General features: G+C 37.6%; 13 protein-coding genes and 2 pseudogenes across 13 annotated transcripts; 8 read left to right on the top strand and 7 right to left on the bottom strand.

The window, feature by feature from the left end:
- The first annotated feature begins 2,752 nt into the window (after positions 1–2,752).
- Positions 2,753–6,392, top strand: LOC146136835 (uncharacterized). The gene is made up of 5 exons (XM_083396265.1): positions 2,753–4,276; positions 4,654–4,819; positions 5,295–5,385; positions 5,470–5,592; positions 5,888–6,392. The coding sequence occupies exons 1-5, from the start codon at positions 2,753–2,755 to the stop codon at positions 6,063–6,065; spliced, it is 2,082 nt and encodes a 693-aa protein (XP_083252391.1). The 3' UTR covers positions 6,066–6,392.
- Positions 6,393–6,407: 15 nt separating this feature from the next.
- LOC146136834 (peptidyl-prolyl cis-trans isomerase-like 4) lies at positions 6,408–14,159 on the top strand. Its single transcript, XM_083395996.1, has 9 exons — positions 6,408–6,579; positions 6,760–6,861; positions 6,944–7,063; positions 7,605–7,721; positions 8,618–8,775; positions 10,808–10,926; positions 11,343–11,550; positions 12,006–12,669; positions 13,990–14,159. The coding sequence occupies exons 1-9, from the start codon at positions 6,408–6,410 to the stop codon at positions 14,100–14,102; spliced, it is 1,773 nt and encodes a 590-aa protein (XP_083252122.1). The 3' UTR covers positions 14,103–14,159.
- A 1,672-nt stretch (positions 14,160–15,831) lies between these two features.
- Positions 15,832–35,141, bottom strand: LOC146136833 (CCN family member 2-like). Its single transcript, XM_083395281.1, has 6 exons — positions 34,988–35,141; positions 29,278–29,476; positions 28,212–28,380; positions 23,144–23,232; positions 18,292–18,479; positions 15,832–17,072 (listed from the first exon to the last, which is right to left on the bottom strand). Exons 1-6 carry the CDS (start codon positions 35,129–35,131, stop codon positions 16,755–16,757), a joined length of 1,107 nt encoding a protein of 368 aa, XP_083251407.1. The 5' UTR covers positions 35,132–35,141; the 3' UTR covers positions 15,832–16,754.
- Positions 35,142–43,441: 8,300 nt separating this feature from the next.
- LOC146136832 (proton-coupled zinc antiporter SLC30A1-like) lies at positions 43,442–56,889 on the bottom strand. The gene is made up of 11 exons (XM_083395111.1): positions 56,660–56,889; positions 56,295–56,473; positions 55,466–55,595; positions 54,540–54,745; positions 53,876–53,998; positions 52,878–53,125; positions 51,538–51,667; positions 48,225–48,368; positions 45,916–46,012; positions 44,850–44,918; positions 43,442–44,529 (listed from the first exon to the last, which is right to left on the bottom strand). Exons 1-11 carry the CDS (start codon positions 56,841–56,843, stop codon positions 44,447–44,449), a joined length of 1,593 nt encoding a protein of 530 aa, XP_083251237.1. The 5' UTR covers positions 56,844–56,889; the 3' UTR covers positions 43,442–44,446.
- Positions 56,890–67,242: 10,353 nt separating this feature from the next.
- Positions 67,243–76,607, bottom strand: LOC146136831 (proton-coupled zinc antiporter SLC30A1-like). The gene is made up of 8 exons (XM_083396264.1): positions 76,292–76,607; positions 75,874–76,052; positions 75,421–75,550; positions 72,348–72,499; positions 71,838–71,960; positions 70,454–70,701; positions 69,387–69,516; positions 67,243–67,320 (listed from the first exon to the last, which is right to left on the bottom strand). The coding sequence occupies exons 1-8, from the start codon at positions 76,476–76,478 to the stop codon at positions 67,243–67,245; spliced, it is 1,227 nt and encodes a 408-aa protein (XP_083252390.1). The 5' UTR covers positions 76,479–76,607.
- Positions 76,608–80,956: 4,349 nt separating this feature from the next.
- LOC146136830 (vacuolar protein sorting-associated protein 11 homolog) lies at positions 80,957–106,694 on the bottom strand. The gene is made up of 25 exons (XM_083395034.1): positions 106,621–106,694; positions 105,267–105,393; positions 103,970–104,091; positions 103,311–103,433; positions 102,905–103,002; positions 102,225–102,375; positions 101,658–101,799; positions 101,152–101,236; positions 100,835–100,896; positions 100,247–100,368; positions 99,279–99,470; positions 97,712–97,858; positions 96,813–96,925; positions 96,208–96,286; positions 95,098–95,185; positions 94,279–94,421; positions 93,714–93,797; positions 93,193–93,329; positions 92,540–92,709; positions 91,314–91,399; positions 90,331–90,452; positions 89,413–89,508; positions 88,102–88,195; positions 86,487–86,597; positions 80,957–82,506 (listed from the first exon to the last, which is right to left on the bottom strand). The coding sequence occupies exons 1-25, from the start codon at positions 106,633–106,635 to the stop codon at positions 82,375–82,377; spliced, it is 2,841 nt and encodes a 946-aa protein (XP_083251160.1). The 5' UTR covers positions 106,636–106,694; the 3' UTR covers positions 80,957–82,374.
- Positions 106,695–113,877: 7,183 nt separating this feature from the next.
- On the top strand, positions 113,878–114,813 carry LOC146136829 (histone H1.0-like). Its single transcript, XM_083395425.1, has one exon. The coding sequence runs from the start codon at positions 113,960–113,962 to the stop codon at positions 114,494–114,496; it is 537 nt and encodes a 178-aa protein (XP_083251551.1). The 5' UTR covers positions 113,878–113,959; the 3' UTR covers positions 114,497–114,813.
- Positions 114,814–119,881: 5,068 nt separating this feature from the next.
- Positions 119,882–120,325, top strand: LOC146136828 (myosin light polypeptide 6 pseudogene; annotated as a pseudogene).
- Positions 120,326–120,800: 475 nt separating this feature from the next.
- Positions 120,801–126,498, bottom strand: LOC146136827 (carbohydrate sulfotransferase 14-like). The gene is made up of 4 exons (XM_083395366.1): positions 126,256–126,498; positions 124,430–124,720; positions 123,064–123,197; positions 120,801–122,019 (listed from the first exon to the last, which is right to left on the bottom strand). The coding sequence occupies exons 1-4, from the start codon at positions 126,349–126,351 to the stop codon at positions 121,506–121,508; spliced, it is 1,035 nt and encodes a 344-aa protein (XP_083251492.1). The 5' UTR covers positions 126,352–126,498; the 3' UTR covers positions 120,801–121,505.
- A 2,645-nt stretch (positions 126,499–129,143) lies between these two features.
- LOC146136826 (N-acetylated-alpha-linked acidic dipeptidase 2 pseudogene) lies at positions 129,144–132,045 on the top strand (annotated as a pseudogene).
- A 7,384-nt stretch (positions 132,046–139,429) lies between these two features.
- LOC146136825 (putative N-acetylated-alpha-linked acidic dipeptidase) lies at positions 139,430–142,633 on the top strand. Its single transcript, XM_083395061.1, has one exon. The coding sequence runs from the start codon at positions 139,479–139,481 to the stop codon at positions 141,885–141,887; it is 2,409 nt and encodes an 802-aa protein (XP_083251187.1). The 5' UTR covers positions 139,430–139,478; the 3' UTR covers positions 141,888–142,633.
- A 3,182-nt stretch (positions 142,634–145,815) lies between these two features.
- On the bottom strand, positions 145,816–170,532 carry LOC146136824 (uncharacterized). The gene is made up of 14 exons (XM_083395040.1): positions 170,277–170,532; positions 166,401–166,662; positions 166,011–166,166; positions 165,660–165,822; positions 165,052–165,382; positions 164,095–164,202; positions 163,808–163,984; positions 152,012–152,137; positions 151,042–151,124; positions 150,105–150,273; positions 149,370–149,487; positions 148,903–149,010; positions 147,908–148,055; positions 145,816–147,344 (listed from the first exon to the last, which is right to left on the bottom strand). Exons 1-14 carry the CDS (start codon positions 170,346–170,348, stop codon positions 147,236–147,238), a joined length of 2,130 nt encoding a protein of 709 aa, XP_083251166.1. The 5' UTR covers positions 170,349–170,532; the 3' UTR covers positions 145,816–147,235.
- A 4,041-nt stretch (positions 170,533–174,573) lies between these two features.
- Positions 174,574–193,851, bottom strand: LOC146136823 (uncharacterized). Its single transcript, XM_083395356.1, has 21 exons — positions 193,725–193,851; positions 192,397–192,556; positions 189,672–189,847; positions 188,857–189,079; positions 188,079–188,158; positions 187,648–187,785; positions 187,077–187,205; positions 186,514–186,581; positions 186,201–186,346; positions 185,419–185,567; positions 184,621–184,734; positions 183,938–184,091; positions 183,214–183,392; positions 182,547–182,669; positions 181,522–181,671; positions 180,475–180,611; positions 179,637–179,779; positions 178,436–178,637; positions 177,042–177,224; positions 176,655–176,762; positions 174,574–176,021 (listed from the first exon to the last, which is right to left on the bottom strand). Exons 1-21 carry the CDS (start codon positions 193,814–193,816, stop codon positions 175,768–175,770), a joined length of 3,108 nt encoding a protein of 1,035 aa, XP_083251482.1. The 5' UTR covers positions 193,817–193,851; the 3' UTR covers positions 174,574–175,767.
- Positions 193,852–198,727: 4,876 nt separating this feature from the next.
- On the top strand, positions 198,728–203,562 carry LOC146136822 (lysoplasmalogenase TMEM86A-like). Its single transcript, XM_083396263.1, has 6 exons — positions 198,728–198,858; positions 199,738–199,863; positions 200,946–201,117; positions 201,728–201,839; positions 202,626–202,762; positions 203,333–203,562. Exons 1-6 carry the CDS (start codon positions 198,799–198,801, stop codon positions 203,560–203,562), a joined length of 837 nt encoding a protein of 278 aa, XP_083252389.1. The 5' UTR covers positions 198,728–198,798.
- Positions 203,563–206,596: 3,034 nt separating this feature from the next.
- On the top strand, positions 206,597–215,099 carry LOC146136821 (lysoplasmalogenase TMEM86A-like). Its single transcript, XM_083395975.1, has 8 exons — positions 206,597–206,696; positions 207,279–207,371; positions 207,789–207,914; positions 209,142–209,310; positions 210,721–210,832; positions 211,570–211,721; positions 213,428–213,635; positions 214,950–215,099. Exons 1-8 carry the CDS (start codon positions 206,652–206,654, stop codon positions 215,026–215,028), a joined length of 984 nt encoding a protein of 327 aa, XP_083252101.1. The 5' UTR covers positions 206,597–206,651; the 3' UTR covers positions 215,029–215,099.
- Positions 215,100–215,443: the final 344 nt, after the last annotated feature.

Here is a 215,443-nt window from a genome sequence, read left to right as displayed (position 1 = left end):
TAAATTACAGCCGGACTATTGCATACTAGGTGAAAATACATGTCTTGACTTTTAATGAAATATACATTGTTCACATTAACTTAACTGAATATCAAAAAAGTCCCCAGCGGCCAGGTTGGAAAGTAAGGCCAGTTTCCCGCTCAGCCACGGTCATAGCCGCGATGTAAAAACAACGAAAAAAGTGGACAGCAGCGAAAAATGTAAAATGCGGACAGCCGCGCTCGAACGCGCAAAATTTACGTCGCGCTAACGTTTTTCAGTATAGTACTCCATTTTTAGCTGTGCAAATTTTACAAATAACCTTATTACAGATGCGAAAATTTGGGCGGAAATGGTGCAGCCGCGCAATTTTAAGGTGCAAAATCATCTCCCCCCGCAAAATCCAAAGTTTCCAATCTGGCCCAGCGGAACAACTGGCATGGTCTCAGCACCGCTGTAGTACACACAAATCACAAATTGCTTTCAAAAAATAATAGGTGCCAAGTTACTAAATGCAAACTGGCAGCATACATTTATTGAAGGCTAATCTTTAAATCATACAGCATAAAAGTCCCAATTCAAAAATCAAACATTGTAATTAGACTAAAAATACCAGAATTTTGCAAACCCTTTCATTTCAATATTATTATAGCATTAGCAATGCTAAATACAATACGAACTGGTCAAGATAATTTCCATCACGGTTCAAAAAAAATTGTTTGACGGAATGTGAAAACAACCAAGATGCATTCCTAAATAAACAGATAAAATCGTTTTTCTTTATCTTTGAACAAATTATAGGCAGTGAGACCATTTTATTCTAAAGCGAATTCATTTCAAACACATCTTTGAATTTACTATATGCCCTTGTCAAATCATTGTTAAATAGGTTTCAACTTTGAGGTCTTAAAAAAGATGGCGGTTGTAAAATTGTTCAAGCATGGCATCTGTGATTCTTAATCGCTTAGACAAATAAGGCACTCCATTTTTAGTCACTTCACTTGATATATTGTCGCTTAAAATTTATTACATTTTCATATAAAGCACTATTTTATTTTAAAACGCACTATTCAATATAAAATATATTTTACTACAAAAATGTTTTCTTATATTTTAATAAATGCTTTTGCACTCGCAATGAAGAAATCTAATTAATTACTACAGGTTGACTAGTACGTCGTCCAAACATACAAAAGTTCAGCGATGGGCTTTGTTCAGTGAAAAATTTTTTCGTGTTGGAAATACATAAAACGTACCGAAAAAGAAATATTCGTTTACATTTTTGTTTATGAAGGAACCTGTGCTGCTATTCTAAGCAAGCGCAAGCTGCTCCACGCCCAAACTTTGGATATTATGCGGGAGATACGTTTATGTAGCTTAAATATTCGCGGCTAGAATAACATTTTTGCTAAAATTTGCGCAGCTGGAATAATGTTTTTTTCTAAAAATAAGGTACATAAGTGAAAACCGTTTACGCGACAGAAGTTTTACGCGTTTAAGTGACTTTTCGCGGCTGAGTCCATTTTATGAAGAGTGTCACTGAAAAAATTCTGAACTGCATGTGCGTCAGACGTTTACAGTGCAATAAATGCATCGGAAAACCATAAAGTGCACCAGGAAAATCGAAAATGCACCTGAGGTGTACTTTTTTTACCTTTGTTACACCCGGTCACCTGGATTTTTTCGGCCGTGCAACCGCGAGATCTTGTCGAAATCTGCCATACTTTCCAGACTGGACTGCAGCATTTATTTTGATTTAAACAACGATTAAGCTGCTTTTTATATTGGCTTTGTCATTGGCGTATTATAATATCAATTGCATAAACTAATGTTATATAGGTGAATAAATTTTAACTTATGTTTTTAAATTTGGGTATATTTTTTTACTAGGCCTATACCGTTTTCTCCTTATAAATTTACTAATACAGAAACTAATAAATAGATTTGTTGTGTAGATTTGCTAAAAGCTTTTACTTAAACCAGTAAACATTTTTCTTTAGGGCGCACCTGTATACCTTTCAAAATGTTATGGTACACCTCGCGAGCAAAGCTAGTGTGAAATGTTTTTGGTATATCAGTATTATCCTCTGAATTGCTAGCAATTGTTTTACATATATGCTTGCAACCTCGATGGCCCGCCAGTGCACCGCTTCGCTAAATTAAAAAAAAAATTTATGATGTTGCATTGTACCTTAGTGTTTTCAACAGACTAAACTTATTACCTACCACCCAGTCTGGAAAGTATGGCAGATTTTGACAAGATCTTGCGGATGGGCGGCCGAAACAATGCGGGTGACCTAGTGCAACAAAGTTAAAAAACCTCGCTTTCAAATTTGTACGTGCGATTTTCTGATGCACTCTGTATTACATACATCGCACTGTAAATGTATGTTGCACAAGCGTTTCACATATTTTGTGCTGCAGTTCAGATTTTTTCGGGGTGCACATTTAAAAGTTAAAAAAAAAATTGCGAGTGCACTTGCCATACTTTCCACAGCGGCCTGCTAAATCCCCCTAATTAAATGGACTACCTGATTTCTCATACGTTTAACAAGTCAGGTACATTTGGACTTTTTTTTCGCATCTGATCACCCCAGTATTTTGGCCACGTACCTGTGAGATTTTGTCGTACTTTCAGACCGTTGACCAATGAATGTAACACCATAAAAGTGCATTTTTGGTTGTATCCGCAGGAATAATTTTCTGTAAACACCAGTTTCCTTAAGTTATTTCACACTAGTTCCGAGGCTAACAGCTTTCAAGAAGGACAGTCATGGCCGATATGGAGGCAGAAATGGCCAGGTTTGAAGAGGAAATCTCCTCTAACCAAGATGAGCTTGGGCCACCACCATTAATGCCACCACCTATGTTTCTACCCCATTCACTACAAGGGCAACATCCTGAACATAATGACATGGGAAAAGACGGGGACAGATATAGAGATCATCAGAACAACAGCAACTTTTCCAATCCCCCTATGCATGAATTCAATGATGGCCCAAATGGACCTCGTGGCCCAGACAGACAACTGGGTTTGGAAAGACCTGATCATATGGGCCCAGGCCGTCCTAGACATATGGGGCCAAGCCCTGCAGGTCCAGATCACATGGGTCAAAGGGCCCAAGCACCCAGGGGACCAAATGGCCCAGGACCTATGGGACCAGGCCCAATGGGACAGGGTGGTCCAAGACAAATGGGACCGGGTGGTCCAGGACAAATGGGACCGGGTGTTCCAGGCCCAATGGGACCGGGTAACCGGGGTCCAATGGGACCACGTGGTCCAGGACCAGATGGTCAAGGGCCGATGGGACAAGGTGGTCCAGGGCAAATGGGACCAGGTGACCAAGGGCCTAGAGGACCAGATGGTCCAGGGCCAAGGGGACAAGGTGGACCAGGGCAATTGGGACCAGGTGGTCCAGGGCAAATGGGACCAGGTGGTCCAGGGCAAATGAGACCAGGTGGACCAGGGCAAATGGGACCAGGTGGACCAGGGCAAATGGGACCAGGTGGACCAGGGCAAATGGGACCAGGTGGTCCAGGGCAAATGGGAGCAGGTGGTCCAGGGCAAATGGGACCAGGTGGTCCAGGGCAAATGGGACAAAGTGGTCCAGGGCAAATGGGCCCAGGTGGACCAGGGCAAATGGGACCAGGTGGACCAGGGCAAATGGGACCAAGTGGTCCAGGGCCTATGGGACCAGGTGACCAAGGGCCTATGGGGCCAGGTGACCAAGGGCCTATGGGGCCAGGTGACCAAGGGCCTATGGGTCCAGGTGGTCCAGGACCTATGGGTCCAGGTGCTCCAGGACCTATGGGACCAGGTGGTCCAGGCCCTATGGGACCAGGTGGACCAGGGCCAATGGGACAAGGTGGTCAAGGGCCTATGGGACCAGGTGGTCCAGGGCCTGGCGGTCCAAGACCAATGGGACCGGGTGGCCCAGGTCCCCAAAATATGGGTTTTCCAGGACCGGGACCAATGGGTTATAGAGGACCCGGTCCCATGGGTATGGGTGGTCCTGGTCCTATGGGTCCCGGCCCAATGGGCCCAGTATTTAACGATGGTCCCATGATTGGACCAATTCCCCCTCAAATGCCAGGGTTCTTTCCTCCACCGACTCTGCCTGACTTTTCTGATCTTCTTCCGAAGCCCCCCACTGTTTATTCTGCTGCCCCCGTCCTGACCAAAAAAGAAAACGAAGAGAAAAAAGAGGAAAAGAAGGAAGCAAAAGAAATGCAAGCAGAAGTTCCGGTAAATGCTGTGATCGAAAAGAAGGCTCAAGTTTCCACACCAGTTCAACAGGTTTGACTTTTGAAAGCAGTAATTAGAGTTGGACCTTTATATTGATTTAACAATAAAATTGGCCGATATTAGCTTTCCAAAAATGTGATATATAGTTTATCATGAAAAACAAAAAAAAATTATTATTTTATGGCCCAAGCAATTTTTGTTTAGCACCATGCCAAGTGGTGCAAAATAAGAGTTTACTAAATATAGGTTGAAAAACTGAATTTTTATTTGGATTTTACCTTCAATTATTTTAAATTTTGAACATTTTTTTTTTTTTTTTTTTATGAAAAAAATCAGTATTGAGTCTTGGCAAAAAACATTAAATATCAGTATTATGTTGCAAAATGATTTATATATACATTTACATTTTGAGAGTTTTTTTTCTGTAGAATCTGATTGGACCCCAAGTTTTAGTGCAGCCTGGTCCACCTACACCTCAAATCAAGCCACAACAAGACTTGATGTTTGGACCACCAGGATTAATGTATGGCGGGCCGCAAATGATTTACAATCAGGTTCATCAACCAGCAACCACCTCTGCATCCACAAGCCAAAGTCAGTCTAAAATCTAAATTTTAGGTTTTCTTGAATCCTAATGTATATACTTTGATACACTATGCACTGTTCTGTAATGTAGCTTGATAATAAATTGCCGAACTGAACGTTTTCACCTTATCAACACCACTGTACCTGTTCAACGCCTGAAGGTGGGAAATAGTACTTCAACTGTCAAAACTCAGACTGATAGCAATTGTTTCCAATCTTTTATTAGTGATGCTTGAATTTCTTTTCAGTCACATTAACTGAAGATAATACAAGCTGGTAACAAAACGTCTTAATAATTATTCAAGATGATGTCGATCTACTCGACCATTTTGGCTTTGCAATTTATTATCAAGCTAATGTATATAACTCTTCAATATTGGTGACGTTTAGTTGATTATATTATATGTTTAATGCCCCAAAAAATGACTAAATGAAAATATAACATATGTAAGTAAAAACAATATTATTTTGATTTGGTTTAAAGGTGGAGGAAAAAAGAAAAAGTATGTACGAACTGCGGCTGGTGAAAAGTGGGAAGACCCGTCACTCTTAGAGTGGGACCCAAGTGACTATCGGTAAAGTTCAATTTGTTTTGTTAAATTAAAAAAAAACAGTTTATTTTAATAAAATTCCAATGGTACCTTTTTGTTTTTTTGTAGAATATTCTGTGGCGACCTTGGAAATGAAGTTACAGATGACACATTGGCACGAGTGTTTAATAAGTACCCTTCTTTTCAAAAAGCAAGAGTCGTAAGGGAAAAGAATAACAAAAAATCGAGGGGGTGAGTTCACTGAGCTGGCATGTTTTTTTTTTATTTTTTTGTAAAGCTTTCACGGAAACCATCCAAGATATATATACTTTGGCTAATAAAATTAATTGCTAGCCAACAACATAGTTTATTTTCAGGAATATTTACGTAGCACGATTTACCTTTTCGTAAAAATCTGTTGTCTTTTTGAAGGTGACTGTAGTAGCATATAGTTGTATGCACATATATTTGTACTAAGAAGTTGGTGAATTTGTCAATTTCTATTTATAGTGTCTATTTTTGACATGTTACAAAACATTCTTCCCAGATATGGATTTGTAAGTTTCAAGGACCCAAGTGACTTTATTCGAGCAATGCGCGAAATGAATGGAAAGTATGTAGGCAATCGACCAATCAAATTGCGTAAGAGCAATTGGAAAGATAGGAACATTGACGTTGTCCGAAAGAAGGTCAAGGAAAAGAAGAAGCTAGGATACAAAATTTAAATTTTTCAAAACCCCTAAAAATGGGTTATTTTATGTTCAATTTTCTTAGTTTCATTATACATTGCTGCCATTTTAGGAAAGAAAACATCTATTGACCTAATTGTTTGTTTAACATTTTGTTAAATGTGAATTATATTTTGATGGTTGTTACATGGAGTATCTGATAATTGCAATAGGAAAACTTTCCTTTTTGTTAAGTTATGTAACGGCGCCATTCTGTTGTTGTGTTTCTATTCTATCATGTGTACATTCTGGTTATTTGGTTTCCAATTGTTTTGTTAACTCAATTTCTTTAGCCAAACACTACTGTTTATTGTCTGTTTGCAGGTACAGATTTTTGACATGTCAGTTATAATAGAAACAACTTTAGGCGATATTACTGTTGACCTGTATGTCGAAGAACGGCCCAGGTGTTGCCTAAACTTTCTCAAGCTGTGCAAAGTCAAGTATTACAACTACTGCCTTTTTCACAATGTGCAAAGAAACTTTATTGCACAAACCGGAGATCCAACTGGTAATGGCAATTCATGTTTTATTATTCCATGTGTATTGCCAAAAATCCATGCTTCTCATTCTAAATGTTGAAGACACTTGAAATAATCTACCTTTTTCTGACTTATTATGAAAAAATATCTTGCATACCATATTTAGTTTAGCTGTTCGGTTAACACTAATGATTTATGATTTGTGCTAGGTTCAGGCAGAGGTGGTGAATCAATCTTTCGCATGATCTATGGTGACCAAGCGAAATTTTTTGATGCTGAAAAATTGCCAAAAATCAAGCACACAAGCCCAGGTAAAGTATTACTCATTGAGTTATTCACCATGTTGGATTCATACCAAAAATCATTTTTAGTGACATTTTAATTATTTTTAAGGTTTAATATCAATGGTCAATGACGGCAATGGCTTTCATGGGTCACAGTTTCTTATTACCTTGGGTGAAAACCTCGATTCTTTGGATGATGTTCACACTGTGTTTGGCGAAGTGGCAGAAGGTAAGTTGCATTGACTTGATACAGATGTAAGGCTATACTCCTGGCAACGTAGGCATTGTGCTACTTTATTGTTTGAAGTGCTACTTTATTAACCCTTGATCTAAAGACACAAGAACCTAGGCTTGAGAGTCAAAAATGCAAATCCTAAATTTATCTCTAAATTATGTAAACTCTTAAGTTCTCAATTGGGAAAAGGGTAACGATAATTGCTCTGCACTTCAAAAGGTGGTTATATTATATTCCACCCGGTGACAATACAATTTTTTTTGTAATTGTTTTCAACAACCTGTAGTATTTCAAATAAGCACCAGTCATTACCCGTAAGAAACTCGTGTCTTTGAATAGTCGGTAACATATCTCTAAAACACACAGTAATAGTGCCGCATGCTTTACATAACCTTGGTAATTTCTATTCAAACTACACAAAGGTTTTAAATTTACAATGCCAACCTGCTTTCACTAGATTTGTTATAAATATCATAAAATAAGCGTGTTGTCCTGTTTTGTGAACACTTGTGAAATCACAACCCATAATTTACAGGCATGGAGGTGGCGATGAAGATTAACGAGGCGTTCTGTGACAAGGAAAGTCGACCCTTTCAAGACATAAGGATCACCCACACAGTTGTCTTGGATGATCCCCTGGACGACCCACCAGGTCTTATTCAGCACCTAACTTTTGGTTTCTATAAGTCATTGGCTGAACTCTTATTCCATTAAATCATCTGCACTTTTTATTCCATTGAAAAGTAGGTTTTATTAACCCATTACCTGAATGAAAATAAACAAAGGCTTGGATAATTTTGCAGATATTTTTGTGTCGTTTCTGTTTATGCCAGTGCTACTGAAATTTTTTTTCTTGCTGCAACAACTTCGGATAAGTTTCTCATACTTCGTCATTCCATACAATGAAATTTTCTTATATTATGTTGTATCATAAAATCATAATTAAATTCTTCAGTGTTTTCGTAACAATGAGTTCAAATGCTAATAATGTCATGACAGTCAATGAAACATGCACACATATATGTGTGTTGACAACTGAGATCTAGCCTTTCTAAACATGCTTTTTGACCAACGATTACGGCTTACGTATCATTATTTCTGCGATGGCTTTTGGTGTATTAATGTCATGGGAGATAAGCATTTTATTACCGCAATTGAGTTTAGATACAAATTAAAATCATTGTTCGCCACTCTTGAAAAACGAAACTGACGCATCAGGGCTTTGTGGCACAAAGTTAGCGAACCTCTGGTTTATGCATATTTACATGCTGCGGTGCTTTATAAAATAAAAAATTTCTTTAATAAAAAAAATTTCTTTACTTGTCCAAATAGTCTTAACAAAGTAAACTATTATTTTTATTATAGTTACTATTTTTTGCAACTGAAAACGACTTGTATCTGTTTTAAGCTGCAATCCCTAATAAAAACAACTTCTATATTTTTAAGCTGCAATCCTTTTTTGAGCTGCAATCCTTAATAAAAAACAACTTCTATATTTTAAGCTACAATCCTTAAAAAAAAACGACTTCTAATCCTTTTTATTTCAAGGTTTGGAAATCCCCGATCGATCCCCAGAGCCGACCAAAGAACAGCTTGAAGGGAGTTTTAGGATCGGGGCTGATGAGGTCATCAATGATGACGAAGGAATAGACGAAGAGGAACTAAAAGAAAGAGAGGAAAAGAAAGAGGCAAAACACAGCGCTCAGGTGTGTATCAAGATAATCTTTTATTCCATGCAGCAAATTGCAATACGGGCCTATTTTCAATATGGCTTGATTATAAAAATCATAAGTAGTCTTGATCAGTGGCGTATCCAGGGGGGGACCCCACACATATTTCACGGTATTGCTTTAGATTCTCGCCTAAAGTTAACGATTGCATACGAAGCGGTTTTGCAGCTGGAGCCTGGCTTTTTGACGACGCACGTGATCGCTTTGCGTCTATGGACGGTTTCTGATAGTTTTTTTATTTATTAATCGTTACAGCCACTATTTTATGACGTCATTAACGTCAGACTGAAAAACGGGGAATTCCCTAAGTTAAAAATTCGTACCCCCCTTTTTGGATTTCTCGATACGCCCATGATCTTGATTGACTATTTAGAATTTTGTAATATCTAAACCACATGGATTTGCCTTATCAGCAATAGGCGATCATTCTTATCGCTGTAAACCAGGGGTTCCCAACCTATTTGCGGTCTCGTACCACTTGGACGCTCTGTACTGCCTCGCGTACCACTGCTTGCAGAACAACTAATTTGATTGAATCATATTTTTATCTTACAACTAGCATTTTGTAGATTAAGCTTTAAAACAGTAGATTATATCTATCAAGAGAAATCATTTGGCATAATTAACGCCCACTGTCCCACAGCGTTGTACGCTTTACAAAGCAACTGTGCTTCTTATTGACATTTGACATGACCTGTATTTTGAAGATCGTAATGATACGAGACAACAGGGATAGTTACGTAACAATGAATGGGCTTCGGATTTTATTTTTGTAAACAAAACCAGATAAACAAAGTATAAAGTTGTGAATCCAGTGTTTTGTGAAAAAAACGAAAGCTACTCGCGTACCACCTGAAAAACCTTCGCGTACCACAGGTTGGGAATCCCTGCTGTAAACTAACTACCCCGGCTTATCGCTGAAAACTAACTACCCCGGTTTAGATCGTGAATTAGCCGTTGTTTCCTTCTTTTCTGTGGTTTGCCTGAACAGTATATAAACATAAAATCAGTGACTTCCTAATCTTAAAAAATGAAAATAAAGATATATTCGAAACGTTCAAAATGTTAACTTACTTCTATCTCAATTTTGATCTTCCTACTTCGTCTAACCAAAACCTTCAACCATTTTGTTCCAATCTTTAGATTTTCTTTCTGTTAAACTCACATCAAAGTATGACTTTAAAAAAACAGCAAGCGATTCTTGGCTATATTCGCTAAAACACAGTGGTTGTCGTAATTGACACTTTTCTAAATAAATTGATCTAAATGTTTGTGCTCAAGGAGCGGAAACCGTACTATTTAAACTACATCTGCAATGTTCCTACATATTCGGGCATTAAAAATATATGTGGAAAAACAATCACAAGTATTTTTTGTAAAATGTATTCAAAAACAATTTTTTTTTTGCACCAAATTTTTCGGTTTTCTAACTGATTCTTCGGCCGACACGATCGCCAGCATTCTGCCATACTGCATGTGTGTAACTCTGTATATAAGTGAAGACCATTGAGGAATCTTACCAACAGCATTAGATCTGAAAGTTTGACGAGAAAAGAATCCACCCGGCCACCATCTTTGTGTTCAACCTGTAGGCCCTGGCCCTGTACACTGCAAGTAAATTTTATCGAACGTGAAGCTATGATATTAGCGCAGTGGTTCTCAACCGGGGTGCCGCAGCGTCCTGGCGTGCCATTTCTAATGCACAAGGGTGCCGAGGGGTATTTAAGAATTTTTATGAATCTGATTTTTGCTGAATTGGTAAGCTTTTTGATACAACTATTCGCAAACGATTAGATGCCATTATATCAAATGACATTTTTCTACATGTTTTAAGTTGATTGTGTCGTTTCAGTTATATTTATAGTGATATTTTAGTAAAATACTCAACTAAAATTCCAGTCGGGCTGCCGAAAATCTATTTATTATTTTTGAGGGGTGCCGTTAGCGATAAAAGTTTGACAATTACTGTATTAGCGTTTCGCAGAAATATCACTAAGCTATGTTCCAGGTGTTGGAGATCATCGGTGACATCCCAGACGTGGACGTGAAACCTCCCGACAACGTTCTCTTCGTTTGCAAGCTCAACTCAATTACAACGGACGAAGACCTGGAAATTATTTTCGCAAGGTTTGTGCGAACGCCAGGGATTTATTCCGAAAAATTGTGTGCATTTATTCCGAAAAATTGTGTAAAATAACATCATCAAGGAATGAAACATGCATACACATATGTGTGTTGAACAACTGTGGCCCCTCTGAAGCTGCTTTTTGACCAACGAATGCTTATTGTTTTGCGTCAAGGAATGCTTATTGTTTTGCGGCCTTACAGTTTTTTCAGGGCGTTTTTTTGTGTGTTAGTTTATTTTCGCAATAACGTTTGACGCGTGAAATGCGTTGGCCTGCAATCTAGAGTATTTTTGGTACCATTTTCTAAAATAACTGATTTCTGCTGTCGCAACGCATTTCCAGAATAGCATAATAGGCCCATTTTTCATTTTCCTTCGGTGCCATAACGAACTCACCTTAAAGACTCGCTCCTTTCAGATTCGGGACCATCGTATCGTGCGAGATAATACGCGACTACAAGACGGGCGACTCCCTTCAGTACGCCTTCATCGAGTTCGACTCGCCCGACAGCTGCGAGAAGGCGTACAAGAAGATGGACAACGTACTGATCGATGACCGGCGAATTCACGTTGACTTCAGTCAGTCCGTGTCCAAAATTAACTTCCCGCAGGGCAGGGTTACGAAGGTGAAGCCACTTTGGTATTTTTCAGGGTGTTTTTGTCATAGTTTTTCGTGGCCGCCGTTGAGAGTTTATTTTTCGTGTGCCTTCTAATCGAGTTGCCAGAATTTGAAAACGATTCAATATGCAGTTGCTAGCGAGCATAGTATATATACCGAAAATAAGTTGTTGTATTTATTTGTTTTTCCAAGGTTTCGGCTAACTATTCAGAAAGCCTTCATCGGGGAATGACACACATGGCCAGCAAGTAAACTGACACAATTTTTTTCCGTTTTTGTGTCATTTTACTTTGCGTCTTGTTGACCGTGTGTGTCAAACAAATAAATACCAGAAAAACTTATTTCGAAAACAATTGTTGGTCGGTGGAGAATTCCACGACACAAACGTCAAACTATTAAATGTGGTTTTGTGCTCTTAAATTAACGTTCGCTTAACACTTCGATGATGTGATTCTGTTCCAGGCCGACCTTCAAGGTAACAACAAGCCAAGCAATGAACCTAAGCACAACTCTTCACAAATTAAACCAAAGACCGAACCGCCAAGCAGAAACAATCGCCGCGACAACTCGCCACGTCACAGACGACATGACGTCACCCCGCCGTTACGTCATCATCAAGACAGAGTCGTCACGCACGCGCGAAGAGAGCGAAGTCGGGAGAATGAAAGAAGACGTCACAATGACGACACAACGCGCCGTATTCGTCACGATGATTCGACCAATCGACGACGAGAGCGCTCGCCGCGAAAGAAATCGCGTCGTGACGTCACACCGCCACGTCACGATCGACGTCATCGTGACGAATCAGAAAGTAAGGCTCGACGTAAGAACGATCGCGGTACGAACGAAAAACGTCACCGCAGAGACGCCGCAGCGCCATCCAGTGGTGATGACGTAATTGTTGAATCGCGTAATAACAAAAGACGTGACGTCACGCCGCCCCGAAAGAAGCAAAAGCGACGCGCCGGGACATCCCCGCCATCCGCGAGGAGACAGAGACAAGATGAAAGTTCGTCGAGTGGCTTCGATTCCGAGGAGGAAAGAAACGCGAAGAAGAAGTTGAAGAAGCAGCGAAAGAAGGAAGCAAAGAAGCTGGAAAAGAAGAAAAAGAAGTCTTCAACTTCAGGTTGATTTCGAAAGATTTTTTAGCCTGTTAAGCAAATATTTTTATGGATTGACATTGGTATTGTCCGATTTAATCGATTTGCTTATTTTTAGAAACTTATAGACTGATAACTAGGGCACGCAAAAGTCAATAAAGTTAAAAAAATGTAAGGACCTCGTCTGTCCACGAATCAAAGAATAAAGTTCTTTTTAGCACCTAGGGCCAGTGGTTCTCAGACTTGGGTCCGCGGTCCTTTTAGGGTCCGCAAGACAATTTTCTAGGACCGCGAAGCACCTAACAAAAATCAAAACGAGAACCACTGACCTTGGGGACTGTTTCTAAGAAGTTTATAGGTCAAAATAAAGTCAAAATTTACAATAAAGTAAACTTTTTTTAATAAAGTCAAAATTTGTCAATTATGGCTTTTGACTCTTGAGAGTAGTTTTTGTAAAAATCGTCGTGGAAGCATTGTAAATCAGGAACTGCGACACAATTAAAAACCATATTAACCCATAATAGCAGGCAAACTGTCACAATGCCCACTTGGATCAGCAGTAACTTTTATCGCAAATTGTCCATTTTTTTTATTTATTGTTACGTATTTAAATAATTCTTATAAAACACTTAATCTTCATAAACGTGTTATTTTCGAAGATCAACTGTTTGGATTTTAGGAATAGCCTACTGATATTCTGTAATACAAAAATGCAAGCTAAATCTAACGCCAAAAATACCGACGCACTTTTTTATAATCCATAAAACACCTTGATTTTGCGACAAAATAATACGTTTGGGTCTGAAATCGACAAAATATTATGTTTGGGTAGCTGGCATCAATTCAAGGAAGGACTGTGGCCTCTACAAACAAGCAATTTCGTTAGGTTAAAATAAAGTTAAAATTTGATAAAAATAAAGTTAAAATTTTTTTTCAGGTTAAAATAAAAATAGCCCTACTGATAACAATTGCGTCCCACCTTTTATAAGTAATACTTGAATTACTTCTCAGTCACATTAACTAAATATTATACAACGTCTTAATCAAGATGATGTCGATCTACTCGACCTTTTTGGCTTTGCAATTTATTATACTTTATAATTTATTATCAAGCTACATTACAGATCCGTGCATAGTGTACCCAACTCTTGAACGATTTGCATTTTGTGATAATTGGATTTATATTATTCGTTGCTTTCATTCTTACTTTGCAAAACCGTGTTCCGAAACTCCTACTACGAAGCAAGGTGTTCTACCAACCAACCAACGTTGTGACCTTCTGCCTTACTTTTATGTAATGGTCAACGCGATTTTTCGAAAAGATCTCGAAACCTATGCTTTTTCAGACTCTGACGTCACAAGCAGTGGGGAGGAAGAGGTCCGCTGCGGCAAGCACCGGAAGCGATCGGTCCACAAGGATGACGTCATCAGACGGAAGTCGCACAAGCACCGAAGTTGATGTGAATCCGTAAGCGCGTAACACCTCTTGAGATTCGCAAAGAGCCAATACTGTTGGTCCACCGGTCGCATTTTGCGTAAGAAGGGGACCGGGTGGGAGAGAAATACCAGGGAATCGTTGAAAAATATATTTTCTTTTGAACAATTTGTTAAAAAGAGAAACTCAACTCACGTTTAGGGCAAATGTAATCGACTGGCCAGAGAACGTTTGCAGGAGACTTGTTTCTACTTTAAAGTGTTTGGGCAAGAGCTCTGCTAAACACAGTAACCCCCGGACGAAAAACACTGACAAATTTTATGTCTTGACTGTAAAATGTGTGTTTTGCCGTAAATTGCGCTACGTTCGTGCCAACTTTTAATACAATGAAAATGTCGCATTGCAATTTTGTGAGTTATCTCGCACAAATCAGAGATCTGTAGTTTTAAAAAGCATGACAAGATAGGCCTGTGTACACGAAGCTGTAATTAGTCTCTAGGCCAGTGGTCTCAAACCTTTTCAATAAGCGACCCCAATTGAAATAAAATGAAATCAGAATTTACATTGCGACCCATTTTGTGTCAGATACAAATAAAAATATTTCAATTAACGCTGGAACAAAGTACAAAGAGAAAATATACGAAAATTATTCACATTTTTAGAGCACCGTGGCTTCAAATGTGCACCAAAATGATTTCGTTTAGGTTGTTTTATTGAAATCATGAACTTGAATTTTACACAAGAACGAACACAAAATTTTCAATTTGTTTCAACACTTACTGTAATTGAATTTAGTGTGATGGTTGCACCTGCATAGCGTCCACCAGTTTTTAAAAACACGAATCGACGTTGCATAACCATAATTGTCATGCTCTACTTCCAAGCGATTTACGATGTTTCGTTTTTAATATATGCTCATTGCGCTAAATTTCGTTAAATAAAGCCATGTGGTTGAAAACGGAAAGAGTAGTTAACTCACTAAACTGGACAGAGTCGAGTAAGTTAATTGCATCGAAGTCGAAAAGTAAATATTTATTTGCTGCAATATTTGTAACTTGGCAGCTCCTAATAGCTAAAAACACCTATTTTATGTGGAAGAAACAAAGGTTCATTCTGCTATGTACTCAGTCACGTTTATAAGCGTGAAAATAGATAAATCGTACAAAAACAGCAGAAATATGATGAGTTATGGCGAACCCCAAAAAATGTTAGGCGACTCCACTTGGGGTCGCGACCCACAGGTTGGAGACCACTGCTCTAGGCTAATACCTAAATTAGACTTAATCCGACGACGATCTTCATTATCTACAGCTAGAAAAAATATGGTGTTTCGCAGTTTGTACATATTTTGAGTCAATTTGGCGATGGGAATTGAGAAGCAGATAGAACTAAATTGTAAGAAAGGATAGGTTGTTTTGAAAGGCTTAAGTTGCCCCAGCAGCCACAGCTGTTTGCTGAAAAGGAGTAAATTTCTTTCACCGAATTCGCCAAACAGTAAACCCTTTTCAGTCTAAGCAAACTAATTTTCTTGAAATGTTTACTCCAACAGGCAACGCCGGCACATTGTTTTACAACATTTTCTCTATAAAAGACAAATTTGTAAACGGAAATTTTGAAAAAACAGCGCTTTTTGGCTGCGTACTACCTAGTTTAACTGTCATTGTGTACACCGTGGTTTTAAAAAACAAAAAATAACTTAAATAAAACTTAGTTTTAGTGCTAACTGCAAGTTCCCTATGCAACACACCCTATGTAATGGAAGTGACTTCGTTTAATATAAAAACGTAAACGATTGCTTTAAACATTGGTATGCCAGCGATACTAACGTCAAAAATGTATACAACATTAGGCGCACAAAACGAAACGACGCGAGTATTCTACTTGTAGCTAAGCCGAGGCAGCCTCTAGAAAATGAATATGTTTATCATCCATTACGAAAGTAACGTTAAAAATTCGAGATGGAACACTAAGCAAAGGTTTAAACCTTGTTTACCCGGTGGTTCGGGTAAAATTACGCGAAATGATTAAGTAAAACACTGAATTGACAACATAGGAAACAACGCAGAAAAAACGCTATAAAACATACAAAAACAACTGTGGGTGTTTGGAACTTTTGTACAACACACGACGCCTCCAAGCGACTCTGCAAGTGGAACAAATAAACAGTGTTATTATCATATTGGAGAAAAGGTCAGTCTTGACGTGCATCTGTAATACAATTGGAACCAGGGCTATTTGAAAAGTTCTATTTCAATCTACCGAAGCGGCTGGGCGTCTACACGAGGGTAATAGGCAAATGTTTCTTTCCAAAACGTAAGTCTGTTACAAAGCGAAAAAGAAAGTATTCTGGAAAATAGTCAAACGCTAGTTTACCACATAGTATTCCAAGACCAAACAAATGCATGAGCAAGATGTGAAGTAGAGCATAAGCTCGTGTTTACCCTACTAAGAAGCAAGCTGTCAACGAAATTATTATTATAATGTGACGCGGTAATCGCAAACGCGATTTTATATCAGAAAATGTAATTTCCCCGGGTAAACAAGCCACGATAAGTCGCAATAACAACTACCATCACTGAAAACTAAAAGAAACTGTCAGATAAAATCCACAAAAAGTCGAACAAAACGCAACAACGTCCGTCGGCTGCAAACCACGCGAGCTCGCTGTTTCGAGCTTTACGAGGGCCGCCAGGTGTCGCTGTCGAGTCCCCTGCCGCCGCCGAACAATCCGGCGAGGTCATCGGCCTGGCAGCTGCGGTTGTCGCAAGAGCAGCGCCGAATCAGCATGATTTTGCGCTCGAAGGTGCTGAACGAATGCTCGCCCTCCTTGCACTGGAACTGCACGCTAGCTGTTTTGGTCTTGGACGGTCGACAGCACTTGCCCGCACACACGCCGCAGTACTTGAGTCGGTAGATCGAGGCGCTGACGCAGCCGGACAGCGAGAAGCGGACGCGGTTCTTGTGCTTGACCGTCTTGCGACAGGAGCGTTTGCCCTGCGGCGAAAAGGCCAAGGGAAAGGGTGTTAGCTTGATAATTATACGATCACCGTCCGTACACTTGTGTGGAGGGCGGTGTTGTGAACACGTTCCTTCAAAATGACTTCAGTGTAAGTCAAGTCGGTCGTAAAATAACTTAAGTTCAAGTCAAGTATTTTCGAAAAAAATAACGAGTGAAGATTTAGTCCAAGTCAAGTGCCAGTCGTATCTTTATTAAACAAATTGTTAATTTAAACCAAATAAACGCAACGCATTGTCGCCATCTCTTTGAATATATTTCGTTCAAATTTTAGGTTACTTGTGTCGTGACGTCATGTCATTGCGTAACTTTATGACGTCTGCCCTGAAAATTTCCCCTACCCTCGAATACATTCTAGATACCCCGTACAGCCAGAAATAATAGGAGTTTAAAAAAGCACGACAGAGAAAGGCAGAGAACTAAACTCTGGTCGTTTTTGTGATATTTAGAAAGCAGCTGATTGTCGCGTTCCAAAATATTCTTTCCAAAAGTACTGAAGCCGCTGCGAAAACAGGGCATGAACCAGGATTTTTGATTGGCTTGGGGCCAAGCAAAATACGTCACGAAGCTATGTCATAATGCAAATAATTTTAAAAAACATCTGTTTTTGATCGAGCAATGCAACAATACAATAGATAAAACCTCTTAGCCACACAAACTTTTAAAATAGAGTACAATGAATGTACAGCTTTTCCGCGGCCCACAACTACATTATTAAACTAAATTCTCAAAAGACAGCTAGGGCACACTACGAATGGCTAAAAGTCCCACATTTGGTCCGCGTCCCATAGTTTGCCGTCAACTGCTGTAAAAGAGGGAAAAAGGCGTATTCGACCAGACCACTTTCACCAAGGAACGTATTTGTAAGTTTTCTTAAGTCAGTGATTCTTAACCTTTTGTGGCTTACGCCACCCCTCAAAAATAATAAATTGATTAGCGGCACCCCGACTGGAATTTGTCGAGTATTTTACTGCAATTTCACTCTAAATGGAACTGGAAGAAAAATGTCATTTGATATAATGGTCTCTAATCGTACACAAATAGTCGTATAAGGAAGCTTGCCAATTGAGCAAAAATCAGATTGTCAACCAGCCTAACTATCAGCACCCTTGAGCATTAAAAATGGCACACCAGGGCACCCCGGCACCCCGGTTGAGAACCACTTTCTTAAGTCTTACAAATATGTTATGAACTCACGTTGGGGCGCATATCGCAGGGCCGCAGCTTGCACAGTCGCGTTTCCTTCTTGAACTTGCAGTCAGGGTTGTCGTTTGTGACGCGATAGGAGATGCCGAAGCCGCAAGACTTAGGGCACTCCGACCAATCGCTCGTCTGCACCAAACATTTGCCCTTCAGGACGACCTTGATCGCTTTGGCTCGACCGGCTGCAAAAGTAAAAAGTATTTGTTTTCTATCGGGCGTTAGAAAGGAGCGTGGCCGTACTGCCAGGGATAATATAGGCCAGGAATAGTAGACTGAAAAGTACATATATTTGACGGACACATTAGCAAGGTCACCTGCTCTACTCTAATGTACAGAAGTCATGTCACTGACATCAAAGTAAACTGTAAAACCATTAAAATTGGTAAACTTGTCCGATTTATGAGAAACAATTCACCAAAAAAATAGCACAAGCGCAATATACAGCAATAGAGGTGTTTAATGTGCAAAACTGTAGATAAATTTTAATAAAAAGCACTTACTCCCAAGGTATTTGACAAAATGACTTAAGTCCAAGTCAAGTCATTTTGGCAAAGTCATTCATTTAAGAAATTATCAACTACCAGTTTGCATTTCCTATTGTGCCAAATTTATTGTTATGTAATTATAGAACTCGTCGTACAATAATAGGTTTGTATCATACAGCCTGAATTTCAACTTTGTGTCAATCCAAACAGGCATTGCACTAAAGATTGTCGTTGTGTTGTTTAGTTTAATGCATTTTCATTTGTAAACTTTTGCTTGGTGGTCTGCAAAATTATTCAATAAGTGTTCCGTGGCCAAAACAAGTTTGAAAAACACTTCACTACAACCATTGAGATGCTGCTTTTTATATATGTCAACGCTAATTTATTGTTTACGAAATTTTTTGTCCCTTAAAATATTTTTTCCTTGTTTACGAAGTCATACTGACACTTAAAAGGTTCGAAAAAAAAAATTAATAACGATTAAGTTCTCTATATCAGCGAGCTATATCATACTCACCGCCTTCAAACAGCGGTGTATTCATGTTTTTTACTGAATGAAATTTACAGTTCAATTTTGGTGGACAAATTTGTAGATAACCACAAAAGCCATAAGAACACATTTTAGCTGGCCTCTTTTCTTGCAACCTACCTAAAATTTTGAACGGTGAAACACGACCAATCACAATGTTTTTTTCTCGTGTGAACATTATTTCGGCAGTAAAACCGTGACCACGCAAATTCCTTGCTGGGGCGAAGCTGTAAAGGAGACTCTTAAACTCTCATCCTTTCCGGGTTTAAATATAAAGAAAAACAAGACTAGCATTCTTCATAGGGCGTAACTGTAAGGAATATCCCTTAAATTATGGTTCACACCTGTCCATCCATCAGCCAATAATACTGGGCAAGGCAGAGCAGCCTTAAAAAAACGTTGAGTTAAAACGCGGTTGCTGGGAGCGACAGAAATTTTTTGAGATTACTACGTGACGTCAGCAAAGGCGATTACGGTGGGAAACGGCGTCACCAGATACTTGGCGTCCTTGAAAGCCCTTCAAGGTCACTTGATCACGTGAGAGTGACGCAGCACAAGTTCGAAGTGTCAATTAAACAAACGACTTGGGTCAAAAAGTTTGTTGGTGTCGAATTGCAGTCGTTAGCTGGGAATGCTGGATGCTTCCGCCAGTAAGATTTTTCAAATTTACTTGGAAGTTGACGCTCTGGTATTAAAAATCCAAATTCGACTATAGAATGATTTTCGTTTTTCGGAAAATATATTATTTAACAAACTTGACCATAAAATTAATCACAGTTTGGACCTCTGCCATATGTGTGACTTTCGACATGTTATTGATAATATTGGAAACATCCCTTTTTCGGTGCTAACCTTTGGTAAAAAAACCCTTAAGATACAAATAGGCCTACTTCAAAACGTCAGTTATCTTGTCATAACGTGTCCTGGTAATTTAAGAAATGGGAAAATTTTAGCAAATTGTAATCCTATGAGGTAAGACGCTTAAGTGCTGAAGGATGTGATATAAGTGGCTCCTTATCTGAAAATAGTAGAAAACTCTATATATAAAGAATGTTTAATTAGTGATAACACCTTGAGCAGGCGCCGAACATATATGAGCAAACATAAGCTAGACACTTCCTGTGAGCTATGACATCATCGTTTCTTGGCGTTTGCATCGTCTAGAAATGACAAGACCAAACCCGGTACGATATGAACTCAAAGCCATTCATCCACCGGTTTACACATCTGGATGCCCGGTTCAAAGTTGTTATGAATGAATTCGCACATGTCCAAAACGAAGCACTTAACATTCCAGCGTGTTCTAATTTCAATTCATGCAGCTGCTAATAACTGCCACTTCGCCAAAATGCGAAATCTGCGCCTTCTGCGTCTACCTTCTATAATGTGATTTCATGCGATACCACCGCGGGTCTACCGACAAGGTAATGAGACCTTATTCGAACACGTTTCCAGTTTGAAGAAAACAAATTAAGACATCAATGATCTTTGCAATACGCACACTCTTTGGAAACGTGGACACCAATATCAAATTCTATCGTGAAATAAGCCTATCTTATTATAGCGACAAATTGGTTTCGCTTTGACTTCTGAACTTTGTGACAGCATTTTTAACTCACAAGCTTGAAGCTTAAAAATAATGTAAACAAGGATTTTTTTATTTTATTTTTATAAGTTTATCAAACGCAATTGTGTTTACTAGATTTGATTGCCGTTTCTAATCTAAATAAGATAGATACAATTGCAATGGCCCACATTACAGCTAAATATTATGAATTGCCAGTGTTGTTATGACTTCAGTCAATAACTTGAATTAAATGCACTCAATTAACTGTTGTTAAATGACTTGACTTGGGTATTTTGACAAAAATGGTAAGATTTGGACTTAGGTTATTGTATTAATTAACTTAGGTGTAAATTAGGTGTTTTCATTACATGTCAAAAAGGAGTAAACACAACAACAGAAACGCCATTTGTTTTCTTTCTTATTTCATGTTTTGAAAAACGACCAATCACAAGCGGACAGCTTGCCAATGTATTGCTCCACTATCTAAAGCCACAAAACCCACTTTCAGTCAGCAGCGGAATTGCACACGGCACGATATATATCTACGGTCAACGTGAGCTTCGGCTGTATTCAGTAAATGGAGTAATGGACGCTCAATGTGGGATAACGTATGCGGGAGTTGACTGCTCCTGTTTTATAACATCTGAGCTCTAAGCAAAACAAACACGGGAGAAACTTGGTAAATAAATTTCGTTGGAAAAACAAGTCACGAAAGCGTGGGCGAGGTATAAGCATATTGTGGGAGTTAGGATTCAATGCGAACCTACAGAGAAATTAGGACATGCCACTAGTCGTTTTGACAGGTTGAAACACGGAATATGGAATGCGCTTCGATCGCATTTGACGTTATTCCGATCTGTTTCATTCCATCAATGCGAACTTTTCGCGGAAATAGGCGATAGACAAATGCCAAGTAGGGAAAGAGGATAAACTGGAGCGGATTTAATCAGGTTTCGTAATGCACGAAGCTTCGCTTCTGGTCTTTTAGGACGTTCGTTAATTCGAAGCTTAACCTCTGGGCTACTTAAACAACCGTGTGTCACTAAAATTGGGCGCGGTATATATAATACGGTAGTGTTGGGTGCGGTTAAAGTGGCTTAGTGGCCACATGGTATGTGGTAAACCTTTTCACCAGTGGTTTACACAGCATCTCTTATTATATACATCTACAGACGACTGTTGTAAGCAGCCATATTGAAATGACTAAAGTCCCAGTCAAGTCATTCGTAAAATAACATAAGTCAAAGTCAAGTCTTTTTCAATAAATTGCAAGTCAAGTTCCAGTCACGTCATAATTATAGCAAGTGTTATAAAAGTTATAAAAATTGTTATAAAAGTTATACGTTAAACTACTAAACTAGGCAAACTAGCTCGATTACAATAACTCTACTAAAAATTAACACAAAAACGCAACAATCGCAAAATATATAGCAATCAAATTATTTTATGTACAAAAGTTAAAAAATTTTTTAAGTCATTTGTCCGAAAGACTTAAGTTAAGTTGAATTATTTTTCCAAAATGACTTCAGTCAAGTCAAGTCATTGCAAAATATTGAGTTAAGTGTACTTCAGTTAAGTCATTGACTACACTCATCACAGCACTGCTACAGACAACCTTATATTTAGAATATTTGGTTTTGCATAATCGAAGAATCTTTAACATTAGGCTACCCCAGTGGTTCCCAACTGTGGGCCATGGTCCACGAGTGGGCCACAATACTATTTTCAGTGGGCCACAGAGCTATTCGAAAATATTGCAACAAATATGTTTTTTTTAAATAATTGTAAGTTTATCTAAAACTATATAGGAACGAGGCCATTTTCCATATTTTGGCTTTTTTTGAACTATATACGTAAAGGTAAAATCTCACGCCATGTGTTTGTTTTTTTCACTACTCAGTTAGCACGGTAGTTTACTTTAAATTCAGTTTGTTGTCACAAAGTAATTAATTTTAATCTAAAAATAAACTGAAAGTAAAAATAACTATTTGGATGTTATTAGAATCAATACATTCTTGAGAAATTGTCCGACTATGTATAGGCGTAAAGTGCAGACAGGCAATTTTGCTATATTTGTATCAGCCAGGTTGATACATCTTATTTCGATGATGGGCTAAAGGGCATACAAAAAGGTTACGGCACATGGCGGGCCACAAACTGTTTTTATAAAAAATATAAGCCACGGAATATAAAAGCTGGGAACCACTGGGCTACCCAGACCAATGTCATTGAACACTCAAACAACCTATTGTGAGGACGGTATACCTTGGTTTCCTATTCTCTCGTATTGATCCAGTTCATCGTCCCCAACACATCTCCACTCTGGACAGCATTGGTCTTTCCTTCTCAACAACCTTTACAACACAGAAACACGCGTCAAGGCATGAATTTATAGTAGTGAATAAATACACGACTAAAATACTCCAATACAAGAAAATCAAACAAAGTTAACAAGTCACTTCTCTTGTTGTTTCAAAATGACAAAACCTCACGAGTTTTTTTACTACTGTTGAAACTTCTGCATTTAACACAATTACAATTAGGCAGTCCGAAGCGAAGAGGATGTTGTTTGCCGTTAATGCATGACACGTACTGTCATCCAGTCGAAAAACAGACAAATTCCATTATCCATTGACAGTTTGGGGATAAATCGATTTCTTAAGTGACAGTGAAAGGCAATTTGATCATCCTAGCCTAAAAATTCGCAAAGGTAATTGATTCGCCTTTTGAGGACCCCCTTATAAATAGTTAAACAGCAGCGGAAACCAAAACTAAACAGCGTTTTAGTGACATTGATAAAGTCGAAAAGTCCTTAAGGTAACAAAATAATACAACTATTTAAAATAATATACGACAAATCCGTTTTGTCCGAAATGTCATACCAAACTTCAGAAAAGCCCTTTGAAAAAGTAAATAAAACAGATTACTACAAAGTGAAACACATTTTCCCTTTCGAAAATGTTGTGTCAGCAAAATAAGGTGCCCATGAAGAGCGAACGTAATTGTTTAGCCCCGTGAATGATGAGTCACTGACGATAAGGCTTGCTAATTTGCAGCCTGCTGCGTAAATACAGTTGCAAAGTTTCTAATGGAGCGAAGAGTGGTGAAAACAAATGTTAATGTTGATAAACGATGCCTTTCAACCAAATGTAAAGGCGTATGATCCACATATTATGAAACCCGCAGTGAAGCACGGAGACAAAAAACGTTTTTCACTGAACTTTATCCATACTATGAGTATTTAGTTGCCGATTGAAGAGCAAATATGTCGTACAGCAAGCGCTCTCAAAGATGGACAGCGTAAGCTCCCGGATAATTTGAAAAACAGAGCACTCGACTTTGCTGACTAAACCTAAAAACCGCGGTAAACGCTGGTTGATCACAGGGGCAGCGGTTTGGGGGGCTTGGGGTTATGGGGCGGTTTTGTTACCCCGGTACTTCGTCGTGTGCGTTCGTAACGTGAGATGGGCGCACAAGGGTGATGGGCCTGGCTTACATTGGGGATTTGCGCCTTGAGGAAACGAAATGAGCTCGAAATGAGTCAGGTCGAATTATTTTTATAAGTTCGGTCGATTTGGTCTGCAATTGCACCAAAACTACTGGCGTATAAACTGCATTTGGAAATCTACAATTAGGACTTTTAGGAAAGCTCTTTTACTTCTTTGAGATGTATACAAGAAAAGTATTTAATGATTATTTTCCCAGGCCGAAAGAAAGAACGATATTAAATCTGAGAAGGAGACTTGGTGAATGATTGGACAATTGGGGCCATGTGTGACTTCATTGGGTAAACTTCACCAGAACGAAAACAATACGACTTTTTTATATTTTTTTCCATTTTAATCATATCTATAATAATGAAGTTGATGAAACAGGTCGACACCCTAATATTTTTCATGTCTACGATAAAGAAAAACTTAGTGACACAGGACCTTTGGGCCCGCATTTGTGAGTAACTATAAATAGACAGAAAGGATACGGCCTCGAATAAAGCCTAATCTCCACTGACCCTTTTTTGGGAGAAAACTTTACAGTGCGAAATGGCCTACTATTTCATAGCTGCAATAAAATCAGTAGCCAGGTGCGCGATTCAGCCCACCTACAACGCTGCACGAGATACGTTTGGTCGCGCCCCGTGTCAAACTCTTTGTTTGTCGTGCGTTGCGGCATTTCGCGCATTTAACGCCGCTGCGAACCAGGCCTATACAGCCACAAGAAAGGGCCCGCACAGCTAACGGTCGACAAGTTTCGGAAGCGACAAAGTACGCGCCGTCTGATTGGCGTGTTTTTAAACGCTCGGCCAAAGTTCCATAAATTGAGTTGCCAAAACTCTCTCAGCCTACCCTTTGGGAGAGGTGTATCAGAAATGTGCTATAGCGTATAACGTAACGACCCGCATCTGGGAATTGCACCCGCAACTTGGTATTGCAACTGTATCGTGTTTCGAGCAGGGGAATAACTTCAGGGACTTAGTTTTTATATGTAGGCCTATAAAACAACATTTCCACAGCATTAATTGTGTGCAGGATTCCGGTTTTAAGCCAAACTTAGCAGTTTAGATGCAAAATTATTTCTTAAATGGGGTAAAATTAAAAAAAAAATGCTCTTACGCTCCAAATGGTATCATTTAAAAAAAAAAATCTTTTTTGCAAAAAAGCAATCAACGAAATCTGCGGCGCACAGTTGTACTCCAGTGCAATGCAACTTTGTAAATGTGCCTAAACTCCAAGATATCAGACAACAGATCTCGCAATTGTGCTTCGTTCTTGGTAATTAGGTCCCCTTGTGGTTACTACCAGTTACCCATCTGTAGTAAAAACCAGTTACCCATCTGTCAGTAAAAATTATTGCCAAATGCTTTTTTCGTGCAGTTAACAAAAAAAAAAAAAAAGTTTGCCGAATTAAAATGTATATTTGGTCTAAGATGTTAATTTTGAGTACTAATTATTTTATTGGCCAAAAAAAACTTTTCAGATTTCCTTGCAACCATGTGTATATACTAAATTTCTTTTGCAAAGTTTGTAGCGGTCTCAGTAGCGAGTAGTGCTTTCGGAACTCAGGTTGCGAAGCCGTAAAAAATAATCTTAAGGCTACTTTAGTTTTTGAAGGCGATAGAAATAACCAATATTTTGGACAAAGTATCTCGATCTGACGCGATACCAAATGACGTCATTACCATGGCCAAACAACAAATTAGATACAAATGGAACGTTTAAAGATTACTTTTTTAGGATAATAGGCCCTAACTTGCCTGCGAGTTTACATGTGTAGTTATCTTTAGCTCTTTTTTTTTTTTTTAGCCATAGCACCCTATAGCAGTGTTTCTTAAACTGGTGAATTGTTCATTTTTGCAGGGGTGAATAAGGGTGAACCGTCAGAAATGGATGATAGCTCTGCAGTAAATCGACTACTGAACTGGTGTTTTTTAGGTTGTTTTTTGTTGTTGTTGTTTTTTGTTTATTGTAATAATGAAGTTGGTTTGCACTGAGTGTATAAGTACAAAAATTTGGTGAATGTGTTTTTTGCTTTTGTAGCTTTATATCTCTGGACTGGAGAAATTGTAGATTTTTAATGGTAAGACTTAGCTTGAGTTGATCTTAACAAAAATCGAAACAACCCAAATCATTTTCGTGCTGTTATACACCATACCACTTGGGTATTGATTATCGGTTCCGATCCGATATTATCGGGGGTTCTTAGTCGAAATTTTTAAGAACCATTGGTCTATATGTTGTATGGAACATTTGATCGTATTTGTGTTACGTTTTCTGTTGGCACCTAATAATTACCACTGACACATTTTTTTCCTATTTTGTGGCTGCTGGTGGGACTAAAAGAAGAATGAAGACAATCGGGTTTAGGGGAAGCTAAAGAAACATTTAAAATTTTACACCCTTATCCGTTTTTAGACGTTGGCCGCTTTTTATTGTTTTAAGCATTTTATAGTTTCATCTATGTTTCAGCCATATTCAGTACTGTTTTAAGTCACTTTGTGTTGCGCTTGACAACCGACAGGCCGTTAAGTATAGGGCTCCTGTAAATTGGTGTCACATATACACATTAGTACACTATGCACGGATCTGCAATGTAGCTTGATAATGAATTGCAAAGCCAAAAAGGTCGAGTAGATCGACATCATCTTGATTATTAAGACGTTTTACATTAACTGAATGATACAAACTCGTATCGAAACGTCCTAATTAAAATGATGTCGATATAGTCGACATTTTGGCTTTGTAATTCACAGTGTTGTAATGACTTAAGTCACTGTTTTCAAATGACTTGACTTGACTTAAGTCTTTCGGGCAAATGATTTGACTTGACTTAAGTCTTTTGGACAAATAACTTGGGTTGAGATGAAGCGTTTTCTTTAGGTGTTTTTGATAAAATTGAGCTATTTATCCAAATTTTAGCACATAAAACAAGTGTGTTGCGTTATTCTTTTTGTTTTAGTTCAGTTATTTCTCATAAAACGTTTTATTTTTACGACAAGGACATGACTTGAAGTTGACTTGCTCTAATTATGACTTGACTTGCGCAACTGATGACTTGGACTGGGACTTGACTTGTTATTTATTCAAAAAGACTTGACTTGGACTTAAGTTATTTTACAAACGACTTGACTGGGACTTAAGTCATTTTTAAATGACTTGTTTACAACACTGGTAATTCATTATCAAGCTATACACACTTTATAGTTTTAGGCAGTGGTGGGATTCAAATTGTTTGTTAGCCGGTTCTGTTACAAACAGTCATATTTTCCGGTAAATAATTAAAGTAGTTGCAAAAACAGGATGCAACCCCAGGTTCCTTGCTTGGTGCGAACTGCGAACCGGCTGAATCCCATCACTACTAACAGCCACACTAAAAAGCAACAGTCGTCTCATGACTTGTACTTATGACGCAACAATTAAGTTTTCAGACAAACAATCACAAAAGGTAAATTACTGCAATTATTAAAATTAACACAATGTATGACTGTTACGTGCGACCTTGACCGTTGCACATTAAAAAACACGTGGGCTACTTGGATTTTAAAATCGGTGTATCGAATAAGATGCAAAAACCCATTGACGGTAACCAGTAATCCTAACCGGTTCACTGATCTCATAAAATTTCGTGAGACGGTTCCATAGACCCGGGTCGAACCGGCTGAATCCCACCACTTTACAGTTTTAGGCAAGATCCGCTAAAGGCACGCTGAACAATTCTACAATCGGCAAAACGGCCAAAAAACAAGTAAACAATGGAGTCAATTGCTCGCTGGGCGCAACATCAGTCGAGCCCCGCCGCGGCGCCGGGGGCATGGTTCACAAAACGCCCGGTGACCCACCTCGGATTTCGGCAGCTCAGCAAAGGCGGGGAGCGCAGGTCGGCCAAGCAGGTGGGCGAGCAGCCGATGTCACCGTTGATGCAACTACACGTCGCCTTGCAGCTCGGCTTGAAGACGGCGCCGTTGTCGTACCACTTGCCGCCCACCAGGCACGAGCGGCCAGGACTGGCTGGAGACGGAATGGAAAAGAGGGAGTTTGAGGATAGAGGCGAAAGGCGGAAACTCACGAAACTTTAAAACGCAAAAAAAATGTGAAATGCGAAGACGCGCGAATCCTTTTGCTGAGCATATTTTGTTAAGCTCCAAAACGTGGTTCTCAACTCGTTATGATTCAATCTTGAACACTCTGCGGTAAAGGGATGAAGGTTGTTATTAAAAAATGGGCCTTTTTGTGTCGTTGCGTTAGATGGTAAAATTTATTTTACAAAATATCTTGTGAAAAATACAAAATGTCCTTACTGACACTTTACTATTATTACTTATTACCTACATCCAAACAGAAAGGCGAAAATATTGACCTTCTGCCGATGCGCAGTTATAACTCGGGCCCTACCTCCAAGTGGCGGCACCATATCCCTTTGGAAATGGTTGTTCTGAGGACTGGGCCTGACCCCTTTACCCTTCACTTCACTTTTACTTTCTTTACTTTAAAAAAAAGTCGTTTGCTGAGCATATGTTGTTAAGCTCCGAACCGAGGGTCGCAACTCGTTATGATTTAATCTTGAACAATTTGCAGGGAATGAAGGTTGTTATTAAAAACTAAGCCTTTTTGTGTCGTTGCGTGCGATGGTAAAATTTAATTCACAAAATATCTTGCGAAAAATAAAAAAATTTCAACAAAAATAACAATTTTTTTTTGTTTTCATAACAAGAAAAATATGGGAATTTGTGCGATTTTTAAAACCAAACAAAAACTGAAGAAACAAAATAAAGACAAAACATTTCACCCTATACACGCTATACTAAAAACCTCTAAAACTTATTGAGCTACCCACTTTATAGAATGCAAGTATTTTTTGAGAGTTCCGCAATACACTCTTTTCAAGTGGCGCCGTAATCTCCTCACCTTTGCAAGTCCGCGAGATTTCGTGACAGTAAAGGCCCTTATGGTGGTCGCACACGTTCCGGGTGTCGCAGGCTTGTCCCAGCTGGCGAGCGCACATATGGCAGCAGCCGCAGCCGTCGAGCAAAGTGCTTATTCCAGGCGGACAGAGCAGCCTCGTCGGCCCGCAGACGCACTCCCCGCACTCAGACGATTCGTTTCGCTGCCAAGTAGAATCCGAATACGAATTGGTGAGATTGAACATGTTAGTTAAACACCAGACGCGGATCTTAGAGTTTTGTTTGGGAGGGCCATGAAAATATTTTTCACAGATGACGTCGCAAGGTTACGTCATTACGCGCACCACAAACGTACGTCAAAACGTGACGTGACAAAGAAGAAATCTTTAGAGTTAGAACATCACACAGTTCGCTGGTTTGTTAAAGTTTTAGGTTGAAGAGGTGTTACCTTTAATACAAAGCTACATAACAAAGATGTTATCGATTTGTGAAAAGCGAAAAAAGTGCCTTAATTCGTTTTAGTTTTCAATATTGTCATTTTTCGATCATGAAAATAGGCCAAGACAGACTAGAAAGGCAATCGAGATTCCAGAAAAGCAATCGTGACAAATTTTTGGATTGATACAGTTAAAATGCGCAAAAAAAACAGTTTGTGGGGGGGCATGACCATGTAGCGCCCCTGAATCCGCCCATGTCCGACACTTACTGATCATGTTGTTAAAGCTTTTTGTGTTGCGTTAAAAAGTACCAGCTATGGTCCTATATTAGAAGCTCATTTTGTCCTCTAGTTTAGTCTATAACAAACGTTTACCTGCGAAAGTTAGTTAACTTTTATTTTATTTATACGAATTATCGTTGAATGAATACTTGTAGTTACAAGTTGCAATCAGGTTAGGCAAAATCTTTGAGGATTTGAGGTATGCACAATATCCATAAAACAAATTAACCAGTCATTACAGTTTCAAATCCATGCCTTAAAGCCATATGATATTTTACTTCGGCTTTTGAAAATGAACGACGATAATTTCCTAAAGAATAACACCGTTTTATAATTTTATCCTTAATAATAAAGGTGTTTATTGTGGGCTAAACGAAACTTTAAAATCACCCTTTCTCCAGCCGATTTAAAAACATGCGCAAAACATTAACCAAAGCGTCGCTCGCGTGCCTAATGGCGGATATAAACCTTGATAAGAACTTACATGCTTGCGATAAGGTTTAAATTTAGCCGAGCGCAGATTTGCTTTTCCAGACCGCAGAATATTTTATCTACGACCCCCAAGCGCCCAAAACAACTCGCCCTTATCACTAGAACGACACAAAGCGAGAAAAACCGCGCGAGGTAATGTCGGGTTGTCGTTCCTATGTACGCAGATCAGCGGGCGAGATTTGCTTTTGGTATCAGAGATCGGCGTAAACTTGACTTAACCTTTTCGTACAAACGTTGCTCGGTCACCGCACGCCAGCACTTAACGTTGTACACTCTTCGTGACATCCTATCGCTTATTGCGTATTTTTTTGTAGGGGGGATTTGCACACCCCGTCGTTATGAGCATAATTATTGAATCAAAGAAACTTGAAACAGCATAAGCTTTTATTAAACAACAAAACGCTAATCTAGGTTTTCTGTTTGGGGAGAAAGCACGATATTTTTCAGAGGTGACGTTATAAGGTTACGTCAAAACGCTACGTCACACAAAAGTAATCTTGAGAACACTACACAGTCTGTTCGTTTGTTTTAAGTTAGTCACGTGTTGCTTTTAAGAGAAAAGCTACATTACAAATATGTTTGCGTTTAAGTAGTCAAAAACAGTGAAAAAGGGTTAAGACAAAGTAAAAACGCAATCCAGAAAAAAACTGGGGTTTTCTCAATACTGTAACACTCTTGTATAGATGGATTGACAAACCGAATAAGATATGCCATTATCTGCTTGGCGATCTCTCGCTTAACACTGTAACATGTGCCACCGCAGTCTATTAAGCTATCTCTTAATCTCTAGTGGTGCTGACACGCGTACCAAGACCGAGGCCTTGCACGTTAGCGTTACTTGGTGTCGAATAAGTGTGTACATAGCAGGGTGAGCGATTTGCTGTCGCCATGCTAAAGACACGGGTTTGATTGACAACTAAATACAAAAATAAGTCATTGCCCGTTGTTGACCCTGTCGGGTTGAGAACGCGTTAATCGCGATATCTTTATATTTAACTAAAACTACTTGTTTATGTCGCCTGGCGCCTATCCCATGTTAATACAAACTGATAAGCTGAACTACGCAAGGTCATGTTTAAGGCGCCACCCGCCAAACAGTCCTATTCCCTTTGATGTGGTTAACTAACTTTGTAAGCTACTCACGGTGAGTAACCGTTTTTTATATCCTAAAAACTTATGCTTTTCAGCTAATTTGGTGTTGCCTGGTCCTTCATTAATGCCTGGGATTGGGATGATTGTCATACAACAAATAAGAGAACATATGACAATGAGGCATTGTGTTAAATTTAATTAACGATAGCAATTGGCTATTGCTGTTATAATACAAGGCAATTACGCATATGACGAAAGGCGTCTATTAACGCGGAAAGTTCACGGTACTTCCCGCATTGTTTAAGCCTGTGGTTGTAAAACATTTTGGCTAGCGGCTAACATAAAATATTACAAAGTTTTAGCGGCAACCGTTATTCTAAACCAGTGTTTTTCAGACTTTTTTTCGCGGCAACCGAAATACTAAGCGTAGGTTTTACAGCGCAGCTTTGACGACCCAACTTACTTCATTAAACCTATTACTTCCGCAATTTTCGTAACTTTTGGAAAGAAAACTTGTTCAGAGCCAATCTTAAAATCCAATCATGTAAACTAATTCAGTCGACGACGTAACCATATGCAATAGTGAACAAATTTTGGGTCGCACCTCAATGGGCTGAGAAATTATGAATTAAACAATAAATCATAACTCGCCGCTACTACGACAAGGCAATGGGTAAATACCATAATATTATCAGAAATAAAATGAATATAGTGCATTAAAGTCTCCCATGCTTTCCTGTATGATACTTGGTAATGATATACACCATAGTTCTCGCAATACTTATCAAGGCGTACTAGTGTGCCGTAGGTAGAACACAGTTTGACAATCACTGGTTTAGGCTTTCAATTTCACAGTTGCGAAAGTAACTCGTAAAAGTTCAAAATCTCTTTAAAGAGATGAATTAGCAGTCGTTGCTAATTGCACGTTTTAAGCTTTTTTCTAGGGGTTCTGAGACAGAAGTCGATTGACCCCCGTTGGGATTGCTCAACTAGTTTTAGGCCTGACTAAAATCTTGAGGTATAACTTAAAAGCAAAGTTGTAAACCAAGATTTTTTTAAAGATATTATAATAGCGAAAAAAAACAGGGAGTCGAACCGGAACCGAACCGGAACTTTATGAACCGGTTTTGGGTCAATTTTTTCCGAACCTGAAGCGTTTTTTATAAGATTTTAAGGAGCCGAACCGGAACTGAACCGAATAATTTGAGTACCTGAACCTTAACCGAACCCGAACCTGTAAATTAAAGCGGTTCGCTCCTGCATGACGTCACAACTTCTATTTTACAGAGTCAAGTTACGCCATATTCGAAATTTTATGAAAAGAATATGAATATTGAAAAAACAAATCGTTCATTTTTTATTTTTTAAATATTTCAATATTGAGTTGCTGTTTTTTTAATAAGTCACGTAACTGAGATTAAATGACTTACAGTTCAAAGATTATTCTCTACATTTATCGACCCACATTTTGAGATTTAACGCAAATTATATTGTATCTGAACCGGAACTTTATGAACCGATTTTAAAATAACGAAGGTTGAACCGGAGCTGAACTGGAACTTTTAAATTACTCCGAACCGAAACCGGAACTGAACCGGATTCCGAAAAAATCCTTGAACCAGAACCGAACCTGAACCGGAAAAGTCAAACGGTTCGACTACCTGAAAAAAATTGCTTTGGCGTCTTCTCCTTGAATGTACTTTATTTAAAATTGTTTAACGGGTTCGAGTTTAAAAAAAGTTTTCATTACACTGTACATCTGCCATGTTATTACTTTTACCATAGAATAAGAGTGTAATGCATGTCTAAGAAACCAACATTATACACTTTTACCAAAAGAAAATTACCCAAAATAAAAAATTCAATAACGAAAAACATCGATTGGCAACATATTAACTAAACTGTATTGGTCAACCAACAACGAAGGCCAAATTAGTATTTCATAGCAAACTGCCGTTGGCACATTTAATCAAACTGCAGAACAATCGGCGACTTTGAGACATCCCGTATACGGTGATCAGGAAATTCAATATAGGCACTTCGCAGTTGTAGCACCAATAAAGAAGTGCTTTTTCAACACAATGTCTTGCGTACAAAAGAGAGAAACGCCATTCTGGATATAAATCATCAAGATGTGTTATTACACTTTGCATGTTTTTGTGTCGGTTTCAAGTCAAAGTGATGGAAGCCAGACTCCCACATAGCGATATTATTTTAAAAACCACGGCGTATCCCGAATGCGTCAGTGCACGTTTGGCAGGCCGGGACGAGCAACACAACAGCTGCTCTATGTTGTAGGTGCTCGGTGCCTGTCGTTAAACGATTTCCAGAAGCGATAAGGTTTTACACGCAGGGCACGTGTAGGGTCGTATCGCGAATGCGGGGCTCCGTGCTTTTTCAACGCTTATGCGTGGAATGCTCTCGCTCGATTTGAGCCGATGCTTAAGATCATCGCACATTTATAAATAGAACGGCGACGTATCTAATGGTGCTAAACGACAACGTTTCGAAATAAGTCTATATTCCTATTTTTAACATAGAGAAAAGGAACTTAAACGTTTAAAGCAGTTTTCTTCAACCTTTTGTAATTTGCGACCCACTTTTAATGCAAATTTATTGTGCGACCCACAATGAGATAAGACTAACCCAATAAAGTTACATAAAACCCGCACCTTTACTATACCGGCGCACGAACTGAAATAGGTAATAAGACACAACACATATAATTTTTACTTATTTTTTACATTGTTGCATAAATATTATGTAAAGATAATCCAACAATTTCCCGATCTACTAGAAAACTGTAATGTTTAGAAATGCCTTGCGACCCACCTGAAATAGCTTTCGCAAGGAGGTCGCGACCCACTGGTTGGGGAACACTTTAAAGGATACTTACACATACACTTTCTTCACTACCGTATGCCACTGCTATGCAACACATTTGTCGCCTCTGTATTCCCGAGAGAACCACGCAAAATCTGTGTGGCCACTTTTTATGTTTGCATTGCTTTCTTCGCATTTCTGTTTCTTCAAATCTTTGCTTCAATAAATCGCAAAGTTACCTACTAGGATACCTACTACTGTAGGGTCTTTGATATTCATACTACGTTTTACTACAAGCTCCACCCATTATGCTCCACAATACACAAATAAAATGGGTGTTGTATGGGAGGATAGCGTTAAAGCCCACAGAAATTCAAATACATTCTTTAGAATTTAGTTAGGCGTCCTCGATACATACGACCAAAAAGCCAAACTCAGCAAGTGCTCGGTGGGACGTTGTTGAACACTGCTACAAACGCTTTTAAACCGCAGTCAAATCTTAAAACGAAATTCCCGAGAAACAAAACCAGTTATACGGCGTAACACAACAGAAAGACAAACCGCGACGTGAAACCACAAACAAACTTACCGTGGGATAAAAATCGTTTTCTGAATTAGAAGGTGGAGTTCCGTCGTAATCCGCATTTCCTCCCGAGGTTGTATTACTCCTTTGTGAATTCACCAACACGGCGCATAACCCTATGCAAAGTATAGTTTTCAGGCAGACTTTCATTGTTATGGTTGTATCTAAAAATAGAAGTGTGTTAGTTATTCTGTAAACCAAGCGTTAAAAAATATTGCAGTACATATTACAGTACAAAACAGCCATTTAAAACTCCCAGTTGTCAAAATCTAAAAATGTGTGTAAAACCGTTTAAATTTGGGACAAAGTTGAAAGATCTTGATTTAGGCGCGTATCCAGGATTTTTGTTCTTGGGAGCCTTTTTTCAATTTTTTTAGACATGACGTCACCAAGTTACGTCATCGTTCATTAGTTTTTGAAGTTCACGGTTGCAGAGGTGTTATTTTCCATTACAAAGGAGGCTACATTATAAAGATGTTATCGATTCGCGCAAAGTAAAAACGCCTTTGCAACGTTTAGGTTGCCAAACTAGTATTTTCGAGGTTCCCATGACACTTAACGACGACTTTGGGCTTAAAACCTCCACCAGGTAACATATCAATAGATAGAAATCGCTCTTCTGGTGTAAACGAAGTATAAACCGACGTTTCGGCAGCAGATACCAGCTGACCTCTTCAGGGTTAATAATTAAAAGGAATGCGTTAGCCATCTTATATACCAAAAGTATAAAATAAAAAAACTATAGATTAAAATTAATAAATCTAGACGTCGCTTAAGTATGCGATAAGCTGTGACGCGACGAAGTCATCCGGTGCAGAACTGCGCCGTCGGACAACGAGCGTTTATCAGCTATTCCGTTATAGCTTCAACGACGAGTATGATATCCGGATACCACGAATCCTTTTTTTTCATGGTGTTAGAACATTTGTCAATCCGGAATGATTCAATGGTCTTTTGTAATGGTGCGGTTCCCAGTCAAGAATTTTACAATTATCCCAATCAATTCCGTGTCGAATTTCAACCGCATGCTCTGCCAGAGCTGACTGGGATGCCCCTTGACATCACGCATATGTTCAAGTTTCCTGGTGTGAAAGGAACGTTTAGTTTCCCCTATGTATGTTGCTGAACAACCTCCACAAGGAATCTCATAAACAGCCCCTTGACGTTTTTCTGGTTCCAGAAATGAAATTGAGCATTTGTTCTCTGTTTCCATTGTGAATTTTACGGTTGGTACCAAGCTGTTTAAGTGGTCCAGGAACTGCTGTATCAGATTGTTTTTTATTATAACAAACGTGTCATCCACGTATCTTCGCCAAATTCGCGGGGGGTATTAGTGAATGAATTCGTGGCGAGTTGCTCGATGTCCTCCATAAACAAGTTTGCCACAGTTACTGAAACCGGTGATCCCATGGCTGCTCCAAAAATCTGTTTGTAATGATTTCCTTTTAATTTAAGGTATGTCGATTCTAGGCATATAGTTAACTCTTCTAGTATATCATTAATATTAAACTTAGTCCTGTTTTCCAGTGTGATGTCTTGGTTAAGACGTTCGTTAGCTACTTGTATAGCCGGGTTAGCAGGGACATTGGTGAACAGGGAGACAACGTCAAACGAGACCATGCTTTCATCTTCTTTTATTTGAAAATTTGTAATTTCTTCAACAAAATCAATCGAGGTAATAACTATTTACTGAGTAGTTTTTCGAATATGTTACGGTTCGATATTGGAGTTGGACACACATTCAGCCAGAACGAATTATCCTTTTTTTACTAGTTTAATGTCTTATTTTTATGTCAATAACTTGGAGTCGACTCTTGCTTTAATAATGACTTGACTATGGACTTGGCTTAGGTAACTGATGACTTGGACTGGGACATCACTTGTTATTAATTGCAAAAGACTTGACTTGGACTAGAGGTATTTCACAAATGACTTGTCTGGGACTTGTTTACAACACTGGCGCTAACTATTAAAGCGAAATAAGAAAAAAAGCCAACCTGTACCACATGAATGGTAAACGAAAAACACGTAAAAATCGTTGTTTACATGCAAGTGATATGCGCGTCTGCACTTGTTTGATACCGTAACTGCAGGGTATACGGGTTCGTATAGCATACGAGAAGCCGTAGCTTAGACAAATCGCATAAGCGCAGTTTGCGTTTCTCGAAAGTCGAGCTTTCGACGGAATCAGCGTCAAAGCTGGCACTCTCTCCAATCTTGCGGCGAAACGAAACACCGGCTTTGCTCGATCTTGGGGATTTGTTTTGACAGCAAGCGAGCCCCGGCACCTGACCCCTGCCATGTAAACCCTGTTCTGCGTGTGCGCCGCTTTGAACAACGTCGATTGTTACATTTTCGCAGCACTGCACACGTGAGCGTGCTACACAAGTTCAAAGGCTATAGTCACGGAAAACTGGTAAATTTCCGACTCCTATCTTACTCTTTGTTGGTTTCTTTTTCCGTTTCGAAGGCATTTAAACACTATTTCAAAGACAATCGCTCGTAAATTGACCATGAATCTTGGCGAACCAAAGGCTCCCATTCGTTCTTTACATTTCCAATCGCTTCTCCGCTTTTTTGCCACCACTTAGATTAGATTGTTTCGTTTAAAAATTAGCCATCTAAATCGGCCCATAAAAAGGCAGGAAATGGCAGCACGGTAGGTTGGGAAGATGGTCGCTTTAGCGGCGGACCTTGAGCCTGTGATAAATCTGCTTTGGACAGCAACGTTTTCATTTCTTCCTTTCAGGATATTTTCAACAAAATGTCACCACTGTCATGAAATCAATGATTATTTCTGCCTCACAGATTGTCGTTATACAGTCGAACTTCCAGCCTTCATTTTTGGCAACACCAAAAAATAAAACAATAAACATCCATCACGCACTCACACAGCCTTCGGACGTACATTTCCCTGTCATACAAGCAACCCAAAGTTGTTTGTATCGTGCTTTAGCTACTTGCTTGAAATAAAGTATTCAACACTGCAGATAAATGTCGTGTACGATACATTGACTAATGTCAGAGGAGTTATTAATTCCTAACAGAGTTTACTTGATCAACAAAAAACAAAAAAAAACACACATACTAAAAAACACCAAGTGGCAAAATTAGTGTGGTAGGGTTAACAAGCCAATGAATTACACATCTAGGATGACAAAATGACAATAATCTCATAAAGACAGTTGTCCTTGATAACGTCTTCCTTTTTCTAGACCACGTTTTGGTCAGGAAACAGTTTCTTTTGCCCACTTAGACCTCTAATAGGCACAACAAATGAACCACTGGCGACTATTATTGCCCTAAACAACGCTATCTTACTACACATCACGCCCGTGAGCTATTTTTAACATTGCTGGGAAGTTCTGGCTGCCATTGATGTGTGTGATCCTCAAACGCCTTTCCAATGAGAAACTGCCTTCGGAATAATATGCTATACGGGGATCGCAGGCTATGTTTGGTTAAAACAAGAATTAAAACACAAGATTCTTTAATGGTGAGCAGATGTACCAGTTTCAAGAGAAAATAGCAAGAATTTTGACAAAAAAACACAAACTTAAGATTTGCATAACTTGAGTACTTATTTGTCAATTTTTTTTCATTGAAAGCCATAGTTTTACTTGCGATCTGTTGATTTATATGTACGGGACAAACTTATTCGAAAGCGCATTGACTTAGTTTACTAATGTTGTTAGGTATAAATATGCTGCAGAGTAGAATAAAGTGACGCTACCGTACAACGAAGCATATTAAACAAAAACTAAAAAGATTACCCTATACAAAAATCCACTAGGAACGCTAGTGTTTACATCATCTAACAAAGTTCAGGGCTAATGAAAAAGTAAGTGAGTCAATCAAACGGCATATACCACTTGGTTATCGTTAACCGGGCGATGAAAGACATGTTAGCACTTGATTTAAGTAACAAACCGTTATCATACCAAACCCTATTAAACTTTCTCAAAAAAGTGCTAAACTTCAATGCCCTTTTCCAGTTTTGCGCAAATGGATAAACAGCAATTGTGCAGTGTAGGGAATAGGGATCCATTTTCAGTCCCATTGGGACATTTTGTTGATAGAATCCCCAGAGGACAAATCCAAAAGAACCTAAGGTACTGGCCAAATGAGAAAATTCTATGCGAAGACACTGAATTCCAGAGGGACACCAACACAGTCTTATTTCGATTTAACTTGCCTACAAAACGCAATCTAAATACTTTTTAAAATCGCCAAGCAGGTATAACTTCAACCAGACATAAGCAAATGCACTGTCTCACAATAGCTTATTAGCACCTCAAAATAAAATCAAACGACATAAAGACTTTCACTCCACTGAAGTCTGAAAAGTTGGGCTGAACAAACCTCGAAATAACTGAACTGGCCACGAAACGCTCGGCCTTGCACTCTGCCGTACACACGCAAGTCTGCCAATGGGGTTTGATTCAGCGGAACTCGCCAGTTTACCGTAAATAGGTGATCGTCGTTGTCGAAGTGCCCTGAGCGCCAGCAAAGGCACAGGAGGCGTAATTGCGGAAGGCGCAGCGGTTTTTCTCAATTGAGTACCAACCTGCCTTCGGCGTCAAACCTCACGCGCGTCTGACAGCGTTTTCAGTAGCTTGATTGGACGGACGAGGCCGTTGCTTGTGGCCAAAGGCTGGGAAGGCAATGCTCGAAATGTTGGATAGCACTCGTACATGCAGCACCTAGAAAACTAACTTCTGTGACTTACGGCTTGGAGGCGGCAATTTCCAAACCTTGTAAAACTTAACTCAAAGTTTTAACCCTTCAGGAAAGTCCAACAAATTTATTGTGTCTAAAACGATTCTCAGCAATAAGGTCGCGGCAATACTATGAAATAGTGTGCCAAGTCTACACGAGACTTGACAGCAATTTCCTTTTAACATGAGTAAATAGAAGGCGAAATATTTGGAATAAATATTCAGGGGTAACTGAACTTAGATTTCCCGTAATGGATTGCGTTAAGTCGCTTGCTTTTCGGTTAAATGGTTATTTGCCAAGTTAAAACTGCTCACATAGCTGCAGCGTTTTACTCGTTGCTGCACTTTGGTCACGCCCTCCTTCTCGTAACGGGCTTATCAGCGATTTTAAAACGAAGCGCGACGCCGCAAAATACTGAAAGTCGGCGGCAAGACGAGATCCAAATTCCGGCCGGACCCCCGCGAATTTCACGATGCCAAACGGAAACCGGGCGCAAGCTGTCTGATCCCAGGAACGATTTTCCCGGAGTGCCGAGCTTAAATAAAACCGCTTGAAACTCGCGAAAAGAAGGCGCGCGGAGGACACTTGTAGAAACTTTCTGGCACTCAGGCAGCAAAGCTTTTTAATTAGTTCTTCATGATTTCCGGAGAGAGAAAACCGATAGGCGTGTGCGTCTGTTTGAAAAGTATATAGCTGGCTTGAAATTGCCCAATCAATGCAAACAAGCTAAAGAAGTGGCACGGCGCTTCAGAAACAAATGAATTGCAGTATATAGAAAACTGGGGGTCGTATTGCTCTCAACACGGCTCTCGTCAAGATACACAGCCGCAACATAACAACGTGACGTAACGCTAAAAGGCGATCGTTACGGAAACAAAGCACGACTGTTAATGTGGGCCCGAAGCTTCAGGGATCAGAACCGCGCCCTGTGTAAGCTGATTTGGGCTTTGGCTTCGACAGACGCGAAAACTCTAAGTTGGCGCGGTGGCGTCGCTCGAAATGGAGTTTCCATTGATCCCTTTGTAGCGGTGCGCGGGTTAGGCAAACGGGCAATAATTCACGGCGGTTTCGCAAAAACCTCGGAAAGTTGAATTATCGGGCGTCTTCATGTCTGGGCCCTTGCACGGCAACTTTCCAGCGGCACCGCATAAGAGTAATTTCGCCGCCGATTGTAAATCAGTCGCGCTTGGCGGCGTGCACCGAACACATGCAGTTTTGCATTCGGCGCCGGCACGTAGGAAAAATGACGTAGATGTTAGGGAACGTATGGAACAACGCGATAAGCTTCTCGCTGTAACCCAGGGGTTTCCAACCTGTGGGCCATGCCCCCAAAACTTTCTGAAACTTTTACTGCGCAAATTAGTGGAACGATAAGTTGCAACTGGGGTGTATTGCAGGAAACCGACTCGCGGCTTAGGGGCCTGTTAAAAGTGTGACGTCACGACTCAAAACCCTCGGCGAAAATGCTGGAGAAAAAAAAGAGTTGTTCGATTTTAGAACCCAGGTATTGATCCGTCGCTCTCACGCCGTCTCGCAAAATTGTGCAACTGCCTATTCTGTCTCGAAACTAAACTACGACGTACTAGCGATAGAGGGCGGTAAAACGCAGTCACGTAAAGTTTAACTTTTAAGCAAATCAAATCACAAAAAAAGCAAATCAAATGCCTGCTGTAAGTACGCCGAATCCGTGCCGAATTTCAGTATGTTCCCCAGTAAGCTAAAATCGGTCCAGAATTCGGAACATCTTATCGCCAGTAAGAGTAATAAAATTAATGACTTTCTCTGCAAGTGGACAGGGCTATTTTAAAGCTCAGTACAAGCAACCCCGAATCCACAACTGTATTTTGAAGCCTCCCTGATTAATCGTCGCTTTCTGACATGTGTGTTTTCTCGCCTCTTTTTTTTTTCTTTCGCACTCGCTTTGTTGTGTCGTTATATGAATAAAATTTACTTTAAAAAAGGAAATCAAATCGGCTTTTAAGGCGTCAGTCAGATTTCTGTCGTCGACTTTTATAAGAAAACTGATAGCTGGCATCCGTGACAAAGTGACCGCGAGCCCCTCATATGCCCTGTTTGTAAGATGAATCGGGCGGCAGTGATGGAACAATAGGAACAGGTGGGAGCTTCAATTCCGAGTAGTCACGAAAGGCGAACCGCCCAAACGTGCCGAAATCCGGGCGATTTGCAAACTTTTAAGATCAATCCAGAAGCCATTGCGTGACCTTTGAGCATCGGGGGTCGGCTGATTTGTTGTGACCTATGTGCTGCTCGAAAGGGCGACATACCCCGTTGATGAGGGCGTTGGATTTTGGGTAGGTTGAAAACATACTCAATTCTTCTAAAGCATACACTTTCAAAACCCATTTTTTTCCTATTATTTTGTCAAGTATACTTGCGGCTGTTACGAACATATAAACTTGCAGTTGTTACGAAAAATATAAGCTGTGTTTCTAACCATATCCAAACTCGTGGTTTAAAAAGAATAGCGATCGTGCTGCCTTAGGTATCGTTTGCCCTGTAAGTGTAAATAACATTTTATTTTAAGTGGCGTCTGTACGAACAGTGAACAAACGCTTGAAATCTAAGCCTCTTCAATATTGCTGAAATGTCGATTTTAGATTCGTGGGCAACCTAAACCTTGGCATAATCCCAACCGGTTTTCCGTAACGTGGGCAATAAATCTTAAGTGTTCCACTAAGTAGAGGAAACTTGCTACTGGCACATAATACTGGTGTAATTTCACCGGCTTGATCATGTTGTCAAGATCTAACGGCGCTTTAAATCCGCGACTTTAAATTAAATAGACGCCCCAGAAGGACGTGGGAGGTACTCGTGCTAAAAAGCTTGTTCAATTAGATGAAATTACCAGTTGCTCCCAACGATAGCCTTGAAAACTTTTGTTTAATTTACATTTTAATGGTTAAGCTCTGAATACGAAACTTTTGGCCAGGGCGTATCTAAAAAGCTTGTTTCACAGTAGGCTACTGAATTTTTAAGCAGAGGTGAATGTAAGCAGCAGCGGTCCGAAACCGCTTTCTGGTAAAATAAAATATGCAAGTACACCGTACCGAAAAAAAAAAAACTTTTTTTTGACCAGGCCATCTTGTTGAATGTATTAAGAGTAATATTTCAGTTGCGCGACACCGAATGATAACCTCGGGTTTACTAGAAAGTTACTTGTTAAGAGTCCCTTTATGACGTAACTTTGTGACGTCAGGCCTGGAAATTTCCAGGTGTTCCGGTTACTTTACTTTTGTCTTAGCTTTTGATAGAATGAAACAGCCAGGGCTACAATCACCCAACTATAAAAACATACATGTTAATCATAACTACTCTGTACTTGATTGTTTTGCATTATTATTGCATGTATGTCAGCTAAAGATGTGCTAGTAACTAGCATTTTGATGCTAGGTGATGCTAACAGCTCATTCACTCGAAATTCTCTGCTCCGTCTTTTAACTAGTCAAAAAATGTGCCGGATAATCCTTAATTAAGCACATATTATATCATGGCTTTTGAAAAAGCACACCTGAACAGCTTTGGAAATACACACCTGCTCTTAGTTTTAAAAGAAGTATTATTCATTAGCCTTAAATATGGTCGATTGGAAATTAAATTAGTGCTTAACGATCACTGTATCGACTGTATCGTGCTAAGCTTCAAGAAGTACTTTTAATGCAGGCTCAACTGTCTAGAATTCGTGATATACATATACATAGGACACTCGCTTCGAAATGCAGCTTGTTTTGTTTAATTCAGTGAAAATAAATCTGTACAAGACGTGCATGCTGTAACGCAAAAAATAGAAAGGGTATAAAGGACGGCATTGTGAGAAGGGAAAGACAAGAAATGTAACGCGAGTGACAGTTTGCTCATTGATTCATCAAAGGGGGTTGTCGCAAAAGTTGGATGTTTAGTAGGACGGTGTTGGCTTGCTAAAGAAGCCAGAAAAACAGTGGTTCTTAAACCTTTCGAGCTTGCGGCATACTTTTTTTCGGAAAATTTAATTATTCGCGGCACAGTTGCTATACTGAACAATATTATCATAACTTGACATTCGCTTGTAATACAGGATAAGGGTATGGGTAAATACCATAACATAATAAGTTATCTAATATCGAACACTGTGTATTCAGTTTTGCATGCTTGCTTTGCCATGCCTTTTGTTTAAAAAAAAATATAGGACGTTTTTCAACATTACAAAAAGTTTCGTGACACACAGTTGAGGAAAGTTTAAGAAGAATCAGTGCAGTAAGGTTTCGCGAACAAAAACCGGTCCTCGACCTGTGAATAGTTGACACGAAACCCACCTTCACTACACGCGTGAAGAAAAGGAAAACAAAAACCGAAAAAAAAACTGAGTTACACACATCGGAAGTTCACTGAGGTACACACATCGGAAGCTTTTCGCCCATTTTTAACAAAGTGTCGAAAATTGCAAATCCTCGATCGTCTTTTTTGGTTCGACGCCGGCGAAGACAAAATACGTATTTTGCGATTGAATTGCACGTACTGATATTTTGAGAAAATAGCACGATTTTGAATTTGGCATTTGGAGCTGGCATGGTCGCGCAACACCATTGAAACAGTTTCATACCGGGCAATTTACGAACTTAAATGCGGCGAACTAAGGTAAATAACGTCGACTGGCTCCTTATCACCACCGCGCGGTGAGGAGTTAAGTATCGCAACACTGATTAGGTGGCGCAAAAGAGCAATAAATTTAGTAACAAAATAGGCAAATTCTCATACACTTAGGGGTGTTTCGTCAATCAGCGTTTCCGTTTCTTGCTTAGATAATTCTTCGTCCAGATTTCTCGCCGTCAAGTCTGTAGAAAAGACAAACATTACATTTACCAACTAAAGTAAACTAAACTATAACATAAAGGAAATTCGCAGTGGTTATAGGATTGATTTGCGCGTTCAATATATTACAGTTCATTACTAAAAAAGTTCGATTAATGGTTACAATTGTTACAACATACATTTTTAACACCAGGCAAGTTAAATTGCCGAGAAAATGTCTATTGAATAGCACAAGAATGGGTAGGCGAACATATTGCATTGATCAAATTGGGCAGGCGGACATATTGCAATTTCTAGTGAGAAAACATGATCAGCTCGCAGCCAAACATCGAAGCTCCCCTACCTGGATCACCTGCAACTGTGCTTGTGTGAGCAGCCATTCCAACTACAGTCTTGCCAGGGCTTGGCTTGCCTACAATCGAAAACACCACAATTGGCGTCGGAAAGGTAATGTTTTCCAAGGGCAAACAAGCAGATAAAGTAAATGTCGCAGCTTATTCGCTAAAGCAACTGCAACAATTGTGTGGCTCTACTTAATTACAACGTCATCGAAGAAGTCCAATGCTAAGTTACGCGGCATGTTTTATAACAGCGGGTAAAAACCAATTCGTAATAAATCGCATTGGTAAAAAAACAGAAAATTCGTACGAAAAACAGACGCATGAGATAAGCTGATCGCAATTAAATCAAGACGTAAGCTGTGTTATTTCAAAAAATACAACCACGCAGCAGTGTTGTGATGACTTAAGTCATTATATTGACTTGACGCACTAAGTCACTGTTTTCAAATAACTTGACTGAAGTCTTTTGACCAAAATGACTTGACTTATTTTGGACAAATGACTTGGCTTGGACTTAAGTCATTTTTTCAAATAACTTGGGATTAAGTGAAGTGTTTTTCATTAAAATTTATCCAAGTTTTGCACAATATACACTTTACTTTCTGCATATTGCGTTTGTGTTATTTTTTTAGTTAAATTGTTGCTTATAATCGGACGAGTTTACCAATTTTAATAGTTTAATAGTTTCCTTTATGTAAATGACATTAGTTCAAATTGACTTGTTCTCACAATGACTCGACTGGGACTTGGCAACCGATGACTTGGGACTGGGACTTGACTAATTGTTTTTGCAAAATACTTGACTTGGACTAAGTTATTTCTCAAATGAATTAACTGGGACTTAAGTCATTTCAAAATGACTTGACTGGGACTTAAGTCATTTCAAAATGACATGTATACAACACTGCTACGTAGTCCCATATGTTTTCTTACGTTCGAAGACAGTTTGTTTTCTAGTTTCCACGTCGCCAACAATCAAAGTTTTTAACTAAAAAATTGAGCGTTAAAGAATCTGCCACAATTCGAACAAGGATTTCTTCGTTTAGCTTCTGTCTTAAGTTTACCCACCTCTCATCGAAATACCGCCGGGATTGGCGGTGCCCTCATCCAGTTCAACAACATGGTCGGCGAAATCTTGTGTGGGCGAAGTTGACGCTGATCGTTTCTGGGGCGAGATGAAAATGTGGTTAGTTTTGCATAACGCGGGTAGTAAAAATGCGGATTTGTTGAAAGTTTATTGCCAAATCACTTTACATAGCACGGTGCAAAAAATCATTGGTTTTAAAGGATCTCTGAAGTTAGTTTTAAAGCACCTCTGAGTGTTTAAAGGTGAAACAAGAATCCAGTATAGAAGTTGAAGGCATTCAAGTAAAATTGCAGTTAGCTGCTACGCTGCAAAACTCGGCACGCTTCAGAGGTCAAAACGCGAATTGAGCAATGCGAACAATTCGGCGAGTTCAAAAACCTAGTTGCAAGGAGCTCTTTTGAATATTATGCTGAACGAAAATGGCAACATGTCCAAGAAACGCGCTAATTTCATAAGTTTTTTCGCCCATATGATTTGTTCCCTCTGGCCTGGGTACTCTTCACGGGCATCTTTACCGTAGAAAGACGGTTTTATTTTATATTTAGTGGTCATTAAAACAAGTTACAGGGTTTTAAATTACAGGCTAAACCTGATCGAGTGCGTCTTTTTAAGAGCACATCGAGCGGTTTCAATAGGCGCTTTTATCGCGGGCTGTAATTTGCGGAGGCAAAACAAACAGGCGTTTATTTGCATAACACGGCAACGACCTTGCAGAGCGTGAAAAAAGGGTTGCGAATGGTTTAGCGCGTGGAGAAATAAAACAACAGCTTCGCCGTTGGTAATATGTTTTTTAGCAATTGATCGGTGGCTATTTGACAGATTTCAATACACATGTCGTCACTGTTTTTATTTAACAAAACTGGAAGTTTCAGGACGAAACTACAGTTAGACAACACTGCAGCGCTTGGCAATAATTGAAACACGAACATTTGTTGGCAAATAAATACTAGTTCACGAATTAAAAAAAACCCTTAACAAATAATATGAAAGGCGCGCACGTCAGAAAAGACGCACCGCGTAGTGCCATCACTGGGGTAAGTAATGCTTACACGTGAGTAAGCATCTAAGTTCTACAGTGCAAATCATTTTCGGAGGCCAGTAAGCACATTTTTAACATAGTTTGGGAGGGGGTGAACAATTTTAACAACTAAAAACAAAACAAACTTAGCATAGACCAGACATAGACGCCGGGTTTTATTTTTGACAGGGGCGCTCAAAAATTTGCGCTAAATATGTCGTCATAGAATGCTCACTTATACAACTATGGTTAGACAACACAGCAGCGCTGATTGCGTTTTCGTACGAAAAACAGACGCATGAGATAAGCTGATCGCAATTAAATCAAGACGTAAGCTGTGTTATTTCAAAAAATACAACCACGCAGCAGTGTTGTGATGACTTGTCATTATATTGACTTGACGCACTAAGTCACTGTTTTCAAATAACTTGACTGAAGTCTTTTGACCAAAATGACTTGACTTATTTTGGAATATATTTTGTTGATAAAACCTAAAAATCTGCTGAATTATTTGGCTTGCTGCTCACAGGAAGTACGTCGCATTGTTTCAAGACGCAAACGATTTGCGACGCAACGATGAAAATATAAACAAATATATGTGGTCACGTATGTCTGGTTCCTGCAAATGCTGACTGAAGCTAGGCTCCCGGTAGCGTTAAGCATTCTTTCCACCTAGCTTTTAGAGAATGCCTAAAAAGCCAATTTGCGCTTTGGTTTGCTTCAGCTTTCTATTGACGTGAGTTGACATAAAATTGTTGACTAGCATTTTCGACACACAGCCAACAAAAGGGCCGAACTCAGTTTTTAAACAACTTTAGCGTATTTTGCTTAGTTGTATTATTCTCGAGGATTGTGTGAAGAAAAACAGTTAGCACAAAAAAAAAACATTTAAAATCGAGACAACTTGGACGAGCGACAGAGTGTCGTTTCTCGTTTGACTGTCCCTGATTTGGCACCAGACTGTTTAACCTTGAGTTTGGAGGTCAGTGGTGAGAAATAAGTAAGTTTAATTTTTTAAGAGTTGGAAATTAGCAAAAATCTTATAAAAAATTATGATAAAATTGTCTGTTTAGGACTAGTTTTAGGGGGTCCACGAATTCCTTTTTAAAACCCTAGTGTATATTAAAAAAATAAATAAATTTATTTACATAAAGAAATTTATTAAAAAATATTGATTTCTTACGTCTAATTGTTTTATGACGCCAATTAGGATCGAAAAATAACTGAGGGCCGTGTTAAAAAAGTCTAAGAACATCTGGCCTATAGACGTACCTTGATAACAGTGCAGCAGGTCTTGGTCTTGCAGGCGTCATCAGTGTCGCATAGCATATTGCAGTGGGGAGGCATGGGCGAGCTGTGGAACTCCGGCTGGACCGTAGACGAGTGTATTCCGGCGTCGTGTAATTCTTGCTTCACCTGAGCGTTTCCATAAGACCGTGCGTTTAAAGCAGTGGTGTGTCGCGGCACAATAGTGTGCCTCGAGAGGTGTCAAGTGTGCCGCGGGACTTTGTGTAAATTTTGAAAATCAAGTTATTTTGCATTACAAAGCATACACGCAAGCATTTTAGACTTAAATACCCACTATCCTTTAAAAATTAGTAATATGGAGGAATTAACATATAGCTTGTCGTGTGTAAAGGCGATAGTACAGTTACTATATTGTTGTTTTGTAAAAAGTGTGCCGCAAAATATTTAAGAATTTTTTAGTGTGCCGCAATCCAAAAAAGTTTAAGGATAACTGATTTGAAGGATTGGTTAAAGGAGCGGTGTGGTTTTCCTCGATAAGCGTTGCTTTCCCCCGTCGTTCTTTCGCCAATGACCAGTGGTCACCAAACTCTGCGATTTTTTGCCGACCTAGTATTACTCTTTTGCAAAACTTCAGTCGAAAACGACCACAAAACGCTAGTTAATTCCGTTTGGGCTTTGGTAAATATTCTAGGTCCAACTAGGTGGTTTTCAAACTGTGGGATATGGCCCAATAGTAAGCCACGAGACCATTTTCATTGGGCCATGAAGCTTTTTTGCGATTATACATGCTTTGTTTTTTGATAAAATAGTTGTTAGCATATCTAAGGTTTCTTGTAACTGTGTTCTCGCCCTTGTCCTTCATTTATACCAGTCTAACCAAACATAATCCAAAAAGTATAGGTTTTTAGATTTTAGCAGCGATTCGCGTGAGTCGTATAACGTCAACAGACTGATCAAAAACCTACTTAAGCTTCACTTGTGGTTAGACAATGTTAATAAATATGTACTAGCCATTACTAGAGGCGAGAAAAACGATAAGGCGCGATATGTAATGTAAAAGAAATGTGGCCACGGATTAAAAGATTTTGGGAACCCCTGGTCTGACTAATAATCGAGCATTTATGCTCGAATGTATCCTGATTTTAGGATACTGCAAAATTATTTGAACAAGAATAAAAATTTGAGAGAAATACGCAAATTGATATGCTGCCGTTTAAATTCAGGTTCAGTTGTGCTTTTCGGTCATAAATACGCAGTTTAGGAACATGTCTCGCCAACAATGGCTGTTCTGATTATTACATTTATTGCTGGGTTTTAATTTTCTAAATTAAAACGGCAAGTCAGCGTGTAAACAAGATGACTGCCAAACTTTTTGCTGAATAACCGCAACATTTAGTGAAGAGATATACATAGCTTCGTCACGTTCAGTAAATTTGTGTTAGAAATAACTAAAGTAAAATCATTAAGGATAGATTCAACCGTTATATTGAAACACAAAAATAGAAAACAATGGCACTAAAAAAAAAGTTTAAATAGTTTAATGCTGATGTGCTTACTAAATTAAGTACAAAAAATAAACTATTTGTTTTAGAAACACGCATACAAGGAATCATGTAAGACCTAAATGCACACTGTTTATTAAAAAACGGACACTTTTAAGACATTTAGATATTATCTTGTGAAGTATTGGGGGCGATTGGAAAAAAAAAAGTCATTTTAGGTATTAGGGTCGACGGTCAAGTTATAGAACAAAAAAAAACTAAACTGTAACTGTCAATTTTAAGACATTTTAGGTATTAGGGGCGATTTTCAAGTTATAGAACTTGGTTTGGCAGAAGGTGCACCGCGAATAATTTCCAATCTCGTCTGAATGACGACGAATGTTTTTTTAAATTTCTCGTCTCGTGATCTGTCAACGGCTGGTGTGGTCGTCAAATAAACGACCTTTTAAAAGTCGATGGTAAACGAGCTTTTAAAAGTTCAACGTTTGTCAACATTTAGTTTTTAGGTTTACTCGCAGTGTGTTCTGGATCCTGTTTTCGCAAGTTAAACGGACTCGTTTAAATTATGGGTTCTAAAATAATAGCGTAAGGATTATCAATGCCTAAAATATACACGACACTTAAAGAAGCAAAGATGGCATGCACCGTATATATATTTAAGGCATACAATTTTTCATCAGTTTTAAATGGAAATCCATGGAAAATTTGCGAGCACTTCAGAGGCGCTTCTGTTTATCAACAGTGCGTTCAGCCATTAAAATAATGGACTATATGTATTCAGAGTTGTAGTTGACATAAAGATTGATGTCTTGCAAAATTGCTCTTTGCACAGAAAAAGCTCCACAAAGCATTAGGTTCTAGTTTTGTAATTAGGTTAATTTATATAGTTGCCGGGTTTCTTGGGAGCGCGCCATACAAGACTGCCAAGTGCCATCAGCTATTTATTTATCGGTAAAGTCGTGCGCGAAATCTCGACGAGCACGCAAAATTGTGACAGTCCGGCAAACCGTGGTTACTGGTATGCTAAACTTTTTGCAAAAGACATGAGGGCGCATGATTGACACAATTATCTCCGATTGCGTTGAATGTAAATGTTATGTCACGGTTTATAAACGTTGGCTGTAAACACTTGTATAACGCTGTTTCAGTCTGTTTTGACTGATTTTCACTGATTTTCAGGCTTTTCAAAGGTATAAAATTAAAATATAAAAAACAAATGGCTTGCAAATTTTAAAACAGCTAGATTTTATTTTGGCTTTTTTAACCCTTATATGTCGCTATACTGCCCCATTTGTATATTATTGCACATATAACGTTTGTATCAATTTAACACTGCGAGTGTTGAAAATACAACCGTAAAAAGCGACTAAATAAAGAACTGTAATACACTATAGTTGCCACTAGGATGTCCGACAATTCACGTTATATTCCGATAGCGATAGCCGATATTTCCGATCTGATACCAAATGACGTGAGCTCCAACAAGCAACATAAATTAAATTAAAGCATTCGAAAGTATTAGGTCAAAATTTGCATTAGGTTTGACAAGTGTAATTCCATCCAGTTGTTAGCCTACTATATATTTATTGATAAATTTGCCTTTCAAGGTAGAGTCGCTGTGTTTGATCGCAAAAAATTGCTGCAATTCAGATGTTTATTTATGATCGGATCAGCACCGATACAACCCCATTATCGAACGAGTACCGATACTATTACTTGGCATCGTGTATCGGCTCCGATCCGATATTATCGAACATACGTAGTTGCCATTATTCCAAGAGCTGCATTAGGCGCACTTGGCGCACGAAAAAAACAAAAAAAAAAACGATGTTTACCTTCTTGGCGACCTGCAAGTAGGTTTCGGCGTCCTTGCACTGCAAATGGACGGTGGCCACCAGCTTTTCGCCGGTCAGCTGCCAAATATGGAAGTCGTGGATTTCCTGCACCCCCTCGATTTTCTCGATCCTGCAGGGGAGAAGGCGGACAAGTTGACACAAAGAGACGACAATATTTTTTTTGGCTTTTACGACAAACGATGTCATTATACGACAAACGACTTCAGCTTCAGGTATTACTATAGGAAACGGACACCTGGTTTAATGATAGGAGCCATTTTCCGAAAATAGTACAGATAGCCCACAATTTCCCTTTGCCGTGTAATTTATTCTTGTTCGTTTCTGCAATTAAACAGATACAGAGAAGCGCGGATACGGGAAAAACTATTCGCCAATAACAGCGGTGCACTGCGCAAGATTTTCGGACGCCTAAATACTAATAATGGCGAGTTTGTTAGATTTTAACAGGCGATGTTTCCTAGCAATGGACAGAGGTTTAACCCCTTAATGGATGGAAACGTCGTTGCAAAACGTTTACGGCAATATTTTTAAATGTCTTAAAACTTGGTTTAAAACAATTCGGCGACTCGCGGCGCTTGCAGTAATGCCTATATTTATTTACGGGTGGCAGAGCAGAATTTTCTAAAAAAAAAAAGTGTAACGGCATGCTTGGAACAAGAACCGCTTAACCTGGTGTCGAACAGATAATTACTTCTCTGCAAATTTATGATAGAATACAATTCACATGTTAATCGGCCATGCATTGAGGCGAGCCACATAGGTTTTGAACAATTAGAAATGTATTTTGGCTTGACCACTATTTATTGAACAAATTACAAACGATAACCAACATATTTTAAAGGCATTCAGTGGGTTGCCTATTAGGTCGAAAATGCAAAAACGTACATGGTTTAATATAGGCCTGAAAAGTATTCCTTAACACATCGTGCCCTTAATAATAAACTTTCTACCACCCGTGCTACAATGTTTGACAAAAGTAAGTGAATTATCAACCGTAACCTTAGTCAAGGAAATAGTAGTTAAATGCGATCATAAAAGTGGCAAATAAGGAAATGTACTGTTAAAGGAATTTCTGCAGTGGTCAAAATGGACATTAAAGGAGAAATACTGAAGTCTATACTAACACTATTCATCGAAGAATATGTCTTGAACGATTTCTAAAAAAGTATCTTATCTCCATTAGTTAGCCGCTTGAATCCCAGGTAGTACACATATGTCTAGTTATAAACTCTTTTCGTGGCAAAAAGTACACTTTGTGTGCCCTTCTTGAAAATTTAAAATATTGAAAAAATAGGAGGTGTCGATTGGCAGTGGCTCACCTTTTCTGTATGTCGTCCAACTCGATGTGGTTGGGGACGGTTTGCAGTAGAATGAGGCTCGACTGCTTGAAGAGCGGCACCGTGGTGGAGATCATGATGAACACGAGGATAAGGCTCATCACCGGGTCCAAGTAAAGGATCCAACTGTTCTCGATGTTAAGGCTGTCCTCCTCGCAAGGCGGGACTTCCCCGATGGTAAGAAGACTCTCGTTGGTCGCTGCTGTGACGTTGTTCACGATGTCATTGTGCTGCGAAAAGAAACGCGTAGAGACTGATAGAACGGCGCAGCGAAGCGTTTGGAATCTTAATGCATGTAAACGTTCGTTCTGTGGTGGCCAACAGGGATGCTTGAAACTAAGATATAAGCAGTGCAATTTAGTACACCGAAAGCCTTGGCAGACTAATTGAATCTGTCAATTAATGATGCAAGCAAGGGGAGCTAGAAAAACAACTAGCCTGTAGTGAGGTTCGAACTTATGACCTCCGGCCATACCGGGTCCCTTGCTCTATCAACTGGCCATCACCGGTTCATCAGACGGGAGCGAGTCGTAAAAACAACCATACAGTGAAATTTAGATTGAAACTGTAGCGATAACAAAGATAATTAACAGTTGATTCCAAATATTAAACGGCTGGAGATAGTGGATAGACGAGAAACGAATAACAAATCCTATATATACAAATTGGTATTTTTTTTAAAGTCGTGTAGAAAATGAATAAAAAATGGTAAGACATATTAAACTTAAGGAGCACAAAGGCTGAGGATAGTAGTTACATAGAACGAATATTAATCCAATACATAAGTAGGTATTTTTGAAAAGAACATATTAGGAATCAAATAACAAATGATTTAAAACATTGGAAATTATGGTATTTAATATTCGTTCTACATTTTAAATTTAATTGTCTAAAAATATTAAGGATCCACCTGAATTGGGGTACAGGTAAATGTCTTGCTGTGTGTAATATTAAAATATAGTTAAAATAGACAAGCTTACTGGCACAAAGTAAATTGTGGTGGCACTGATCATAACGATGACTGAACCAAGAGCATCTCCCAAAACGTGAAGAAATACTGCCCTCATGTTCATTTGGCCTTCCAAAGACAGTTCAGGTTTGACCTGAAAAACAGAAGCATAAGTTTGGTTGCAAAATACATGGGTAGGTAAAGTATAAATGTTATTCTTACAAAAAAATTTCAACCATAAAGAGTAATGTGCTAGTGTCCAGTTTAGTTTAATCAGTGGTTTTAAAATGTAATCTAAATTTCATGGCAAGCAAACTTGATTTAAAGAACCGCAGTTTTAGCTGGTATTTAATCACGATTTTATATTTATTCGCAAAATTGTTTTATGGAGACGGTAATTGCTGTAAAAACTTGTGTATGCCTGTTATAGGTACATAAATGAAATCAGGAATTGTGGCAATAAAATTGTCCATATTTAATATATAATGACCAAAGTATAAGCTTTGTACTTTTCTGTTTAGGTTAAAGAAAAATATTGCTGTGATAAAAAATGTCTCCACAAAACTGTGAGCCATGGATAGAGAAAAATAATCATAACACTGATTAATATCTCAAGCACTAAAGCAGTTTTCGTACTATTTTCTTACTCATTTTTCTACTACTTTATACCATTATTGGATGTGATGATATCTTACCACTTTTGTAGTGACTTGTCCGTTTAACTTTGCAGACTCAATATCAACGTGTGCAACAGTGCCATTGCCCTCTCGTTTTGGTGAGTGATTATGATCATGTGAGTGACCTTTATCATGACTGTGGTCATGACCATGACCATGATCATGTCCGGCGTGAGCATGAGATCCGAAAAGCACTAGCCCGATGATGTTTATGATTAATCCGCCTAAAAAAGAACAGAAAGTGATGAATATTTCCGAGTATCTTATATAAACCAATTTAAATATTTAGACATATAAATATTTTTTGTAATTTTTGAGCTGCAATCTTAATCTTTTGTGTAAACAAATTTTAAGCTAAGCAACACTGGCTGGAATATATATACAGACAAGTTTACCCAAATAGATATATATTTATGAAAGTAGATGTAAAAAAACTGGAAAAAAATCTCATGTAGGAATTTATCCAGGTATAAAAATAATTTTCACATTTGCAACTAAGACTTACTTTGATTGTTCAAAGGGAAATAAGCATACAAAATTACTAACTGGTCTTGCTGCTAAATTGCTGTCATTAAAACATGCAAAGGTAATGTTTTTTTTTTAGCATCGTTTGATGGTAACTCGATATTATTTTCAAGGGAATTAAACTATGGTAGAAATTAGAAATCGACCGATATAACTTTTTTGGACCGATCTCAATACCAGATTTTTTTTAATTTTGTTAACCAATATCCGATACCGATACTGATTTTTTTTTATATACCTTAAAAATGTTCAAAACTAGAATTAATTGAAAAAAAATCCAAATAACGTTTTATTTTGTATTCCTTCAATTTTATTAATTCAACTATTATTTTGCATATTACTTTAAGATTATAAATGTACATATTCTGTTTAACAGCGAAGTAATTACCACATAATGACTATATAGATGTACACCTCACCTCCACCAACAATGAGCACAAGAACTGGCTGTGTAACAAGTTCTGGGTGGTAAAATTTCTCCACTGCTTCCATCAAAATTGAAACGCACAGGGCCAGCAGAAAGGTGGAGTTAATAAGAGCGCCGACAACCTACACGTCAAATATATAGAATTTCATTTTTAACTGGACTTCTTATACACACAGTGTTGTGATAAGGCGGGGATCATCAACTTTTTCATACACGGTTAACCAACTGTAATGATTGTTGATCGCCGGCCGGATAACTGTAAACATCAAAGTTCGTGGGCCAGATAAAAATTTTGCTATTGACTCAATTTGACTTAAATATTATTAAACAAATGAACCTAAAAACACTAAATATCAAAATATATAAAAAAAAAACTCAATGAAATGGTCTATTCATTTAAAATTCCAATAAAATTTAGGTTTGCTTTGCATCTGACAAACATGTCTGTTTATAAACTATATCAATAATCCTTGTTTTGGGAAATACACTGCGGGCCAGAAGAAGTCAATCTGCGTCTCGGATTTGACCCGCTGGTCTTAATTTGGTGAACTCTGTTATTAGGCACACAAAAATCAAAACAAACAAATTTGTACCCTTAGTTTCATGAATTTAAATTCTGCTTTTGAAGTCATTTTTTAAATAATATTACAGTTGTAACTAAAGAAAAATCATTGTTTATCAACATTAAATTAAACACTTCATTTAAATTAGCATTTACATATCAAATGTTATACAGGTTTTCACGTCAACAGGAAAATAACACTACAAAATGTTTTGTTTATATATTTTATAAATACAAAAATACGTCAAAATCTAAGCACCTCAAATCGAACCCAACCAAAAGTGTTGTAATATCTTGTCTTGGAAGGCCAGGCTGTAATTGATTCATGTGCTTGCCGTTTGCTCATGCGTACCGCAACAAGAGCAACAATAAGTGAGAGACAGTCGGAAAGCATGTGGAAGGAATCAGCCACCAAGGTCAAACTGTTGGTTATGTGACCTACAGATGATATTGGATTGATAAAGGCTAGCAGCACTTGTATTTTTTTCGAGTTTTCAATTTTATCATTTAAAAATAAAAAAATAAACATTTTAGGCATACATATATCTTAACCATTTCTGGCATACATATATCTTTATGCAGAAAATCAACAAAATAAAAACTAAGAGAAATTTGTTGTCATACCAACAATAACCTCCGCAAGGAAATATACAAGTATCAGTGTAAGCATTGAAGCAAGTCTAATAGATTTTGATTTAATCCATCTTGAGCAAATTCCTTCATCTTCTGAAGAATTACTGATAAGAGAGGAATCTTCAGCGGCATTTGACTCCTCTGAAGGTGTTGAATTAGGTGAATTTTTGGCCATTTTTTTCCAATTTACAAACAGCAATAAAATTAAAATAATGCAAAACTAATTCTATTTTAAACAGATAAAGTATGCCAAGTTTAATTTAGTCATGCTACAAAATTACGGTCTTAGTGCAAAAATTCGAAGCCTAATGGTAAACAGATTACACCACTTGGCCGGTGCCTAAGGCTAAAAACTGTGACAATAATAAAAAACAATGCCAAAATTCCACCACAACGAACATTATTTGGGTTAGTGTTCGGGTAGGTTAAGCAATATTAATGTGCATTGCTTTTTAAAAAGAATTATTTCAACGCTGTGGAAGGATTCTAGACCAACGCGAACAAATGTAATCAAACAACTTTGCCTTTAAAATTGAAAACAAAACAAACTAATTAGCGAAGACCTTGCTGTTTTTACAAACCTGTGCATTATATTTAGTATACCCAAGTAGTATAAATTTGCTTCTTATTCATTTGATTAAAATAAACAATCATTTTTTTTTAAACAACAATTTGTTTAAAATTACTTTTCCAATTGTTTTAAACAACTTTTGAAAACAAGTCCTATTGGTCGGAATTACTGGACTTCTTATACACAAGGCCAGATGGCCTTTGAAGTTCGTTTCTAGGCTGTAGCGTGACCTCATTAGACCGGCGGTCGGCACATACCAACAAGCATGACGCAAAGGGAAACAAAAGAGGTATGCTGTTAAGTTTATAGATTAAATCACTGCGGGTTACCAAGTGGAAACAGTGCTATCACTATCAGTAATCTTCAAGCAAGGCTAATCCAAGCTTGTAAGTGCCTACAAATGGACGAGTTTCAAATGAAAATTACCGCAATTCAAAACACTAGAATACATATGCATATCTTGTCTACCTTATGCTTTGCAATAATATAACATAATATTCTCTTGTTGTTTGTTTACGAAGGTGTAAATAAAATTTCCAAACTAATACACAACAAAATTATTTTTAGTCTATACTTCAGTGGCTTTTCTCAATAACCGTATTGTTCAATTCGAAATGCCCTCACAATACGGAATTGCGCAATCAATTTCAAAAACCTTGCAATAAAAAATCGTTCAACGTAATCCGTTCGTCCTTACAATTATCTCGCCAACACCAGGAAAGGAATGACTGAAGGGGCACGGGTCCCGAGTCTAAATACTAACAAATAAAAAATGGCTGGAATCATTTTCACACGGCACACGAATCTGTTGAAACCGTTGGAAGGCCTAGCGTCAACAAAAGAAACTAAACACAAGCTGTCTCTATGCACTAGTAGAGAACGCTCAGCACGGCACTAATGCCGAGTGCCGTGCGCACAAAAACTGTTCGATGTAAAACTAATGAGTCAATGACACATCACAATTTTATTGGCTCCTGCTTGATCGCACAGCGAGAGTCATCGATGAATACACGAATTATTTTGATGACCGACGCATTTTTTTAGTTCGGTATACATTGAACGCTACGCAACTTAATGCTGACAAATCTCGCGAGAAACATTAATTTCGTGATCATTTCTAGAAAAACGTAAACCTATATAATATGGCAACACAAAACCAGTTTTGTGCCTTTTTATTGGCGCCTAGCACGTGTTTTTTTAATGCACTGTTTTAGTTAGCTACACCGTAGTCAAACAATAACCGAAACTTGAATGTAGGCCAAATCGGTATTGCGGTTGACTAAAGTCCAAAGTCAGGTTCGTCTTGCGCTATATAACAAACGACTTTGATGAAAAAAACGAGTAGGGGACAAATTGTTAGAAGCCCATAAGGCATTTATGTTTGTAAAATCACCTTCGCCTTGTTAACAAGATATCACGCGGTTTAAAAGTCAAGCTGTACCTAGCGCCTTTATTGCGTTTTTTGTTGCAATTTATCATATCTTTTAAAACGCTTTTTCTTGCTCAATACAAACGCCATACATCTTTCTAAAAAAATTCAAAGTCAAAATCGCTGTGAGCTATGTTAAGAGGCTAAACAGCGCTGAGCTGTGTAAGACATAGCGGACATTATTTTTCGTGCGACATTTTGACACAGGTTATAGGACAATAGAATCTCAGGTTACGGCAGTGCCGTGTGCACAACTCAAACTGCTTTCACACAACCGTGTCGCAATTCTTCCATGGCATACACGTACATTTCTGCAGGCCCACATTCGCTCCGAGATACAATTTGCAGTCCGGACACGTCAAAATCAGCATGACAATTTGTAGCCTAATAACATGGCACACGCAGTACTGCGGAAACAAATGAGTATTTGCAAATGAGCACTGCTCCTCAAGAAATAGAACGCCGCCTTTAAGATTTCCGGATAGAAATGTTACAGGGAAATTGCAAACCACTATAGCTTACAGCGAACATTAATATAAAAAAATCTTTAGCAGGTACAGTCATATTGAAAAATGCAATTCGAAATGATATTGCTAGAATTTGACAATTAGGTTCACAAACAAGTTAACAAAATTAAGTAGCAGATAATGATTACACTGCAAATGCTACCCTATTTAGCTGTTTCGATGACACCGAATTGCTGCACATTCGCCTGCTGCCGTTCATGATTTATTAATGGCAGTAACAGCAGCGAAGCAAAAAAAGTAATGCCTTCGGAATCGCCTACTAACCTGCTTAGCAAGACCAGGACATGCAATTTGGAATAATACCACCTAGACTTACATGAATAGCCTACAGGCTATAGGCTATTGTGTCATTCTCTGAGTTTTCTTAAGATTTAATCGTTTTGGAAAACACCTTTCGCCGCTGGTCTAGAATCCTACCACTTGGTTGTTGTTTTTTAGCACCGAAGCGAGTTGCCAAAAAACGAAAATTGCAAGGAAGAAACAAATATGGGAGAATAACTAAATATAATAACATTTGACCCAGCCAAACCCAAGAGCTAACTTGCAACCTAACCTAAATAATGTTAGCAATATAAAAGACGGACGAAAATGTGGTACGGTTATAGACCAGCGCCCATCTTTCCATTAAACTTGAAAACAAGTAGAAAAATTCCGCTGAAAGAAAGATAGGGACTAGGAGTCTAGGCCTAAGCTAATAGTTTCTAAAGCTGGCAAAACTCGGCCAATTAAGACATACATGCTTGTCTCTTGGCAGCTGAACTATTAACAGAGAGAATTATTTCCAGCACGGCGTCCATGTCGTTTCTTACTTTAGAAGTCCAGCGCCACTGTGACCACGTTGCGTGATCTTGACGCGGCGGCGCCAACACTTCCCAGCTTGACACTTGACCCACTAAACTGCTGCAGGCGCCGCTGCTGGTCTATCGTATTACGTCACAATCGCGATTGAAACAATCGCGCTCAAACAACAATTGACCGACAACACAGGAAGTAAGTCAAGTCGAAAAAGGTCGGTTTAAGTGAGTGTTTCACCAGTGAATTGTACGCAAAAGCCCATTTATATTAGAGTCTAATTAAAATTCAACCAATGCCATGGTTAGCACAATACGACATCTACAGTAGGGCCTATACAAATGATGGGTCGCTAGACCACTCCCTTTGGGTGGCCAAAACAATAATGTACATAAACTTAGTGAAGAAAAATCAGTAGGTTTTCTGGTTCGAGTCAGTAAACAAAAGTCTCCAGTTGGTTTCTTCTTTTTATTGCGATTTAGCATTCTAATTGCGATTTTAGCATTCTACTTTTATTGCGATTACCATTCAAACTAATTTTGACCGACCGCAATTATCGAAATACCAAATTATTTGAGAAAACTCTTTTCGCCTATTTTATTTCTAGTATTTTTTACAATAAAAAATGGGGACTCATATTTTACCCAGAATGTCTTGAGCAAATTACACAATCTAGATATTTTTTAATAACACGTAAATTAGGGCTACCATATTTTCAACACCCCCAAAAGACGTTTTTTTGCCTGTAAGTAAAACGAAAGTAGAATTGTTACGTTTGAGAAAACGTGCCATATCCACGAAAAAAATTGGGGTTGATTGGTTGAATTGACGCTAAACTGTAAATTCAAAAGGCTTCTCGCATTGGGCACACAACAAATTGCTCGTGTACGAGCTGATTTTGACAAACGTGTTGTGAGGGTCAAGGCTGCGGAGTCGGAGTCGGTTTGTTTTTGCTGGTGTCGGACTCGGGACTCGGTTAAGACCTTGTAAAACTACCCGAGTCCTGAGTCCGAGATGCGCATGCACAGAACCGAATTTTAAAACTGACATGGCCGCCAACTGGAAATTGTAAAGGTGGAGTATTATATTGCGGAATATTTTTTAACCATGTATTGTGAGTGAATGAATTATACGACGCCCCTATTGGTGGATTGCTGAATATCCGCGTTGTTTTAGTTAGGTAAATTGGTGAAATACAGGCTGTAGAGTCCGGGCCGGACTCGAGACTCGACAAAATCGCACATTTGACCGGAGTCGGACTCGGGTTATTTTTAACCGACTCCACAGCCCTGATGGTGTAGGCTAAGTCGATTTGGGCTTCTCAACAAATTCAGAGATAGTGTTTACAGATCACGTATTTAAAAAAACATAAACTAAAAATAAAATGTAATTTCCGACACTGTGTCCACTACATCGACGTTTAACAAAAATCTAGTACGGAAATATAAAAAAAACGAACCTTAACACTCGCTGAAAACACTCGCTGTCTTATTCATTATAATTTTCATTGAAAGCTAGTTCTACTTAATACTCATATTACAAAATATAGTGTCACGAAAAAGGACAATTAAACACGAAGAACGTTTTTCCTAAAAAATATGCCACCACCAGCATATACTATACCTCTGATAGGCTTAAGTATCTGGGGACTTTTTAGTATGTGCCAAGAGAAGGGGGGTACTCCAAAAAGAAAGGGTAGAAAGGTTGTAACGTTTGTTTTCCAATGGCTTGACAAAGCAAAAAAATCCTAAAAATAACACACAACACTTGCTGCTTACCGAGAGGCTTACTGAAATCAGTCAACCTAATCAGGATTGTAGTGCAAGAAAGGACAGGCTAAAAAACAACTAGCCTGCGGTAAGGTTCGTACTCCCGACCTCCTGTCATACTGGGATCGTCGCTCTACCAACTGAGCTGTGCAGCACCATAGTGTGCTGCATGATGTTCGTACATTCATCAATCGAAGGGATCAACAGTCCGTATATCAGCAGAATACACATTGTGTAGTATATGTATGTTTCAGCTGTGTAATTATAACATGTAAAGAAACGAAGCACGGTAGTGTAAGCGAACTTTCTAAAAACAGGTACCTTCAACCTAATTTGGGCGCCTAAATTTCCGCCTTAACCAAATAAAATATTTATAAAAGTGGAAATACCGGGTATGCCTCGTTGAAGAACATGCGCATTTTAAGTCAAAATCCGGTTCTGCGAAATTATACTTTCAAACCTTTTTAATAAGATAGTTATCCGGTTAAATTTAGGGTTATTCCTTTACAAAGCCATGATTATTTAATTAGAACTAAACGACAAGAATAAGGCAATTAACAAAATTCTTAGGAAAATATACTCGTTGACTTCAATTTCTCTTATATTTAGTTTAATAACTTGTTAAAACAACAGGTGAAAAAAAAAGATTTTGACCAACTGGTATAACAAAGTTACAGTGACAACCACCACGCCCTATTCATGTCCCAGATTTGGCTTATTTCAAAGAACTTTTGAAACACCAGCACAGCAGTTCATTCGGGTTAGTTAAAACTTTAAAAAAAATTAGCTATGGTAAAACGTTTTGTTTTTATATTCGCGTTGCTTAATTTTATTGATTGCATATAACGACAATTCATTAATATTTAGCCTAAATTGATATGAAAGCGCAAACGAGAAAGCAAAACGACAAACGATTTGACGTATGAACCGCACAGCATTAAAAGTCTGCATAACTGAAAGGAAAAAAAGAAAAGTACGAAATAACATGTGGACGAATTTAATAAAAATGTCACGATATTTTAAAAAGCTTTGGCTGTGATTCAAGAAAATGTGAAGTAGGCTATATTGAATTTCGAAGCTTCGCTATTTTTTTGGTTGCATAAAATGTAAACGAAGCAATATACGTATGGCCATCGATCGTCAGAGCTCCTATTGTATCAAGTCAGGTTTCAAATATTCAATTGTGCTAACGTGTGAATACACACGGAGGTGTCTTAAAATCAAGATCGAGTTTACAAACTTGAGTTTACCAATCAGGTAGAAGCACAAACATGTTAAAGTAAAACAGGTAGAAGCAAAAACATAGATGAAAAATTGGAAAAGTCAACGTATACTGTATTTTTAGGGATCCAAATGGCATCCCGAAACCGGAGGTATTTTGAGAAATTATTTGCGGGAACGATCTCAAACTAAAACTATAAGCAATAAAAGCACTACACGCTACAGAAATGTCAATATCTTAACAGTGAGGCATTATCTTTGATTTTCACCAGCAACATCATCACGAGTCTTTTTTCAGAGTCCGGTCCATTCGGTCGAATGTGATTCCGCTAGGGGGAGCCCGCGGATTTAAGCAGTACCTGGATTTCTGTTCGTCGTCAATAGTCACCTAGATTGGAAAGATGGTAAGAATATCAGCTTAGCGTACATTGTGACTGGGGGTGTCAGTTTTCATTACAATACCCGATATTTAGGGCAAACCTACTATGATCCGATTTGATTTTTCACTATGGTTAAAAAAGTGAAATGGTGTTTTTCAGGAGATTATAGCCAACATCTGCTTGCTTTGCATTAGGAACCTATGTATTCTTTGTAATGTAACGAGCCTATGTATTTCTTTGTAAAGTTTGTAATGTAGAAAAATGTTTAAAAAAATATCCAACTTTTAAATTTAGATTTTTACCACAAATCATGGTCATTTTAGTATCCGAAAGAAAGTTTAACAAGGGTATACCGAAAGACTATCTAGCATCGATCACAAAGGTTGTATAAATATTATACTAGCCATTTAGGTGTTATTCCGACATGTAAAAGTCTTGTTGGGATTTATACGTTATTACGAATATTAGGTATTTGTCCTATTTTGGCCTCACACCGAATTGTGTTTTATTCCGACGTTAATGTCGTTTTAGTTTCGGTCTTATGGCTGGAGTCCCAATTGTCATCGGGTATTGGCTCCACTAAGATATTATAGGAAATACCTAATTGTGACTATGGTACCATGAATTATTTACCTTTATGGCTGCACTTAACAAAGTCATTTCAAAGGGCCAAAAATCGTCGATTGCCAGTCAGCTTATTATGGACAAATTTTTAAGTAATAAGATATGAGCACTATCGAAGTATTTTCACTTGTTCTAATGTAGTAGAGATTAGGCAAGCTGTCATTTGAACTACCCTTATTTTAGTGGAATTGTCTGGCGGCGATAATAAAGTTATGGCTTCGAATGTTCAAAGTTGACGGGTGTGTTCATTGTTAAAAACATAAACTCGGATCTAACAACGCTTTACACTTTCCACCAACTAAAAATAGACAAAACAACAGCCTTATAAATGGAAATAACGAACACGATTAAGCAAAAATGCTCTGATTTAACTGATTTTTCTTTCTTTCGTACGTGACTATAGCGTGGAACGAACTGGCTCGACAAGTCGAAAGACTGCAACAACGAGTTACATTGGTTAGCTGTTCGCCAGCGTGGCGGTTTAACGTCATAAGACACAGATGGAAGACGGGCATGACATATAGCGCAATGCCCGCTCTTCAACCCGTGTGTATTTGCACAACGCTTAAATAAAGACAAGTCAGCAACACCGCCTCTGGGACAAAACCAAACAATTAAGGCGGCAGGGCAAACGGGTTTACGCACGCCACAGTCTGGAGTGCTATCCGATTTCCAACAATTTCCTTTCATGCACGACATGGTCCCAAAAACGGCCGCGATTTACTAAAGTTTAGGCGGCTCTGCTTGGAAATTCTTAATCAATTCGGTTATGTTGCCAGCAAAACACTAATCTGTCAGCTACGTTTACTGAGAATCTGAACCATTCTTCTGCATGATCGCTTCAGAGTGGTGATCAAACTTTTATAGACGTTTACTTAAACCTTGGAAACCAAACTATGTAAACTGATGTTGCGTAATGACAACGACGTTTTTTGTGAACGACCACGACGTTTAACAAACACTGTGTTAGTGCAATAGTTCATTCCATAATGCTGAAATTGGGATATAAACAAATCATCGCCTTCTAACATACTATGAGTGCGCCTAAAAAAAACATGCAATAAGACATCCGTTCAGTTTTCAATATTTAAAAAACAAAAATGGGTCACCAACTTAATCAAAACATACTTGTTAGCTGCCGAACACGAAACGTGTAGCTGCCATTTGATAGACTGTTCTTTATATATAAATATATGACCTAAAAATGTTTAAATTAACAGATATACAAGACTGTGTCGATGAGGTCTTACTTGCCAGCTTATACAAGCTTACTTAACATAATCCGGCCCTGACGGTTTTGCATTGAACTCGGCTGAGGGGCAATTATACAAGAAGCCCGCTCGCTTTGCAGCCACCAGAGAAGTATATTTAAAACTTATGTGCGTAACAGCGTAAGCAATGGCATTGGTAACGTTAGGAAAATTAGCAATTTGAAATTGTGTTAATCTTGGTGTAAACAATCAGTATTATTTACCAACAGAAACAGGTAGCAACATTCAAAACACAATAACTGTCTATGGTTGTCGAAAAATTTCCGGATTGGTGCCGATATTCGACGACAAGTGGTAGTATCGCTACTCTTCCGATATGCTAGGGTGGTATCGGCGGCGAAACAATACAAAATTGAATTGTGCCTGTCATGCTTTCCGATTCAGCGCAATGCTTAATGCTTTTTTGCGATTCTTTACCTTGCAAAGAAAATATGTTGGCAGGGAAGTTCAAAGTAGAATCCCAGGGGATTCTAGAACATTAGGTTTCAAATCTAGAATAACGAATCCAGAACATCGAATCCTAGTATATTTTTTAAATTATTTAACCTCGCTTTGTTAGGGGTGGGATTAATTTCAATACACCCTGCAGGGATCACAGTTAACAGAAATAAATCGCAAACAATTGGCTAACATGTGTTTGTGTATATTGTAATGTTTAGCATACTTAACAACACTCATTTGAAGCAGCTGTGTAAACTTTAATACATGTCCACTGTCCAAGTTATGACAAAAATTATATTTTTCCAATGTAGAAATGAAACACTACACAATTAACTCTTCAGCGTATCTGTTTTTTTAAAACATCGTTGTGTGTCAATTGTACTTTTTTGATTAATGTGATCTGTTATGAGTTAAATAATGTAGGCCGAAAGCAAAGAAAACAACGTTACTATTGTCATAACCCAGTGCTTCTCAACCTTTTTCGCGGCGACCCAAATATTAAGCGTAAGTATGACAACTAAGATTTGGCGGCCCAATTGTTTTTTTCCTGTAAGCGAACAAAAAATAACTTTCTTTGTGCGAATAAAAAATAGACATTAGCATTAGCATAAATAATTTCAAATTTTAACAATTATTATAAGACATTATTTGTATTGCTTCCTTAATTTCCTTAAGTGAAAAATTTCGATTTGAACCAATCTCAATTCGTTTAAACATGTGACTACTGCGGTCGGCGACCCAACCAAATCAAACAGCGACCCAATTTTGGTCGCGACCCATAGGTTGAGAAACACTGTCATAACCAATACTTGACCTATAGACTGTGCATAAACTCGCTGAATTTTAGCCTAAAGTTGACCTTAAGTAACCCTGCAGAGCATTTTGTCCAAGGCCAGCACGTTTTACGAGGAAATATTACGTTTGCAAGTTGCAACTTAACGCAGTTAAGGAAATTGCGAACTCTACACCTGGCGATACTCGTTAGTCGCTCGCCCAATAACGCTTGATTGACACTTAATTATTAGGTATCGCGAGAAGCGAATTAATTGGTCGCCAAAAAAAACGCTGACTTGCACTACAAGGCTACATTTAAAGCAAGCACTATTATTGTGTCGCAACAGCGAGAGGCCTTTATCCAAACTTGCCACTCGCGTTTGTACAATTAGGCGCAACCATCGGCGTTAAAACATTAAGTTATATAGGTTTCAATTCCCCGAAATAAACAGCAGAATTGGATACAAACCAAGAATTCAGTATTCTGCTTTGAGCACCCCTATACTTGTTGGATAAAACAGTTCGGTGAAAAGTAGATTACATTAAACGTTAATTTGGGCTGAGCAACATGAAAACATTACATCTGCACGTTTTTGTTTCACAAATTCGGGTAATTCACGCGGCAATGACATCACTTGGTGTTAGATCGGATCGCACGGCAAAACTTTTGACCGAAATAATGGGTATCGGAAAAAAACGTGAACTACCTGGTATCCCTAACGACTATACGACGTACCTTGTTAGCGCTGCAGCAGGTCTTTATTATAGGCAGGGCTTATTGCACCGGCGAGCTGTAATACTCGGCCTGGACTGTGGATGAGTGGATTCCAGCGTCGTGTAGCTCTTGCTTCACCTACAAAATGTGGACTGTTATCAGGCGACAGACGTGTTGTTGGTTAAAGGCGTCACATCACGCTCGATAAACAGCGATTTCGCCGTACCACTTGACCGCCTTTCCCTTTTAGACCAGTGGTTCTCAAACAACGGTCAGCGTTTTTTTGGCTGGTCAGCGATGGACAAACTTAGTTTCCGCCAAGCGTGGCAAATCTTTATCATTAACTAAACAACACAGCGCCTGTGAAAATTATATTTTTTCTCCAACCATTCGGCAACCTATCCAAGTCGCCTTTTTAGGGTGAATGACCTCCAACGCTCAGGGTACAACTTATGGCAAAAAAAAGGGATAAAATATACGAAAAAACGCGAGGAACGACACGATAAAACAAATTGCGATAATGATGACTGTAACCACTAGTTTGTCTTTTTATGTTGTTCATTTTAGGTATTGGTCGACGCACAGTTGTATTAGCTGCGTAAATTGAAGGATATATGAAGATTGTGGCCGATCATTCGTTCAATGCTCGACAAATCCTCATAACCCATAACCGCTCGTCGAGTAAACAACTGTGTCATGTCAATTATAATTATCGTACCTTGGCATTCGAGAGTTTTTTTTATAAAGCAGGAGTCCACAACCTTTTTTGCAGTGCGAACCGGTTTAAAATGGAAATTTTATCACGGAGCGGGATTCAAAAACCAACAAGTGTTTAGCTTGGCAATTTATTATACAACTTTAATTCATTAAGAACATTGAGCTTGTTTTGCTGCAACAAGGCCTAAATAATTTAATAGGACACTAAGGTTACGCCATAGAAAATACTAATATAATAGCAAGCACAGGCCGACACAAGTACACCTGCGGCCGGTAACAAACTTATCGCGTAACAGCACCGGGCTAATGGTTGCCCACCACTGGTCAAAATCTTTTTTTAATATTCTGAACATTGAAACGTAAAGGCAGGGCGCCCCACCACCCAAAAAAAACAACAACAACCCGAGATGAGTTACCCGGTTCTCTGTCTAATGCAGCTAACATATTGCAGAAATACGTGGGCCACTTAGCAAGGCAAGTTAAAAATAGGCTTATACACTCACACTGCCCGCAAAATAACGCATCACATTTTGAGTCATGAAAGCGGAAGCGTGTCTTTTGCGAGTGATGCGATTCGTGTGATGCAGCTAGAAAATGTAGACGCAAACACATTTGTAGGTGCTTTGCAGGAGTTTGAAATAACGCAATTTTACCAACAAGCCTTGTTATTTTTCAAGTTTCTTTGGTTCAATTCAAAGTTATTATTATTATGCAAAGAGCTTTACACAAACCAATGGCACCTATAGGCGTGTTATCAGGCTAATGTTTACGATGACCTAGTTTATGGTGGACGTAACAGTTTTGTTACACATACTATTGCCAAATGATCTCAAATTCCTAATTGTAGCTTGCTGAATGTTTCGTCATCCGATCGATGTTGTTAAGGCGAATAACGCATACCGAGCCCTGAAGCGGTTGTAAATTTAACATGTAAACATCGAAAATGGACCAAATTAAGTTTTACTCGAAGACCAAATAAGTTTACTCTACAGTCTTTTACTCTACAGGGCGCCTGAAATTTTTATATTGCGCTATTTTGGCAAATGAAACAATAATAAAATATCTTGAATGCTTTCAAAGCTACCAGTGTTTTTCAAAGCTATTTGATTCGCGGCATACTATTAGAAAACCAAAAACTCGCACCCTACCTTATATAATTTAATGTACTAACTCGACAAACATGCTGATTACAACACGACTAAATAGGTAAATACCATGAAACCACCGGCTCAGATTCAAATGGATAATTTGCGTTCAAATCTCACATGATTGCCTGTATGCCAGTTTGTTATACGAGCAGGTTTTGCTTTTGCGGTTTGAGAACCCCTAATTTATAAGATAGACGCTCTGAAAACTCCGTATACTCCCATTTTCCACGTGACAATGTGGGCCAAATAAAGCATTAGATAAAGAATAACAGCTTTGCCAGCCTAATCCAATTAAAAGAGAGCAGACAAAAATAATAAATACAATAAACATCCGTTTACGTTTTTTGCGGCCTGGATGTAGGTCTCTGAGCACTTGCACTGCAAATGGACGGTGGCCACCAGCTTTTCGCCGGTCAGCTGCCAAATATGGAAGTCCTGGATTTCCTGCACCCCCTCGATTTTCTCGATCCTGCAGGGGAGAAGGACAAGTTGATACACACAGAGACACGCGCAAAAGTTGGCAATATTTTTGAGAAACCAAAAAGGTCGAATAGATCGACATCATCTTGATTAAGAAATTTATACGAGCTTGTATTATTTTTTAGTTAAACGAAACATCTTAATCAAGATGATGTCGATTTACTCGATCCTTTTGGCTTCGCCATTCATTATCAAGCACCATTATAGATCTGTGCATAGTGTACCCGGTAATATTTTTTGTGCCAAAATTGCAAAGGCTTTTACGACAAACGATATCAAGTATTATTGCTGACGGCCATCAGGTTTAATGAGAGGAGTCATATTAACGCAAATAGTATAGTATATTTTTCTTACTCGTTGTTGCAATTAGAGAGCAAATATATTTGGCATGATCAATTTTAAAACAATCTATAACCAATATATTAGGTGAATGCAATCATATAACTGGTGAAAATTAACCGACACACGTTTTGTCCACAAATGTTGGATATACGTTTGCCCGTTAGTTGACACCGGCCCCGTTAAGCCACATATAGATATTTCAGAGATCGACAGATATCACATTTTCGGAGCGTTACCGATACCTGATTTTTATATACCATCAAAAAATTCAAATAACATTTCACTTTTTCCACTTACATTTCTTCAAATTCTATTTTGCAGATAAACTTTGCACAGTGCTGAACAAAAATGTTGTTTCTTTAGCACAGGCTAAATTAAGTTACATTTGCAACACTAAACTGTTTAGTAGTGTTCATTTGAGCAATTCAAAATTATTTCGAGGTATAAGAGATTTAAATTTTATAGCTTCAGCTCGTCAAATCTAAAATCTGCTCCACAAAAATAAATAGCTCCAGCACTACAAATATAAAAAAAGACTCCAGCTCCGGCTCCACAAAGGCTCCCCATTTCTGTCCGGCGTTCACCTTTTCTGTATGGCTTCCAGCTCGATGTGGTTGGGTACGGTTTGGAGCAGGATAAGGCTCGACTGCTTGAAGAGCGGCACCGTGGTGGAGATCATGATGAACACGAGGATAAGGCTCATAACCGGGTCCAAGTAAAGGATCCATCTGTTCTCGATGTTAAGGCTGTCCTCCTCGCAGGGCGGGACTTCCCCGCTGGTGAGAAGACTCTCGTTGGTCGCTGTTGTGACGTTGTTCACGATACAATCGTGCTGCGAAAAAAAATACACCGAAACAGATTAGACTTTGTTGCTGTTTGTTTTAAAATTCTTTGGTTTAACGTGCATCTTCCAACACCCTACAAACTGATAATCGTGTGATGCAGTCCAGCTTACCATTACTGTTGGTAGCAAGGCTGACAAAAAGTTGTTTATTGTGTGTGTCGCACACTATTCGGGAGAAGATTGCAAAAGTAGCTGCTAAGGATAAATCTTGTCTTTACTTTCTCTAGCAAGACATTTCTTGGACAGCATAAGACAGTCGGCACATGGTAAACACAAATACACCTCCAAGGGCTCGTATTAGGCTACAGCTTATGTCAAATTTGAGGGCCAGTGATATTTTAATTATCTCTAATTTTGGGGTTCAAGTAATATTTAAATTTGCGAGAGTGTGTCAGTTTTAAAAATAGATATAAAAGATGAATTTGTTTGGTAGAATGATTAAATATTGAAATCTATTTTTTGACTTATATTGTAGTGTTCTTTTCTAAGATTTTTATTTCAATAAATCTTTTATTTATTCGTATTATGGATCATTCTCAAAATATATCACAAAAGTGAAGAAATAATTCAAATCATATTGAGAGTCGCAAATGGTGCCCCGAGTGAGAAACAGGCTACAGATTAAATGAGTTGAAGAAATAGACGACCTTAAGAAAACAAACAGTTGAGTACTTTGAAAACTGTTTGATTAGGAACTTGAGGCGGGTTTTTGTAACGATGTTTGCCAACACTTTTATACAGAAGTAACCGAGTGTATCAATATATAACTAGTTAATCGTATTACGTATTTTACGGGAACTGTATTTAAAACGCATTGATGCAATTTTACGAATTTGTTCAACGATGCTTATATTCAGTGACACATTGTACACAGTTTTATGTCGTGTTTTACTCGTTTTTTTAAACCTCGAGTTTTATATCCAGTATCAAGTCTGCAACTCGTCATTAGAGACACCTTACCAGCTCTTGATAAGTTTCTGATACGACGAAGCCGGATCAGTCATTAAACATTTTTAAGAACTGAAGAAACCATTCAGTCGTAAATCAATCGCTGGATTGGCGTTAATGTCAAATTAAATATATTGTTGTCTGTAACATTGAAGTATGAAAGAAGACAAGCTTACTGGCACAAAGTAAATTGTGGTGGCACTAATCATAACGATGACTGAACCAAGAGCATCTCCCAAAACGTGGAGAAAAACAGCCCTCATGTTCATTTGGCCTTCCAAAGACGTTTCAGGTTTGACCTAAAAATAAAAGCATAGGTTGGTTCGCAAAATACTTGGCTATAATCAATACATAATGAAAACAGGACGCGCAAAGCTTTTAATAATGAGCTATTGTCCTCCAATCAAACGTTTTTGCCCCAATTTTATCAAATTTAACAGAATTTGTTGTTAATTGCGTGTGGTGCGCTACAAGATTTGGATACTTCTATGTCGTTCTGAAACATTTACGAGATTACGGTACCACATATGATCAACCAGCAAACTACAGCTGGTTATCCATTGGTCATAAACAACGCTTGGCAGGTTGCGCAAACAAAACGCGTTCAGTTCTTTTGTGAGTAACTGGATGCGTCGTACCACTTTCGTAGTGACTTGTCCATTTAACATAGCAGACTCCACATCAACGTGTGCCACGGTTCCATTGTTGTTTCCTTTCATGGAATGCTTGTGATCATGTGAGTGACCTTTTCCATGCATGTGGCCGTGACAATGATCATGTCCAGCGTGAGCATGGGACCCGAAAAGCACCAGTCCGATGATGTTTATGATTAATCCGCCTACGAAAAAGAAATGTTTGACAAGAAATTGGTTAGCAATGTCGTAAAAACTCAAACAAATGACTTGAGTGAAGGACACCGAAGTCACTGGTTTTCAAATGACTTGACTTTAGTATTTGTTGACAAATCAATTAAGCTGAACTTATGTCTTTCAGTCAAAAGACTCTGGTTAAAATTAAACGTTTACATGAAACATTTGTGTAAAATTCAGTTATTTCTCTCTGCTTGACATTTAATTCAGCTGCTTGCTATATATATATATATGTATCTCTTCTTATTTTTTAGTTGGGTTATTTGTCATAATGGGGCGAGTTTGCCCATTTTTAATAGTTGAACGATATATTTTCATGTAAAAGACTTGAACTTGGAGTTAACTTGCTCTAATAATGGCTTATAAACTAGAATATAACTTTGGAAACTGATATATTGGACTGGGACTTGAATTCTCCACTTGCCGCGGAATTATATTACAAATGACTTGTTTACAACAATAATTGACAGTATCCCACATTGAATCAATTTAATAGTTTAATTTTAAATATCATTAGGGTTTTAAATGTTTAGGATGCAATCCTGATGTATGGACATTTCGAGTCATGATCAAACGACAATAAATTTTGAACTTGCTAAATGGCAAGCCCATGCGTTTATTTAATTGCTGGAAAAATGGGATCACTGTAGCATAGAATATGTTTGCCATGAAGAGATTTGTTATCAAGACTGTTAAAACTTTTTTTCCCTAAAGAGCTTCGCAGCAATAATTTGGCGTCTGCTGTGTCATAATATTCCGCAGTATTCGTTCAGCACGTTTGACTATCCTAATTGTTTGTTTACGGTACGTAAAATAGTCTGCCAGTCATTTCCGCAATTTATACGTGAGCTTAAACAGAGATAGGGTGGTTACAACCTACTGGCTGCGTGTTTTGTGACCGCACAAAGTGGGGTCAGTCCACCCCCAGTCATCTCTAGCTAATTGAAGAACCTCAGCCTGCAATCCTATAAATTGTTTCTAATCAGAAATTCGAAAGCAAAAGTCCACAAAATAAAAATGTTCGAAGCAAACAGTTGTAGGGAATTGTGTTCTGTTAATTTAGTAATATAAAGAGTTATATACCCCGTTTGTGCTACGTCAACCAAGAGAATGTTTATCTCTCTTTATGTTATCTGTTCGTATGACTTTGGAGGTTCTACATCGCAGTAAGACACACTTAAACTCCCGATTTCTCCCAATGCGTGCCTTGCGTTTAGCACGTGTAAACATTTTACGTTTTCAGTCGCAACATGTAAATGAGTCCTCCGCATCTCAGTAATTTGAACGCGACATTGAACAAAAAATGGTTACAACTGAATCGATAGGCATTGCATATGCGCTTAGGCTAAACCGTTCCATGTTCCAAGTGTACTTGGTCGCCGGCGGCAGCATAAACCATACGACGCGAAGTTTGGCAATATCTCCGTGTAATGTTGCAAATCAAATGCAGAGTTGGAACGATTTAACAGACCGCCTTTGCAAGACTGAACATTCTTAAAGTTGCGTGCAATGCGTTACCGGTTATTCGACATCGTTAAGGATATTAATGACATTGTAGAGCCGGGCGAGTAAAATTTGCTACGTAACAATAATAACCTGTCCATGTATAAATGTTGGTGCGAAGCGCGATTATCGATTATTACACTGGACAAAAGTTCTTTTGCCTTGTTAAAACAAAAAAGGTTATTTTGATCTCGCGTCAATGATTAATTGCTGTGCTACTGACTACGTGGTTTCAAGTGTTGCTGTCTACATGGCGTCATGGTTAATCTTATGCGTGAATTAAGTAACCAAAGGTCATGGCAAATGACGCGTGAAAATGCCCAGCGGTCAGGGCAAATAAAAATAACGGCCTTTCAACGTCGCAAAACAACACACGGGTCTTGCTTTATGCCAGGGATTTTAACGGAGACCCTCGGGAAAGCAGTCTTCAGGGTGCACTAGCATATAACATTTTTTGTTAGTTAAGCTTAAGGATTTTTCATTCGAAGATTTCACTTGTGGAATCCAGTAACGTTTTTTTGTCGGTGGAAGGTAGAACCACTGCTATATGGGAAATTGAACATTCTTTTTTTAATGCCTTGTCATTGCAGATTCGGGATTTGCAGTTCGAACACTTCACGATGTTGTTGCGAAATTTCGTGCAAACGAGTTTCTTTGTCCTCTCACTTTTATTCACTGAACGCCCGAGGCTCACTTTTCCAAGGTTCACAAAGCTGCGTTAAATATCTACCTTTTTTACTATTTTTAGCTATTAATCAATCGCACTTATTTTGTTATGTCAATCAAAAAATAAAATGCATTTTTAAGATTTTTTTGTAAAAATTTAGAAAAACAAGACACGTAAAACAACAAACGGTTATCCAGTCAAGCGTCTATAATCAATTCAACTAACAATCAATGCAAATTGTTCTTAAACACAGCCTACTTTTACTGTTGCTGTTGATCACTAGGGGCACCACTTTTTGTGGATTAAAGGCTTTTGTTTAATGGGCTGTTGTATTTTGAAAGTGTCCGGCACCGTGACAGCACAAAACACACGGGTTGCCTCCAGCATCGTGTATTTTGTAAATCATAACAGCAGAACAGACTCGACAGAACAACTACATGGTTGAAATCGACATTTTGGAAATTGAAAGAACTATATATTTAACGATGGGCACTGTGAACTATTTCTCTTTATATTAAAACACAATTGTGGGAAAACGTAGGTGTTCACCAAGTAATCGAATAAAAATCTTCACGACTTGCTTGTGATTGTACAAAAGCAAAAGTAATAAAATATACTTTCATAAATACAGAATATTTAACTAGACTTACTGCTAAGCAACACTTGCTATACACGTCATCTTAAAAGCACAACATTAAACAATATAAAACTAAATCTCACCTCCGCCCACAATAAGCACAAAAACCGGATTTGTCACAAGTTCTGGGTAGTAAAACTTCTCCACTGCTTCCATAAAAATTGAGACACACAGTGCAAGCAGAAAGGTGGAGTTTATAAGAGCCCCAACTATCTGTGTATAGATTGTATGCACATACTTTTTACTGTTCAATTGTAACTCCCAAACAGGGTGCTTCTAAGCCTATTTAGGCCAATAAAAGTTCACATTGTGACAATTTAAAGAGCAATTTATTATTTTTGTAGTTAATTACTGGTTTTAGGAGTTTTTAAATGGGTATGTTAACTGTGAAAAATCAAGTTTACAAGTTTAACATTGCTTATAACTTGTACTGCAGGAATTACTTAAGAATGCAGTTCAACAGGTAAAATTTGCAAGAAGCATTTCACGAGATATTTTGTTTTGATATAGGTATGGTACATAAACAAAATACACACCTCAAATCGAACCCAACCAAAAGTGTTGTAATATCTGGTCTTGGATGGCCACAGGGTAATTGATTCATGTGCTTCCCGTTTGCTCATGCGTACCGCAACAAGAGCAACAATAAGTGAGAGACAGTCAGAAAGCATGTGGAAGGAATCAGCCACCAAGGTCAAACTGTTGGTTATGTGACCTACAGATAATATTGGAATGGTCGTTGAACAAGTTATGCAGTTTCTACACAAATTATAAAGAAAATAGGATCAAACACAACTATTATTTAAATTGCCATTTAAGCATCACCTATAGCTTAATATATTTAAGTATTTAGCTTACAGATTAAAGTCAATGCACAAAGCCATAAAAAATAATAAATTGAACAACAACAACAATAATAACAAAGTAAAATTAAAAAACAATCTGGTATCATACCTACTATAACCTCTGCAAGGAAATATACAAGTATAAGAGTAAGCATTGAAGCAAGTCTGATAGATTTTGATTTAATCCATCTTGAGCAAATTCCTTCATCTTCTAATGAATTACTGCTAATAAGAGAGTAATCTTCCCCTGCACTTGATTCCTCTGAAGATGTTAATTTAGGTGAATTTCCAGTCATTTTTTTGCAAAATACAGACAGCGATTAATTTAAATTAAGGAAATTAAAGGCTTTAAATATAACAGAAATTAAGCTTTATGCTTTCAATCATGCTGCAGAGTTTAGCAGCATAATGGTAAACAGATTTAATCAGTTAGCCGGTGCCTGAGGGTGTATAAACTGTGCCAGGAAGAAAAACACAACATGACATGTACCCAAACCATATTTTGTGCTTTATATTTAAAGCAAAACTAATTAAAATATATTTTGCTGTTATACAAAACTGTACGTCAAATTGGAACAACTCTTTTAGTGCAAATTTTGTTTCTTATTCATTTAATAAAAAGAGAGTGAAGTTTTTAAAAAAAATTAAGGGAATTCACTCAAGGTTAGCTGACTTATGAATATTGCCTCAGGGATGCAGCATAAATTCTTTTAACCTGTGGCGAAAAACTTACAAAATTAAAGTCCATAAAAATCAAAAGTTGTGCGACTTGGATTTTTGCACACTCAAATATTTACCAAATTGCATCAGTTAACAAAAGGTTCTAAATATAAATCAAAGAATGCAGGTTTGCAACAGGTAACACAGTGAGTAAACCAGTTATGTGGAAAGCCATTTGCAGAACACGTTTTAGTTGTCAGCAAGCTCACCTGGGAAACTAAACCCAAATATTTCAGCCGAGTTTCGCTCATTAAACTATTTACAGTGACTCCAGTTGACCGGTAGCTGTAGCCTGGTGTTCCCCAGTATGTTTGCCTTTCTAATTTTCCTTGGCTTAATTGTGCTTTGCAAATCTTGTAGCTTTGGCTTTCAATTGCAGCCACACATCGACAAATTGAGCTGCAAATGCTGCAAACTAACCTCCAAGCGATAGAACTGTATTGGTAGCCACTTGCCGGTCGTTTAATTTAAAGAGAATAAGAAGAGGGCGGAAAAGCGCAAAGTGACCGGCATGTATGACGCCAAGAGCCCAAGACAAGTTACAAACTAGCTCTGTGCACTTTATAAGCGCTTTCACTAAAATTCTGTCGAAATGTCTTGTTTAGATGAACTACGTCATTCCTAACCAACACTGACACTCAAATATAAGTTTGAAGCGCGGTCGACTAAACAAAGTCCAAAGTTAGGCCTCTTGCGCAATAGAAAGGTTCGCCTCCTAAATTAACCAACCGGTACTTAGCGGCGACGGGCCATTCTAAATGACGCTCTTTCAACGGAGAACAATAAACTTTTATTTATGTGCGGTGTGTTGTTTGAGCAGTCAAAAATGCACCGAGCTTGAAGAAGCTTTGGCGTTATTTTGTAGTGCAACATTTTGCCGCGGGGACAAACAGGATTTCGCGTTGCTGTAATTGTCGCATGCAAAACTCAAACAAACCATTTTCGTGACAATATTTCACGAGAAAATCGCCTGACGTAGCATTGCAATGCATGAGAAATAGCTGCAAACCCACACAAGATAGGGTACAGTTCCCTGCGGGGCACTGACACGCCGCACGTATCACAGCGCAATGTAACAACAGTTGTTTGCCAATGTGATCTGCCCAACAAGTACAAATAAAACATTAGCTGTACGATTCCAGATCAGAGGCAAAAGCGAAATTGCAAAATCAAACAACAGTATTTAGGAACTAAATGTCAATTGAACAGGCGTGAGCCAGTTTTGCAAGCAAGTCATTTTAAAACGATTTACAGCCAAGTAAAGCCGTTTCAAATAAATAACAAGTCAATTCCCCGTTCAAGTCATCAGTCGCCCAAGTCAAGTCCAAGTTGTGATTAGAGCAAGTCAACTTTTTTCAAGTTTTTAAATCGTCCGATTATGAGAAATAACTAAACTAAAAAGTAAGAAAAACGCAACATATAAAAGGGTAAATTGTTTTATGTGCAAAATTTAGGACAAACAATTGAATTTTATAAAAAAAAAAGCTTAAAGAAACACCTCATTTCAACCCAAGTCACTGGTCCAAAAAACTTAAGTAAAGTCAAGTCTTTTGTCTAAAATACTTTAGTCAAGTCATACAGTGACTGAAGTCCAATTCCTTGACTTAAGTCATTACAACACTGACGTCAGTTATAGGCCTATGGCCAAAAATCTATTGCTTACCAAAACCGCGATTCAATACTCACAAGCGACAGCAATATCCAAACCGCGTTCAGAAAACCATAGGCCTATACCCAATTTATTTTGTTCATTTGCTGTTTTTGACGAAAAAAAATTTGTAGGATATTTATAAGTAAAGCTTTATCTTCAAAAGTCATTTTGCTCGAGGGGTACACCGTACAGCATGATAAATCTAAAGGGTGTGCAGCTAAAAAAAAAGGTTGATGATAAACCCCTTGAGAAGACAAATAGGCTACACTGCAACTCAACCGCTTTTCCTATAACTGCAAAACTCCGCACCCATTTTTATGCCACACACCATTAGAGCAAGGCTTATAAAAGTTGGCAGCATACCGTACCAACAATATTTGTCAATCGACAATATATACACATGCTCAAATATTCAAGGCAGTCGGTAACGAGCGGAGGGTTTTAATGTTATATGCCCCAAAGGCACAACACATTTAATAACGTATAATATTCCTTTGGCTTCTAATTTTTTAAATTTGTATAAAGTATGTATAAGTTATAAATATGTAAAACACCTTAATGCAACGAAGTACAGAAAATTGTTCCTACAATGGCGGATCAGAAGACGTATAGTGCTGCTAAATAGCTTTTTTTAAAAACGATACCTAACATTTGTTCTTTCTTTTCGCCTAAATATTTCGCAATAGCAGCCAAAGAAGGTTTCGAAATAGCAGCCCAGATTATTTGCGAAACAATTAAGCGACAATAAAAATGCCAAAATAAACTTAGAATTGCATTTAATGGCTTTCCAGTGTAGGGATACTGGAAGGCACCTAACCCTTTTAAGGGTTTAAAACAATTGTGGGGCCAATAGTTTAGTAACATCAACATGCATGTTTCAAAATGTAAAAAAACATCGGACATTTATTTTTATACACCTCTGCGAAACTTTGTTGCAAAGTTTTAGATATTCTGCTCAAATTTCGTTGTAAAACGTGCAGAGATTTCTCCAGCAGGTGACTATTAAACGTTAGTGGTTTGAGAGAGACTTCATCAGAGGAAAATTATAAATAGGCCTAAAGAAAAACACTGTGTTTAGTTTAAACGCGCTAAACGCTTGGCAGCGTTTAGATTAGATAATGACTATCTGGCATTAACCTTTAACATACTCTAGGCTAGTATAGGTTCAAATAGTAACTTGATAATAACCTACAATCAAAATGCATGCCTTATAGTTTACAATTTTTGTGTTAATTCTACTATTTATTAAAATGCACATTTGTAAAAAAACGCAATAAAAAACACGGCGGCACACTTCGCAATGGTTTATCGGCACACCGGTTGCGTAGCACTGAGTTAGATTTACATAAAAATATGCTCAACTATTTGTGCAACATATAAAGCTGACTAAATCCACCTTGCTTGTTTTGCAAATGATCACTTTACCTAAAGAACGATTTTCGAGATAAAGCTCATAATAATTGTAACAGGTTTAAACTCTCGAATTAGAGGATGCTCGATAATATCCGATAGGAGTCGGAGTCTATGTCAAATGCCCAGTAGTAGGCTAGTTATCTTTCAGTCGTGATATCCCATCTAACGCAACGTTTTCTAGCTTAAAGATTTTTTTTTACAATTAATCATTGACAGTCAAATGTAGTTAAATTTAGCGCATCTTAGATCAACAAACTCAAAACCTCACATATGCCCACATGATTTCATAACTTTTTGTTGCAGTCATATTACGTCATTTGCTGTATGAATGAATACAACGTATCGACTCATGGTCTTTGCCATTATTATAATTTTTTGAATTTTATAGAAATTCGCCTCGGTTCATTAATCTTAAACAAAACTAAAAATAATAAAAAATACTATAGGCGAGCTGTATCCAGCTGTTTTAATTTAAAAGTTAAAAAAGAGCAAAACTGAAATTTAATTAAATACTATAGTATACTATAGAGTGTTGTCACCCATTATTTAACTATTGTAGTTACAACATTATTTCCAGTCAGCGTTAAACTTGTTGTTGTTGGTTTAAAATAAGTGACGTGTGACCAGCATAGAGTCTACATATAAATGGACAGGAAAAACACGTGTGTTCTTTTGTGCGACTGATATGGGAAAGCCGTTGGGCATTGTGAGCTTTGTGTAAAAGTGTTTTTGAAGCAGGTGATACAAAAATGAAGGCAACGAACACTCCATCCACTTCACAAATTCGTTTTCCGTCTTAAAGTGCATTCTTATTCTATACTTTCCACCTTAAACCTAACAGGAATTTCTCGTATTGCTTTTTAAGTTACTATAGCCTGTCACAATGCACCTATAAGTAAGTATTGACCCTTCCTGGGTAACTTAATACAAAAAATCATGTTATCCTGGTTAGTTGAAGGTAAAATTGTTTTCGATGTTGTAGATTCGTGTTGCTTTATTTCATGAATTGCACATAACGGTTATAGATAATATATAAACTGATATGAAAAACATAAACGAGACGACAGGGTGGTGTACGCCTTGACGTAAAAACGGGTCAACATTTAAGACTACATAAAGAGGAACGCGAAAAAGTGCACAAATATCTCGATAATTGGTAATGGTTAAATCAACATGTTGGGAGATTATGTTACAGATTGAAAATTGAATACAGGCAAATATAGTAAAAAATCGTTTTTTTAAATACTTTTCATTGCGATTTATTAAATTCGGCGGCATTTTAAAGTAAATTACATTTTTTAGGCTTATATTTTCTTGGATTCTTAATATTAACCAAGGTTACTAAGCCATTTAAAGGTGTATTTAGTTGAGTTTATTTTAATTTTTTTTAGAAAATGGTGTCATTTAGTTTAGGTCAGGGGCGTGCAACCTGCGGCGTGCTTTGGTTTTTGGCTCTCTGCGCAGCGCAGCTAAAAAGTAGTTTTTTTACCGCGAACATCTCGATCTAAATGAGTTATGTTTTAAATTGGGTCAGCTTAAAAAGACCCACGTGCCAAATGTGGTCTTGTGAGCCTGTAAAACTATATTTTTTGCCAACTTTAACTCTATGTAAACGCAATTGTATATTCTTTTTTTATATTTCACCTAAAAACCAAATATCCCCCTGAATCCGCCACTGTTTTCGTAGTGGTTTTACGTAGTGGACCTTTAAGTAGCTTTGAAAAGACTACTTTGGGCCGCAACAAAAAGCTTGCCGACCACTGCACTAACAAGTAGACGACGATATATTGCAAATGGCCCGTGGTCTAATCCGAATACACATATTTGGCCCGGCAGTATAAAAGGTTGCACGCCCCTGGTGTAGGTCATAAAACAAGTTATCTTTAAAAAAATAACCTATAGTGTTTTCATGGGAATCTTACAAAAATAAGCAGCTTAAGTAGAGTCTAAACTAGGACAGCGCAAAAATTGGTAAATTCAATTTAAATTGGCACTTTTTATTTAAAAGGAAACTGACTTGAAAATATTTTTAAACAGGGTAAAAAAATCTATCGAAAATCCCAAAAAACATTGCGCGAACCCCAAAATATTATAGCGTTTTTTTATTAGAGTTAGAAAAAATATAGTTTAAGAATCGTGTCTTCTCTGGGATCTATTTTGTATCATATTTGATCAAATTCAGTTTTTTAAAATATTTCATTTTCGCCAAGACAGTTATGTTGTTTTGTTTGCCTTGTAATCAGGTGAATTGGCGCACAACACAAATCAGGTGAAAGCAACCACATTATGTTTTGTCACTCATGCAAGTGTCAACCCACGACAGAATGTCTTTTAGAAATGTTTGCGAAATTTTAGAAGTTATTTTGCGAAACAGATTTCTGAAGGTTGCAACATCCCGTAAGGCACTTCTACCTACGATTGGCCTGTTGCATCATCAGTAGTTCTTTTTGGAGAGTCGGGTCAATTCGGTGCGACGTACTGCCACTAGGGGGAGCTCGCGGTGCCACGCCGTTGCTCGGTTCGTCATCGACAATGGTTAGCTGATTTGAATTAGTAGGGAAATAGGTTAAAGGTTGATTGTTTAAAGCAGTGCTTCCCAACCAGTGGGTCACGAAGCTGTTTCAGGTGGGTCGCGAAGCATTTCTAAATGTTATATTTTTTATTAGATCGGGAAATTATTGCGTTGTCATTACGTAACATTTATGCAACAACATCACAAATACATAACAATTAGATGTTGCGTCGCATTAACTATTTCAGTACATACGCCAGTAGTACAGATGCAGGTTTTATGTAACTTTATTTGTTTGGACATACTTCATTGTGGGCCCATATCTCATTGAGGGGCGCACAATAAAACTTGCATTAAAAGTGGGTCGCGAACTGAAAAGGGTTGGAAAGCACTGGTTTGAAGCAGCGTTTCTCAACCTTTTTTCGGAAAATCCAATACTAAGCGTTATATAGCAAAGCTGTGGCGACTCAGTTATCTTAACTGAACTTTTGCAAGCTTCAGTGAAAAAAAAAAATAGGACAGTAGCATTAATTAATTCAAATTTAATAAATACTGGTCATGTCGTCGTACAACTTGAGCAATTTTAGTACATTTAAGAAGAATTTTTTTTAAATAAGAACCAATCTACACGGATCTAACCATATGAAACGATATGCTACTTCAGTCGGCGAGCCAATAAAATCCACAGGCGACCCAATGTGGGGTCGCGACCCATGGGTTGAAAAACACTGATTTAAAGTATAATGTATTGACTTACAAAGTAACTAAATTGGAAATGCCCCAAAAGTTATCGGCTCTATTTTAGCTTATCGTGAGTGGAAATAATAAATTTAACGCGGTGGCAAACTTCACCCACCACAAAAGCAAATAACATTTTAGTGAAGGTGAAGGGCATCGTAATGTATAATTTAATTCGTGCGACAGTACCAATATTTTTGACCAACACCCTATTAATATAGGGCCTTATTCTCAATTTGATTTTCGTCAATTTCGTGCATGGTTCGTGTGTTTGGTGTGAACCTGGTTGGCTTAGTGAAAAACAACGTAACGCATTTTCGCCTTCTTAAACAAATTAGAGAGACTTTATTATTTAATGCAGTTGTTCCCGAAGTATGAGTCGCGACCCAAACATGGGGTTAAAAAGATGGGTCGCGCAGGCACGATTAAAATCTGATCAAAATGGACTGTTGTAAATTTATCCATGAACATTGAACAGTTAGTTAGATCCCCACTTTGGCTGAAATATTGCAACAAACGCATTTCATTGCTTTCGGCTGATTGAACGGAATTATTGCACCATAAGCGGTTATGGAGGTATTCAAGTAACTTATTTTAATAAATCATGTATGAGTTAAAGTCAAGCTTAGTTGATTAGTGAACATTATTGAAGCTGAATAGTTTAGTTCATAATTCATATTGGAGTACAATGACATCAAACCATTTTAAACAATTTGCGAAAAATTGACTAGATTCACTTAAAACTAACACATTTCATATTTATTTTTCGTGTCTTGTGTTGAGGGTTGTTCACAAAACTCACATTTGGATCGCACTCAAAACTATTTGGAAAGCACTGCTTTAAATAGAACAAGTCGTAAAACTGAACCTAGTTACAGTCGGTTGCTGCTAACGTCGCAAGACACCGATTAAAGACAGACTTGAAAAAGCGCGTTGCTCTCCAAGCCAGCCGCGAGCGTGGGTATTTGTACAGCGGCTGCGCCTAGACAAACACAATTCAGCAGATTTGCACGGCAGCAGCGTCTGAATAAAGAAAGGCCGGCACACGGCTGATAACCTTTGCCCGCCCTTTGGAAGACAAAGGCGCCAGGGCAAACGGGTTGCTGCGCCAGTCTTTTTAACTTCGTTCAACCATGATACCGACGATTTCCCCCTTTTTTAGCCTTTCATTATTGTTAAAGCGGTTGGTTGGTTTGAGTTTCTATTGGTGTGCAGTGTGCTCCTTGATATATATTGTGTTATGTTTTTAGATACTAACGATGCTTTTAGTAGCGAAATATTACATATCATAGTATAATATCCAAACAAACTGATTTTTGGTCCAAGATATTCGACATTAAATGTGGCAACGAAAAACACGTGTGTTCTTCTGTGCGACTGAGAAACTAAGCTCGAGTAAAACAGATAGTCAACACTGAAAAATCGCCAAAATATCCTTAAATTGATTTCGTTACAAGTGTATATGTTATTGGTCAACATAGTTAAACTAAAGTAAATGATTTGACTTGGTGCTCATGCGAAACTTTTCACCCTTTTTAGTCTTTCTTTATTGTTAAAGCGGTTGGTTGGTTTGAGTTTTTATTGGCCTGCATCTTGATTTATGTTGCGATAAGTTTTTTAGAAACTGATGATGCTTTCAGTAGCGAAATATATTTATCATATAACATCAAAACAAACTGATATTCAGTGGACTCATTCCTGTACTTAGTTTAATCTTTATCATTGATGTGCAACCAGAATCGTTTGTTTTCACCATTCGGATTCAGGCAGATTATGTCATTCGAAAGAAAATTCAGATTATGAAAACGGTCATTTATTTTTTGTTTCAAATAACAGCAATGGAATCCAGTTTATGTGCTAGTTTGAATTTTTCAATTTTGAGTTTTCTTTTTGAAGTTATATAGTGTGATAAATTAAACTCAATTTTGATATTTATTAGTCAATATCACTAACATGTTGATAAAATTTTTCATAGTTTTTTTGTGACAATAGCAAGTTGGATTTGATTCTAATCTATTTGGAAGTATTGCCTAATATATTCCTATTATTTTTGTGTTTCTTTTAGTGTACAACAAAAAAATATTAAATATTGTACGAAACGAGGTTAAATTAGGTATTTACCAGTTTAATTTTATGTCGCCATAAACTTGGTATGATAAAAAACTGGACTACTGGCATTTCCCCGGCGATGTTAAAAAATGTCACTGAAAAAATTACTGTAAATTGTAAACATCTTTAAGGGTGCCATTTTTATTCTCGTCCGTCGTACAATTTTGCTTTTTTTATCAAAACAAAAAAGCGTTGTGTTTAAAAGCATGTAACAATTGTAAAATACAATGTAAAACGAAAGGGTTGGTCGACCCTATGTTTCTCGCCGGTGATTTCGTCTGAAATGGCTTTACTAAAACTTTCGGAATATTAACCCCTTAAAAGGATACGGCCCTTGTGAAAACGCATATTATCGACTGTAGTTGTATAAATTATCGCATTTTTTTTTCATTTTAATAAAAACTAACATTTTCATAAAGCTAGGCAAAAATTAAATCTCTAAGCGTAACAGAGTAAGACTTTTTAAACAAAATGATCTCAATTATGTTTGTGATCTATAGCTATTATTTGTAAAAAGATCTTGCGCGCCGATTAGTCAAGCTTTCAGAGACTTCGCGCAGTTTTAACCTGCGTTTATTTCGTAATTGGCTAATGTGTTAAAAGTACGTTTAACTAAAGTTTGGTCCGGCATAAAAAAGGGAATGATAATTGCTCAATTTCGATGCAGTGTCATTGTATATTAATTTTTCTGACAGTTGCCCAATGTAAATGCATAATAATGGCATTGATAGTAGACCGAAATATGCGAAGAATTTTGTAGATTTGTGATCTACTGATCTATACTCTACTAAAGGCGATTTCAAACTAATTTAGGCGTTCATCTGTCAAATGCATTATATACAGCTGACCCATAAAAAACACTGTTTTTTTTTAATCAAGAACACAATAGAAGACTTATTAAGTGAAAATATTCACAGTGGAATTATTATAATGCCATAAAATTGGTAAGATAACTAATTATATTTATTGCTACAAATGTGAACACAGTAGCAAAGGAGCAACAAATAACCACAAAATGGTTATCGAGTCAAAGCCATGTTCTTTTCAGTTATGTTTTGTGCTGTCTCACTTCCCGGCTTATTGTGCTAAATCGAAATAGCCGGCCCTGCGTAATGTGCGTCTCGTTGAGGGGAAACTGGGCCTACAAGTTCGGACACTCACCTTGTTAAAGACGCCCTTGGAGAAGAAGTCGGCCACTACCTCGAAGCCGTCGTTGGATCGTCGAAGTTGCGAGAAGAATTGTTCGTTCAGTGCCGTGCTGCTCGACAGCGCCTACTCGCGGTAAATCGAAAATTTGGTTTTAAGATTAAAAAGTGAGCGACAAAGGAAAACATTTATGCTTAAACAGGTTTGTTATATTGCAAGTGGTACGTTATAAATTCATTCAGAAAGTCCACAAAATTCGATTTAAAAAAAAAATTGTCGCTACACGTTTCAGCACGACATGTCGTCGGTTAAGCATCGCAGCTCTTTCGACATTTAGATTGGCGAGGCCATTATACCGAAATATGTGGAAATCGCTTTTTGGGGGAGGTTGGTTTATCGCAGCAAAGATGCATGACGCAGGAGTGCTGACCTGGCACACATACAGGAACATACAATAAGACCTATATCAAAAGAGAGACTAATTTAACAATAGTTACGACGGATTAAGACATAATATCGCCGGAATAAGACCTAAACCTATTGTTATAAGAGTCCTAAACTCATCAGAATAAATCCTTAATGGCCTAGATACCACGAAAAACAGTAAGGATGAGGTTTAGGACGATTTGGCGCCGCCGGTCTGGCATCAAGCGTTTAGGTATTGACATATGAGCGCCCTAAATTTGAACGGCGCCGTTTAAGCGCTCCTGTTTTGGCACCGAAAAGTTTGCCCCTGTTTGGAGTTGGCGATGGGCAGTGGGTATAGGGTTGAAAGCATAGGCGCCGAACGTGGGTGTGCAAAGCGAAAGATAAAACGCCGGGGAAACCAAGTTATCAATAAATTATAATTTCTGTAGCACAGTCTTGGTTAGCCAAAATTGATTTAAATTTCCTGAATTGCTGCATAGTATAGACACGAGGTCAAAGAATCCCCAAACTATGTTTTTTAAGTTTTATGTACGTTTTTCCAACTATTGTAATGCATACGTTTTTCCCATTTCAATGCAAACTTTTTTAGCCTTGAGGTGCAAAATTAAAGTTTTAAAAGGCGAAATGGTTGACTCTCTAATGACCGGCAACAGCTGTTATCTAAGAGCTCGCATTTTTCATCTAATCAATAAACAATTTTGCACTGCCTAGAAAATAACGCCCTGGAATTTTAAAATTTCGGCGCCTATGGTTGAAAGTATTAGGTAAACGGTTGTTTAGGTCGTATTCCGACATTGTTAAGCCGTTTTTCGGTTTAAACATTATTCCGACAATTAGGCATTTTGGCCAAAATTGATTTAAATTCTAAACCGTGTTTTGCTCGATGGTGTTAATCTTATTTCCAAGTAAAAGTCACAGATATGAACATGAGTAAAAACAGGATCAGACGTTTTGTTTAGAAGGAAAATATATTTCGCCAAGTGGCATCGTCAGTTCCTCAAGGATAATATATTTTCGTTCTAAACAAAACGCCTGATGCTGTTTTTACTCATGTTTTTAACTATGAGTTTTACTTGTTAATATACGCGTCAGCGAGGCAGTAATCGACTTGCTAAAACCTGCCGCCGATAGTTTTGGATTCTATAAAAATACACCCTTATGTTAATCGTATTTCGGTGTTACAGCTGGAGTTTATATGCACCTGTTCTTGTTCTCGTAGTGATTCCAGCACCCTTCTGTTGGGCCCAGCGCAAACCGGGCACTCGTCGTCGTTTTCCGCGTAGCTTTCGAAGCAACTGCGAAGACGGGGAGAAAGGGAATTGGGTTATCGCGTATCAGACAGACTTCACATCTAGATTTATTATAAACACAAATTGTATTATGTAATAAGAATATCAAAGCCCATACAGAAGTAGGTATCATTTTGAACGTTTCGAATAACTCTTTATTCATTTTCTCGATGTTGAAAATGAATAAAGAGTTATTCGAAACGTTTAAAATGATACTTACTACAACCTCCAACCATTATGCTCCACAAATTGTATTGTATTGTATTCTCAAATTACAAGCTTTCGCACAACTGTGCTTCATCAGGTCAAACTAGAAATCAAACCTTGACCTGATAAAGCTGGTTAAGGTTTCAGTATAATTTGTATGCATAGTGCCAGCACCTGATATTTCGAATAAGGGTAATCGTTTTTAAAAAAAAAAACGGTCATTTACAAAGATAGGTAATAAGAAGAACTTGATCATAATACTAACAACGCTAACTATAATTAATTGAACTTAAACTTTACGATGTCTATAACTTTAGTTAACCTAGCGCATTGCGGTGCAAGTGCTGTATGACCTATTTAATTGTGTAAACACTTCAAACGGTCAAAGGTCACTGGGCACACTGAGCATTGACATTGCAGTTGGTAGTTGGCGTTACTTCTGTTGTCAGTGTCGGCAATGATGTTTAACTTAAACTGTTTTTTTTTTGTTTTAATAACATTGTTTTGTATTCTATTTGAATAAGATACGTATTCACTCGATTCAGGCATTAAGTTGATATTAAATTCCTGCACACTGATATAGACTTCAGCATCGGATCGGATCCACTAGTTTTTCAATTTTAATCATCATTAACTTTTTTTAAATATTCTTTACTTTGTCAAATTTCAGTTCCAAGGACAAAAATACAACGCAGGCGTTCAATATCGCAAAATGCGGCAATCTTGGCGATTACACGGTTGCCTATCACACTCTTAGGGCATTAATTGCGATTTTATGTAAACTGATTGTAAAACACGCGTGATTTGAAGAGTAATCGTTGTTCGGCATTACACGTAATGGAATTGATGCGAAATTGGTTTATCTATTGCTTTCGAAACTTCATTAATCGCATCACGAAATCAATTAATACAGGATTAGACACTAGAGTAAAGAACAAATTATTAACGAAATACACAACGCAGTAAGACATACCAGGACGTCCAGGTATTTAGTTAAAGTATGTGGTAAAACTCACTGCTGGTGATAGGCATGGTGACATAAAAAGTGAACTGCGGGCAACTCAAGGTCATGCGTGCACAAGCTGCACTTGGTCTCCTGGAAAATGGTGGCGCTAAACAGACGAAAAAAAATCAAGATTAGACGATGCAAACAACTTGTTTGTTTTCTTGCTAATGTTACAAGTATACTTATTTTAGAGGAAAATTACATATTACAAGCATACAGTACACCGAAAAGCCATCGCAGGCTCGCCGAATCTGTCGATCTATGATGCAAGCAGAGCAAGCCAGAAAAACAACTGGCCTGCAGTGAGGTTCGAACTCACGACCTCCGGTCAAGCCGGGACCGTCGCTCTACCAACTGAGCTATGCAGGCTCAGAGAGGAGCGAGTCGAGAAACAACCATGCGCCAATACTTGCACATTTTGTTAGTACAAGCAACTTCACTCTGGGGGATCATCAGTCCGTATCAATCAATGAAAGACACACACAAACATATGTGTTTAATAACATCTGTGATATAGCCCCTCGGAAGTTGCTTTATGACCAACGACTATTGATACGGAAGCCGTAATCGTTGGTCATAAAGCAACTTCCGAGGGGCTAGATCACAGATGTTATTAAACACATATGTTTGTGTGTGTCTTTCATATTACAAGCATCTAAGATTCAAAATATAGCCCTGTAGTTAATTATTGGGCAGTTCTCTTGTTGCAGTTTGGCCTAAATTATGCTAGCTTCAGAATAACAACAACTATGGAAACGCTTATACATGGAAACGCTTATACATGAAGACGCTTCAATTATTTATTGAACCTGTACAATAAAACTGGTTGAATACGTAAAATTTTAGCGTCAGAATTGTGTACATCATCTAGTACAAGACAGACTAATTTTAGTTACAACAAAGCAAACATCAGCTGATAAAACAGCACCTGGTCTTCATGGTTTCGATGCTGGCTTTCATCCTTTCGGTCTGCTCCTTGTACTCTTCAATCGAACGCTCGTACTTTTTAATCTCCTCGGATTCTTGACGAATTCGTCGCAGGATGTAGTCCTGGAAATTGGCAAACTCATTTTTACCTGTCGCTATACTGTTTTTTTTTGTGACACATATCAGGATAATGTGTTTTATAGACGCATGTTACTGAATTTAGGAAATGTTTCGTGTTTATAGACGAACAAATCATAAACAAAACCATTTTGTTCAGCTCGCCGTAATTGAATTATGTCCGATAACGTTTGTAAATAATTAAAATACAATTTACTGCCACCATCTCTATATTAATGTTACACCTGCTTTAAGTAAGATTTGAACTTATGCTTTTGAGTTTTTCCACAACTTTTTGGTCTGGGACGATGTTTAATTTAATTCAATATTTGCGACCCTTTTAGGTTTGACAGGGATAAACAGAACATTTCTAGTTGTTAATTTTGATTGAATTTGTTAAAGTTACGTGCAAAATCATGTGAGGACTGTGTCTGCATATGGTTTTGACGTATGCACGTCGAAAATCGAAAGGAATGTACAATTTGTACAGTTGTAACACTCTATGTTATATTGATGTAGCACTACCCGCAATACAAAAGTAGAGTCCAACTTCTGATGTAAGTAACAACAACATGATGAACAGTGTTTAAACGTTTTCAACTTTGACGAAAAGCTTTTTATCTACCGACGTAATTTGTCATAACCAGGGGCGGAACCAGGATATTTGTTTGGGGGAGGACCATAAAAACACTTTTAGGGTTGATGCCACAATATTACGTCAAAACGTGACGTCACAAGTTACGTCAGAAAGGGTTACCAAAACGTGATGTATTTTATACTACAAAGACGGAAACACTTCCGTGCACATAAAAATGCCTTTATATTGCTTAGGTCGGTTAAGTTCAAGAACTGATGTTAAAGTCTTACCTTGACCACGCCCAGAGTGGCCGATGGATTGTGCGCCAGGAGTTGAACCACCAGTAGAGGGGGTAAGATGTTGTGCTTTTCAACATGTGGGGACAAAACGTTAAGAAATGCCATCACGTTTAAATTTCTTAAACAAAAAAAATCGAAAACATTTTTCTACGTTTCCGCAAGATAATAGGCAATGAATTGTAAATCTTGAACAATGAGTAATTAATTATTGTTGAACACAGTACATCGGATTTGGTAAACCGTTCCCACGGGTTAGGATATATTACAGATGAGACGCTATTGCGACTATTAGGTAACAGTCGTATTTTTTGATCTTACTCCAAACTGTGTTTTACTCTGACGTTGATTTCCTTTTTTTTTTTAATTTCGGCCTCATGGCAAGAGTCCGTTTTCGTAGCGTAGCAATTTTAATACTAGATAAAAAAAAAAACAGAACCATTCACACATTAATGATGGAACGAGTTAACCCGCTTGAAAAAAGAAGAGTATGTAGAATTTTGCTTTGAGTTCCCTGTTTTTATTGAAATAAGTAGGGAAAGGCGGAGCAAAACGGACCCCACCACTTTTTTGTCTCCAATTTCGAGCTTTAATATTTCTCTACTGAACAGTGACTATCGTCGAATAGCATTTAAAGGGGAATCGTTTTGCCCAGCCTTCCCCTGAGTATAGAATAACTTTTTCGTCAATAACCTAGCTATCGAGGAGAGTTGTTTCCATTGCACTTTTCCATTGAGAGAAAAATACGTTAGCAACTACTTTGGGGATTGTGTCCCGATCTAGTCTGCGGCATGTTTCGATCATATATTTTCGCACGCGCAAATAAACGAGAAAAATGTAACCGATCTTAAAATTAGTAAGGGGTGTGGCTGGATTCTTTCCATTGGCCAAGAGGCCGGGAATTTCTAAAAAAGTCAGTAGTGGTCTGACCCCAGCCCTCTGACAAACTGTCACCTCTAGGGAGCAACTTACCTTATTAAAATAGAATACAAAACAATTTATTAATGATCTTATTTTTGTTGGCTTTATCTCCAGGCAAGAAACTCAGAATAAAAACTTATTGGTGTAAAGGGAACCAAAAAATATACCCGTAATGCTTTAACGTTAAATTTAAGTTGTTTTTATGTTTGCAATATGGAGAGCCAACAGATGTTAAAAATTATAGATTTAAAATTTAGGTTGGGTGCTATAACCTAGCAATCAGTCACAAAAAAGGATATGGGTCAGCACTTGGGCGATGTGCTGTCGACAGTCGCTGTCGCGCTGATGGGAGAAGTAGGTGAGCGCGTGCTGCCACAGGGTGGCGTCCTTGTCGCCATGACGTCGGCAAGTTTCGACAATTAGCCCGTGGGCCTGGTGGTCCATGTGATAACGCAGTATCTGCTGGTATCTGTAAACCAGGGGTTCTTAATTTTTGTTATACCGCGGACCCTGAATTTTTTTTTTACCGATAATATCGGCCGATATTTGGCTTCTACCGATATATCGGTATCGGTAAATGTAGGCCGATACTTTTGCCGATATTTTAGTACAAAAATATAATATAATTTTTCCGGTACAACAAACAACTTATCAATTTGCATTATCAAAAAAAAATTGGTTTTAGCATCACGCCAAGTTAATATGCAAAATAATAGTTTAATAATAATCAATAAAGTTATATAAACTAAAAGCTATTAGGATTTAATTTTCAATTAGTTCAAGTTTTGAACATTTCCCAGGTATATTCAAATATCGGGTATCGGTTGAAAAATTGTAAAAATGTGGGTATCGGTATCGGTCCAAAAACATGGATATCGGCCGATCTCTAATATTTTAAACGGCGCAAAAATCGCTACTTTGCATCGGGTTTTAGTCGGACAGCGTTACTTACAGTTCCTGGGCTTCGTAAAGATACAGAATTCCGGGTCTGAAGTCGTGCATTTGGCAAAGCACAAGTGCCTGGTCGGTAACCTTGCTGGAGAAATCCTGGAGCAGTTTAAGGGTTGCTTCCTCTACCGAAGACTTTTCCTGCGAAAACGTACCAAGAAAATCTTTCACTGCCTTTAAACCAAGCAATAAATAGTAATTCTTTTACAGGAGGCTTAAAATTCACTAATTTTTTTATTGGCTGCCTAAAATTGAATAATTTATTTACTGAAGGCCTAAACTTTATTATTTATTTTCTATATGTCGAATACATGGCCTCCATTTTTTTATATCTGGCCTTCCTTGGTACTGAAACGAAAATAAGATCGTTTTGGTCAATTCTTTCTTAAGCACCAAGAGTTATGGTGAGTCAAAATCGTCAAAATGGTGCATCCAAGTTGTTTTTGTAGTTTAAAAGATAAGGTACTTTTCTAATTAACAGCACAGATTTTAATCTCGTGAAAGAAAACGCGTTTATCCGTGTACCTTAACGTTGTCAGTCTGGTTCATTTTGTGTAGGTACAGCTCGAGGAGGGTGTTGAACACGGATTCGGAGGGCGGCTGGTCGACCTGGAACGCGAGACGAAACACAAGGTAGCAGAAGGTTTTAAAGCCCGAGAACAGGCGTGGGCCAACTGCGCCCAGATTTTTCCATAAAAATTTTAAAAATTAAAAAAAAAAAATTTTAACCCTTTTTCCAAAATTTGATTTTTTTAATTTAAAACCTTTTTCAATAAAAAAAACAAATATAGCCTTCCGCGCTTATTTTTTAATTTCAGAATAATTTGTATAAATTTAAATTACACTTGTAAGGCATCCTTACCAATAGGTAGTCTTACCAACTTGTCAAAAGAAGAATATTCAAATTATCAAAACAAGCCTATTTACAGCTTTCTTCGAATCACACTTTATATTAAGTGCATTTTAAAATCCATTTTATCCCGGTCCGCCAAGACATTTTCTGTTTATCACGCGGCCCACGGTCAAAAATAACTGTACGCTGCTGCCCCAACAATATATACGCTATAAATGAAAAAGGCTGCAAACTCGCCTCGACCAAATGCTGCAGGAACTTGACCAGCATGTCGGGACTGTTGACGAAAATGTGAATGAACTCTTCGCCGTTCGACTTGCGCACCTGTCGGGACTCTCTGACGTCAGAATCGATTGCGTCACTTCCTTCGGGGCGGTAATCTGTAATTGCAATAAAGTAACCCACTGCCAACTTGCCAGCTGTTGGAACACGATGCTTACAGGTTAAAGCGCAACATGGAATAACCGTAATAACCATTAGGTGGCTAAAACGTCTATTTTTTATTTTTTTTAGGGGGGGGGGGGAGTGGTTTTCAACCGCCGGTCCACGTCAACTTTCCTGCCGGTCCGCCAAATATATTATAATCTTAAATCTCAACTACAAAATGCAAGATGTTGAAGGCTTGTCCATCAAATTTTGATCTTCGCCAGCTTCGTAATTTGCAACATAGTGACGTAACATAGAGTTAATCGTCTACTTTGGACTGTATCGTACGTCACAATGCTGCAAGTGTTGTGCCCAACTGTTTAAAAGTAGGCCACAGCGCTACATCACGTTCAAGTCTTTAATTTTAGGACCAGTTGTATGTGAAAAACTTTAATAGAACCACGTATAACAAGTATAATATCAAAGAGACAGCAGCAAATTGCTCATTGAATGGAAGTTTCCATTCTTTGCTTTTAAGTTGAATACTTTTGTCATATTTGCATTTTTGGTTGATTTTGATTTTGAAGGTCCACCGGTCCGCAAAATTTGTTTTGAAATTTTACCGGTCCGTAAGCTAAAAAGGTTGAGAACCACTGCTCTAAACTAAATTACGAGTATTAATCTATCAACCTGTACAGAGGCTTGTGAGAAGTCGGGTCGTTTCTTCAGGCACGTTGTTCATCAGAACTTTGCCGTACTGCTTCACAGTGCTTTCAGCCTTGAGAGTAAAATTAAAGAAATTTATTGTCCAAAACATTTTTTTAGATTAAATAAAGGAGCTTAAAAGGGTAGGATTGAAGAAATTTATTGACTCTCAAAATCTTTTTTTTAGATTAAAAAATGGAACTTAAAAAGGTAGGTCGAGGGTGACCGCTCTCCAAACAAAATGCTTTTTTCGAAAAAAAAAAAATAACATACATTAGGTAAGATTTTTTTTCATGGTAATTATATCGTTGCAAGCAAAGTCTGCTCCGGCGTAAGTGACATTGTTTAAACGTTTCACAGCCAGATATCTCAATAATCGAACAGTGTTACGTTTGATACAATAGAGCAGGGTGGTCCAAACCCAGGCCCGCGAAGCACTGTTGAATTATTGTAATACGTAAACTTGAGGGTTTAATCAAAGAAATATAACTGACCAACGATCGTCGGCAAGCATATTGCAATTGTTTGATTATAGGCCTAGTTACATTATTAAATAAATTGTTTTAATCCAGGGGTGGCAAGAAAGCTTATTTTTATGTGTTAGACCGGTTTGAAAGTCGCAGTACGTCCTATATGGAAATTTCCAAAATGGCTGTTTTGCGAACTTGTTGGTTACATTTGCGTTTTGTTTTACGTCTTTTTAATGGACCATAACATAAAAAGTACGACCCTATATAAATTACTATTTTTGCCACTTTAAGGTATATAAACGATGACATATATAGCGCTTTTAGAAAGTATTGTTTTACAGGATTTCACTGTGACTAAAGGTTAACGCCCAGGACCTTTCCATCGTGCAATTCTAGCCACATATATCTAGTTAAAAAACATTCTACGCTTATAAATGCAGTATTCTGTTTTGTCAAATACGCAATTTTTTTTATAGCCTACTTTATGTGGCTCGCCAAGTATATCAAATAAATATTGTGGCCCGCGATGCTGTCAACCTTGGACCACCCTGCAATAGAGCTTGCATCATTGCATCGCTATACCATTATCATAATTTTGTTGATAAGACTTGAAAAATGTACAAACCTCTTGAAAGGAGAGTTTCTTGATGTAAGATAAAGCTTTACCGTATTGGTGGAGGTCTTCCAACTGGATTTTCAAGTACCTAACAAAGTTGAAATTTAAAGGAGGCGAAAAGGACAGCAACAGAGAAATATAATTGCAAAATTCTGGTCGTTATCTTTCAAAAAAGCGGTTCACTCAAACATAACGTGTAACCTACTTTACGGGGTCAAGTTATGCTATATTTAAATTAAAAAAAGAATACTCATTAAATAAAAGGTTGTTGGTATTTTTTGTTGTATATTTTAATAGAGAGTTGCATGTTTTTTTTACTACGTTAGGGAAATTATATTCAATGCAAGCTACAATTCTATAATTTCTCACTACATTTGTTAACGCAACAATTGTATCCGAACCGGAACTTCATAAACAAGTTTTGAAAATAAATTTAGTCGAACCGGAACTGAACCGGAAATTTAAATTTGACCCGAACCGAAACCGGAACTGAACCGGATTCCGAAAAAAACGCTTCAACCCTAACCGAACCTGAACCGGAAAAGAAAAACAATTCGACTCCTTGATTAACAGATAATTTTAAACCAAATATGTGATGGGGCCCTGTGGCTTACCACTTATGCTTTTGGTGTTTTTCGGCCAACTGTAAAGCGTGCTTGTGATATCCCGCCTGTCTGCAAACCTTAATCGCAGTTTCCACGTCAAAGTGCAGCTGTGTCTCCGGTGTCTGTAGATAAATGTCTGCGTTTTCCTTTTGCAAACTTCATTTATTTTCAAACCTTATTTTTTGGCAAAAGACCGAGCTTGCAGCACATTTCTGTTGTTTGGTGATAAGAAAGGTGTATTTTTGAACTAATTTAGTGTATAATACTAAGCTCGAAAATAAGGCCAGCTGCACAGGTTGTGTCCACTCAACTTTACAATAAGTTTCAATTAAAATTTTTTTGAAGCCTAATTAGTAAAAAGTAGCGTTTTCCCAGTTTACAAAACAAAACATGAATGCATTATGTAGGACTCATACCGTAATTTATCGGCTCAAGTTCTCAATTTTAAGAAAATTGATGGCAAAATTATAGCGTTAGTTTTGATGAGGTGGATATGACAAACATCAACAACAGGTTTAATGTTATTGTTTAGTGCAATTATTTGTGTTTGGCCTCAAGTTTAGTCCGAAGTGTGATAGTCCTTTCAACAAGATTTTTTTTAAATTAGACAAATACGGCTGTAGACGAAGATAGCTTCAAACGAGGACACTTGGAGTTGGAAAGGATTGGACCAGTTTGAAACCTAGTGTTAGATGAACTTACAAGAAAAAGCAACATAAAAAAATGATACCTTTTCTTAAATTATGTATACAATGCTACTGTTATACAGTCGATACATGGCGTAAAAATGGTGACGGTAGAATTTTGCGCTAAAACCAATTAACCACCACCAACCCTTAATTTTCCCTTGTACGAAATTTTTTAGGCGTCTGTATTAGGCTCAACAGTGACTGCTGAAAAAGGTTCACCATTATGAACTTGTTGAGATTTTCATCGTCCTTTAGTTTGGTGAAGCAGTTGAGAAGCAGTGTGGTGTGGTCCTCGTTGGCCAGTCCGTGTTCGTGCATCGACTGAAGGTAGGAAGCAAGATTGTGGATTCGCTGGGCGTCCAGAAACTAAGAAGATAAAATGGAATGCTGCTGGTGTTTTAAGTTACTCTAAGTTAGGCCGCAGATTAGGACAACTAGATAATTCTAGTTTTCCAGTTCAATGAATTAGAGTAAAATGCGTCTAATTCTAATCTAATTTGTAAATTGCTTATGTGCGCTAATTCTAGTCCTAATCTAATTCGGATTTTACCAAAAAACTTTACTTTGTCCAACGGCATTTTTAGTATATTGGTTGAAATAAAAAAATTAAATTAAAACTCTTTGGTCGGAACGACTTGTGTGTGATATTTGAAAAGCATAAGCTATGCTAAAAGGAATAACATCAGAACAGAAATACTTAGCATTTATATTTTTATTAAAATAATTTGTGAACGCAGGAAAAGTCGCTATTTTTATTTAATGATAGTTACCGCAAAACTACTTTTATAAAAATATTATAAGACCACGTGCTTAGTGTTCAATTGACGCAACTCGCAACTTATTGTCCCTCGACCTCAGCTTGTATTTTAGCTGACTTGACACACAGATCGGCGCAGATGTTGCGCGAATCATGGTGAAATGCCACCCGGGAAAAACGATCTTCGTTTAGTATTGCAGGTGGCGAGAGGCGTGCTTGTAATTAGCGTAGTCCCGTATATGGAACTTAGATAACTGCGCTGCTGGTAGTCGAAACATAATTCTACCAAAATAAATCACACAATTGCCTTCTGAAGTAAGGATTGCACACTAAGCGGTTTCGCAGCTGGCGCCTGGCAGAAGTGTCGACGACGCACGTACGCACGTGTTCGCTTTGTGTCTACTCTTAAGGCTCGCTTGTGCTGGACGTTAATTGGCTAAAGAGCGATTTCTATCTATTGATATGTTGCCTGGTGGCATTGTTAATTAGCTATGTATGTCTGATTATTTGTTATTCCATTTATGACGCTACATAGTCCCTATTTATGACGTCATTATTCTTAACGTCAGACGGAAAAGGGGGGAATTTCTAAGTTGAAAAATTGGGACCCCTTTTGGATTTTTGGATACGTCTATGTTGCTTAGTAAAATGTCCTTAAACAGAAAGTTGTTCAACGTTTGTACAATACAGCAGATCACTGCGTTTTTAATTTTTGACAATTTGGTATTATAGAAAGTTTACCTTAAGCACCTCAAAACACTCAAACCAAACCAATTACAAGGATACAGTTAAAACATGCTGGCTGCCAATCCAAAATTAAGATATTGAAAACCCCACAATATTCCATTAGCAAGATTTTGCGCAGGAACTAATTGGATTTATTGGTGGGCTTGGGATTTTTTGACCCAATCAAAATTTATTGGAAATCACCTAAACGTGCTCTGAACCGAAATTGTTGTGGTACAATCTAAATTTGAATTGTAAATTACTCTTTGTTAACTATTTTTATGTGGTACAGTTGATTCTTACCTTTCGAATAATGTAAGAAGGCTCCAGGTGTCCAATGGTTCTGATGTATTGGATAATGGCATTGTCATAATCGCCCTTGCTGTACAAATGATCTCCGTATTGGGTGAAGATATCCACTAACCCTTCCTCGCCAAGATTTTGACTCTTTGCCAGGTTAACAGCAAGCGAGTAAAGGTTCTTTTTGAACAACATCTGAAAATAGGTTTAGGAATTGAAGGATACCGCAAATTGCCATCACACAAAGTGCCTGAAAAATGTTTGTAGGTCTGTGGTTATTTGTAGTTTTAAATCGGTATTTAATGTTTAAATTTGACAGTGGTTCTCAACCTTTTTTCTTTTGTGGCCCATTTATGTTGCAAAAAAATTCTATGGCCCAATAGAATTTTTACGAAAGAAAAAACTTTAAAATAGGTTTAGAACAAAAACAGCAGAACATATTTCCAAACAGAATATTTATTCAACCGTGCATTAGTGAGATACTTGCGGCTGAACAATAAATTTATATTCCTTTTTAATTCCTCCCCAAGCCATTATTCCTGTAAAATTAAATATAATGACACAAATGAAACATCTAGCTTTTTAAATTGGTCTGTGGCTCACCTCAAATGGCCCACTGGTTGAGAACCGCTGATTTAGGGGTTAAAGGGGCTGTAATTATTAGTAGTTTTAAATCAGTATTTAATGTTTAAATTTAGAGGTTAAAGGCTATGAACTTTTTGTTGTTTATCTACAACCCTGTATTTTTACTGAACACAAATAAATATTAAAACAAACAAAAAATGACTTTATACTGCTGACTCATTTTCACTGTTTTTATAAAAATATGGGTTTTCAACATTTATCTGGCTTCAGGCTATACAGCTCAAAAGACCAATGAATACAAATGATTCACTAATTTAAGTACAACCAAATTTTTGCCTGTAAATGAGCAAATGTTGGAAATTTTTCTTTAATTGAAACAGCAATACCTCGAGTTTTTGATGTATATCGATCTCTTGCAAGCAGATCAGGTTGTTATCTGCCCCGAGCACATACACCGAGCCCCATTCATGCAAGACTTCCTGAACCCCTGGCAAGGGGGCTGAATATGCTAAAATAACAACAAGTTTTTTTAGGTTTTGCTGCCCTATCTTTGAATAAATGTAAAATCTACAACTATCTTGTTGACTGTGCTTAATATAGTGTTGTCACAAAAAAAATTAAAGACATTCTTACACTTTTTAAAGAAAATTTATTGGTTTCTAAAGACCTAAAACAATTAGATCGCCTAACATGTTTGGAAAGATATTATGAAACAAAACAGTACAAATGCTACGATAAACACAAAAACAAAAATCAAAATTTTATTTTACCTTGGCACTTTATTAAAAACATAACCTAAGTTTAAAAAGTAAAAACTTCTTAAATACTTTGGATAACATGGATTTTTTTTAGAGACTTTTCAGTGTGCAAACCTATTCAACGGCTTTGAGGCAACTCTGTACTGGTGCATTCAAGGAGAACAAAAAATTAAAAAACTTTTTTCTTTTTGATGTTTTTGATAATATTAAACATACCAATTAGCTTTTGCTTCATGTCATAGATGGTGACAACATTTTTGTCCAGCAGTCGCATCGTGCTAAATAAAATTGTTTTGTAACAACTTTTAAAAAAACACAAAAAAGCAAATTCAAAATATTTTTTTGCGAAAACAATAAAAAGATTCATCTTACAGTAATGTTTAAATAAATGCAAAATTATTATAGCCTTAAATGGCACAATAAAGAATCAGCTTGAGTGATTAAAACATATATATATTACAAAGCACAAGTTCATGAAATACAGTGGACTAAATAAATAATAAAATAAAAATACAATTTTTATGTTTAATTACCTTGTTGTTGGTATGGATCCTTTTGCTTTATCCTTATATACCAAAACAAGGTAACCAGCGCACCACTTGGCAAGAATTTTCTCCCCTAGTACATTAAAAAGATATTATATTTATTGGTTAAAAAAATCTTTACATACAAACTTATTCTTATTCCTTGTAATAACATATAAATTGTACATCTGGATTACACTTCTGGAGTCATACTGGGTAACGATAATGGTACCAATATATAGTGCACATGATATCTACGGAGAGGCTTACCAAAATCATTCAGCCTGATTAGGATTGTAGTGCAAGCAAGGCAAGGCGAGCAAAACAACAACCCTGTGGCGAGGTTCGAACTCACGACCCCGGTCATACCAGGAAGCTAGTTGTTTTTCTAGCCTTGCCTTGTTTGCACTACAATCCTAAACAGGCTGAATGATTTTGGTAAGCCTCTCCATATGCATCTTTTGTGGTTTAGACTTAATTGCAATTCAAGCACAAACAAAGACAGGTTATTCTACCTTCAAAAACAAAGCAAGACCCAACAGAATCTGGATGGTATAGGTAGACCGCATCAGTGGCAGTCAGAATAAACTGGTTGTCCAGAATAGAGTCTGAAATCATGCTACATCTTGCTGGGCAACCTTTTTGATCCAATAATGTCTTAAGAACAAAAAGCATTTCATATTGTAAAAATGTTGGGCATTCAAAGAAAACAACAGTGTATTTGTTACTGAAACAGTGTATTTCCTACATACTGAATCTCATATAAAAGCAAACAATAACTATGTTCCAAACAAGTGCGGCACATTTACTTTCAATTTCGGCTTAGATTATAAGTCCACAGTACTTTTAAGATAATTTAACTATGTAGCCTATATGCAATAAAAAGGCAGGAAATTTCTAAATGCTGGTATATCCAAAAAATTCACACACGCTTTGCTAGCCATGTGCATGTCACGATTTTAGAGAAACACAGGTGCACTCTGATATAAAAAAGTTAATCAATGCTGCTATAGTAGAATCAATGCAGACAAAAAAAAAAAAAAGCTAAAACAACAAATGAAAAAAATCAGAAAATATGTTACCTTCTTTGGTGCTTTATCTTGCAAGTTGAAGGTGAATATGGCATTTTCGGTTGTTGCAAAGAGAAATATGTTCCTGCCAGAGCCGTAAAAGCTAAGGCCAGTAATGCGATCCTTGGTGTCAGTTGACAGATGAATGGTCTTGTTGGTGAGTCTTAAAAAAAATTTTATCATAAATAGGAAGGAATGTCTGATAACATCGGATCGGAGCCGCTACCCGATGTCAAATGATATTATCAGTACTTGTCCGATACTGAGTCGTATCTGTGCTGATACAATACCAAATTAATTTGTGTATAACCACCATGCTTTTTGCTATCATTGCAACAAACTTATAGTTTTCTACTTTTAAAGGCCAAATTTTTAACAAAATATTTTTTAAAAATTAGAAGAATTGCGAAATACGTTCCCTAGCGCAAAAACAAATTTCAGCCTAATCCTCTAAAAATCAGTACCATTGCACTTTTTATTTGTATCAATTTTGCTTATTTGACCATAGTTATGACTTGTTTTTGTATTGCTCCCACAATTTACTATACAAAATGTACATGTTACAGATATAAGGCGTATTAAGAATAATATCATTTTATAAAGGATAAAAAACGATGAGGAATTTAGCAAAATATTTAGCAAGTATTCAAATATAGTCATATAATATGCAACAGTAAGCAAATATGTTAAACCTGTCTTTAGCTACATCCCCTTTGTACAGCACAATTGATCCTTGAGCAAAGGCTACTGCCATCATAGTCAAATTTTCATGGACGCAAAAATCCGTAACCTAAAACATTTAAAACATCTTGTTTTATGACAGAAATTTTTTGGTAAATGACAAGGTAAATAACTGAATACATTCCATTAAAAGAACTATTTTTGCGAACTAATTATGCAAGCAACAGAAGTAGTACATAAAAAAAGCAAAATTATTAATTAACATGTATAACATTAAATGGCAATCAAAATCTATGATATTCAAAGTATCATTTGTTAAATTACATAGCTCCTACAAAGTGCACAATTTTTGGGGCAAGGCTTTTATTGGGAACCTTTACCATTACAAATAACTGATATCACAGCATATCTGTCTACCTCGCTGGGGACATTGTTGTTCGGAATGGCTGTTTGAACTCTGCAGCAAAATGGATTTCCAAGTTTATCTTTTTTGTCAAGATTCCATATCTTCACAACCGGGTTGATGCCCTCTTCATCCACCTAAAACAACATCCTTTTTAGAAGGCAATTATACTAAATAAGGTAAATTTGAAATAAGGTAAATTTGGTTTAATAATTTGGTACACTATGCACGGATCTATAATGAAGCTTAATTATATATTACAAAGCCAAAAAGGTTGAGTAAATCAACAACATCTTGATTAAGACGTTTCAATACGAACTTGTATCATTTTCAGTTAATGTGACTAAGAAGTAAATCAAAGCATCAATTATAAGACGTTTTTTAGCTTTGTAATTCATAATCTAGTTTAATATTGTTTTTCAATATTAGAAACATTTTCCAATATTATTTTACCATCCACAGATTAAGTGAAAGCATTATTCCCTTAAACTAAACTTCTTATTAACTGTTATCGACTGAATTTATTTACGCCACTGCTAAAATGACAGCTCACTGGTTGTTTTAAAAAACGAAACCATTCGAAACAATACTCTAAAGGTGTTTGCCAAAAAGGGCAATTTAAAAAGTTTAGGAACGAAAAAAATAAATGAAAACTAACAAGATCATGTCTCACCCCAACTGCAGCTAAAATGTTGTGTTGCTTAAGCTGAAAGAGATGCGTGGTGACCAACTCGAAAGCCTTAAACGAGGAGACTTGAAAGTTGTGGTTGACCATGTGGATTATGCCTTGACGATGTGTGGCATGTTAAGAATAAAAAGTATGAAGACAAGATAATAAACGATTAAAATGCTATCACATTTATTATATATACAAAAAAAAATTTAAAACTGTAAATTGGACTTAATTCAATTAAATTACACAAACACAGATATTATTAGGATTTTACTGTTTCCACATTTTTTTTTATTATTTCTATGCATGGACACTGAGTTTGGGGTGAATAGGGTGCTCAGAGAATCCCCAAACAGAAGCTTAGGGTGCTCAGGAAATACCCAAAGAGAAGCTTGGGGTGCTCAGCCTCTACTAAATGATACATCTATATCTGTAAAATAATTTATATTTAGTTTGATACATGCGATTTGGGACTGAATTTCCGTGTAACTTCTGTAAGGTAGTCAAACAACTGTTAATCAATGTCCCCTTGAATAGCATTTCATCAAATACCGGTCATAACATATAAACAATACTAGCATATAAACAAATACCGTTTACAATAGACTCGCCATACTCCAAATTCACCAGTTAGTAGAATTAGAAATTTTTAAGTTCATGTATAAAACTTCGTAAAAACACAATGTGAGCATGTGTGTTGTCATGGAAACCTGCGCAAGTTAAAAAAATCCTATGCGACAACGCAAATTTTGTTTAATGTTGCTTCAGTCTCCTTATTTCGTAATATTGAACTGCTATTTAATTATTGTTGTGTTTTATCGAAAATATTTTTGTTTCTCAAGTTTTCTTTGGCGTGTTTTTTTCCCTATAGTTTTTTGTTTCTTCACAGTACCCGTACCCGTATACATTATACAATCTATCATGTTTTAAGGGGTGGCTGACTTGGTGACCTTCGGGTCCTTCGTCACCCTGTACGTTTATTTCTTTGTTTCTTTGTATTTGTTTTCCAAAATCACTACAAAACGCGCAAATAAATATCTATCTACCGTTTTATGCAAGTCGCAACTTTTTTCACATTTATTAAGCAATGAAAGTATTGAATGTAAAAAGATAATCTTACTACACATAAAGAAATAAATCTTTTCAGCGGGATTATTTATTTTTTTTAGTGACGTCATATTTAGCAGAAAACTTTGAGCACCCCTGTAAAAAGTCGGCGTCTATGTTAGTATGTAGAAGATTTTAAAACAAAATAACTAATGGCTTATTAATATAAAATCTCTTGCAAAAAGGATATCTCCAAAAACTAACTGCCCTCTACCACATGTTGAGCACAGAAACTGGCGATCCTTTACGTGATTCCACGTTCTGCCCGACGGACCAGGATCCACAATCTGCTTGTTGAAGAAATTGAAGCGTCGCCACTAAACATATAAACAAGACATGTTCAGTGTCATAAACTGCTAAGAAAACTAGTTGTACAAGATGCAAAAAACAATTCTGCATTGCAGAAACTTTGGATATTGCATGGAGAATTCTTTTAAGGTTTTAACGCAAGTGTTTGGGTTTGGAGGGGCCAAGGATTATTATTAAATAAAAAGGCGCTGGTATAGAATGCTCGAACAATGCACATTATTATTTGGGTTAGGGTTTAGGGTGCAAGTTAGCATTTGGGTAGGTCAAGTATTATTATTGGCGCTGGTCTAGAATCCTACCACAGCGCTGAAACAATTATTAAAGCAACACACAATGTTTGGGTTTAGGGTGTCGGTTAGTTTTTGATTGTTATTTACAATAATTGCTTAACCCAGGAGTCCGCAAATAGTGGGTTACGACCCAAATTTAGGTCGCGCATGCCTTAACATATTTTTTGATAGTAACCCATATTTAGGTTTTTAATTATTTTCATTAGCATATATTAAATTATATATAAGAGAGCTGTATTACATTGAGCGCGACTGGCATTGTCACATGAAATATTTTTTTTGCGCAATATTAATCTGATTGTGCTTGGCGAATTAAACCACTTGTGTTAATATGTCGCATTTTGGTTTAATTTTGTGAAATCATGTTTTAAAATTTATATTGCCCCCTTAAAATTCCTTAGATCCGCACCTTATAACGTTGAATTTCCTAAAAGGATTGCGAGACATCGGGCATTTTTAGTGAGTCACGCCAAAAATCAGGAACACATTGGTTGCTAAATCATATTTGTCATCCGAATAGAAACGCATAACACAGAAACGCATAACACAGACTTGTCTTAATAAATAGAGACACAATAATTTACTGTTTTTTAACAATGCTATATATTAAAAACAGCTCGAGAAGTATTTGAGTCACGGGACCTTGGTATACAAGTAATTTTGGGATCGCGCCAAAAAGTATATGCGGAGCCCTGGCTTAAGACTTTCCAAACCGGCACCATAACCCAAATATGTTTGTTGTAGTAGGATTCTAGACCAGGGACTTATTATAAATAATACTTGACCCACCCACACACAAACGCCCAGCCTAACCCAAATAATGTTTTGTTTGAACCTGTGGTATACGACTCTGGGAGTCTAGACCAGCGGCATGATCTACTCGAATCAGCATTACTTAAAAATAAGGTAAATTCCGAGCATATTACGCAATTTTGAAATACTAACCTGAATAAAAGCCATAGCCGAACAACTTGTTACATAAAAGGGTTCAGATTTTTTTTAGCTGCGGAGAATCTAATAACATAAGTCAGTCATCCGTTTAACAAATGTACATGTAACGCAATCAACCATAAAACGTCCAAAGTATTTTATTGTTCACCTGGCCGATCTTATAAAAACATTCCACCAATTTCTAGAAGATTAATATTTATACTAAACAGTTTTAATTCGATAGATATGACACATTAAGCACATAAAAATGATTATCAGATTTTCAGATACGAAATTTATAAAAGAAAAATGACAGAAATAACAATTTGTAGATATCATGAATTTACGCGACACAACATGCGATATAAGTGTTTTTGGGCTAAGAAGATTTCCTTAAAATGGTCCAAAAAGTTTAAATCATGCTATAAAGTCCCCTGAATCCCCAGAAACCGTTTTTTCGTTTTCACTTTTCGAAAGCGGTTCGCGCGAATAGGTGTGAACCGGTTGAAATCCCATCACTGGTGGAAACGTTATATGGACAGAAGCCAGTAAATTTTAACGTTTATGAAATGTTTTTTCATTTAGTTGTGCGAATTTAATGTACTTCGAAAAGGCTCAGGCCCCTCAAAGTTGTAGAACTAGCCTCGGCTTTTTCGGATAAACCAAATTTGTAGAGCTACATGGTTTAAATTTATTAACATTTTCGGTTAAAAATGTAAAACGTCGCTGTATTTAAAATAAGTACGTTTTTAAAATAACTCAATTAGTTATGCATAACCCTATAGCAAAAATAGCAAAAAACTTGAATTCTGAAGTAACTGTAGCCTTTCTTATGCTATTCGATGAGATGCAGGTGTAAAGAAACGACGCATGTCTGTTTGTGCTTGTAATTATAGCGTGTTCGCCTGGTAAAGTGTTAAGTATTTCACCTAGATACTCATTTCCTTTCGTGGCCGTTCTGGCAAATCTAGCCGACATTCGACTCAGCTAATCTCCATCGCAGTCGCTCTTGTGCTATAGTGTCACGCTGCTGTTGGATTAAACACTACAGTCAACTGATGCATGCCTTACTTGCGAGACCCGTTTTTACTGCGCTGTAAGTTCTTTTATTGAAAGCGAGCTATGCTAAATTATGTGAATGTACAATAAATCTATAAGCGACCTGACAGTATGCACTTTGAAATGCTATGACAGTTTGTTTAGATTCGATTTAGTGGGGTTCAGATAGCACGGTGGTCATGTCTAACCTGTTGAAAAATACACAGGCCTGATATACCGGCTTGAATGACCGTTGTACGTTATCGTGGTTACTGAGATTTGTAATACTCAATGCGAAATATCAACTGAGTGAAGTGACTATATCTAGAGTTCAAGAAGTTAAGGGGGTATTTTAGCGGCCTGCTCTTTGTAGTCAATCTTTACAAGGAACGTGTAAGAGACTTAGGCAGTCGTCGGCTCTTGCCTTGAGAGCCAGCGCCCACCTACCCGTAGCAATTAAAATGAAATAATTAATATTGAATGACACTAAATTATTATACTTTTTTATTCCTTGAATCATAGTAATTATTCTATTGACTGTAGTTAATATTAATAAAATCAATTACTAATATGAAGCACGAGATACTTAACAAGTAGTTTAAGCATCAATCAATGATTAACGGTTACAAAGAAGGTATGTTTTGAAAAACAAAATACCAAAACACACTCGCCCTGGGTTTACTGAGTTCAAAACCTGGTTACAAATACCTGAGGAACATACAGATTCTTGTGTGCAATGCAAAAAAATACAAACATAAAAATAGCACAGGGAATATATGTAGCCTAAATCGTTTGTAAACCTATTTATGTGGCCTTTCAGTAAGTCTATATACTCTCTGCTAGCGGTATTACAAGGTCCACCTTTTTCATGTTACCGAAAAACCAATGCGTCGGCGATGCTATAGAAATGCTGTCAAGCTCTTTTGCCGTTTTGTATCTTCTTATCATCGGCACCGCCAGCGTCCATGCAATGTAAACAATTGCAAGCAATGCACCGATATCAACCAACAACATGGGGCTAACAAATCCAGTAGATGTCAGTTCATTTAAAACTGTCATTGTAGGCCTTAAAAAATTATGTTTTTTTAACATTTCTCTGTAGATTTTCTTCATTGAAACTGTGCTTAAATCATGTAACCTTTTATATATTGTACCTAATGTATTTTGTTGTTCGTATTATTTGAACACTTCAACGATTAATTATTAGCCTACTATTTTCAAATGCTTTTCAGTTAAACTAACTAAATATCTGTATGTAAAATTAATTCTAATTGTTAGATATTAGTAAAATATTATCAACACAATAGTATAAAAATATAAGTTTTATAGTAAACTTTAGCTTTCTTCATATTGCTTTATTTCGTACACCTAATAGTGCAACAATCCATACAATCCACAAGGTAATAAAAATGCAAATCATTAATAGAATTTTGACAAGCTCAACCAAACATGAAAGTAAATATTTGGATTTACAGATGAACGTTTGCGTATGGTCTAAGAAGCAGAATGTCTTCATTTTTCTATTCAAGTTTGGTTTCTTTTTTCCTTCATTGGCGAGTGTACATATAGCGGAAAATTTGGATAATTTTCAAGATCCACCAATCGCTAAACTAAACACTTTCGATTTAGTACGACACCTTAAGCACATGGAAATGTTATCATAGTTTTAGATAATTAACTTATAAAAATGGCCAATAGAACAACTTGTAAATTGGTACATGAGTTTACGCGATTCAACATGCGACATAATTACGGTGCCTTAGGGCTAAAATGTTTCCTTAAAACGTTTCAAATATAATGAAGTCTAACCAAACCCGAACCGGAACTTTATAAATCGGTTTTGGGTTTTTTTTTCGAACCGTAACGAACCCGAACCGTTTTACTTTCAAGGAGCCGAACCAGAACTGAACCGAGTAGTTTGACAGAAACTGAACCTTAACCGAACCAAAACCTATTAAAAAAGCGGTTCACTTCAGCATGGCGTCATAACAAGTATTTTACCGAGTGAAGTTATCCCAGTTCTAAATTTTATGAAAAAAACATAAATATTCATTAAATAAAACGTTGCTTTTGTATTGTTCAAATATTTTAATACTGAGCTGCATGTTTTCTAACACTTCACGAAACTTTTTAATTTCGAGTTAGAAATCGATAATTTCTGTACACTTATTAACCCACATATTTAGGTTTAACGCAACCAATATTGTATCCGAGCCGGAACATTAAAAAAACGGTTTGGAAAACAAATCAGTCGAACCGGAGCCTTAACCGAAGCATTTAAATTGCTCTGAAACCGAAACTGATCCGTATTTAAAAAACATTCTGAACCCGACTGAACCTATACCATAGAATCCAAAGGGTTAGACTCCCTGCCTAAAATATGCCAAGTTTCCTGGATCCGCCACCAGAAACCGTTTTATCTTTTTCACTTTTCGAAAGTGGTTCGCGTGAATCGGTTGAAATCCCATCACTGGTTGTATCATATGGGCCGAAGCCACAAATTTTTAACGTTTTTATTACGTTTTTTCGATTTTACTGCATTTTGAAAAGGCTCAAGCCCCTTGAACTTTTGTGACTAGCCTCGGCTTATTTGGATGAACAGAATTTGTATAGCTACATGGTTTAAATTAATTAACATTTTGGGTGAAAATTGTAAAATGTCGCTGCATTTCAAATAAGCACGTTTTCAAAATAGCACGTCAGTTATACATTAACCTCCCTTTAGCAAATAAACTTAAATGTTACGATGACTGCAGCCTTTATCAAGCATTACAGCACTGCTTTGCCAACTTGACGTCACTATGCACGTGAGGTCCACTGACGAGTGACCAACACCCGAACCTAGCATTATCGACGTTCCGAGATTCATTATACTTTATGCAATTCGATTGGATGCAACTTTATTTAACGGCTTGAGTTACCGTGTTACGTTATCGTGTATACTGATACTTGTGAATATACTCAACGAGCAACAACAACTGAGTGAAGTGACTCTGTCTAGAGTACAATAAGTTAAGGACAGGCATATTAGCGGCCTGCTCGTTGGAGTCAGGTGTAACAAGAAGCGTGTAAATGACTAAGGTGGCCGTCGGCCATCGTCGTACGGGTCAGTTCCTTGCTTGCTCGTAGCACACCTTATACGCTAAATTGACAATAAATAAAAACAGATTTAACGTGTTTAATCGAAGCTCTCTTGCACCGTTAGTGGAAAACATAAATTAAGACCAAAATCCACCAATAACAAACATGTCGCTAAAGAGCTTTTAAGAGGAAGAATTGGGCTTGACGCCATTGTGTGGCTGCAAAGCAACGAAAATGTTAAAAGCGTCTAAATTTGCAACCTTTATTTGCTAATTCAAACTAAAGTTTCTCTCTGCTTTTCGGTCAGCGTGTTTTTTTGTTATACAGCTGGTGCGATATTGGAAGGTCAACTAATAACATGCTATGCTCGAAATTTCAAAGTTTGCCATGCAGAATGCATTAGTGGTTTTCCTTCTCTTGTACTCGTTTATAAGAAGCATTTTACTTTCGGTACCATGCTGTGGCCTTGTAAACGCTTGATGGCATTTTGTGGCCAATTGGTTTTTATTAAGGTCCAGCGAATTCACGCATGGAACATAATTTTAAAAGTTGTTATTTCAATTGTATTTAATCAATAGCAAAAATTGAAGTATTTATAATAAATTTACATTCAATTGAACAGCGATATGCAAACTTATAAAAAAAATCTATTCGATTATACATCATAAATAGCTACCCAAAGCAAAATCATTCATGTTATATTTATTACGTCTAAATGTATTATTGAAGGTCGCTGTACTGCTCTGTTAGTGGGGATAAATATGAGGTCGTAATCAGCTAACAACAAATGGCTGTTTAAGAGCATTAAGCAAAGGATTAAATTGGTCGAGCACTCGAGAACATATCGGTTTTCCAGCTTTACTGACCGTAAAGGCAGGTAAAAGAACAGCGTTGCTAAATTTACAACTATTTACTTCTAGTTGTCGGGTTAGGCCAAATCGATTTAGTCTCTTTTGTTAAAGAGGTCTCACAGTATTAAATTTTCTAATTTTTATTGCACTATTGCCAATACCAATATAAATAAAAATGTGTTCGTTTTAAAAGCACCAACTAAATTTTAACAAATATTACCATTTTCTGTTTACCACTGCGTTGTATATGCGACGAATGTATTTTATTTTCTTGTTTTGTTAGAAGATGCAGGGTTGCAGATAACCGTTTTATACAAGTCGGGATACTTTTGTTTTAAGCCCCTTTTATTTTATAGTGTTATGTGCGTGCCCTTGAAAAATATAACGACCAGTGCTGTCAAATAATATCGGCAACAAAGGTTATTCGAGATTAGAAAGACACTAACTGGCGGCATACTAACCGAGTTAAGAGTCTTTGCTAAAATATCTCAGATTCCACCTTTTATTGACTTTAACTGTATTGTAAACAAATGGAATAAACTGATAATATTTGTTGTTCTGAAAAAGCGGTATTAAATTTTAGTTCGACTTATATAAAAAAAGGAGAAAAAATGACAACGACCATACAATACAAAGATACCGCTTTTTCCATTACAAACCAGCGACCAAGTGGTTTTCTAATCATTCGATGTTCCGCTTCGCCATTAGTGACATCATCAATCAATCACAAATATTGTAAGCTTAAAAAACTTTTGCCTAGGAGTGTAATGACTACAATACCATGTTGATGTCATTAAAACTCACCAAAAACAGTATGTACTTTTCTTTTAAACACATTTATTATATCGCATTTACTTGTCAACAAAGCAAGTAGGCCTGCTTTGTCTAATCATCAGCACTTTTGTAATCCTGGTTATTTTGACCTATATCTCGATTCATCAAGGGGAATCAAATGCTAACGAAAGATAGCATGCCTTAGTAGTGTTCTTATACAAACCTTTGCTGACCAACACTAAAACGTCAATTTCCAAAAATGGCAAACTTTTTTTGACCAGCAAAATTTCCAATTGCTTTTACGTAGCAGACAAATTATATAAAATGTGACAAATAGTCTGCCACTATGGTGTTTACGAAAAATAAATAAAATGCACAATTTTCATTGTATGGAAAGGTTATTTTACTCTGTGTTCGCCTAATGAATGAATTATATGTGATAAGTTGATTTGGACATAGAAAGCGGACATAATTTTGCATCAAAACCAGAAACACATAACCGAAATGTTGGCTCCCAGTGGAGTAGTTGCTTACTTAATACTACTTACGGCATATATGCCAAAATATGGTAAGACACGCAACGAATTTAAAATTTTACAAAATGCAAACCAAAACATTAATTTCAATCGATTTGAGGCTTAAATTTTTGGTAAAACTGAAAAATTCTGACCATAAAACAGTTTCCACGAAAAGCCATATGCGTTCTCATCCAGTACTGAGTCGTTTAGCAGCAGTAATCAATGGCGGATAACAAATCAAAGATATTGTGGTAAAACTACAACAAAACTTTATAAGATTTTAAACATATAACAAGAAAGATGTTTTGTTATGACTTTTGTAAAAAATGTACCAATATTTATCTTTTTATTTAGCAAATTGAAACAAATCGGTTTGTGCATGTTCTTTAGTCGCCGGCCATCAAGCCGGTTTTTCTGCCGTTTTTGTCCTTAGGTACAGGTTTTTAACAGCGTTTCACACTATCGCCCGATTAACAGATTTCTTTCAAATGATGGAAATAGACAACTAATATATCGTATTTTTAAATATTGACTAAATTTTTTAAAAACATTGTAATAAATTACGTTTGTAGACTAAAACATGCACCACTTACACGACAATATTCGTTATCTATAGTGAACCATTTTTTGATTAACTTTAAATAGTGTTATCATTACGCTAAAACTACGCGAATTTTTCAGGGATGAATGTTAAAAACATCAGGTTTTATATTTCACTTCTTGTTGCACGAAAGAGATTTGAGGCGTAGTTTAAATCGCGTGTTTTCGGAAGCAACTTAGCACAAATTTCGCGCAGCCACAATGCCACTCTGCACATTGCCAGCCACCGATATTTACCGTTTCGCGGACGTACGGAATTGAATTGTCTCGGTTCATATAACCGGCTGACGTAGACAGCAGCTTGTTATTCGACAAACGTAGCTCTTGAGGTTAGTCTGCGCCACTACGGTTTACGATTTTTTAATAATAGTTCTTATTCTTTTTAAGTAGTTTTGTTTTTTCGCAACCTCACGACTTTTCACATGTTTATTTTTATATTTTCAGCATTACAATATATTTAAGGTGTAAAATTCTCAACAGAAATCAGTTAAAATGCCTGCCAAAGTTGCACCGAAGAAATTAGCTGCTGCGCCGAAAAAACCTGCCACTCACCCGAAGTTTGCAGTAATGGTTTTGGCCGCCGTCTCTGGTAGCAAAGAACGAAAAGGTGCGTCAAGACAGGCGGTTGTCTCATACATCAAAAACAACTACAAGGTTGGAGACAACGTTACAAAACAGACCAGTGTGAACCTAAAGCGTATGGTTCAGGCTGGTACCTTGCACCAAGCATCTGGTATTGGTGCGAACGGTCGCTTCAAGGTCCCCAAGCCAGCCACTGCACCCAAGGCTAAAAAGGTTGTCAAAAAGAAGGCCGCGCCAGCCAAACCGGCGGCGAAACCAAAAGCTGTCACGAAGAAGCCGGCGGCCAAGAAAGCTGCTAAAAAATCACCTAAAAAGAAGGCGACAAAGCCAGCGGTAAAAAAGTCGCCCAAGAAGGCAAGTCCTAAAAAGAAGGTACAAAAGAAGGCCCCCGCAAAGAAGACGCAGGCAAAGAAACCAGCTGTTAAGAAGGCAAAAGCAAAAAAATAAACGATCAATGTACTTAGAAAAACAATCGATGGGAGTGTGTCGTTCAGCGTCACACTTGTAAAGGGTATAGCGTCGATTTTCGAAGGACTAAATTACGTTTTTTATGCTTTTGTTCAATACAGATTTTATATTGCGCATTTGCTGCGTCGATCATGTTTTTCGCCTCCAGTGAAACCTTTTGCGTTGCATGAATTTCCATGCCCAACCTTATGTGCGACATTTTCGATGGACATCTTGAAACATCTCACTGCTGAGTACATTTTTTCCGTCGTTCGCAGTTCAAATACACAGCCTCGTTTTTGAGGCCAGTTAACGTGGCTGAGTTTCTCATGTGTGCTTTGAAAAGGGAAAGTCGACTGGTTTATTCGAATTAATTTTTAAAACGTGGTCATTTATTTAACATAACGATACTTTGCAGTTTCAAAAAATAGGAATAGGCTCAACAAAAGTGTAGGTTAAATATAAGCCTAGTTTTTATTTTCAGTGTCATTCAAATTTCAGCGCCAACTAGTTTTATAAAACACGCGGTTTCAAATTTTGAAATCCGCTTGAACTGGGCGCAATTCTGTAGCTACCGCTTACTACAAACAGCTGATGGGTCACGTGGTTACTAGGCTGTTCGTAAAGGGGAAAAAAGGCGGCGTCGCAGAGCAATCCTTGTTTCTTTATTCTCTTATGAGCAAGCGGGATGTTAACGTTTGCGACATCCCGCTTCTCCAGTTTGGCGGCAACCAGAATTAAATTCAAAATTTTAGCGCTTGCGCGACTGAGCGCCTTTTGCGAAATGGAGTTTATACTTAGATCTTTCTTTGGCGCGCAATTGCTAATTCGCATTCCGGAATAAAGCTGTTGTGTTAGAAAATGCTTCAGCTGAATGTGGACTGTTTGTAAAGTCTTTCACAAACTTTAATGTTAACAACGGTAAATAACAAAAATACATTTAATCATATCCAGTTAGCCAAATTGTCTTTCGTAATGCTATGCAGTATACATACACTATAGCAATTCGACAAGCGATTAAACAGAGCAAGAAATAATCACAAGCTAAATGTCAGTCGAACAAAATATTGATTTTTTGCTACCAAACTGCGTTTCCCTTACTCTTTTCCTGACCATTGCATTGGTTGAGAATTTGCCACATTAGTTTTCCACTTAAAAGTCACCAAACGTAAAACCACGTGCATGAACGTGTTTTAGGTGGGCTATATTACATGTATGCCCGCCGCTTTTTTCATCCACAAGTTATACAACCGTACGCGACCGTGCAGGAACAGGCCAGTTTATAAGTTTATATATCCCATCTCCTTTTGTCACCTTATAAAGTTATTGTCTAGCCTTCATGTTTATATTTTGGGTAAAATGTGCTGTCATTGCAACGAACTTTGTATACCTAGGTGAGATATCCTACGGATTTTGTTTTGTTTACTGGGATAGTATGAATAACAGTATTCAGTCAATAGTTTTGACATAGTGTAATCAAGACGGTACCAACATACAGAGAAGGTACAAAAATACTGAGGATAGCTGTCGTTAACACCAATAAACCGCTCAGGGGAAGATTTATGATTTTTGTTTTAGAGGGGCTTGGTAATAAATTACGTCATAAACGTTACTAGGTTACATCGTACAAAAATCATACCTTTTGTAAATCCTATTTCTGAGCAAACTGATCAAAACGATTCTTTGATATAAGATGAAAAATATCTTTAATCAAGAATCTCAAAATAATAATATATTTTCTCAACGTTTTTCGAAAACACAGTTCAAAACCAAGATTGAAAGATGAATTGTGTGTGCTTTCGTGCATCTGTTCAGTGGTAAATTAAATGACAAAAAAACATATGCAATAATTATTAAATAAGTAAACACAAAACATAGTCTGCATTGAATCATGACTTACTATTTTTCAAAAGATAGGAATGAAAAAAGGATTTTTGTAGAAAAAATGTTGCAGTAGCAAATTTTAATGAAATTAAAACCACTTGCCTTTTAAATTCCATAAAAATATTAATATATTGGTATCAAACTTTCCAGCGTTCAAGTACACAATGTAAATGCCATAGACAATAAAAAAGCAGAAACTTTTCAGAGGTTAGCCATAAGTGTGGCGATAATTCAAGTTGCGGAAACACAAAGCTTTAATCCAGCAGTTCTAGCTTGGCTCAACAAGGCACCTGTATTTGCTGTTTCGTAAACAAAGCCTATACGCATAACAGAGTTGTCGGGCAACATTTTGCTCGCTAGCGCTTTATAGTGTCTGCTGTTTTACGGCTGTGGACTTACCAAACAAGTGCGCTTACGTTTACCCAGCTATCGAATGCACTGCGCTAGTGGCGCTTATAATTTTAAGACCTGTTTAGCATACTTGCAACCCATGCTTTCAAAAAATAGGGAATCAATTTGAAAACTCTTAACTTTCGTAAAATGAAAACAGAAAAATGAGGCGATATTTTCTTGCGTTTTTTTTTTGAAAAAAAAAATGATCCTCTTCTTTTTCTCCGCCGTGTGTATAATTGATCTATTCTAAAGCAACGCATTGAAGGCTTGGACATGACGTGTGCATTTGTCAAAGGTGCTTGCGTAAATTGAGATTTACTTTTTGCGAATGGTATTATTAAGGCGCTTTGTTTATACGAGTTTTATATTTGACTGGACCTTTTAGGTGCAAAGTTTATCGTGTTCAAATCTTTGCAGACAGTGCAATATGAGGCCTACCGCCGCCGCTGGTACTACGATAACAACTTAGGAAGGAAATGACGTCAGACAACTGGTGGTTTGAACTCTCTGGCTATCCGACGAAATAATTATGTAAATATGTTGACTAACGCTGACGCTTAAACGAGCCTATATATGTTAACTATATATATGTTAACTATATATAACAGATAATTAATTTATCATTGGGTAAAATGATTGATCCTTTCTTCATTATTTTCCTCTGTTTCCACCACTTGAAATTTTTTATATTTTTGCTACACTAAAGTTTTACTTTATTTATATTTTTTTTCTTTTTTAGCAATTAACCTCTTCGTTTTTTTCTCCTTCTTATTTTTTTATGCAGATGTATTATGACATTGAGTTTACCATTAAGTGGATATATTCAACAGTTTTAGTTACTTTCTTTTTCACCATTTTTTGAATGTTTCTGTTTGGAAAACAAAGCATAAGTTAAAGTGGTGTAAATGCGTATGTTTTGATTTGATCTTTTTGTTTATAACTGTTTTTTTGAAAAACAGTTTTTTTATTATTCAATTTTTTTATTGAAAAACGTGAGTCGTGCTCTTTTCGCTTTTCGTAAACTTAATCGCAAGATTGGGCTCGTTTTTCAATCAAAGTTCATCTAAAAAACTAATGTAGAGATTTTTATCAACTGCTCTTAATGAATCACTTCTACCAAGGCTAAATACATTCAAAGAGTTGGCGGTATGAGCGTTTCAACAGGCACAATGAGTGGAGAGAAACACCCACAATGTTATCTAAGGTTGCTATGTAAACCTATAAAATTTTGTTTATATAAGAAATTGCAAAATTTATATATTATTAGAAAATTAGAGTTATATTGTTTATGGCAAAAACGGCATACGCGAAATATCTGAAAGCGTTTCTCGATAACAGGAAATGCCTCTTTATTTAAACCCATGAAGTGAAACAGAGTAAGCCGGGTTAAGTTATTATGATTCACATTGCGCAGGGCGCATATATACCCAGTATGTGTAATTGTGAGAATATGAATGTTTGTATTCAAATAGATTGCCCAAAGCGGTGACGTCTGGTCCGCAGTAAAGAAAACGACGTCCACGTACCTTGTTAGTGCGTAATAAATAGCTGTCTGGCAAAATGATTACGTTAATTGCCCAGTTTCGTTACAACCCGTTCGGTTTAAGTCAATTAGGCTTATTTACATCTGTATCACCTATTATAGCTATTGGGCCCAACAAAGTTGCCATTTATTTAAATAGAAAGTATTTAAAAAATATATAATAATTACTTTTGACTTCGTTTCCTGACTCAACAGCCTATAGGCCTATACTTAGAGACTCTCACCAAACCAAAGAAAGGGCTATAAAATGCAAACTATAAGACATTGACAGTAATTTATAAAATAACTTTGTATTCATTAAAATGTGATGTAAACTAAAGTGTGCAGGTGGACCTCAACAAATTTCAAGAGCTGGGAATGTCACGTTTTGCACATAAAACGAAAAGTTTACTCCATGTTGTTTTGTTGTAATTTTTTCGTTGAATTAATGATTATAATAGGACAAGTTTGCCAATTCTAATGGTTTATCGTTTTATTATTATTATTAGTGGTTTGACGAGAAAATGACTTGCTGTAGGCTAATAATGACGACTTGGACTTGAATTGGGCAACTGATGAGTTGGACTGGGTCTTAGCTGTTTTTTAGAAACACTTGGCTTGGACTCAACTGGGACTATAGTTATTTCAAAATAACTTCTTTACAACATTGGCAGGCCTATTTGTCACAACCTTTGGTTAGTTAGTGGATTAGTCCTGCAGTTGGACGGAACAAACAGTCAAAATAATACAATGGCATGTCAAGACTTATTACCATTTAACCAATATACTTCAATATCCGTTTCAGCAATTGACCCACTTACAATGGGGCACTTTACGTTCGGGTGACAGTTTGATATTGATAGAAATGCAAGGATTGTGCATCGTAAAGCGACAAATCGGACAATACCTTTAATTTATATACGAATAACAGTTTTCTACTGCATTACGTGAAGGAAGTTGCATCATGCCGGAACCTAGTCTGTATTGAAACAAAAAAAGCCGCCGACGCTATATTTAACTTTGTGAGAACGAACATTTAGTTTTGTTCGCGTTAACCATATACAAACCTTATGTAGGTTTGTAGTAAAACGTGGTAAGTGGTAAGATACTCGGTAAGATACAAGCTTGAATTGCAATATAGTGGTGGTATACACGCAGAAGAAATATGTAGGTAAGGCGCCTATAACCACAGGGCATCGCGCAGATTATATCTGCAAATCTAAACTAAAAAATAAGAAGACTTTTGCTCTTACATTTCAAATAATTTTCAAACACTATTGTAGAATGTCGCCTATGCTTTAGTATTAACATTTAGAATTATCTTGAATGTAAATAAGAATAAAAAGCAAATAACAACCAAAAACATTTTTTTTAATCGAAATACTCTAAACAGAACCGCAATTATAAGATTACCTAAAACCAGGCGCTATTTTGTTTAGACTACGTTTTTGTCATTAACAAGAGGCAGTGCCAAGGCAAAGTCTTTTTTGCATATATTGACATATTATAGCGCTCAGTAGATTTTTAACGTTTGATCTTCTTTAGAACAATTTAGATTTGAACAAACCGCATCGATACAGAAAAATATGACTGACACACTCGCAGAATACCGGGACGCATTTGCACTGTTTGACAAAACCGGTGATGGAAAACTTGCTTATGGCGACTTCGCAGACTGTTTGCGTGCATTAGGAGCTGATGTCAGCAACTCTGAGGTATTGACACTGTTGAACAATCCAACAGCCGACGAAATGGAGACGAAAACGCTGACTTTCGAGGAATTTTTGCCCATGTATCAGAAAATATTAACGCAATCCCAAAAAGGAAATATGAAAGATTTTATTGAGGGTCTACGTGTCTTTGACACAGAAGGCAGCGGCTTGATCAATTCTGCCGAACTGAGACACGCCCTGGCGTCACTTTTGGAGTTTGCAAACAACGCAAAGGTCGATCAACTGTTTGCTCAATTGACCAACGCAGATGATAAAGTAAACTACGAGGAGTTTATTGAAAAAGTGATGATGGGTTAGACTTGAGTGGCAAACCGTAACATTTTTAATGTTAGAATTCCGTTGATGTAGGACGGTCAATAACTGACACTCACGACCTTTCGACATTTTATTACTTTTTTTGTTAAATGTCCTACTCTAGATTGTCATATATATAAATTATTTTTTAAATGTAGTTGCAAACACAAAATAGCAAATCGTGTAACTTTAAAGTGATAGATTTACGTGACCGATCCATTATTCCGATACTGACACCCTTGCAATCCCAATAATGTGGCCAAATTATGCCGACCAATTCAAACCCAAAGGACATCACAACTTAATAACCTCTTCAATTTAAAATTGCTGTCTCCAAAAATGGGTTTTTTTTAAGTTTGGGTTTCTGAAAGGCTAACCTAAACTAATAATTAATCACATTTTATTTAGGCTATTTTGCTAAGCCGATGGTAAGGATTCTTTTCTCTCGGGCCTTCAGTTGGTTATTTGTTGAGCGATATTTTATTGTAATCTAATTGCCAATATTAACCAAATCAGGAAGCTACATAAATTACAAAATTGTTGTATTCTATAGTAATGAGAACAAATCTAACCAATGGATATAAGTCTATTCGTGCTGTTGACAAAATAAGAACAGGTGCAAGTATAGCGTTTTCGCAAAGTTTCGAAAACCGAGTTTAACCAAATCGAAATGACGAAATACAATATCGGGTTATTGCTTAAAAAAAATGAAGTCATGAAAGTCACCATGTAAGAACTATATTGGCTGCACACTTTTGAGTTAGCTGACATTGTTGTTTTCTATTGAAAGCTAAGCCTGAACAGATTCATTGTAACTGCAACATACACCCCTAGGCCATGCTGGTATTGCTGGTGTCGTCATTACATTTCGACAGTTGTCATTACAGACATATAAAAAACAACTAAATCGTTTTATCAACTATTTCTCACATTTTAGTGATTTTCGAAAATCACATGGTGCTCTATATGATAAAAGTAAATAAAATGTAGTTAACAAGTAAGACGAAAAATGGCGGGAATCTAAAAGAAAGAGGACGCTGTTAAAAAAAATGAAGAGTAAACTATTTTCGCGCCATTTAAAACGACGCGCTGCATTTTTGCCATAAGAGATCAAATCACAGTATATTACAAAAGTTGGGGGCGTTACGTCCGAAATAAAAATCACCTAAACAGCAAGTGCACATCAAGGCTCCGGGTAGCCGAACAGCGCGTAATCGAGCTTGTACTTTTGGAAAAGCTTTCGCAGTTGGTCCGCCGAAACCTCGTCCCTCAATTCCTTGAGAAAGTTGTGCTCCGTGTGTTCCAGGTGCCTGTCGGTGTACTCGACTCGCTTCACGGACGATTTTTCGAAAATGTATCGCGAGTCCTTCTCGATCGTTTCGTAGCGCCCGATAAAGTCGTACGGGATGCTGCAAGGCGCACAAAGGTCATGGTAGGAACTCCATTCCATTGTGAATTCCTGGTCGCCTCCTTCCAGCATAAAATCGACAAAGGCCTGCAGCTGGCTCTTGCCTTCGGTCATCAAAGAGTGCTGTCTGAAGTTTTGGACGACCGAGTTGTCTTTAGCGCCGTCTAACGGAACGACGAATCTCTTGTATGAGGATAAAAGTCGAGTCAACGGCTCTCGTACAATCATGAACTTGAAGTAGTTTTGAATGCGAAATTCAATCGCATTCTCCCGGTAGGTCCACAACTGCCTAAGGAAAGTCGGTAGATTTCTTTTAGATCATGGTGCCACAAGAGCATGGTTTTTGGTTGCTTATAATTAAACCAGAAAATTTAGATATACACATATTTCCGAATAAATGGGTTGAGAAATACAATTTTTAGAGATACTCAGAAAACTCGTTTTTTCGACTTATTACAGGCTGAAAAGTAAAGGCTATTAAAAAACGTATAAAAATTAGCACACAAATCTTTACCATTCACATTCTTATGATAATAAATTGAGATTTAATTTAAATTGATTGTAAATAATAATTAGCTCAAATACTGTTTATCAAGAATACGTTAATTCTAGTTTTAACCCAAGTTGAGAAAACTAAAATGCTCTAATTTTGATTCTAATTTTAATTTGAAAAGCTAAACTAAATGTAGTTGTGCAAGTCTGGCTGTATTTATATCAGGGATGGCGAACCTTTTCTTTGAGCGGATCACAAACACGACCTTCATCCTCACAAAATGCACAAGTGGGTCAACTGGGTCCTATATTTAATTATATGCTAGTTTTATGCGAAACTTGGATGTTGCGTCGTTTAAAGTGTTATTATCTTGGTTGGTAATTTAAGTTTTTTGGTCGGATTCCCAATTCGGATTCCCAAGAATATTAAGAACCTAAATAGTTAACAAATGCTTCAGCATATTTTATGGGATTACAGGAGTTCAGCAAAAAGCTTTTCAACATGGTTTAATCAGTATCTTCAGAACTTTTAGTCTGCGAGCTCCTAATTTTCATTAAAGGATCACAGCCTTTCACGTTTTACAGCGATAAACAAAATGCTTGGTTGTCGGTTTTTCTGCAGGCGTTGAAGTGCAGTTAGTAGGCCTACTCGTCAGTCGTCACCCCTAAAACACTTTTGCACGAACAACAGATTGGGTAGCCCTGATTTATCTAGTGCTATCTAACGAGGAATTGTTTTTTTTTACGTTTATCTATTTCTAAAAATGATGGATAACATTCGGTTCAGTGTTACGCCATCCCTGATCTACATCAAAACCAAGTTGTCTGCTTGCTACTCCACCTGAGCGCAGGACCCCCGGCGAACCTCTCGTCGAATTCTTCCTCATTTTTTCCCTCCCCGAGTTCCAGCCTCTCAATTATGCTCTCCCAGTTCTCCGAACCCGTTCCTCCGATTGCGCAATAGATGACCTTGTGCTGCATTTCAACGACATAAAGCGCGCGTTATTAGCTCGTATCACTCACAGCCATTTTCAACAAGCGATTTAATTCTTTATATTTGTCGCAAACTGCAAGGACAGATACCCTAACGCAGTTCTTCCCAACCGACTGGTGGGTCGCGAAGCTATTTTAGGTGGGTCGCGAAGCATTTCGATATGTTACAGTTTCCTATAACATCGGGAAATTATTGCATTACATTACGTAACAATTCTGCAAGAATATCACAAATACGTAACATTTAGATGTGTTGGTTCGCATTAACTATTTCACGACGTACGTCAATAGTAAAGATGAAGTTCATGTAACTTTATTCGTTTGGTCATATTTCATTGTGGGTTGCACAAAAAAACTTGCATAAAAGTGGGTCGCGAACTGAAAAAGGTTGGGAAGCACTGCTCTAACGGGCGCTGGTCTAGAATCCTACAACAATTTCGTCCAGGGGTTTATGTTAGTAAAACCAGGGGTTTATACTAACAATATTTGGGTTAGGGGGCGAGTTAGCATTTAGGTTTGGGTGGGTCAAGCATTATTATAATAATAAGTATTCTCCTATATTCATTTCTTGCTTGATATTTCAATTTTGACAACTCGTTTCGTTACTGTAAAAAAAGTGGTCGTCGTCAAAACAACGGGTTACTGCGGATCAACTATACAGTATATACTAGAACTAGTAAGATAACTTATAACAATAGGTATTACGTCACAATGACCAGTGGCAGACGGCAGTTTAATGTAACGCCTGGTCTTGCAATGTAACTCAAACAGAGGGATAGTGCAATTTGTGACAATATTTCCGAATTTTAGGGAGGCTTATAAAACAAGCTTTTTAATAACTAAATAAACGTGATTGTTCTGCATTTAAGCGATTTTATCGCAAAAGTCTTTTAAAGTGTGGGTCAAGTTCTCACCAGTAGTTAATCCACAGTTCCACAAAACACTCACTTGAATAGTCAATGCATCTCGTGTGTTTTATTTTAGTTTATACTCTGTGTACGAGATACCGCGTTTTAGGAATGAGCAAATCTTAAGTATGCGTGTTGCTTTACAAATATGATATCAGCTTGAATTGTGCTGTACAACAGTAAACGCCGAATTTAAAGCTGCTCATCGACAGTATATGAGAATATCTTGAAAAGAGCTATGCTTAGAGTTGGACATTTTTTTACTCTGGCTTCACTATTTTAAAATATATGATAAAACTGCGGTACCTGATCGGAAACAAGCAACTTCGGTTTCTTGTGTTGAAAATTACCGACAGATTTAGCCTTGTAAAAATCAAAGAGATGATTTTTGTGCACAGGACTCTGTTCGAGACATGTTTTCTCCAAGTTGTCTTTGCGTAAATGCCAGACGGCCGACATTTGGTCGTAAAAATCACCGACATCGGAATATATTTTCTGTTCTTTTTGGATAATTCCTGGCATCTTTGGTGGACCAGTCATCATAAGAGGCTTTTTAACCATCAGAACACCGTCATCATTGCCAATGCTGGTGGGAATCTGAAAGAAATATTCTCAATTATTCAGTGAATTTATAAAATCCTAGAAATATTTTCCATTAGGTTAAACCAGTGGTTCCCATCCGGAGTGCCATTTCTAATGCTCAACGTGGCGACGAGATATTTAGGAAATATTTGGGAAATTATTTTTTTGTTATTATGGGTAAGCATTTTGACACTACTTGTGTACGATTAGAGCAGGGTTGTCCAACAAGCGGCACGCGTGCCAAATGTGGCACGCGACCAAATAAAAAATGGCACGCAAGCCCCCCTAAATTACTTAATTTGCTATTCAGCCAATTGTAAAAAAAATAACTAATTTTTATACAGTAAATCGCCATTGTTTATTCACAATATAAAACAATCTCTGCAATCACAACTAGCAATTACTTATAATACTATACCAATATATTGTAGTGGAGGCTAGCATTTATATAACTATAAAGTTTGGTGTGAAGAAACAAAAAGCAAAAGTCAGCTCACCGACGGACACTTATAGATGCAGTAATGCGCACTGCTAACTACACGTATTTATCATTTGTTTAAAATCGCTTTTATTATTAGAAAGAATTATATTACTAAACTTTGGCACCGGAAGAAGTTATAGGATAAAAATTGGCACGCCGCCATGTTTGAGTTGGACACCCCTGGATTAGAGCATTGCCAGTCTTTGTTTTAGAGATCGTTAGAAAGTTGCGTCATACCTTGCCGACATTAGACATAAATAAAAAAGAGCCGCACCTGGTTAAAAGAATCGGCATTTATGTTCTAAATAAACAGAAATTTGGGGTCTATAAATTTTGTTAATCACACGGCATAATAAGCCGATACAGCGCGTTTGATATGAACGATGCTCTTATTCAGTGGTCGGCAAACTGTGGGCCGCGGCCCAAATATGGGCCGCAGAGCCATTTTTGGTGGGCCGCGAGTTACTTTTGAATAGCTTAGTTTTATCATGTAGTTGTGGGCCGCGTAATAGTTGAACATTCATTGCAACTTTATTTTAAAGTTGGTGGCATAGAATTTTTAAATTGGATTTTTAGCTTTAAAAGGCCCACGTACCAAATGTGGTCCTGGAAGCCTGTCGAACTATTTTGTTTGCCAACTTAAACTGAAGGTAATGGAAATTTTTTTCGCGCTTCGCGCGTATGTTTTTCGTTTTATAGTATGTTTTACATTATGATATTGCAGTGTTTGGGCATCAAGGCGCCGTGTTCACCTTAAAATAAATATCCTGAATCCGCCACTTTTCGTAGTAATTTACGCAGTGGGCCTTCAATAGCTCTTAAAAGAGTACTTTGGGCCGCGACAAAACAATTTGCCGACCACTGCTCTTATCCAATCTGATAACCAGCAATTCGAGGCTAATGTCTGGCTTACAACATAAACACCCTACATAATTTTGGACCAGTTTCAAAATTCCAAAACGTACGGCAACCGTATTGTTTTTCAAGTGCAAAAATTATAATTCAACAGCCGCAGGTTGTGCATCCCTGGTCTACACTGTAGTGCTTTAAAACTACATAACAAATATACCTCATTATGATAGTCCAGCCCCAAATGATAGTATGCGATTAAACAGAGCAGCAAAACAACAAGTAGAATAGCAGATTTTCCACTAAACCATCTCATGATCGAAAAAGCGATAGTAGATACGTAGCATGAATGTACTTAAGGACGTCAATAAAACTCTCAATCTTCTGTCATCCCTTGTATCTTCTAAAACAAACTGCTAAAAACGCACAAAAACAATTATTCTATTTGGGCATCAACAAAAGGATAACGACGGTCTGCTTTTTTCTGGGTAAACAAGAAACGGCTTAAAACATTTGATAATAAATGCTCTATATTCTCAAGTCAAATCAAAAAGAAAAGCTTCGAAGGTAATGGGTGGTACTTGTAGTTTATAAAACCTACGTATAGCAACACCGAAGAAGACAGTTTAACCTTAAACAGTTAGTACGACATCAAACAGATGTATAATATTGGGCTATTAAAATGTTCTGTATAGATTAAAAACTCCTGAAAACATAACACATCGTCTAAATAGCGCAACGCCTGATGTAAAAACGTGTTTCTAATTGCTTAACACTGCTTTCATCAAAGGAAATTACCTTCACAATACAGTTACCTTACACTTAGCGTAATCACAGTCAGACTCAGGATTGTGGCCGCTACGGTTGGGTAGGAAAGCGTGAAAAGAAAATCGTGAATGCTGTGCAACAGCACGCACCAATTGCGGTGAAATAAATACAGTTCTTACCTTTAGAACGCATCGTTGGTATTCAGTAAAACAATACTGTTTACGGCCTCAATTTCCATAAATATTTGTAGCTATAATTCAGTCTCCTGCAGGCCTAGTGTAGGCTACAATCCTAGTGCTGTTGGGCCTACAACACAAGGATACTGTTTTGCGAATTGGACAAATTTAACCTATTATTTCACCTCATAGCAAACCAATATACAACCAACTGTTGTATTTTATATCACACCAGGCAATTAAACGTTGCTTTCAAGTCAAGAAAGTTCAACTTTAAAGCAAATCATATGTACGCATAATGAGCACAACGTTCTCGGTAGTATACACAATTAATGCTTTTGATCCGCGTCGTATTTTAAAAGTTTCATATTATAATCCTTTACCATAAAACATATTTTTGACAAGAAATTATGGCAAGGGCCGCCTGGATAGAATTGCTATAGGATCAATCGCTAGTAAGCTATTGCTTCAATAAATCGGGATCTGAATTGAGCCGCGTCCCATTTCACAATTTATCGAAATTCGTGCCTCCCTCTCATATGCCAGAAAGCCCATGTGATTACAATCTTATTCATTAAACATAGGGCTACCATTTTTTTAGTTTAAAATTGGGACGCTTCCAAACAGTCACCAGATGCAGCATTTTTTGTGGTCATTTAAGTATGACCTCACGGAAATACGTCATAGCGTGAGGTCATCAATCATGCAACTTGCAAAAGGACTATTGTTGACAGTCAAATTCTCACGCGAATATGTAATTGTACAGGAATTTTTTTCATATCACTATAAACAAAAATACCGCTATGTGCAAAGAGGCGCTTAAAATGTTAAGCCGTGGAATTATACTTTTTGTGATATCTTCGACTTTCTTTAACTAGAAAGCGTTAAACATTAAACATCAAAAGTTTCTACACTAAATCAGGGGTTCTTAAACTTTTAGGGCCGCGCCCCCATTTACTCAATTTATTTTTTAGTAAGGTGGTGTGGAGAGTGACGCACTACGTAAGCAATGCAAATAAGGCATCGACGAACAACGCAATGGCGTATGGTGATTAGCACCTAACGCAATGAAATGCAATCATTTTTTAAAATTTGAAAGGCTTTTGTCAATACATCGCTGTTTTGCCGAAATTTGTTTAGTGGTGTGTGGTGTCAATGCGCCACAGACCACTTTTAAAGCAAAGTTATTGGAAAATGTAGGCTAAATTAAAGCACCCAAACATGCTGCGTAATACTCTTCGCCTCTATCAAAGAGATTTAAATTAAGTTGTTTTGCTTCTATCTATGCACTGTAGACTGTGTAGAGTACTTGCAGTTTTTATGAGTTTTATGTGACTGTTTCTATACATAGAGATCAATGGTTTTAACGTTTGCCCTTTGTTAGGGAAATTCCCACAACTGTTTTACGGGTCATAATTATGACACAACATTACTTTTTTTGTTTACCATTCTTAAACTTGGTTTGTCAGTGTTGTAATGACTTAAGTCCCTGTTTTCAATGACTTGACTTGAGTCTTTGACTAAAATGACTTTAATGAGCTTAGCTCGTTTGGACAATGACTTGACTTAGGGCTTTTTGTCAAATAGCTCTAAACAAAGAATTGTTTTTTACATTTATTCTTTTCTGAAAATGATTGACAACATTTCGGTATTTCTAGAGACACAAGTGGGTCATTAAAAATCTATGGTGGGTCACTTTATGACCCGCAAGTCAGAGGTTCGCCATCGCTGCCCTAAGCCCCAACCAAAAAAATTGTTTGCAACAAAATCGTCGGCTGAAAATGTGGTAGAATGCTAGACCAGCGCCAAACATTTTATATTAAAATTGGGTTATATATTTATCTCATTTTTTCCATTTAAAAAATTCCTTGATATAGATTGCGACTATTTGCATTTTTGTTATTTTTAGTCGAGTGATTGCTCATTATCGGACAAGTTTAAACTTTTAAAAGGAACACTGAAGCAAATTAAATATTACTTGGAATTTGGCATGTCTTTCTGTGTTTTTTTACCAAAAGTTATATCAATGTTGCTTTATTCAGAAAAAGTATTTATATTTTACATATAGCTAAGTAAATTGTAGATTCTAAATTATGTAAATGGTGGTGGTGCTACAGAACTAAACTGTTGAGAAAAAGCCGGAAGTATGTCGTCAGAAGATACATCAGCTTTTATTCCGTTACAAAGTTTGGAGGATGAATTTGCTGAGGAAGTTCGTTCTGAAAGAGGTAGAACAAACTACATCAGGTTTCATCACAACAAGCTGGCAAATCAGCAAAGTACATCGATTACAATCAACAAACGGACCTTGGTATGTTGGTCATGTTCGGGTGCTACCATTGTTTGTGTTATAGGTATCTTGCTTGGTCGTTTTTTGTTTGCTCAGCAAATGGATTCAAACAAAATGCACACAACAGTAAGGCCACCTGGGTCTGGAGATCATACAAGTTCTGAATATAAACTGAGCTATGAAGAGTTACAATCAATTCTCTTTAAAGAAATGAAAGCCGACAACATCCGTAAAAACTTGCAGACTATAACCAGCAAGCCACATGTGGCTGGAACCCAAAACGATGAAAAAGATGTTGTTGATTTTGTCAGTGGAGAATACAAAAAGCATTTAGACAAAGTTGAAGTATTTCCTTATGATATACTTCTGTCTTACCCCAACGTTTCAGATGCAAATTATCTCAGTATAGTTTTTCCAAATGGAAGCGAAACAACAAAATCAAATTGGATTGAGAAGCCACTAACTAATTTTGAAAAGCAGCCTGGTGTTTTGCCGGCATTTAATGCATATGGTGCTGCAGGTGATGCTATTGGCAATTTGTTTTATGTCAATTATGGAATGGTTAAAGATTATGAATACCTGACCGAGGTTGGAATAAATGTCACAGGTGGCATTTGCATGGCTCGTTATGGACATATTTTCAGAGGGAACAAGGCACATATTGCTGCAGCTCATAAATGTGCTGGTCTTGTCATATACACCGACCCATATGACTACAGTGATGTTGCAAAAAATTCCTGGGACCCAAGCATGGGTAATAAAAACACTTACCAAAATAAATGGTGGATGCCCCCAACAGGTGTTCAGAGGGGAACTGTGTCAATGTTGAATGGAGACCCACTGACCCCAGGCTATCCAGCTCTTAATTTTACTTATAGGATCCCACAAAGTGATGTGATCTTGCCAAAAATACTAGTACAACCTATTAGCTACAGTGATGCCTACAATTACTTTTCCATATTGGGTGGAAAAGTTGCTCCTGAAAAGTGGCAAGGGGGTTTAAACATATCGTACAAGCTTGGTGGGAGTTTCGACCAAGGCCATCAATTCTGTAAAGTTAAACTCCATGTTGGCAACTACAGAGAAAGAAGAACGATCCACACGATTATCGGGTACATCCGGGGTTGGCAGGAGCCTGACAGATATGTGTTGCTTGGCAACCACAGGGATGCTTGGATCTTTGGGGGAACAGATCCGTCAAGTGGAACTGCCGTTGTATTGGAGGTAGCAAGAGCTTTGGGCAGTGTCGTTAAAGGTGGAAAGTGGCGGCCAAGAAGGACTATTGTATTTTGCAATTGGGGAGCAGAAGAATTTGGACTGATGGGCTCCACAGAGTGGGTTGAGCAAATGGAGAAGAAGTTAATGCTAAGAGCGGTGTCATATTTTAACATTGACAATGCTGTTCAAGGAAACAAAACTTTTCGTGGAATGTCAACGCCATCCCTTTACCAAGTGTTGTTTAATGTAACCTCCGAAGTGCCTAATCCTGATCCTGAAGAGTTGCTAAAAAAGAGGCCAACTGTTTATGACACTTGGCTTGCCAAGAAAGTGGATTCAGAAAGCCCAAGTAGGCCACATGTTTTTAACATTGGCTCTGGGAGCGACTATACAATGTTTATACAAAAAGCAGGTATTGCTTGTGCTGACTTAATGTACACCGACACCACTAAGCAAAAATCTTTTTACCCAGTCTATCATTCTATGCATGACACTCTTGAGTACTTGGAAAAGTTCATGGATCCTGACTTTAACGTTTCTTTGGCAATCGCGCGAATTGCTGCCGGCGCTTTGCTTAGACTAAGTGACTCTTTAATCCTTCCAATAAACCCTATGGATTATGCTGATAAACTTTTGAATCTGGCAAATTTGTTGCAAAAAAACAATGGTGAATTGTTGAACTCTCATGACATTGCCTTGGATGAACTTTATAGGGTCATTGAAATTTTTCGTCAGTCAGCATTTTCCCTTCACCAGAAAGCCACCATGGTAAACTCAACTACCAAAATAGTTTTGGTCCGTCAAATTAATGACAAACTGATCTACATTAACAGGGCGTTTCTTAATTTTAACAGTGTTAAAAGTCGTAAGCCTGTTTTTAGGCATGTGATTTTTGCCCCTTCGTCGCACAACAGTTACAGTGGGGCAGCATTTCCCGGAATCACAGATGCTATATTCGATGCAGAGAGGGGCGGCTCATGGGATGAAGTTCGCAAAGCTTTTTCGGTAGTTTGTACACATACACTGGCAGCTGCTGACTTGATTAACGTGAATGAGATGTAACTTGGTTATGTAAAAAAACAGCCAGATCATTTTCCTCTTGTTAGTTAAACACTCCATTCATGTTAATGTTGTGTAACAACATAAACTATTATTGACATAATTGCAGCAGCAATAGTTTAACATTGTTGACTGTGTTCTCTGCTCTAAGCTTCAACATTGTTAAGTGTTGTATTTCTCTTACTAACAATTTTTATTTAGTAAATATGCAAAGGTATTACTGTTTTTTTGTTCTATAACAGAACAACGTAATTATTAAAAGTTTTATTTATACTAGAGTACTTTCATTCACTGTGTATTTTAATTTGAACTTTATGCAGCAAATTCAATGCTAATGTTGTAAAATGATGTATCTTTATGTAAAACAATTTGCAGTAGGTTTCTGCTTGCCTAATACTGCCCTGCCCATGTATATAAACTTCAAAGATCAGATGTTTGTTTAAGGAAATTATATATGTTGCGCTAAATTATAAGGTCATAAAAAAATTATTATAAGGTCATAAAAAAGTTTACATATACGGCAAAGCCATTTACACCAAAAAATATATCACATAGTATAAAAAAATATAGATTAGTAAAGCTAACAGTATTTATAAAAAAAACAGTATAGACTTTCTTGTCTCAGTCAAAATCAGTCACTATAGGTTCTAGTTTATAAAAGAGAAATATATTTCGCCAATCACGGCATCATCAGTCTCTAAAAAACGAATACAAAATAATGTTAACACGTAAACCAGGTGGTAGAAAAAAATGGTTTATGTGTTAACATTATTTTGTATTCGCTTTTTAGAGACTGATGATGCCGTGATTGGCGAAATATATTTCTCTTTTATAAACTAGAACCTATAGCGACTGATTTTGACTGAGACAAGAAAGTCTATACTGTTTTGCTCCCATTCGAAGTCATTGTCGTCACTAACGTGCATTAGGGCGAGGAGATATCTTCTTTTTCAAATATTCGGTTTGCAGTATTTATAAGTAATATATTTACAGCTGGGCTACCAGTAAATTGCTAGATTTTTGGCAAACATGGCCTTCAGCAAAGCTATACTACAAGACGAAACATAAAAAACATGATACATTAAACCAGTGGTCGGCAACTGTGGGCCGCAGAGCCATTTTTAGTGGGCCGCAAGTTACTTTTGAAAAGCTGAGTGTTATCATGTAGTTGTTAGCCGCGTGATAGCCGTACATTCATTTAACTTTATTTTAAAAGTTTGTGTTACTAAGAATTTTTATATTTTATCAGCGTGGTTCAGACTCAAGTGCCAAATGTGGTCCTGAGAGCCTGTCCAACTCTAATTTTTGCCAACTTTTAAAGGTATACTCTTTTTTTTTTTTTTTTTACATTATGGCATGGCAGTGTTTTGGGCATCGAGCCGCCGTGTAATATTTCACCTTAGAAACGAATATCCTGAATCTATCACTGTTTTTGTAGTCGTTTTGAATAGTGGGCTTTCAGTAGCTTCGAAAAACAATACTTTTGGACAGCATTAAACTAACAAATTAGGAAAAAAAGGCGACAAACTTTTAAAAATAACACCAAAGCAAATTGGTTAAAAGTCATCTATGCCATGATATACATAAAAAAACAGAAAAACAAGGTTCTGTTTGCCGAAAGCTGGCAATTTTCCTGTTGTCCTGCTTTATTTTTAAATTTGTTACTTACAAGTTTACAACAGACTGATTTTATATTCATGTAATAAATTTATTTACAATTTGTTGTTAATGGCTCTAATCTGTGTGTATTTCACTTTTACAAGAACTGATAACTGAACTTTAGGCAAACTATATAATATGTATATATTCCTTTTTACAAACGCCTGATCTTGCATTTTACTCAAATATGTAAATGTTAGTTTGACATGTTTACTTTTGTAAAGTTTTGTTTTGCAGTTGCTCTTTAAGAGTAAAAGTTCTTGTTAATTGTGATAGCCATGTTTTTGTTCTACATATTTCAAACAACCCTGAAACACTTTGTGATTAAATATAAATGTAGTGTTTCAAAGAAATGTCACTTTTTATGAAAAACAGTTAACCATTAAATGTTATTTTCTCAATGAGGTATTTCTCTGATCACTTGTTGTGTTCAAATTGGGTGAATCAGATTTGGTTTTGCTGAACCAAACAAAGTGTTTCCTTATACTATAGTCAAGCAGAATAGCCTACTTTTTGTATGTAATTCGTAAGAATAGTAGTTATACTGCCAAGTGTTTTATTTTGATCAGTTTAAATTTAAAATATGTAGCACCTCTCATGCTGACCAAGTACGGTTAATTTATGCATTTTCCTGTATTGGCCATTTTAAAAGAGTGTAAGAATATCCTTGTTGTACGTACTGACACCAACAACCTTAACTTGAATTTTAAAATGGTGTATGCTGTATTATTAGTGATGCTTTCTTTCCAGTTAAACTGTTCTTTTTACTTAATCTGATGAATATAAATAGCTTATGCTGTTTTAGCTTTATTTCGTAGTACATGTATTATTTTGGGAAATATGACATGATCAAATAATTTTCTTTCACGAGGAAGCAGAAAATTATGTCATCGCTGTACACATCTCCACTTAATCCATTGGATTGTTCAGCGGGTTTACTTTACAGAGAAAACTTGCTCTGGTGGACTTAAAAAAAGAGTTTTGATTTTGACAGTATGAGCTGGAAATTTTAAGAAAACATTATTTGCAATCACCAAACAAGCCTTGCTATATATATTACTCATGTTTCGGGGCTATTGTTGAAAAGGTATTTTGCTTTATAAACAGGTATCTTGGTTGGTTGTTTTCTGTTTGCATCAGACATCGATCTAAAGCCAAGGATAATTATTTAACCCCATACCAGCCCTGAACACTGACTGAGCCATGAGGTTTTGAACACAGACTGAGCCATCAACTGTTTATGACACTGGCTTGCCAAGAAAAGAGTTGAAGAAAAACTAAGCCAGTCATTTGTTTCCAACATTGGCTCTAGCAGTGACACCATGTTCATACAGAAGACAGGTGTAGCTTGCAGATGTACCAACCTGTTGTACACTCACAGCAACAAACCACAACGTTTTTAGCCTGTTTGCCACTCGATGCATACACATTTGGGGATGTGCGAAAGTTCATTGATCCCGACTTCAGTGTTTCTTGGCAATTGTTGCTGATTTGCTAAAACTAAGTGACTTCTTAGTACTGCATATGAGCCAACTGGATTACAGTGATTAACATTTGAGCCTTGCTTATTGACTTTAAATCACATAAAACATTCTTGGAAGAGCCTTATTATCGAGTGATTGGTGTCTTTAAGCAGTCAGCCATATCCATTTATAAAAAAATCCATCATACTGAACTTATCATCAGACCTTTGTGTGTCACAAAAATCAATGACAAACTGTTCCATGTTAACAGAGGATTCTTGGACTTTAATAGTATTCCAAGTGAGCGAGTGTTTAGGCATGTGACCTTTTTCGCTTGCGTTTCACAACAGTTACAGTGGGAGGGCTTTTTCCGGTTTTGCAACCCAACACAGTGATTTTTACCTTGAAAGGTGAATTTGTCCAAATATAGTAGGTTAACAACTACAGGTATACCTAGATTTCCTAACACTAAAACAATTTTTCTCCTTAAGTTCTGAAAAATACCTGTAAACGTTTTAATTTATTAATTTTTTGCTTATTTAAGCATAGTGGTGACATAATTTGGTATCAGGTTAGATTGAGATAATTTTTGCCCAAAATATTGTGTCTCAGTATGGAACAAGAATATTAAAAAAAAATGTATCGTCAATGCAATTTGATATAAAGTGTTGCCCAAAAATGTATCATCTATGCAATTTGGTATATAAAGTGTTGCCAAATAATGTATCATCTATGCAATTTGATATAAAGTGTTGCCAAATAATGTATCATCTATGCAATTTGATATAAAGTGTTGCCAAAAATGTATCATCTATGCAATTTGATCTAAAGTGTTGCCCAAAAATGTATCATCTATGCAATTTGGTATAAAGTGTTGCCAAAAAATGTATCACCTATGCAATTTGATCTAAAGTGTTGCCCAAAAATGCATCATCTATGCAATTTGATATAAAGTGTTGCCAAAAAATGTATCATCTATGCAATTTGATATAAAGTGTTGCCAAATAATGTATCATCTATGCAATTTGATATAAAGTGTTGCCAAAAAATGTATCATCTATGCAATTTGATCTAAAGTGTTGCCAAAAAATGCATCATCTATGCAATTTGATATGAAGTGTTGCCAAAAATGTATCATCTATGCAATTTGGTATAAAGTGTTGCCAAAAAATGCATCATCTATGCAATTTGATATGAAGTGTTGCCAAAAATGTATCATCTATGCAATTTGGTATAAAGTGTTGCCAAAAAATGTATCATCTATGCAATTTGATATAAAGTGTTGCCAAAAAATGTATCATCTATGCAATTTGATATAAAGTGTTGCCAAAAAATGTATCATCTATGCAATTTGATCTAAAGTGTTGCCAAAAAATGCATCATCTATGCAATTTGATATAAAGTGTTGCCAAAAAATGTATCATCTATGCAATTTGATCTAAAGTGTTGCCAAAAAATGCATCATCTATGCAATTTGATATGAAGTGTTGCCAAAAATGTATCATCTATGCAATTTGGTATAAAGTGTTGCCAAAAAATGTATCATCTATGCAATTTGATATAAAGTGTTGCCAAAAAATGTATCATCTATGCAATTTGATATAAAGTGTTGCCAAAAAATGTATCATCTATGCAATTTGATCTAAAGTGTTGCCAAAAAATGCATCATCTATGCAATTTGATATAAAGTGTTGCCAAAAAATGTATCATCTATGCAATTTGATCTAAAGTGTTGCCCAAAAATGTATCATCTATGCAATTTGGTATAAAGTGTTGCCAAAAAATGTATCACCTATGCAATTTGATCTAAAGTGTTGCCCAAAAATGCATCATCTATGCAATTTGATATAAAGTGTTGCCAAAAAATGTATCATCTATGCAATTTGATATAAAGTGTTGCCAAATAATGTATCATCTATGCAATTTGATATAAAGTGTTGCCAAAAAATGTATCATCTATGCAATTTGATCTAAAGTGTTGCCAAAAAATGCATCATCTATGCAATTTGATATGAAGTGTTGCCAAAAATGTATCATCTATGCAATTTGGTATAAAGTGTTGCCAAAAAATGCATCATCTATGCAATTTGATATGAAGTGTTGCCAAAAATGTATCATCTATGCAATTTGGTATAAAGTGTTGCCAAAAAATGTATCATCTATGCAATTTGATATAAAGTGTTGCCAAAAAATGTATCATCTATGCAATTTGATATAAAGTGTTGCCAAAAAATGTATTATCTATGCAATTTGATCTAAAGTGTTGCCAAAAAATGCATCATCTATGCAATTTGATATAAAGTGTTGCCAAAAAATGTATCATCTATGCAATTTGATCTAAAGTGTTGCCCAAAAATGTATCGTCAATGCAATTTGATATAAAGTGTTGCCCAAAAATGTATCATCTATGCAATTTGATATAAAGTGTTGCCAAATAATGTATCATCTATGCAATTTGATATAAAGTGTTGCCAAAAATGTATCATCTATGCAATTTGATCTAAAGTGTTGCCCAAAAATGTATCATCTATGCAATTTGGTATAAAGTGTTGCCAAAAAATGTATCACCTATGCAATTTGATCTAAAGTGTTGCCCAAAAATGCATCATCTATGCAATTTGATATAAAGTGTTGCCAAAAAATGTATCATCTATGCAATTTGATATAAAGTGTTGCCAAATAATGTATCATCTATGCAATTTGATATAAAGTGTTGCCAAAAAATGTATCATCTATGCAATTTGATCTAAAGTGTTGCCAAAAAATGCATCATCTATGCAATTTGATATGAAGTGTTGCCAAAAATGTATCATCTATGCAATTTGGTATAAAGTGTTGCCAAAAAATGCATCATCTATGCAATTTGATATGAAGTGTTGCCAAAAATGTATCATCTATGCAATTTGGTATAAAGTGTTGCCAAAAAATGTATCATCTATGCAATTTGATATAAAGTGTTGCCAAAAAATGTATCATCTATGCAATTTGATATAAAGTGTTGCCAAAAAATGTATCATCTATGCAATTTGATCTAAAGTGTTGCCAAAAAATGCATCATCTATGCAATTTGATATAAAGTGTTGCCAAAAAATGTATCATCTATGCAATTTGATCTAAAGTGTTGCCAAAAAATGTATCGTCAATGCAATTTGGTATAAAGTGTTGCCAAAAAATGTATCATCTATGCAATTTGATCTAAAGTGTTGCCAAAAAATGTATCGTCAATGCAATTTGGTATAAAGTGTTGCCAAATAATGTATCATCTATGCAATTTGATCTAAAGTGTTGCCAAAAAATGTATCATCTATGCAATTTGACATAAAGTGTTGCCAAAAAATGTATCATCTATGCAATTTGATATAAAGTGTTGCCAAAAAATGTATCATCTATGCAATTTGATCTAAAGTGTTGCCCAAAAATGCATCATCTATGCAATTTGATATAAAGTGTTGCCAAAAAATGTATCATCTATGCAATTTGATATAAAGTGTTGCCAAATAATGTATCATCTATGCAATTTGATATAAAGTGTTGCCAAAAAATATATCATCTATGCAATTTGATATAAAGTGTTGCCAAAAAATGTATCGTCAATGCAATTTGGTATAAAGTGTTGCCAAATAATGTATCATCTATGCAATTTGATCTAAAGTGTTGCCAAAAAATGTATCATCTATGCAATTTGACATAAAGTGTTGCCAAAAAATGTATCATCTATGCAATTTGATATAAAGTGTTGCCAAAAAATGTATCATCTATGCAATTTGATCTAAAGTGTTGCCCAAAAATGCATCATCTATGCAATTTGATATAAAGTGTTGCCAAAAAATGTATCATCTATGCAATTTGATATAAAGTGTTGCCAAATAATGTATCATCTATGCAATTTGATATAAAGTGTTGCCAAAAAATATATCATCTATGCAATTTGATATAAAGTGTTGCCAAAAAATGTATCATCTATGCAATTTGGTATAAAGTGTTGCCCAAAAATGTATCATCTATGCAATTTGGTATATCAAATTAGTTGGTACAGTTATGAACAGATTTCTTATGATTGGAACAGATGCCTTTAACAATATAACAGTTTTTATGCCTTCAACAATATAACAGTTTTTGTTGGATAGATATATTTTTTTATATAATTTGCCTTAGGCTAGTTGTTTTTTTACACTGTGGTTTGTAAAAATTATATTAATGGAGTTATAACTAGTTTGTTCATAGAGCAACCACATTCTTTGCAGGTTATGATATACCCTAATGTAACTTAATTACCTATTTTTTTACTAACCTGTGAAAAAAGTAATAACTAAATAAAGGTACACCGAAAGCCATCGCAGACTCACCGAGTCTGTTGATCTATGATGCAAGCAGGGCAGTAAAGCATGGACCGGAGGTCATGAGTTCGAACCTCACTGCAGGCTAGTTGTTTTTCTAGTCTGCCCTGCTTGCATCATAGATCAACAGACTCGGTGAGTCTGCGATGGCTTTCGGTGTACTAATTATACGTAAGCCGTAGTCGTTGGTCAAAAAGCAGCTTCGAAGGGCTAGATCTCAGCTATTAACACACATATGTGTGAATGTTTCATTGACTAACTAAAGGTATTCCTATTAATTACTGGACAACTTTAAATTTGTGTAAGGCTGATTTTTTAGAGTAGTATTTCATTTCTAATATTATTATAATTTATTTTATAAAAGACCACAACCAATAATCTCTTTGATTTACAGTAAATAATGTTAAACTTATATTTCAGGAAATGACCTAATAATACCCTGTTTTTTAAATGCCAAGTGAAAAGTCAATAGTATGTCATCAAAATATACATCTCCCCTTATTCCATTAGAAGATTCGGCAGACGAATTTGCAGTGGAATATAGTTCTGAAGGATATGGAACAGAAGATATTGGATTCCGACATGACCAGCTGACGAATCGCAAAAAAACATCAATTGTGTTTAACAAACGTACTTTGGTATGTTGGTTGTTTCTTGGTACTGCTGTGGTTTGTGTAATAGGTATCTTGCTTGGTCGTTTTGTGTTTGCTCCACATACCGATTCAAATGCCATTCAAACCACCGTAAAACCCCCGGAAGATCATACCAGTTCTGAACACAAACTGAGCTATGAAGAGTTACAATCCATTCTCTTCAAAGAAATGAAAGCCGACAACATCCGTAAAAACTTGCAGACTATAACCAGCAAGCCACATGTGGCTGGAACCCAAAACGATGAAAAAGATGTTGTTGATTTTGTCAGTGGAGAATACAAAAAGCATTTAGACAAAGTTGAAGTATTTCCTTATGAGATACTTCTGTCTTACCCCAACGTTTCAGATGCAAATTATCTCAGTATAGTTTTTCCAAATGGAAGCGAAACAACAAAATCAAATTGGATTGAGAAGCCACTAACTAATTTTGAAAAGCAGCCTGGTGTTTTGCCGGCATTTAATGCATATGGTGCTGCAGGTGATGCTATTGGCAATTTGTTTTATGTCAATTATGGAATGGTTGAAGATTATGAATACCTGACCGAGGTTGGAATAAATGTCACAGGTGGCATTTGCATGGCTCGTTATGGACATATTTTCAGAGGGGACAAGGCACATATTGCTGCAGCTCATAAATGTGCTGGTCTTGTCATATACACCGACCCATATGACTACAGTGATGTTGCAAAAAATTCCTGGGACCCAAGCATGGGTAATAAAAACACTTACCACAATAAATGGTGGATGCCCCCAACAGGTGTTCAGAGGGGAACTGTGTCAATGTTGAATGGAGACCCACTGACCCCAGGCTATCCAGCTCTTAATTTTACTTATAGGATCCCAGAAAGTGATGTGATCTTGCCAAAAATCCCAGTACAACCTATTAGCTACAGTGATGCCTACAATTACTTTTCCATATTGAGTGGAAAAGTTGCTCCTGAAAAGTGGCAAGGGGGTTTAAACATATCATACAAGCTTGGTGGGAGTTTCGACCAAGGCCATCAATTTTGTAAAGTTAAACTCCATGTTGGCAACTACAGAGAAAGAAGAACGATCCACACGATTATCGGGTACATCCGGGGTTGGCAGGAGCCTGACAGATATGTGTTGCTTGGTAACCACAGGGATGCTTGGACTTTTGGAGGAGCAGATCCTTCAAGTGGAACTGCCGTTGTATTGGAGGTAGCAAGAGCTTTGGGCAGTGTCGTTAAAGGTGGAAAGTGGCGGCCACGAAGGACTATTGTGTTTTGCAATTGGGGAGCAGAAGAATTTGGACTGATGGGCTCCACAGAGTGGGTTGAGCAAATGGAGAAGAAATTAATGCTAAGAGCGGTTTCCTATTTAAACATTGACATTGCTGTTCAAGGGAACGAAACGTTCCGTGGATTGTCCACCCCGTCACTTTACCAATTGCTATTCAATGTAACCTCCGAAGTGCCTAATCCTGATCCTGGAGAAGTGCTTAAAGAGAGACCGACTGTTTATGACACTTGGCTGGCTAAGGACAGAGATCAAGAAAAAACAAACAGGCCGTTTGTTTCTAACATTGGCTCTGGCAGTGACTTCACCATGTTTATACAGAAAACAGGTGTAGCTTGTGCTGACCTAAGGTACACCTTCACAAACAAGCAACTGTCCTCCTACCCGGTTTACCACTCGGTGCACGACACTTTCGAGTACGTGCAGAAGTTCATTGACCCTGACTTCAACGTTTCTTTGGCGATCGCGCAAATTGCTGCAGGCGCACTGCTCAGGCTTGGCGATTCCTTAGCGCTACCTATGAGCCCACTGGATTACGCTGATAAACTTTTAAGCCTTGCCAATTTGTTGGAACGAAACAGTGGCAAATTGCTAGAGTCGCATGAAATATCCTTGAAAGAGCTTTATCGAGTAATTGGTGTTTTCAACCAGTCGGCCATGTCGCTTGACCAGAACGCAAAAGCACTGAACTCATCTTCAGACCCGGTTTACGTCAGGCAAATCAATGACAAGTTGTTTTACGTAAACAGAGGATTCTTGGACTTCAATGGCATTCCTAGCGAACCGTATTACCGGCATGTGATCTTTGCTCCTTCATCACACAACAGCTACAATGGAGCAGCATTTCCCGGAATTACAGATGCTATATTCGATGCAAAGAGGGGCGGCTCATGGGACGAAGTTCGCAAAGCTTGTTCGGTAGTTTGTACGCAAATATTAGCTGCTGCCGACTTGATGATTGAGGTGTGAACATCCTGTTACCGCGTTCGCTTGTTTTGCTTTTGCAACCTCGGATCTAATCTGTACCAAGTGATATTTAATGTTTTGTATGTTTGGCACTGTTATGTATATTGCGTCCGCGGGACAAGCATTGTGATGTGCAAACTAGCGTTTGTGTATGACAGCATATCTTTTCGCGACGTTATTGTTTGCCAATTTCATCAAAATAGCTTACCCTTTCGGTTGAAACCTAATTCACCATCAAAGACTTAGTTGAGTGTGTTCGCTATAATTTGGACCAAACAAGCGAACAAAATAGATGTAGTATAAGTTGTTTTTCACGTTAAAAACTTGAGTTTTATTTCATTTGGTGACGTATTAAAAGTGCCTTACGAACACAATTTTTTTAAACATTATTTACAGTTATATGATGTCCGTACAACTGTACGTCGTGTTTTTTTTTATTTCTATTTCGATAGCTCCACTTCTTCATTGGAAGTTGGTGCTTTGAAGGATGCACAAGTTTCAGTTTCAATTTTTTTTGCTTTTTGTTTGTAAAAATTGCGTAAAACGCACTGTTCCTTCACAGAACAATGCATATTATATATTGTAGTTTATTTCGTAAGGGTATGGGTTATGAATATGCCTGTGGTTTACAATTGACAAACCTATTTTTATGTGTTTTCCCGTTTTGTTTGCTACGATGTATTATTTTTCATGCGGGTTTTATGCAAGATCTGGTTTCTTTTCACCAAAATAAATACTTATGGGCAGTCATCAGTCATTTGGATCTGAATGATTGTGTCCCTGACAGTAGATGTATTTTTTGAGGGATCACCAAATTTCGTTAAGGTACTTTAGAAAAGTGGAGAAAAGTACTTTAGAAAAGTGGAGAAAATCGATTTTTAAACACGATAAAATCATCGTTTATCTAGTTTAAAGTGGTAAAATTGTAACGAAAATTACCGTTATTTTTTATATTGGAAATGTATAAAAGCTTTTGTATTGTTAAGTTCCCAAAAACACACAAAAAGACCTATAAAGCATTTATACCAGTGCTTCTTAACGTTTGGCAACCTGTCGAACCCCTGTGTTATTCTGCAAGCTTTCGTCGAACCCCAAGTTTTCGCTCAGTATTCGTTTCTTACTCCTAGCAGCTGAAACTGGGCATATTCAAATTATAAAGTTACATTTGCATAGATCAAATTGGCCAAACTTTCAATCTAAAGGTTACATGACACCTTGGCATATAAAAGAGATTCGAATTTATCTTGAAATAACAGCAGTTATGTTTCAGAGGACGTTCTCGCCGAACCACTGAAACAGCTTCGTTGAAGCCCAAGGGTTTGATCGAACCCTGGTTAAGAACCACTGATTTATACCTAAATTTGAGTAATATATAATAACATTAGCATTAGAACAAACGGAATTAAATCCAATACGCAACAATAACCACGACAGAATAAAATCTAAAATCGTCTAAATAAGACCCCAACCTGTCGAAATAAGCCTAATCAGTGGTTCTCAACCTTATTCTTTCCGTGGGCCCCTTGAATTTCAATTTAAAACTCATTTACATCTAAGAAAATTAGCACTGGCAAATATACGTTTAAATATTTTAGTACAAATAGAGTATAAAAATGGGTAGCTTTTGATTCTGTGTGGTTTTCGTACGATATTTAGAATAAAACACTTAATGCTGTGGCTATAAATAGCACATAGCGCATAGTGACATAATATTAACGAACTTCAGTCATAGGTGTTTTTTCGCTTTCGAAAAATGCCTATTGTGCTGTTTAGATTTTGTAGTGGACTTTGCTCATAACTTGCCTCAATATACATAAGCACGCAAGCAGGGCCGGATTCAGAGTACTATAGGCCTAAGGCTGTTTACTTCAGAAGGGCCTAATTTACTAGAGAAGGGCGTAATTACCATAACTTCCATAAGCCTAGAGCCTTGGACCTAATTGAAAAATACACTCCAACTTAGTGGTTCTCAACGGCCGGTGCGCGTCAACTTTCCTGCCGGTCCGCCAAATATATTGCAATTTTATATCTCAATGGCAAAAGGCAAGATGTTAAAAGCTTGACTTTATCAATTTATCGTAAATCACAATGCTACAAGTGTCCTGCCCAACTGTTTGAAAATAGGCTACATTGGCTACAACTCGTTTCAGTCCTAAACTTTAACACCAGTTTTATGTGAAAAACTTAATAGAACCACGTATAATATTAAAAAGACAGCAGCAAATCTCTCATTAAATTGAAGTTCTAATTATTTGCTTTAAAATTGCATACTATTGTCTTAATTACATTTTGGGTGAATTTTGATTTTTGAAGGTCCACCGGTCCGCCAAACTTGTTTTCAAATTTTACCGGACCGTAAGCTAAAAAGCTGCTCTAATCTACCTGGCAACTAATACACAAATATGATAGTCAAATTCAATGTTAATGCAACAAATGTGCCACGTCGCCAATCCTAGTTCGCAGAAATTGCTTAATAATGATGACAATAGACGCCAGTCACGCAGCAACTGTATTGAATTAAAATAAAACTAACTGAGGGCCGAATTTTTCCAGGACTTGAAGCTATAGCCTTATTAGCCTAATGGTTTATCTGGCCCTGCACGCAAGGATTATCCCAACTGTAATGTGTTTTAATTGGTGTCTCTAGCTTAAATTGGTATTAATATATTTGATCTAGTTGTGCCAATGTTTTTAACGTTGGTTGTACTGTCTCGGGAACACACAAGCAAAGAATATGTTCCTGGTTTTATTGTATAGTTTTGCACATTATAACTACTATTGATTGACTGAATTAGGGGGCTACGCTCCTATAAACAAAGTTTGAACGTTTTTGTTTAGCTTTTGCCATTGTATGAACTGCCGTATCGAACCCAAATAAATATGCTAGAAAATCGTTTCGAGCAGTTTTTCGAGCAATTGACTGAAAAGTAGTAAAGTTACATTAATAAGTATAGCAAATTAATAATAACTACATCGTTCGTGTTCGTGACCTAACGGTGCATGACAATCGAAGGTTCGGCATGGCTGTGATCGATTGTTGTGGTACTGCTCATATAAATGCTACAAAACAAATTATTAGGAGGTAATTCTAGGTTTGGTTAAAAATAGTTCGTTAGTAACTTAATGATACTGGAAATTACAGGTTTGTTTTGTCACTAACCATTAAAATCGGAACTTCGCACATAAAACTCCAAGTTAGTTCATTCTAATTTTAACGATATCTTGGAGCAGGTGGTACCCGTCACATATTGAATCAATACCAAATGAAAGATACACACACATATGTTTGTTAACAACTGTGATCCCTTCTGGAGCTGCTTTTTGACAACGATTACGACCTACGTATTATTAGTAGGCCTACACCGAACAGCCATTGCAGACTCACCGAATCTATCGATCAACGAAAATTCGGTGAGTCTGCAATGACTTTTCGGGTACTAAAAACTACTAATGATACGTAAGCTGTAATCGTTGGTCAAAAAGCAGATTTAGAAAAGCTACTGTATATCACAGTTTTTAGCACACATATGTGTGTGCATCTTTCATTGAATAATGATATGGTATCGTAGATCAACTTCAATATGAAGTTGCTCGTACTAACAGAATGTAGCAAGCATTAGCGTATGGTTGTTTCTTGACTTGCTCCTCTCACGAGCTTATGTAGCTTAGCTGGAAGACCAACGGTCTCGGTATATCCGGAGGTCTAGAGTTCGAACCTCACTGCAGGCTAGTTGTTTTTGTAGTCTGCCCTGCTTACATCATTGATCAACAGAATCGGTGAGTCTGCAATGGCTTTCGTTGTATTAATGCCAAATGTTCACAATTCAAAGCAAACTTATCCTAACATGAAAAACCTTACATCACCTGACAATAGCAAAACCGCTCCTCGGCATCTTTTTGCAAGTTAATTATGTACAAATCAGTCGGGAGAAATAGGCATGGATTTGTTTATTTAGCTGCGCCCACGTGCGGTCGCGGCATTACAGCCTCACGGGTCGCTAGGTGGTGCACGAGATCCTTCACCAGGGCGGAGAAAAAGCGACGAACAAATTAAGGCACCATAACAAAAAAGCGGGGGTTAGTCGAAAGCGTGAACTACGATTGGCTGGGGAGTCTACTCGCTGCATTAATTACAAACTTACAGGAATGGCACTATCATTGAAAAACTCTCGACGCCGCACATAATGACGGACAGGTTAAATTCCGTCGGCTGGACGCGTCTACCGATGATATACGCTAACTTCAGATACGACGCGGATATATATGTTCATAAATAACGAGCATCTGAAAACGAAAAAACGATTGTGCGTGCGGATGACGTCACTAGAAGTCACAGCGAGGGGCAGGAATATACAGGGGTGCGCGCACTGACGTCACAATGAGCAGCAGCGCGGCGCACGCGTTGAAGCGTTGACATTGCACAATAGTGATCTTGTGGTGTTACGTCATAGTGACGAAACTGACTTAAGTCGATGTCGGAGTGACGATAGGGACGCATGGCTTTTCGAACGAAGGACAGAAACAAAGACTGATCAGCCCTCATTTAACTCTTCATCAGCAGCCGCGCCGAAAAATAAAGGAATAAAACGTAGACGTATAATTAGGAATTGAAATGAAGTCTTCCTTGCACACAATATGCAAACGCAAAAAAGATAAACAGGATTTCTTGTAACAGGGAGAGAGATATGTGGATAGAAGTCTGGAGAGGAAACAAAACGCGGCAAAGGTCACGAATAGAGAATATGTATAACAATATATTTTGATACCGAAAAATTAACGAGAGATAAACAACGCAAAGCAAGCCTCGGCGGGCCTCTTTCGGCCTCCTTGGAGTTACTATGTACCCACGAAAATTTACATGGCAAATGATTGTTTGCACGCGAAACGATAAACACCTCTTCACAAAGAAAATCGGGCGGCCACAGAGGACGAACGACAAACCATCGAGCAAACTAACGAACGAACGGAAGGCGGATAGAAAACTAAGCAATAAAGGTGTTGTTGGGCACAGCGTTAAATATCGTATATAGATAAGAAAAAAGTAAGAAAACAGAAAAAGAAAACAAACAACAGTAGCGGTGATGTCGGTTCGTGGTCGTTCTTTCGTCCGTTTTGGTCGCAAACTTGAAACATCGATAATAAGGAATAAGAATAAGAATAGTAAGAAGATAACGCGCAAGTCCAATTCGCCGAATCAAAAGTCCGTGGCCGTGGGTCGTGGTCGTTTTTCCTTCTTCCGCCTTCGCTTTTTTTTGTCGAAGATGAAGTTTATTTACAAGGTGTTGGGATTAATTATTCGCGCTTTTTTACAGAGGAGAATAATCAGAACGCGGGGTTGACCGGCGATGACGTCACTCCTTGACCAACTGGGCGCCGGCGACCACCTTCTTTGTGACGTCATGCGACTCTTTGCCCTCGATGACGAACTCCATCTTGGAGTGGTGCACCGCCACCTTGCGACTGAAATATAGAAAACAAAGAGTTAAATGGGAGCCAATAACGCAAGTATAAGACTTTTTTCAACAAAAAATGATTTTCTACAAAAAAAACAAAAAAAATAAGGTCCATTATTTTTTAAAAAGTTTAAAAATAAAGATAACCAGATAGGAGTAGATAGCTGTAAAGAACTAAAATGATGACGTCACACTATTGTTTTTTTGTCCCCCAATCAAAGGCCCCTGGGCCCTGGTGGTACAGCCTCATAAATCTCTTAATACGCATCTAAATACCATTCTATGTCATGCCTGAAATTTTAAAAGTTCTACGATTCTTGTTCTATAAAGCTTCGGACAAATAACGGTCTGAAACATACCAAGCAATCCAAAAAAGAATAGCGGCAAAAACAAGATATGTCCTGAAAATAAATTTTCGGTCCACACAATCAAAATATAAAAGACTTGGTCACTTTGTGCGAGCCATAACCTCGCGCAATTAAAACCGGCACTGTTAGTAGATCAATTAGTAGGGCAAGCAGCTACCGCGCCAAAAATGTAAAAAAAATAATAACGTGTGACGTCACGCACCTAGCAATGACGTCAGCGGCAGTACGCGGCTCCATCGGGTTGGCGATGATCTTGCTGGTTTGATCGCCGGTGTCGTTCATGGTCACTCTGCCGCCAGTCGGTTCGTCGTATGTGTCGCTGCCACCGTCCGTTGAAGGGTCGACCACTGCTGTGGAGTGAATTAACGTCGATTAATAAACAAAGTACTCGGAGTTCATATAGGTTTGCCTTTTTTGACTTTCAATCAATATCAAAGCACAAATAGAAGTATAGGTACTTAGGTAGTATTTTGTGAAGGTTTCGAATAAGTCTAAAGATATGGATGGAGGTTGTAGTTAGACGTAGAATGAATAACAAAGCCCATAAAGAAGTAGGTAGCATTATGAATGTCTAGACTCGAAACGTTAAAAAAATGTGAACTACTTATGTAGGGTTTCGATATTCATCCAACATCCAGTCATTATTCGTCAAAAGGCATTGCATGTTGTAAACTGTGCTGTGAATCTTCTGAAGCCGTACTGACTAGGCATGATACAATGGCGCAAATATGAAAGTATACCCGGAACGAGAGTTATTAACACTTGATTTGCGAAAAAATGGTCGTTTTTAACATAAAAAGTTAAGCCCTAGTTGAGACGTTTCCATAACATGATAACATACGCACCATTTTAAGATTAGTACTTCGCCAAGCATTTAAACATTTCGCGAGGAAACTAGGGTTTAGTTTTTTGTCTGTATGCATGACGTAAATGAACTCCTCTTTCTGAAATCAGTCGGCCTGTACTTAACACTTCAGTGCAAGCAAGAAAAAGACAAGCAAAAAAACAGTTGCATAACTTTTATGATTAATAGTGTGCCACTGTGCGGATTTTAACCGATTTCATCGAAAACCATCGCAGGCTTATAAATTTAAAATAACGTAGGATGTAACAAAGTGGAATTCGAGATCTCCTAAAATTATAACAAGAACAAAGATGTAATAATATTACATATATTATAAAAAAAACTACACCTACCTTGGCCATCGCCTATCGATGGATCGTAACCTAGGCAACCGGCTGTCATGTCGTCACGGCAACGCATCATCTCGTCGTCTTTCATCGAGAAGAGCACGCGAGATTGACCTGTGTGACGTCACAAACGAGATTGTTGTTAGACAAGTTCGGCTGCTTTCATGGCGATGAATAAATGAATAAAACGCGCATTGAAACTAAACATACGTATAGTTGATCGTATCTAGGTTTGCAAAAATAAATCGTACAGTTTTAAATTTAGTTTGTTTCATATATTCACTATTGAATATACTGTTGCTGCCAGGCATTGTATTCATGGTTTTGAACTAAGCTTTATTTTGATTGTTCAATGGTCTTCAAATGTTAATTAGTTTATTTCATTTTAAAAAAACTTAGTAAAAAGCCCCCAAAAAGTTTGCGTAAAAAAAGTAGAAAATTATTTCTGCCGCCATCAAAACTGCTCCACTTACGTTGGACCCCGTCAAGAATCGAGCGCTGTGACGTCATAGTGGCAAGGTCCTTCGATCCGAGGGGGTTCAGAAAGGGATACCAGCCTCCAAGAAAAATAGCAAAGCAGAGAACGACCATCTGGAAAAAAGGAAAGGTGTTAGCGAGTGAAATCATTGAACAAAAATTAAACAATAAATATATTTTCCCTCGAGAACAATAATCATATAATTAAATATATCATTACAATTTTCCAGACGCAAAAAGTGTCTTTGGCAAATGTATAAGATAGCGGCAAGCCTATTAAAATTAAGCCCCATCAAAAACATAAAAAAAAGAGTTTTCGCCCTAAATGTTAACCGTTTAAAGATAATAGAGGCCAGTTTTGTCTCTCAATTAAACGACAAAACGGGCGAATTCGCCCAAAAACTGTTCGGAACGACTTGGAAAGCACACCGTCATGTTCAATTCAACACCACATAAAATACGCAAAAAGCAACATAGTAGTTTGGTTTATTGTTTTACGTGAAAAAATTAAGATAAACAGCTCAGTTATTATGTCTTTAAGTCATTACGATACTGACTTACTGTGTATTACTTTTTAGTCTATTGTATTTTCACCTGTGCCGAATTACCAAGAAATGATGTAATTTAAAATTTAGAGGGGAAAAAAAGACACCAGAAATAAGACAAGATTAAAATAACATCTTCTTTAAAAAAAACACAGTTTAAGACCAACAGGGACCAGCGTTACTTACCATAAGGCAACTGCTGGTCTGGGTAGTAACGGTGCGAGCAGGTTTGGGGATTTTCCCGGCCACTAAGGTCTGAAGCGATCTGAGTTGGCTTAGTAGTGATCGGTTGCTGCTCTCAAGAGAGTCCAGCTTGCGCTTCAGGTCCAAGTTCTCTTTGTTGAAAACGTCCATTCTGTGTAGAGGAAAACGATAAGCGACCCGCCTACCACTAGTGTAGGTATATTAGCGAAGTTTTGGCGACCGAATTCTCTCTTTACTGTTCTTTTGGAAGCGAACTATATACTAGAAATTAGAATTAGTAAGTTCGAATTTAATTGATACGTTACTCTTCTTTTTGGAAGCGAACTATATACTAGAATTTAGAATTAGAAAGTTAGAATTTAATTGATACGTTACTCTCCTTTTTGGAAGCGAACTATATACTAGAATTTAGAATTAGTAAGTTAGAATTTAATTGATACGTTACTCTCCTTTTTGGAAGCGAACTATATACTAGAAATTGGCATTACTAGATTGGAATGTAATTGATATGATCCAATATGATCCATGTATTTTTATTGCTTCGGCATTTTTATAATTGTGGAGAAACTCTCCATAAATTTAACAATTACTAACTACTGCACTCGCGACCTAATTTTGTGTTGCCACAAGTGTTTAAAAAACATTGTTGTGAAACAAGAGTCCAAATTGCAACTAGCAACTCTTAAGACCATCAGCATTTTGTACTCAAGCGATGATTATTCTAAAAAGAGTTAAAAACTATTTTTCAGATTATACACAAACGGTTTGCCATTTTGAAAACTAAAGTTTTCCAAACAAAATAAGCTATACGATAACAGAAATAAAATGTTGGCTATTTGATTCAACACAAAGAAAAAACAGAAAACAAACCTAAAGCAACTTGAAGACGGACATTGCCCTTTCTTGAATAATTTTTTACCTTTTTTCTAGTGTCTCGACGTATTCCTTCTTTTTCCTTCTGCTTTCTTGCGCCGAAATCTTGTTCTTGATCTTCCGCCGAATCTGTGTGACGTAACAATAGGTAAACAACTATTTTTATTTGATTTTTTATGAAAAAAAGTAAAGGGTTTCTAGAATAAAAAACGTGGTTTGTAGCAGCAATTGTCAGGGCGTCGCCGTTCATTGCACGTTTAGTTGATAAACCCGGAAGTTTGTAACAATATCGACCGCTTAGTTCAAGAGGCTCTTGGCCACTTTGAGCTGTATGTTCGCCATACAGAGCTAGGTCGGTTGATAAACTGGCGCGTTAAATGTTAACTGTCGGAATTCGAACGTCCAATTATCGACTCAGCGTCGAGTTAAAAACACCTGCCTAATATCGTGGCGTTGACCCAATAATAACAAGGCTTCGGGCGCGTAATTTGCGCGGCTTGGATTGAACTGGCAATTAGGAAATTGTAATTTGCAGTCGAGCGTGTGAGAATTTCCAATTGCGGTCGATAGCAATTATTCTGAGACTGGTTTAATTGGGGTTAACGCGGTTGGGTTAAATTACACTGCAAGGTTATCAAAACAAGTTTGTTTTGTACTATGCGTCCAATAAGGGTAGAAGGCATGCGTAGCGAATGGTGTAACGCTTAGCGTAAAACAGACGCCGTAAAAAATCATTGAAATTTCTACAATGAGGCATACCATATGGCTGATAACTGCAGTCTTCGCAACAATGAGGTTTTCCGCATTGGGCCTTTCGCGGAAAATTCAAGTAAAAAGTTAACTCACTTTCCGAACTTTATGTTATAAGAGAAATAGTTGAACAACGCCCTCAAAGGAATAATACAAGGAAGGCTTTAAACTAATTATTGTCACGTTTTGTTCAATACTGCAAGTGATAAAACTGCCCAAAGAAGACCATATCGTTGCATATTTTGCCGATTTTTCTTGACTTTTACCTTTTTCAGGGATTTCTCCTCGCTTTTGGTGAGGGGGAATTTGCAGGGGACCGAATATCCCTCGGCAACCAGGGTTCGTTTTTCCTCTTCGGTGAGGGAGAGGGGGCCGTGGCTCTGGGTCAAACGCTAGAAAGGTAAAAAACGGTAAAAATCATCAAAAATAGTACGAGCAATAAAAAACCAACCCACAGTAGCTCAAAGTTAAGGTCAACAATTGATTTTGTCCACCTTTTACGGGTATTCAGTTACACCAAGCAGTGCGAACAACAATGTTTTACCGGCACTCAGACAGAAAAAATCATTTTGGAAAGAAAAACTTAATCAAAGTAAACCGACGCTGGATAGAGTAATGCTAAATATGGTACAGATAATATTCAAAGCGAACCAGATCGTCTATTTTTTTCCTTTCAAAGGTATTTAGTTGCAATTATTTGGAAAAGCAGGCCAGTACATAAACCGGGTCAACAGTGGTGACCAAACACACTTTAATTTGAAAAACACAATGTTTCAGGAGAAAAAAATAATTCGACGTAATATTCAATGCGAACCGGATCGTCTAATTTTTACCTTCAAGGGTATTTAGTTGCAATTATTTGCAAAAGCAAGCCAGTACTTGAACCGGGTCGACAGTGGTGACCAAACACACTTACAGTTACAAAACACGATGCAGGAGAAAAAATTCGACGTAGGGTTTATGAACATCGACTAGCACCAACTTCGTGTTGCGCGTGATAATCGCTATTGATACAAGTTGTGTAACGGCAGAGACCTATGAGCCGCGTCGGCGACACCCGGATCAATAATAATAAGACCATAGTCCATTGGCGCACAGAGGCGCGTTTCATCGATTTGAAACTTTGCGGTGCAGCAGCCAGCGCCGAAGCTTTGTGTGCAAAAGAGCGGACGTAGAACAAAACACGCTTAATCGCTCGTGGACAAAGTCCAGGTCGTTTAGCTGCAGTTAATAAACAGGATTTTTTAGAAGCATCAGCATTGGGGACGCAAAAAGTTAAATAAGTGATAAAAACAAATTTAAAGCGACGTGTTTAATTATTGGCGGTGTGATTTTTAAACGCTAAAAATTACGAAAATCAAACTGTACGTGAGGCTAAGTTGATGAAGGCCATGGTTTGTGCTTTGAGCCCAAACAGCCAGTAACACAACGCTTTCTTTAGCATGCAGGGTGTATAATGGGCTAAAACCGTAAAGTGCGCTAGACAAATATCCGCCAAAGTCATTATACACTTAAGGGTTTTAAATTATTGCACTGGTGAGGGCATTGCGTGCCAAAAAGGCACGGATTACATAATCCCGCTGATTGCGCATAATGGCCGGGTGCTGCAAATTACACTGTATCGTCATTTTCACTAGGGGTTGTGACATTTCGCGTGAAAATTATAGCGACGAAGCAGCTCAGCTCGTTACAAAGGGATTATATAATTAGTGGGGGAGGTGAGGGGTGCACAACGCGAAACGACAGCTCACAATACACCGATTAGGTTTGACCGTTACTTTGCAAAGGGGATTATACTTTTTTCTCACTGGTGACTCATGTTACATTTCCCAATGACTGATTCGTGTATTTATGTTTTATTTTGTTATGTGTTAAAAGTTAGTGGCCTGAGGCAAATTAACTTGTTATTGTCTATACGGAACCTTTGTCTTATCTTATTAAGTAAAGAATACCTAACTTAAGGTATATCTTAAATACATAAAAAACTGCGGCATATTGAGTTTATTGTTTGTATCTCAACACTTTAAAAAATGTTGCAAACATAGGGTTTCATGTTTTAAGCTAATTGGTATTAGGAATTCTTTTGTCATTTACGGTATATAACGATCGTCTTAACCTGTTAACTTAATAGGAGCCACCTCAATGTATACATTAAGTTAATGATTACTTGCAATAAAGTGAGTCTTCTTGTTTCTATTTCTCTACATTTCTCATGTGGCTAACATTTGGCTTGTTAAGCTTAGGCAGGCTCATGTGCAATTGCGGGTGTATAATATGATTTTCCCAAACTTATGGATTAAACAGGAGTTGTTTCTCCAAACCAGTGGTTGGGTGCCGCGGCGCCCTGGTGTGCCATTTCCAATGCTCAAGGGTGTAGAAAGGTATTTGAGAATTTTTAAGAATCTGAATTAATAGGCTTCTCGATACAACTATTGGTGTACGATTAGAGACCATTATATAAAATGACATTTTCCTACATGTTTTAAGTTGATTGTATTGTTCCAGTTCCATTTATAGTGACATTTCAGTAAAATACTCAACGAAATTTCCATTCGGGTTGCCAAAAATCTATTTATTATTTTTGGGGTGTCGTAATCCACAAAAGTTTGAGACTCACTGGTCTAAACCTTTAGGAGAGCGAGTATTGTGTTGTTTGTAACTTCTAAACCGATTGTTGGAGCGCTGGATTGACGGTAGCGGGCGTGGTGGTGGCATTCGACGAACAAACACTGTTCGACTTGTGTTTATTCGCACACCGATTCGTCACACGACGTGTGCGCCGTTTGACGGATCGGTGTGAATCTTGACAGCTAGGCTAGCGAATGTTTATACAGCACTTGGGGATTAATGGCTTTGCAGAGGCAAAGATCGCTTGAAAATTAATTTGTTATTCAAGTGTGTTGCCGTAATTTCTCCCGATTTCGCAAGTACTGGCACACGATTGGCAAATAACCGGCGGTATTTTATCTTTCCAACGTGAAACAATAATTCTTGTGTTCTCACTGTAAACAAATACACCAGCAGCGTTACATGCAAAATTTAATCAGCAGATTCGAAGAGTCATGCCAATGTTTCGTGTTTCCGGAAAAAACTCACAAACCGTTCACTTGAATGCTAGAAAACGTGACCAATCTTACAAAAAAAACGACAGAGCGGATTTTGACGTCCGGGTTCAAAGCTACGTTGGCCGGCCCAACGCGGTTATTTAGTGCTTTACATTAAGAATCCGGAACCTTTCGTGTGGTTCAGGTGTAAGTGGCGGATTTTAGACAAAAAGCTCGATTTCCCTGCGTTAACTTGCCCGGTAATGTCACCACAAACATCTGGCATTGCGCAGAAAGGGTTGACAAATCGAAATTGATATTGCTGGCTTTATATGTAGCGGCCGTTAGGGACAACCAAATCCGGGTAATTTTTCAACGCACACAGAGCGCTTTGCGAATGTAAAAAAACGCTCAATTTTGCTGGCCTAGGGCAAACAGAGCTTAATTCATACCATATCGGCATCGACAAAGGGCTCACGCTATCCAGTCCAATAGAGTGAAAGTTTGACGACGTTTAAAAACAGCCCGGATCCGGTTTGAACCGGATTCGCTGTTGCGCAAAAAGCGTTGCTAGAAAGCGGATTGCCGTCGGCGTATAAACAACAAAACTGTTTAAAGTATCGGCGGCGAAGCACGCGGATTCCTGACAGCCTGAGTATATTGAAAGTTATTTCTCCGCCTCTTTGCATCACAATTTAACTTTACGCTATTTTGCTAAAAATCAGTTTGACCCGCGTTTTTTACCTGAACACTGTTTTGGAAAATTAAGAATACCTAAACTCATCAAGAACAGGCAGAATTAGAAACCTTGATAACGTTTAACATGAAAACACAAAGTTTTGTGCATTAAACCTTCTGTGTAAAGATGTCCAATACTTGACCAAATGACGTCATTGCTATGGTCAAAAAGCAAAATGGATCAAACTGATTACAGGCATTGGTAATGATTTCCAGGTTATTACTCGTGAACTTGATTCGTTTACTTAACTTCTAAAGCTTTAAGTCGTGGTAGACTTCGTAACAAATAAAACAAATTATCCTAATGGTAGTCTATACATAAATATAATATATATAAATCGCACTAATTTTGGACGAAAACAGCCGTTCTCCACTGACAGCGTCGAGCCACATGGAGATTGTGCCAGCTAACAATTTCCATAGCGATTTGATCGCTACCAAATTTATCGCTAAAGAGCATGAGTTTTAACGGAAAGCGGCAAGTCGACATTTGAAACTGAAGTGCAACCACGTGGTTACTAAGAATCGACTAAAATAGTAGACCCTGACTTATTTCGCCTTACCCGCAGGGCATGAGTTTGTGCTATCGTGGATTTAACGCTCTTGCGGTAGAATTTGTCGTGTTCTTCGTACCGAGAAATACCTTGTGTAATCGTCAAGTCGAACTTGCCAATCGCGTGAAAAGTGAGAGGCCGGGTCTAATGAGGAAACAACTACAAACAACTTAACACAAGAACTTGTGGATATGCCCTAGGGTCTAACAGGCCCAAAAACGTTTTCAGTTAACTATTTTTTGTTAATTTTGACGTTGGAGATTTCAAAAATCCTAGTTAACTCCGTTGCTTAAACGATTAAACGATCAGTTCGAACTTGTAAATTCACAGAAAAAGCTTGGATTGCTTCAAAAATTTACTCTAATATTAAAAAAAGGGCTACTAGGAAAAACACGTTCTTAATACAAACATATAGACGGAGACATTCAATGAGACAAGTGCATTTGTTTCTTCGATTAAATCAATCTACTGTTTGATAAAGTTTCGTCTCAAAAACAAACAAAAAAAAAACGGTGGCGAAAAATCGGCAAAACACAGAAACAATTTCATCCAGTAAACACCCGATTTTTGGTTGTGAAACGCATCGATGTACATTTAGCACCCGTTTATGTAGGTCAGGGTCGAGCGAAGATGAATAATTCATCGGCAGCAAGGCCCAACATTGCGTCGGCACGCTCTATTCGACGGCCCCGGGCGTTTTGGCGGAACCGGCGTGACTCGGCGGGTTGGCGATGACGTCAGAGCTAACGACTGACGGAAATAGGCACATCGCCGTTTTTTTTGAAAATTTGACGTTTTCTTCCCGAAAAAAATCGATGATTCGATTGTTAATGTTGAACGCGTATCGCCGGCTTTACTGTCACACACACAAAAACAATCGAACACAATATGCGTCATGGAAAAAGACGAGTGGCCCGTCGGTTAATGAAAACTGGCAGAGAGGTTAAACTGATATCAACGTGTTATACTACCGCAAGACAAATTCGCACGAAAGCTACATTTGCGGTTTGACAGGGCGATGGTAGATTCTCTTTGGCGAAATGACGAGAATGTGCAGTTTAGGCGTTCGGTCAAACAATGGTCGCTCAAAAATTGATCAGACATGGAACCTAGGCAGAAGGCAAATTGCAGTTTTGATACGACTGTTATCGAGAACGACATAAAGCCAATTGCGTCCAAAATGTAAACCAAGTATTTACAACAGAACGAATCATTCTTCTTAACCTCAAGTTACATTATATACATTTTTGTCCATTTTTCAACCACTAATTAGGGCGCTGAACAAGCTGTCACGTTCCAAGTCACACGTCATTACGTAAAAGTGCAACGGTTGAAAATATGGCATTTCAAACCATCACGATTGTGCGTCTTTGCACAGATGAATCACTTCTTCGAAAATAGGTTTGAAAAATTGAAAAACAAATGCAGCTAGACTTTAACTTTAGATTGCCAAGTGATTCGCTACGCCAAGCATTCGTCAAAAAGCATCACGTTTTTAATTTTTTTTTCCGGCGTGGCGCAAAAACACGCAAAGAAACGTGAAATTTTACCCAAAACCCTTGAAAATCTGTCTAAATTAAGAGCGCGCCGACGAAAAATCATTCACCATGGCGACGCAGGGAATCGAAACCGCAAGTTGCGTGCGGGAATTTCCGACCGCGCGCCATTCCAAGGTTAAGAAACCGTGAAATAGCGATAAACATTTTTTCAAGATGAACGCGCGCCCTTCTACTGACCATTGAATCGAGCCGATTTACTGTTGACGGCGGCTTAAATCCGAAATACACGTAAAGCACCCGAAATCGTTCAGAGACAATAGCGCGTTAGGGAATATACCGCGCTGTCCAAAGAGGTAATATACCTTAGTTGTGGTAATATCAAACAACTAAGGAACGACGTTTTACTGTTAATCTTCGTCTTCAAAAGGCAAAATAAGCTCTTTATCTTTAGTTTAATAAAGTTACGGGGACTTTCTCCCTGGAGTTGGTTTTAAATAGTTCTTGGAAATAGCGAATCGCAAGGGAAAATCCGCGTCTTTCAGGCGTAATTTACGCTTGACAGCACACGATAGTCTCCCGGGTGTATTTTAAACTGCAAACCCTGCTCGTATTTACGTGGTTGGCGCGCGGTGTTTGCCACGGGCCGTTACATAATGTTTGTCTAGGTGATTCGGCTGATGTCCAACCAGGACAGACGGTATTAACTTAGGGGCGTCGAAAAGCTGTTAACTCGGCTTAAAAGTCATTGATTCATTCCTTACAGTCAAGATAAACTCTGAACGATTGAAATCAAAATAGCGCGACTACCATCCGCATTATCGCCCCTCGTAAATGTAAGCCAAAAAAAGTTTTATTTATGACTAATCACAGCTGGAAAAGGAAAACTCGGTTCTAAAGGATGATTAGGCAAATAAAAACTGACCGTAAAACTGAAGCACTTTAACCTTCTGGGCACTTAAAACTTTCTGAATTGCCAATGTCGATGTCTACTGCAAATAGAAACACCACGCGGGCCCATTAAAATCGTGAGGTTAAAAGCTTTTCGGGTAAAAATACCCGAAGCTTCGTGATGTTAATGCTATTTAAAAATGTTCAACCAACATTGCGTTTAAGAACAGAAATAAAAAGCAGGAGTGGTGTTTCTTGGATATTTTAAGTGGCCTAAAGAGCCAGGAAAAGATTTATAGCGCAGTGCCACTCGCGGTTTCCGGAACTTAAAATTGCCAAATTCGCGCGGCAATTGGAGGGTAAGGCTGCGTAGTGCGCAATCGCCAAACCACGATATCAAAGTTCGCAGGATATTGGCAGTTGGCGATTTGAAACCGACAATTTGTGTGAGACGCTTCTGTTGTCGCATCACCGCGACTGGAATTGCTACAGGCTTGCTTAACTTTATTTGTGACTTCTTTCGTACAAGGGTGCTGGTAAGTTATTTTGACCCAATAGATTGTGCCGCTGGCTTGTCACTGAAAAACAAATAGCTTGGTTTGGAATAATCCACTTCGCTCTAGGAATCATTTCGATGACTAATTTTAGTAGTATTTTCTCAAATCAGCTTAATTTACTTCTCAAACCAGCGATTCATTTAGAAAGAGCAGCGCAATTCGACGTCCCAAGCTAAACTAAAAGCTGCCATGTCCACACAAAATTGGGAAAATACAGAATTAGAGGTAAATTTTATCAGTGGGACGAGCTTAAGCCCATTTAGCGCCCCCGACAAGTCTTAAGAATTAAAAAAAAAGCATAAACCGCCTGTTATTTTTTGGAAAACGAGTAGCTGAAATGTGGGGTGAACTGGGAGCCAATGTTTACGACATTTCAATCAGGTCAACGTCTCGGGAAATAGCACTGGAAACGGCCGACGGAATGCAGTCGTTACTTTTTATAGACTGACGGTTTTTATCGTGCAAAGAAATCTTAATATTTGGTTACACAGCCCACGATGAAGTCGATTTAGTGGAACTATTTAACTCGCTATTTACTAAACCCGACTGTATCAAACGTAACTGAAGCGCAGGGTTAGCAATTCATCATAAATATTGCCAAATCACGTGTGTAAAGCAAGCGAAAAATTGCGCAGGTTAGTTAAGTCCAATACAACAGGCGAATCCTGGATTTCAACAGCCAGCGCTTTGAGAAAGAGAGAAAAGGCTTCCGGTCGGTTTCAGGGTATCGCCTTACCAGCAAGGGGACAGTTTGAAACTGAACGCCGCAAAAACATCGTCAAAGGAAGGCACAAAACACACGTCGGCCGACGCAAAAAACAAACAATTGCGTCGCCGGTAGAGACCCGTAAATATTGGCGTTGCCTGCCAAGTCAAAAAAAACATGTACTTTGAAAGAGTCAAAAATAACGTGATTACTTGCGACCGAGTTCGTCACTTACGAATAGAGGAGGAAATTTCACGCTTGCGGCTGTTATTTTGCCTTTGTTGCGCTTTGCACGCGTTTTTTCATGTTCCGAGTTTTATTGTGTGAAGAAAGGCTTTTCGTGGATAGATGACGCGTTGTGATTGTTGAGATTAACAAAGACGACAACCGCAGGAAAATACTTCTGGGTTTTCCAGGCTGTATTAGTGTGTTAATACTGGGCTTTTTTAAGAAAAATACCATTTTTTAATAAGCAAAGGTAATTTTATCGTGGTACGCGAGATGTGTAACATATATCGTTAAATCTACATATTAACATCACAGAATGTTTCCCGTCTTGCGCTTTCTTGGCAGCTCAGTGTGTATTTAAATAAAGACAGGCCATTTTGCGCAAACCGCCACAGGGCTGATACAATACAGAAAAAAGCAGGTCGAAAAAGACGACTGCTGACCGCAGCCGGGACACAACAAAACCAAACCGAGTGACACAAGAAAACATAATGCTATAACAGGCGTCGAAAATTGGGTTATAGTTTGTATCGGCATGATGGGATTCGGTGGAACGGCACAATCGTAGGAAATGGGTAATTGGATGCGCCGATCTAGGGGCGCTAATGCAGATAGCAGCTCGTGCCGTATCTAACCTGCCTGTGCTGGCGGCAACGGCGCTTCCCGCTTCCCATGCCTTCCCTGCGTTCGTCGTAGAAATGAACATATTGCCTCGGTTCAAAACAGAACCCTCGATTGGTTGAATGTACGGCGAAAGCAAAACACGAGGTATAGATCCAACTACAACTTCGCGTGGCCACCCGTTAACAATGCGCCGGCCATAGTTGAATTGTATCACTAACAAACGAAACTTAAAAAAACGCATACAGAGCAGAACCGTCGTGTGCTAACAACTTCGACGACTTGTTTTATAGCTTTTCGAAATGAAAAAAAACAGCACGCTTGTACGTAAGCCAGTAATTTGGCCAGCAAGAACGATTACGACTGATCGGTGTCATGATATGGCACAGCCCTAGTATAGCTTTCCGAATTTAGTAGGGGTCGTAACAACTTCTGCTATTATGGTATCAGTACCCGGGTTCAAATAGCACTGTAAAATAAGCGATAGCACTGAAAACCTTTATTGTTAGACAGATCGTAGCTGTCCATATTATCGGTAACACCTAAGGTTGTGACCTGGCCTATTACGTATAGCTCAAGGCAGCTTAAAAGACAGATCGTAGCTGTGCAAATTACCGGCAACACTTAAGGTTATGACCTGGCCTATTACGTATAGCGTTATCAAGGCAGCTTAGAGCGTTAAAGAAAATTCCACATTATCCCATTTGCTGCTATGGTGTACAAACAAGGGTTCCAGTGTCAGGGAACGGAAACGGCGCCATTCAAATCGTGAAACCTGATCGGGCCTCTAGATTCAAATACACACCGGGAAACGACAGTAGGGACCACGTGCTACAAAAACGTCTATAGGAGTATAGGTTATACCCTATGTTTCATTTCGTTTCGTACGACATGCGCCAGCAGGTCTCTAATAAAGCGGACGTCCCCCCAAGATAAGTGTTTCGCTTTTACCAGGAAAGTTAAGTTCGAAGCGGCCGACGCACATTTCGGTAAAACATTTTAGAGGCGTTATGCAATGTAAATCAATATGTTGTATAAATTTTGTTTCGCCCTTAACGAGGCTTTTAAAACACCACAAAAAAAACTCCATCTTTTCACGACCCTATACCAATTTAATCAAGAATGCGCCTCGAAGTCTCTAGTTAAACACCGCGATAGGTGGCCAAATAAGCAGAAGAGTTGCGAAATTCAAGTATTATAATTTTACCACAAATACCTCCACCGCAAAGGGGCAGGCAAACCGGTTCGGGCGTCGCAGTCCGAGGCCAGAAAGACTAGATCTTGCGCAAGCGAGGAACATCGCAAGACTAAACACAAGATTACTAAAAAGCGCGTCTATCGAGGAGTGGCTAGTGTGGTAAATGCACACAGACATTAACAGCGCACTGACATGTCCCGGGGCGCTAGTTGAGTGATACGCAACATGCCGCAAAAGCGCTTATAGTTTAAGCCGCGACCAGCGTCGAACTTTTTGAATCTTCGGCCGTTCAATCACTTACACACGTGTCGTGCTTTTACTACCGGCCATGCTGCAAAGGGCATCTTTTTTCAACGGTTCTGTTTTGTGCTGATTTTGGTTAAAACATCAGGCCTAAATTTGGTTGAAAAATACACAAAGAACTAATTTTAAAAACTTGGTATTTTGTGCGAAAAAGGATCGTGTAAATTTGATCAACGATGCTGTAGGGTTTTTTCTAGAATTGTTGGGAAACTTTTCTAAAATTAGAAATAGGATACACTGTACTGACTACTGACAGTTTTAGGATATACCGTAAAGGATGGACAAGCCGACAAACGCATTTAAAAATGTCACTTTATAGTTTTGGAAAAGCGATATGCCCTGCTGCTTAAAATAGGAAAATATCCGGACTAGACAAATAAATACCGCCATGGCATACACGTGATATACAGAGTAACATAAGAATCATTGGAATTAGGCGCGTAATATCGGGTAAGTAAAAACCACACACGGTCATTTGGTACACGCAGGACCCTTATCCTTTACAACCGCTTACTACAATACCGCTGCCAAGAACAGTAAAGAGTGAGGAGGGGCATCAGGCAGTTATCGGATGGACAAACACAACAGACAGCAGCGGGTCGATTTCGGAGTGGCATCGACCGCACTCAGCGTTGTACCGAAGCCATGAGGGCCTGGCGCCTTTGTGTGTTTTGAGAATGGTGCTTGACGCGGCCCTACACGCTATGCGTGGTTAGCCTACTGGAGCAGCAACGCCGGGCATTGTTTTCAAATATTGCAAACAACTCAGGCGCCCTTTAAAGGCTCAAGCGCTGCTGTGTGCGCGGCTATAGAAGCATCCATGTTGCAAGTTCCGTTGAGTGTGTAGTTCTCTTGTAGGCGCCCAAGTGCTATTTATAACAACTATTGCTTTTGAAATAACAGCAGATGCTACACGCTGTTGTCAGCTTATGGAAGGACCGACGTCATTCCGGGGAATCGGAAATAGGTTTCAGATTGCCGGGCTATTCGATATTAACAATTCTTCGGGCACGTTTTCTTAGGTCGGCGAATAGCCGGGCTGCTATGACTGGAGTTGTATAAAGTAACTAGTACTTCAAGGTGACTTAACAGAAGATTGTGCTCATTATTACACTTTCTAACATGAAAATATGACATTGAGAAACAAATCAAAATTTGGAAAAAATAACCCTAAAATCTTTACATTGGGACTATAAATGCAGTGTAAACTTACTAGACTTTGTAAAGGCCCCTAGCAAAACCATACACTGTCGGGTGCAAAGCAAACATAACATTTTTTTTTAATAAAAAGTCTTCGAAGTGTATCGTAGTATAAACCGTAGTGCCGAAACAGTTTCAAATTTATTTAACTATCTTTCCACAGTAGACTCGCTGCGACCAGTAAAATGTTTAATAAGTTTTCAAATGTAACGCTAATTGTGTTTAATGTAATGTATTTGGTTTTGTATTTACAAATAGTCTTTTTGTAATGTAGCCTATCTTGATTCGTATTTCTTTCTTTTATATGAAAAAATAATGAACTTGAATTGAATCACAGCCAGGGGGCAGCTGACTAGATGACTTAACAGTCTTTCGCCGCCCCCTGGGAACTATGGACGCTTCTTTATGATTTCAAATTTTGCATGCATGTACCCGTACCGTTGTTCAGAAATAAATTTAAATCTATCTATCTATCTATCTTTAAATATAACAAGTCATTTGAACAAAGTCTTTAACGGATTTGTACCTGGGTGGAACCAAGAAGTTGGGCGTCGATTGAAGGCACGCAAGGTTGAACTCTGATGTGGGTGCTTTGGCGAATGGGTGAGTTAGGACCCCCACTGCTGCTGGCGTGTGATCGGGGGCTCGAAGAACCCTCCGTGTCACTGCTGTTGCTACTTGGTGGGGTTGGGGGAAGATTCAGCTAAAAAATTTAATTTGATTGTATTAAAAAAAAATATGTTTCTTTAATCGTGAAATTTGTTTTTTGTAAATGACATTTTTTTTGTAAATGAAAGTTATTATTGGTCTTACCGATGGTTGGGCGATTTTCATGTATTTTAGGGGGCTTTCTTCGGACTGGTTGTCGGTCATGACCCTGATCTTGGAAAGGATCTGGCCGTCCTGCTGTAACTTGGTAACCTGAACAGAACAAAGATACCAAGTTGATTTTATTGCAATGCTTTATGGGTGAACCAATGCCATTAATTCTTTTTTTGTAAAACTATAGCCAGGAATTGTATTTACAAGAAGTATTTGTGATAATTAAAGGTTCATCAAAAGTAATTTTTTCCATTGTTTTAAATTTTATAAATGATTTATGAGTTTTTACTCAACAGCCATACAAATCAACAACTTTGAACTATAGGCTATAAAGCAATAAACCAAACGGGCATCCTCTTAATTTTAAAGGGAAGTACAAAAAATGCCACACTCTGTCCTTAGTCCACAGAACACCAGGTGCATGACAGCCACTTCAATAGAGCAAATTGTACAACTAAAAGGACAATGGGATTTTACTCAGAAAACAGTCAGTTTGTCCTGTGCATGGCAATACAATATATTATAGCCAGTTATCAGAGCTCCATTGTGTTCAACTAACGGATGGTTCTCGTGTGATTGTATTGGAACAATGGTTTGTTGAGCTGCCTGTCTAGTTAATACCTGTGTTTTGATGTAAAGTGCTGAACAGGTTTGGGCTAAACTGCAAAACTACAGAGCCATGCTTTGGAATAATGAAATAAACACAGGATGTAACTCAAACCTGCTGCCATTTAATATTACAACAATAGCCGAACCAAAATGACCCAAAACAAGTATGATCTGCAGTTTAATTTCTCACTCTGCATATAAATATTTAAAAATTAAATTGACTAACAGCTCTGTTCTAAACTTAATTAATTTACAAATGCAAAAAAATATATATATTCAGTTCAGATCTTGTTAACACAGGCTTCACACAAATGTTCAACATTACATTCAAAAACTTACCAGACGACCATTTTTAAGAATGGTCTGCAGCGCCGAGGTTGGAATTTGTATCTGAGTCCTGTGGGTGAATGTGTTGGTGGTAATCTTGGCCTGGGGCATTGCGACTTTGATTTTCTGGTTAGCGGGAAGTGTGATCAGATCGGAGATGCCCAGTAGTTCTTCGACAGTTGGTTTTTGGTCTTTTGGCGCTGATGCACTGGCGGTGGTGGTAGTTGTGGCGGCAGTGGACGGTTTCGGGTCGCAAATGAAAATTTGGGAAGGCTTGCTGGCGGCAGCTTGTACTGTCACAGGGTTGCAGACCGACGAGGAAATGCGCTGGTCTTTGCTGAAGCTGGCAACAATTTAGACAATTAATTTACGCTGCTTTTTAGCTAAGAAACAATGTCCATAAAAAATTACTTATATTTTCCAGTAAAAACTGAAACTCTAATCAGTATAAACTACAAGGCCTATGCACCAAAGAATTGTCATTACAGATTTTAAATGCAATATTATTGCTGCATTAATTTTAAGTAATGTAATGTATAATAACAAGATTTTGCGTTCAAATGACTAGTTGATTTATCAGTTTTTTTTTCTGATGAAATTAAATATTAAGTTGTGCATACCTAAAGTCCATGGGTTCATCAGTGGTGTCTGCGGCAGGTCGAACGTAAGCGCTTCCATCTTGGGCTTTCAAAATTGTGATGGTCGGTGGTTGGTCAACAGAAGGGCTGCTAACAGGCGACAGAGAGCAATCGACAGTTCGGTGGGATCCAGTGGTCAAATAAGCTAGACATGAAAAATCCAATGTTATTTATTATAGTAAAAACACACACAAAGAAAAATAAGCTAAATACAAAAGATTTGAATATTTATTTTATGTATGAATAACCATGAAAAATGCTTAAAAATTTTTATACTTAAGTTAAATATAGCAATCGTAGGATCCTTTAATGTACAGAGTTCCAAATCATTACCAGTTTCATCTTCCACAAATGGATGGTCAGTGTTAATGTACTTCTGTAGATCGTCAGCAGTTGCCATATCCACAGTACGACCGTCCAGTTCTGATTTTGCATCTCCGTCTGTGTCATATGGGAAGGCGGGATAGGTGATATCATTGAGTCCATAGTCTAAAGAAAATGTAATGCACATATGTACAACATTCAACCATTTAGAGACCTTAAATTGTTTATGACTAAGTATTATCCTTTTTATTAGTATCCTTTTTTTTTCTTTTAACCATTTAGTGACTTTAAACCGTTTAAGACTAAATAGTATCCTTTTAATTTTGAAAAAAAAATAATATTTTTTAGTTATTAGATGCAAGATGGGTAAATCTACACAGAATGAAAAAACATGCGCACCGTTCGAGAAATCTTCAAATTTGACCGCCATCAGTGGGGTGTCGGGCCGTTCGTTGAGCAGTGAGTGCGAAGGCTCGGGCACATTCTGGCCAATAGAGGAGCCAGAGCTGGATGAGGGTGATAGCGAGTAGGTGGGTGAGAGTGGGGATGCGAGGCCGTTATTGGGGTACTGCATGTCATACTCGTCCAAGTCAAGGTTGTGGCTGTCCCAGTAACGTCCAGGTAGATCGCTAAACTCTTTCACGTCTTCATCACAAAATGGCTGCAAAAGAAAAGGAAAAGCTGGTGATTGAAAGAGTTTGTCAGCATATTTTAACAGTTTGGTAAGCAAGGTTAAAACCAAAGATACAATTCTCATGTAAGTTTAAAACTTCAACTGGTTCCTGAAAACTTGACTAGCTGGGCTAGTTGCTGAATTTCCCCAGCCAATTTGCCCTAAAAATGGAATGAAAAAAGCAATTGCTTATATTGAGATTTGTATAGCGACCAGGTAAGTTTAAGTCAAATAGAAGAGTTAACAATAGGTAACAATGAAGACAAAAGTCCAACGCTACTACTACGCAGACAATTCGTCCGTCTTTTCCATAAGAAAAAGCACAATTGGCAGTGAAATTTTGAGTGATTCGGTAGTGAGAAAGAAGTGACTGATTAAACAAACTGGCATAGCGGTGCCAGTTGGAGTGGGGACCTCACACCAAACAACGACAGCGCGACTGGTTATTTGCGAAAAAGCAAACGTTCCCCAGTACGAACGCTGTTTGAACTGTTCATCGCGTCGGGGCTTGACCTCAGAATGGCTGACTGCCAGCCAATGGAAATTGTAAAAGACTACAATGTGCTTATACGCCAGTAATCCTTGTGTGTGTATGGCTGAACAGGTGCTGGGCGTTTACCGTAGTTATACACCGGGTTTTACAAGGCACACGACGCCTATGGTAAACTTTTATAAGTCAAAGGCGTTCACCAGTGCGTTTGGTAGTAAACACGAGGTCAAACGATTATGTGGACGTTCTGGAAACCTGAACTTGCCTATTTTGTCGCAAACATTTTGCGCTAATAACAATAATTGAAAGCGACTATTTTTTACATAGTTGGTCAAATGTAGGTGTTGGAAAACCCAATATTGGCGCACCTCAGTCGGTATACAAACGCCGGCGACATTTAACATACACTAAGGCTGTTATACGAGCACTGGAAAGGGGACACTACAGACAGAGTACAGACTGCATTCAAAAGTAATGACTTTCAATTTGGTCAGCACGACAGCCTCCCAGCAGAAAATTCCACCAGCAATACGCGACTGTCGCGATCGGTTAATAACAGATTGCCTACACAGGAAGCGCACTTCGCGAGCAAACTGCGCAGGGAGCCATTCCACGACGGGCATGACGAGTAAGCAAGTCGGGCGGTGATAATTAAAAAGGCCGCGATTGCTACCTGCGCCCAAATCGCTCCACGTTTCTCCAACGGGCATGATTTATTCCTTTCCGAGCCGACTGCCATAACTGCCGGTTAGCGAAGTGGGTCTGCATGACTACTTTACAAAAATCAGCAACAAGCCCTTTTAAGGTAATTTCATCCGTTTTCAAAACGGTTTAAAAGGGTTTAAAGTTTTTTAAGTGCCGCACAAAATGCACGCCAATATTCAAATACAGCCTTAACAAAGCCATCTCAAAGCGGGCCATATTTTTGTGTATAAGCAAGTTATAACGACCGCGTGCCAGCAGTAGATAGCCGGAAACTACCAAAAGCACAATTCCTTCCTAATTTGCTGGCTTGGGCAAGTCGCAGTTTGCCATGAATGTCCGAGTGACAAACGACATCTCTGTACTCGCCGCCCCTTTAAGGAAACAATCGCTGTGATAACCCAAGACCTTATAAATTTTTATTGAAGCAAGTAGCTTACTTCGTTAGGCCGACTAGAAGTTTGCCATAAAGATGTTCGTGTTATAGCGTAAGGTGATATAAAACCCTATAGAATAGATCAATTTAAGTTATTATAAAAGCATATTGTTTTACTACAGCACATAACATTAAGCGAGATAAAAAACATTCCAAACCAGTGAGCAAACAGTAAGACGCTCGCGGCTAGTCGACAGCGCGCTTGCTCTATGACGTCACAGGCACATGCTTCGAAATGCACAGACGCCGTTTTTGGCGTGGGGAAAACTGAAGCGGGATGCACATGCTTTTCTGACGCTCGCCTATGTATTCAAACGGGCCAAGTAGTAAGCGTACGGGGGCGTACAAAGAACTGTTATGAAGGGTTTTTTATGTACAAGTCGATAATAAAATACGGACCATTACGTGAACCTTTATCGTATTATTCTGTCTGTAATCTTTTTTAAAAGTAAAAACGATCGCCAAAGTCGGTAGAACAATGTGCCTTGGTAAAAATTAATTATCTTACAAAAATATCGACTATACACAATGTAATAACAAGTGACCCTATCCATGTCGGCAGGTAAATGTTACGCACGATACAGGGTATATACAGATTCCGAGAAGCGTGTAATTAATGCTTTGTTGATCAAATAGGAACAACAACTAGATTTTACCCAGTCGAATCAAGAAGTTTAAATTATTCGACAGTAACAGGAGCGATAAAGTGTGCGACAATTAAAGTTTAGGGCCGTTCTGCAGCAAGGCCGAAGTGCTTGCTTAGCGATTGGCGCAATCACTTGTTTATCAAATCACTGCAAGTCGAAAGAGTTCAGGAAATGACGACCACTTGGCCGCCAACATTTGTCACCAATGAAAGAGAAAACACGCCAAAAAGCGGATGCGATCAAAACCGCCACTTCTGTTGACGTTTTATCACTCTGGGGTCGGCCGGCGTGTGCAAAAAACCAGGTATCGGACTTAGGGGTTGTTATAGTTACGAGCAAATTGGACGCCCGCAATTACATGCGCTTTTAAAAGGCGCCCTTGGCAACGCGGCGTGTGTTTTTGACGCGAATTTACGCCTCGCTACACGTGAACTGGGCGCGATGGGCGTTTTGAGGCGTTGGTGCGTTCTCATATACATGCAGGTCAGGTGCCGAACAGAGGCGATTAAATTAGATTCGACACGGCCATTTAAAGCAAACTGGGTCCAAGCATTCGTTTTTGCCGAAACACAACGGACGTTTTTTCTAATAATAAAGCTAACTTGGATTGCGACTTTGAGGTTGCTTGAAGCATGAGCCAGCCGCGCCTTGGCTGATTAAAGAACCACCACACGAGCGCTACCGGTTTGCGTCACGAAAAAAAGTGTAGCGCGAAGTGCTTTGAGGATTTGTGACACAAGTGTTGTTTTTGCATCAAGGAGAGACGCTTTTTATGCCACACTCGTCACTGGCAAGGCAAACATCCTAGTTCTGATGCGAGACGGCCAAAAACACTCGCTCGAAAAGAAACCACTTTGTTTAATAGCTGTTTTGTTGAACAAGGCTGTCACAAAAAGATCCGGGTGGGATAATTTTCGCTAAAAACGCCGCTTTGGTCTCATTGACCAATCGATCAGTCTCTTAAGGACACTGATCCTCTGGGCATTTCAGAGCTTGTTGGTATAACTTCACCTTGCATCACTCTTGTTAAATGCAGATAGAATGTTTTGTTCTCAGGTGTGTGAATAAACATTATTTAAATTTCTTTCAACTGACTTACTTACTTGGTGTCGACTTTTTTAAATGGCTAACAAATTTATAGAAACTTTGAGTTTACAAGCATGCTTAAAATAGATTTTGTTAACAACAATAATTAGTTACAAACCATAATTATAGGATTTTGAACAAACACAATATAGCCTTGAAAACCTGGCCAGTGGAGTTTCTCTTAATACAGTTCTGTTAAAGTAATAAACTAAAGTTTAAATCAAAATAGGAAATAACTCACCAGCTTATAGTAGTTCGATTCAAGAAAGTCAAGCTCAAGTGACGACTTGTCGTCAAACACATTTCCTTCCATTCTTCAAGATCTTTTCTCAGGTTCGCGTTTTCTCGAGAAATCTTTGTCAATTCAAGTCCAATGTCAAAATCCAAGGGTCAGGGTAGAGCAGAAAGGTAGGGCAAAAATGCACTAATATATCATTTTAGTTTATCAACTAATTGCTAATGAAATTATTCAGCCTTTGCGTTTAATTACATTAGCTGATTCTGAAAGGTAAAAACCAATGACATTACTTAAGGTAGTTTTGCAAGTCGATAGGCCTACTTTTAAAGCTTATATATATATGCGTTTTGGAGAATACTGCCTAACAGAAGACTCGTATAATGAAACTACTAATGGCACAAAATTATTCTATATTTTCAATTCTCAATGATATTGCTTTTTAACCAAACAGAAAGGAGTTATAATATTGGTTAGACTGGGCATAACCGTAATGGTTTTACTTTTCCAGACTGCACTAGCGTAGTTACTGTAGTACTAGTTGCGTATGCTGCTGGCCTGCGGAATCGGATGCTGAAGCAGACGTGCATTGGCTAGGCTGCTGAGGAAACCTAATTTGCAAACAAGGATGTTAAACTAAGGATTATGCTTAACAAATCCACTTCACAAAGACTTGATTCAAGTATAGCTAAAACAGAACAACGAAGACTTGTATTATTAGTCAATTCAACGAACACTTTTTGCGCCCATTTAAACCTGAACCTGCATCTTGTGTCACTTATTTTCAAATTAACAGTATTTTTTTGTAGTTTTTCATATCATATATGTCCAGTTTACTCGGGCACCATATAATAGATTCATATTTCATATCATCTGTTTTTTGTTTTATTTTGTAGCGACCTGCAAAACTCGTCTTTCAGCCTAACCTGATAAAACTGTATTCAGAAATGAATTTCGAAATCCAGACAGACGTTCCTTTTGACGTCACAGCCTTTTTCTCGCGAAATTCAAACTCGGTCGCCGGCGCAGTGCAGTCAAGCGAACCGAAGCTTTTTTTGAAAACTGAAAACCCAGCCAGTTTCAGAAAATCCAGAAAACCCAGCCAGTTTCAGGTCGAAAAACGTTTGGATTAGATAAATCGGATGGGCCTGGAACTAGTTCACGTCTTTTGCGTCAGTTTGGGCGTATAATTTGCAAGACAATATCACAGTTTTATGTCAAAAAAGAAGCCACATGTTGCGTAATTCATCACGTCTTTAAATCTTTTATAATCTTTTATTTGGATGGAAATAAAATGGTAAATCCTGATTTCCTTCCTCGAGTTTATGATGCCAGAGTAGACTGTGCTGCAAATAAATAGGCTACAAGCTTTTTAAGCTAAATTGTTTTAAATAAAACTGCTTTATTCCACAAGTTGGCCGATTTTTTTCGTACAGTCAATGTATATTACAGGTAATTATTTTCAGATATTTGTGAAATATTACTTTGAATCAGTGGACCACAGATTGATTCAAAGGGGCGACAATCTCTTGTTACAAGCCAAAATCACAAAACATTTGTACACCAACATATTTGTCCTACTCACACTTTTATGTTAAGAAAAACCTTATACTAGCACTGCGCAAAGTTATTGGGAGAAGTTTTGTTTTCAGTATAGAACTACAGTGTAATTTACCTGTATTTGGCAATCTAAGGTTCGTAAATTGCTGTCGAGACATCGCCGGTTGGCGACGGGCTGTTTGTAAACAACCACGCCGGTCTACAAAAAAACATACCTCGCGGCCGGGCGCAAATTAAATTTAAACTGCTTGAAAGGGGTTGCTTCATGGCAATTCATGGATAGCACAATCGGCCGCGACGCCTGAGGGTAAATTTGAACAAAAAGACTCGAAGCACCAGCAATTTGACAGGCAACCGTTCGAATCTTACTTCTCTTTTGTTCCTATAACGGGAAACCGAGCCTTGGCGCTGAAACAATATCTTCTCTATTGGGAGGTAACGTCATCACCTTGAACCTGAAAGGCCCACAGCCGTTGGCTTTGTTGTTCGTTGTAAACACTTTCGTTCGAAAAACTGCACTTTCTTTTTTTCGCGATTTTAGATTTGCACGGCCCTCAAGAAAGTATTGAGGTTTATATATATGATGATCGTGAAATGTGATATAACACTTGTGTAGAAGCAAAACAAAAACTTGTGTACGGCTTTCATAAAATCATTCTTTAAATGATTTGTTTTTTTGACAGTTGTAATTTTATATTCCGCGCTGCCGTAACCGCAATTTTAATGTTTAACAAGGGCATTTATTTGAAATCAGCCTATATACGAATGATGGTGTCAGTGTGTTTTACCAGGTAACTTTAAAACGACCAAGACAATTCCAAAATAACTTGTCCAATGGTTTTCTACAAATACCAATAATAAGTACTAGCCATTATAGTTACACGAGTCAAGTACAATTTCAAGTCAAGTCAAATTTTGTTTTAAACTTTAAAAATGCTTAACTCTTTCTATTGCGACCAATTTTTTTCCAAAGCACTTACCAAATTCAAGGGGTGAAACTAGAATAATTTTCTTACCAAAACCACAAACAAAATGTTTACAAGAACGCATGAAAATATCCAGGGTTAGCGTTAGAAAGTTACGTCTTAAACGGACAACATAAAGTATGCATCCCAATAATGTTTAACTTCACGTTCGATGTCGTGCACAAACAGACATCAACTAAAGAACTCAAACATTGTTTTGGCACTTAGACTCTTAAAAATAATCACATTTTTATCAGAACGGTACTACGATAACACTTTTTTTACCAGAACGCTGTTTCGACCATTTCGGGTTACTTTAATCACTGCTTCGATTTTATCTTAAATAGGAAAACTGTTTTACGTTTACAAAAATGGTGAAACGTGACATTTTGTCCAAAAATGATTGGATGGATGCTCTAAAGTCGTTTGCCAAACAATAACTCATTTCAAAACTGAATGACTTCAGTCTTTAGGACAGTGGGAGTTGCTGATTCCATCAGACATTTTCCGAGAAATCAAATCTCCTTCGCACAAAACAAAGCTGAAACGGACAGGTATAGGCCCTACTCTAACGCAAACACACTTTGGAACGTCGGATATCCTAAAACGACCGCCTTACGGTGAGATAAATGATCTAATCGACGCCCGCCTGTCAACATTTAGCGTCTATTGTTTTTTTGCCAGTGAGACATTACGCAGAAACGCAGAACGAGATGTAATAACGCGAAATGGAATATCCTGTGTGCCTGTTTGGTCGGGGGATTGAAATAAACACGGTTCGCATGTTTCCCGACTATGCCTTTGTGCTGCTTTATCGATTGTTGAAACGGCCCATAATGCGCTTTACGACATTTGCACAGACACTACAGACAGGTGAATGGCTTTCCTCATGCGGCCTGCACGGCATCTGCCGTCTTTCCGCCTTAGCTCCTTGATTCCCCTATTTGCGACATTTATTTTTTACCTCGAAAAACCCTATGCGACATTATTCTTCACGCTTATTTGGCTTATACATATACTATACAGGAAAAATAAATGTTCGATAACCGTTTGACAAAGGGGTAAACATCTATATTCTATATGAATAAGTGTTGACTTAAGTCAATGACTTGATATGGAATTAAGTCATCGAGTCAAATGACTCGAATTTAAGTATATTTGTTTAAGAGTTTATTATAAAAATTAAGGTACCTTGACCTGGCATTTGGTCAAATGACTTGAATTTAAGTGTTTTTATTTAATATTTTATTATTAAATTGAGGTACTTATCTGTGACTTGACCTGGAATTGACTTTCTCTAATAATAATAACTTGACTTGGATTTCACTTGGGCAACTGACACTTGGACTTGGACTTGATTTAGTATGTTTGAACTTGAGTTGGACTTGTATTATGTTACCAATGACTTTACTGGAAATTAAATCCTTTTAAAATGACTTGTTTACAACACTGCTGTAAATTTTAATTCCAACAACTTATTGACCATGTAAGTTCGACTTATTTCTCTAAGCGATTTTCGGCCAACTTGTAACACATTAGCTTAACATTAAAAGATGAGTGGGTTCGCATACAAGCTTCACTTTTGTCTCTCGTAACACGACGAGCACCGCAGAATATTATCATATACCTAAGCCAGTGCCTATAATTCCTAATTTTTAATTTTCTAATTGATGATTTCGCTTTCATTTGTAAAAGTTACACGAACAAACACGTCTGCAACATGCAATGCCAAAGCACTTGTTACCTTTTATTGTAAGTTTGGTACCAAGGTGGCAAAAAACTATTGGAAACAAAACAATGTTGGTAGAAAAACAAAGCTGACACAGTGTTTTTGGCGAAAAAGAAATTAAACGTTGGTTTCCAAACAAATACTTGAAAAACATATAGACGGTTGCTTGTGTGTCACAACGAATGTGAAATACACTAGGACAGAAAATCAGATATACATGCTGTTCGTTTTAGACACGCGATTAAAGAAAATAAAATTCAATTTATCAACTACTAAGAAACACAAATTTACTATATGGCATAAGTTATCAACGAAAGGTGTAAAAAAATCTCAATTAAGAGTTCCGTTTGACAAACACAAAGATTCCCAAACATGCTAGACAATGCGAGATCTTAAAAGGGCTGAAAAGGATGGGTTGCATCTTCAATAAGGCAACAGTTACGTTTGATATCGAACGAATTGTTGTTGAAAAAGATTTGATAGGGGCAGTAACGGTAAAGCAAGAAAACCAGAACATTATCGTATGTTGGAAATCGAATTCCAAACGGAAAAGCTGCCTAGACTATACGACTCAGTGAAGAGAAAATCATCAAGCGGAAAAAAGCTGGACGTAAAAGCGTCGCATTCAGTTAGCGGAGCGTGAAACGCCTTAACTCGAGGTTTCACGTCACTTAAGCGGACGCCAAAGGACACACAACGCTAAATAAAGCTCTGTTTATGCGTTACTTTGGGTAAAGATTGCGAGAGAGATTACAGGAACTCAGTGGCTACACGGGCTCGCGAATCTAAAATAAGTGCGATTTGTATGCTTATGCCGAGGGAGAAGTGAAAGGCAAGCGCTTCTCGCCAGTCTTTCAAAAAATGCGCACTTTTCGCAAAGCGCCTTAAGATCGTACTCGCTGTTGCGAATTTTATGGCCAAGTTCGGAAAATGTTGGATTTCGACGATGTTTAACTGACAGTAGGGCATACTGGACATGAGGCATTTCCTGGCCGCGCGACGAACAGTGCACTTACACCAAAAGTTAAACAAAAATACACTTTTGTTGAAAAATAAAAAATGTCAATCAGAGCAATGGAAAAAGTACGTGTTTAATAATTACAGCTTTAAACGTGCTATTTTAAAATACAAAAGACCTATAAGTGCCTAGGAACGTTGGTAAGAGAAAAATTAAACACAAAACTGGCTGCCCGGTCGTCTCCAAATACTGAGGCCAGTATTATTTCTACGAAAATCCTTTTGTTCACGACATCGCCTTTAAGAACTTCTCGTAGGAAATCTGGTCGCGCAGATTTCGGTCGAACGTACTCAGCAGCTTGTAGAGCCGGTCCGGGTCGCGGAAGGACACTCCGTAGGCGGACATCACCTTGCGGAAGGCCTCCACCGATATTCTTCCGCAGTCGTCGGTGTCCTCTTTGCGCAAAGCTCGGCCCAGCGACGAGAGATCTTTAGCGCCCACCGGCGGTTTTGCGAAAGGCGACGAGTAGCCGCTGTCTCCTGGAAAATAACGTGTTTGCGCGTTTGTTGTTTTCATCTGTTGCTAAATGTAAAAGTCATGTGCAAGGTATGTCATTTATCAATGTAAATATGCCAAAAGTGCCCCGAATATTTTACGCTTTTTCGCGATGTTATCTTCTGTGCGAACTTCCAAGCAATATTCGGCTTTAAAAGAGGAAGTATGTCGATACACAAAAGTTAGTGGTCGTTAGCTGCATGAGAGTTTTCCGTTAATAATTTGTTTTGCTTGTGCCTTTTCAGCCATTTTATCTAAAAAAAATCATAATAATAAAATAAATAAATACAAAATAGTCTGTTGCTGAACTTCTTTCCTTAGAAAAATTCAAACCAAAAAATTGAAGTTAAGTAAAATTAAAACTCTCACTATATAAAATACACGAGTTATAAAAAATCAAATACACGACTTTTTTAATCAAATATCGCCTCAACTAGCAATAATCGCGCCTCGGATAAACATCATTTACTACGAAGTCGTCACTGCACAAAATCCTAAAAGGAAAACTGAGTATTCAGTCGTATGATCAACTAATGGTAAGACGGTCAGACTGATCGTATAAAAATTCGCGTGGTGTGGTTCCCAATAAAAAACAAGTGCGACCTTATGCTACTTACTGGACACAGTGGACGGTGGGTGGCGCTGTTGGGCTTCAAGTTTGCCTCGGAAGAGATTGCTCGAATTGCTGGAGGACATCTTGTTAACTGGCTTTGTGACCCGCTTAGCTGCTGCTGTTTATTCATAAACAATATAATTCGGGTGGTAGCATGAAGCAAAGAACCAAACAATTAGGTTAACATGAGACGAAACTAATTCTTAATAAACAAATTACTCTTTAGTTGCTAGATTTATCACTTGACAAGGATTTATTGAAAATGGCTTGACTTGGACTTAAGTTATTTTACAAATTGATTGACTGGGCATCATGTTATTTTAAGATTGATTTAACTGAAACTTTAAAAAATGACTTGCTTACAACACTAGTAAGGTTATTCAAGTAGCACCTTGGACGTTGTGCTTTACGCTGACAGGAGGGTAGGTTTTCGATACGACTGGCTGCTTTGTGACACGCTTGAATGGCGAAACCGATGGAGCGTTGCGGATGCTGATGAACTCCGGTTTGGGGGGCGTGGGATGACGATAGCTGTGCTGTTGGGGCAGGGGGTATTTGGGGTCCTGCTTTATCACTATAAAAGCAACAACTGTAAGTGGACGAATGCGATTCGAATACCTTACCAGTCAGATCGAAAACTTGGTTTCTCATTTAGGCCAGTGGTTCTCAACCGGAGCGCCACTGCGCCCTGGTGTGCCATTTCTAATGCTTAAGGGTGCCGATAAATATTTGAGAATATTTTTACGAATCTTATTTTTGTAAATGATAAGCTTCTTAATACAACTATTTGTGTACGATTAGAGATCATTATGTCAAATGACATGTTCTATGCTTTAGATTGATTGTGTTGTTTCCGTTTCATTTATAGTGACATTTCAGTAAAGGACGAAAATTTATTTATTATTTTTGAGGGGTGCCGTAAACCATAAAAGGTTAAGAATCACTGATTTGGAAAATACTGACATTCGCGTTCTAAGTATAGAATTTACTGGTAGGGCAGCGTCGCACTTAACACACCACGGCGTTTTAGGACACAAGTAATGGATGCCGCACTCCTGCGAAACTTGCGCTTATATACAGGCACCGGATTACGTTATAAAGCTCACCCACAACAATCCTTTACAATACAACAACTCTACTCTAATCATATACCGTGATACAAAGGCGATCTCAATATCTTTCGAACTTAAATTTTAGTCTATATAACCCTATGTTGACGACAGAATAGGGCGATATTAATAAGCTGTTTGTTAGTTTAACGTTGTCGATGACGCCTATCTTTGTTTCAACAGGAAGTTTTATCGAACCACTAGCTCCTATTTTAAAGGTGGTCAAACTGCGGCTCATTGACACGATTTTGTGGCTTTTCCAGGTAATGTATATAAATAAGCAAAATATTAAAATATAGGTGTACTTTAAATTTAGACTGCTTTTCGTTTAATGACGTATTACTTTGGGACAGGCACAGTTATGTTGCTTAAAAAACCCCGATTAAACTAGTTCATACAAAATGATAATGCTGCTGCTTTAGAGAATCGAACCAAAACGTTTACCGGGTGTTGCAATGGCTCAAGCCCATTTTCGTGTAGCTGCACAAAATAAACTTATATTTTTTTCTGTGGCTCTTTATCTATTATCTGTGGCTCTTTATCTATTATCTGTGGCTCTTTATCTATTATCTGTGGCTCTTTAAAATCAATAATTTCAAAATATGGTTTCCGTGCTGAAAAGTTAGCCCATCCGTGGTCAATTATATTGAAATTTCGCACCAGTCATCCGACGTACCTCGTGCAGAATCAGATGAGAGAAGGGGCGGGCGCGAACTCTGTTGCGACACCTTGCGCCTGGGGTTCTTGGTGAAGTACTCCATCATGCGGAAGTAATTGGTCTTGCCCGGAATCCGGGATTCCAGCATCTCGATGAGGTAGTGAAGCTCCATTTCGGTGATGTCCGGACGCAGGCCGTGCATGATCTGGAGCATGTCCTCCTGCAAAAGAGAAGATAAAACATGTATTGAATGAAAATCCATCTTGCATGGGATTTTTCTTAATAATTTGGCGCTTATTAATTATTGTTTAACATATACTCTTGCCAATAATAAAGAAAAATGATGAATTCAATCAAAATTCCCTCCGTTTGCGGTATTAAGTCATTAATTTAATTTGTTTAACCTACTGTTTAAATAAGCGACATTAACTACGTATATATACAAATAACGTCAAATTTGTTCCCGCAGTTATTGTTTTCTCTACCAATATTCTTGCGAATAATAAGAAAAAATTATGAATTAAATCGAAATTCTCCCATTTGCGGTATTACCTCATTTCATTTGTTTAACGAACTTTTTAAATAGACGACATTAAATGCGTATACAAATAACGTCAACTTTGTTCTTATAATTATTGTTTTTATTGCACATTCATTTGAAACCGTTTTTCTTTATTTCCTGAAAGTTGCCAGTTAAAAGTGTCCTCAATTTTAAGTGTTTTTTAGCGTTTGTTGAAAGTCTTTTTACCAGTGTTGTGAACAAGTCAGTTTGAAAAAAAAAAAAAAACTTAAGTCCAAAGTCAAGTAATTATAACAGCAAGTCAACTTTAAGTCATATTATTGACTCGTTAAACAATTAAAGTGGTAACTCATCCGATTATGAGCAACAATTCAACTAAAAAAAACACAAACGCATAATACAGCAATTAAATTGTTGAACGTGCAAAACCTGAGATAAATATTAATTTGATAAAAAGTCATGGTATTTGATAAAAAGTCTTGAGTCAAGTCAAGTCATTTGAAGTCAGTGACCTAAGTGCACTTAAGTCAAGCCAATGACTTGCGTCATTACAACACTGCTCTTTAAACAGACCCATATGTACTTTTTTTCAGTCACAGGCATTCACGGAATTAGTCTAGTGTCACTTCCACCATATTCAAAGCAAGCGAAACAAATAAATGAACTCCAACTTTAACGACCAGTATACGATCAACCAACCTTCGGGACCCTGGATGTTCCCATGGGATCGAGGAAGCGCAACTTCTTCTTGATAATTTTCCAGTGGCTCACGACGGGAACTCTGATCTTCTCCAGTACGTGCGTCACAATAGCGCTGTCACGTGACTGCTTGTTGAACTTGCCTGCGGGTGAGCAGCCAAAAACAATTAAAAAAAGTTTTTTTTGGTGTAAGTCCAAAGAAAATAATTGTGAATATATTGTGCCAATGGACCAAACATTTTATCTATGTTCTTAGAAAGTTATCTCTGTTCCTAAATCTTTTTACTGCTTAAATATAGTATTTTTCATTCAGGACAAAACTTGGCGCTGGTCTAGAATCCTACCACAACGAACATTACTTAGGTTAGGTGTTAGCGTTTCGGTTCGGGTAGGTTAAGTAATATTCTTAAATAATAAACTTGACCCACCCTCACCCAAACCCGTCACCCTAACTCAAATATTTGTTCGTTGCTTAATAATTGTTTCAACCCTGTGGTAGGGTTCTAAGACCAGGGCCGAAAACTTTATTAATTAATCAACTAATTCTACTCAAGGTTTACTTTTTAGTTTACGACTGCTATGCACACGTCTAAGTTAAAGAAGGGCATGCACATGAAGTTTTCGAATAAACAAAGCAACAAGCAATCTAAATATCTGACTTTTCTAACTGTAAATGAAAACAGACAAAACAGACAATGTCACAAAAAACGCTTTAAATAAGTTGCAACGTTGCATCTACATGCCTTATAATTCATAGAAAGTATTTTTTTGTATTCTGCGAAATTGCTTTGAATAAAATCAGACAAACAAAGCTCGAACCATGTGCAAAAGTTCTTACTTGGTTTGATGGAAGCGTAGTAGAGTCTCATGACCTGCTGCAGTATGGTTGGCATCGAAAGCGACTCCATCGGCCTTGTAATTGGCATGCTTAGCCAAAGCGCAGACAGCTCACTCGGTGTCAGGACAAAGCCACACCTGAGTGTGTTATTAAACCATTATGTTTACCACCCATGGTAGTAGGACAAGTATAGGTGTCAATTGATCTCGATATTATGATGAAAGTAAGTATTTTTTTATAAAAGTTAGTGCAGTTAATATTTCGTACGAAATGTTATTGAATTTTCTATTACGTTTCTCCCCCTACCCGCCCCCCCCCCCCCAAAAAAAAAAACGGAAAAATCAGTTAGCCAACATTTGTCTTCGCGTTACACGGGTATTAGCTTGTTGTGATTGGTCTGTTTGGTAAACTTTGTTTTTATTTTTATTCGTTAAATGTGAGTTTAACTGCTAAGTCAGTATACCGTGTAATTGCTCGTGGTGGGTTAAATCTTATCTCATCAGCTCGTTCAGTAATAGTATGCTGAAGTAGGATGTATTTTAGCAACTTACCAAACAATCTCAATACATTCACATTTTATTTTCATTGCACATCCGCGCGAGAGTTCGACCAGGAACAACAGGTCTTTTCAAGGTTACATGTTTTGTGACGTCACGCTATGACGTATTTTTAACGTCGAACTTGAATGACCACAAAATGTTTTGGATCTAGGAACTGATTGGAAGCGTCCTAATTTTAAGCCAAAAATTATGTTAAGCCTTTTTAAACACGTACTTAACGCCAGGCTATTAGCTTTACCACAACACGATCTGTAAAAGACAGAAATAACGACAAAGAGATGCACAAGAGTTGCCCACACCCAAAGAACAGCTTCGGTCGAAATGTATAATTGAGTAATTTGTTTTACCACTCTCTTCTTACGACAGTTCAATAGAAGATTTATACGTGGAACAGATGTACAGTTAATTACAATTACCAGCAGAGGAGCTGTTTTTGATTTATATTACCATGCCTGTTAGCAAAGTTTATATATATATGTATAGTTACTTGAATAAGATGTAGTCGAACTTCTCCTTGTCAACTCTGCAGAAGTCCTCCCGCACAATGAGGTCGTATTCTTTCTTAAAGTTGTGGAACTTGTAGAGCAGGACGTCCACCAGAGTGGCTTCCAGCTGATCCAAGGGACGTGGTTCGTGCCTACAAAACGAAAAATTACAGTTGCAAAGACTTGTTTAAATGGATCAAATGCAATAAAGTCACAAATAAATTCTGTTCGACTTTAATCATTCAACACAAGAGATGATTTGCTTTTTATCATTTAAATCAATAACTTCGAGTTGGTGTCTTTGATTACATTTTGTCAAATTGCGTTCACGTCAACGTAACAAAGTATGCTTCACGTGCGATTAGCTTTGGGTGTTTGTTGCGTAAAGTATCAAACAATTTTTTTTAATTTAATTTCCAAACACTTCTAAAATGGATGGAATATTATTTTAATGCCGTGAATTGATTTGGATAAAGGATAGTTTGGGCTAAGGATTGACTTGTCTGTTTAAAACCAGCTTGACTTAACATTGTTACTGTAGGTAATAACATGTGGATCATAACTAACCAAAAAAATGTATTTTTCTTGAATGAATGATAAGATTACTTGGATGGATGCAACTGATGACTTTTTTACGATGCCAGCATGATCAACTCGCTGTTAACAAAGTATCGACCCAACAATGCCAAGTAAATATAATTTGGGAGAAACAGATTAAACCAGTGGTTCTCAACCGGTGCCGAGAGATATTTCAAATTCTTTTGGATTCCATTTTTTGCTCGATTGGTAAGTTTCGTGATACAATTTTTTGTGCACGATAAAAGTGCGAAAACAATGGAAACGTTTTTTTCAACCTTGTTGCACAGTTAATGTGCAATTTCAATCACGTTTACTATAACGTTACAGTTAACCGCTCAGCAAAAATACGAGCTAGGGTGCTGCGAACTATTTATAATTTATGTAGGGTGCCGCTAGCCAAGAAAGGGTGGGGATTAAACGATAAAATTAAAATTGGATTCCCACTCACCTGTGAGTGTGATCTGCTGGGTCGACATCCATGCTCTTCAGATAGCGATCCTTGTGCTCCCGGAGGTAGCTAGCATCCACAATCTCCTCCACCCACGGATCGTCAGCGTCTGCAGTGGCGGGCCTGAAGTGACAATTTAACTAACGTTGTTGCTATTATCAACCTTTCGCACTCCGATATGTTGCAACAAGTTGTTACAGAAAACTTATCATATTAACTTGTATTTCTACACTGAAGATGGCATAAGGTATTGCCGAAACGTTTGTAACAGCGAAATGTCGATTTTATCGAATATTATGGCTTTGATATTTTTATTGAAATTACTAAAAAAACGTGTTTTGTGTTCCAAAGTTTATCAGATTAAAAAATAAGGTATTGGTAAGCCGTTTATACGAATTAATAAATCAAGTTTAAATCGTTATCTGTCTATTCTAATTTGCAGGCCTTCATGAGAGTTAACTTACCTTTTTTTCTGCAATGAAATTTAAATTTAATTTAATAGTTTGCTCTAAATTAATTTCAAATAGACATATTATGTCTATTAGACGTGACTGCACGCCTACAGACGGGTTAAGTTTAATCTAGGAGAATTTTTTAACATTTAATCCGAATGACTTCTTGCACAAAGCGAATTCAACCAATTAAAAAACAATAACGACCATTTTACCTCAGCATGACGTCAAATTTGGCGAGAAAGTCGTTGTAAGGCACGTAACCTTTCTGATCTTGGGTGGCGTTGTTCGGGGGATTCACCAATCCGACGTCACCCGATGACGTAAATCGATTCCAGGCGTCGTCGGTGATTTTGATGACGTAGCGTGCCTCAATGGCACGTCGAAACTCGTCCTGATCGATTATTTGCAAAAGTATGATTAGAAAAATTGAAGAAAAAGAAAGACCAAAAGGCTGTGAAACTACAAACGAGCTTTGGAAAGAGTTTTTATAATATTTCGTCTCTTGGCAGTGTTGTAAACTACTCATTTCAAACTAAAGTCTTGGTCAAGTCATTGCTAGAGCATGTCAACTCCAAGTCCTTGTCGTACAAATAAACGGTAAACTAATATAATTGCTAAACTCGTCTCACTATGCAATACTCTCACTAAAAGAACAACATAGCAAGTAAATTGCTTTGAGCAAAATTGAGAAAAAAGACCTAATTTTACAAAAAATGCTGCATGAAAAAACTTTACTTCCCAACCCAAGTCATTCGTCTAAAATACTTTACTTGAGACAAGTCACTTGTCCGATAAACTGTGCGCTTAGGTCAAGTCTTTGAAGTCAATACAACACTGTCAACTGATATGAAATTTAGAATATTGCCAATAAAAAAGCCAAAAATATGTGACTGATTTGTCACATACACTTTCTCGATTTGGATGGTTTAAACCCACCAGCGTGAGAAATCCGGTCCCGTTCGGGTCGTACTGTCGACAAGAAGTGAGAAAGGCTAGGAACTCGCTCTGGAAAACTTCCAGCAACTTCATCTCCAGCAGCGACGCACTAGCGCCATCCGACGGCGTTTTCGGCGGGGCGGCGTCGTGAAACCTTCGCAAAGAAATCGACTTATTTTTTTAAAAACAAGGAGATTACAAATGGCCCTTGTCGTTCCTAGTTTATAAGATTCATCCATACGTATAGCCCATTGAGTTAGGCGCGGATAGACTTTATTTTGCGCCTCACATTTATGTATTTGTTCCCGGAAAATAAAAACTCTCGAAAAATGAAATCTTGTCGAAGTATCTAAACATTCTAAGCATATGGTCTGACGTTTTGTTTTACCTTATTTGTTATTAAAACCCCACCAACCAACCACCCTTACTTTGCTACTAAACATTTTAAATATTGTGTTAATTTTTTTAATGCTATTTATGCTGTCCATCATTCTCTGTTTACTAGTGCTTGTTGTGTTGCATGTAATGGTTACTTAAAACATTATTAATTAAATCCTATCCCTAGGTCATCACAGCGACCAGGCACTGTATATAGAATAATCATCTTTTTTTGGTGTCTATTCGGTTTCTCAACAAATCCCGTATTGCCTAAAAATGAGCTTTCCAGGTAAACAAGCACTCACATGTGATCGGGGTTCCTCATAATCTTGTTGAGCATGCTTCTGTTTGATCTGCTCTGGAGTCTTCGGAGCAAGAGCCGGTAATTCACCAGACCGTCGCCTCTGCGCAGACCGTTTCTACGAATAGTAGATTACGTAAACAAACTGTAAGGTTTCTTAGGACCAAAATATAGACGTGAAGAGAGTGTTTTAAAACTTAACAACATTTCAAAGCAGAGAGTAATCCGCAGTGTTGTAAACAGTTATTTGAAAATACGACCAAAAGTTAAGTCATTTTCAACATAACCTAAGTCTAAGTCAAGCGATTGGCGAAGCAAAGATTGGTTTTGCATCTAAAACGTATCTATCATATTGCAAGTAAACTATTTCACAGGCATAAATTGTGGTAAGCACAAAACAAATTTCACAAATATCTTTAATTAAAACACCCCAATAACTCAAAAAATCGAAGTCACGTTATAAGACTGAAGTCAAATCAAGTTGTTTTGTACGAAAAAATTAAGTTAAGTCAAGTCAAGTCAATTAGTATAAACTGGTGCACTCAGTTCATTGACTTATATCACAGAACACTGATTATGACGCCCTATCTCTAATAAAGTTTTAGCACAAGTGGTTATTTAATCTCTAATAAAGTTTTAGCACAAGTTATATTTTAAGTTTTAGCACAAGTGGTTATTTAAAGGAAAGCTTAAATTCATACTCAAGACAAATATCAAATCGATAAACGAAAACTACCAACAATTTTATATAATTTTTCCTGCATTTTTCACAAAGAGGTTCGAACCATCAACAGTTACTTACCGCGCCAAGAAATGTTCAAGGTTGGTCGCCTTAATGTGGATGCCGAGTATGCTTAGAACGTCTCGTAGATCCGGTCTGGTCATATATCCACTCGAATTGGGGTCTTTGGTCTCCAAGGCGCGTTGTACATGCGCCTGCCCCTCCTCAAGCTGTTTGACAATAATATTGGGCAGGTGAAACAAAGACAGTGACACTATTAAAGCAGTGTTTCGCAACCTTTTTTGGCTTGCGGCACCCTACAGAAATTATAAATAGTTCGCGGCAACCTTGCTCGTATTTTTGCTGAGTGGTTAACTGTAACGTTACAATAAACGAGATTGAAACAGCATATTAACTGTGCAACAAGGTTGAAAAAAACTTTTAACTTTTTGACACTTTTATCGTACACAAAAAATTGTATCAGGAGGCTTACCATTAGAGCAAAAATAAGAATTTGAAATATCTCTCTACACCCTTGAGCGTTACAAATGAATTAAAACCCCCTTTAGAGTGCCGCGTCAAATGCATTTTATTGGCGGTGCTGCGAAATACCAATTTAAAGTGACCTGATTTCTAGTCAATTGATTTTAAAACATAAATCGATTTAAACATTTTTTAACTAACTCAAATAGTTTTGATAATGAATATGGATAACAATGAATATGGAAAAGAGATTTTCGAAACGTTTAAAGTGATATCTACTTCTGTAGGGGCTTTAATATTCTGAAAAAATTTAACTACAACCTCCAACAATATGCTTCAAATATAGTTTATTTTGAAATAATTTTTTAAAAACTGCTCACCTTTTTCGATATGAAATCAGCCACATCACCGTCGAACGTTCGGCCGGTCATTTTCACGTCACTAACAGTTAGGGGCCGACTGTTTGGCGCCGCAGCGCCGCATGCGGTCGCGGCGCGTGCCGCGGTCAAAACGTGCGGAGCGCCATCTTTAAAAAATTAAAATTGAAAAAAAAATTTTCATAATTTTGATTTTTGATTTTTCATAATTACCGACGTCAAAAAAAAAAAAAAAAAAAAAAACTTGTTTTTGAGTAATTCAATGTTTCTACCTTGTGTCTATCAATTATTTTTATTTTAATGTTAAACGACCAACCTATGCCGAGTGAAGTCACAGAACGCTGCCTGGGAGTCGGATCTGGTGTTAGAAGTTTTGTTGCAACGCTAAAACACAGAAACATAGTTATGTTTCATTTTATTCCATACACAATGTTTAGAGCAGTGTCTGAAACAGGTGAATGGTTCACCCCAGGGTGAATAAAATTTGAACCAACCAAAAGGGGTAAATAAGGGTAAACCGTCAGAAATGGATCATGGCTCTGCATAAATCGACTACTGAACTGTTGTTTTTTGGTGTTTTTTGCTTATTGTAATAGTGAAGTTGGTTTGCACTGAGTGTATAAGTACAAAAATTTGGTGACTGTGTTTTGTGCTTTTGTAGCTTCCTATTTCTGGACTTGAAAACTTGTAAATTTTCAATGGTAAAACTTAGCTTGAGTTGAACTTAACAAATTTCGAAACAACCTAAGTCATTTTGTGCTGTTATATATAGACGAGATAGTTTTATCATATTATGAGACAAGGGTGAATGAAATCTGGAGATAGATGCTAGGGGTGAACAAAACTAAAAAAGTTTAAGACACTGTTTTTGAAACCTACGTTTCGGGCCTAGGAGTTTCCCGTTTTCGAGACGATTCGTTCGCGATCGGTCGTTTCCCTTCTTGGTCCAAGCCCAGCGCTTCAAAGAAGGCTTTACTCCGGACTGCAAACGGACTTCCGGCGTTCAATCTAAACGAAGTCCATTTATGGTGGCTGTATAATTTGAGCGGTTTAGATGCAACATATACCGCAGCCAAGTATAAAATGTATACCAAACGGGTTTGTTCTTCATTGAAAAGTAAAGGCGAATCTCTTTATTTCTTTAAACAAAATATGGTAAACAATATGTAGAACCCTTCATTATGCAAACCAGTTGTTTAATTTAATAATTAACTAGCGGCTATTGTTAACAAAAGGGTGTAAACACGACATGTATGAGAATTATTCTAACACAGCCATCCTGTAATTTCCCGAATTAGGTATGCTGATTACCAACAAACATTAAAACACAACAGCAAACTAAAGTTACGGGATTGATACGCATTTCCAAAATGAGAATAAAGATTGCTTTATTCCACCGCCAATACTTTTGAATAGAAGTGTCTTTGCAACGTTCATTTTTATCAATTACCTTCTGAATATCTTTGCGACAATATTGTCGGACGAAGTGATCTGTAACCTGTGAAGACATTCCCTTAGTTGCCCGGGTATGACGTAGGCACCCTCACCGAACGCCATTGGTGGAAACAGAGAGTGGAAATCCAATTCGCTACAGCAAAACAAAACGTTTTAATAGAAATGCAATCTTTCGAAAATTGAAACGCCAGGCGAAACCATTAGGACGGTTGCATATCTCAATGGTATAAGGCATTAATAATACCTTTTAATTTAAACTTTAGAACGTATATTTTAAAATAACTTAACCGAGATTAGACCATAGCATTGTTAACCGAGATTAAACCATATAAGTGTTTTTTTTTCGATTACAAAAACCGATGTAAGCATGGTAATCAGCCTTTTATTGTTGATATGTTAGAAATTTTGATTTGTTGTTGAATTTACCCGGTCGATGCTTTTGATTTGAGGGCTTCCCACGAACGTGTGGCGATTTCAGCCTCGCTCAAAATTGGCTCACGCGACGTCTTAGATGAACGCTGCTGTTTCATCTGCAAAATATTGTTCTACAGTTTACTTTAACATGCAGCGTACGTCAAGAAATTGGGTTTTAACCACGACTGAAAAGAGCATCACACGGATTTCGCTTAGGTGGCATAGGAAGAAAACGTATGTCTAATCCGGTTTCTGCTTAAGTAAGAGGTATCCAACAAGCAGCTTCCGACCTAATAAAAATGGCTCACAAGCGCAAGCCCCCCCTAAAATACTTAATTTGTAATACAGCCAATTGTCAAAAAATGCTTATTTTTTATACAGTAAATTGTTATTGTTTATTCACGATATTACACAATCACGACAACTAACAATTAATTCTAATACTAAAACATTATATTGCAGTGGAGGCTAGCATTCGCTGCGGCATGACTATTAAGTTTGGTGTGAAGAAACAAGAAGCCAAAGTTCACCGACGGACACTTAGATGCAGTAATGCGCACTGCTACTACACGTTTTTATTATTTGTAAAAAAAAAACTTTTATTATCAGACAGAATTAGTTACTAAACTTTGGCGCGGGAGGAAAGTTATTGGATAAAAATTGGCACGCCGGAATGTTCGAGTTGGACACCCCTGGCTTAAGTTAAAACCCTCAATTGGTACTGTTACAATACGCGTCGGTGACGCAAAATAAAAACCAAGCGAAGATTTTAAAACGAATTCAAAATTACATTATATTCTGACACATTTTGAGTAGTTTTATTACGAGAACTTACAGTGTCTGCTTGGAACGCATTCGAAATCCGTTCCGGTGCCGAGTTAGGGGGTTGCATGCACTGCGATGATTTTATGAGGGTAGTATGGGCCTCTTCGGTTCCCCCGTGGGTCGCGGGTCGGCGGAAGAAAGTTATGAGGTCATCGAAGGTGACGTAATTGCGCTTGTCCACTCCAAGTCTACAGATTTGCTAGCTTAAATTTGACTGTTTTAAGATACCGTAAATTGAATTTAAAATTGTAAAGCTATCACATACGTAACGGAATTTTTTTTGTCGGGCAGGTGTACTAACACAAAATGAAACTAAAACGCCAACATGTTTTTTGTTAAACAAGTTTTAGTGCGGATATAGCCAATATATAGTTCAGCGGTCTGTAACCTGTGGGTCGCAGAGTAAAAATATGTGTTCCGAATTCCGATTAGTTTTTGGGCCGAGACACTATACTGCAGTAATGAGTGTAGCATATCAGTTGGGGTAATTCTGGTCGACAAAGAATGCATTTGGTGTTCTAACCTGGATTCTCATATGTGCCCTGCATACAGATTTTTTTTTTGAGGTTGTAAACCCCAGGCTTAGTTCATCTAGTAAAGATTCTGGAAAGATATTTAAGTTTTGACCTCTCAACGTCAGAATTGCATTTTTTATAAGAAGGCAAGACCTATAACGACATTTTTGCATTTTTAGCTGTGATTTACTTTGACGTTTTTGTGCATTAGTTGCACTGACATGCCTTTAACATTAACACAATTTCGCTAAAGAAGTTAGCCTACCTGCGTAGTACATGAGTAATTTGTCTTGGAGACAAATAGCCACACAGTTGCCAAAGGATGCGCGAGAAGGCCTCTTTGGACACTTTGCCCTCGCCGTTCGGGTCATTGGATTTAAAGATGTTCCTCACCGAGTGCAGACTGGATGAGCGCAGCTTACTCTCCAAGATCAGAAAAATCTAAAAAGGTTTTGTTGACTCATGAGACGCAGAATATTTTTCGCAATTTTGCAAGTCTTTTAGTTCTTCGAGTTTGTGTCTAACTATAAGTACAATTTTGGGTTTGTTTTGTCCCAAATTAAAAAGCACGGCACGCAGCACAATGAAAACAACCAGCACTCATAACTGATTCTGTGAAAGTTTATAGTTGTAAGTTATAGCTTAAATTGCTACATAAGCTAACCACAATCATTAAAAATAAAACGATTTGGTTTGTCAGTCCAGGGGCGGATACAGGATTTTTTTTATGCAGCCATCACACAAACGCTACAAACCTAAATATTTGGCATTAGATATTAACTTAAATAAAAATAAGCCTTTTATTTAGTCAAAGTGGACCCATACTTTTTGATTAGGTCCTTAGGAGTATAGGGCGATAAAAAATTGTAGATTACCACACAGAATTACGAAAAATCGTGGCATAATGAAACAAGTGACCTTAAGAAAACCCTGCTGCTATGTGTTACACGCAGAAAACCGAGTTCAAACTTTTTTTCTTTTTTTTTTTAACTTTTTTAAGGAGACGAAGGGATAGCTTTTACCCTCAAACAAACTGCACCTATTATAGCAAAAGAAAGATCGCGCAAATAAATATATATTTAACGAAGTTAAAATAGCCATAAAATGTATTTAGATGCGTGCCGTGTACCATAGACCCAGCCCAATCACTTACGCTGCTATTTATCCATGAGTTTTGTCCTAAATATTGTTCACAGCTGATTTTCGGACAGCAAAGTTGTAGCTGTACAACCGAATCGAAACGCTGTGTTTTGTGCACCGTAATATACCAACACAGGTACAAAAGTCAAAGACAAGCGTCCCACTCACAACCGACCTGCGACTCAGCTATTGTGATGTCACAAAACTATTAAACCCCAAGCCATTGTTCTCGTGTTTGATGTGAAATCTAGAATTCAGGTAGCGCATTGTTTCCCGCTTCTGTTTACCGACAACAATTTAAATCTCCCGATTGTCAATAAATCCGCTTTGTCTTTCGCATGTCTGGCGACGAATTGGAAACCTTGCGTGACACTGTGTAACACAAATCGTGTACTGTACAGGTTACTAGCTCCTAAAACTTCGAAAACTAATCATCAAAGCAAATACTAGCGTAGCTTTCAAATAACTACACTTCACTATTTCCAACAAAAATATTAAATTCGAAGGTATTTTTTTGTATGGCTTTATTAAAAAGTAAAGTTTCCATTATACCTAAAAAAGTATAGTTTCCATTATGTTATTAGTGTTGTGGCATTTCATAAAGGTCACTTGAGTCAATTAGTCATTTGTGAAATAGTGAGTTTGGTGCACTTAAGTCAAGTCAGTGACTTAGTTTGTTACAGCACCATCTGTTATGAATTTTCTGTGATTTTGGTGACCACACTTTTAAATTTTATTAGTTGGTTAATAACACATAAAACTTTTAACAGATTTTTGGCTTATTTTCTGTTTAAAAAAACGCTTTATTTAGATATATGGTATACGGCGATTAGCGGCCAAGACATCTAAAGTTCTTCGGTGAAACAAAACGGGGTATAGCTGTAAATAAGAGTGGAAACTGAATCTGAGAATCATGTGTTAATGAAATAAACCAAAGCACGTTCAATCATGTTGTAAGTTTTTTACAAGGCATTTCATTTAAAAAATATTGTTCTGATGTGTGGCTTTCAAGCCAGTTTCAATGAATCCCATTGTTTAGGATGAAAAGGTGTTGATACGACTTGAATTAATTAACCACGCATATGTATAGAGACATTGTTTCGCGTTTTAATAAAACGTTTTGTTACCAGCAGCTACTTTCAGTTCTGTAAACAAGGTTTTTTATTCTAGCCAGAGTTAATTTTTCGCATACAAATTTTACGACCCCATTTTTTTAAGAGAAATAATTAATTAAAATCCAGTTGATAAAATAAAAATACAAAAATATTTTTTTATTTTGGGGGTTGATATTCGGATCTAAGCCTGTTCCAACATTGCCAGTTGTTGATATTTTATCCATATTGTAAGATCCACATAGAACCAAAAAAATTAAAAAATTAAGAAACAACTTAAATTGAAAAAACAGAATACTACAGTTATACACCAAAACGGAATTATTATTCTGTCGAACGCAGCGCGAAAATACATTTGTCACATAACTGTGGTCGTTACAGGATGTTTAGTTTCTGTTACAATTCTTCATAAACAGGGTTATTTGCGCTCTATAACATTTTCAAAGTAAAAGAGGAAAATTATTGGGCATCGCTTGCATTATTAGTTCCCAATAACCCCTTTCGAACAGTTACCTGACTTTTATCGTACACTACAAGCTAATATCTTAATTTGAACTATAATCTTCTGTATTTTTTAAAATAAAGTTGTTTTACACTTTTTGTAACCTTAGTGGTTTTTTTTTGGATAATAATGAAAATCCACGACGATACCATACGCCGAGATACAACCATGCTGAACAAGATTCATACGCAAAAATGTACGTAAAAAAATACGATTTTTAAGTTATAAACTCTCACCTCGTCAGTGGACATTCGCCGAGTCGACTGGTTCGATGTGACGCCCGACGGCTGACTAGGAATCGAACCGGCGACGCTCTGGGCCCGAACGTGGCTGAACGGGAGCGGGGAGGGAGAACCGAACGACCAATCAACAGACTGGGCGCCATCACGTGATTGCCTGCCAAAAATCCAAGATCATCAAGTTTTTTAAAACGTATAGCGACCAGTTAGGGGCGCCAATGGTCAATTTCGTGAAATAGATAGAGAAGGACCTGTCATTAACAGTTGCAAGTTGCTGTTAGTTGCCTAGAGTTTATAAATAGCCGCAGTTATTTGCAAAGGTACAACGTAATATTCGGCGTTAAATCATGTTTGGTCTCATTTTGACAAAAAACTTAGTCCGCAACTTAAATACTATATACAGTATCGAACTTCCAAAATTCATTTTTTTTGACCTATTAGGACAGTGGTTTTTAACCTTTGGCAACCTGTCAAACCCCTATGTTATTCTGGTTCATCGAACCCCAAATTTTCGCTCAGTATTCGTTTCTTCCTTCTAGCAACTGAAGCTGGATATAATCAAATTATAAACTTACATTTATGTAGGTTAAATTGGCCAAACTTTGAAATTATAACGTTACATGACACCTTGGCACATAAGAGAGATTCGAATTTATCTTGAAATAACAGCATTTATGTTTCAGAGTACGTTCTCGCCGAACACTTGAAACAGCTTCGTCGAAACCCAAGGGTTCGATCGAACCCTGGTTAAGAACCACTGTTTTCGGGAAACAGCAGTTTTTTCCCGAAGCCACCAAATTGATTTTGGTGGCGCTTCAATAATAGCACGAGAATCAGACTACAGGAAAATATTATTTTTGGAATCTTGGAACATCCATAAGAAGGGTAACACCATGAACGGCAAAACTGACGTGATGCTTTCTGCATGCTACAAGCACCTGCTGAAGGACTAGAGGCAGTCGCTAATTATTTTCTTATCGTTTTGTTGCTCGCGTTTATTTCTGCTTTTTTTCCTTTTTTTTGCTTTCCATTTATTGTACGAGCGTTCAGTGTCATTCACCTTGACGAAGGCGGCTTGTATAGGTTGCCAAAACGTTGGTTAACAATTACAATTACCAGAGGAGCTGTTTTTGATTTATATAACGACTTATGTTTAGAAAAACTTTGATGTTGTTAAAAAATACGATAACATGCTGATAAATAACTTTCGGCAACTTTTTCACGTCGCCTTCTTCGGGGTGAATTACGTCAAACGCTCATACAACAACGAGACAGGGGTGCATCAGGGGTTCTGCTTTGCAAGAAAATACCTCACACATACTTACCCACTGACTGAGAGGGAATCTCTACTTCCTAGGCGTGACAATGGGTGGGAAATAGATGGAAACTTCTGCGCCATGTTTGGGGCCATGGTCATCTATTACAAAAAGCAGTCGTTGTTCTAAGGTGCCTATAACAACAGTAATAAAATCGTCATATGTTGCTCATGTTCACTTTGAAAAGTTTTTCAATACATTTCTTTAAACTGAACATCAGTATATTTTACAGTAAACTCAACACTTTTATGCAATCAATACAAGAGTTATAAGTAAAGCTCTCTTTAAGATATACAGGGAATACCAAGTTGCTTGAAAATCAAAAATGCATGATAACAATTGAATTTTTTTAGTACGAAACGTGTGGCAAAAGATACAGACAAAAATTCAGAAAATAGCAAGTTTGAAAGGATACTAATTAATGTGAAATTTATACAGTAAGTGCAACGGCAAATTTCCACGCCGAATACCCGCCCAGTAAAAGCGAGATCATTGTCAGTCGGTCTTGAAAACGCCCACACCTTCTGAGAAGCGTAGTAAACAGGCTGGCCAAACACTATAGAGAGCTTATATGGCAAACTTCAAGGTTATGCTTTGTGCTAGTGGAAAAAGCAGGCCTTTCACACAATACGGCGCCCTACGAAGTAACACTTTGTGCTCGTTCAGAGCTTCTTTGGAGCGACCGCCCACTGCAGACTTTGAGAAACCCTCGAAAAGATCAATTTCGGCGCACTTAAATACGAATACAGAAAAATCTCTGTTCGAATACCCATCTAACCCATCTATTGGTGCGAGTCGAGTGCTTGACGAACCCGCATTGCGCGTGATACACGCCTATATGCTAATTTTACTCTATATTCCCAATAGGGCAAAATAAACTAATAGAAAATTCGATTTTTATTAGATTGGTTGCAAGAAAATACAACTGGATTTTTAATTTTTTTTTATCTGCGTACAAAATGTATACATTCATGTTTGCATAAAGTATATATTACCTGCAAAATAAACTTAAGAACACCAGGTAATATAGGCTTTAGACGTGTTTGGTTACAAAATCGTATAATCCACTAATAAACGCTAGTAGAACAGAAACAAGCCCTTCATTTAGTGCTTGAATATGCATAACACTCATAATGCTTACGAAAGAAACGCCATTCTCGGCAAACACAACTGTAAGCTGCAAAACTCCTTATCTAAAACTTTCGAGAATCCCTAGCGACGTCGCGGAAACTTCCATGTGCTAGCTAACTGCAGCTGCGAAGCCTCGTCGACTGATCCACCTCATTAAAGGTCATTAAGCCGGTCGCAAGTTACACAGCTTGTCTGAAACAATAGCCTACGCTGTCCTGCGGGACCCGGGCCTGAATGGCGCTGTTCGACTACTGCGCGAATTCCGCGGAGAAGCCCATTGTTGCTCGTTTGTCAAGAGGCAGCTCGGCGCACGCAAGGCACCCCCGTTTTCCCAATCGGTGCGCTCGCGTTTTTGACAGACACAGACTATACAAGCCATTCGCGCGAATTAAATGGCCACTTAATTGGCAAAAAGCTTGGACGCACTTAGATTTCACGCACTTAGATTGACGAACAGAGTCGGCTGATTGGTTTTGGGTTGAAAACCAATGGTGCAACTGGCAACGGTCTATAAATTTCGCGCATTGAATTTATCCCATTCTACAATGTTTCAATTTATTCTAAATGTCTTGTAAGTATTTTTTTAACTACAGTTTGATCATTTAAAATAGCAAATCCCATTAACCCTTTAAAGCACTTTCAGAACACTTAAAGTTTGTCTACCAGTAGCTGTGAGGTTCGATTTGTAAACTAGTGACACTTTACCAATTTTCGACAGGATTTTCTGCCACTCGAAATGGGCAAATAGCTCCAGCAGCGTCGAATGTATACACAGTTGCCAAAAGTGACACCCCTCACGTTTTCACAACGTGCTAGTCAACTGTCAATGTCGAGCCTAAACGTATTGTTCATGTCGTCCAGCAATGTACGGGCACTTTAAACCATGAAGTTGGATAGGCCACTATTGAATCTACGAGTTGCTTAAATTAATTATTAATAAAGAAACTCCTAGAACACGGTCATTCGAAATTGAGGTTAAAATTCAAAATTCTATTTGCTACATATGGTATTCATTTAAAAATAAATTTAAAAATATCGTTACAATTTAAGGCGCTGGTCTAGAATCCTATCACAACGCACAATAGTTGGATTAGGGTACGGGTTAGCATTTGGGTTTGGATGTGTTAAGCCTTATTATTAATAAATATATTCCTACCTGACCCACCCCAACTCCAAACTTAACTTTTCTGAACGATAGGTCATTTAAGTCGGTGTTTGACTGATGTATATGCGAACGCGGAATTAATTATTAAGTTTTACAGTAATATAATGAGATACGAGCGGGTCGCTATAAGGCCATGTGGTCTACAGGGAGCCCGGCGACAGACAGCGTAACATGACACCGGTTGCCTTGGCAACCGTGATGGTTGGTAGTCAGTCCTTGAATTGATTGATGATTTTAATTGGGCACTAAACGTCAACAGGCAAGTGTTAACCGCATGCTGGACACCATGTTAGTTCGAAATTACAGCGCGACACTACAACATTAGCAATTTAAGACAACATTTTATAAGCATTAAAAGAAAAGTGTAACAACTTTCCTCGTTGTAGTCTTTCATACTTCGCAATGTTCCGGTTGAGTAATTTTACTTTTTTCAGGAGATTTTCAGGATTATTAAGTGTAAATATAGGATAAAACTAAATAAATGTAATAGTCTACTAAAATCAAATGCGAAAACTGACAGTAAATTTTATGTTAACTTTATTTCCAAATTTATAAAGAAAATTATAAAATTGCTTGAGATTATTTCTTGATGCTTGTCCGCCAACCAAAGAACCGGTTTGAGGAAATTTATAAGACACTTTTTAGCAGACTTCTGCGATTCATCGGAACGTTTTGAGACACTCTATAAAACTCTTTGTCATCAATCTTTAAACATAAATAAATTTTGTGTAACAAGATATTTTCCCACTTGAACAAAAAAAGCCTACATTACAAAAAAAACGGGATCCGGCACCCAGGTTGAGAACCACTGAACTATACTGTTGTATTACTGTGCGCAATAAAGTTAAAAAAATATAAAATAGAGGACAGGCACAGTATTTCTATTAAATTTAAAACAAAACGTCAAACAATTACTCCATCTTTAGCGGGTGATTTTAGTATAGTAATTTTTTGCATTAAAAAAACCTGACGTGTTTTTAAATTTAAGGACTTACTCAACAGGAAGCGATATTTTACTTCCCGGTTTATTAAACCTTGTAGTGGTTACTTGTTCCTCTAATGCAGTGTTTCTTAACCTTTTTTACTTGGAGGCGCACCTAGAGACGCGGCGCAACTTGCAAGCGAAGCGAGCGCAAAATTTTTAAGATCTACCGATATTTCTCTTAAATTGCCTGCATTTTTTATTATATTGGTTTTATAGTTGCCTATCTTTAAAGGGACTTCCAGCCTTTGAGACAAAAAACGTTATTTTATCCATTAAAGTCTTATTTCGAATAATCTTGGACTTATTTCGACATGCTTTTTTCTTTTGCTCGCGGCGCACCGGTTGAGAAACGCTGCTCTAATGGCTTGTTGATTGTCCTTAGCGTAGAACGGAAGACCGTAGTCTACTGGCGTGCTGTTTATATGGCGGCCTCGGGATAATAATTTGTTCACGTGTATTTTACGGAGCATAGAATGAACAGATACAGCGCAATTTTTCGCCGAAAATCAATGTCCATCGCGGCAAACAATAACTATATCTGTTGATATTCCTTGCGTTAGGCTACGCTGCTGTTCATTGAAGCCAGCATTGTTTGTAATAGAATACTTTTGTGCTTTGTGTCTTCTCTCTTTCTTTTTTTATTCGCCTCTAGATTAATTTTAAAGACGCAGTGCTAAATCAAAGTTGATTAGGGTTGTGTGGCAAATATTTTTACTGTAGAGTTAAAACAAAACTAGCTATGGAAGCCCATTGCTGTTTCGGCCGTAACGCGCATGACTTTGTTTCTTCATATATTTTGTGTAGGCCTATTTTAATTTCAGCGCCAACAGGAAATAAACGTTACTTACTTGCTTACTTACTATGAAACTTAGTCCATCGGCATTTTGCCCTCAGGGCAATCAATTTCGTAATGATAACAATATGGGAAGAGTGTAAGAAAGGTTAGCGCGATTAAATAAGCAAATCTTACAGTCGGGCTTTTCTAATATTTTACTATCGTATTGTCAAAGCATTGGACACTGCTTGATGCCAGTGACTGTTTCAAACCTTCGCCTATGATTAATGACGAGGCAAAGCTTATACCAGAGGATGTAAATGTGTCATTTAGGATATGATGGTTATTGATCAGGTTGCTCAGGTTCAGGCTTCGAAATCTTCTGGTCTGAACGTTCAAACGAGAAATTAATTATTTTAGTGACATAAAAACACTTTAATATAGATTTCGGTTTTATAGGTACTGCTGAATAACGCATCGCAGGTCTATACTGTTGCTTTTCATCGGGCAAATACTTTGTTCAATCTTTGTGCATCTTAGAGAACAGCTGCTAGAGCAACACAATTTTCAGGCTTGAAAAGGAGACGCAAACAGGCAGCAGTAGCCATGGCTTGGTTTGCCCTAAACTGAAAACACAGGCAAAGGAACAATCAAGGGGCTGCGTCAGGTCACGAATAGCGATTGTTGTTCTCACAGGCGTTAGCATTGTAGCTTGTCAAACGTTGCAGTAGCATTGTTTAGTAGCGTTCGTTTTGTCTGCGGCCCCAAAAGTCTATTACGTTAACATTCCTGTAACCGAGACCAGACTTCGATTCACCGAGGCGTAGCGTTAATTACTGTTGTACTGAAGTTTGATGTAACAGGCGAGAACACATGGATGGCAATCGGGAATAGCTCAGTTATTCAACGGCTGTTGTTTAGTAAAATATTATTTAATGGCTGTATGTTTTTTAAAGTATTTCTTCAGGTAAAGTTGGATTTTTGTCAGGTCGTGTAATACATATTTGCCACGTAAAGAAGACGTAACATGGACGAAAATGTGCAGCAGGCAAGGAAATATCCGCCGCCGAAGAAAGTAATAAGTCGGGTAAGGTGTATAGCACTATAAGTTGTCCGCCTAGCTGCTCGTTTTATGTGAAGTGCCATTTTTTGCACTATTTTTATAATCATATATAATAGGTATAAAAGTGACACGTAAAAATACAATAAGCCGCGAGGACGCAGCAACAAGTGTTAACTTTTGAGCAGAATTTTCTAAGAAAACGTATAGAGGCAATTCCCATATTGCGGGTTCCATGAATTCGAGGTAGCAACATGCTAGAAATTTTAAAGCCAATGCTTGGCTGTCGTTTGTTGATGCTTTGGACGTGGCACCAAGTAAGCCGGGCTTACGTGTGCGTTTGTGTGTGTTTGTGTGTGCGTGCGTGTGCGTGTGCGTGTGTGTGTGTGTGTGTGTGTGTGTGTGTGTGTGTGTGTGTGTGAGAGTGTAACGTGTGTGAGTATTCCTGTGGAAATACAAATGATTGGTGTTCCTATTTCCTCTGACCTTCAGCTGCAGCGGTTTAGGGTCAAATATTAATAATATTTCGCCTCAGTCAGCCTTTCAATAGCCCCGTTTTTGACGTCACATAACCGTTCGTGTACCGTCCTGGGTTTATACCTTGTACTGTATGTGGATCAGTGTAGCACAAATTAGAGCTGCCTTCCTGACGTGATAGAAAGACAAAAGCAGGAAGCGAATTAACACCGATAAATATGCGCCAGTGGATAAGATGTTGTTGCTTAAGTGAAAAACACCACCTACGTTTAGGCTAGTTTGCAAGTTATTGGCAGCATTAGGTTTGCATCAGGGGATGCATCACCAATATTTAACTCCCAAAATACGATGTTAACGATATCAATAAACGGAGTTAATCTCACCCACTTGCTCATTTAAATCGATGTCGTTCTGTTTTGTTTTGCGCAGGACGTGAAGCAAAAGTTCTTCGAGCTCGGAAGCTTCGTGCCAACCTGCATCATCTACTTTATCTTCACAACGATACTTTCATCGCAGAACTTGGTGCTTCCCTTGTGGGGAGAAATGATCGCAAAGGTATTGTCTAGTTTGGTGGTTCTAAACCGTGGTGCCGCGGCTCTCTGGGGTGCCATTATTAACGCTCAAGGGTGCCGAGAGATATTTCAAATTGTTTAGGGTTCCATTTTTTGCTCTATTGGTAAGCTTCTTTTACAAGTTCTGTGTACGATAAAAGTGCCCAATAGTTATAGGTTTTTTCAACCTGGCTACGTTAATGTACTGTTTCAATGTCGTTTATTGTAACGTTACAGTAACGTTACACTCAGCACTAATACGAGCAAAAATACGAGCAAAGGTGCCGCGAACTATTTAGAATTATGTGGGGTGCCGTAAGCCACAAAAGGTTGGGAGCCACTCGTCTAGTTCATTAGTTCTAAAACCTCTTGAGTTTGTGGCACACTAAACATAAAAAACACCATTAAATTACAATTAAATACAATTATAACTCACTTTTATTACACGTAAAGGCAACAGCTAAGTATCTTAATATTCTTAGTTTACGTCTGCTGGCATGATTGCCTAAAATCCTACGTGTGCTTTCTTTTCCAAAATAACCAAATAGTGAGCGACACTCTTGAGTATTTGTCGAGGCACATTTATTTGGTTTATTTCAGTAAAAAAAAAAAAAAAAAAAAAAGTAAAACAAATTCGCCAAATGTAACTGCATTGAAATTTCTGGAATTGAAATGGCAGTAAGATAAAGGTAAATATCGAAATGAACTTACATCCATATAGGTTAACTAATTTTTGTTGTTTGAAATGTATCCAGCGGTAGAAACTCTATTTAACGTTCTGTTTAAACAAATTTACGAGCATGTCATCTTTAAGTTATAAACAAGCTTATGTATTAGTTTCATTTAAAAGAGGAGAGATAAATGTCAGGTAAGTTCGTAAGATCGTAATTATGTCGACCATACTGAAAAAGTCGTTATTATTTTTTCTAAGTAACGAAAAAGTTATACAAATCAGAGTAATATTTTCCATAACAAACGTTAAAAAATCTCTTTTTTGATTCTGAAGTGTGGTATACATTACTTTTGGCTCCTAAACGCCAAAAAAACGAACAAAAAACGATATTGACCATTGTTATCTAATCGTAGATCCTGCCGATTTTCACTCTCATGAATTTCGTCATCAACCAGCACGGGGGCGACTTTTCCGCTATGTGGCGCTGTTTCTTCTCGCGCTGTGTCTTCTTAGGCCTTTGCTTTTCGATGCTGGGAGACGCGCTGCTCATCTACCAGGAAGTCAGCACGATTTATTTCCTCCTAGGTAAGTTGCCGCTGTTTACAAGTATTTGGTTATGGGGCCGAGCGGGTACACTTCCTTCTAAATCTTGATTTAATGGTTCGGACTCTGCGGTGCTTGAAATACCAGTTATATGCGATGGTTTCCGTTATAAATCTTATACAAGGGTCAAAAGATGGCCGATCCCGCAGGAAGTGGAGAGACTAATAGGAAGGAATAATTATGGAGAGCAATTAAATAAAAAAGCCAACATTAAACTAAAGTAGACGCTAATTGATCAATATAAATCTAAATTAATATACTAACTATTTATCGTTAATTAAACCTTACTTAGAATAAGTTAAATCATTGGGGAACGCAAATATGCTGGCACTGCTTAGGAAAACCGAAAAAAAATCCGATGTCTTTCCTAAAAGTTAACTATCACCAATATAATTGAACAAACAAATTCAACAAAGCCGGTAAACATAAAAGCAAAATAAAAGCTAACTTATAAAATACATTTAATAAATGGATTTTTTAAGCCTTGGCAGGATAACGTAAATATACTGGAATAGTTTCGGAAAATTTTCACTGATACAAGTTCATGGTATAGCCTAATTAATGTTAAAGATTCACCCTTACTGTTTCGCAGGCATGATATCGTTTGCCATCGGTCACTGCATGTACATTTTCGCCTTTTCTTGGACCCCGTTCAATCCCATGCTGCTTGTCAAGTACCTTCTTATCGCTGCACTATTGCTGGGGTGAGCGCGTTGAAATTTTAACCGTTTAGTTATAAAACGAATAGTTTTTAGAATACTTTTGTACCTGTTATCGTTGCTAATGCCTTTTTGCTAATGCCCCCCTTTTGTAGATACGGCCTTAATAAGGCTATTTAAAATTAGATGTGCAACTGACAAGTCTCTATACTGTTTTTATCGATAGGCAAAATCACTTTCGAATGTAAGTAATCTCCCGCAGACAAAAAAATGTTAAAAAAGATTCTTGCTCTCCCTTTCGCATCAGATGATGTTTAGACCAGGGATGTCCAACCTGCGGCCCGTCTGAAATTTGTGAGCGGCCCGCTAGTCATTTTCACTCCCAAGTAGTATTTTAAATGTTCAATATTAGCCTAATTAAAATGTTCCAGTCAGCTTTTAGGGGCGCACTAATAGTATAGTATGGGTAAAAAATATATATATAACTCAAAAAGCCTGTTATAACTCTAAAGTGCAATACTTTATCTTGAAACGTAATAGGTTCTGCGGCCCATTAAATTATTTCAAGTGTCAATGCGGCCCACTATAATAAAATGTTGGACATCCCTGGTTTAGACTTTTTGTAAAATTAGGTATAAAACATAAAATCAGTTCTTAAAAGCTATTCACTTTCAAATATGTATAACATAACACTTGATATTTAACTGTGTCTTTAAATAAGTATGCACTTGTACTTAAATCGAGGTTACAAATTTAACGCTGGCTTTATGCTAAACCCTTGTTTAACATGTTATCTTCTTGGCATTACCTTTAATAATTTCCTGAACAAAGATATCTTTGGGAGGGAGACAACGGACTCAAGGATCAACCTCTGGTGATGAAGATAGGAGTGGGATTCTACTCAGCCATTAACGCTGCAATGAACTGGAGAAGCTGGGCTAGGCTAAGCTACCAAGATTTTACCGACGGTAGGTGTGAAATCTGTATTCTTGATTTGTCGTGAAAAACGAGTAAAAAAGACAAAAAAACAGCATAAGGCAATTGCTCAAAGAGAACACAAATATGTAGGACGACTTGAATCAATATCAGTTTGTAATTTTTTTGAAATCAACTGATGATGTGAAATGTAGAAATTACAACTTAGCCGCAAAGGGCGCAGTAACAAGTGTTAAATTTGCCCCACAATTTTCTAAATAAACGTAGAAGCAACCTTCCTAAAGAATTCGGGGTAACATGCTGGAACTTTCAAAGTCAATGCTTGGCTATCGTTTGCTTTGGACGCGGCACTATGTTCAAATCATATCGCATTTTCGCAATATTAAAAGACAAAAATAAAAAACGTTATGATATTAGGGCCAAATAAAAATTGGTCACATTATTTTGGTCGCGTCTGAACAACTCACCGTTACCGGAAAACGATAAGGAAAACAATTTTTTAAATATTTCGACTAGAAATCGAATGCACCAGGACTCGAATTCCTGACCACACTTGTTTACAACTGAACGGCCACGAAAATATTATGTGATTACGTCGTCAGGTCGTTGGTACGAGTTCATGGGCTCGCTGGGCGCCGTCAACTTTCTGGTGTCCGACGCCATTCTGGCTATCAACAAGTTCAAGTTCCCGGTGCCCTACGAGACCTTCTTGGTGATGGGCACCTACTACGTCGCCCAGCTTGGAATCGCCCTGTCCGTTGTTGATGGACCTGATGTGTACGGCCAGGGAGGAGGTAAAGAGGAAGGCAAGAAGACAGACAAGGAAGACTGATTTGGCTTTATGTTTATTTATAATTATGTGTCGTTGATGTCAGTGGTTTCCTAAAACTAAGAAAATAACTTGATAGTGATTCGCAAAACAGGTCGAGTAGAGATCAACATCATCTTGATTAAGACGTTTCAAAACGAACTTGTATTATCTCCATTTAAAAAACATTGACACTGACTGAAGATGATGCAAGCTTGTATGATGTCGATCTACTCGACCCTTTTGACTTTGTAATTCATTATCAGGCTACATTACAGATCGGTGCATAGTGTACCTAAGAAAAATATTTTTTTCTGTTTTTTTCACCTAAACAATCCAGTATTTATTTTAATTGTGTATCACTTTTTCGATACGGCGATGTAATCGGTTAATACCATAGTGTTACCAGCAGTAAGGATTGTGTGCATTAAAGTTTCGCATTCTTTGCTCTATATTATTACGAATAGGTTGGTTTACTAAGTTACCAACGGTTGTGCGGCAAAGATCCACTGAACTTTATCTTATAACTGTTTCTTTTTCACTTTATGTCAACGCGACTTAATTTTTTTCCTTAATTTGATCCCCCAGGTTTTACGAAAAAATACTCATGTCGGTCCCGGCTTACGACACTGTGTATTTTTAAACAACTCTCTGCAGGCAGTTTCTCGTTTCAATCAAACACGGGTTCGCCGGAAAACGCCGGGCAAATTTCATGTTGATAGATTAGAAAATTATCCTGCGCTAATAATCAGCTGTTATCTAACAGGGCAAAAAACAGGAAACGGTATAATTTTCGTGTGTCATGTCTGTGACGAAACATTTTCCTTCGAGTGACCAAACCTTTGAAGCAGGGCCGACACCTTATAATCAGCGCTATTGTATTTTATCCGGCCCACCACCTTTTGCAAATTGGACATGACGTCCATCCCCATATATTTTGGATATTTTATCTATACGTAAATGTAAAAAAACGCGCTGCACGCGAATCTTGTTTTTTTTCTCAACTAACTGAACTAATTTTATGTTTTAAGTAAGTTTTTTTCTCAGTTCAAAGGTGCCGTAAAAATGGAAGCTTTTTAAGTGGTTATTGTTGGAGGCATGGAATTCTCTAAAATGAAACTTTCTCTATTTTTTTTTCGCGGGTGCATTCAATAGTTTATAAAATGTATATAACAAAAGTATAAGCAATATGTTATTCTTCACGCCTCTTCTGTATTAGGAGAAAGTTTTGTTAACTTAAACTAAAACTAAGCATTTTTTTTGTAAAATTACCCTTATTTTTATTTGCATAAAAATCCAGGGTCAGTCTCTGATTGAGAGATATCATATTAAAATTCTCAAAATCTACACGTTTTCACGACAAAGTTGATAGTGGAAATTTATGATAGCCCGCCAGACACTGAGTTTTCAGCCCGCTACTAGAAAAAGCCCGCTACTAGAAAAAGGTTGCCAACCCCTGCTGAAGCAACATGTTTGCACATACCTTCTTCAACTATATATTTTTACGGGATTTTCTTATTGGTATGATACGTAATATACAGTTTCGCATTTATGTTATGTGCCGCTTATATACGCAACGTTTATTTTGCTATTTGGTTTTGATGAATTAAACTTGCAGATTTTACGTCAAACTTTATTGCGTCAGTCGCAGTTACGTCATCCAACTAATAGGCCAGCGAGATCGTGACGGTCTTTCGCACGAATTTACAGTCTTTAAAATTTCCAACCACTTGTTGAAAATGTCCCCAGTCTGTTAGAGTTGGCGATATATAATTCGAGCTCAGTTACAGGGCAGATTCAAATTTGGCGAGTATTTAGATCAGGTGTCAAAACACGTGAAAGTGACTAAAATATAGGCTTTTGACAAGGACAGTTATAGTTGAACCAACATTTCACATAGACAAGAAAAGTGTGCGACGGAAATACTTAAACGCAAATCTAATGTCTTGCAGGCTGTTTTAAAAGGCACCTCAATAACTCGGAAGAATAACGGCATTACAGAGGAAGCTGGTTTTAACCGCAAAATAACAACAGAATATTAGTCACGTTTAAGCCTAATATGACACCCAACAGTCGTGCTTAACTAATTTTTCGAGCAGTACCAACCACTTAAACCGGGACCAAACTGTCTTGGATAAATAATTTAGGAGAGCACAGTTGTAAGCAGAGAGCAGGCCTAGGCATGTTTATTTTTACGTTTTTTTAAGACGGGCTTAAATGTGTCTGTTGCAAAAGGTGTTGCATGTCGCAACTTAAAAAAACCCATACGCAAACCCTTATATAGCTGGCAAGACTTGCGAATTTTTATCTTTTACCTTTGAATCACAATCATGTGCCACTTTTTGGAGTAAGAAATTATGTTTTACTGTTGCCAAGCACGCTCGCCATTCGCCGCCAATTATACGAACTGTTTTCCATGTTTTGATATTTTCAAAATTAAAAAAGGCGCGCTATATACACTACCTCGAGGTACACTAGTGGCAAACAGTTTAAAAATATAGGTGACAAGAAAAATTGCCTTTAGACCTGCAAACGTGTGACAAATATAAGCTCTGAAGAGTTTTAATTTGTGTAGTGAACGAGATAGGCTGGTGAAGCGGGAGACGCACACAAAATCCGACAAATGCGGTGACGAATCAAATCGTGCTTTTCATAACAACAGCGGCGGAAGTTGGCATTATTGTATACGTACACCAGCAATAGCATCCGCCTCTGCAATGTAGCTGGTAAGAAAAACGCCCATTCGTGGCGGACGTAGTCTTCCACTACAGACAAAGCCCCGGGACATATTCGTACGGATATAGAAGTGCAATGAGGCGGTTTTGCGGCGACGTACCTTATAATGCTGTCATGGTAAAGCCGAAATATCACGGTTGACTGCGTACAGGCAAACACGTGAAAAACTTAAAGAATTTTGGATTCGAATTTATGATGGACTGAATAAAAACACAAATGCTAGGTAAGGTATTGACTTGCAGCTAAATTAACGAATATTTTGTATTTAGTCGTAGATACAAAGGTTTGCTTTTCTACCGTTTTTGCGGAGTGTGGTATATAGTTTGGTGTCAGCAAAACCATTTGGTTTCTGCAAAACAATTTCAGCTTAAAATAAAATGAGTGAAACGGCCGGCGGTGAAGACGTGGAGTCGGGTAGACAGGTAAGACATAAGATCTGTGGTTTTGTAATATTAATATAGTTTAGCCTTTATAAGCGAAAAAAACATATAACCGAAAAAAACCGTACAAGCAAATTTCTGTATATCAAAAACATAAGCTCATTTCGGTTTAAGTTGTTCTGTAAATGACAACCTCTCACTATCGTGACACTTAAAATCTATCATTTCAAAACCGCAGTGCTATAAATTAGTCCATTTTTGTTTGAAAATATCTCTGATAGGAACAACACTTTGCTTACAATTAAAACCGAAAAAAACGCGGAAAATAGTTACGGTCTTTTTATAGAAAAACGTATATGTCAACAATGAAAAAAATTGTAAACTTATATAATATAGAGGTAAAGTTTGGCGAACGGGCTTGGTTTGCTCAAACCCGCTGAATATATACAATGGCTTCGTTAAACAACTTATGCAAGATTTAACTGTAGACAATAATATTGAATGACTGGAAGTGTGTTTGTGCAAACACGTGTAATGATTGAGGTAATCTCGATGCAATGCGAGGTCACGCAGATACACTGTTGCTAATACATTTTAACATTGTCTTTCTTATGTTTGAGCAAGCATGGAACTGCAGTCGTAAGCCCGGAACCATCTGCTGGTAACCGGTCGCAAGACTTTGAATCGCAGGAATTACAAGCCAAGGAAGTTAACAAGGTAGGACAAAATTGATTTGATACATATAGGCACGTTCAACGATCGCGTTAATGATCGGACGTCGTTTTATCGTCAGACTATCCATTGTGGCCTCATCTAATTTCAATAGTCTTTCAAAAATATCAGATGTAGAACACAAAAACAAATCACCACAGTTAACTTTACGTAACAACGAAATAATTGTAGTAGGGATTTGCAGGAGGAATAGTTTGTTTTTTAAATTCAAAGATTTATTGCTAGTTTTCTTTAATGTTAACCAGAATTTTGACAGTGAAATGAAGACATCATTTTAATAACTTATTGTAGTTATATTGAGTTGCGGTTTTTGTTATTCTTAGCAAAAATGTTTTATTCATGAATCCGTGTAAGTCAATGGGTTGGTAAACAGTTGAACTTATTGGAATCCTTGTTTTGCAGGAACCGCTGCTGAAATTCTACCAGCTACTAACGTTCATTCGTCGTGCAATCATTTACCTCACTCTCAAAGTTGTCGGCGACCTCGGCCTTTTAAACTTTCCGCTTTGGGCGCAAGCCATATTTAAGGTAAACCAAAAAAAAGCTTCGTAAGTTATAATTTGATAAGGTGTAAAATAGGTTGTAAAAGAAACTTCTGGAAATATTTTTGTTTTTCTCAGTATAACTGGTCAATCATTATATTATTTAAAATGTCTTAACCACTACCACAAAATAACCTGTTGAATTTTACTCTTTTCCATCTTTTCTTGCCTAGTTTTAAATAAGGTTTGCGGGAAGCCCTGATTATAATTATTGGCTCAGCAGTTACACAGATCATTCCCAGTGTTATAAACAAGTCAGTTTGAAATGAATTAAGTCCAAGTCAGGTCCATTGTAAAACAAAATTGAATAAATAACGAGTCAAGTGCCTGTGAAGTCATAAATAAAACAAGTCAATTCCAAGTTAATTTCTTGTCAAAAAAACTACATGGTAAACTATTAAATTGGTAAATTCGTCCTAATATTATAATAACTCAAGTAAAAAAAAAACAATAGCGCAATATAAAACAACCAAAATCGATTTACGTGCAAAACAGATAAATAATCCAAATTTTATAAAAAAAAATTGCCTAATAAAAACAATCGATTTACACCCGTGTCATTTGTCCGAAACATTACGTCAAGTCTTGTAATTTGTCCTAAAGACTTAAGTCAAGTCAATTTGCCCAACAAATGTTTAGATGGTTCCTGACATAAACATAAATTGCTGCATTCCAGAATTTACAGGTTTCTGGAGACGTTTTTTGGTATATTAAAAGCTACTTTCGTCTCTCGAAAGCTGTAACGCTGATCTTAAATTAGATAAAACAAAAACTATTAACAGGTTACACTCATGACGAACAACTTGCCTTATCGTTTTCGGCTATTCAAAGTAATATAACTCGTTTTTATAAATAAAACCATAGCATTTTAGGAGTCTAGCAAAACAGCAGCAAACTAGCCTACACAACACCTTATTCCAGTGGTTTCAAATTATTCAGCATTCCGATTTTTGCTCTTTTTGTAAGCTTCTTGATACATTTTTTGCATACGATAAAAGTGCCAATAATTCAAAAGGTTTTTTACAACCTTGTTGCATAGTTAATGTGCTGTTTCAATCTCACTTAATACAACGTTGCAGTTAACCACTCAGCAAAAATACGACCAAGGATGCCGCGAACGAAGTATAATTTTTGTAGGGTGTCGCTAGCCAAGAAAGTTTGCAAAATACTGCCTTATACAGTAGCTTATAAGTCTCTGACCATTTCTTGACAGTGTTTGCCTATCGTAAGTCTCATGGTGTTCGTCTTTCGTCAATACGACTCCTTCCGTCTCCTCGCAAAACACACCTTCGGCCTGCTCGTTTTTATTGGTCTCTTCTTTTCCTTGATTGGCGACGCCTGTCTGGTTTTCGACGAAGGGAACGAGGCGGCATTTTTAGCAGGTATTAAAAAAAACGAAAAAAACATGTTTAGTGAATTGCTTAAACCTGAATACTACTGCAAAATTATAGAAGGAGCGCTTTTATAAATTTTAGGATTGTTTCAATTCTTGTTTATTTACTTATTAATAAGCTTCTAGCTTATTTTGTGATCAAAATAACGATTAAGGCTCGATTTTGCACTGGATAAGTATGATTATAAGGATTCTGGGGAAAAAACGTAGTTGCTTTTGGAAAAAAAACGTAGTTTGTGGAAAAAAAACGCAGCGACAGTGACCCGAGAAATCAACAGTGTTTAAAAGAGCCTAAAAACAAAAATCAGAAGCATTAAAACAGCAATTTATTTATGGAAATTGAGAAAACTAAAAGCAAACATTAATGTACCAAAGAAGGGTTGTCCAAATACTTCTATATTCGTTTTATATATTTATATCGCATTAGCTAAATACGCTCGGTAAACAGAAATATAGAAATTTAACGAACACAATTACAGCCGCACGCTTCTCGTAGGCGTTTCGGCGAAGCAGGATGTGACGTTTTACCGCGTCACCATATTTGTTTTGTTGAACAGCGTTCTATGCAAAATTAACGACTATATTAAAAACCCATTGGACTGGTTGTTTGTTTTAAAGCATCGTACTGCTATTTAACAACCATCGGTTCTAAATGAATGCCTGTAGCGACTCTATATAGATTTGTATTTAACGGTAGCGATCATTTTCTCGCTGCATTCCGCCTTTTTTCGTTTCTACTTTTTTGCTACTTTTTCTGTTGGTGAAAAAAACCCTGTCTCTCGCTCAGGTCAGAACAGACACCTCTGCCTGTCCTCTGTTCTCCTTGCTTACCCTCTATTCAGAGACCTTCTGTTATGGCATAAACTAAACAAGCTAACCGTAATATAGTAGTCGGCATTACACGATATAAGATGCCCAACACCTTTGTGCCGTGTTGACAAGATATGGCAATGATCAGATTAACATCTAATGGTTGGGACTTGATTTACAAACTGCAACGTCAAAATATGAAAATGTTAAACTTGAATAGGGTAATGCTTAACTTGTTCTCCCGAACATCCCGAATTGTCAGTTAAAAGTGATAAATATAAATAAATAAAACACCCGTGTATACAACTGTGTTAACGTATGGCCCTTATGTATAGTAAAAAGGCACATGTTTGACAGCACTTTTCTCTTCCAAACAATGTACCACACTATACCTAAAACACAGTATGCTTTTTATCCATTAAGCGGCCAACGGTGCTTCCCAAGTGGAACGAAGAGTTTATGCTAAATTAAAAATAGCATTACTTTTGTTATTATGAGTTGTCACCGTGCTAGCTTGAATGTTAAGTTCACAACAGAACCTCCCCACTTCCACGATACTCATGTTTTAACCTGCTATGCTTTACAATAGGAATGATATCCTTCATGGTGGCGCAAATCATCTACGTGTTTTCGTTCGGCTGGAAACCTCTTAAGACGAGACTTCTTTTCAGATCGCTTATTGCGTTTGGTTTACTCTACTAGTGAGTATACGCACATGTTTTGGTTTGTTTCATAGTTGCCAACTTCTTTTTCCCTGGAGAATATTATTGAATTGCCTTAATGAGGTTATGTTGTGCCAGCAGCAGGGCTGCGGAGTTAAAATTAACCAGAGTCTGTCTTCGGCCAAAGCAAAGAACCCGAGGCCCGACTTCGGCCAAAAAAATCAAACCCAAGTCCGACTACCGAGTCCTGAGTCCGACTCTGGCCAAATGTGCGATTTATAGAATGTAATTTTTGGTATAATGTATTGCGAAAATGGCTTAAGATACTTTTTATGTTGTTATGTTCGGCTTATATAATATTTGCAGTTCTCAAAAATAACACTTGAGTGCCTTTTGGAGACTTCGCGATTTATTTCCCCAATACCTTCCGACAGTAGCTTTTCAGCCATAATGACTACCAAAAAGAAAACACGAAATGACATAAAAAGTCATATGTTGACATTTTCATTGATTAGGTATGTTTTTATTTAATACGGAGGGAAACATCACGCAGGTAAGAGACAGCAAAATGTAATACACGCCGCCCAAAAACTGTAATCCTAAAAAAGTAACATGAAATAAAAAACTTTCGACTTATTAGGACAACTGATTGGAACACAGTTAAGGCGACAAAGTACAGTAGTATGACCATAAAGTTGACTAATGTTGTCATTGATTTTGTCACTAGATCCGGCCCTTCAAACTTGTTTTGAAATTGGTTCATTTCTATTTTTCAGTTATGCCTACATTCCCAACACAACTGGCACCAAGGTGAGCGTCGGCGGACGCTCCGTGCTGTTGAAAGTTGGAGTCGCAATCTACCTTCTATCCATCCTGGGAATGCAGTGGAGAGCCTGGGCAAGGGTGACCTACTACGACCTGAAAAACGGTGGGTAACGCTAGTGTATTAAAGCAAAGTAAAAAGAAATGATAACTGTCAAAGACGTAAAGGCAACCTGGGGACCCTAAAAACGCCCCACCCTATGGATGAGACGTGTAGGCGGCCGTCTTTGAACGGTTAAGTTTTCGTTTCACTTGAAAGTTGTAGATCAAAAAGGCACAAAAAGTCTTTTTCGAGCCCCTTAAACAAGTAAAGTAAACGACACTATCAAAAGGTTTGCTCTGAATGTTGAAATTGTTTTACATAAAAAATACCTGACTTTTTGATGTTTGGTATAGTTGAACAATTAACGTGATTTTGTACTACACAGAAACAGTAAGTAAGAGATTTGTTTTATATTAGGCCTATAGTGTTTCTCCTCAGATAAGTGGTTTCATGCCCACAACCAACCCTGCAGAGAAAAAATAAATAGACTGCTGCATTTGCAAAAATCAGTATATAAGAGATTCCAAAATACCTGTTGGCACTATTGAGGATTGCAAATGGCACCCCGGGTGGGAACCATTTGATGGTTTATCTGCAGTGTTGCAAACAAGTCATTTGTGAAATAGCTTAAGTCCCAGTCAAGTCATTAGTGAAATACCTTAAGTCCCAGTCAAGTCATTAGTGAAATACCTTAAGTCCCAGTCAAGTCATTAGTGAAATACCTTAGGTCCCAGTCAAGTCATTAGTGAAATACCTTAGGTCCCAGTCAAGTCATTTGTGAAATAGCTTAAGTCCCAGTCAAGTCATTAGTGAAATACCTTAAGTCCCAGTCAAGTCATTTGTGAAATACCTTAAGTCCCAGTCAAGTCATTTGTGAAATAGCTTAAGTCCCAGTCAAGTCATTTTGAAATTACTTAAGTCCCAGTCAAGTCATTTGTTAAATAGCTTAAGTCCCAGTCAAGTCATTTGTTAAATAGCTTAAGTCCCAGTCAAGTCATTTGTTAAATAGCTTAAGTCCCAGTCAAGTCATTTGTGAAATAGCTTAAGTCCAAGTCAAGTCATTTGTGAAATAGCTTAAGTCCCAGTCAAGTCATTTGTGAAATAGCTTTAGATCAAGTCAAGTCTTTTTAAAAAAGCAAGTCAAGGCCCAGTCCAAGTCCCAGCCAGGTCATTATTACAGGAAGTCATCTCCAAGACAAACCACGAATATAATAACAAAACCATTAATATAGGTAAACTCGTCCGATTATAAGCAAACATTCAACTAAAAAAAAAAAAAAGAAACATCTAGCAATCTATTCGTTTCACGTGCAAAACTTAAATAGCTGAATTTTATAATGTTAAATGAAAAAAATTCTAACCCGAGTCACTTGACTCAATGACGTAAGTCCAAGTCAAGTCATTCATCTAAAACACTTAAGTCAAGTCGTTTTGCCCAAACGACCAAAGTCAAGTCAAGTCTTTAACTTAAGTAATTACAACACTGTTTGTCTGTTTTAAGTTGGTTAAGCTGTTGTTTTACCCTGTTGCCGCTAAGAGCAATGACACAATAAACAACACACATACAGGAAAATATAATTTGATTTATTCTAATCGTACTCAAAGGGTTGTCTAAAGACCTACTAATAAAGCAAAAATCAGATTCTAAAAGATTCCAAAATACCTCTAGGCGCCCTTAAGCATTGCAAATGGGGTCGGACCCACTCCATTAGATGCTTGGTCTGTTTTTACCCCTTTGCCGCTGACAATAACATTACTTTCGCAAACAGGTCGATGGTACGAGGTGCTTGGAGCTTTCGGCAGTTCGACGTTCTTCGTCTCTGACCTCATCTTGGCGATAAACATCTTCAAGTTTCACGTCCCCGGCGCTCATTATGCCGTAATGGTGACGTACTACCTCGCTCAGATGTTAATTTCGCTCTCAGTGGTCGACGGCGAGAGCGTTAGCTGGCCGCAAGAGCGCGAGCAGCTAGCTGAGTAAGACGATCGATTTGCTGCATCTCGAATGAAACTATTGAAAACAATGCCTGGCAGCCGCATATTAAAAACGATAAAAACTTTAAAGAAGAATAACGAATGACATTAGTATAACATAATTACCTTTTTAAGTAAATGACTCAAAAAAGGAAATATCGATATTGTTGGACTTCGACTGGACAAAATGACAACAAATTGCATTAAAGTGCCAACGTTTCGACCACCTATTCGGGCAATCGTCTTCAGCAATATAATTGCAACTAATATAATTTATGCATAGTATATATGTTTTAGCCTTTAGTTGCAATTACATTGCCCTGAAGAAGATTGCCCGAATAGTTGATCGAAACGTTGGCACTTTAATATTTTTTTGCTGGAAGAACAATTGTACTATTGAAACAATGCCTGGCAGTAACAGCATATTCAAAATGATAAAAACTTAAAGAAGAATAACGGTCGAAATTAGTATAACACAATTGACTTATTAATTAAATGACTCAAAAAGGGAATTAAAGTATTTTTAATCAATTTGAAGACGCATTACTAGAGTTGGTGAATTTGTAAACTTAAGATTCAAATGGCCAGCACTACTGTATGGGAAAAAACTTAAAGGATAAAATTTGAAAAGATAACTAAATTCAAGATATATTTTTAGGACAGTTAGCAGCAAAAGTATTAAATATCACGAAAATACATGCCGAAAATATTTTATGATATTTTTAATTTCAACATTGTGCACCATGGTGGCTTTTAACTGTCGCATTCTTTGAACATACAAACTGTTTGTTTATTACTACGATATTTTCAGTGTTGTAAACTAGTTATTTTGAAATGATTTAAGTCTAAGTCAAGTCAAAATTATAGCAGGTGAATGCCAAGTCAAGTCCTTGTCATAAAATTACACGTTAAGCTATTAAAGTTGGGTAAACTCGTTAGATTATGAGCAATACCCTAATCAAAAATAACAAAAACGCAATATAAAGCAAGTAAATTGTTTTATGTGCAAAAATTAGAATAAATAACAGAATTTAAAAAAAAATGCTTATGTCGTTTACCTAAAAGACATAAGTCAAGTCAAGTAATTCGCCTAAAATAATAAAGTCAAGTCAAGTCAGTTTGCCCACAAGACTTAAGTCAAGTCAAGTTATTCAAAAATAGTAAAATACTAATGCACTTAAGTCAAGTCATTGACTTAAGTCATTACAACACTGGATATATATTTGTTTGTTGGTATCGAACAAAAGTGCAAGAAAACAATCGGTGAAAGTTTATATACTAGCTACCACCCCCGTAACAGTTTGTGCGTATTTACAGAAATAAGGAATGCTGCTGTAATCCGAAAGACTGGCTGACTAAAGGACCTCGATGCGTTCTCAATTGGATTTTCCAGTGAACACAACAGGAATCAAGTTAAGGGATTATTGCAAGACAAAACGGCGGAAAGATGAACAGTTTCGCATTGAGGAAGAATATAGTAACTGACCAACTTTGCACAACGTATCTCCAATCGTTGAAATGCTATCGCGTTATTTATTGTTAAGGTTTAGTGTTTGTATTTTGCGACCTACTGAAATGTTTGGGATAAAGATAGCGTTTGACTTGTTTTACAGTTTTGATTTTAAAGAAACGACCTCATTTTGCGCAGACCCCTCATATATCCTATTCATTGCACCAACCTACACACCGATTACTAATATGCAACGTGTGCAATCTTGTGAAAGATACAGATTCTGTCTATAGGCCTACTATAGACAACATTATACTTTTCCTCTGGCGAAGTTGTTCGCAATACATAGTATAACATATGC

Source organism: Ascidiella aspersa, chromosome 8 (genome assembly GCF_963924565.1).
Source record: "Ascidiella aspersa chromosome 8, kaAscAspe10.2, whole genome shotgun sequence".
NCBI classification, from domain to species: Eukaryota; Metazoa; Chordata; class Ascidiacea; order Phlebobranchia; family Ascidiidae; genus Ascidiella; species Ascidiella aspersa.
This window is presented reverse-complemented; position numbering and strand designations above follow the sequence as displayed.

Bases quoted from the DNA above. Each gene is read 5' to 3' on its own strand.
- LOC146136829 (XM_083395425.1), top strand. From the start codon at position 113,960: ATGCCTGCCAAAGTTGCACCGAAGAAATTAGCTGCTGCGCCGAAAAAA.
- LOC146136825 (XM_083395061.1), top strand. From the start codon at position 139,479: ATGTCATCAAAATATACATCTCCCCTTATTCCATTAGAAGATTCGGCA.
- LOC146136830 (XM_083395034.1), bottom strand. The intron at 102,376-102,904 runs GTTTAACATATT...ATTTTTTTTAAG, and splicing joins GGGGATGTAGCTAAAGACAG to ACTCACCAACAAGACCATTC. The intron at 96,287-96,812 runs GTAAGCCACAGG...CAACTTTGTTAG, and splicing joins AAACACCAAAAGCATAAGTG to GTACTTGAAAATCCAGTTGG.
- LOC146136831 (XM_083396264.1), bottom strand. From the start codon at position 76,478: ATGACTGGAAATTCACCTAAATTAACATCTTCAGAGGAATCAAGTGCA. The intron at 70,702-71,837 runs GTAAGCTTGTCT...TTTTTTTCGCAG, and splicing joins CCACAATTTACTTTGTGCCA to CACGATTGTATCGTGAACAA. The intron at 67,321-69,386 runs GTAAACGGATGT...CACATTTTGTAG, and splicing joins ACATCCAGGCCGCAAAAAAC to GTGAAGCAAGAGCTACACGA.
- LOC146136821 (XM_083395975.1), top strand. From the start codon at position 206,652: ATGAGTGAAACGGCCGGCGGTGAAGACGTGGAGTCGGGTAGACAG. The intron at 206,697-207,278 runs GTAAGACATAAG...TGTTTGAGCAAG, and splicing joins ACGTGGAGTCGGGTAGACAG to CATGGAACTGCAGTCGTAAG. The intron at 210,833-211,569 runs GTGAGTATACGC...TCTATTTTTCAG, and splicing joins GCGTTTGGTTTACTCTACTA to TTATGCCTACATTCCCAACA.
- LOC146136827 (XM_083395366.1), bottom strand. From the start codon at position 126,351: ATGAGATGGTTTAGTGGAAAATCTGCTATTCTACTTGTTGTTTTGCTG. The intron at 124,721-126,255 runs GTATATTTGTTA...TATTTCTTTCAG, and splicing joins GGCTGGACTATCATAATGAG to ATTCCCACCAGCATTGGCAA. The intron at 122,020-123,063 runs GTGGAGTAGCAA...GACTTTCCTTAG, and splicing joins GCCGGGGGTCCTGCGCTCAG to GCAGTTGTGGACCTACCGGG.
- LOC146136823 (XM_083395356.1), bottom strand. From the start codon at position 193,816: ATGACCATGGCCCCAAACATGGCGCAGAAGTTTCCATCTATTTCCCAC. The intron at 189,848-192,396 runs GTGAGAGTTTAT...AAACCTTTTTAG, and splicing joins GGCGAATGTCCACTGACGAG to ATTTTTCTGATCTTGGAGAG. The intron at 188,159-188,856 runs GTAATTTTGAAT...CGTTCATCTAAG, and splicing joins AAAATGTGTCAGAATATAAT to ACGTCGCGTGAGCCAATTTT.
- LOC146136833 (XM_083395281.1), bottom strand. From the start codon at position 35,131: ATGAAAGTCTGCCTGAAAACTATACTTTGCATAGGGTTATGCGCCGTG. The intron at 28,381-29,277 runs GTGAGGAGATTA...TTCCGTCTCCAG, and splicing joins AATCTCGCGGACTTGCAAAG to CCAGTCCTGGCCGCTCGTGC. The intron at 17,073-18,291 runs GTGAGTTCATAA...TTTTCGCCGCAG, and splicing joins CCTGCGATATGCGCCCCAAC to GGCAAACGCTCCTGTCGCAA.
- LOC146136832 (XM_083395111.1), bottom strand. From the start codon at position 56,843: ATGGCCAAAAATTCACCTAATTCAACACCTTCAGAGGAGTCAAATGCC. The intron at 54,746-55,465 runs GTGAGGTGTACA...GTTCTTTTTTAG, and splicing joins TGTGCTCATTGTTGGTGGAG to GCGGATTAATCATAAACATC. The intron at 53,126-53,875 runs GTAAGCTTGTCT...TTCTTTTCGCAG, and splicing joins CCACAATTTACTTTGTGCCA to CACAATGACATCGTGAACAA.
- LOC146136824 (XM_083395040.1), bottom strand. From the start codon at position 170,348: ATGGAAGGAAATGTGTTTGACGACAAGTCGTCACTTGAGCTTGACTTT. The intron at 165,823-166,010 runs GTAATGATTTGG...TTTCATGTCTAG, and splicing joins ATTTGTGGAAGATGAAACTG to CTTATTTGACCACTGGATCC. The intron at 165,383-165,659 runs GTATGCACAACT...AATTGTTGCCAG, and splicing joins GATGAACCCATGGACTTTAG to CTTCAGCAAAGACCAGCGCA.
- LOC146136822 (XM_083396263.1), top strand. From the start codon at position 198,799: ATGGACGAAAATGTGCAGCAGGCAAGGAAATATCCGCCGCCGAAGAAA. The intron at 199,864-200,945 runs GTATTGTCTAGT...ATCTAATCGTAG, and splicing joins GGGGAGAAATGATCGCAAAG to ATCCTGCCGATTTTCACTCT. The intron at 201,840-202,625 runs GTGAGCGCGTTG...TCCTGAACAAAG, and splicing joins ATCGCTGCACTATTGCTGGG to ATATCTTTGGGAGGGAGACA.
- LOC146136835 (XM_083396265.1), top strand. From the start codon at position 2,753: ATGGCCGATATGGAGGCAGAAATGGCCAGGTTTGAAGAGGAAATCTCC. The intron at 4,277-4,653 runs GTTTGACTTTTG...TTTTTTCTGTAG, and splicing joins TTTCCACACCAGTTCAACAG to AATCTGATTGGACCCCAAGT. The intron at 5,593-5,887 runs GTGAGTTCACTG...CATTCTTCCCAG, and splicing joins AATAACAAAAAATCGAGGGG to ATATGGATTTGTAAGTTTCA.
- LOC146136834 (XM_083395996.1), top strand. From the start codon at position 6,408: ATGTCAGTTATAATAGAAACAACTTTAGGCGATATTACTGTTGACCTG. The intron at 10,927-11,342 runs GTTTGTGCGAAC...CGCTCCTTTCAG, and splicing joins CTGGAAATTATTTTCGCAAG to ATTCGGGACCATCGTATCGT. The intron at 11,551-12,005 runs GTGAAGCCACTT...ATTCTGTTCCAG, and splicing joins CGCAGGGCAGGGTTACGAAG to GCCGACCTTCAAGGTAACAA.